General features: G+C 42.2%; 4 protein-coding genes across 6 annotated transcripts; 2 read left to right on the top strand and 2 right to left on the bottom strand.

Moving 5' to 3' along the window:
• On the bottom strand, nt 26,349–95,733 carry PLEKHA8 (pleckstrin homology domain containing A8). Its single transcript, XM_005679257.3, has 14 exons — nt 95,303–95,733; nt 71,519–71,635; nt 70,274–70,429; nt 67,205–67,329; nt 61,982–62,140; nt 60,904–60,944; nt 58,932–59,089; nt 56,272–56,428; nt 55,826–55,911; nt 52,252–52,310; nt 51,751–51,881; nt 51,030–51,100; nt 37,678–37,739; nt 26,349–32,240 (listed from the first exon to the last, which is right to left on the bottom strand). Exons 1-14 carry the CDS (start codon nt 95,340–95,342, stop codon nt 32,043–32,045), a joined length of 1,560 nt encoding a protein of 519 aa, XP_005679314.1. The 5' UTR covers nt 95,343–95,733; the 3' UTR covers nt 26,349–32,042.
• FKBP14 (FK506 binding protein 14) lies at nt 98,060–110,052 on the top strand. The gene is made up of 4 exons (XM_005679258.3): nt 98,060–98,443; nt 101,458–101,609; nt 104,653–104,780; nt 107,742–110,052. The coding sequence occupies exons 1-4, from the start codon at nt 98,247–98,249 to the stop codon at nt 107,898–107,900; spliced, it is 636 nt and encodes a 211-aa protein (XP_005679315.1). The 5' UTR covers nt 98,060–98,246; the 3' UTR covers nt 107,901–110,052.
• SCRN1 (secernin 1) lies at nt 125,002–189,405 on the top strand. Of its 3 annotated transcripts, none has more exons than XM_018047104.1 (8): nt 125,002–125,322; nt 147,097–147,256; nt 164,827–165,008; nt 171,737–171,939; nt 172,847–173,041; nt 175,482–175,647; nt 183,825–184,005; nt 186,320–189,405. In XM_018047104.1, the coding sequence occupies exons 2-8, from the start codon at nt 147,098–147,100 to the stop codon at nt 186,476–186,478; spliced, it is 1,245 nt and encodes a 414-aa protein (XP_017902593.1). In that variant the 5' UTR covers nt 125,002–125,322; nt 147,097; the 3' UTR covers nt 186,479–189,405. The 3 variants fall into 3 exon arrangements, with proteins under 3 accessions (XP_017902593.1, XP_017902592.1, XP_017902591.1); XM_018047103.1 differs by lacking the exon at nt 125,002–125,322 and adding an exon at nt 125,486–125,691; XM_018047102.1 differs by lacking the exons at nt 125,002–125,322; nt 147,097–147,256 and adding an exon at nt 149,582–149,698.
• WIPF3 (WAS/WASL interacting protein family member 3) lies at nt 193,446–277,207 on the bottom strand. The gene is made up of 9 exons (XM_018047101.1): nt 276,987–277,207; nt 250,772–250,921; nt 219,875–220,007; nt 215,790–215,921; nt 212,238–212,996; nt 207,882–208,031; nt 206,826–206,927; nt 197,655–197,731; nt 193,446–195,639 (listed from the first exon to the last, which is right to left on the bottom strand). The coding sequence occupies exons 2-9, from the start codon at nt 250,862–250,864 to the stop codon at nt 195,616–195,618; spliced, it is 1,470 nt and encodes a 489-aa protein (XP_017902590.1). The 5' UTR covers nt 250,865–250,921; nt 276,987–277,207; the 3' UTR covers nt 193,446–195,615.

The raw sequence follows: 288,358 nt of genomic DNA, 5'->3' as shown, positions 1-288,358 counted from the left end.
AAAAGACCCTGATGCTGGAAAAGATTGAAGGCAGAAGGAGAAGGAGACGACAGAGGATGAGATGGTTACATGGCATCATTGACTCAATGGGCCTGAGTTTGGGTAAACTCCGAGAGTTGGTGATGGACAGGGAGGCCTGGCATGCTGCAATCATGGGGTCGCAAAGAGTCGGACATGACTGAGCAACTGAACTGAACTGAACTGAACTTGGAACTAATCTGAGTTTCAAGAACCTAATTTGGAATTCAAATCCATTTGGCTGAGACCATATATATATATATATATATAGTGGTGACTTAACTGGGGAGGGCCAAGGAGTAACTTACAGAAAATGCACATTTTGTCAGCCTTCAAGGGTTTGTCAGGCTTTAAGGGTTTGAGCTGATTCCTTGATTACTGTGAGCTGGAAATGCTGGCCTCCCAAGAATGCTTTCCATTCTTTGACCCTGTCTGCCTGTTTGAATTTCCAGGATTATCTCCTTTGCAATGTTCCATCTGCTTTCCACAATCCTTGTGTCAACTGGGGCATGGAGGCTGGTGGGCAGATGGAAAGGCTGTGCCAAAGTTAGACCTGCATTTGCAAGACTACGTGAAACACAACGCCCATTCTCCTGAAGCCAGGCTGCTTTTAGAAGGAGAGAAGAGGAATGCCATTCCACTATGCATACTTGTGATTCCCCAGCTTTGGTTTCTAACCATCTTTATACCCTGGCCCCTGGAGAAACCTGCAGTTAAATTCTGTTCTCTCATAGCCCTTAGATAGCAACTGTGTTTGGGGGACCACTTCAGAATTCCAAGCTTCACTAAGAGCAATTTTCTAACAAGAAAACTACAATGGAGGGAGGGGGCATCTAAGATTTACATGCAGCAAATTGGAGACCAGACAATATAATCAGCTTATTTAGAATAGTCAGTGAAAATCAGCTCAATGGGAGAAACACAACATTGTCTTGCTTTAAATGTAAGGCATCTATCAGTTAGTTAGGATTGTAGGGCTCTTGGAGTAAGTACTCCTTTTGTTACTTCTAGGTCATAGGGTACAGAAAAGTAAATTTAATGAATTTTAATGATTTAATAAAAATATAATATCAGGTAGAAAAAGTAGTAAACAGATGAACACACATGAACAGATATAAACATACATATAACTACATACATCTGGACACCTATAAGAATAAAAAATGGAAGCAATAAACAGTGATCACTTCCAGGTAGTGGTATCATGAGTAGTTTACATTCTCCTCCTAACTCTTTAACATGTCTCAAATTTTTCATTATTCTTATCCAGAAAAATTAATATCATACTTTTTTAAAGGGTGAAATGTGACTTCCAGTTCTCATAAGATGAGAGGAAAAGATAATCTGAAAGTTCTCCTGCCACATAGAAATGCTTGATAAAATATAGCAAAACTTATTTTAAATATGTGAGTGAACTGGTAAGAAAGAAGGGAAGGGCCAACTGCGTCAGTAAGAAATAGGATAGTGTGGCAAGGATGTGAAAGGCTGCTGCAAACTGGGATTAGGTCCCAGAATCTGAGTAAAGCAGTTTTTAAAGGGTTGTACTCTCACTGTAAGAGCATTTAGGAAAAATATCAATCCACTGGCACAGACACAAAAACATATTTGTATGTCTCTGCCTGGGTGCAAAAAATATCCATTTGAGAAACAAAATCTCCAGGTTTGTTTTTAACCTCAAATTCAGAGGTGTAAATTTGCAGAGGGGCTTCCCAGGTGACTTAGTAAAGAATCCACTTACAATTCAGGAAACGCAGGTTCGATCCTTGAGTTGGGAAGGTCCCCTGGACAAGGAAATAGCAACCTACTCCAGTATTCTTGCCCGGGAAATGCCATGGACACAGGAGCGTGGTGGGCTATAGTCCATGGGTCGCAAAGAATTGGACAAGTCATATCAACTAAACCACCACCACCACCAAATTTGCAGATGATCCAGGAACTGTGATGGTAAATGACCTCCAAAGTGATTAAATGACTGAAAAGTTGGTCCAGGTATGGTGATCTCTCTGTAGCAAAAGCAAAATAGCTCTTGAAGGATACACCCTAAACCCAGGGGATTTTCACAGAAAAACTGGTCTCTCTAAAGATAAACTGGTGTCTCTAAAGATGAGCTCAGGAACAAAAATGATGAAATGCAGAAGGACAAAGTCCTTCAAGAGAGTCAACAGACTGAAGAGTCAATAGCACCAGGAGGTTCCCTAAAACTACATAGAAGAGAGGCGATTTGAAAGAGAATGTAACGTGATCACTCTGGGAAGCCTTAAAGACTTAAACGATGTAGCTAAAACACCAAAAGGAAAAGAAAGAAAAAGAAAACCAGGTCCCACAAAAGGCACTTTGCATGATAGCTTTGAGCACATTATGAATCTGGAGCTAAATTGCTGGTTGGAATTTCAGCTTTATCATTCATCAGCTGGATGGTATCACCTATTTGCTTGATTTCTTGATTGCTGCTAAGTAACTTCAGTCATGTCCGACTCTGTGTGACCCCATAGACGGCAGCCCACCAGGCTCCCCCGTCCCTGGGATTCTCTAGGCAAGAACACTGGAGTGGGTTGCCATTTCCTTCTCCAATGCGTGAAAGTTAAAAGTGAAAGTGAAGTCACTCAGTCGTGTCTGACCCTCAGCAACCCCATGGACTGCAGCCTACCACGCTCCTCCGTCCGTGGGATTTTCCAGGCAGGAGTACTGGAGTAGGGTTACTAGGAGCTAAAAACCCTGGTCTCCCATGAATGCTTTCCATCTTTTGACCCTGCCTGCCTCTTAGAATTTCCAGGATTATCTCCTCTGTAATGTTCAATTTGCTTTCCACAGTCCTTATGTCAACTGGGGTGAGTCACAATATTTCTGTGCCTCAGTTCCTTCATCTGTAAAGTGGGAATACTAATGGTACTTATATCAATGGGGTATTGTGAAGATTAAATGTGTTAATATATGTAAACTGCTTAAAATACTGCCTATCAAACTATATCACTATCTACATATATAATAGAGATGAAAGTAGATATAGATATATAGTCATATATGGCATCAGTATATATAATATATATTCTAAATGCATATATACTAAATCCATGAATTTAAAAATAGACTCATATCAGACAGAAAATCTCAGCCATATACTGTTCATAACAGGCATACTGAAAATCTAATAATTCAGGAAGACTAAAAATAACGAAATAGCCAAAAAAAACCCCAGGTAAATATACATTTAAAAAATTGATAACACATTACTTAGTAGCAACAACAGAGGCCAGAAGAAAGTAATTATGTTAATATTAGACAAAAAAGACTTTGAAATTAAAAAAAATTTTTTTGAGATGAAGAGGTCATTGCAAAATGGAAAAATTCCATTCACCAGGAATATTCAACAGCTCTGATGTTCTATGCACCAAATAGTATAGTGTCATTAACAGAATGACAGGGTAGAAAGGGAAAAATCACATGCAGACTGTGGCAGCCAAAATTCAAATATGGAAGATTTGGATAATACAATTTACATGGCTCAGTATACACCAAAAAAATCAAGTTTTTCTGACTACAATGTACTACAATTTGAAATTAGTTATTAATAACAAGATAATCCCTCAGAAAACATTAAAAAAAGAAACTTTAAAGGAAATAAGTATATATTTATCACTAAAAAACAATGACAGCAATACATGATAAAAATGTGGGGTGCAGCCAAAGCAGAACGTGAGTCACTTCTGTCTTCACTGTCTAAGTTAGAAAGAAAGAAAGCCCCAAAGGAGTAAGACAGATGTCCATTTTCCAGTTATGAAATGCGACGAACTCCAAAAAGTAAACCTGGGAAGCAGTAAAAGTCAAAACAGAACTGAATGAAACAGAAAACTAAGAAACAATAGGAAAACCCACAAAACCAAAAGTTGTTTTAAAAAAGTTAAAATAAGATGACACTGAATGACCACAGAAATCTTGAAAAATAGTGACGGTGGAGGACTTACTCTTTCCAGTTTCAAAATTTACTGCAAAGTTATGGAAATCAAGATAGTGTGGCATTAATAAACTGTTATATTAATGGTTAATGAACTTTTAACAAACATGCCAAGAAAATCAATGGGGAAATAATAGTTTTTTCCACAAATAGTGCTGGGGCAACTAGAAATCCACCTGAAAAATGATGAAAGTGGACCCCTGTCTTACATTATATATAAAGAATAACTCAAAATGGATCAGAGATCTAAAAATATAAAGTTTTTAGAAGAAGGCATAAGAGTATATCTTTACAATCTTACACTATGACTTAGATACAATACAAAAGCACAAGTAATAAAATAAAAATTTTGATAAGTTGAACTTCATCAAAATCAAATAATTCCGTTTTAAATGATTATACCAGAAAAGTGAAAAGACAATCCACAGGCTATAAGAAAACACTTGAAAATCATGTCTGAAAAAAAAAGACATACTTAGAATATATAAATAATTCTCACAACTCAGTAATATGAAAATAAATAATTCAGTTAAAACTGGGCAAAGGATTTGAATAGATATTTCTCTAGTGAAGATATACAAATAGCCAGTAAGTACATGAAAAGATGCTCAACATCATTAGCCATTCAGTTCAGTTCCGTTCAGTTCAGTTGCTCAGTCATGTCCGACTCTTTGCGACCCCATGATTGCAGCACGCCAGGCCTCCCTGTCCATCACCAACTCCCGGAGTTCACTCAGACTCACGTCCATCGAGTCCGTGATGCCATCCAGCCATCTCATCCTCTGTTGTCCCCTTCTCCTCCTGCCCCCAGTCCTTCCCAGCATCAGGGTCTTTTCTAATGAGTCAACTCTTCGCATGAGGTGGCCAGAGTACTGGAGTTTCAGCTTTAGCATCATTCCTTCCAAAGAAATCCCAGGGTTGATCTCCTTCAGAATGGACTGGTTGGATCTCCTTGCAGTCCAAGGGACTCTCAAGAGTCTTCTGCAACACCACACTTCAAAAGCATCAATTCTTCAGTGCTCAGCCTTATTCACAGTCCAACTCTCACATCCATACATGACCACAGGAAAAACCATAGCCTTGACTAGACAGACCTTAGTCGGCAAAGTAATGTCTCTGCTTTTGAATATGCTATCTAGGTTGGTCATAACTTTTCTTCCAAGGAGTAAGCGTCTTAATTTCATGGCTGCAGTCACCATCTGCAGTGATTTTGGAGCCCCAAAAAAATAAAGTCTGATACTGTTTCCACTGTTTCCCCATCTATTTCCCATGAAGTGATGGGACCAGATGCCATGATCTTCGTTTTCTGAATGTTGAGCTTTAAGCCAACTTTTTCGCTTTCCTCTTTCACTTTCATCAAGAAGCTTTTTAGTTCCTCTTCACTTTCTGCCATAAGGGTGGTGTCATCTGCATATCTGAGGTTATTGATATTTCTCCCAGCAATCTTGATTCCAGCTTGTGTTTCTTCCAGTCCAGCATTTCTCATGATGTACTCTACATATAAGTTAAATAAGCAGGGTGACAATATATAGCCTTGACGTACTCCTTTTCCTATTTGGAACCAGTCTGTTGTTCCATGTCCAGTTCTAACTGTTGCTTCCTGACCTGCATACAGATTCCTCAAGAGGCAGGTTAGGTGGTCTGGTATTCCCATCTCTTTCAGAATTTTCCACAGAATGTGGTCCACTGGAGAAGGGAATGGCAAACCACTTCAGTATTCTTGCCTTGAGAACCCCATGAACAGTATGAAAAGGCAAAATGATAGGATACCAAAAGAGGAACTCCCCAGGTCATTAGGTGCCCAATATGCTATTGGAGATCAGTGGAGAAATAACTCCAGAAAGAATGAAGAGATGGAGCCAAAGCAAAAACAACACACAGTTGTGGATGTGACTGGTGATGGAAGCAAGATCTGATGCTGTAAAGAGCAATATTGCATAGGAACCTGAATGTCAGGTCCATGAATCAAGGCAAATTGGAAGTGGTCAGACAAGAGATGGCAAGAGTGAACGTCGACATTCTAGGAATCAGCGAACTAAAATGGACTGGAATGGGTGAATTTAACTCAGATGACCATTATATCTACTACTGCGGGCAGGAATCCCTCAGAAGAAATGGAGTAGCCATCATGGTCAACAAAAGAGTCTGAAATGCAGTACTTGGATGCAATCTCAAAAATGACAGAATGATCTCTGTGCATCTCCAAGGCAAACCATTCAATATCACAGTTATCCAAGTCTATGCCCCAACCAGTAACACTGAAGAAGCTGAAGTTGAACGGTTTTATGAAGACCTACAAAACCTTTTCGAACTAACACCCAAAAAAGATGTCCTTTTCATTATAGGGGACTGGCATGCAAAAGTAGGAAGTCAAGAAACACCTGGAGTAGCAGGCAAATTTGGCCTTGGAATGCGGAATGAAGCAGGGCAAAGACTAATAGAGCTTTGCCAAGAAAAGGCACTGGTCATAGCAAACACCCTCTTCCAACAACACAAGAGAAGACTCCACACATGGACATCACCAGAATGTCAACACCAAAATCAGATTGATTATATTTTTTGCAGCCAAAGATGGAGAAGCTCTATAGAGTCAACAAAAACAAGACCAGGAGCTGACTATGGCTCAGATCATGAACTATTACCAAATTCAGACTGAAATTGAAGAAAGCAGGGAAAACCGTTAGACCATTCAGCTATGACCTAAATCAAATCCCTTATGAATATACAATGGAAGTGAGAAATAGATTTAAGGGCCTAGATCTGATAGATAGAGTGCCTGATGAACTATAGAATGAGGTTCGTGACATTGTATAGGAGACAGGGATCAAGACCATCCCCATGGAAAAGAAATGCAAAAAAGCAAAATGGCTGTCTGGGGAGGCCTTACAAATAGCTGTGAAAAGAAGAGAGGTGAAAAGCAAAGGAGAAAAGGAAAGATATAAGCATCTGAATGCAGAGTTCCAAAGAATAGCAAGAAGAGATAAGAAAGCCTTCTTCAGCGATCAATGGAAAGAAATAGAGGAAAACAACAGAATGGGAAAGACTAGAGATCTCTTCAAGAAAATTAGAGATACCAAGGGAACATTTCATGCAAAGATGGGCTCGGTAAAGGACAGAAATGGTCTGGACCTAACAGAAGCAGAAGATATTAAGAAGAGGTGGTAAGAATACACGGAAGAACTGTACAAAAAGATCTTTATGACCCAGATAATCATGATGATGTGATCACTAATCTAGAGCCAGACATCTTGGAATGTGAAGTCAAGTGGCCCTTAGAAAGCATCACTATGAAGAAAGCTAGTGGAGGTGATGGAATTCCAGTGGAGCTATTTCAAGTCCTGAAAGATGATGCTGTGAAAGTGCTGCACTCAATATGCCAGCAAATTTGGAAAACTCAGCAGTGGCCACAGGACTGGAAAAGGCCAGTTTTCATTCCAATTCCAAAGAACGGCAATGCCAAAGAATGCTCAAACTACTGCACAATTGCACTCATTTCACATGCTAGTAAAGTAATGCTCAAAATTCTCCAAGCCAGGCTTCAGCAATACGTGAACTGTGAACTCCCTGATGTTCAAGCTGGTTTTAGAAAAGGCAGAGGAACCAGAGATCAAATTGCCACCATCCTCTGGATCATGGAAAAAGCAAGAGAGTTCCAGAAAAACATCTATTTCTGCTTTATTGACTATGCCAAAGCCTTTGACTGTGTGGATCCACACAAATACTGGCATACAAATATTCATAACAGCCCCCAAATGGAAATAATCCAAACGCCCATCAACTGGTGAATGGATAAACAAAATGTGGCATATCCATATAATACTTTTCAGCAATAAAGCAAAATGAAGTACTGATATGCACTATAATGTAGATGAATCTCAAAAATATGGCTAAGTGAAAGAAGCTAGACTTATGACTACATATTGTATAATTCTGTTTATATGAAAGATTTAGAATGGGAAAATCCATGGAGACAAAAAGATTACTTGCTGCCTAGGGCTGTAGGAGGGAGGAATGGGGAATGATTGCTTAATGAGCACAGGGTTACTTTTCAGGGTTATGAAAATATTTAAAAATTAGATTAAGGTGAGAACTGCATAACTCTGAAAATGTGATCAAAAACAATTAATTGTGCACTGTTTTTTGTGTTTTTTTTTGCCATACCACACAGCATGTGGGATCTTAGTTCCCCAACCAGGGATCGAACCTGAGCCCCCTGCATTGGAAGAACAGAGTCTTAACCACTGGTCTGCCAGGGAAGTCCCATTTGTGCACTTCATGGCAAATAGATGGGGAAACAATGGAAACAGTGGCTGAGTTTATTTTGGGGGGCTCCAAAATCACTCCAGAAGGAAAGTTATGACCAACGTAGCCAGCATATTAAAAAGTAGAGCCATCTAGAGATGTCTAGTCAAGGCTATGGTTTTTCCAGTGGTCATGTATGGATGTGAGAGTTGGACTGTGAAGAAGGCTGAGTGCCGAAGAATTGATGCTTTTGAACTGTGGTGTTGGAGAAGACTCTTGAGAGTCCCTTGGACTGCAAGGAGATCCAACCAGTCCATTCTAAAGGAGATCAGTGCTGGGTGTTCTTTGGAAGGAATGATGCTAAAGCTGAAACTCCAGTACTTTTGCCACCTTATGCGAAGAGCTGACTCCTTGGAAAAGACCCTGATGCTGGGAAAGATTGAAGGCAGGAGGAGAAGAGGATGACAGAGGATGAGATGGTTGGATGACATTACCAACTTAATGGACATGAGTTTGAGCAATCTCTGGGAGGTGGTGATGAACAGGGAAGCCTGGTGTGCTGTAGTCCATGGGGTTGCAACGAGTTGGACACAACTGAGCAACTGAACTGAACTGAACTGATGTAAATTTTACTCAGTTGGATTACATTTTGAAAAATTAAATGAGATGAGATTAAGATCCTGGATTGGATCCTGGAACAGAAAAGAAACATTTTGGAAAAAGTTGTAAAATCTAAATAATCTTTGTACTAACTTCACTTCTTCACTAACATTAGGGATGATAGGTGATAGTAACATAGGAATTCTGTATTATCTTTGCACCTTTCCTATAAATCTGAAATTATTCCAAAATAAAAGTAAAGCAGATCCTTTAGTGCACTTGGTCTAGAGATATGGAGGGGGGTGTAGAGGAAGCATAAATAAATAATGAGGAGTGACACTTGGCATATAAACTATAAACAGTGGAGACGTAATCCTAATATTAAGAAAAATTGTGTACTGGTGCTATGCCAGGTAGGTTCTTTCACTGTCACCACTTGTCAGGTCTCTGGGCCCAGGATGAATTCCATAATGCGACACAGTTTGAGATGAGGAACAAGCCTATTGGGGGGAACCTACAACACAAGGGTCAGCAAGAAGGGATGAGAAACGTGCTTCACTACCTTTCCATCACTGCATGGAGAGTCATGTTAGGACCTGAGTGATGTGCTTGTCAATGGGAGGCAGACTGACTCTTGGCAGAGCGATCTGGGTTCAAGTGCTTGAAGATTGTAGCAGCTGCTGAGAAAGCCAGTTGCCCAGCACCTGGGGACCTGGGGGTGAATGGTGGAGGCCATGGGAAGTTGCAGCTGCTCCTGCCAAAGGAAGCAAGCTACTGATCCTCTGGGAAGCTGATTTTGGGTGTGACTCCCTCCCTCTAAGAGAAGGTTGGGACAGTCCTGGCTTCTTGTCCAGTCTGTCCAGAGTAAGCTCTCAGGGTTCCTTTTGCATAGCTGTACTTGACATTCACAGTCAATTGAAAATATACACAAAATGCATGGTTTCTTAGAAGAATACAACTTATAAAACCACTCAAAGGGAAATATAATTTAGGGTTAGATTTATAACTTAAACCAGGAATTTTAAAATCCACCTTCCTCTCTTAAAACAAAGAAAGGAAGGAAGAAAGAAAATAATAAAACAGCCCATTAAGCCCAGAAGATTTTACCATTCAGACCCAAACTTCAAAGAACAGATCATTGTTTTCTTAAACAAATTGTTCCAGTGAATATAAAATGAGGAAACACTGCCCATCTCATTCTATGAAGTAAAATAATTCTGATGGCAAAATCAGATAAGGACAGTATGAGAATCCAATCTAATCTCACTTTAAAAGATAGATACAAAAATCCTGAATAAAATATTAGTCATATGAATCCAAAAAGCTTATTAAATATATATCATTACCAAATATGATTCATCTTAGGGATGCAAAACGGTTAAAATGAGAAAGTCTATTAAGAGGATTTATCATATTAACTGGTTAAAGGAGAAAACCATAATGATCATCTCAATAAATGTAGAAAAATTTTGACAATATTTAACCTTGTTTCACAATTAATAGCAAACTAGAGTAGAAAGCAAATTTCTTAGCCTGGCAAATAGTAGCTACAAAAATTATGGCAATTTTCAAAATTACACAGCAAAAATTATAAATAATTGTAAAATGCTGAAAGCATTCCCTTTCAGATCAGGAACACAATGAAGTTTTGTTCCATCACCACCTCTACTCAACATTGTACTGGGGTTTTTCACTAGTGTGAAATTCTTTTTTCTTGTGATAACACAAGAAAAAGAAATAAAAATCATGACGATTGAAAAGGAAAAACTAAGAAATACAAAAGAATCTACAAACTACTAGAAATAGGGTTTATCAAGGTTGTTGAAGATAAAACAAATATATAAAATCAGTAACACTGATGTTCACTAGTTACAAAAATGAAAAAACTGTAAATAAAAAAATACTTTTTTAATGGAAACTCTAAAATATAAAGTAGTAGGAATAAATATAACAAATGATGGGCAAGATTTTTATCAATAAAATTATAAAACTTCATTGAAGAACATAGTAAAATACCTAAATAGATAGAAATAGAAACACATTTATTGATGGGAAAATGCAACTTTGTAGTAACATCAATTTTTCCCCAGATCAGTCTAATCAATTCAGTATGATCACAATAAAAATTCTAACAAGATATTTTTCAGAACTTGAGAAGATGATCCTTAAATTCATACAAAAGAGTAAAAGGTGAAGAACAGCCAAAACTCTTCTTAAGAGGAAACATAAGATATGCGTGTGTGTGTCTAGCGGAGGGAACTGATTCAAGTAGACATCACTACTTTCTTTAGAGAACAGTGTGGCATTGGTCCAGAGAGGGACAATTAAGCATGTGGAATAGAACAGAGTCTGGTACTAAACTCATTTGTATGTGACAGTGGTGGCATTTAAATTATAGGAGAAGGATAACCCCAATGGCACGGAGACAAGTGGCTATCCACAAGGAAAAGGTGACATTATCCAAACCACAAGAAGCTCCACTATTTTGGCCTCCTGATGGAAACAGCTAACTCACTGGAAAAGACCTTGATGCTGGGAAAGATTGAGGACAGGAAGAGAAGGGGGTGACAGAAGATGAGATGGTTACATAGCATCACTGGCTCAAGGGTCATGAATTTGAGCAAACTCTGGGAGACAGTGGAGTACAGGGAAGCCTGGAGTGCCGCAGTCCACGGGGTTGCAAAGAGTCAGACACACCTTAGCAACTGAATAACAACAACCACATTCACTCCATACACAATTTCCAGATGGTTTTAAAGGCCTAAAGGTGAAAAACTATAAAATTATTTGGAAAAACTATCAGTGATGTTCTGCTGTTATCTGTATGCAGAATTATTTTCTAAACCAAATACAACAAACACTAATCATAGAGGAAGATGATATATGACTATGTTAAAATTAAAAACTTATTTTATAACAAAAGGCATAAGATACAACATGAAAAGACAAGTTACTAACCAAGAGGAAATATTTGCTACTCATATGACCAATATAGTAAGCATTAAAAATAGCAGATAACAACCTAAGAGTAAAATGATTAGTATGAATAAGCAATATCCAGAAAAGAACCCTGAATGTTCAGCAAACCTATGAATGCATGCCCACCAACCCTCTTTTTTTTTTTTAGACATTTGTATTTCTTTATTTGTTTTCAATTTTTTTTCAAAAAAATTTGATGTTTTCTCTAGGTAGACAGGATCAGAACTGAAATGAATTGAGTTTCATTTCAGGAAACCCGGCTGATGTCAAAGAAGTGCTTTCTGCTGTGAAACACACATAGATGCTTGTTGGAAGCATCCAATCAATATCATGTCTTCTAGCCCATAAACATGATATAAACTTTAAAATTTAAGTCTTCTGTATCTTGTTTCAGTTTTTTTACAGTTTTCAATGTAGAGGTTTTAGACATTTTATTAAATTTATTCTTGATTATTTTATGACATTTTAAATGGTATGTGGCTCATGTGCTCAGTTGCATTCGACTTTTTGTGACCCCACGGACTGTAGCTCACCAGGCTCCTCTGTCCACGGAATTCTCCAGGCAAGAATACTGGAGTGGGTAGCCATTTCCTTCTCCAGAGGATCTTCCTAACCCAGGAATTGAATCCACATCTCTTGCACCTCCTGCATTGGAAGTGGATTCTTTACCACTGAGTCATCTGATTTTAAATGGCACTGTTTCTTAAATTTAATTTTCTAATTGTTTTTTGCTAGTATATAGAAATACAGCTTATTTTCCTACATTGATCTTGTATCCTACAAACATCATATATTCAGCTATTAGCTCTAGTTGTCTGTGTAGAGTCCTTAGGGTTTTCTATATAAATTATTTGCAAATAAAAGGTTTTACTTCTCTTTTCAATCCATATACCTTCTATTACTTTTGTTGCCTTACTGCACTGGCTAGAACCTCGACTTCAATAATGAAGCAATAATGACAGCAAACATCCTTACCTTCTTCTTGGTCTTTAGCGGGTGGAGGGTACTCGCTGTTCATACTGTTAGGTATAATGCCACCTAGTGTTATAGGTTGAATTGTGTCCCTCCAAAAGTGAAAAAGTGAAAGTTGCTCAGTTGTGTCCGACTCTTTGCTATCCCATGGACTGTAGCCTGTCAGGATCCTCTGTCCATGGAATTCTCCTGGCCAGAATAATGGCCTTCTCCAGGGGAATCTTCCCAAACCAGGGATCAAACCCAGGTCTCCTGCATTGCTGAGCCACCAGGGAAGCCCGTGTCCCTCCAAATCATAGGTTTAAATCTTGATTCTGGGCAGCTGTTAATTTGACCTTATTTGAAAATAGGGCCTTTGTAGAAATAATCAAGATGAAGTTATACAAAGTTAGGATGGGCTCTAAATCCAATTACTGGTATTATTATCAGGAGAGAGAGATATTTGGAGACCCAAGAAGAAGACAGTCATGTAAAGATAAAGGCAAATATTGGTGTTATGCTGCCACAAACCAAGAAACACCAAGATTGCTGACAACCACAAAAAGAAAGCGAAGAGGAATGGCAGAAAGTGAAGAGGAACAGAAGAGCCTCTTGGTGAGGGTGCAAGAAGAAAGTGAAAAACCTGGCTTAAAACTGAGCATTCAGAAAAACTAAGATTATGGCATCCTGTCCCAGCACTTCATGGCAAATAGATGGGGAAAAGTGGAAACAGTGACAGATTTCATTTTCTTGGGCTCCAAAATCACTGCAGATGGTGACTGCAGCCACGAAATTAAAAGACCCTTGCTCCTTGGAAGAAAAACTATGACAACCAGATAGCATATTAACAAGAAGAGACATCACTTTGTCAACAAAGTTCTGTCTAGTCAAAACTATGGTTTTTCCAGTAGTCATATATGGATGTGAGAGTTGCACCATAGAGAAGGCTGAACACTGAAGAACTGATGCTTTAGAACTGTGGCGCTAGAGAAGACTCTTGAGAGTCCCTTGGACTGCAAGGAGTTCAAACCAGTCAATCTGAAAGAAAATCAACCCTGAAATTCACAGGAAGGACTGATGCTGAAGGTGAAGCTCCAATACTTTGGCCACCTGATGTGAAGAACGGACTCATTGCAAAAGACCCTGATTCTGGGAAAGACTGCAGGAAGGATGAGCAGGGGGTAACAGAGGATGAGGTGGTTGGATGGCATTACCGACTCAATGGGCATGAGTTTGAACAAGCTCTGGGAAATGGTAAAGAAAAGGAGAGCCTGGCATGCTATAGTCCATGGGGCTGCAAAGAGTCGGACATGATTTAGTGACTGTACAACAACAACCAGAAGCTCAGGTAAAGAAAGATTCTTCCTTAGAGCCTTCAGAGGGAGCATGACCTTGCTGACATCTCAATTTTGGATCCTAGCCTCTAGACCTGAGAGCATAAATCTCTGTTGTTTGAAACCAACTAGTTTGTGGTAATTTGTTATTGTTCCAGGGAACTATTATACCTAGTTTTGTAGTAAAAAGGTGTTCATGAATTTTTGAATTTACTCTCTTGCTCTTCTGTTTTTACGTGGAAATACAGAGACTGAAAACTGTTACTGTTGCCATTCCCGTTTTCGCAGAATCTTTAAGTCAATGACTTTAAACTTGTTTTATGGTTAGTACCTGGTTTAGCTTGATGAGTGTTCCATGTGTACTTGAACTTTCACTTTGTAAATGGATGTAGTTTTCTACAAGTGTCAATGAAATTGAGTTGATTGACGGTGTTTCTTGGGTCTCCGGTCACTTGCAACCAAGAGTGCTAACTGGCGCAACATTCCTTACGCTCCCACTTCATTTCCACATTCTCTAGGAAGCCTTTGTGAAGTGCCCTCAACTAAAAGGACACACTCTCCCTCTGGGATCATAAAGCATTTTGTTTATACTTTTTGTAGAGCTTGTATTACACTCTGATTTATGACATAGTAATTCAAGAACATGACTTATCTCCATTCCTCAATTGAAACTTCCTGGAGAGCAGGGTGTGGCTCTGACTCATTTGCATGTCTGCAAGGCACCTGTCCTGCACACCACAGGCTGGCATTTGTAGTATTCTGCTTCTTGCCTGGCTGTAGAAACACTTCTGCCAAAAGAATTCAGTTTTACAATGCAGGGACCAGCAAGAGGCTCTGTTAGACAGATCTTAGTTTTGGTGTGTGACTAAACATCTTATTTTCTAAAACATAAGATATTTTAAATGTTTCCTTTAAAAGAAATTTCCTCTCCTCGCAGTCCTGAATATTTAGCAGATCAAAACAAATAACTAAAAGGAAGTTAAAAGAAAAAGCCTTAAGTGAAGACATTTATGGACAGTCAAATGATGTCCTTCCTGAGAATTTTATTTCCTTTGCGTCCTCAGGCAGCTGGAGTGAGCTGAGAAGGAAGTAAGTACCTGTTAGAAACAAGTACCTCTCTAACCACTCTACCACCACCACTTAACTAGTCTCGTCATGTGCTGGGCACAGTGTTATGCCCTATAAATATGTTCATCATACATACTCCTCATAACAACACCGTATCAGTCTTAAAGATGAGGAAACAAAAGATTCAAAAGGTTAAATGACCCAGAGAATAAATTACAAGAGCAGGATGAGAATCAAGATCTGTCTATTCCAGTCCCATGCAGTCTCCATCTTCATGCCCAGGAAGGTAAGGATACAGAAGGATGTGCACAAAACGTGAGTTCCCACCACATGTTCAGGAGATTCAAACGTGGGCCACAATGAAAACACCTACAAGCTTGTACCTGTCCAGGTGAGTAAGGCAACATACCAGGGGATTGTCATATGCTGCCTCTGAATCCCTCCGAGGAGCTCAAAAGCAGGGAGTGTCCCCTCATTCTCTTGGTTTACAGAGGAGAAAGTGAAGCTCAGAGAAGGTAACTTGTGCAGAGCCCTGCAGGCAGGGTACGGCAGAGCTGGGATCCAACTTCAGGTGTCTTCTGTAAACGCATCAGTCACTGAGCACCCAGGATGTGGGCTCTACAGTCCGCCTGTCTGGGCTTCTCAGCTCAGTTCCACCTCTCACACACATGCTCCCTTGACAGATGGAGCAGCATTTCTAAGCCTGTTTCCTCATATACAAATGGTGTTAAAAATAATAGCATGTACTTCCTAGGTAGGGCTTCACAGGTGGCACTAGTGGTAAAGAACTGGCCTGCCTGCAATGCAAGGAGACTTAAGAAAGCGGATTTGATCCCTGTATTGGGATGATCCCATAAAGAAGGAAATGGCAACCCACTCCAGTATTCTTGCCTGGAGAATCCCAAGGACAGAGGAGCCTCGCAGGCTACAGTGCATGGTGTCGCAGAGTCGGACACAACTGAAGCGATTGGGCACATTCAGTTCAGTCCAGTCACTCAGTCATGTCTGACTATTTGTGACCCCATGGACTGCAGCACGCCAGGCTTCCCTGTCCATCACCAACTCCTGGAGCTTGCTCAAATTGGTGTCTATTGAGCCGGTGATGCCATCCAACCATCTCATCCTTTATCGTCCCCTTCTCCTCCTGCCTTCAGTCTTTCCCAGCATCAGGGTCTTTACCAATGAGTCAGTTCTTTGCATCAGGTGGCAAAAGATTTAGCACATACTTCCTGGTTATTCTGAGGGTTAAATGAGATACTATGTATGAAATTCTTGGCACAGTTCTGGGTGGTACGCAAAAATTCATTGTTTGAAACTGAGGAAGGAGGTAAAGGCTAACAGAAAGCAAAAACTCAGCCCAGCATGCTGGTGCTGCTGCAGAACAAAATAGTCATGACTTAATCGGACCTCCGACTGGCCCTCATTTTAGGCACAGTGCTCATTTTCCTTCTATTAACCACAAAAGATCACGTCCATATATTATGTGGAGGCTAAAAGCACTGAGAGAGAATATGGTCATCTAGCCAAAGTCTTGGACTCATTTGAAAATTTCTTAGGCCTCCCACAGTTACAAGTGACAGACACCCAACTCCAGTTAGCTCTAAATGAAGGGGGAAGTGATGATTTGTATGTTGATTTGTAGGGCTGGCAGAGATGGCCCCAGACCTGGTCTGACCCAGCACTCAGCAGCGTCTGTCAGCATCTTCTGGCTGTCTAGCCTCTGTGTGGCCATCCTCAGCTCTCTGCTGCCCCCATCCCCTCCTGTCACAGGCCTCCACACAGCCAAAGGAGGCAGGCTGCCAATGAGTCAGTCTTCTGCCACCCTAGGTTGGTAACCCTAGAAAAAATGGATGTCTTAGTCAGCTGGGACTGCTATTCCAAAATGCCATACTCTGGCTTAAACAACAGACGCTTATTTCTCCCAGTTCTGGAGGCTGTTAGTCTGAGATTGGGGGGCAGCCTGGTTGATTCTTGGTGGGGGTCCCCTTCCTCCATGGACTTTCTTGGTCATGGCAGAGGCTCCTTGTCTTCCTTTTATAAGAGCACCCATCCTATCATGAGGGCCCTACCCTCATGATGTAATCTAACCCTAATTACCTCCAAAAGACCCCACCTCCTAATATCATCCCACTGGGGGTTAGGGGTTTCAATATATCAACTTAGGGGGACACAAACATGCAGTCCATAACAGGGATACTCTCTCCCAGTGTCCAAATACATTGTCCTGGGGAAGTCCCACGATGGGCCCGTTCTGGACCACATGCACTCTGCTGTGGCCAGAGGGCTGGGTACTGTGATTGCGGGCCCAAGCAGAACTCACAGTAGTGAAGGAGCTGTCACTCAAAGAAATAAGTGTTCCAGAGCAAGGGGGGAGGAGATTAGGGCAGAAAAATATATTAGATGTCCTCTGGAGGGAGGGGGAATATCCTATACAAAATGTCAGGTCCACCCTAATGCCCTGTGAGTTCTTCCAGAATCCTCCAACCGGGATATAGCTATGAAGCATCACAGCTGGCTCTAGAGCTCAGGCTAGCAGGAGGATATGCCACAGTCTCCATGGAAACGGGAATAGGTGAAGGTCTCCTTTTTGAAAGTGGTGAGACATTCACTGCAGGGAGGGGACCTGCCCTAGAGGCAGCATTGGATCCTCTGTGACAGCAGGGACAAGTGACCCAAGGAAGAAACGGTATATTTGGCCAGGAAAACTCCAGGCATGATGACCTTTTAAATATTTATTTGGCTGCACCAGATCTTAGTTGCAGCATGCAGGATCTAGTTCCCTGACCACAGATTGAACCTGGGCGCCTGAAGCATTGGGAGCATAGAGTCTTAGCCACAGGACCACCAGGTAAGTTCCATGATGGCCTTTAAAGTTCTGCCTCCTGTTGAAACAGTAATAATAACAACTATTACTATCACCACCACCATTTTTGGAGCTCTTACCTTCACCTAGACACTGTGCAACCTGACATTATGCACAATTCCTGATTTGATCCTGATAACAACCTTTTGGGGGTAGTGATTATGACCACTACAGATGAAGGAGTCTTCCAGTTCTACAATCTAGTGATGATCTTTCTATACTAATCAAGGCAAGGATTTGGGGCTTTATAAAAGGGTCCTGTTCTCACACAAGCCATAGTAGAATATCAGGCTGTCATGAATTTCCACTAACATAATGTTGAATGGTTCTGAAAACAAATGCTTACTGAAGACAGGTGACTGCTGCATTCTCCCATCTGCCATCCCTGGCAGCTGAATTTGATGAGCACAAGCTAATACTGAACTATAGCTCTACTGCCCAGCAATTTCACTTGGGCAGAGAAGGGGTTGACATTTTATTTCCAAGCTCAGAAGCACAAAGAAAGAAATCTTTCAGCATCTCCAATGGACTGCAGCCAATTCATGTGCAAAATTCCCAAGTTGCTGAGTCTTTTTGGCTTTCTCCTGTAAGATGACTGTCAGCTACTCCAAATGGCTTCTTTTTCTATTTTTTCATGTTTCAGATGCACTGGGCAAGTCAGTAGGTACCATCCTGCTATTCCATTTTTTCCCCTTTAGCCCCAAAGAATATAACACTCAGGAGTTGTATAAGATAGGATATTTAGATGAGTAATATGTGAGTAAAGAAACAGCAGCTTACGCATGAAAAATAACCAGTGGGAAAAAAGGAAGTGTGGTGATTAAGTGAAAAATTTAAAGTTCCTTGCTTGGAGTTACGAAGCAAATGATGTATAAGGAGCAGCATATACCAGGGGTCCATCCACATTATACAATGCTTTAGACTGTATAAGTCTAGTTTTAGAATAGGCCTCCTGCCCCCTATTTTTAAAATAAAAGGATAGCATAGTTATCAAACAAAAGCAATATAATAAACTATAAAGAGAAAAATAAAACTAAATCAGTACCTATATAAAACTAACCATCAATAACTTTAGTTAAATATCATTCCTGACTTTTTTTTTAACACAGACACAGATTTTGCAGAAAATAGAGGACATGTTTATAAACATAGATATATACCCCATAAAAAGGGCTCACGGGTATCGCATTCTTTGAGTTCCTGCATGCTTAAGAGTACTTGATTTGACAACTTGGTTGGCAATAATACACTTAATCCTCAGAAAACTAAAAATAGAACTATCATCTGATCCAACAATCCCACTCCTGGGCATAAATCTAGATAAAACTGTAATTCAAAGATACATGGAGAAGGAAATAGCAACCCACTCCAGTATTCTTGCCTAGAGAATCCTGTGGACAGAGGAGCCTAGTGGGCTGCTGTCCATGGGGTTGCACTCAGTCGGATGCGACTGAAGTGACTTAGCATACATGTATGCATTGGAGAAGGACCTGGCAACCCACTCCAGTGTTCTTGCCTGGAGAATCCCAGGGACGGAGAAGCTTGGTGGGCTGCTGTCTATGGGGTTGCACAGAGTCGGACACGACTGAAATGACTTAGCCACAGCAGCAGCAAAAAGATACTTGCGCCCCTATGTTCATAGCGGCACTATTCACAATAGCTAAGGCATGGAAACAACCTAAATGTCCATAGACAGATGAAAGGATAAAGATGTGGTACACAGATACAACGGAATATTACTCAGCTATAAAAAAGAAGGAAATAATGCCATTTACAGCAACATGGATACAACTAGAGATTATCATAGTAAGTGAAGCTAATCAGAAAGAGAAAGACAAATACCATATGACATAACTTACAGGCGGAATCTAAACTATGACACAAATGAATCTCTCTAGGAAACAGAAACAGACCAGAGACATCAGAGAACAGACCTGTGGTTGCTAAGAGGGAAGGGATGTGGGGGAGGGACTAGCAGATGCAAGTCTGGGGTTAGCAGATGCAAGCTATTACATACAGGATGGATAAACAAGGTCCTACTGCATAGCAGAGGGAACTATCTTCAACACCCTGGGATAAACCATAATGGAAAATAATACAAAGAAGAACGTATACAAGTATAACTGAGCCAGTGTGCTATATAGCAGAAATGAACACAACACTGTAAATACTTCACTTAAATAAATTAAAAATTATACCAAGTCACTCTTTTTTCTCCACTCAGAACTTTGGAAACATTTCTCCATTGCCTCTGGCCACTGAATCTGGCAGTAAAGAAGTTTGAGACCCTTTGGAGTTCCCTCCTAATCAGTGAAGAATTCTTTCTTTATTCTTGATGTTCATTAATTTCATCAAGCTATGCTTTGGGGTCAAGTGCTTTCTATAAGATTCTCTAGAACATAGTGTAGTTTTTCGATCTGAAGATTCATTCCTTCATTTCAGGAAAAAAATTCTGTATTATTTATCTTTCAGTACTTTTTTCAGTTTCTTTTTTTGGACATTAATGATCGAATATCTTTGTCTTTCTATAATTGTCCACTCAGGAATTAATCTTTGTTTTTTAAATTCTTCATTCGCTTGAAATCATCTCAAGCCTTTTCTTGCATGCTACCAATTCCATTTTCTACCATGTTTTTTGCTATTTCTAATTTATTTATATGTTCTATAATAATGCTATTTTGGCCAAATTGTTTCCTTGGCTCTGCAATCTGACTTTTTATCTCATTCTTGAGAAATCTGTACGCAGGTCAAGAAGCAACAGCTAGAACCAGACATGGAGCAACGGATTGGGTGCCAAGTTGGGAAAGGAGTAGTACATCAAGGCCGTATATTGTCACCCAGCTTATTTAACTTATATGCAGAGTTCATCATGCAAAATGCCAGGCTGGATGAAGCATAGCTGGAATCAAGATTGCCAGGAGAAATATCAATAACCTCAGACATGCAGATTACACCACCCTTATGGCAGAAAGGGAAGAGGAACTAAAGAGCCTCTTGATGAAGGTGAAAGAGGAGAGTGGAAAAGCTGGCTTAAAACTCAACATTCTGGTCCCATCACGTCATGGCAAATAGATGGGGAAGCAATGGAAACAGTGGCAGACTTTATTTTCTTGGGCTCCAAAATCACTGCAGAGGGTGACTGCAGCCATGAAATTAAGACACTTGGTCCTTGGCAGTAAAGCTATAACCAACCTAGACAGCATATTGAAAAGCAGAGACATTACTTTGCCAACAAAGGTTCATCTAGTCAAAGCTATGGTTTTTCCAGTAGTCATGTATGTATTTGAGAGTTGGACCATATAGCTGAGCACTGAAGAATTCATGCTTTTGAACTGTGGTGCTGGAGAAGGCTCTTGAGAGTCTCTTGGACTGCAAAGAGATCAAACCAGTCCATCCTAAAGGAGATCAGTCCTGAATATTCATTGAAAGGACTAATGCGGAAGCTCCAATACTTTGGCCCACTGATGCAAAGAACTGACTCACTGGAAAAGACCCTGATACTGGGAAAGACTGAAGGCAGGAAAAGGGATGAGACGATTGGATGGCATCACCAACCTGATGGACTTGAGTTTGAGCAAGCTCCGGGAGATGGTAAAGGACAGGGAAGCCTGGCGTGCTGCAGTCCATGGAGTTGCAGAGTCAGACACAACTGAGCGACTGAACCATTTTACTGAATTCATGTTCTTTGAGAATACAATACACCTGTAGGAACTTTTGTTTCTTAGGTAACTTCTTCCTTATCAGTTTCCTCTGCTCCCCATTCTGTTGCCTTTGCTGCCTGTAGCATATTTATGTGGTTACCAGGTCATTTTATTTAAATATGCTCATGCTTAAGGTAGGCAGGTCTGTTCAGACCATTTATTTGCTCTGACACAGTGTTGGTGTATTCTACTTGGCATATTTCCATCTCATCTGACAACTCTTTCTCTTCCCCTGTGTGCGCTTGTATTCTATATACTTTTCTGCATGGATGAGATTAAAAATATTTTATAACTAGCATGACACAGACATTGAATAAGCAGGAAAGAGGTTGACCACAGTTCTGCAGCAGGGGCCTTGTTAGGCCACGTTGCCCCTTTACTTTAGATAGTAGAGTATGGGGTGGTCTGGAGTTGGATGGTTCTCATGAGAGGGGCTGGGGTCAAAGCTAAGACACTTCAGATAGTGATTATTTACTTCCTGGTATAGAAGCATTTCGATATTATAACAGTCAGCACAGTCACACCAGTACCAGCCAAACCCGAGCCCTGCCTGTCTGGGTGCATCTGCCTGGGGGAGGGAGGAAGAGCTGTGCATACAGGCTTTTGTTGGAGGAGCTGGACTCTGCTCTGTTCTCTGATGGTTACAGTAAATCCTGCAGCACAGTGAACTCCAAATGGAGACGAGAGATCTATCATGGGAGACAAAAGACCCTTCAGATGTGGGTTTTTCCTTAAATTAGGAATGGGCTGGTTGCTCCTGTCCCTTGTTTACCCATCTTTCCTCAGCAAAAACCCCTCTCCCTAACCACACACACACACACACACACACACAGACTAGCCCCACTCAGAGGAAGTGCCCAACCCTCCAATCTTCTTTCCAAAATCTGAGATTTTAAGGAAAATTCTGGATTTTGCAAATTTCCCCAATAGGGGCAGCATCAGGAACTCTTCTCATTCTTGCCAGAAAACTTGGTCTTTTTCTTTGGCAATTATATTTTGAAGTTTAGGGCACAGTGACAAGATTGGGCTCCTTCTTTCGTTTCATTGCCGGTGAAATTTTCTACGGGTTAAATTTTTATTTTGGCAGTTCATTTTGTTAGGCTTTAGGGGATGGAGGATATGTGATCTGGCCTTATTTATCCTAAAAGACCCCAAAGCACAATTTTAAAGGCCTAAACCAGCAGTTCTGGAGTTCTCAATCTGGCTGCCTATTAGAATCATCGGGGAGGTTTTACCAATACAAGCGAAAGGCTGCACTCCACAGATTGATTTAAGTGGTCTGGGAGGGGCCTATACATCAGTGTTTTTGGTTAATTGGTTTTAAATTCTTTTTAATTATTCAGATGGAAGTACTAAACAGGGTTGAGAACCATGAGCCAGATTTTGCCTTCTGATTGTTCATAATTTGATACACATAAGTACTATTTACAAAACATTTTATGCCTGTAATAAAGGCAAAATATTTTTTAAAACCATAAATTATTTATACTCTGAGTGGTCAAGAGTATTATGTGAGCAGCCAAGGAAGCAGGAAGGAATTGAAGATATGTGTATGACTTTGCTTCAAAATATTTTTATCTAACTGGATAACAGAACTAACACACCTGAAGAAAACAGGGAGCACCACTGCAGGTGAGGCCTGACTGCTAAGACAGCTCCGGGGTCCTCCACGCACAGGGAGGCACTGTTGGGTGCTGGGCGCGCTACTGTGAAGAAGGTGAAGGTCATGATTCGGTGAGGGAGGCGGCTAGTCCAGTTCCCATGCAGTCACACTTCCCATCCTTTTCAAGTTCGAATTTATGTGGTATTATCTAGAAGCGCAGGATGTGTTTAGAGGTGCAATTGATGGTTGGGATTTATTGTCTGGATAGTTTCTGAAGAGACTCAATCTGGGTTTGCAGGAAGGGGAAAGGGCGTTTCACATCTGTAAAGGAACCTGAAACGTGGCATGGAGTCATCAAGGATCAGGTTTGGAAGACAGTAACAGGTTGAAAGAGCACAGAATTCAGAGATCAAGGCTGTAGCCACTGGGAGTGTAACAAATTAAGAAGTGAGGGAGGAGTTTAGGGTGTTTGAATTTCTTGCCTCTGAGACCAGAATAATGGTGGTGCCACTGACTTAGATAAGGGGCAACCACATTTGGAACTGAAGTTTCAGCTGAAGGTAGGATATCTAAGGGTTGATGATCAGGAGGTAGGTGGGTCTGGATAGGAGCTCCAAGGCCACAACCCATGTGAGCACCCTGCACCTGAAGTATAATTTCAGGGCTGTCTGCATGGAAGCTGCTCTCCAAAGCCTGGAGATGAGTTAATTTAGCAAGGGAAATGAGTAGATAGCTAGGTCTAAATTAGGAGGAACTAGGCAGAAAATCATCCATCTCCCCTAGTGACTCACAAAAGCCAGGAGAAGAGATTTGGTCAGTGAAGCACAAAGGTCAGGGGAATGTCTAAGGTGATCTCATGAAGGCCTCTGAACCAGGATTTGACCCTCAAAACATCCAAAAACTTTTCAACAACAACTTGGACTGTCAAGTCAAAGCAAAAAGCCCTCACACTGATCACACTCAGTGTTTGCACAGAAGTGACAGCCCTGTTATCTGAGGAAGGGAATGTGTTTACAGAGTAAACCATTCACTGTGATCACAATGCTGATAGCAGGCTACCAACACTCATCAATTCTTATCAAAGCAAGCCATCCCTGCTCCAAACACACCTCTCCACTGTGTGCTTCTGGAATGATGGTGATGACGAGGGTCAAGATGTGTCTGTGTGAATGCATAGACACATGTATACGTATGCTCATAAAAAGGGTCTTGGACATCTCTAAGCTACCCATGAGAATGTGAGAATAAAAATATTAACCGTAGGAGGGTTCTCTTCCCTCTTGCTCTTTGAGTTTCCCCATTGCAGCCACTAAGCATAGATCTTGCAAGTGTACTCACGTTCTTGCAGAAGGTAATAAAACAGGTAGAAAACGTACCCATATTCGCAGGTTCTGGAAGAAGAGGAAGCAGCAGTTGTTGCTTTTCCTCAGCTGGTTCCTAAAATTAGCACAAGGCAGCTTTACTCCCCTGTCTGCTAGAAATCAGGACAGATGTCCAAACATGGTCTCTTGAACCCACCTTGGTTCATCCTCCAGGAAGCTTGCATTTTCATGGTTTCCAAGTACCCCAGGGTGGAGCTGAGGGTCAGCAGTTGATTCTTCACACTCTCTGAGCATTCTACTCCCAGCAGGTATGGGAGAAGGCAGGAGGTGGTCACCTGGTTATACCACCATCTTCGGCAGAACTGATGCTTATAAGAACAAAGCTATTTCAAAAAGGCTCCTGGAGTTCTGTACAGGAATTGCACATAATTTGGAATAAGCAGAACCCACATAAACTGACTTCAGGTCTGGATGGGCATTTCCGTTTCACACAGTGAAAATAATGATAGTGGTGGTGGTTCTTCAATGTATGTTACTTGGGTTTTTGTGGATTTGCCCATATTCAGTGTGGAACAAAGACACACATGCTTGGAACAAAGACACACATGTGCTTTTAGATATACCTCTTAAAAGCAGTGTAAGCAAAAAGGGCTGAGGTCTTATTGTAGAGCCACACAGTTCTCAAGGGGAGGACTTCTGGGGCAGGAGCTAGAAGTGGGAAAGGGAAAGCTGGCCTTCAAGAAAGTTTTGCTGGTGCCTGGTGACTACCTAATTCCTTGTCCCTGCTTCCAGTGTGCAAGCATCATCCTTTCCTTTCCTACTGGCTTTCTCTTCTCCCTTCTCTTCCATGTGACCCAACATGGCCACCCCAGCTCAGACTCCACAGGACCCTTTTGCTCCAACACTACCACACTTTGCTGGCTTTTCTCTCTCTCTGCCTTCAAACCTCCCTGTCCCAATTCTAAGCAGCCCACCTCATGTAAAGAGGTGGCTGGAGAAGAGGCCTTAAGTGGGCACAGGCGGGAAGCTCCCCTGAGGAGGTGGTGTGGACAGGGTTGCACTCCAATGCCAGCCACACGCACCTATCTATCTGCAGGCATCCTAACATCCACCAGCAACTATGAGAGTGAAAACCTGACAAGTGCTACTTTACCTTAGCACCAACTGATTTAGACAGAAAGAAGTATCTGCTTTGCATGTAAACTAATTAACCAAACAGCAACTCAAACATTTTGCACAGCAAATTCATCTCTTTGGTCTGCATTTGTGGTTTCTCTGAAAACAGAATTAAACCAGGCTGAAGAACACGGCCACCTGTGACAGCAGCTGGTCTTTCTAGCCTGCTTAGAATACCCTGGGCAATGCCATTGTAGTGGTCATTTGATGCTTCAGAATTATTTTTTGTTTAGGTCTAAGTAGTTTGTTATAAAGATTTTGGAGCTAGGCTGCCTGAGTGTGTAGCCTGGCTCTACACATCAGCTGTGGGATCTAAGACCAGGGGCTTCCCCAATCTGTGCCTTAGTTTTCTCATCTGTAACTTCAGGCTAATAATAGTACTGGCCCTAAAGGCTGATTAGGAGGATTAAGTGTATTAATATCTGTAAAGAACTTGGGATGATGCCCAGCAAGTAGGATGTGTTCCAGTAAATGATACTTATTACTGGTATATTCACTAAACAAAACCCCACACAAAAATCTTCCAGAGAAGCACTTGATAAAATACTTGAAAAATAAGTTTATTATAACTAATGAATATAAAATCTGACAAATGTTTTCAAATACTTTTGCAAAAAAAGTAAATCCCTCCCTTGTTCCCCCCTTCCCACAAAATACAGAGTATGAACTTGGACAGAGTTTTACATGAAACCTAAACATGAAATTCTCATTTATCCAGTTGATCCTTAAAGGCTCCAACACATTATATTCTAAGTAAATGTCCATTAAAATTAAGGAATCAACAAACCACCAGACACTTGCTTTCCACTGTCATTATGATGCTCATTCAAAATGTTGAACAAGAACAAGTAACATAGGACTGCCTGTGACAGATACTCAAAGTGCATGGATCTATGAAATCACAACCAACTGAGATGAGAATACTGGGGGCAGAATTAAACATTGACTTTAAAAAGCAATCCAAGGAAATCTATGTACATAGTAGCCTTTGGCATCTGGTCTAATGTGTTTCTTCTTTACAGAGACATTATGTTGTCCAATCTATTAACCAGATTAAATCAACCTTAACACATGTCTCATCTGACACAGATTGTCCACAGCCAATTTTACATGAGGTAGTTGGGCTGCTTACTGACATTCTAGTGAAACTGTCATGACACTGGGGAATCACGCATCAAACATGCCACAAGACTGGCTCATTAGCCTCCTGGGAAGCAACAGAATTACTTCCAGATCACCCTTCTTGTCACAACTGACTCCACAATACACCTGTAAATAGACACAGATATGTGGGAATCTGTGGAGGAGATCAGCTTTGCTAGGGGTACCAACCATCCCAGAGTGGTTTCTGTTTACAAAGTCTGGGAGGAAATACTGATCAGACTTTAAAATACATAAAATAGAAAGTCTAGTGCTTAGAACAAGCAAGGTCTCTTTCTTGTGTTCTCACATAGTGTAGCTGAGAACATGTGTTCACTCTGAAAGAGAAGTGATTAAAAAGGGTAACCAAAGAACTTGGAAAACTTCTGCTCCGCAGAGTAGTGCTATGTTTCTTCCTTTTGAAATGAAAGGTTATACGGAAACAGTGCAGAAGAAAGATCAATGCTTGTGTCCACTGTACTGCTGAGGGTCACTTCCAAGTGCCCTGAGGCCGCAGTGCGATGAGAAATCGTGCAAATGGCCCCTGTACGCAGGCTACGGCCTGTGCCAGGACAGGTCTCGGGGCATTTCCAGAGGAGGTCCAGTGAACAGTATGCTCATGGAATTGCTGAAAAGACGCTTACACCCTATTAATAGATAAGCAGTCTTAAAATACTATTAGACAGCTAGTGGGGATTTTTATGTCATTATTATGAACCCCTGAGTAAGCAACTGCAGACAATGAAGGGCTGCCCGAAAGCAGAGTGTGTTTCCAAGTAAAGCACTCTACATGCATGTCATAGGGACGTGGGTTGCTGTTGACACTGAAGCTCATGTACAGACGCCACCAGATCACAAAGAGCGTGGAAGTCAGGCATTCCAAGACAAAACACGTTAGCTCAGCTAATAGAACAATGGCTTAGAATGTATTGTATTCAAAAATTCTAAATCTAAAAAAATTTTTAAAGGTTGACACTTCACTTAGAAATCAAATGCGAGGGCAGGAAAGCTGAATAATTATAAAAAAAAAAAACAAAACTAAAATCAGAAGCAAGCGATTCAGAAATGTACCATCATGGAACCAACTTCTATAGCACACAGTCATTTAGTAGGAAAAAAATGTAAGGACAGTTTTCTTCCAGAAAGCTCCCAAAATCACATCTTGTATTGCTCATAACCCTCTGACTTTCCTTACTGACTTAAATGATATTTCTTCTGATTTTTCATCATCAGATTTGGTTTCTTTAATAAGATACCTCTTGCTTCAGCTCTTTTAGTTTACTTCAAATTTAATAAAGAAAAGTGTAATTTATTTATTGGTCCCTACCACAAGCTTTTCCTAATTAAAAACACTTTTCCGAAAATAGAAAACTAAAAGCATTAACTTTAGGGATGGGTGGGTGTGTGTGTGTGTGTGTCTGTGTGTGTGTAATTAATAATCAAAAAGAGAAGACTGCAAATCTTTCCAGCAGCATTTATCTAATAACATATCACTTCTCCTAGATGGTACACACCATATGGTCACCTGCTTCACAGCTATACACTGAGACAGGGGTTCTTTAAGAAGCTCTTGCAGACTAAGAGCTCTTGCAGACTAAGAGAGAATGCTCAGGCTGGGCACCTGACCCCGGCTAGGTCTGTGCCAGATGCTCCACATATGTGCTAGAAAGCTGCTGCTGAGGAATGGAGCAAAACAGTTTAAAAAGGGATGGATCTGGTACTCTGATGAGGGTATTATTCACAACAGTTAGTAACAGAAGAGGAGAGAGAAGCAGCAGGACTGAACTATGGAGTTCAGATAGCCCTCATCACGGAATATGACATTTGGGGAGGATTTATATTCAGAATGATACATAAATAATGATGACAAGGCCCCTGAAGTCACTGCTTATACATCCTAACAAATGCTGCCTTTCAAAGTCAATTTCCTGGGGATAGATGTGCTCAACATTCCAAGAGCCCCACTTCTAAACTTCCTGTAGAGCTGGATCAAGAGGTGATGAGAAAAATCATCTGCACTTCACAGACACAAGGTGGTTTCTTCCCCAAAAGGTACCCCCTCTAACTTAGTATTTTTGCCAAGATTAGATATAATGAATCAAATTTGCTTTCAAAGGACAAAAAGTTGCCATCATTGAAAGGATTTTGTTTTGTTCAGTTAGACAAACACACCTTAATCCCTCCTAAATGTAAGGCCTGGCTTCTGCCGTGGGAAGAAGTATAGACATGAATGAAATTACATGTATGAAAGTACCTTGTGAGAGATTGTTCAAATGCTACTTATTAGCTTCTAATGATACCTAGAAGACACATTACCTTCTATTTTCCTTCAAGATCTCTCTAAAGGTTAATCTAGAAAGGGAATCCTAAAAATGTCTGAGCAAGGTGATTACTCCACCAACAACGATAATACCATTTTCCCATCTCCCCTCACTGTCAGAATGAAAGCTTGGAAGCCCCAGGAATCTTGGGAGGATTCTGCAGAGAAAGCCTTAACTAACTCTCTTTTCTCTTTGTCCTCTTCTTAGACAGTAAATGCAAATTAGCACAAATTGTGACTTTAAGTAAAACGGAGAAGCAAATAGTACAGGTTCAGGATAAAGCTCTGACTGTGCCAAGCTTCAGGTCAAATTGAATTTATCATCTAGTATGATGATAGTTCAATTTCCAGAGCTTTATGCATCTCAGGTAAACTTAACATGCTCCAGTAAGGAAAATATCTACTAAAAAACATTACCCCCTTTCTGTAGGGCTGGAAAAGTGTTGAGTAGATAATGTGACTTATTCAAGTTACTCAAGCTTCTCTGACCAAAGATCCCAGATATTACGACATCTTCTCCAGAAAACTGGGTCATATATACCAAGGCAGTACCTATATAAATGTGAAATGGTTACGTTGAGCAGCTTTCTTTTTGTGTGTATTCTGAGCCTCGGTGGAAAATCTGAGGTATATTCCGTGAGCCCACCTCTGCCAGGGACCACAGCAGTTCACCTGAGGTGACACGAAGCACCAGCATTTGCTCAAAATGCTTCTCCACACTTACAATCTCCAGGTAGCCTCCCCACCTGATGGCACAATAGCTATTGTGCATTCACTCAACGTAAAGCAAAGGCGGGTGGCTTTTTTCTTCCCTTTAGGAAGCTCTGTGAAGGGCAGGAAGTCTAAATCATCCCCGAGTCCTGCCATCATGCCCACACTAGCCAGAGAAGGAGAGGCGCATCATTTCTTGTGGGAGTGGAGGAGACAACACACACACCTTGGCAGCTGCCAACAGCAAGTGCTAAGATAAATCAATGTCACTTCAGCACTGTTTCTCTCTCCAGCCTTAAAATACCCGATGCTGTTTTTCTAAAGTTTAAGCATTTTCCACAAGTCCTTATTGTGCAGAGTACCCAATTCAATAATTTGAGCTACATTAACGGCCCACTCATTTGTTTACAGACAGACAAAAAGACCAAATCAGTACCCTTCCCCAAAGCAACCTCTCACCCAAGGAGAGGGTTCTCTTTGCCCTCAGAGCAGCATCCCCTGGGCCCCCTCAAAGGAACACCACTTCCAGCCGGGGAGCTACCTCGTGCTGGACCTTTCCTTCCAGCGACTTTAAGTGAGTAGCCTCTGGCACAGAAGGCACCCGTGGCCTCTCCCCCACGCCCACTCCAGGCAGGCTGGCTTTCTGAGGGACTGAGGCCACAGTCCTGGCATCACGTCACACTCTTCGGGTTGTTTCATGAAAGACTTAAAAATCCCACTTTTAAACTGTGACATGGTCCCAAAGCTCTTGAGACAGATAAGCAGCTGCATTTAGCTCGCTCTGCACTACTGGTGATTAAGCCAAGACTGGTCAGAGAGTACATTCGGAACTGTGGCCCCCGGGGACAACACCAAGGCCTGCTGGTTCAGTTAAGAAAGCTGCTGAGTAAACTCGCTCCACTTCTCACTCTCCTTTTAACTACTTCACTTCAATGATTGCCTCCTACTCCTTGCAAGAAAGGATACAACATTTAGTTCACGCAGAAGACTGGGAATTCCATAAACTAGAATTTAATCTCGTAGTTCTTCAACCCTGTTGCACAAAAATACCTTGTAAAATTTATTCAAACTCAAGGTTTATTATCCTGAGTCCTACTCCCACAATTCTGGTTCTTCAGGTCAAGGTAAGGCCTGGGAATTTTATTTTCAAACAAGCTCTCCATGTGATTTTGATGTAGAGGTGGTCCAGGTCACAGATGGAAATCACGTGGTTCCTCCATTTAGTGGCTATGTGACTGAGCCTATCCCTTGACCTCTAAACCTTACTTATGAAGTTTAATAATAATCCCTGAATACCATGGTTTTGCTGTGATGTCCAACTGAGATGATGCAGGGGAAAAAGGTGGCAAAGGATGTGTACAGCACAGGGGTCACCTCAGATGACCCACCCACCTCTCCCATACTATCCTCCGGCTTGGGGCAAGGACATACCACTCATCTCTTCAGAGCCAGTCTCCCCACCTATAAATGGGATGGAACTGCTTGGTCACACCAGTGTACCAGATGTGCTGAATACACAGGTTCTTCTGGCCCACGGAGCCATGGAGAAGAGAATTCTGTGCAGAACATCTAGGAATAGCAAATTCTACATTTTCAATAGCTTCAACAGAGGGGCTTAACTCCCTTGAAAATTTTAGACTAATTCTAAGTTGACTGAAATACCAGCTATGAGTTATAGTCCTTAATACAGAAAATTGCTCATTTTCAGCTTAGGTTTGGGTGACCCATTAAAACTAAAAGCTAAAAACAAAACATTTGTCTAACAAATTCATTTGTCAAATCTGCTCTTATAAATTGCTGTTCACATCTATATAACAGCTACAATTTGGTTTTCCATGAGGCCTTTTGAACTAACTATATAGCACCTTGATTTTTAAACACACAAAACATACAGCATTGAAAAAATTATATATAAAAGCACTAGGCTTTGCCTTCCCCTCTCCATTCCCCAAGTAAGAGACTGGAGAGGGCTGGAGCTGCTGCTGGAAATTTAAGTCGGGCAACAAAACGCTTTAGCAAACTTTATTCCCTGAAGTGAGGAGGCAGAGCTACTCTGCAGATGTCATACCACCTCATCAGACTCCAGTCCGTGGACCTCGTATAAAGTGTCCAGTATTGCCAGCTGCTTCTCCATGGCGGGGAGGTAAAGGCTGAGGTCCCTCTGCATCCCAACACTGAAAGCTGCCTTCTGGTGGTCGCCTTCCTTAATGGTTAATGCAGCCACAAAATCTTCATAGGATGGAGCTGCCCTCAGAGCTAACTGCAAAAGAATTGCCTGTGAAAAGCTGCACCATGTCATGCTCTCTTGCACATTATACTCAAGCACAAGCACATGCATGCACACACAGTCACACACATACACAGAGCTGAGGCAAGCAAGAGTGAAAAAACAGGCATACATTCTTTCAGTTCATGGACTCTTCAATTATGTTTCAAGAACCAAATCACTTTAATGCTTGAAGAAGCACATATCTTCTTGGGCTATCTTTAGGATGAACAGTCCCATCAAATCAGGGAATGGTGAGAGGAGAACAGTTTGAGAATAGCTCAAACTTTCTCATTCACAGTGATCCAGACTCTTCCCATGGAGTGCTAAGAATGACTTGCATGTACACTGCTTGGACAGTCTTTGTTGGCACATGGCCAGCCTGGCGGAGCAGCTCACCATCCTGTTTATATCTCATCTCCACATACTTTCTTTACCTATGTCCCATTCACCCTTATGTAGAGATTTCCTCTGTATTCGTGAATATTTTCTAAAAATGAAGGGGGTTAACATTTATGGTTTGCTTGCATGCTGATGCTTCAACGTATTTTATCCCAGCTAATCTTTGTAAGAACCCTGTACAATCTATATCCCTATTTTACATATGGAAATCACACAGCTAATGAGTGCCAGGGCCAGGACCTGAACTTAGGATCATCTCTCTGCTTTTTCAACCACACCACCAACCACACTGCTTTGCCGAGGAAAGATTTCCTAAGCTCCTTACAGCTCCCCTCTCTCTGCAGGCCAACTGTTCCCTAAGCGTACTGAAATCTGTTCTCTGGCATCTACTGGTTTTGGCTCCACTGAGCTCTCTGGAGGCTTTTAAAATCTTTGATAGATTGTAAAAAATCTTGCAGTTGCTTTCTTGAGCTTCCTTATATTGAAAGTCTTTGAGAATCAACCCTCTCCCTTTCTGCAAGGGGAGAGTGGCTGGCATTATGCAGTGGCTAAAGCATAGCCACTAGGTGAGGAGACCTGGACTTGAACACCAGCTCTTTTGCAGGTCAGCCTGAGGAATTCAAGCAAGGGGGCTAAATCAGAGCCTCAGTCTCCTCGTCTGCAGAAAACGACTGGTAGCACTTTCCTTATTTGAGGGATTAACGGGACATGCAGGATGCGTTTACTCCGCTTCCTGGCACATCATAAACACTCGAATAATGGTGGGGGTATAATGGAGAGCAGAGGACGGAGGAAAAGCAACTGTCCAAAAATATCTTGAGAGAAAATCTTCCAGAACAGAAGGATATGAGTCTCCTGACTTAAAGGCCTAGTCAAATGCTTAGCAAAATGAATGATAAAGACCCAAAGGCAAACATGGTGAAATTTTAGAATGTGGGGATAAAGAATAGATCCTAAAAGCATCTAGGAGGAGGTGAGGAATGGTTTATACACATTACATTTTACAGATTTTAGAGTAGTAACACTGGAAGCTGGAGGACATCAGAGGACTGCCTTCCAAGTTCTGAGAGAAAATTTCTATTAACCTTGAATTCTGGTGGTTCATGGTAAAGAATCTGCCTGCAGTGCGGGAGACCCGGGTTCGATCCCTGGGTTAGGAAGATCTCCTGGAGAAGGGAATGGACCCATTCCACTATTCCTGCCTGAAGAATCCCACGGACAGAGGAGCCTGGTGTCCATGGGGTCGCAAAGTGTTGGACACGACTGAGCATCTTTCACTTTAGAATTCTACACCAGCCAAAGCAACACTCTAGGAAAAAGGGGCAGAATAAAGACAATTTCAGGCATGCAAGAACTCAAAAATTTAGTTCCCTTGCACTCTTTTTTTTAGGAAGCTACTAGAGTTTGGATATCATAAAAAAAGAAGGGATTAGATCAAGAAATAGGAAGTCACAGGACTTGGGAAATACAATTAAGGTGCGGTGGGGACTCAATATAGGGAAATTTATGAACAAAAATTCCAGGACAACAGCAGTACAACAAATCAGACTGGAATAAGAGTTTAGAAAGTTCTGGAAAAAAAATTCGTAAGTTCAAAATGATGGTGATGTGAGAGAGTTCATGGTACAGGGAGAAATATAAAACTCATAAAACAAAACAAAAAAAGTCACAGAATTTTGGCTTATCACCATCATGCGGACTTGTGATAAAATCATACACGGAAAGCAGAGGCAGGGGAGGGGAGGCAGTGGCAGTAAGGTCTGAGATAGCTAAACTCTATCTATCGCAGAAATCAACATGAATTTAAATGGATAAGGCCACAAAGAAGAGGAAATAGTTTTAGAATTACAGAGGAAATAGCCAAAGCATTTGAAAGTTGCAGCCTCTTTTAGTGAGTCTGGGAAGTATGGAACAAACTGCCATTTTTTGTTATAACCTTTTTGGACCCTGTGATAAAAAGCAAAATAAAACTACGTACATATATTTACATAAAATAAAAAATGTTTAAAGTTTCTCCAGAGTGGAGCCCATGACAATGCATTTCTCAAAGGTTCCTAGGGAACAATGATGCAGCTGAGTCTATTTGGGAAACAATGACAGAACTCAACTGAAGAGGAAGCCAAAACAGAGAGCCACAGAAAGAGACAGAGCCTAGACTAGCCATCAGTTCCACAGACCATAACTGTTTGACGATAAAAGTCCAATATTTGGCTGTTAAGTAAGTCAGATTCCGTGAGTGTAAAAGATATTTCCCTGAGCAACCAAGATTAGTTAGATCTGCCCCTGATGATTTTAATCAGGACATCAGAAAATTCAATAAACTTCCCGAAGTAGGGATGGCATGGAGGATAACAGGAGAGAGACTGAAAAGAAGCTCCTCTGTTAATAATGCTATTACCAAATGCTCAACAGAATCTATTTCCTTAAAAATCAGCAAATTTAAAAACTACTGGCAATAACATTAAGAGTCTTCAAAATGCTCTTTTCCTATAACTTTGGAATGCTCTTTTCCTATAACTTTGGAATGCTCTTTCCTATAACTATTTTCCTATAACTTTTTTCCTATAACCTGTGTTTCAGGTTTTGTTTATAAGCAAGGAAAATAGAACCTACTTCAGAGTTATGAGATTAATAATTTTACATAAGTAAAGCACTTCAAACAACATCCAGTGCACGGTAAGTGCTCTAAGTTGGGGTTTTAGTTCTTTGCATTAGACATAGCTATTTACTTCCAGGAACCTATTTTGAGGAGATAACTGTTTTAGTCAAAAATGCATAAAAACAGATGCTGTTTCATCTGTAAAAACAAACTTAGAAGCAACTGAAATTTCCAACACAAAGGTTTGGAACAAAAAAATTACGGTACCTCTATACTGGGGGACATATTATGCAATCCCTAAAAATAAGTGGGGACAACTACAGCTAATACTTCTGCTGGATATAGAGCCAACGTGTGAAAAGAGTAAATTCTAAGAATTTACATCACAAGGAGAAAAATTTTTCCTTTTTCCTTTCTTTTTATTGTATTTATAAGAGAAGATGGATTTAGCTGAACCTATTGTGGTAATCATTTTACAATACATTTAAATCAAGCCACCATGCTATATGCCTTAAACATACAGTAACGTATGTCAATACAACTAGAAAATATAAAAACTAAAAAAGTGGAGAAAAACAATACAAAACTATACAACCAGCTAAGTGTCAAAAAAGTTTACATGCATATACTTAGTAAGTATACAAAATTAAGATAATTATACACATAAAATAAACATAAATATACACAATGAAATAGAACAACATTGAAAAGAATATGTTAAATATATGAAAATAAGAGCTAAGAAGGTAAAACACAAAAATGTTGAAGATGGTTATTATAGAGTGGTGAGACTGTGGACAATTTTAAGTTTTACCCTTTCTATTTTTCTATACATTTTATTTTTACAATGAATCTAAATTACTAAATTAGATTAATTACTAAATTACTAAATAATCTAAATTATTTAGAAAAATGCTATAAGTTAAAATGTCCTTTCAAAGACGTATGCTCATGATAAATTTTCTCCTATAGCTTCATTCTTGTTGTCAATGTCTCTTGGATCATCAATATTTCAGGATTAAACTCTGCCCTCTCTACTGGAATAAAAAACAAAACAAAACTACACTTATATTTCTTATAAATGAAGCAACTCAATGTTTCCCTGCTTTTCATCTCACCAAGGGAACTTGGGTGTCAGGCACCTGCAGGCAATTACAGTATCTACTCAGGGAGATTGATGAATGGAGCAGCATCTTTTGACTAATTTCTCACTAGCAGCTTCTCAGTTATTCTGTCTTCACTGTGGAGAGCTGTGATGTATGGGATGAGCACCAGCCTTGGAGACAGATCTGGGTTTAGACCTGGGCTCTGCCACTGCCTTACTTTGGAACTGAAATGAATAGTTCTGAACTTGTAAAACAGTGGGAGCCAATCCTAAGGATTCCCAAAGATAATGAACACAGAAGTACCTGGCACAGTGTCTGATACAGTTAAGTGTCCAATAGCCACACGGAAGCTATTATTACATTATTAAACATCCACTGAAGGTTAATGTGAGCAGTTTGTGGCTGCAACTGGTCTGGCTCCTAGTCCAGTGAACAGTAAAATGTTTCATTTTCACTAAAACTTGATTTCTTCCATGATAAATTCTTCCCACTTTCTTTACCTGTCTCCTAAGAAATCATGACCTGAACAGTTCTTACCTTAGGCAAATTAGTAAAAGACATCATCTGCAAGCTATTTTTAATCCCCTGACATTTCCTGTTGTACCACGACATGAGATTCAGCCTTTTCATGGCTGCATCTGACTGAGGCTGACCTCTCGCCCGACAGGAGAATCACGGAATATTACTGCTGACAGAAAGGGGCCATCTGCTGCAGCTATTTTACAAAGCAGGTGAACTGATCTGTCCACCTGAGAACTACGATTCTCAGGTGTGTGTTCTTCCCAGGTCATGCAAGGAAGGAAGGAATAATAGGTAACAGGAACCAACACACACAAATTCAAACACTCCCACAAGGAAAATAATTGGGGAAGAAGAGATTTTCAGTTCTAGCCACTGGCAACCCAGGTCAGTTAATATTCAAAGATACAATTCAGTTTAGGAAAAAAGACTAACTAAAATCTGAGAATTAACAGGCCTGACCCTGACAGGCAGCAGAGGGAGCTATGGGCTTGAAACCACCCCTGGTTTCCCCTCAGAGCGTGATCTCTAGGCTACACTGACACTCTACTACCTCATCAGAAAGGCAGCCACTTCTGAGACTAACCTCAGGGTCCCTGGAGCTAGATAAGGTGAAGCACACTCTAAGTCTTTTCTGTTTATTGCCAACGTTTCCACACAACAGACCTACAGATTTCAATGCAATAAGCAACATGTTGTTCTTATTCTCAAAAGCAAAGCAAACAGAACCACCACACACACACAGAGCAAAACAGAACACCTTGCTGTGACCATCAGAACACGAGGAGGCAGAAGGCCTACTTACCGCGAAAACGCCTCGCACTACCCAGCCATGGTGCTGCCGTAACGTTTTACCATACGCGTTATCTTGAAAAGAAGAAACACTCCATGAGGAACAATGTCATCAGAATTTGATGTGTTATTTGCATCATGTCCTTAATAATGTACATAGCAGCATATTCCTATAGGTATTAAAAACTGAGGGAAAAAACCTTAATTACAAGATTATATACTCCAAAAGTCCTGAGTAGGAAAAACAAGCCTCCAGAGATTTTTTTTTTTTTTTAAGAAAAATTGAAAAAAAAAATTGATATTTCCACTCTTACCCTGTGTCAATATAGCTGGACGGCAGCTTATTATTATGGTTGGAAAATTCAATACGTAGAAGGAAGTAAAAAGGGAGGAAAGGGTATTGTCATGTGGAGAATATAATTTAAAATACACTATGAAAATAGAAAAATGCAGTTCTTTGAAATGTTGTGTGACCCTGAGCCAGTCCCTTAGCCAACCTCTCTAACCATCTTTTCCTCTTTGTGAAATTTTCTCTAAGGTTCTCTTCAATTCTAACATTCTATTCTGGGATGTCAAATGTTAGCCCTAGATGTCCCATGACCTTGGATATACACTGTTAAAGCTAGAACTTTGAAAACTATTATGGAAAGAACAGCTTGACATTATTAAGCTAGATATAAAGTACCTGGTGAGGCTTATTAATAAAAGTCAATTCATATTCTAGACTTTAAAGATAAAAACCTATTATTTTTTTCCCCAATGAGTTTTAGGAGATTAAAAAACTTCTATATAATAATTTTAATTACAAAAAATAATCTCAAGAACAAGATGACTGCATTTTATGCAAGGGATATGTTCCTGAAGGCTTTGAATAATATATTCCAAACTGAAAACTGATTTTTTCTACAGGAATAAACATTCTCTCAGGAGACACAGCTCTATATCACCACAGTGCATTTTTATTTCAATGCTCCATTTTATTTTTTCAGCATCATCTTTAGTGGCCTATAGAGTCCTCACACTGCTAAATTATAGCACAGAATATCATGGGGGTTGTTTGACCTTCTTTATCATGTTTTACCACATCTACATTTTATTCCAAACTTATTTATTTTCATGGGCTAGTTTCAGAACTAGTACAAGCACCACGCCATTTAATCAATGCTTGGGTGACACTATAATAGGATACAAAGACATTTTAAATTGTAACAAGAGCAGAGGTTAAAATAATGACTACAACAACAAAAAAACCTAGACAACAAAACCACAACCACAAGTTCTTATGCAGCAAAACACAGTGTGGCTCACAGAACTGCCGAATAACATCAGGTATCTGCATTTTACTGAGCAAAACAGCCAGGCTGCGTGGCTGCAAGCTTAAACAGTTTACAATTTATTTGAGCCCTCTAGCTTTGAAATGATGTAATTATTGTCAATGTCTATCGTTAAAATTTGGGTGAGGCTTCATTAATACTTTTAGGATCAGTTCAGTTCAAACTCTCAGTCGTGTCTGACTCATTGCAATCCCATGGACTGCAGCACGCCAGGATTCCCTGTCCACCACCAACTCCTGGAGCTTGCTCAAACTCACATCCATCGAGTCAGTGATGCCATCCAACCATCTGATTCTCTGTTGTCCCCTTCTCCTCCTGCCTTCAATCTTTCCCAGCATCAGGGTCTTTTCCAGTGAGTCAGTTCTCCACATCAGGTGGCCAAATTATTGGAGTTACAGGATCAGTCCTTCCAATGAATATTCAGGACTGATTTCCTTTAGGATGGACTGGTTGGATCTCCTTGCAGTCCAAGGGACTCTCAAGAGTCTCCTCCAACACCACAGTTCAAAAGCATCAATTCTTCAGTGCTTAGCTTTCTTTATAGTCTAACTGTCACATCCATACATGACTACTGGAAAACTCATAGCTTTGACTAGACAAACCTTTGTCAGCAAAGTAATGTTTCTGCTTTTCAATACACTGTCTAGGTTGGTCATAGCTTTTATTTCAAGGAGCAAGGGTCTTTTAATTTCATGGCTATAGTCATTATCTGCAGTGATTTTGGACCCCAAGAAAATAAAGTCTGCCACTATTTCCATCGATTTCCGCTTTATTGACTAGGCCAAAGCCTTTGACTGTGTGGATCACAATAAACTGTGGAAAATTCTGAAAGAGATGGGCATATCAGATCACCTGACCTGCCTCTTGAGAAACTTATATGCAGGTCAGGAAGCAACAGTTAGAACTGGACATGGAACAACAAACTGGTTCCAAATAGGAAAAAGAGTATGTCAAGGCAATATATTGCCACCATGCTTATTTACCTTATATGCAGAGTGCATCATGAGAAACGCTGGGCTGGATGAAGCACAAGCTGGAATCAAGATCACCAGGAGAAATATCAATAACCTCAGATATGCAGATGACACTATCCTTATGGCAGGAAGTGAAGAAGAACTAAAGAGCCTCTTGATGAGAGTGAAGGAGAAGAGTGAAAAAGTTGGCTTAAAGCTCAACATTCAGAAAACTAAAATCATGGCATCTGGTCCCATCACTTCATGGGAAATAGCTGGGGAAACAGTGGAAACAGTGGCTGACTTTATTTTGGGGGGCTCCAAAATCACTGCAGATGGTGACCACAGCCATGAAATTAAAAGACACTTAACTTCTTGGAAGCAAAGTTATGACCAATCTAGACAGCATATTAAAAAGCAGAGACATTTGTCAACAAAGGTTCGTCTAGTCAAGGCTATGGTTTTTCCAGTAATCATGTATGGATGTGAGAGTTGGACTGTAAAGAAAGCTGAGCACCGAAGAATTGATGCTTTTGAACTGTGGTGTTGGAGAAGACTCTTGAGAGTCCCTTGGACTGCAAGGAGATCCAATCAGTCCATCCTAAAGGAAATCAGTCCTGGGTGTTCATTGGAAGGACTGATGTTGAAGCTGAAACTCCAATACTTTGGCCACCTGATGTGAAGAGCTGACTCATTGGAAAAGCCCCTGATGCTGGGAAAGATTGAGGGCAGGAGATGAAGGGGAAGAAAGAGGATGAGATGGCTGGATGGCATCACCAAGTCAATGGACATGAGTTTGGGTAAACTCCAGGAGTTGGTGATGGGCAGGGAGGCCTGGCGTGCTGCAGTTAATGTGGTCGCAAAGAGTTGGGCATGACAGAACCACTGAACTGAACTGAACTGTTTCCACTGTTTCCCCATCTATTTGCTCTGAAGTGATGGGATCGGATGCCATGATTTTCGTTTTTGAATGTTGAGCTTTAAGCCAACTTTTTCACTCTCCTCTTTCACTTTCATCAAGAGGTTCTTCAGTTCCTCTTCGCTTTCTGCCATAAGGGTGGTGTCATCTGTATATTTGAGGTTATTGATATTTCTCCCAGTAATCTTGATTCCAGCTTGTGCTTCATCCAACCTAGTGTTTCACATGATGTACTCTGCATATAAGTTAAATAAGCAGGGTGACAGCCTTGACGTATTCCTTTCTCAATCTGTAACCGGTCTGTTGTTCTATGTCTGGATCTAACTGTTGCTTCTTGACCTGCATACAGATATCTCAGGAGACAGGTCAGATGGTCTGGTATTCCCATCTCTTGAATTTTCCACAGTTTGTTGTGATCCACACAGTCAAAAGCTTTAGTGTAGTCAATAAAGTAGAAGCAGATGTATTTCTGGAACTCTCTTGCTTTTCCGATGATACTACAGATGTTGGCAATTTGAGCTCTGGTTCCTCTGCCTTTTCTAAAACCAGCTTGAACATCTGGAAGTTCTCAGTTCACGTACTGTTGAAGCCTGGGTTGGAGAATTTTGGGCATCACTTTACTGGCCTGTGAGATGAGTGCAATTGTGTGGTAGTTTGAGCATTCTTTGGCATTGCCTTTCTTTGGGATTGGAATGAAAATTGACCTTTTCCAGTCCTGTGGCCACTGCTGATCTTTCCAAATTTGCTGACATACTGAGTGCAGCACTTTCACAGTTATCATCTTTAGGACTTGAAATAGCTCAAGTGGAATTTATCACCTCCACTAGCTTTGATGCTTCCTAGGGCCCACTTGACTTCGGACTCCAGTTTGTCTGGCTCCAGGTGAGTGACCACACCATCGTGGTTATCTGGGTCATTAAGGTCTTTTTTGTACAGTTCTTCCGTGTATTCTTGCCACCTTTTCATAATATCTTCTGCTTCTCTTATGTCCATACCATTTCTGTCCTTTATTGTGCCCATCTTTATGTTCCCTTTTCATTCATTCAAAAGGGAACTTCTGGCATACCTTACTACAATTTTACACAATTCAAGACTGCATAAAATACATTATATTTTGTATGAAATACGACTGTACATTTGAATTCTAACAGCAGATCTCCCTGGCTATCTAAAGTTTTAGGAATGGGTTGAAATGCCAGCATCCAGTATTGCAAAGCTAAAGCAGAAATCAGTTAATTCAAGTGTAGAAAGAGCTCTTAGAGAGAGCCTAAAGGAGAAATCAAGAGTAAATGAAATTTTTTTTTTTTTAGAAGAGTCTGAGTAGGATAGGGCAATGTCAAAGATACAAGACTTCAATGTAAGTCACACTTAAACCCTATCTGATTCTCTAAGGGGACAGATGTTATCAGAGACATTTTAGATGGTACACAAGACCTTAGTAAAGAAAAGGCTGTTAGTACACAAAGCGTACAGGTGCAGATGGGCAGGAAATACTAGGCACAGCCACTGGGGTAAATCAGCAATACAGTCAACTTTCCAACCATCTACAGAGCCATCTGGGCTGGTAAAATAGTGTACAGGTCCATGGAAAACATCCAGAGGTGAGTCACAGAGGTATAGTGGGAAAACTGTATTTCTTGTGATTCTCATCCATGTAAGGTATTAAATACCATTAAAAAATAGCAGATGAAATTCAGTGCCATTACAATCTGCTCATGGACAGTCACAATGCAACAGCTGCTCCATCAATAAGAATTTAGTGTGAGCCTATCGCATGCCCTTTACTGTGCAAGGCAGCATGGATCTCTGGGTGATTTAAACTCAGTCCCCTATCCTCAGGAAGTTCATGGGCTTTTAAGAGAACCAGCGTTTAACAAATCATTATTATGTAAATTGCCAACTGCTGTAACAGACATCTGTATCTAGTAATACAGGAAAGGAGAGAGGTGAATCCAGCCTGGGAGCATATGGACAGAGAGAATTCTCCAGAGGACTCTCAAAGGCTGGCTAGGGCAGAGAGGAGGGTGGTGGCTGGAGTTGCAGATGGAGGAAGCTACATGGAATTGGCGGCAGGAAGGGAGAACCATTCACTAGGGCTGCAGATACTGGGGATGGGACCAAACTGGGAGGACCTTTTAATGCCATATCAAGGGTTCTGAACTTCCCATCTGAGGCATAGTAGTAGTTTAAAAAAGTATAAAAATTACTGCTTTTTTTCCTGATTTCAAAAATAATGTGTTCATTGTTAAAAATATGGAAAATGTAAAAAGGGAAGGACTAAAGAGATATATAATCATGCCTCCCAGAGATAACCACATAGGGCATTCTAGAGGTATATTCTTTTAAGTCTTCTTTCCTATACAGATAGTATTACTTTCTTCTACTAATAGTCACAATCATTCTAATTTGGAATTGTGGTGAGGAAGTAAAAAGAAACCCACATTTCTTTACAGTATGTAGCAAACACAGGTGCCTCCTGTCCTGGCCTTTGAGCCTTCAGCTCCAGAGCTCACCTGGCACCCAAACTGCCTGTTTACAAGGGCTCTGGATCCAGGACTTCTCCAACCTCAGGGACTTTATACTTTTCCTACCCTTTGCCAGTGAAGGTAAATACTCAAAAAGGTCCAGAAACCTTTCTTCATGCCCCCTTCTATGGGAAAGTAAGGAAACAAGGATGTGTTGAATCCAAGTAAGAGGGGCAGCCTCGTCTAAAGAAGAGACAGCTTCTACAGCCGCACTATCTCTGTACCCCACCTGGTCCTTCTAGAGGCAGCTGTCCTTTGCTGTGCCTGCATCTTGCCAAGAGAAGAGTTCCACTGGGCAAAACACCTGCCAGGCAGTCTAACACGAGAAGAGGGAAGCAGAGAATTTTGGCTGGGTCCTGAAACAGGCCTAGGAAGACCACTTCTGCAATTGAAGACCAACAAATAAAACTCATAAAAGATAAAGACTTGACCAAAGTCCTTAGGTGACTTCTAGGGCTGCACATAACCCTGCCACGTGAGGATGCATTAAATTAGGATGATGTCCATAAGCCTGACCTATTTTGGTTACCTAGAGAAGATTAGAAAATGAAATACATTAATCTTCACTGAACTACCCATTCATTATCATAATGCATGTTCTATAATCTGGAAGTATTTTTGGCCTCTGAAAGACATAAATGATTCCCTTCTTCCAGTTCTTTTAAATGTGTCAGTTCCTTAGAAACCGAATCAAAATTTCTGAGTAGGAAGCACTGACAATCACCTTGCCCAATTCTTTTCTTTTTATGGATGAAAAAAAAACAGAAGACTCAGAGAGACAGTAACCTGCCCAAGGTCACAAAACTAAAAGCAATTAGAACTTAGGGCACTCCTGTTACATTAAAGCATTCTGACAAAACTGATGTTTATTCTTTGTGATAAAACAAAATAGTGAAAATGAAAAATGTGCCTTTTCCCAGCAATATCTTGAAAAAAATCGGAAACTTATTCTATTTATGGAAATAACGCTGATGTGATTTTTTTTTAATGGTTAGTCAAAACGTTTCTACAAAGTATTTAGAAATGATGCCTCAACCTATTACAGTATCTGAGTACCACCAACCTTTCCATTACTGCTGATGGACAGCTATTCTGTCCAGAAACAGAATGCATGAGAGTGTTTATTGTAAATCTATAACTACTAAGGACTTACAAAGTTACTTTGGATTGGACAAAGGAGAAATACAAATCCAAGTTTTAAGAGAGAGCTTGAGAAGCAGACAAGTAAAGGCAGGAAGCGTGGAATCAATCATTCACTGAGCTCAGGAAACACGAATTATCTCAGTTCTGCAAATGAGCTAAATCAGGAAGTCCTCAGACAAGAATCATGAACGAAGAAAGGTTTGAAAGTGAATAAGCAGTAAATAAATCTGAATATACCGAGTGAAAAAGGGAATAGTGTGTATAATGTGACACCATGTATATGAGTTTAAAAGATGCAATATATTATAGATACTGTTTATGGACACGTAAATATATAGTAAATGTATAAAAACATTTATTATATAATAATAAACTACAAATTCTGGATGAAGATCTTCTCTGGAAGTAATGGGGTCATGAGGTAGTAGGTGGAATTGTGTTTATATATTTGGCGAAATGATAAATATTTGATATAATTAAATGGGCTTTCCAGGTGGCACAGCAGTAAAGAATCCGCTTGCCAAGCAGAAGACGCAGGAGTCATGGTTTGATCCCTGGGATGGAAAGACATCTTAAAGTAGGAAATGGCAACCTGCTCCAGTATTCTCACCTGGAAAATCCCAGGGACAGAGAAGCCTGGCCGGCTACAGGCCACAAGGTTGCAAGGAGTTGAACACAATTGAACACACACACCGTACGACCTACTACTGGGAAACCCCCCCAAATTCTTTATGTTGACTAAGTTTCAGGCAAAATGAATAGTGTGGAGAAAAGCTAACTCAATAACCTGTTGACAGAGATGAAACAAGTACCCAGAGATTTCCTCTGTTACCTTCAGGCACCATGGAGGTGAAAACTTGTACTGTAAGCCAGTTCCGCCATTAGGGCATATGCTGTGAATAGTTCTGAAGAGGGCATGACTTCATTCACACGTCCCATACTTTCAGAACAGTTAGATCAAGTTATGATTTGATGTCAAATATCTAATTACAAGGTCTGATTTTCTCTCTCTCATACAGCTCTCCTTATTTGTGAAAGCCTTTTATATTAACTGTATAACTGAGTATCCTTTATTTTTTTTTCCTATTCTGTGCTAGAGATCTTGGTTAGGTTAATGTTTATCTGACATTTATGAAATCATTCGGAGGTGAGGGATGTGGCAATACACTATCCTGCTGAGGGAGTACTGCAGAGCATATAACATTTAGTACAATGGTGCATGAAATGGCAGAGCAGCTTTTCTTCCTTTCACTTACAAGGATGCTTTCTGAAGCCCCTTTTTGCTGTGGCATCTGTGAATGGAGGGGCTCAGCTACAAGGTGGATCATTAAACACATTTGCTTTGTGTACCCAACTCTCTCCTTAGAATGATCTCTAGAGAATATCAGAGGACACTGGAGTTCAGAACAGCTCTTGCCATGAGACCACCCAAAACATTCCACTCTGATCATCATTATGGGGGATCTAAGAGATGGCTCAAATGCAAAAGGAGGCAGTGTAAAGCTGATGGCCTCCTTCTAGATGTTGAAAACTCATTCTAGGTCACAGAACTGCAGCAATACAATGACTATACATGCATTTTCCAGAAAGTTGATAGATGTCACTACTTTCATTTTGTCATTTCCAACTTTTACATATCAAAAGCCATTAAGACTATGCAAGTTTTATGAGCATTTACCTCAAAACCTGTCTTAAGCAATGGATTTCAAATTTGGGAGTGTCATCAAGGTTTACCCTTAATTTATCCCCACTAATTGTCCTGCTGTTCCTAGGTTAGGAAAAATGTTCAGGCATTGGATAACCAGTCCATTATCACGAAAAGGAGGCAAAATTAACTGATACTATGGGTAACTAATTTCAGTACTTTTATTCCTGCTTAATTAATAATCATTTAGAGGCAGTCAAAATTCGCAAATAACCAAATGTAACCTAGCCACATGTGAGCTTCACCATTCTAGCTCTGGATGAATGGGTTTCAAATTGTAGCATGGATTAGAATCACTTAAATGACTTGGGATCACATGCACTGTTGGGTCCCATCTCAGGAGTTTCTGAGTCAGCAGGTGTAAGGTGGGACCCAGTAGTCTGCAATTCTAATAAGTTTTCAGATGCTGCTGTCCTTGGACCACTCTGAGATCCACTGATCTGGATCTGAAACCCTAGGGAAAGTACTTATCTTCTCTAAAGTTTAGTTTATCACTGTAAAAGGGGAGTACTCAGATTAAATAAGATGTTTATGGAGAACCTTGTGTCATGCCAACACTGAGTGCTCTATAAACGGTAGCTGTTATTACAATAACTCAAATTCAATTTTAGAATGAAAAAATGTAAGCTAATTTGCTTATATATGTCATATAAATTATACATACCCACAATTTACCCTACATGACCCAAACCACCTTATTTTAGACAAAAGTTCTACTTATAAAGGCTATTATTTCAAAATGAAAAAAAAAGAAGCCATTAGTCTAGAAGAAATATGCATCAAGGAGCCTATTGATTCTGAGTAGTTAATGTGTAACATTTCTTATAAAGCTCTATTTGTTTGTACAAAGCTTGTTGTATCTGTGTTCAGAGGGGAGGGGGTGGTTAGGGGAGCTTTCTCCCTCCACATTGAACAGCAGCAGGAAACTAGGAATCCCAGTAAGCAAAGATGATTTAAATCATGAAAACCTCTGAAATAATCCTAAGCATCAGGATGAAAATCTCAAGTTTACAGTCCCCCTTTCCTTTGCACTAAAAGTAGTCCAGCAGGGAAGAGAAAGAAGGAAAAACTGAGACTGGCTGTGATTATTTCGGCTTTGAAGCAACATTTACCCTTCAAGTCTCCTCTCTCCTCGCAAAGTCAACATCTCTGGGCCCAGTCTCCAAATAAAGTAAAAGACAGGGGAAAAATAGGACTGGGGCAAGGCAGAAATGGTATATCTTCAACTTCCTCTCGATCTCCAAGGTAAGCAGCCGGGTTCTCCTCTATCCTAGCTCCAGCAGAGGGGTAATGAGATCAGCATCCCACACTTCCCCTCACACAGCAGTGTGACAATCACAAAGCAGTAGCCTCCTGTGACAAGCAGAGTGCACCACCAGGAACCCAGTGATAAATCCTGTTATCATCTGCATCTTCTTGCAGGTGCAGGTGGTGGCATCTTCCTTCCAGTGTGAAATTTCCATACTAAGTCAGTCTGGAGGGAAATTTCGGGCTTAGCAACTGAGCTTTGTAAACTTTCCATTTCTGATTTGGGACAAATAAGCCCCATTTTCTGGTAGGTTATTAACTGCACATATGTCTTGATGATGAGAATATAAACAGCAATAGAGTTAACCTCTGTAAGTGTTTACTGGGCTTCCCTGGTGGCTCAGATGGTAAAGTGCCTGTCTGCAATGCTGGAGACCCAGGCTCGATCCCTGGGTTGGGAAGATCCCCTGGAGAAGAAAATGGCAGCCCACTCCAGTACTCTTGTCTAGAAAATCCCATGGATGGAGGAGCCTGGTAGGTTACAGTCCACGGGGTCGCAAAGAGTTGGACAGGACTGAGTGACTTCACTTTCACTTTCAAGTACTTACTATATGCCAAATTTCTGGTCTTTTCCCATGCATAAACCTACTTAGAAATAGAGTGCCAGATGAACTACGGACTGAGGTTTGTGACACTATACAAGAGACAGGGATCAAGACCATCCCCATGGAAAAGAAATGCAAAAAAGCAAAATGGCTGTCTGGGGAGGCCTTACAAATAGCTGTGGAAAGAAGAGAGGCGAAAAGCAAAGGAGAAAAGGAAAGATACAAGCATCTGAATGCAGAGTTCCAAAGAATAGCAAGAAGAGATAAGAAAGCCTTCCTCAGCGATCAATGCAAAGAAATAGAGGAAAATAACAGAATGGGAGAGACTAGAGATCTCCTCAAGAAAATTAGAGTTACCAAGGGAACATTTCATGCAAAGATGGGCTTGATAAAGGACAGAAATGGTATGGACCTAACAGAAGCAGAAGATATTAAGAAGAGGTGGCAAGAATACACGGAAGAACTGTACAAAAAAGAGCTTCACGACCAAGATAATCACGATGGTATGCTCACTCACCTAGAGCCAGACATCCTGGAATGTGAAGTCAAGTGGGCCTTAGAAAGCATCACTACGAACAAAGCTAGTGGAGGTGATGGAATTCCAGTGGAGCTATTTCAAATCCTGAAAGATGATGCAGTGAAAGTGCTGCACTCAATATGCCAGCAAATTTGGAAAACTCAGCAGTGGCCACAGGACTGGAAAAGGGCAGTTTTCATTCTAATCCCAGAGAAAGGCAATGCCAAAGAATGCTCAAACTACCGCACAATTGCACTCATCCCACACGCCAGTAAAGTAATGCTCAAAATTCTCCAAGCCAGGCTTCAGCAATACTTGAACCGTGAACTCCCTGATGTTCAATCTGGTTTTAGAAAAGGCAGAGGAAACAGAGATCAAATTGCCAACATCTGCTGGATCATGGAAAAAGCAAGAGAGTTCCAGAAAAACATCTATTTCTGCTTTATTGACTATGCCAAAGCCTCTGACTGCGTGGATCACAATAAACTGTGGAAAATTCTGAAAGGGAGGGGAATACCAGACCACCTAACCTGCCTCTTGAGAAACTTATATGCAGGTCAGGAAGCAACAGTTAGAACTGGACATGGAACAACAGACTGGTTCCAAATAGGAAAAGGAGTACGTCGAGGCTGTATATTGTCACCCTGCTTATTTAACTTATATGCAGAGTACATCATGAGAAACGCTGGGATGGAAGAAGCACAAGCTGGAATCAAGATTGCTGGGAGAAATATCAATAACCTCAGATATACAAATGACACCACCCTTATGGCAGAAAGTGAAGAGGAACTAAAAAGCCTCTTGATGAAGTGAAAGTGGAGAGTGAAAAAGTTGGCTTAAAGCTCAGCATTCAAAAAACGAAGATCATGGCATCTGGTCCCATCACTTCATGGGAAATAGATGGGCAAACAGTGGAAACAGTGTCAGACTTTATTTTTTTGGGCTCCAAAATCACTGCAGATGGTGACTGCAGCCATGAAATTAAAAGACACTTAGTCCTTGGAAGGAAAGTTATGACCAACCTAGATAGCATATTCAAAAGCAGAGACATTACTTTGCCAACAAAGGTCCATCTAGTCAAGGCTATGGTTTTTCCAGCGGTCATGTATGGATGTGAGAGTTGGACTGTGAAGAAGGCTGAGCGCCGAAGAATTGATGCTTTTGAACTGTGGCGTTGGAGAAGACTCTTGAGAGTCCCTTGGACTGCAAGGAGATCCAATCATTCAGTCCATTCTGAAGAAGATCAGCCCTGGCATTTCTTTGGAAGGACTGATGTTGAAGCTGAAACTCCAGTACTTTGGCCACCTCATGCGAAGAGTTGACTCATTGGAAAAGACTCTGATGCTGGGAGGGATTGGGGGTAGGAGGAGAAGGGGATGACAGAGGATGAGATGGCTGGATGGCATCAATGACTTGATGGACTCACTTGAGTCTGAGTGAACTCCGGGATTTGGTGATGGACAGGGAGGCCTGGCATGCTGCGATTCATGGGTTGTAAAGAGTCAGACACGACTGAGCAAATGAACTGAACTGAACTGAACTGAAATCTACTTAATCTTTACAATAATCTTATTAGGGAAATCAAATCATCATTCCTATTTTATAGATGAGGAAACTTGAGGCACAGAAAAGTTAAGTAAATTGCCTAAGGGCACAACACTATCCAGAAAATCCATGATCTTAATCACTCCACAAAGTCATAAAATTTGATAGATACTGGTTAGGAGGTCCTAATTGTCATGGTGAATATACTTTTAGTACTAAAATCAGGATACACAGTGGCAATATAATTGATACTGTCTTTGAAATTCAAGGATAAATGAGAAGCCCCAAAATGCAGGTAGCTCAGGGATGGTGGAGAAGACCTTTTGTGGGAAAAATGAAGACCCTGGAGACAGCAACCCCAAATTGACCCTGCTCCAGATCCTTTGTGGTCTTAGCAAGTCTTTTAATCTTTCAGAATTTCTATAACCTGACCTGCAAAAACAGACTGATGTTAGGATTAAGTTATCTAAATTTTTTATACAATGTTACAGAAATATCAGCTTTATATTGTTTCATGGCACATCAGCAAGTTTCCAGGCAGGGAAGCCTGGGAAAATTATGTCGGGCTCATGAAACATAAGGATTTATTTAAGAAGAACTGACTTCTTTAAAATATTAGGTTTTCCTATTAAAAGATAGTTCTCTATTAATTTAGCTCTTCTTTAAAATAAACTGATTTTTAATAAATTAGATGTAAATTAGCAGGTCACTATCTCAAAGGTTCTTTTTTAACAAAGCACATAAGAAACAATAATAATGAAATAGAAAAGAAATGAAATCAAATCTTGAAAAGCATACCCTGTCTCTTCCTCCAGGGGTCTCCATTTCACATCTGCTTCAATTAATCAATCAAAATGTAAAGAACACTTACTCAGGGCTGTCTGGATGTCCTTTTCTCCATTTTTCACTTCAGTCAAAAATCCTTTCAAAAATTTGAGACCTCTAAAACAAAAAAGAGGAGGAAATATTATTTCCAAAGTTCACTTATATTGAATGGGTACGAAAAAATGGCAGACCTAAGCTTCTTTTTCAACAGTATCTTGGGCACAGCAATAAACAGATCAAGTCACATGGCTGTCCTTTCTATGTTTCTTCCCTGTGATTTCCTTTTAGCTTGCTCTAGATCATTCTTAGCTGAAATATATAAACAGTGGTTTTCAAAATGTGGTCCCAAGACCAGCAGCTTCAGAATCACCTGGAAACTAGCCAGTAATGCAAATTTCAGGGCCCCACTCCAGACTTGCTGAATCAGAAACTGTGGGATTTGGGTGGGGCAATCTCTGTTTTTTTCAATAAGCTCTCCAGGTGATTCTGATGCTGCTACAGATTGTGATCCACTGACTTAAAGACAAATGAATCAGCTTTACTGTCCTTTATGATTGCTATCTTATATATTCTATTAATATGAACAATGTTTCATCACTATCAAGATAGAGGAAAAAACAAAAAGTTGGCGTTCTATTCACCAGGCCTTTTGTACAACTGAGTTACAGCCTTCACTTAGAAGTAGCCTCCTTCACCTAACAATTTTATTGCAGGTAACATTTCAACTTGACTAGATTTCACCTGCTGCCCCACCCCAGCCACCTCACCTCTTCAGCCACAGGAGGGCTTCCGTAGCTGAGTTCCTAACCTGGGCTACATCGGCCTCCACTTCGTGTAGCACAATCTTCTGGAGTGTGGTAAACTCTTCTTTGTTGGTGATATACTTCTGGTTTACTTTCTGCAGGAAAAGCAGAGACATAAGTTAAAAGTGCTAAAGCTATCAAGCAAGTCTGTTTACATAAGTTTGTTAAGTAGGCCTCTAAGAAATTAAAATAAATTAAGCCTCTATTACCTTCTTCTTTATGTTTTCCAAGTAATCCGTTTTGTTTGAGAATTCTTATTGGGTTTAAGCCAGATTTAAATAGTTAGTTTGAGGATTTTAAGGTACTGTTTTTAAAGTTTTTTTTTTTTTCCTATGAGAAAGGCTCTTACAGCTGGCCTATGCTTTTTATCCTGAGTATAAACTCAACAACCATTTGTTTTTTAATATGATTTCATGCAACTACTCCCTCCAAATAAAGTCTTCAGAGACAAGCTAGTATACTCACTTTAATATTTCCAACTAGATCCATCTTAACAGGAGCAAACACCGTAGGGCCAAGTTTGTCTAGAAGAAAAAATTGAGAACATCATTGAAAAAGCGATTTTTTCAAGTGGAAAATAAACTTAATGGATAACACCCCCAACTTTCATTTTTTGCTTTTAAATCATTTTCTTTGAAACATAAGCTTCAAAGATTTCTGGGACACTGTCATGACTTTTTTCTACTACACTGCTCTTAAGTGAGTAACTATAATGAGGCCTTATGGGCACGTGAGGATAATCTTAAATTGAGAATGTATATTGTAATCCTTAGGGCTGCACTGTCCAATATGGTAGCTGGTAGATATGTGGCTATTGAACACCTGGCAATCAATGTACCTATTCCAAACTGAAATGTGCAGTAAGTATAAATGTACCAGACTTCAAAGACCTAGTATCAAAAAAAAGGCTCATTAATGATTCTTTTATACTGAGTCCAAGTTCAGATGATACATTGTATATACCAAGTTAGATAAAATACATTGTTAAAATTAGCTTTATCTGTTTTGCTTTACAGATTTAATATGCCTGCTAGAAAATTTTAAATTATATATAGTAGCTTAAATATTTTTGTTGGATGAGCAAATTAAAAGAAAAAAACACACAAAGAGTATAGCTAAAAAGACAAAATGTAACAAAATTCTAAAATACTTGACTCATCCAAAAGAAAGGCAGGAACAAAGGTAGCTAAAAAGCTAAAAGGAAGTAAAATCGAATATGAAAAAAAAAAACTAACTGGCTAGAAATCAACAAAGGAGTACACAAACAAAAATATATGAGACAAATACAAAATAAGTCTCCAAGATGGTAGAAACAGCAAGATAGCAGGCTTATTCATCCAAACAATGTAATTTATTACATTAAGTATAGGAAAAAATGATAATTTCAAAAAACAGAAAATACATTTTGTAAAACTAACTCATTCATGATTATAAAAAACTACTCAATATACAAGTCAACTGTATCTGTACACTATTAATGAACAATTAGAAAATGATATACTTCTCCTGATAGCATAAAGAAACATAAAATTTTAAAATCTATTCATAACAAAAGATGTGTAAGAGTCTCATGCCCTACTGACTGAGCTAGCTGGGTGGCTCCAAAAGACGTGTAAGACCGTTACACTATACAAAACCTTGCTGTGAAAATAAAGACCTAAGTAAATGGAGAGATACAGCACATTCATAGAAGACACATTCATAGAGACTCAATGTTGTTTGAGATATCAATTTCCTAGTAACTGGTTACAGATTCAACTGAATCCCAACAGACTTTTTAATAGAAATTGAAAAGCTAAAATTCATATGGACATTCAAAGGACCTAGAATTGCCCATAATCTTGAAGAAGATGATTTACATTGTCTGATTTCAAGCCTTACAACTGAGGCACAGTAATTAAGATACTATAATTCTAGGGTAACGAAAAACAGATTACTGAAACAGAAGAGAGTCCAGAAACAGATCCACACTTATGGGATCAACTGATTTTCAAAAAACTGCTAAGTAACGTAAAAGGGAAAAGATGCTTTTACAACAACAAAAAAATGGTTCTTGAACAACAAGGTAAAGGAAAAGAAAAAAGGAATCTCAACCCTTACCTCACACAACATAGAAAACTAATTTCAAGATGGATCGTAGAAGTAAACGTAAAAAATAAAGAGTGTAGAAGACAACACAGAAGAGTATTTTCATGACTCTGGGGATAAGCAAAGATTTCTTAGGATACTGCAAGTACTAACTATAAAAGAAATAAAATAAATCAATTTAATGAAAATTTAAAACTCCACTCTTCAAAAGGCATCATTAAAAAAAGAAGCAAGCAAGCCATAGTCTGGGGGGAAATATTCATAATGAGAATGTCTACAATTAAACATTAATCAGAACACACAAAGAACTCTTTCAACTCAATAATAAAAAGCAAACTAACCAAGTTTTAAAAATAAATTAAAGATATGAACAGACTTCAAGAAGGAAGAGACAGTAATGGTTGACATATGAAAAAGTGCTCAACATCATTAGTCATCGGGGAAATAAAAATTAAAGCAACAAGATGCCACTGAACACTCACAGGAATGGCTAAAACCAAAAATACTGACACCATCAAGTGCTAGTGAGGATGTGAAGCAACCAGAATACTCATACATTACTGTTAGAAGTGTACAACAGTACAACCACTCTACGAAATTAGAGGTATAAACCCTAAAAATCAGCAATTCACTGTAAGTTATTAAGAAAAATGAAAACGTGCCCACAGACACAAAAATATCAAGAGCAATTTCACTTATAATAGCCCCAAACAGGGTCTCCTCTGGTGGCTCAGTGGTTAAGAATTCACCTGTCAATGCAGAAAACATGGGTTGGATCCCTGGATCAGAAAGATCCCCTGGAGAAGGAAATGGCAACCCACTCCAGTTTTGCTGCCTGGGAAATTCCATGGCCAGAGGAGCTTGGCAGGCCACAGTCCCTGGGGTCATAGAAGAGTCGGATATGACTTAAGAGACTAAACAACAACAACAAAGCCTCAAATAAGAAATTATCCAAATGTCTGTCAGTAGAAGACTGAATAAACAAATTGGGGTATACTGCCTTAATAGAATACTATTCAGCAATAAAAAGGAATGAGTTCCTAATAAACGTAACAACAAAGAGGAAACCTTTACATTGAGAGTGTAACGCAAGAGTACATAACATGATTCCATTTATTGGAAATCTTAAAACATACAAAACTAATCTACAGTGACAGAAAGCAGTGCGGTTGCCTTGGGCTCGGTGACAGTTTGGGGACTGACTGGAACAGGGGACATTCTGGGATAATGAAAGCATATTCTGTCTTGATAGAGGAGTGGATTACACCAGTAGACGCGTTTGTCAAAATTCATTAAATTATAACAGTTAAGTTCTATGCAAAATAAACCTTGACTTAAAAAAGAGATACATAATTAAATGGATTCTACAGCAAACTTTAACACATTAGCAATTCCTGGTATTACTGGCTCTATAAAAAGTCAATGGAATTTAAACTTAAAGTTATATATGTAATGTTTTTTAATCTGAAAACGTTTTAGGTGGTAAAATGCTTTTTCATAGTGTTGTTGTTGTTGTTCACTTGCTAAGCTGTGTCTGACCCTTTGGGACCCCGTGGACTGTAGCGTGCTAGGCTCCTCTGTCCTCCACTATCTCCCAGAGTTTGTTCAAATTCATGTCCATTTTCATACTACTAGTGGATTTGAAGATCTGTTCCTCAACGACTAATACTTTCACTTTTGCTCTTAAATATGATTTCTAGAAAGCAGAATTCCTTTTTTTCATTACACACCTCTGGGATCATTATTAATCATAATTAGAAATGAAATGAAAATATGTGATAATGCTTAAGGTCACACAGTTTTAACTGTATGTGGCTGGTGATATGAAGAGGTAGGTAAGAAGGGTCATCTAACTGGGTAATACATAGTTCAGTGTATTTCTACTACAAAATAACTTTATTGAAACAGATTCTAGAGACTAATGAATTTAAGGCAAATCTAGCAATCTTACCTAATACTGGAACCACAGCATAACATGATGCTAAGAATGCTTCTGTGGGAATGCCACTGTCTTCCAGAAGTTCAATGTCACTAAAGCTAAACAATTTAGTGACACAAAGGAGGAAAGATTAAAAATACAACATTAGCATGCTCTGTAGTTCAGAGGTAGTCATGAAAACAGCTGCCCCTCTGAGAACAAATCATTTAGCCTTATTCACAAACATGACCCAGTGGTTGTTTTCCTATTACAACATGGTCTAATAAAATCACTTTCCAAAGATAATTCACCAAAGCAAGCTAAAACTTATTGACAGCATATATTCTTGCAATCCAATTCCTTCTTATCCACTGCTTCAGACAAGGTGAACAATAAAGCAGACACATGGTACACCACAATCTCTATTCTGGAGGAAGACTGGTATGCAAGTGTCAGTGATTTGAAAGAGCAGAGAATACCTGGTGTTCATGGTACTAAAGAAAGTTGGGATGACTTCTTGGTCCTCCCAATGGGATTCTGGAGAGCTGCTTGTGGAGTGCAGTTCAGGCTGTGCCAAGTCGCTGTCATGATTTCCAAGGCTTTCCTCTCCATCTTCCTTCATCATCTCACCTTGGACTGTATAGCAGAAGATACCTATTAGTAACCTTTATTTATTACAAAGATTAATGTATACACATATTCATTGTTGAACATTTCTAACACAGGAAAGTGTAAACAAAGAAAAATCAATGAGTGAAATATTACATATCACACACAAAATTGGGTTTAAATATATGTAGATTGTCACCCAGCTTCTTTTCACTGATATAAATATTTTCATTATCACTCAGTACAATTCAAAACATGATTTTAACGATCATATAATATTGCATCATGCTTATGTGGAGGGCATTTAGGTGGTTTCTAAAATTTTAGTATTATAAATAGAGTTGAGCCTCATTATTAGTGTTTTCTATCTTTGCAGATTTGCTTGCCTGTTGAAGTTTATTTGTAATACTAAAATCAATGCTTATGGCATTCTTGCAGTCATTCTAGATATGTGCAGAGTGGTAACAAAAAAATTGAGTTACCTCACACACTTGTTCCCAACTGAGGCTAAACAAGGTGATACTGCCTTCTTGTTTAACCTTTCATACGGTACACAAATGTGTTTATTTAGTGCCATGTTTTTTTGCATTTGTGTGCATTTCATTGTTGATTCTGCTGTTTAAAAGGCCCTCCAAGGATAGTGCTTTCTAGTGTTCTAAGCATAAGAAGGCTGTGATGTGCCTTATGGAAAAAACACATGTTATTTAATATGTAAGCTTATATAAGATAAGCTTTGTTCAGGCATGAGTTATAGCACTATGCTGTGGGTTCAATGTCAATGAGTCAACAATATAAACACAGCCTTTTTTCCCCCTTTGGAAGGAGGGATATTTTTTTCTTTTCTTTTTTAAATTTTTATTGGAGTATAGTTGATTTACAATGTTGTGTTAGTTTCAGGCATACAAGCAAAGTGAATCAGTTATATATACATATATCCATTCTTTTTAAGATTCTTTTCCCATATAGGCAATGGCACCCCACTCCAGTACTCTTGCCTGGAAAATCCCATGGATGGAGGAGCCTGGTAGGCTGCAGTCTATGGGGTCGCCAAGAGTCGGACACGACTGAGTGACTTCACTTTCACTTTTCACTTTCATGCACTGGAGAAGGAAATGGCAACCCACTCCAGCGTTTTTGCCTGGAGAATCCCAGGGACGGGGGAGCCTGGTGGGCTGCCATCTATGGGGTCACACAGAGTCGGACACGACTGAAGTGACTTAGCAGCAGCATAGCCCATTACAGAGTACTGAGTAGATTCCTTGTGCTATACAGTAGAGCTTTTTTAGTTATCTATTTTATACATGTGCGTGTGTGCTGAGTCTTTTCATGTCCAACTCTTTGCGATACTATAGACTGTAGCCCCCCAGGCTCCTTTGTCTATGGGATTCTCCAGGCAAGAAAACTGGAGAGGGTTGCCATGTCCTCCTGCAGGGGATCTTCCTGACCCAGGAATCAAGCCCGTGCCTCTTACGTCTCCTGCACTGGCAGATGGGTTCTTTCCCACCAGTGTCACCTGGGAAGCTTTCAAGAACCTAACCATGTTTCCCCTAGGAGCAACGGTTTAATATTTGCTAGTTCAGGGTCTGCAGTAATGGTACAGAACACAACTACCACGAATGATGAGAAGTGACTGTAACGTCATAAAGGTCATCCCTGTCCACAGATACCTGTCCTCAGATCGACTATTCCCTGAGGACAGATTCCTAGAAGAAAATTACTGGGTCAGATAAACAAGAGTACTGTCTTAACTGAAATTCTCCTGTCTTTATTATTTACTCAAGGGATAAGACTTCGGTGATGTATGGATTGCTGGGTGCAGATTAACAGCTATAAAGATGCATCTTTTCTTCCCCCTACTCACCAGAGTAGATAAGGAGAAAACTTTCTAAAAAATTGTATTTGCAAACTATTTAATACTTACTATGATACAATTAAAAGCTCTAAGACGGCTGTCATGGACTGATCTGAAGTTGGTTTTAGTGATTAGAGACAATGAAATTAGTAAATCCAAAAGGGCAGCATTTTCAACTACAGGTTATTACTTAAATTTGAAATTTGGTTTGATGAACACAGAAAAGGCCAGGTGAAAATCTGATGGTGGCTGGTGAATTCTGTCATCCTCAGGCCTCATCAGAAATCCGGAGCATGGAAAATTGAATTGCCATAATGTTGCAGACCCTTAAGTTTCACATCATAGTCTATGTTCAAAGGACTGAAATTCTGAGAAGGCTCTAACACTCACACTCTGTAAAAAAAGTCAGACAGCTACAGCTCACTGAAGCCCATGAACATCACAGCTAAGAACAATGAGTGGGAAAATCCCTCTTCGTTCTGCTTTTTCAAGATGAGGGTCAGACAGGATGGCAGAATGTGTCATGTGACCTGTGTTATCTAACCAACATCTGCCTCAGGAGCTACCTGGCACACTGTCTTGAGGTCAATCCCTATCAAGGATCACATCATGGATAATGAATCAAACCCCCATGATCCTTTTAGTCAATAGTTTCCTTCACATCTTTTTTGTTTTTACCTGTTGTATTATCATCTGTATTTTCTTCACTTGATACGCTGCAATCTGTCTCTGCAGGTTTCAAACATAAGGAGCTCTTGTTTCTCACTAGGATTTCTTCATCATCATTTATTTCCATATTTAAAGATCCATTTTCACAACTGTTTAACTCCATTTGCCTAAAATTTTTTAAAAGGAAAAAAGTCCAATTACTTGGTCATAAATAGACTGCACAGATGATCTTATTCTGAGGCTTGGAAGAAAGGGTTCACAATTACCAACTTCTTTTAACACTGATTAAAAAATAGAACTGTTAAATCAAGCCAAATCTCTCACCCCACCCACCCTCCTGCTTCCAAGACAGGTATCTTCCTGAGTTTGGGAGCAGGCCTGAATCCAGGCTGGAGTTCAGAAACCAGGAATGGCTCTTTATGCACCCTAAGCTTACTCAAACTTCCTGCTCCCCACCAGCAACAGGAAATATTCACTGACAGCTCTTTGGTTTTCAAACAGCTTTTCTATAGGTGCCACATTCAACACTTTTCTCACTCTCCTCCACTTCTCCCTGGGAGGTGTTCCTATTCTCAGGTCTCAAATCACTGACTACTCCCATTTGTTTGCCTAGCAATTAACTGACTAGAAGCCACAAGCTGTGGTCCAGGAAGACAGGGAAAACTTGGGAAGACAACACATCCTGAGACTCTGCTGCTCTTCACGGTAACACAAAAGGCTATTCAACATGCAAGCGAAATAGCTGATTCTGTCTAAGGGACAATCATAACACCTTATAAATGACTAAACTCAGCCAAATTAGAACAGAGACACTTTCTTCTAGGGGGCTTCCCTGGCGGCTCAGATGGTAAAGAATTTGCCTGTAATGCAGGAAACCGGGGTTTGACTCCTGGGTTAGCAAGATCCCCTGGAGAAGGGAATGGCTATCCACTTCAGTATTCTTGCCAGTATTACTAATAAAATTAAAGGGGGAAAAAAAGAATAAAGGGAAAAGGTCCAAGCTATGTGGTGATTCCAGAAAAACCATTTGTTTTGTAAAAAAGACACTATATTTCAACTCAGTAATTAAAAATATGAGTATATATTGATGAAATACTTTCAAAAGAAAAAAAAATCTACAAAATGTTTCTTGTAGAGATATTTAGGTCAAGAAAAAATTGTTAACCAAACTGAGGAACAATCTTTGTACTAAAGAAGCAAACAGTATATAAAGAGATGAAATATTACATTATAACTTGAAAAGACAGATACACAGACTATGTCAAAATATGGAAATGCTTATATGAAATAATAACCAAGTAAAGACCTTATTTAATAACTGGAACACAACTGTGTAAATATGTATTTTTTTCCAATAATTCAGATTTTTATATTACATCCTTTTTCCAACCTGTGAAGCTATCTTTTTATTTTTAAACAAAATAGCACTGTTTTTTTCTGATAAGTGAAGTGAAGTCACGCAGTCATGTCCAACTCTTTACGACCCCATGGACCCCACCAGACTCCTCAGTCCATGGGATTTTCCAGGCATGAATACTGTAGTGGGCTGCCATTTCCTTCTCCAGGGGATCTTCCTGACCCAGGGATTGAACCTGGGTCTCCCACATTGTAGGCAGACGCTTTACTGTCTGAGCCACCAGGGAAGCACACTTAAATCAATGCTCAGCTCCTCCACAAGAGAGGAGGTTCCAACACTGAGGCACCAAAGAGATGAAAAGTTACTAGACAAGATGCACGAGATCCATATCCTGGGGAAATGCAAACCTCTTCACTAGTAGTCAGTGTTGAATGAAGTTTGCATTGCTTCAGGCTCACCCAAAAGAGGAAAATCAGAGACACTGTTTCCCTTGGTATCATCTCAACCCACGAGAAAAACCACCACATGATAAAAGTATTATTTTAAAAAAAAAAAAAAAAACAAGGAATACCGATATCCTTATTTTTATATTTTTAGAATAAAAAACAGAAACTGTTACTGTACCTTTCCAATGAATTATGAATCGGTACAATAGGATGTTTCATCTTTAAAAGAAGCAAAGAAAAGAAAGTTCACATGTTAAAATTCCCAATAGAATATATTTAGAGTTTTATCCCATATGAGAGTGGTAAATATGATCATAACACACCACCTTACTCAAGAGGAATCATTTTAGGTCCTGCCAAAAGAAAGGAGTCACTGAACCCAACCAGTCTTTCATAGTTATTCAAATGAGGGTACTCAAATTTCCAAGAAAAAGAAAAATGGTCTCTTGAAGGACCTAAATACCATATTCAAATGCTTGGCTTTCTTGTAATTACAATTACACTCATTACAATATTGTTAAACACCAAACTATGATACAGCATTTTACCAAACACTGGAAATATAAAGGTTCACAGTATAGAGTTCTTGCCCTCAAGGTAATTTCAATACAGACTGAGGCTAAAACAGGGGTATGTGTAGAGGAAGAACTCTTAGCCCAACTAAGGGATTCAGGGAAAGAGATTAAATTTTGAAAGATGAGTAAAAGCTAACCAGGGAAAGACATGTGAGAAGGGCATTCTTGGTACTGAGAAATGGCCCAAAGAAGTGCGGGAGCTATAAGCAGTTAACAGGTTTAAACCCGGTTATGACAGAAGAAAAAAAGGTTGGTGATGTGGGAAGCAGCTACAACATTCTGACTTTAACCTGTAGGTAACGAGGGAATCACCAAAAGTTTTAGGTGGTCCAATTTACACGGCATGAATAGAAATACTGTAGACTGCCTGGAAGAGCAGGCAGAAGGCAGTTAGTTACAAGGTTACTACCAGTCTCTACAAGATTCACTGGACAAGCAGGCTGGAGAAAAGAGGCCAGCTGTATCAGAGAGAGAGAGAGACATGTCTAGGTGGTAAAACTGCCAACAGGACCTGAGGGGATATGAGGGACTGAGGGCAGATACAAAAGTGCACAGAAAGCAAAGTCCGCTGCAGTTGCCAAAGGGAATTCATCAGTTGCCTTCCTTATATAGCAGCTCAGTCTACCAATTTCTTAACTTTCCATTATGCCCTGCTGCAGCCAAGCTGAGCTGGTCTGTTACCTTGTTGGACTTGAGCATGGCCAGCTGAGGTGACCCTGGAGGCGTGCGGTAGAGCAGCTCAGAAGTGAAGGCTGCGTTTGCAATCTGCATGCATTCTTCCAAAGTCTTGAGAAAAGTGTTACAGGTTGATTTCAGCAGAGTTCCCACATCAATTCCCTCCTATGAAACAACCAGAGTGGAAGATGCCTTTACTTTGCCAAAAAGGAAAGAGCTCAATCGTGGAATAGTCTTAGAGGTTTTATCCACAAAACGACAATAATAACAATCCCATCTATTTTGCTGGACAAATATGTGTACCAGTTATAAAAGAAAAGGACTAAACAAGTCTAATTTATCTATTACCAATACACAAGCCTTACCCTTAGCCTGCCCTTCATGCTCACCCACCACTCCAGCTGAAGGCAACAACTTCTCTATGACAGCAATATGTCCGGCACTGAGCCCACATGAGTTTCTAGTCTATAAGGGATGGCAGACACCAAACAGAGTCACATGGATTAATGACCAGTGGGATCAATGGAGAAACATTTTCTGCGTAAAAAACGAGCTTCCAGAACAGAAGCATTAGAAACCAAATATCACACTGTTTGCTTTCAGAATGGGCTTTCTGGCTTTCAGTACAGATAAGTCTAATAGGTTTTTGCAACTGGAATTCTTTAGAGCATCAAATCCTTTTTTTTCTCCAAATCATTTCACTTTCTCAGGGTGATCCTGGATATTGATACTAATAAGTTGTTCAGAAAACAGGCCACCCCTAGATTAGAGAATATGGAAACCACATCTTAGTGGTGTTAAAGCTACCAGATTTGGCCCAAGATGGAGTCACTCATGCTAAGCCTCACATCAGCAAACCAGAAATGTAGCCACATTTCTACGCTGGGCCTCCCAGAAAAGGCAGGTCTAGGTCAACCAATCAGTGCCTGCCTGCTCAGTGCAAGTTACTGACCTGGCTCCAAGACTTTCCTTTGCTCCATATAAGAAAAGTAACCTTGCTTTAACCATTTAGGAAATAGCCACTATAAATTCCTTGTTCCTGCTCACTTTGGTCCACAGAAATCTCTAGCCTGATACAGCTCTTCACAGCTCCTTTCTAGCTGCTGGATGGACTGGATGCTGCTCAATTCATGAACTGCTGAATAAAGCCAGTAAGATCTTTAAATTTTACTCAGTTGAATTTTGTTCTTTAACCATGGCCCCTATATTTTTTTAATTTATTATTTCTAACAAGTGAGATGTTAATGGTTATGAACCACTATGATTCAGATACCAATTACAACATGTGATTTTTTTCCCACACCACCAAGAAATTCTTGGACACCAGCCAGGTGTCCTCCAGTTCCACACAATTTACCTGGAACAGTGTCAGGTCTCACAGGTTACATGCTCAGTCCTACAAGATTGCTTCCTACCCCCACTTCAGACACCAATGGCAAGTTCAGGGTGTCACTTGTGCTACTGACTGACCTACTATAGACTGAAGATTCCAACAACCCCCTCCTTGTGTTTAACTACTTTACCAGAGCAGCTCACAGAACTAAGAAAAATATTTTACTTACTAGATCACTGGGTTATTATACAAGGGTATAACTCAGGAACAGCAAGATGGAAGAGATGCACAAGACAAGGCATGTGGGAACAGGCTTGGAGCTTCCATGCTCCCTTGAGTGTGCCACTCTCCCCAGTCAACACTATTTACCAACTCAAGAGCTTTCTAAACCCCATGCTTTGAAGTTTCATTAAATGGGCACGACTGATTAAATCATTGGCCAAGGGTGACAGGTCAATCTTCAGTCCCTCTCCCCTCCCAGGAGGTGAGAGGGTAGGAAAGAAAGTTGCAACCCTACTCGGTAGGGTCTACCGTCAACAAGAACCTCCATCTTTAGGCACTGTTCAATAGTTGCCTTATTAACATAACAAAAGACATCTTGATCACTTGCAGCACAGGAAATTCCAGTGGTTACTTTAAGAAGTCTGTGCCAAAAACCAAAGACCAAACATACATTTCTTATTATAAACCACAATAGGGCTTCCCTGTTGACTCAGTAGCAGAGAATCCACCTGCCAATGCAGGAGACCCAGGAAAGACAAATATGTCTTCAAGAAAATTGGAGATATCAAGGGAACATTTCATGCAAGGATGGACACAATAAAGGACAGAAACAGTAAGGACCTAACAGAAGCAGAAGAGATTAAGAAGAGGTGGCAAGAATACACAGATGAACTGTACAAAAAAGATCTTAATAACTTGGATAACCACGAAGGTACGGTCACTCACCTAGAGCCAGACATCCTAAAGTGTGGGGTCAAGTGGGCCTTGAGAAGCATTACTATGAACAAAGCTAGTGGAGGTGATGGAATTTCAGCTGAGCTATTTTAATTCCTAAAAGATGATGCTGTGAAAGTGCTGCTACACTCAATATATCAGCAAATTTGGAAGATTCAGCAGTGGCTATGTGCTATGCTTAGTTGCTCAGTCATGTCTAACTCTTTGCCACTCCATGGACTGTAGCTCACTAGGCTCTGCTGTTCACGGGGATTCTCCAGACAAGAAAACTGGAGTGGGTTGCCATGCCCTCCTCCAGGGGATCTTCCCAACCCAGGGACCAAACCCAGGTCTCCTGCATTGCAGGTGGATTCATCAACTGAGCCACAAGTCAGTTTTCATTCCAATCCCAAAGAAAAGCAATGCCAAAGAATGTTCAAACTACCATACAGTTGTGCCCATTTCACATACTTAGTAAGGTTAATTTAAAAATCCTTCAAGAGAGGCTTCAGCAGTACAAGAACCGAGCACTTCCAGATGTACAAGCTGGGTTCAGAAATGGCAGAGGAACCAGAGATCAAATTGCTAACATTCAATGGATCACAGAGAAAAGCAAAGGAATTCCAGAAAAACACCTACTTCTGCTTCACTATACTAAAGCCTTTGACTATGTACAACAAACTGAAAAATTTTTAAAGAGATGGGACTACCAAACCACCTTACCTGTCCCAAGAAACCTGTGTGCAGGTCAAGAAACAACAGTTAGAACTGGTTCCAAATTGGGAAAGGATTAAGACAAAGACTGTATATTGTCATCCTGCTTATTTAACTTCTACACAGAGTACATCATGTGAAATGCCAAGATGGAAGAATCCAAGCTGGAATCAAGACTGCCAGCTCAAATATCAACAACCTCAGATATGCAGATGATACCACTCTAACAGCAGAAAGTGAAGAGAAACTAAAGAGCCTCTTGATGAGGGTGAAAGAGAAGAGTGAAAAAGCTTGCTTAAGATTCAACATTCATAAATGAACATCATGGCATCCAGTCCTATCATATCATGACAAATAGAAGGGGAAAAGTGGAAGTAATAACAAACTGTCTTTTTTGGGTTCCAAAATCAATGTGATGGTGACTGCAGCCATGAAAGACACTTGATCTTTGGAAGGAAAGCTATGACAAACCTAGACAGTGTATATAACAAAGCAGAGACGTCACTTTGCCAACAAAGGTCCATATAGTCAAAGGTATGGTTTTTTCAGTAGTCATGTACAGATGTGAAAGTTGAACCATAAACAAAGCTGAAGGCATCAGAATTGATGCCTTCAAATTGTGGTGCTGGAGAAGACTCTTGAGAGCCCCTTGGACTGCAAGGAGGATATCAAACCAGTTAATCTCAAAGGAAATCAACTCTAAATATTCATTGGAAGGGCTGATGCTGAAGCTCAAATACTTTGGCCACCTGATGTAAGAGAGCTGACTCACCGGAAAAGACCCTTATGATGGGAAAGATTAAAGGTAAAAGGAAAATGAAGTGGCAGAGGATGAGACGGTGAGATAGTGTCACCAACTCAATGGACATGAATTTGAGCAAACTCCAGGAGATACTGAAGGACTGAGGAGCTTGGCAGGCTGCAGACCATGGGATCTCAAAGAGTCAGATATGACTTAGTAACTGAACAACAACAATAAATCACAATACCATAGCCACAGTTTCATTAGCAAGTTTCTGAGGCACTTACTATAAACACTTACTACTAATACAAACACTTTTGAATTAAACACTTACTATAAACACTTCTGAATTAAAAGTTGCTGCATTCACTTTCTCCTTTCCCTCTAGACCAGGGCTTCTCTTCCTTGGCTCCACTGGCATTTGGGGCTAGCTAATTATTGGAGGAGGAGATGGAGGGGGAATGGCTCTCCTGTCCCTTCAAGATATCAAGCAGCATCTGGCCATCTGACCTCTCTCCCTTAGAGGCCAACAGCACTCCGTCAGTAGTGATAACCGAAACTGTCTTAGACATGGCCCGATGCCTCCTGAGGGGCAAACTTCTCTGGCTGGAGAATCACTGCTCTAGGTTCTAACATCCCAAAAGCAGGACTGAAATGTTTTGGTGGCCCTCCTGCTGCCCTCCCGCAGCACAGTGTCTTGTGCGTAACATGCTGAATTAGTAAGAGACCTCCCCTCACCCCAAAGAATGAATGAAAGTGAGCTAAAACACTTTTATTAGAAAAACTTAGAGCACTATACTATTAGTAGCATAGTGCTATATTACCTAAGTAATTTAAAACTATTAATTATAATCTGAAGATTCTTCATTTTTGTAGGCACCGTTTCTCAGATAGCTTCTTTGAGAGCAGAGCAGAGACCTCTCCCTGGTGAATGTGAACCATTCAATACATAGATTAACATCAGATACATCTTTTAATATATGTTTTAGAATGAGAAAATAATAATTTCATTAATAAGTGATGACGCTTTCAATCCTTGCTGACGATGGAGAGAAATAAAGCTGTATCTCTCTCTTTGAAAGTGCTAGTCTACACTAAAGCAGAACGTCTACTCTGGCGGAACAAACCCTGTTACAGTCTCAAAAGAGGTAACAGATACGCATACCTGACATGCAAGATGCTGTCACCTTAGGAGCCACACCAGTAGCACAGAAACGGCGCTGTCAGACAGTTAAGGCTGTTATTTTTAAAAGTTATGCAAACTGAGAAGACACTTATTCGAGTACATTAGTAAAAGTTCCAAATATTATCAATTAATCCTGAATTTTCTTCCCAGGAAGGAACACTATATGGTTCCATATGCTGAAATGCATACATTTCTTGTTTAAGTCTATCACTTTTTTTCTGTGAAAAACAGCACATTCCAAGGTATGGATTATGTAAGAATGTGCATCACCAGTAAGCAACACCTGGTGCTACTTTTTAAAGACAAATGGTGTTTTACCTCAGAACTGGACACACCAGTTGCGGTCACTTCTTTCGTTTTATCTACTTGCTGAACAAGAAGATCACAGTAGAGTCTTAATTCTGACATTTTGGTTTTCAAGTTTTCAGTGTTTTCAGCAAACTCTAAATAACAAAATGATGAAAATGTAATTATCAGAATAAATAACTGATATACTAGTTAGCATACTATACAGATAAAGTATAATCTATGTTCAAAGTCAGATGTTTATATTATGGGCTACAAATACTATATAACTGAAGTTATGGGAGCAAGAAAAACAGAAAAAAGGAGATTCCTAGCCTTCTGAAGTAATCTACATTATTTCTTGACTCAGCTCAGTTCAGTTCAGTCGCTCAGTCATGTCCGACTCTTTGCGACCTCATGAATCGCAGCACACCAGGCCTCCCTGTCCATCACCAACTCCCAGAGTTCACTCAGATTCACGTCCATCGAGTCCATGATACCATCCAGCCATCTCATCCTTGGTCGTCCCCTTCTCCTCCTGCCCCCAATCCCTCCCAGCATCAGAGTCTTTTCCAATGAGTCAACTCTTCACATGAGGTGGCCAATGTACTGGAGCTTCAGCTTTAGCATCATTCCTTCCAAAGAAATCCCAGGGTTGATCTCCTTCAGAATGGACTGGTTGGATCTCCTTGCAGTCTCAAGAGTCTTCTCCAACACCACAGTTCAAAACCATCAATGCTTCGGCGCTCAGCCTTCTTCACAGTCCAACTCTCACATCCATACATGACCACAGGAAAAACCATGGCCTTGACTAGATGGACCTTAGTCGGCAAAGTAATGTCTCTGCTTTTGAATATGCTCTCTAGGTTGGTCATAACTTTTCTTCCAAGGAGTAAGCGTCTTTTAATTTCATGGCTGCAGTCACCATCTGCAGTGATTTTGGAGCCCAAAAAAATAAAGTCTGACACTGTTTCCACTGTTTCCCCATCTATTTCCCATGAAGTGATGGGACCAGATGCCATGATCTTCGTTTTCTGAATGTTGAGCTTTAAGCTAACTTTTTCACTCTCCACTCTCACTTTCATCAAGAGGCTTTTTAGCTCCTCATCACTTTCTGCCATAAGGGGGGTGTTATCTGCATATCTGAGGTTATTGATATTTCTCCCAGCAATCTTGATTCCAGCTTGTGCTTCTTCCAGTCCAGCGTTTCTCATGATGTACTCTGCATATAAGTTAAATAAGCACGGTGACAATATACAGCGTTGACGTACTCCTTATCCTATTTGGAACCAGTCTGTTGTTCCATGTCCAGTTCTAACTGTTGCTTCCTGACCTGCATACAGATTTCTCAAGAGGCAGGTCAGGTGGTCTGGTATTCCCATCTCTTTCAGAATTTTCCACAGTTTATTGTGATCCACACAGTCAAAGGCTTTGGCATAGTCAATAAAGCAGAAATAGATGTTTTTCTGGAACTCTCTTGCTTTTTCCATGATCCAGAGGATGTTGGCAATTTGATCTCTGGTTTCTCTGCCTTTTCTAAAACCAGCCTAAACATCAGGGAGTTCACGGTTGACGTATTGCTGAAGCCTGGCTTGGGGAATTTTGAGCATTACTTTACTAGCGTGTGAGATGAGTGCAATTGTGCGGTAGTTTGAGCATCCTTTGGCATTGCCTTTCTTCGGAATTGGAATGAAAACTGCCCTTTTCCAGTCCTGTGGCCACTGCTGAGTTTTCCAAATTTGTTGGCATATTGAGTGCAGCACTTTCACAGCATCATCTTAATAATCACCAGTACAGGAAGGAGACATATACCTCTGATTCAATTGTGTCAGAACTGGGAACAGAGTCAAAGGTTCAGAGTTTTGAGCTCAGTTCTGCCAGTTTTTCTATCTGTAAAATGGGGTCACAGCTATCTATCTGCTGGTGCACAAAACTGGGAAGCAGTGGTCTGTAACATGCAATTACCACTAAGGTAGCTCATGAATCAGAGGACTGGTCCAGCACGCTGCCTGGAAAGGCAAATGGCACTCTCTGCACGCCTGCTGCTTCTTCACTAGTTCGGCACTCCACTCACCCTGGCACTAAGGGCTCGGTTACAGCCATTACTGCCTCTGTTTTCTTCTCTGTGAAAAAGCTGGCACATTCTACCTGCTATGAGTCAGAGCTCACAGAGTCAAGATTTTGCTTTTGACTTAGCATTAAAAGGGCTTCCCTTGTAGCTCAGCTGGTAAAGAATCGGCCTGCAATGCAGGAGACTCCAGTTCGATTCCTGGGTCTGGAAGATCTGCTAGAGAAGGGATAGGCTACCCACTCCAGTATTTCAGCGTTAAAAACCAACCAGGAGGCCATTTTACTGTGTCTACCTGAAAAGTGAAGCACATCTGTCGTTATGCGTCACGAGAAACATCCTTGAAACACTTTTCCCAGAGGCCCCTCTCTCTCCTACCAATGTTTCCAGGTATACACTCAGGGATACAGGGTCGGAAGGCAGAGCTCAGGCAGTAAGCTCTGGCCCTCGTGACCCAGGACAGATAGAAAGTTATGCCATGGTTCTCAGGAGACCTAATGATGTTGAGTTAATGAGCATTAAGCAGGAATCTGACAATTAAGCAGCCATCCACCCCAGGACAAAGGAGGGGAAAGTAGGGTGTTAGTGCAACAAACACTCAGATCCAAGGCTTCTCTGGCTCAGCTACCCTTTACCAAAAGTCAACTATGTGCCAGACAACGTACTAGGCAGTTTTATATCATCACTGATCCTCATGGTAATTCTTGTAAGGTAGGTAATTAACTCTTTCTAAAACATAAGGAAACTGACGATGAGAGAGGTCCTATGCCAAGGTCACAAAGCCAGTACCCTCCAAAGCCATGATTTGAACCCAGTTGTGTCTGGCTCCAAAACCTGCCCTCTTTCTACTATGACATGCTAAGAGAGAAGAGTCAGGTACAGGTTGTTTAAGTTCCACTGAGATGTACAGCACTTGCATGACATAAAAAGATGGCTGTGGCTAGGTGGTCAGAAGTAAGCTAACAAATATGGGAAGCCAGAGATGCCACCAGGTGATTTCCAGGTTCCCAGGCCAGAGGACAACCAATACTTGCCTTTTTCCTTCTGGGTCCTACTGTCTGTCAGGCAAGCCTTGGCTGACCCCAAGGCTACCAGCCACCGCTGTCTCTCAGCCACACTTCTGGCCTTCAGGTAGAAATACTGCTCCCCAGGGATGATCAGGTCCATGCGTGTGTTATCTACAGAATGAACTGGGAGCAAGGCAGAGGGAGGTCAGAAACCCAGAAGAGCCCTGTCTGGGTAGCCTCCACTCTACCCAAACTCCTGAGCTTTACTGGGGCCAGTCACTGAGGACTTCTTCCAAAAGAGGATGCCAGCCCTCACAACTTCTCCTGGTTTATTTATCTCTTCCTAGAGGTCTCTGCTGATGAAGAAGGAAAACTTTGCAATTGGCTCCAAGGTCTCACCAAGACTTTGGCCTAAAAAAGAAGCACTTAAATTTCCTCAGTATCTTTTCGAAACACAGAGAGGGAAAAATCTCTCTTTTGGCCTGTGTGTGTGTAAAGCATGCTGCTCTGCAGCCAAAAAGCCTTGATGCAAACAAGTAAGGATGTGCTCTTTATCTCCTTGGGTTACTGGAAAGCAACTGAACAGAGTATTTTTACTCTTCTACCTTCCTTTACGTGTCATATTAAAAATGTGACAACTGGAAAGCAATCAAAAACACAGTACTTTTCCTTTTCTACCTTTCTTCACTCATTATGTAAAAAATGTGACAATTCCCTTAGAGCCTTTAGGAGAAGAAACAAGCAAGCCACACTCTCCTTCACCCTCCAAGTCGTGTGCCCCTAATTCCGTTCTAATCAGTTTCTGAGCCATACCCTCCCAGCACATCCTAAGATTCCTAAAACCAAGAAGTAAAGGCTGTTGGTAGGTCTGTTAGGTGTTTGCTTGTTTAGTTTTGAGTATGGTCGTGGTGGTGGGAAGGTAGGTGTGTGTCCTGATTCAAATACAGAAGTGTTTGATGTTACAGTAAAAACACAAGGTTAGAAAACTGCCTCCAGTGCCAGGTGAGCAGGAGACTATGAAACGGTACTAGATGTGTGACTAATAAACTGCTCTCACTTATTTTCACTACCTCTTAACAAATCTTCCTGTAAAAACTGCCTGCAGTTTGAGGTCTTCCTTGCAAGGTTTTTTTTGAGGAGGGAAACATAACATATCTTTGTCTATACTTTGGAAGCAGCACAGAAAGGCCTAAGAAACCAATGCCTTTTTTTTTTTTTTTTAATCTTGGGGGAGAAACAAAAATAAACCCTGCAAATCTCTTGGCTTCTCACCTTGAATTTCACAGACTGCCATCTGGATGCTCCCTTTGCAACCTTTCCAGGCATCTTCAGGAGAATCATAGTAAGATAATATCCCTCCACAGAGAAGGAACCACCGAGGCTGCCACCCTGCAAACAGAAGCAAGAGCATGGTCTCAATTACTGCTTCCCAGGACACAGAATAGGACCTAACAAAGGATGCTGGATTCCAGCTCCAAGGAACTTACCTTCTGGGGGAAAATTCTATGGGAAAAAAGAAGCTAGAAGAGATCTGTATATCTGATCTCATTTTTGCATAGAAGTCTAGAAGGAGCAGCAATAAATATAGTGATGATTCTCTAAGTAATGGGACTACTGATGATTTTTATTCCTTTCCCCCCCTAATACAGTACTAGTAATCTTTGGTTTTTAATTTTTCTAATATTAAAGATAGTTGTTTTCCAAACATTATTGTTAACACACTTGCTCTCTTCCCCTCTGGTTAAGAAAAATTATTCTGAACCTAAAAATGAGACAAAGGATTATACTGACCTTTCAACATTACACAAAGTGCTGTCTAACAGGCCTGCCTAGGGTCATATGATTTCTAGGAAAAGACAACTTTAATTTACTATTTGGTACTGATCCACTGAAATGGAATAATCTTAAAACATTCATGAGCTTAACTGTTTTTACTTCAGAGAATTTCAGAGGACAAATCATATTCAGTGGGAACTCACATCTTATCTAGCCCTCTTACACAACCTATATTCTAGTCACACTAAACTCACTTGTATTCTTGCTTCAGAGCTTTCGCTCAAATTGGACTTCTTCCTAAAATGTCATCCCTGACTATCTCTTGCGTAAGCCTTGTCAGTCTCCTCTGTCAGATTTTTTTTTTTCTCTCTCTCTGAAATGCCACAGCCCTTTAAGGATACATTTCTCTCACTGGACTCTTCTATGGCTGAGACAGTCAGAGAGAAGGTTGGTAGGGACTTTGGGCAGGGCCCCAAGGGCGGCTCAGGTACATACCTGATGGGCCGTTGGGGACAGATTCACACCAAGTAAATACGTAAGTCATCTACTGATGTCAAAATAGTAATGTCAGGGAACCACTGACAGGGAAGGACCTAGACCCTTTACTAGATGTCAGGAGTCCCAAGGCCTTAACTCAACACCCATACAAGTCAATTATTGGATGGAAAACCTCTTGGGATGAACTTGTAAATTCTGTTTCAGAAAGTGATGCTTCCTGGCCCTGGTTTCAAATTCTATGCAAACAAACCTGAAAGCTATTGTTCTTGACACAAACATTACAGTTTAAGAAATCAAACTGATCAATCAGCACTCCAGGAGTTGGATATTACTGGTGATACTGGAGCCCTCTGCAAGTCATTATTTACAGCTTATGCATCTCCCCTCACTGAAACAGAAGAATCAACTGCCAAGACTGAGAAATGAAAAGGGAGTTTGAAATCACCTAGTCCAACCAGCTCTTTCACAGAAAAGGAAAACAATCCCAGACAGATTAAGTGACCTACCTAAAGTCACAGAAGAAGTATACAACAGAGCTGGGAAGAAAACTGTCTTTCTAACACTGTCCCTCCTGGCATAACAACTCCCAAACCCTGACTCCCCATTGCCAGGTAGCTATCCTGGTATAGAACAGCAGCATCTTCGCACTTACAACTGAAGTTCCATGATTATGTTCGGTGTGAAACATTCTCCAAACCCACCATGACTCTCAAGTAGAGGGAATTCAACGTACCCTCAATGATCATATTTTATCAAATTTCGGACCTCACCTACATTAGTCTTCATTCTCCAGAGAAAGAGAACCAATAATATGTAGGCATATCTACACACAATTTATTATAAGGAATTTGCTCATGCATTATAGAGCCTGAGAAATTCCAACACCTGCAGTCAGCAAGCTAGAGAATCAGGAGAGCCAACTAGCAATTCCAGTCCAAAGTCAGGAGGCTTGAGACCCAAGAAGAGTCAAAGTTTCAGCGAGAGTGAAAAAACAGGAAAAGACCAAAGTTCCTGCTCAACAGTCAAGCAGGAAGAGCTATTACCCCTTACTCCTTTTTTGTTCTATTTATGTCTTTGGATGGGACCCATTCACGTTAGGAAAAGCAATCTACTTTACTATGTTTACCAATTCAAATGTTAATCCCATCCAGAAACACCCTCAGACACAACCAGAATGATGATTCGTCAAATGTCTGCGCACTCCATGGCCCAGGTGAGTTGACACAAAAAATTAACCATCAGATACCATCAATACGACTGAGCGACTGAACTGAACTGAACCATCAATTTTAAGATAAACTGAAGTATTTGCATATGATATGATTGACAAGGCTTAATTTCCAAAATATACAAATAGCTCATACAACTCAACAACAAAAACCAAACAACCCAATCAAAAAATGGGCAGAAGACCTAAAGAGGCATTTCTGCAAAGAAGACATATAGATGGCCAACAGGCACATGAGAAAATGCTCAACATCACTAACTATCAGAGAAATGCAAATCAAAACAGTAATGAGGTACCACCTCACACTGCTCAGAATCAGTTCAGTCACTCAGTAGAGTCCGACTCTTTGCAACCCCATGGACTGCAGCACGCCAGGATTCCCTGTCCATCACCAACTCCCGGAGCTTGCTCAAATTCATGTCTATCGAGTCAGTGATGCCATCCAACCATCTCATCCTCTGTCATCCCCTGCTCCTGCCCTCAATCTTTCCCAGCATCAGGGTCTTTTCCAGTGAGTCAGTTCTTCACATCAGGCAGCCAGAGTACTGGAGTTTCAGCTTCAGGATCAGTCCTTCCACTGAATATTCAGGACTGATTTCCTTTAGGATGGAATGGTTGGATCTCCTTGCAGTCCAAGGGACTCTCAAGAGTCTTCTTCAATACCACAGTTCAAAGGCATAATTCTTCAGCACTCAGCCTTCTTTATAGTCTAACTCTCACATTCATACATGACTACTGGAAAAACCATAGCTTTGACTACACGGACCTTTGTAGGCAAAGTAATGTCTCTGCTTTTTAATATGTTGTCTAGGTTGGTCACAGCTTTTCTTCCAAGGAGCAAGTGTCTTTTAATTTCATGGCTGCAGTCACCATCTGTGGTAATTTTGGAGCCCATTAAAATAAGATCTGTCACTGTTTCCATTGTTTCCCCATCTACTTGCCATTAAGTAATGGGACCAGATGCCATGATCTCAGTTTTCTGAATGTTGAGTTTTAAGCCAGCTTTTTCACTCTCCTCTTTAATGGCTATCATTAAAAAGTATACAAATAATAAACTGTAGACTGGAGAGGGTGTAGAGAAAAGGGAACTCTTGTTACACCAGGTTGGTGGGCATGTAAATTGGAACAGTCACTATGGAAAACAGTATGGAGGTTCCTTAAAAAATTAAAAATAAGAGTTACCATATGATCCAGTAAAACCACTCCTGGGCATATATCTGGAAGAAACTCTAATTTAAAACAATACACGCACTCCTATGTTCACAGCAGCACTACTCACAACAGCCAAGACATGGAAGCAACCTAAATGTCCATTGACAGATGAACGGATAAAGAAGATGTGGTATGCGTACACAGTGGCATACTACTCAGACATAAAAAAGGATGAAACAATGCCATTTGCAGCTACATGGTTGGACCTAGAGATTATCATACCAAGTGAAGTAAATCAGACAGAGAAAGACAAATACCATATGATATTACTTACACGTGAAATCTAAAATACGAAATGAATGAACTTACTTACAAAACAGAAACAGACTCACAGACTTAGGAAACAAACTTTTGGTACCAAAGGGGAAAGGGGGCGGGGAAGGGATCAATTAGGAGTTTGGGATTAGCGGATACAAACTGCTATATAGAAAACAGATAAATGGCAAGGTCCTACTGTTTCGTATAGAGAACTGTTTGCAATGTATTCTAACCACATATAATGGAAAATAATGTGAAAAAGTGTATATATATTATATATATATATAACTGACTCATTTTGCTGTATACTAGAATCTAACACCGTGTAAATCAACTATACTTCAACTAAAAAAAAAAAAACTTAGGAAGAAGAAGATGGCGAAGGAGTAGGTGGATGTGAAGTACATCTCTCTCCACAGATACATCAGGAAGACACCTTCAGAAAGCACATGCAGAACACCAGCTGAGAGCGGACAGGAGTACCTGACCAGCGGAAAAGAATACGCAGACCCACGCAAAACTCGGCAGGATGAAGGAACCAGGCGGAAAAACAGGAGAGTTAGCAGGACTGGACCTGCCTTCGGCGGGTGGGGGAACTGAAGCAGGGGGCAACTGTCTGAGTCAGAGGAGAAACATTAACGCTGGAACACTTGACCCGGGGCGGCCTAAATGGAATGCGAATCAGACAGTCTTGCCGCAGCCACACATTCCGCGGACAGGGAGGAGGGCGTACTGGGAGCTGGGGTTTGGGGACTGTGGAGCAACCCCAGGGCAGGGGCTGATGTTGACTGTGGAGAGACGGATCAAGGGGATGTGAAGGAGGAGGTTGTGGTGGGAAATGGCGGTGGAGGAAAGCCTGGCAGCCATGGAAGCAAGGCGATATTGCTGAGTCACGCATAGCGGGTGGAGCCATCACCATAGCCTCTCTCTCCCCACAGGTCAGCATCCGCAGCTGAACAATAGAGAGCCTGGCCCATCAAATGCCTGATGCACTGAACTACAGAGCAGAACGCCACCCAGCGTGCTCCTTTAAGTGCCTGACACGCCAATCTACAGACTAGGACCCCAGCCAAGGGGGCCCCTCTATGTGCCTGATGCACCGAACAGAGAAAGGAGCCCAGGCGAGGGAGTTCTCTAAGTGCCTGAATGGGAGGAGCTATGGGGAAAGACTAGCCAAAGATGCCTTCTTATCGCCAGCTACAAGAGGCTCAAAAAAAGACTCTGATAGGGCCGTAACTCCTGCGGCGGAGGCAGTCCCTGTCCCTGCACACTTGGTGCCGCCAGAGTCCCCGCAAGCCAAGCAGCTGCACCACCTGTGCGCTCAACTCTCACTAGGGCAGAGCTGCCACAGGCAAAAAAAAGTCTTGAGTCTATGCACGAAGGGTCGCTTTGGTCGTGTCCAACTCTTTGTGACCCTGTAGACTGTGGCCTGTCAGGGCAGGGGATTCTCCAGGCAAGAATACTGGAGCATATTGCCCAATACTGGTTGCGTACCCTTCTAGAGCACTATATTTCCTGCTGCCCTAGCCGCCAACTCCCCTGAGTACCTGCTGCCGCCAGAACCCCTGTGACCAAGCAGCTGCACCACCTCCACATCTGGTCCTCACAGGGGCAAACCCAAGTCTTTCAGGACAGCCTCAGGAGCAAACCCCAGTGGATGACCCACATGCAGAGGTGGAAATAAAACCACAATTGAAACCCAGGGGCAGTGTAGCTAAGGAAGAAGACCCAACTTTCCCACCAGCTGTGTAAGCTACAGATTAAATCCACATGACCAACTAGGCAGACTCTGTCTGTGGAATATATAAAAGATCACTGCGAGCTCCCACAAAAGAAAACGCGCTAGTTCTGATAGCTGTGGACATCGGAGGCAAGAACACATAGGAGCAGGACCAGATTAGAATCTGAGATGCCCCTACAGCATGTCCAGAGATCAGCACAGTGTTGGAGGGCATCCTAGGGAGGTGAGGTGGACTCTGACTCCCAGTGAGGGAAAGGACTCTGACAGCAGTGACTTAAGAAAAATATTTATTATTCTTATGTTTTGACTTGCTCTGTAGATTCTTTTGGATTTTTTTTTCTTGTTTTCCTTCCCCCACCCCCACCCCGCCCCATTGTAGTTGTTGATTTCACTGGCACTATGAAATCTAATTAAGCTTTTCAGCTTCTCTACCTTGGGCTTTTGTAGTTCTGTGAAGTTTTCCTTTCTTGCTTTAATTTTTAAAACCTATTATTACATTTTAGACATTTATTCCTTTGCTTGGTTTTCCTACTGTTCTCTCCCCCTTGCAGTTAATCTTTAATGTATACAATCTTCTTTAACCCTACTTAACTTTGTATATCTATTGTTTCCTTCTTTTCTTTCTTTCCTTTCCTCTCAACATATTTGTTAGTTTTATTTTCATTGCTTTATTCCCCAATTGGCTCCTTGCTCTAGCTTTCTTTTCCAGTTTGTGCTTTAGTTAGTTTTGTTCTGGTAGATATAATTTTTTATTTCCTTTGTTCGCCAGTCAATCTATTCTACTTTATTTTTGTTGGACTATTTTGATTTTGTTTATGGGTGTATATGTATGTGTATATTCAGTCACACTTTTTATTGTCGTTATAAACCACTGCCTCTATGTTGGGCTTTTGCAGTTCTATGGAGTTCTCCTTTCCCTTTTTTTCTTTCTTCTTCTGCTTTTTTTCTTTTCTATAATTGTCATTTTTAATTTTTTAAACCTATTATATTTTTTCTACATTTACTCCTTTGTCTTTCCTACTGTTCTTTTCCCCTTGCAGTTAATCTTTAATGTATATAAATCTTCATCTACCACTATTTAACTTCACGTACCTATTCTTTCCCTTCTTTCTTTCCTTTCCTCTCAACATATGTTAGTTTTATTTTCATTGCTTTATTCCCCAATTGGCACCTTGCTTTAGTTGTGTTTTACAGATTGTGCTTAAGTTAGTTTTGTTCTGGTAGATATAATTTTTGGATTCCTTTGTTTGCCAGGTCGGTCTATTGTACTTTATTTTTGTTGAACTGTTTTGATTTTGTTAATGGGTGTATATATATATGCGTATATTCAGTCACACTTTTTATTGTTGCTCTAAGCCTCTGCCTCTACATTGGGCTTTTGCAGTTCTGTGGAATTTTCCTTTTTTTTCCCTTTTTTCTTTCTTCTTCCATTTTTTTTCTTTTTTATAATTTAATTTTTAATTTTTTTGAAAAACCTATTATATTTTTTCTACATTTACTCCTTTGTTTGCCTTTCCTACTGTTCTTTTCCTCTTGCAGTTAATCTTTAATGTATATAAATCTTCTTCATCTACCTCTATTTAACTTTGCATATCCTTTCTTTCTTTCCTTTCCTCTCAACATATTTGTTAGTTTTATTTTCATTGCTTGACCAACCTGGCACCTTGCTTTAGTTTTGTTTTCCAGTCTGTGCTTTAGTTAGTTTTGTTCTTAAATAGTAAATATAATTTTTTATTTACTTTGTTCACTGGGTCAATCTACTATACTTTTTTTTTTTTGGACTGTTTTCACTTTGCTCATGGGTGTATATGTATATGTGTACATTCCGTTGTTTTAATTATTATTTGCCTGATTTTGTAATGGCCATTTGTCTGGGGTTCATCTTTGGTTTCTCGTTTTTGGATATTTGTTTTAATCTCCCTTAATGCCATAACAAACCACTTGTGGAATCTTCATTGCTGACCAGAGATCAAGCCCTGAGCCTTTGGAGCAGGAGCACTGACTCTAAGACCAAGACTACCAGAGAACTAACCCTAGGGAGAATCAAATAGTGAGAACTTAACACAAAGGAAACCACTTGAATACAAGACCCTGCATCACCCAACCACCAGTAGCACCCTGTGCAGAACGCCTCATCCATACAATAAACAAAACCAAAATACAAACCCAATCATCAGCAAACAGGATTATCACCTCACTCAGCCTTGCACATCAGAGGAAAAACAAACAAAAACTCAGCACAAATCTCACCCTATAAGAAGTTCACATAAACCACTGACCAACCTTAGGAGGGCAGAAACCAAAAGGAAGAAAGAATTCAACCTTGAAGCCTGGGAAAAGGAGACCTCAAACACAATTAATTTAAAAAAAAAATAATGAAAAGGCAGAGAAATGCTACACAAATGAAGGAACAAACTAGAAGCAGAGAAGTCCAAATAAATGAAGAGGAAATAGGCAAACTACCTGTAAAAGAATTCAGAATAATGATAGTAAAGATCATCAAAAACCTTGAAAACAAAATGGAGAAAATGCAAGAATCAATTAACAAAAACCTAGAAGAATTAAAGAATAAACATACAGAGACAAACAACACAATTACTGAAATTAAAAATATTCTAGAAGGAATCAATAGCAGAATATCTGAAGCAGAAGAACAAATCAGTGAACTGGAAGATAAAATGGTGGAAATAACTTCTGAAGAGCAGAATAAAGTAAAAGGAATGAAAAGAACTGAAGACAGTCTCAGAGACCTCTGGGACAATATCAAACACACCAACATTAGAATTATAGGGGTCCCAGAAGAAGGAGAGAAAAAGAAAGGGTATGAGAAAAATTTTGAAGAAATAATAGTTGAAAATTTCCCCAACATGGAAAAGGAAATAGTCAATCAAGTCCAAGAGGCACAAAGAGTCCCATACAGGATAAACCCAAGGAGAAACACTGCAAGACACATACTAATCAAACTAACAAAAACTAAACACAAAGAAAGAATATTAAAAGCAGCAAGGGAGAAGCAACAAGTAACATACAAGGGAAACCCCATATGCTTAACAGCTGATCTTTCAGCAGAAACTCTGCAGGCCAGAAGGGAATGCCAGGATGTATTTAAATTACTGAAAGGGAAAAATCTATAACCAAGATTACAGTACCCAGCGAGGATCTCATTCAAAGTTGATGGAGAAATAAAGTTTTTCAGACAAGCAAAAGTTAACAGCATCATGTACCACCAAACCAGTTTTACAACAAATGTTAAAGGGACTTATATAGCCAAGAAATACAAGAGAAGGAAAAAGATCTACAAAATCATCCCCAATTAAGAAAATGGCAATAGGAACATATATATCAATAATTACTTTGAATATAAATGGATTAAATGTTCCAACCAAAAGATACAGACTGGCTGAATGGATACAAAAACAAGACCCATATATATGCTGTCTACAAGAAACTCATTTCAGATCTCAAGACACATATAGACTGAAAGTGAGAGGATAGAAAAGTATATTCCATGCAAATGGGAAGCAAAAGAAAGCTGGAGTAGCAATCCTCATATCAGACAAAATAGACCTTAAAATAAAGAAGATTACAAGAGATAAGGAAGGACACTACATAATGATCAAGGGATCAACCAAGAGGAAACAAAACAATTGTAAATATCTATGCACCCAATATAGGAGCACCTCAATAAACACTAACAGACATAAAAGGAGAAATTGACAGTAACACAGTAATAGTAGGAGACTTTAACACCCCACTCACACCAACGGAAAGATCATCAAATCAGAAAATTAATAAGGAAACACAAGTCTTAAATGATACATTAGATGAGATGGATCTCAGTGATACCTTCAGGACATTCCATCCAAATGCAAAAGAATACACCTTCTTCTCAAGTGCACATGAAACATTCTCCAGGATAGACCACATCTTGGGTCCCAAATCAAGCCTCACTAAATTTAAGAAAATTGAAATTGTATCAAGCATCTTCTCTGACCACAACACTAAGAGACTAGATATCAATTACAAGAAAAAAACTGTAAGAAACACAAACACATGGAGATTTAACAATACATTTCTAAATAACCAACAGGATACTGAAGAAATCAAAAAGGAAATCAAAAAATTTCTAGAAGCAAATGACAATGAAAACACGACAACTCAAAACCTATGGGATGCAGCAAAAGCAGTTCTAAGAGGGAAGTTTATAGCAATACAACCCTACCACAAGAAAGAAGAAAAACACTGAATAGACAACCTAACTTTACACCTAAAACAACTGGAAAAAGAAGAACAAAAAAACCCCAAAATTAGTAGAAGGAAATAAGTCACAGAGATCTCAGCAGAAATAAATGAAAAAGAAATGAAAGAAACAATTGTAAAGATTAAAAAAACTAAAAGCTGGTTCTTCAAGAAGATAAATAAAACTGACAAGTCTTTAGCCAGACTCATCAAGGAAAAAAGAAAAGAAATGAAAGAAACAATAGTAAAGATTAAAAAAACTAAAAGCGGGTTCTTCAAGAAGATAAATAAAACTGACAAGTCTTTAGCCAGACTCATCAAGGAAAAAAGAGAGAAGACTCAAATCAGCAAAATTAGAAATGAAAAAGGAGAGGTTACAACAGACAATGCAGAAATACAAAGAATTATAAGAGACTATTATGAACAACTATATGGCAATAAAATGGGTAACCTGGAAGAAATGGACAGATTCTTAGAAAAGTTCAATCTTCCAAGACTGAACCAGGAAGAAATAGAAATCATGAACAACCCAATTACAAGCACTGAAATTGAAGCTGTGATCAAACATCTCCCCAAAAACAAAAGCTCAGGACCAGATGGCTTCACAGGAGAATTCTATCAAACATTCAGAGAAGAGCTAATGCCTATCCTTCTAAAACTCTTTCAAAAAATTGCAGAGGAAGGAACATTTCCAAACTCATTCTATAAGGCCACCATCACCCTGATATCAAAACCAGACAAAGACAACACAAAAAATGAAAACTACAGGCCAATATCACTGATGAATATAAATGCAAAATCCTCAACAAAATTTTAGCAACAGAATCCAGCAACACATAAAAAACTCATATATCATGATCAAGACGGGTGTATTCCAGGAATGCAAGGATTCAACATATGCAAAATCAATGTGATATACCATATTAACAAATTGAAAGATAAAAACCATATGATAATCTCAATAGATGCAGAAAAAGCCTTTTACAAAATTCAACACCCACTTATGATTAAAACTCTTCATAAAATGGACATAGAATTAACCTACCTTCACACAGTAAAGTCCATACATGGTAAGGCTACAGCAAACATTATTCTCAATGGTGAAAAACTGAAAGCATTCCCCCAGGAACAAAAGATCAGGAACAATACAAGTGTGCCCACTTTCACCACTGGAAGTCCTAGCTACAGCAATCAGAGAAGAAAAAGAAATAAAAGGAATCCAAATTGGAAAAGAAGTAAAGCTTTCACTGTTTGCAGATGACATGATACTGTACATAGAAAACTCTAAAGATAGTATCAGAAAATTACTAGAACTAATCAGTGAATTTAGCAAAGTTGCAGGATACAAAATCAATCCACAGAAATCACTTGCATTCTGATATACCAACAATGAAAAATCAGAAAGAGAAATTAAGGAATCAATCCCATTCACCACTGAAACAAAAAGAATTAAATACCTAGGAATAAACTTACTTAAGGAGACCAAAGAACTGTACACAGAAAATTATAAGACACTAATGAAAGAAATCAAAGATGACATAAACAGATGGAGAGATATCCTATGTTCCTGGGATGAAAGAATCAATATTATGAAAATGACTATACTACCAAACACAATCTACAGATTCAATGCAATCCCTATCAAATTACCAATGATATTTTTCACAGAACTAGAACAAAAAATTTCACAATTCATATGGAAACACAAAAGACCCCGAATAGCCAAAGCAGCCCTGAGAAAGAAAAATGGAGCTGGAGGAATCAACCTTCCTGACTTCAGATTATACCACAAAGTTACAGTCATCAAGACAGTATGGTACTGGCACAAAAACAGAAATATAGACCAATGAAACAAGATAGAAAGCCCAAAAATAAACCCATGCACCTGTGGGTACCTTATCTTTGACAAAGGAGGCAAGAGTATACACAATGGGGCAAAGACAGCCTCTTCAATAAATCATGCTGGGAAAACTGGACAGCTACATGTAAAAGAATGAAATTGGAACACTTCCTAACACCACACACAAAGATAAACTCAAAATGGATTAAAGACCTAAATGTAAGACCAGAAACTATAAAACTCTTAGAGGAAAAAAACAGGCAGAACACTCAATGACATAAATCAAAGCAAGATCCTCTATGATCCACCTCCTAGAGTAATGGAAATAAAAACAAAAGTAAACAAGTGGGACCTGATTAAATTTAAAAGCTTTTTCACAGGAAAGGAAACTATAAGCAAGGTAAAAAGACAACCCTCAGAATGGGAGAAAATAACAGCAAATGAAACAACTGACAAAGGATTAATTTCCAAAATACAGAAGCAGCTCATACAACTCAATGCCATAAAAACAAACAACCCAATCAAAAAGTGGGAAAAAGACTTAAACAGACATTTCTCCAGAGAAGACATACAGATGGCTAACAAATACATGAAAAGATGCTCAACATCGCTCATTATTAGAGAAATGCAAATCCAAACTACAAAGAGATATCACCTCACACTGGTCAGAATGGCCATCATCAAAAAGTCTACAAACAATAAATGCTGGAGAGGGTGTGGAGAAAAGGGAACATTCTTGCACTGTTGGTTGGAATGTCAATTGATACAGCCACTGTGGAAGATGATATGGAGATTCATTAAAAACTAGGAATAAAACCACCACACGACCCAGCAATCCCACTCCTAAGCATGTACCCCGAGGAAACCAAAATTGAAAGACACATGTATCCCATTGTTCATTACAGCACTATTTACAATAGCTAGAACATGGAAGCAACCTAGATGTCCATCGACAGATGAATGGATAAAGAAGTTGTGGTACATACACACAATGGAATATTACTCAGCCATAAAAAGGAATGCATTTGAGTCAATTCTGATGAGGTGAATGAACCTAGAACCTATTACATAGAGTGAAGTGAGTCAAAAAGAGAAAGCTAAATATTGTATTGTAACTCATATTTACAGAGTCTAGAAAAATGGTACTGAAGAATTTATTTACAGGGCAGCAATGAAGAAACAGACATAGAGAACAGGCTTATGGACATGGGGAGAGGGGAGGAGAGGGTGAGATGTACAGAAAAAGTAACATGGAAACTTGTATTACCATATGTAAAATAGATAGCGGATGGAAATTTTCTATATGGCTCAGGAAACTCAAACGGGTTCTGTATCAATTTAGAGGGGTGGGTTGGGGTGGGAGATGGGAGGGAGGTTCAAAAGAGAGGGGATATATGTATACCTATGGCTGATTCATGTTGAGGTTTGACAGAAAACAAGAAAATTCTGTAAAGCAATTATCCTTCAATAAAAAAAAAATTTTTTTTTAAATAACGTGCCCATTAAGCAATGACATGATCTCATTCCCAGGTGCTTCCTGGCTTCAGAGCTGTTGGAATGTGAAAAATGTCTAAAAATTGAAAAAATGTGGTAAAGACTAGGTTTATCTTACAGGAATTTTAAAACTGTTAAATAGCGCAAACACACACACACACACACACACACAGCACAGCTACAGTGTATTTTAAAAGTAGCTTGTAAATGATAACAGTAACTGTAACAATACCTTCTCTGTAACAGGTTCTGTATTTATCTAGGAAAAGTTGTAACAATAGAAGGGATTCAATTATTTTATTCTGTAGTTCGTAACTAGAAAAACTATGACCAAGAAAAACTTTTCTTTAAAGCATCAAGTTTCTAGAATTTCAGACAGCATGTTAAGAGACCACAGAAGTCTCATTCCCATTATCTAAGACTTAATGGCAGAGCAGTGGAGAAACCAGGCTTCCCTGCGTGGCTCAGTAGTGAAGAATCTGACTGCCAACGTACAGACGTGGGTTCAATCCCTGGGTCAGGAAGATTCCCTGGAGAAGGAAATGACAACCCACTCCAGTATTCTTGCCTGGGAAATCCTGACTCTGGAACTAAATAACAAATAGAGAGCCCAGAGTAGTGTAGAGAACACACTCTTTCAAGATGTCCTGTCTTGGGAAGCCCGTATATACCTTAGGAATGATGGATGAACTGCATGAGAAAAGAGGCATGGATGATGAAGAGGCCATTAATCCACTTCCTGCTTTAAATTAATCTGCTGTTACCTTGGTTTACAGTGATGATTAATTTTATATATCAGTTTGACTGGCCTACTGATGTCCAGATTGCTGGTAAAACATTATTTGTGGTTGTGTCTATGAAGAGGTCTCTGGGAGACATTAGCATTTGGATCAGTGGACTGAAGTGACTTGGCAGCAGCAGCAGCCTGAGTGAAGACTGCCCTCACCAATGCAGGTGGACAGCATCCAGTCTAATGAGGGCCTGAATAGTACAGAAAGGAGAGGAAGGCTAAGTCTGCTCTCTACCTGAGATGTGACCACCACCCTCGATTCTCAGGCCTGTGAACTCTGACTGAATTGAGCTACCAGCCTTCCTAGTTCTCCAGCTTGCAGAGAGCAGACTTAGGACTTTACAGTCTCCATAACTGCATGAGCCAATTTCTATCATAAAACTCCTCATATGGAAATACACAGTTCTGTTTCTCTGGAAAACCCTGATTAATACACTTGAAAATAATAAAATATTCAAGGTAGCAAAAGAGCGGTTAAAAACTATGGGTCTGTACCAGTCCCTGATTCACTCAATTACCATTAGACTATCTTCCCGTGGAACCCCACTCCCTTTTTTTGCCATCCCCTACTGGAGATGGAATGGTGTGTCAGCCAAACCCTCTGCTAGGAAGATTAGCTGAGAAACTTCAATAAGTAGGAAAAGTTTCAGAACCTACAAGCTACTGCTGCCAGGGATGGGGTATTTAAATGCCAATTTCACACATTTTGTATTATCTTGGATTATTTCACTGTAGAAGGTAAAGTGGACATTTAGTTTTGGCAACCAGGCATCCACCTCCTACATTTCTATTACTGAAGACCCCCTTCTCCACACTCTATCCATGTAGTTTCAATGGGGCTGACAAGCCCCAAGGTGGGCATGTGATTCAGGCTTAACTAGAGCTTCACATCCTCTTTCCTCAGAGCTATGTTCCAAGACAGGCAAGTGGCCCAACCAGAAACAATTCTGGGACTTTTGCTGGGACTGGGGAAAGGTGGAAGGAAATGGAGACTCTCTCTTTTCTCTTTGGTCTCAGGTGTTTGCCTGGGGCCACCACTGGCAGTCACTGTGCCATCACATGGACATAAACACATTTACAGGTACAAGGAAAGGGGGTGAAGGGACAGGAGGGAGTCAGGAAAAGGAAGCAAAGCTAGATGACAGTTTTTGAACACCTCAGTCAGACTGTGTCATACCTACAGATAAGATACCTTCTGGACTTTCCAGTTACATGGAATAATAGAAGTCCACTTCTTTCTTCAAACCTGAGCTGGATTTTTTTGCAAATAAAATATTTCTAAAAAGGTATCACATGATTACCTCAGTAAATGTAGGAAACATACTTGACAGAATCTAACACTCTTTCATAAAAATTCTTTTAAAAAAACTAGGTATAATGGGAACGTCTTCAACCTGATAAAGACATCTACAAAGACCCAAGGCTAACATTATGTTAGTCTCTCAGTCTTGTCCGACTCTGTGATCCCATGGACTGCAGCCCACGAGGCTCCTCTGTTCATGGGGTTCTTCAGGCAAGAATACTGGAGTAGGTTGCCATTCCCTTCTTCAGGGGATCTTCCCAACCCAGGGATTGAACCCAGGTCTCCCGCATTACAGGCAGATTCTTTACCATCTGAGCCACTAAAGATCAGATGCTTTTCCCATGAAACCAGGAATAAAACAAAGATACTTACTCTCACCACTTCTAAGCAACACTGTATTGGAGGTTCTAGCCAGGGCAATTAGAGTACAGAATTATACAAAAAGCATTCAGACTGGAAAGGAAGAAACAAATATACCTCTGTTCTCAGACATGCTAATGTATATATATATATATATATATATATATATATATATATATATATATATATATTTTTTTTTAAAAAGGAATCCCTTTTAAAACTATTACAATGAGTTTGGCAAAGTTGCAAGATTTAAGACCAACATACATATATCAAGTGTATTTCTATAAAATTACAATGAACAATCTTAAAATAAAATTAGGAAAATAATTTCACTTACAATAGTATCAAAAAGAATAAAACAAGAATAAACTTGACAAAAGAAGTGTAAAACTAATACTCTGAAAACTACAAAACATTATTCAAAGAAACTAAAAATTTGAAGATCATTATTGCAAAACTGTTAGCAGCTTGGTTTTTTCCCCACATAGTGCAAATGTCTTTTTATGTTTAATCGACAGTAATCATTTGCACAATTCATTTTTCAGTTCAAGTAACAATGGATGGTATATATATTTTTTTAATGAGAACAATTTTTCTTTAAAAACATGCACTTATATTTGGATATAACAGGGCATAGCTCAAGTTAATTCTGCACTATAACTATATATTTCTTTTTTATTTCATAACAGCCATCATTTTTAAATCAAAAATTTTAGAGATCTCATTTCTTTAAAATACAAATCAAACAAATGATTACTTGTGAGTCAAACATACATCTGACTAAAACACATTGTAGTTTCCCTTATTTTTTACTCAGCAGTCTTGTGACGAGTAGTTCATCCAAACACATCACTCAAAAAAATTTTAAAAAAATTAAAAACTGCACTCCATTAAAAACTTAAAATTTTTAGTATTTTAAAATTTATGCATAGTGAAATTTCTTCTTTGGTTAACAGTTCTGTGTTTCGATAAACACATAGTCCTCTAACAACTCAAGATACAGAAAAATTCCATCATTCTCCTCTTAAAATTCTTTTGTGCTACTCGTTTTTTATCCAAGCCCTTCCCCCAATCCTTTATCCCTGGCCAACCACTGTTATGTTTTCAATTTAAATTGAAAATATCCTCTAACTTTCTTGGAGTCTTCTTTGACCCACAGGTTATTTTGATGTATTACTGTTTAATTTCCTAATGTTTGGGGAGTTCCTGCATCTTTCTGTTATTGATTTCTTGTTTACTTTCGGTAAAGACACATAACATTATTTTAAATTGGGCAAGGTTTCTACTATATCTTAGAGACTCCCTACAACACCAATTTGAAACTCTCAGACTTGGTTCGGTTTAATAATCTAATCTTCTACTAACACCCCAGTATATCCTCCTGCTCCCAGAAAAGAACCCTCCTTCTTAGTCCTGCTGGTTTCTCCACTGAGGGTCTCTTCTGTTCTCTCACACGTACTCCTGTCCAAGCCAATCTCACCAACCCTTTGGTCCCTCCTTTTCTGTGAAGCTTTCCCTGAGGGTGATTGGTAGCATCCAACTACACCAAGGGACCAGTTATATGCAATGTGGTCCCTCTAAGCCTCGTCAAGCCACAGCCTCAGAATAACAACATAAAAGCTTAAAGGTCAAAATCACAAATTTAGCTGGAAGGGCATTTTCACCACCCTTCGGTCCCTTCTTTTCTGTGAAATTTTCCCTGAAAATGATCAGTAACATATAACTATCCCAAGGGACCCGCTACATGCAATGTGGTCCCTCCCTCTAAGGCCTGTCAAGACACAGCCTCAGAATAACCATATAAAAGCTTAAAGGTCAAAATCACAAATTAAGCTGAAGGGCATTTTCACAGTTGAGAAAGATTTCCACTAGACCATGATCTTCTTGGGGCTTCCCTGGTGGTTCAGATGGTAAAGAATTCACCTACAATGCGTAAGACCTGGGTTCGATTTCTGGATTGGAAAGATCCCCTGGAGGAGGGCAAAACATATATGAACAAGTATTACCATTTACATGGGGGGATAAGCAAAATTGAGCTTTTTTGCTCAATTCTAAATAAGACGAAAGGGTAACAGCAGTGGTAAGGACTAAACACTGAGAGTGCAGTCTGAGAACAATGACCCCCAGGCTTCTTCCATCCATAAACCACTTCAATCACATAATACTCCATGGATCACTCTTAGTATATCCAATCAAACATATCCAAATCAAGAGGAAGACAGATATTGCTTCTGGTAGAGTGCTAATGAGGCAACAGTTTCACATCTCTTATGTTCCTTAACAAATTATTAATTAATTTTTGCTGGGAGCAAAAGTACAAAGACAAGTGGTACACAGAACTGTGTGATCTGCAATAATCATCATCCACAAGGATGACTGTCATAGGACTGCAAAGTCAACTCCAAAATTCCGGTGGTTTATTTGAATCTTTTCCTTTATAATTTATACCCCTCCAACTTCCAAAAGAACGATTTAAGGAATTCAGGATACATATTCTCTCAGAAACCATGAGAAACCACAATTTTCATACAGGCAATACAAACTGATTTTTTCCTAGCATTATTAATCAAAACTACTATCCAATTAACCTACCCTTAAGTGAACTATGTACTAGGCAGGTTCATATATGCTATCCATTTCATCTTTATAACAAACCTTGTATAGCTATTATTCTTGCTGTCACAAAGCTAAAACTCATGGAGATTAAGAAGAGCTAGAACTATTAAAAAAAAAAAAAAACTTCTAGAAAAAAAAAAAGGACCTAGGGTTAGGCAAAGTGTTAAGATTTGACACTAAAAGCACAGGCAATAAACAAAAAAATTGATAAATATCAAAATTTTAAAAATGTTATGCTGCAAATGATACCATACAGAAGTGAAAGACAATCTACAGAACAGGAAAATACATTTGCAAATAATATATGTAATAAAGAACTTGTATCTAGAATAAAGAACCCTAACAATTCCGTAATGAAAAATAAATAATCCAATTAAGAATTGGGCAAAGGATATGAACAGACATTTCTCCAAAGAAGATATACAAATGGCTAAATAAGCACATGAGATGATGAGCAACATTATTAGTCACTGGGGAAATATAAATCAAACCACACGGATCTATCACTTCACACTCGCTAGGATGGATATAATGAGACAGACATTAGCAAGTATTGGTGAGGATGTGAAGAAATAAGAACCTTCTTTCATTACTAACAAGAGTATAAAACAGAGAAGTCACTTTGGAAAAGTTTAGCAGTTCTCCAAACTGTTAAAGTGTTACCACATGATCCAACAATTCTGCTTCTTTGATTAATGTTCAAGAGAAATGAAAACATCCACACAAAAATCTGATACAAATGTTCACAGCACCATTACTCATATTAACCAAAAAAAATGAGCAGTCCAAATGTTCATCAATGGATGAGTAGATAATCAAAATGATATTTCCATATAGTAGAATATTATTTCTTAATAAAAAGGAATAAAGTACTGATGCATGCCACAGCAATGATGAACCTAGCAAAAACACATTATACTAGGTAAAGGAAGACCACATAATGTATGATTCCACTTACTGCATTTATATGAAATGCCTGGAACTGACAAATTTATACAGACAGGCAAATGTATACAACCTTGGTGGTTGCCAAGGGCAAGAGGGGGTGGGGTGGCAACGGTCACTAGGGGGTACTTCTCTTCAGGATAGGGCGAATATTTTAAAATTGATTGTGCTGATGGTTGTACTCTGTGAATACATAAAAAACACTGATGAGTATACTTTACATGGGTAAAATTCATGATAGATTAATTAATTATTTTCTTGGTAAAGATATTTAGAAATAATTACAACAGAAAAGGTTGACTAGTGGTTGTGAGCCCATGCTCTGGATCACTCACATTCCAGATGACTTCTTAGTGCTGTCTACCCAGCACAAACATACCTGGACAAGCGTCACCTTCTACCTGGGGGGATAAGCAAGACTGTAGCACCGTCTCAGACAATCATCTGCTGAGCATGATGCAAGATGCAAGCTTCTGTTATTTGTGGAATGCAGTACTGCAATGCGCTCGTGCCCTAACGCACTGGAGGGGCCCAAGAAGCCTGCAGCTGGCCAGAGCTCATGACAGCAGCCCTCCTGTGCGCTGAGTGGGCAGGAAAGCGGACTAGAACTGAAAGCAGAAAGCTCGGAGCACAGTCCTGAACATTTCTTAGTGACAAAACACATGCCCAACACTAGGCATAGTCCTCCTTGCTCCCAGACTCGCCCCCCTACCTCCCATTCCCAAATAAAGTCTGCTATTCCAGGCCAACATACTTTAAATATAGGTACATTATGAATCAGCTAGAATTATATAATGACCAAGCAGGAAGGACCTTTGCAAGTATTATGTAATGAGCAGAGCACTGACACTGGAGGCACTTACTAACTCTGTAACCTTGGGCCAGTTCCGTCCCCCATCCTTCGGTGCCTCAATGTCTTCACCTGGAAATAATAAAAGTCAACTGCTTCCTAAAATTGCTGCAAAGATTAAGTAACTTAATCTGTGCAAAATGTTTAGAATAGTGTCTGGAACATCAGAAGTGTTTAAGTCTTTTTACTATTGTTACAATTATTAGTGGGTAAATCTCATCACTTTTATGGAGGAAGATATTAAAGCTCAGAATGATAAAGTGACTTTGCACCTGGCAGCGACAGAGCTGGCACCAGACTTCAGGTTTCTTTGACTCCTCAACTAGCGTTCTACTATGGAGCATTAACGAATAACCAAGTAGGTGTAATACCCCTCGACTAACGTTTAGGGCTTGAAAGATACAAATAACAAACTCACAGTGGCCTAACATTATGTCTCATACAACAGAGATGTTTGTGAAATGTTTAATCCATTCCCTTTCCATTTCTGGTTTAATCCTCTAATATGTGAAGATAGGGCTGGACACTAAATCCCAGAATACCCAATGTTCTGCTGCTCAAAACTGGGTAGCTCAAGAATGTTAGAGAAAATACACAGACACTCCTTTTCTTTTCCTTTTCTCTGATGGAGCACAGGGTACTTGAGCGTGCCTAATATATTAGGTAAAAGAGACTTTTCTCTTTCTGTATTTTAGCAGTACACTCATGCAAGCAATTAAGATACAGCTATTCTCAGGTCTTGATGGATGTTTACAACTTTCAGTAATTGAAACCTAAACAGTTTAATTCAAGAGGCAAGAGAAGCTCACGAAATAACTACAGTATTTGGGAAAATACAACAAATGTAGCCAAAGTAAGCTTTTAAACAATCTCATCATTTCTTTCTTACTTACACATGCATACTCGCACATCTGTGTGCACACACACACACACGTGCATGAACAATCACTCTGCAGTGCTTAAACCAGCCTATGAGGCCGTGCAATTTCAGGCCTGCCCCCCATCTCTGCAGTCTTGTTGGAGCCTCTTCTCAACTCTCCAGACTTTTGGGTCTTCTTTCCTTAAACTCACCAATCTTTATCCAGCTTTACGGCCTTCACACTGATATTCTCCGTACCTAAAAAGTTTTTCCTTACAGCCTCCAACTGCACCTCTGCCTTGGCCTCACCACCTACCCAACTTTTATTTAACCTTCAGGCTCTGCTTAGGTATTTTCCTAAAGGAAGCCTTCCCCAATGACCCGGACTTGCCTCTCCCTTCCTCCCCTCTCAAATCACACACACTTGAGCACCTGCTTCTAACCACTTAGCCAATGAATGCCTGTCTCCCCCACCAGACTGTAAGTTTAAGAAAGGCAGGAACATTGTCTTAACACTGCTTGCCCTGTGCCCAGAACAGGGCCCAGCACACAGCAGCTGGTGAATGAAATTAACAACATCCTCCAAGGATTCAAAGGATTGGCTGATAAACTGATTTGCTAAGTCTCCACTCAGATGTGGACATAAGGTATCCCGTATCAAGCTGTGCACATGACAGAAATACACAAATGGGTTAAGTACTCTCTTTGGAGAAAACTCAAAATGAACAAAAACTTAGATATTACATGTATTTTTAAATTACTATGTGCAAAACCATAAGAAAAAAAAATGTTACTTTAAAAAAACAGCTTCAGAAGAAAATTAATGGTGTCTTCATTAGCGCTTGTCATTAACACTCACACTATGCTCTTTTGGGGAGACTAACTTGCACAGGCGAAGGAAAGAAACTAGGATGCATTTGCTTCACCTAGGTTGTTACCATTCCTTTCCAGAGTAAATGTATCTCCTAAGGAAAGAGACTGCACTGGACAGTAATTTTAAATATACCTAGGGAAGGCTTCCCAGGTAGCGCAGTGGTAAAGAATTCGCCTGCCAATTCAGGAGACATGAGTGAGAGACTCGGTTTTGATCCTGGGACCAGGAAGATCCTCTGGAGTAGGAAACGGCAACCCACTCCAGTATTCTTCCCTGAAAAATTCCATTGACAGAGGAGCCTGGGAGGCTACAGTCTATGGGGTTGCAAAGACACAACTGAGCGCGCACACACGCACGCATGCACGCAAATATACACCCAGGAAAAGTCCCCTGTGGTGTGATGGGCTTTTATGCACAGTGTGTCCACAATGAGGTGGCTTGTGAGACAGGGGAACAAGCAGCATAATGTAAAGCCAGCCACTGGCAATGGCTCCAATGTTTCTTTTCTTTAGGGCTTTCACCATGATGGCATCACTCACAAAATTAACTTCTCTCACTTGGGGCAGAAAAAAGTAGACTTTTTCCAACAGAACAGATGGTACGGGCACCACATGATGAAGATTCCAAAGATCCTTCCAGAGAAATTTAGCTTTTTTGAAGGATACATAAAGAAAATCAGGGGGAAAAGGGCATTTCATGAGCAGGAAGTAGGTACAGTAACAACAGACTAAACTTGGTAAAAGAGGTAAACTTGGAGGAGAAGAGTAAAGGAGAGGGGAAAAAAGAGGGCAAAGGGAGACGGGGAAAAAAAAAAAAAAAGAGCACTGAGGATGAAAGAAATAAGTTAAAAGGCATGTGTGATGGAAAAGGGTGAAAGAACCAAGACCAGTGACTAAATTTCACTCAGGGGCATAAGATCCTACATCTCAGAGCTTAGAGATACCTCTGAGGCAAATCACTTGATCAAACATCCTCCCTAACATTCAGCCAAACCCAGTCATGAGGTATCTACATCTAATACATCAAATGAAGGTCCCTGAAGCAAAGAGCAAGTCTTCTAAAACACTTCTCCTTACTCAGTTTCTACTAATGATCACAAGAAAAATAAACAGAATTAACTTGTAATCACTATGCATAGGGAAGAGATTCTGGGTGCCACCAACAGGCGCACTTTCAGCTGTGCTTTATAACCTCATCAAAGTCACTACTGCCAACTGATCCTCCCAGACACAAACGTCCTTAAAACACCCCAGAAAATCATACTACGACCCAAAAAAAAAAAAAAAATCCTAGGCTCCACAGGACGGGAAAATACACCTCCACCACTTAAGAATCACTGGGAATATTTCTCATTTCAAATACATTGCTGTTAAAACTGTAAGAGCCTGCCTACCTCATTTTCCATAATAAAAAGTTTAATTTCAAAAAAGTGCCTAGCACAGTTTTCAGCGCACAGAAGGCTTTTATTTATATACTCATTTATGAAAAGGCTCCTTCTGAATCATATTCACAGCTGAAAAATAGTTATGATCTTCTCAAGATATGAAGTACTTCCACAAATTGGAAAGGGTACTATTTTTAAGCCGTTCTGTTCAGCATGGCAAGAAAAGAGTTGCTAATATTTGCATCCTATTTTACGGTCATTTCCGAGTCTGTAAAACAAAAAGAAATGTTCGGTAAGAAAACCAAAAATGTGCATACTTTGGAGCTGAGACTCAGATACCCTGGTCTGCACTCAGGTAACTCTGCAAGTGACAAAAGGAACGTGCTCGTACTGGGGACTTTGAAAAAGAACCTTTGACCTCTGCTCGCATTCACATGAAACCTTCCCAAGACCAGCTCCTTCGCCAGAATTCGAGACTCCCAGAGGACCCCACAGTCGGAATTAGCATTTCCCTCCCCCTGACACCGAGGTCATTGTGCCTTTCAAGTCACCCCAAATCTCAGGATTCGGAAGTGAGGAGAGCTGCCGCTCCCACCCAGCCCCCATAGGGGGCTGTGTCTGTACCGCAGGGGAGACAGAGAACTACTGTGGAGAAACATTCCCAGTCCACGCAGGCCTCTCAGATCTCAGGAGAGATCGTGACCCCGACACCCAAGAGGCGAGTCCCGACGCCGCCCTCCCTCGGCTCAGACAAAGGACCGGAACCCTGGCACGCCCCCTACTCACCGCTCAGATAGTTGGTCCACTTATACAGCACCCCCTCCATGGCGCCCGCGGCCACCTCGCCCTCGCCTGCCAGCCCCGTCACTGCTCCAGGCTCCAGGAGGCGAGGATCACCGGCAGCAGGGCCATCGCCCGGCGCCGCCGAGCCGGTCTCTCCCGGCGCCCAGGCCCAGTGCGGGGACGCCCCGCCGGCCTCACATCCTGGGCCCGGGGGCGGGGTCACTGCGGCGGCCTCCGCACGTGAGAACGCGGCCGGCCGGTGGTCCCAGGCGCCGCAGGCGGCGCGCTGTCCTCAAGGAGGCCGAGGTACTGGGTGGGTCCGAGGGGCGACTGAAGTCACCAAAGTGTCGCGAGTGAAGTAGCCGGTCGCTCGCCGCGCCACGGCGCACTACCTGAGTGCTCGACCCACCGGGCTCAGGGCCCGCTCGCGCATGCCCAGTGCACCGCCTGCACGCCGGTTCCCAAAATCCACCCCGGAGTTTAGCTGAGATTCCGGCGTGGCTGACCTAGTGATAGAGGCCCGCAGGGAAAATGAGTCCTGGGAGGCCGGCTTGCGACTAGAGGGAGGGTGAGAAGGGAGTAGGGAGGCCTCTGGGACAAAGGGGAACACAGACTTGACTCTATGGTACCATAGATGGGTTCCACTTCCCGATGTTTGGGAGCCACCGTGGCCCCTTAGGGTGCCCGCTGGATTCTAGTCTTCAGAGTCTCTTATTTCAAGGCTAATTGATCCTACACACTTCCAAGCTATTGAGGGGGTATCCAACCATAGGGCGTCAGGAGATGATGGGAATTTCACTATAGGATACTGTGAGTGACCAGGGAGCATAAACAGATGTTTAAACTCTAAAACCCCCGCTGCACGAAGTGTGGTCCGTGTACAGCTGCACTGAAGGCACCTGGGAGCTTGTCTGAATTGTAGGATTTTGATGCAAGGCCCCAAACTCCTGAAGGAGATCTCCAGGGGGGATTCCCATGCATATTAAAGTGTGAGAAAGTTCTGTGCTAAGGATATTTGACTAGGCAAAATGTTAACTATAGATTCTGTGGTAAAAGCAGGTTACAAAACAGTGTACAGTAGGATCCTAATTATTTTAGGCATATGTCACAAAACCATGTGCCAAAATGTTTATGACTATTTCTGCATGGTGGCGTTACAGATTTTTTCTTTTTCTTTAGTGTAATCTAAAGAATTAAATAAAATCTTTTATTTGCAAAATCTGTTGCCAGAGTTCACAAATAAAAATAAAAATTAATTTGCTATTTATCTGAAATTCAAATTTAATTAGGCTCCTGTATTTTTTTAATTATTTACTTTTAATGGGAGGATAATTGCTTTATAATGCTGTTTTGGTTTCTGCCATACACCAACATGAGCCATAGGTATACACATATCCCCTCCCTCTTGAACCTCTCTCCCACCTCCCACCCCATCCCACAGATGGGTTGTCACAAAGCACTATGCTGTGACTCCTGTATTTTAACTGGAAACTCGAGTGTTTTCTAGTTTCTTCCATGTCAGCTTCAATGAACAAGTATTGCTTTTGAAATTATGCAAAAAATGTAAAAGAAAATCTTGAAACTTAGCCTGTATAATTCATAACTGTGATTTCTATTTCTGCTTTAAAACAGAGGTCTGTACATCCTTATCCTTGATAGAGGCTATTATTGACCCTCTACACTTTTGTTGTTCAGTGGCCAAGTTGTGTCTGACTCTTCGGGACTCCATGAACTGTAGCACACCAGGCTTCCCTGTCCCTCACCATCTCCCAGAGTTTGCCCGTTCATGTCCATTGAATCGATGATGCCATCCAACCATCTCATCTTTTGTTGCCCTCTTCTGCCTTCAATCTTTCCCAGCAGCAGGGTCTTTTCTCATTGTTGACCCTCTACACTAAGGTCATCTAAAATTATTAGTGACCATAATATTGTGTGGTGGTGTAGAATGAATCAGAAGATGGTTGGATGATGGAGCTCAACTGCTTTGGGGGCTGAATAAACTTAAGCAGGACACTTAACCTCTCCTAGCCAAAATATTAACTTATCTTTTAGAGGGATAGAAGAACTTGCCTTACCCACAGAGTCGTGAGGTTCACGAAGAACCAGAAAGCACTTTGAAACCTAAACCACTGTTACATGCCTGCGTGCTCAGCCGCCTGAGTCTCTGCGATTCCAGGAACTGTAGCCCACCAGGCTCCTCTGTTCATGGAATTTTCCAGGCAAGAATACTGGAGTGGGTTGCCATTTCCTACTCCTGGGGATCCTTCCCAACCAGGAATTGAACCCGAGTCTCCAGCGTCTCCTCCTCTGGCAGGCAGATTCTTTACCACTGCTCCACCTGGGAAGCCCCCTTACCATGCTTTTTGGTGTGCGGGGTTTTGGGGGGAAGGGGGCGGGCTCTCTCACCAACCGTAAGACGAAAGGAGTCTTTCCTGAGACCTGTGCCATTTCCCCTGGACCCAGGACTTCACACCCCTGCGGATTCTTTACACCTCTGAATCTGTCTGAGGTTTCCGGTTAGCTTTGCTCTCTACCCTTCGCTCCAGTTCCTAAATTGTGGAATTCTGCACTCCCCGGGCCTTCAGGACCACTTCGGGTGATTTGCTTCCGCGCTACCTCCCCTCAGCGGAACTGAAAATTGCAATACTGTGACATCATTGGCTTGAGAGGCTCCTGAGGGACAGAATCACAAGCCAATGGGAGGCCGTCTTTCCAGGAGCCCCCGTTGTAAGAGCCAGTCAGGGCAGGGTTTGGGCTTAACTCTTTAGAGGTGAGTCCACAGAGCGTGGGAAAGTTGTCCGTGGTGAATGTGCCACGTCTGCTAGTAAGCGGGGAGTCATGACTTGCCAGAGGCTGTTGTCTTTAAGTCTTCAGCTACTTTCTTAACTCTATGAGGTCGCGGGCCCTTTCTGTGTTTTTGTAGCAACTTCTTTCCTGCCCTGGCAACATGAGGCTTTTCTTGTGGAATGCAGTCCTGACACTGTTAGTAACTTGTTTGAGTGGGGCTCTCATCCCAGAACCAGAAGTGAAGATTGAAGTTCTCCAGAAGCCGTTCATCTGCCATCGCAAGACCAAAGGAGGGGATTTGATGTTGGTCCACTATGAAGGCTACTTAGAAAAGGACGGCTCCTTATTTCACTCCACGTAAGTAATTATACCTTCCGGGTAAAACAGTAAAAGAACCCAACCCACATATGCCAGCTCTTGGGCAGGGATAGTGGCGCGTACCAACTTTATCTCTTTAAAAAAACTGAAATATCTAATTTCTTTCTATGGGGAAAGGAAGTTGTTGAAAGCCAATCTTATATAACAAGGCCTTTGAAGCTCTTATTGGAAATATGTGCTCAGGATAAAGCAGTAATTTTTTAAATTATAAAAATTAGAACTAGAATTTCTGAAATACTGTAGAAATATCTAGGTGTATAATTAGGCAATAAGTAGAAAAGACTTAAAGGAATTCTCATTTCTCAAACTTTGATCCCGAGGGAAAATAACTTTGGTGTAGGTGAAATTTACTTTAACTTTTCATAGCAACTTCATGAGCAGAATATACTATCATTTATTTGCTTGTTATAGGATATGTTAACGTTAGTTCATTGACTTATTTAAATTCTGTTCTGATAGATGACACTTTGGTCAAGGAACAGGACCGTGATTCATTTCATTATTTCTTTCTGGAAATCAAAGACTTCATTGACGGGAGTGGGTGTGGTTATGGAAGATTAATCCAATACCTACAGTGAAGGATTTTCAGGTGGTTACACTATCATTATTTCTGTTTCATAAAGAAAGAAATTGCAAAATGGAAATCTTTTACAAGTATAGTGATTTCCAGTTAGGCATTGAATCTCTGATTCCATTCCAAACGTATTTACTGAACATTTCTTTATGTTAGCCCTTTTGTTTGATAGTAGAGAAAATTTAAATATCTGACTTCTTTCCAGCCTCATCCATTCATTCATCTATCCATCAATCAAATCCTTACTGAGCGACCACAAGTCAGGCCCTAGGGTACAAAGATGACTAAGAGTGGCTTCTTCTCTAGCAGGACACTGTCTACAGGGGGGAAGGAAGACAAATAACTCTGATGTAAAGGACAGAATGTTCGAAGTGCTCACAAAGCATAATGGACTCTAGAATTAATCGTGCTCTAAAGGTGGGGAAAGAGAGCGACTTCCCAGAGATCATAATTGAGATGGATCTTGAAAGATGGATGGAGGTTTTTTGGTGGAGAATGAGGAAGGGAGGGCATCCAGGTAGAGAGAATGATATGAACTAAAGCAGCAAAGATTCATGGCCCTTCCTAGACCTTGTTTTCTGATAAACTGCCTTTGCTGGGCATTCCGATCTGGTCTGCCATGACGTTCTGAAGTCAGTGGCACTCTTCTCTGAACTGTGTTAGCCCTTGAAAAAAGTTCCAAGATGGTGGCTTGCCACTGAATTCTCAATAGCCCTATCTTTTTTTATCAATGAGGCCAGTGCCACGTTGGACATTAAACAATATTATGATTTGCATTTGAAACTTTCAATTACATTTTTATTTTACTCTGATCTGTTTTAGATCCAGCCTTTCAAGTCTCAGAACCAAAAGCCTGTGTGGACTTCAGTGTAAACGACATTATTTAACACTTTGCTACTGAAGTTCTAGTTCCTGATCAGGAGAATATTGTCATGCAGCCTCCAAGTAAATGGCCAAAACCTGCTAACTCTGAGTATTATAATGAAAGTACCACCAGATGATCAGTTTATAAAGCACATTCATTATTTCAAGAACCGTAACCTATGTGGTAAATGGCCTAAATCCTTTAGCATGACAGTAAACATGCAAAAACTATAACGGTACTGGGTACTGGATTCTTTCTTCTTTCTTTCTTCTGTTTTAGCTTTCCTCTATGTTCTACAGTTGCCATTTTGCTACTTTGATCATGGGCCAAATTCAGGAAAAGAAGTGAGGGCCTTTACCTACGTTTAGTAACCATGGTACTTGGGAAGCTTAGTAGAACGACTTCCGGTTCTCACCTACAAGAGAATAGGACAGTTCCCTTATTGCACTGAGGTGATGTTAGTCTCTCAGTCATGTCCAGCTCTTTGGGGTCCCATGGATTATAGCCTGCCAGGCTTCTCTGTCCATAGAATTCTCTAGGCAAGAATACTGGAGTGGGTTGCCTTTCCCTTCTCCAGGGGATCTTCCTGACCCAGGGGTCGAACCTGGGTCTCCCACATTGCAGGCAGATTCTTTACCATCTGAGCCACCAGAGAAGCCCCCTTATTGCACTAAGAGTGAGTTAACTGGGTTAGACACTACTCAGCCCACAAGCTCCTCTGGTAGTCCATCAGGTTGGCTTTCTTAGGCTGGCCTCTCATGAGCCAGGATATCTTAACCATTCACTTCTTCTCCAGTCCTTGAGGGGCCACTCTTCCAGACTGCCTTGCATAGCCCCACAATAAACACCTAGGGAGAGAATTAGGCCAGGGTCTGAGTGGGGATTCAGGGCTGAAGAGCAGCCTCTTGCACCTGTCAGAACCATCAGCAGGCTGTATATCAGGAAAGGTTGTAGAGAGGATTTAAGATGCTGTGCTCTCGACTCTCTATTGTCCATGGGAGTATTCTTAGCCTCTCATCCTCCTTCCCAAACTCATCCACATTCCATTATTTTATCCGTCTTCTGCACCCTAGTGGTCTCCCAGGGAAAGCATCACTGTGTGATTAGGACTTTGAACTTTGGAATTCAAAGTTTGTACTTTGAACTTTGGAGTTAAGTCAGATACTGGCACACTTTACCTCAGTTTCCTCCACTGTACAATGGCATAATAATGGTACTTATCTCATATGATCACTGTTAGACTTAAAAGAAGCAAAGCATTTAGATAATACTTAGTATACAACAAGGCTTCCCAGGTGGCACAGTGGTAAAAGAATTTGCCTGCCATTGCGGGAGATGCAGGCACAGGTTCCATCCTTGGATTGGAAAGATCCCCTGGAGAAGGAAGTGGCAACCCACTCCAGTATTCTTGCCTAGAGAGTCCTGTGGACAGAGGAGCTGGTGGGCAATAGTCCATGAGATCGCAAAAAGTCAGACACAACTTAGCGACTGAGCATGAGCAGGAGCAATGATAAGGTTACTAAAGAGTCCAAATGTGTTTTCTTTCTGTTGTAGTCACAAACATAACAATGGTCAGCCTATTTGGTTCACCCTGGGCATCCTGGAGGCTCTCAAAGGTTGGGACCAGGGCTTGAAGGGAATGTGTGTAGGAGAGAAGAGAAAGCTCACCATTCCTCCTGCCTTGGGCTATGGAAAAGAAGGAAAAGGTAATCACAATTCTACGTTTGTACTACAGCATTATAATTCTTCCCTGGGTTAGGCATAGAAGGTAGTATCTACTGTGTATTTTTTTTCAAGAAGTAAATATAGGACTTGTATATCTTAGGAAAATATAATTATGTCTTGATTATCATTTGAAGTGGCCAATTAATCATAATATATAAATGGTCAACTGAACTATCAATGAAAAAATGTTCTGTAATCTCAACTTTGTTTACTGTTGCTCACCAACACGGTGGGTGTTTTAAATGGTAGTATTATATACATAACATACGGTTTACCGTTTTGAAGTATATAGTTTAGTGGAATTAAGTACATTCACATTGCTGTGCCAGTGTCACCGTTGTCTCTCGGACTTTTTAATCCTCCCCAATTGAAACTTACTGATTTGTTTTAATAATGCAAAAAGAAAGACCACTGCGTATAAGTGTTTTGATGAGTTGAACATTTGGAATATAGATTATTAAGGCATTAAATGCAATTTTAGATGTGAGCTGTGTATGAGTCACAACTGACATCTCCCATGAGTCACAGAGCTTTCATTGGAGGTTCTTTTCATGTGTGTTTTAAAATTGTTTGATAATTTATTTAAGTAAATAATGGAATGACATGAAATGAGTTTAATAAAGCAGAAGCAACTGGGCTAGTTGGTCCAGGGAGCCTTGGTGCTAGTATTCTGGGGCAGCCAATAAAACCTGTTGTTTAGATGGGAGACCATGCAGTTTTCCAAAGGGCTACTTATAAGACGCCTAAAGATGTGTATATGCGTGCATCCTATAGCTCCTTCATTAGAGTCTAACCTAAGGGAATAATCTGGTGTTGGGGAAAGATTTATAAACAGAATGTCCATCACTATGTTGTTTTTAATAGCTAAAATACTGAAGTCAACTTCAGTGTATAATAACAGAGGTATAGCTAAATAAATATGACCCAGTTATTTTAAAATGGCATTTCGGGGCTTCCCTGATAGTCCAATGGCTAAGACTCCAACACTCTCAGTGTGGCGAGCCCAGGTTTGATCCCTGGTCAGGGAACTAGATTCCACACACTGCAACTAAAAATCCTGTATGCCACAAAAAAGATCAAACATCCTGTGTGCTGCAGCTAAGACCTGGTGCAGCCAAATAAAACTAAATAAATATTTAAAATAAAATAGTATTTTTAACATTAAAAAAATTATATCTAAAATATGTATGCTATAATGTTATACATAAAATTAGAAAACAAAGATATATGTAGTATGATAGTAAGTATTAGGAAAAAATATATACACATACAAAGTGAATCACAAAGAAATAGAATGTTGATAATGGACAGTGGTTCTGGGAGTTATTTTTATTTTTGGTTCTGTCTCTTCCATATTCTGTACATAATGAAGAAAAAAAGTTTAAGAAGTCATTAGCACTAGACATAAAACCACTCTGATGTAGTAAAAATACAGATTTCATAGCCTCCAAGCTTAACCATTTACGAGGCGGGGACTATGGTTTCCTAGCCCAGTTTCCTAAGAAGAACATAGGTGCCATATATGAAGTATTACATATTCTAAAATGGACCTTGCTATTCAAATCTTCTGCATTGAACAGGATTTGTTATAAAATTCAATTCTTGTTTTAATAGTCATCCTTTTGGAGAATAAAATGAAGTATCTTGAAAATGTTTCTCTGATGTTCAACAAAGTTTTAACGTTTCTCCTTTTAATATTTATGTAAATCTTCTGCAAAGAACAGGATTTACTAACAAAATTCAATTCTTATTTTTAATAATGATCCTTTTAGAGGATAAAGTCAAGTATCTGATGTTTAACCTATTCTTTCACTTTTCTGTATCTTTATTGTTTCACCTTTAATATTTATATAATATTAAATGGTATTACTCCATTTCTGTCTATATAAGTGATATTAGTATATTAATATAAATACTAAATGGTATTAGTCCATGTCTCTTTCTCCATACTCCATTTAACTTGACTTTACTTTGTAACAAGTTAGAGATCTGAATTTGAGTCATTTCCTTCAAACAGAATCCCATGAAACTAATCCTGCTAACATGTACTTAAACACGAATTTTGTAGTTTTTTAGTACCATGTTTGCATGCCTCCCTTTGGAAAGATACCAGTTTTCTCCATGACCTCTAGTGCATGCCCTTCTCTGCCTAGATCTGGAATGGTAAGCTTCAGCACATAGTGTAAGTTTTGTTCTTTGGGTGCTTACAAATGCTCTTTCATGGGAATATGTGGGGTGAGGGAGTGGGGCACTAAGAAATATTTGTAATCTTTACCTAGACCTGTATGTTAATTATACGTATAAGAAAACAAACTGGGGGAAAAAAATAATGTCAGTTTCCCAGAAGTTTTTGGTTTTGTTTAGGTTTTTTTTTAAGGTCCCTGGAACTCTAACAAAGCTCTTTTCACTTTAAAAGAGTTTTTCCTCCCTTCTCAGCAATTTGTTTTAATGTCTCCCCCTCCCATGGAATTTCCTTAACATGTGTTGAATTTGCTTCCAGAGGAGAAAACTGAGACTTAGAGAAAGGCAGATGTGTTTTGCCCCCGGGTGAGCTCACCTTGTTATATACTGCCTCCCAGTGGTGGAAATGTCCATGCTCGATGTGTTTCTAGGCCAGGAGTTTCTGACCCAAAAGTTAGTAAATCACTTCTACTATGATTAACTCTGAATGAAAGCCCATTAAGTCATTCTTGACATATAATATGTAATCTCTTCATTATATTTGAAATTTAATGCTCAGACCATGAGGCATCTGTGTGTGTGTGTGTGTGTGTGTGTGTGTGTGTACAAAACAATCTTTAATTGCAAAGTCAAAACACTTGCTTTTGGATCTAATAATTTGTTCTATCTTTACTCTATTTGTTTGAATAAACTACAAGTAATTTCTCTATATGCGATAGTCTGAGAAATGGTCTTCATTTAATTCAGTTAAAATAGTATTTTGTTAATTACTGCAAGTTTTCTATCATCTGAACTTTGTGATCTTTTTAATAAAACTTAACCCCCACCCTCTCTACGTGTCAGGTAAAATTCCCCCAGAGAGTACACTGATATTCAACATTGATCTCCTGGAGATTCGAAATGGACCAAGATCCCATGAGTCGTTCCAAGAAATGGATCTTAATGATGACTGGAAACTCTCTAAAAATGAGGTGACCTTCCCTTTCTCTCTCTCTCTTTCCTTTTTCCTCCCTTCTTCCCTTCCTTTTTCCTTCCTTCCTTTTAACTCACTTTTTAAGAAATATATTTTTAAATAAAATTTATTTTTAGTGTGTAAAATGTTACTTATAAGTTTTCTTAAATACTGATGCTTTGAAAATTGCCTTTTTTTCATAAGAAATCATTGTATTGGAGAAAAGTATATTGAGACTTCCCATTCTTTTGCTTTTTTTCTCCTTAATGTAATAGGATTTGCTGTATCTTGCTCTTGACTTTTTCTTTTTTAACCTTTTTTTTTTTTTGTATTGTGGTGTAGCCGATTAACAATCAGATAAATAGCAAAGGGACTCAGCCATAAATATACATGTATCCATTCTCCTCCAAACTCCCCTCCCGTCCAGGCTGCCACATAACATTGAGCAGAGTTCCATGTGCTATATCATAGGTCCTTGTTGATTGTCCATTGTAGATATAGCAGTTTGTAGCATATCCTCCCAAACTCCCTAACTATCCCTTCCCCTCTTCCTTCCCCCTTGCCCAGAGTTTTTGAAGATCTGTTTTACCGAGATAAATTCCTGTTTTGCAGTTACTGTGTAAGAAACATAGATGTCCTGCATAATATCACTGGTTGTTAAATGAAGTTGTATAGTGATTGCCTAGCAGTTAGCAGCAGCAAGCAGATCACATGCTCAGTTTTGCTCAGGATAGGAGACCCTAGTCTGGATTTTTCACAGAAGCAGACAGACCTTTCCCAGCTGCCTCAAGGTCCTGGTGTTGAGTAAGGGGAAAGGAAGAAGACTTCTCTCTATAATTTATTTAGGCTTTTGCAGCCATTGCTACACATACGTGTCTTAGTCTGGCTTCTGTGGGGAAAGAAATGGAGAAAGATCTGTATCCTTAAATTTTTTGTCTACTCATGTTCTCCATTATGGGCTTCCCTGACAGCTCATTGGTAAAGAATCCACCTGCAATGCAGGAGACCCTGGTTCAATTCCTGGGTCGGGAAGATCCTCTGGAGAAGGGATAGGCTACCCACTCCAGTATTCTTGGGCTTCCCTTCTGGCTCAGCTGGTAAAGAATCTGCCTTCAATGCGGGAGACCTGGGTTCGATCCTTGGGTTGGAAAGATCCCCTGGAGAAGGGAAAGACTACCCACTCCAGTATTCTGGCCTGGAGAATTCCATGGACTGTGTGTATAGTATAGTTCATGGGGTCTCAAAGGATCGGACATGACTGAGTCATTCCGCCCGTTCTCCATTATGGCTTGGCTGGTCAGAAATCAAGTCCCTTTTTGTCATTTCGTCCACTTCTTTCCAATGACCAGGAAATGATTGAGTCTTGAATAGGATATGTTGTTATAAACCACAGGATCATGATCCACAGTTACTAAATTTATAACACCTCAGAGTGTTTATCAGTCACGAACTTGTTTCTATCCAAGATAAATTTGAATTCCCTTTCATTTAAAAAATCCTGAATAAACAACACATTCACATGGTTCAAAGAAATCAATTCAATATAAAAAGATTTTTTTAAGAAGTCATTCTCCCACCTATATCCTCTTCTACCATGTGACCTTCCCCTTCCTATCCAGTTTTATTAGTTTGACTCATTGGAAAAGACCCTGATGCTAGGAGGGATTGGGGGCAGGAGGAGAAGGGGACGACAGAGGATGAGATGGCTGGATGGCATCACCGACTCTATGGACTTGAGTTTGAGTACACTCCGGGAGTTGATGATGAACAGGGAGGCCTGGCGTGCTGCAATTCATAGGTCGCCAAGAGTCGGACACGACTGAGCGACTGAACCAAACTGAATGTATTCTTCTAGGTATTTCTCTATCCAAATACTAGCAAACATGAATATACAGTTTTATTTCCCCCTTGCTTACACAAAAAGCAGCATACTATGCATACTGTTTGGCATCTCACTTTATTCACACAATATACCCTGGAGACGTGTTCTACATTAGCCCATCTATTATCACTGCCTCTCCTGCTTTTTTCAACTACATTACATCCCCTTATTCTTAAAAATAAATGTGCACATTATGTTTGCATATTGGTGGTAGGGGGAGGAGAGAAGGCTTGAAATTGCTTATCTAACAGAGGAATAATAGGGATGTGATTAAAAATTAAAATACAATTGAACTGCATTATGGTGAATCCAGTAGGTAATTGGGGGTAATATTTTGTTTATATATTCAAATATCTGTGTAAAAATGGAAATTTTTAGTCTAAATACTCATCAGTCTGGATTTCGCTTTAATCTCTGACATCAAAAGGTCAAGTGGCATGATCACACCGAGGTCCAGAGCAGCTACTGTTTCTAGTCACCTACTTAAATTGTAAACAGGCCATCACTTAGTCTGATTTTAAGAGAAATACCTGGAATTCTGATCCTTGTTAGAAAACAAGATCTGGGTAATTCAGTGGATTGAGGGATAGCGGTCTTTCAAATCCTTGACTTTATGTGGACTGGGATTAGTATGCTGTATTGTGCGTTTTTCTCATGCTATAATCCTTCTGTTTGCCTCTGTGCAGTAGTCAGTGTCTCTGCCATAGCACTATTTGTTGTGGTTTACTTGTGTCCAGCTCTTTTGAGACCCCATGGACTGTAGTCTGCCAGCCTCCTTGTCCATGGGATTTCCCAGACAAGAATCCTGAAGTGGGTTGCCATTTCCCTCTCCAGGCGATCTTCCCGATCCAGGGAGAGAACGTGAGTCTCCTGCATTGCAGGCGGATTCTTTACCACTGAGCCACCTGGGAAGCCCATGGCACCATAGAAACAGCTTTTAAGGGGAAAAGTTCTTTATAACTCTTTTACTATCATATGTAGTTGTTTAGTAGTTGTTATAGATAATTAAATGCATTACCCATCTAGTCTATAATATTGATTGGGTCAATGTGGGTGTCTTATGAATCTGAATTATTAATGTGACCCATTATTTTGTAGGTTAAAGTGTATTTAAAGAAGGAGTTTGAAAAGCATGGTGCAGTGGTGAATGAAAGTCATCATGATGTTTTGGTAGAGGATATTTTTGATAAAGAAGATGAAGACAAAGATGGATTTATATCTGCCAGAGAATTTACATATAAACACGATGAATTATAGACACACGTCTCCCATTTTACATGGCATCCATCCTTAAAAGCAAGGGTAATCATCCTGAAAGAAAGTCTTATTTGTTAACTGTGTTCTGTTCATGCTTTGTTTTTTTATTTTTATATATTTTTCTGAATATTATTTGCAGAACCCCTTAGGGCTTCTAAGTACATTTATTTCTGGTAAGTTATTGGGGAGAAAAAGTTGATCTGTTTTTGAAGAGAAGACTTCTGGATCATTTTTCACTTTCACATGTGAAGCCGTATGTTTTACTTGCATACATGTAATTTTAAAATATTGCAACCAGGAGCATGCCCAACATAAGAACAGGTTACAGCACAGGTCAGCACCCTCTATTTCTTTTTCCCTCATCTCCAAGTTAGATGCTGATATTTGAAAAGCCTTTAGCAATAACCGAAGGCTTATTATTTTCATGTTGTAATGAAACAGTGTGCCTGTTACGGCTTTTGAGTCTCTGCTTGAGGAAAACAGGAAAATGGTTGTTGAGCTCTACTTTTAAGTTACTGCTTTACTGAAGAGATGTGCAATGCTGAAGTGAGTAACAAAATTCATAATTTATAAATGTTTACGTTGAAATATTCTGCCTGGGATTTAAGCTACATAACTAGCAATGAATGACCTACCATGATTAACAGAACAAATTATTTATGTGTTTATTTCTTCATAATAAAATGTGTCAAAATATTGAAAAGGAGGTGAAGAGTTGGATTGAGTCACTGTTTACTTTTTAAGGCTAGCAGATTGCCCTTCCTCATTCTTTAATTGATAAATGTCTATAACTAATGTGTTATACTATAGTAACATTGTCTTATAAGAGAAATTAATGATACAATTTTTAAAAATCCCATTTCTGCCTCATCAGAAAAAAAATGAGGCAGACCCACAGCAGATACTATTTTTTTTTAATTTTTATTGAAGTATAGTTACTTTACAGTGTTATGTTAGTTCACAGCAGCTACCTTTGAACAGAGGTCTATCCTGAGTCAAAAGTTGATGATTTTATAATTTTATCTTAAATCGGAATTCTTTCTTAATACTTTTTAAAAATACCCAAACCTCATTTGCTAAGATGAGTAAGTTTACAAAGTGATCTCAAGTGCATCAATGTCTGATTCTCACTAAGCCTATGAAAAAAAGAGATCTTACTGTACCTACTTTTTAAATGAGGAAGTTGTCATTCACAGAGATTGATTGTTGTGCCCAAGGTCAATCAATAACTAACTTGCAGACCCAGATTTTAGTCCCCAAGTTAAGTATCTTTCTACTGCCCTCTAGTATTGAAAAGGATTCTCTCTTCAGTTTGTTCTCCTAGTAGTCAACTCTGGTTTTTGTCCTTGGATTCTTATCCTTTGAAGATAGTTAACTGGCTGTATGTGGCGCTTTTGAAGTCCCATGATCCAGAAATGATTCTGGCCTCACTGAATAATCTTAGGGTGAGCACTGAATTGCCTCAAAAACCCTAGGGGCGAGAGAGTCCAGGCATGTGTCTTAGTCCTTTCATTCCTTTACCTCTGGGTGGTTTGTACGTTATTTTAATACTTATGAACAATTACTCCATCATATATGGACTACTTTCACCAATTATATATTGACATTTTCATCACCAAAACAGGAAGTTCTTGGGAAGAACATAAATAACACCTTTCTCTGATGAAATCACCTATATTTAGAAAACTCTTAAGTTGTCACTGCTGTTTTCGTCAACTTGAAGGACTTACAAACCACAATACAAAAAGCTTTGTACTGTATTATTGAGGGAAAGAAAGTAGCTTGTCATCCCGTGCTATATTGTATAAATATTACTGATGATGCTATCTATGGTGGAGGAGGAAAGGAAAAAGAATTTTGGTTATTCAGGGAGCATATTATTTATCTTGTATGAATTTGGATCAATTCCCACCTAAATATTTAGATACAAGTATGAAATGACAGCATGTAAATAGGTTATGGTTGTTTTTACATTATCTGCCTGTTTAGTGTAGCAGCATCTTGGCATGTTTTCATTCGTAAGAATAATCAGACATGAACTGTGACTCTACTTGTATATAATTTGCCTCAGTAATACTGCTGAGATGTGTTATATTTAAATTTCTACAACTCTGTTGTGGTATTCTTTTCAAAATAAAGTTTATTTGGGAAATAATTGGTTTTGTGAAAAATTCTTCAAGCCCCAGGTGACTCAGCAGCTTTATTGATTTTCTGTTATTCTAGGTCTTACACTGAAACTAAGTGAAGAAAATGAACAGGTAAAGTAAGGAGAGGGGTGTGATGACATTTTGAATGTGTCTTTGGTTATCCACTCTGTTTAGATACATTTGTAAAGAAAGCTGTGTTGTGGTTTCAATTGTTTTGAAATTAGCATCAAACTATTGAGGGCAAGAAAATTAGAGATACCAAGAGAACATTTCATGCAAAGATGGGCTCAATAAAGGACAGAAATGGTATGGACCTAACAGAAACAGAAGATATTAAGAAGGGATGGCAAGAATACACAGAACTGTACAAAAAGGATCTTCATGACCTGGATAATCACGATGGTGTGATCACTCATCTAGAGCCAGACATCCTGGAATGTGAAGTCAAGTGGGCCTTAGAAAGCATCACTACGAACAAAGCTAGTGGAGGTGATGGAATTCCAGTGGAGCTATTTCAAATCCTGAAAGATGATGCTGTGAAAGTGCTGCACTCAATATGCCAGCAAATTTGGAAAACTCAGCAGTGGCCACAGGACTGGAAAAGGTCAGTTTTCATTCCAATCCCAAAGAAAGGCAATCCCAAAGAATGCTCAAACTACCGCACAATTGCACTCATCTCACACGCCAGTAAAGTAATGCTCAAAATTCTCCAAGCCAGGCTTCAGCAATACGTGAACTGTGAACTCCCTAATGTTCAAGCTGGTTTTAGAAAAGGCAGAAGAACCAGAGATCAAATTGCCAACATCCGCTGGATCATGGAAAAAGCAAGAGAGTTCCAGATAAACATCTATTTCTGCTTTAATGACTACGCCAAAGCCTTTGACTATGTGGATCACAATACACTGTGGAAAATTCTGAAAGAGATGGGAATACCAGACCACCTGACCTGCCTTTTGAGAAACCTATATGCAGGTCAGGAAGCAACAGTTAGAACTGGACATGGAACAACAGACTGGTTCCAAATAGGAAAAGGAGTACATCGAGGCTGTATATTGTCACCCTGCTTATTTAACTTATATGCAGAGTACATCATGAGAAACGCTGGGCTGGAAGAAGCACAAGCTGGAATCAAGATTGCTGGGAGAAATATCAACAACCTCAGATATGCAGATGACACCACCCTTATGGCAGAAAGTGAAGAGGAACTAAAAAGCCTGTTGATGAAAGAGGAGAGTGAAAAAATTGGCTTAAAGCTCAACATTCAGAAAACGAAGATCATGGCATCTGGTCCCATCACTTCATGGAAAATAGATGGGGAAACAGTGGAAACAGTGTCAGACTTTATTTTTTGGGGCTCCAAAATCACTGCAGATGGTGACTGCAGCCATGAAATTAAAAGATGCTTACTCCTTGGAATGAAAGTTATGACCAACCTAGATAGCATATTCAAAAACAGAGACATTACTTTGCCAACAAAGGTCCGTCTAGTCAAGGCTATGGTTTTTCCTGTGGTCATGTATGGATGTGAGAGTTGGACTATAAAGAAAATGCTGAGCACCGAAGAATTGATGCTTTTGAACTGTGGTGTTGGAGAAGAGTCTTGAGAGTCCCTTGGACTGCAAGGAGATCCAACCAGTCCATTCTAAAGGAGATCAGTCCTGGGTGTTCTTTGGAAGGAATGATACTGAAGCTGAAACTCCAATACTTTGGCCACCTCATGCAAAGAGTTGACTCATTGGAAAAGACTCTTATGCTGGGAGGGATTGAGGGCAGGGGGAGAAGGGGACGACAGAGGATGAGATGGCTGGATGGCATCACCGACTCGATGGACATGAGTTTGAGTAAACTCTGGGAGTTGGTGATGGACAGGGAGGCCTGGCGTGCTGCGATTTATGGGGTCTCAAAGAGTCGGACACAACTGAGTAACTAAACTGAACTGATTGAGGGCAATAGTTAATGGTGAATTTTTGGGCACTGGTATGTGGTGTTTTGTTTGGCTGTAGTTGTCATTAATGTTTTGGTTTAGAAATTTATTGTGTGTTACGGGTAGGCATTATGATGATTAATGCCTTCTAAGGGACTTGCCTGGAGGTCCTGAAGCTAAGACTCCGCGCTCCCAATGCAGAGGACCTGGGTTTGACCTCTGAAAAGGAAACTAGATCCATATACTGCAACTCTTAAGAGTTCACATGCTGCAGCTAGGACCTGGCACAGCCAAATCAATCAGTAAAACAATAATGCCTAGTGAGTAAATTAGTGCTATAAAATTCCTTATGTAATTAAATGAAATTCTGAGTTGCTATAAAGATAACAAGAAAAGATGATTCTGATTCAGATGGGTCATTAGCCATTTGAATCTTTCCTTGTAGAAATGAATTTGTACTTTCCCTATTATTTGTGATATAAGATATTGTTTACATCTATAATGCTATTTAGATATCAGCATGCTATCTGTCCACTGAATTGAGGACATGGGTGAGTTCTCAGTGTTGTTTGGAAACTACAAGAGGAGAAAAAGAAACTTGGTGAAATGTTATGGGCAAAAGTAATGCCTTTCACCTTGCATAAAAAAGCAAGTTGTTTGGATAGACCTAGAGATTATCATGCTGCTAAGTCACTTCAGTCGTGTCCCACTCTGTGCGACCCCATAGACGGCAGCCCACCAGGCTTCCCCATCCTACTGAGTGAAATAAGCCAGACAGAGAAAGACAAATAGTATGTCATATTGTTTATATGTGGAATCTCAAAAATAATATAAATGAATCTGCATACAAAACAGACTCACAGACATAGAAAACAAACTTGTGTTTACCAAAAGAGAAAGGCAGGGAGGGATAAATTAAGACCAAGGAATTAACAGATACATACCACTGTATATAAAATAGATAAATAAAGATTTACTGAATACCAGAGGGAATTATATTCATTATATTTGTAATCTGTAATGAAGAATAAAAAATATATATGTATAACTAAATCATTTTGCTGTATACCTGAAACTAACACAATATTATAAATCTACATTTCAATTAAAGCAAATTGTCATTACAGTAATAACTCTGGGAAGAAAATAACAAAGGACTTATTTTCCAGAGACACAAAGCACCCGGACATGAGTTTTGTTTTAATTTTTTTCTTACCCACTTTAGTTTGAATTGAAATCTGAAATGTCAAACATGAATATAAATTAATATGCCCATTTGAAAACATTATAATTATATTACTTCTATCTCTTAATATCTGTAGCATTCTAATTAGAAGGATTTGCATATTCCCTTTTAGTACAAAGAAATCCATAATTGTTACATATGGATTTGGAGCCGTTGTGAAAGTTGCTCAGTCATGTCTAACCCTTTGTGACCCCATGGACTATACAGTCCGTGGAATTCTCCAGGCCAGAATACTGGAGTGGGTAGCCTTTCCCTTCTCCAGGGGATCTTCCCAACCCAGGGATCAAACCCAGGTCTCCCACATTGCAGGAGGATTCTTTACCAGCTGAGCCATGAGGGAAACCCAAAAATACTGGAGTGCATAGCCCATCCCTTCTCCAGTAGATCTTCTCAACCCAGGAATCAAACCAGGGTCTCCTGCATTGAAGTCAAGATTCTTTACCAACTGAACTACCAGGGATTTGAAGGTAAATTCTTTTCTCGCTTTAAAACACTATTTTGCCTCTGCTTTTAACTTGACCTATGCAACTTCCTGCTCCTTGCTCCAGACTAGTAACAGAAAGAGACCTTGGCAAACGCTGGTTTCATAGCTCAGTCTTCAAACATAATGAGAGGCATGCTTCGGTTTCTAAAAGCTATAGAAATGTAGCAATGATTCAAATTTCATGTACACTACAATCATGTGGGATTTGTGTTTAGAGTGCAGATTCCTAACTCCTTCCCTAGAGATTCTGATTAATAGGCCACGAATCTGCATTTTAGCCCACTTGCTAGATGATACTGATGCAGGTGGTATAAGAACCTTAATTTGAAAGACAGTTAATTTCATTCATTCTCTGCCCTTGAATATGCAGTCTCCTATATTTTTTTCTTTTATAAGTGCTGCCTTTTTTTTTTGCATTTTGGAAAACATTAGGCACTGGGGCAACTAATTGTGCCTAAAAAGGAATATACTGTTAAAGGATAAGTTGTGTGGAGATACCACTTTTCCTAGGGTTAGAAATTTTTTATGAATAAATTCTTATAGCAGAATGTTAGATAGTTAGTAAAGCTATTTTGTGTACATTTTGTCTAATAAAAGGAGAAAAGAGCTCAGACTTTCCCCAAATTTATTCTTCTATTTATAATTTTTTTTTCAGAATTATCTGTAACCCCACCCCTTTAGAAGAACATACAGTTGAGATTTAGGGAAAAAAAAATTCTCTAAAACATATATAGATGTATATATGTGCATATATATATATTTATATAGTGCAAACTATTGTGTATAAACTATAAACTGGATGTATATATAGTATGTGTATGTATATAGTGTGTCTGTGTGTGTATATATATGTGTGTTGCTGCTGCTAAGTCGCTTCAGTCGTGTCCGACTCTGTGCGACACCATAGACGGCAGCCCACCAGGCTCCTCCGTCCTTGGGATTCTCCAGGCAAGAATACTGGAGTGGGTTGTCATTTCCTTCTCCGATGCCTGAAAGTGAAAAGTGAAAGGGAAGTCGCTCAGTCGTGTCCAACTCTTCGCAACCCCATGGACTGCAGCCTACCAGGCTCCTCCGTCCATGGGATTTTCCAGGCAAGAGTATTGGAGTGGGGTGCCATTGCTTTCTCCAATATATGTGTGTATGTGGCTATATATAGTTTGGTACTAGTCATTGAAAGGCTCTGTCTAGTACATGACTTCCTCTCTCTGGAAACTTCTTTGCCGTTCAGGCAGACTTCATTTTTGTCAATTTGGAGCCTGTCATTCTCTACTTAGCTCACTTTTCTGTGTTTCAGTTATAATTTAGGTAAAATTTCCCAGTAGTCCTCTATGTAAAACCAACAATCATCTTTCTTGACCCCTTTTGCTTGAGGGTTGCCAAAGGATTAAGTGGCTCCTTTTGATATGCCTAGATTACTTTTAGGGAAAGGATAAAAACTGCAGAAAGACTTCAGGAGGTCTGCAACACCTAGCAGTGTCTGTGGATTCCTTTGTTTATCAGTTCTTTGTGTTCCTGTACTGCTAATAAAGCCTCTGGCATAAAATGGATGCCTTTAGTGAGTATGAGTCAGCCAATAATTTACAAAACCAATCTAAGTGCCTGTGAGCTAGACTACCATCAATTTTATTTTATGATCTAAAGGCAAATGACATGAGATGTTTGCTGAGGTCTTATTCTAAAAATCCAGAGTAAAGTTGAATGCTGTCACCTTGGTCTCTAGTAACAGGTAAATTATATCCCACTTGGGGATTTCTGGGAATTTACAAGTCATTTCATTAATTTAAAATTCCACACTACAGTAGGATAATTTCTTTAGTAAATGGTTACAGTAAAAACAATTCCATATACAATGTAAATTGTGGTATTGAGGGATAGTTTTCATTACAGGAAAGAATGAAGGGCAGGGGATCCTTTGGGGCTTTCTTCCAGTTTCCTATAGCATTTTCTTATTCATTTGTTGGATTTACTGTGCTAGAGTGCATTTTGTGTTAATATAACTCTGAATTTAATTTTTACCTCTGGATGTGACAGAGTAGGGGCTTCCCTGGTTGGCTCAGTGGTAAAGAATTTGCCTGCCAATGCAGGAGACACAGGTTCAATCCCTGGGTAGGGAAAATCCCCTGGAGAAGGAAATGGCAACCCACTCCAGTATTCTTGCCTGGGAAATCCCATGGACAGAGGAGCCTGGCAGGCTACAGTCATGGGGTCACAAAGAGTGGGACATGACTTAGTGAATGAACAATAACAAGAGTAGGACATTATGACATTCAATCACATATTGTTGATTCTTTACGCTTATGATCCCATTTACTGGGACTGCTGTGCAGCTTTTCTGTGTGGTATACATTCTCTTTCATCCTAGGTTTTAAAAAGTTGGTTCTTAAGTTAATAGCTAAATTTAATTAAATGGGTAATTATACTTTGGTGGATTAACCAGGAGGAGAAGTTGTACAAGTACAGAAGATTTGCCCTAAAATGAGAAACAGCGTTTTACTTGTGGGAAAATAAGGAAGAACTTAAAAAGGATTTTGCAGTGAAATCCTCATTTGAATGGGCAGATTTCCTCCCAGCATAATTGTTCTCTCCTGTTACCTCTACACCAATGGTTCCTGGAGACTAATCACAAGTTTTTCCTACATTTTGGCTACATTTTATAAGATCTTTTTACAAAATGTCATACCACATCCAGCAGTAATTCAAGTTTTTGGTTTAAATCACAGGCTTTAAAGAAAATTAAACAGCTTACTAAAGTTAATTGATTTTTCTCACATTAACACTAAACAGTAAATCAATTCTAGGATTTTTTTTTTTCAACATTTTACTACTATGGCAATAATTCCTTAAATTTATTAACTCTTTATTGTTCCCCTATTTCCCTCAAACTGGGCAATGTTCTTTGGTTTTCTAATATTTCTTTTTTTTTTTTTAGGTGAGGTATATTATTTCATTTTTTATAAAAATTAATTTGTAGTACACGGATTTTTTTTTTTTTCAAGAAATCCTAGTACATTTGCAGAGTTATATTCATTACAATTTTAGGACATTTTCATTACCTCAAAAAGAAACCCTATACCCAATGATAGTACTTTCCCCCCAGCCCCTAAGCTAACAGTGTACTTCCTCTATGTGTTTGGCTATTCTTGAAATTTTCTAATAAGTTTTAAAGCTCAATCCTTTCTTTGTATTCATGGTAAAGAAAAATCAGTAAGCTGAGAAATTCATATGATGGTAAAATAATCTCTGCTTTTAATTTTTGTTTCAAAAAATATGAGCAGTGCTTTTTGAAATTCAAATAGAACCAAACCCAGATTCCAGTTCTCAGGAATAAATCATTCTACATATGCAAAAGGTCAGATCCTTTGGACATGTAAGAGCTACAGCCAATGGTATAAAGGATAGAAGAAGAAGAACAGTATGATGGTATAAGCGATATATAAGAATAGTAAAAATGTAGAACTTGGTTTATGATTAAGGTAGAAAGTCAATGGAAAAGAAAGAATAATCATGGATTTAAAAACTAAACTATATATATCTAGATTATTGTCAGTTCTCTGAAATTAAACTGACAAAAAGCAAAATACCAATTTTTTGGTCTTTCATAGAACACAAAAGAGCACCCCAAACAAAATACTCTTTCTCTAGAATGAGAAATTTCATAAATTCTCTCAATACTGGGCTTCCCTGGTAGCTCAGACGGTAAAGTGTCTGCCTACAATGTGGGAGACCCAGGTTCGATCCCTGGGTTGGGAAGATCCCCTGGAGAAGGGAATGGCAACCCACTCCAGTACTCTTGCCTGGAAAATCCCATGGACTGAGGAGCCTGGTAGGCTACAGTCCATGGGGTCACAAAGAGCCGGACATAACTAAGCGACTTCACTTCTCAATAGGTGAAATCATTGTTTAATCACCAAGAGTATGAAGGAAATCTTTTAATTGAAACCAAAATTTCTATAGCAATTTAGACAGACTTTGTTTTTTCCAAAGAACTGGAAAATAACTAATAGTAACTTCTGATACAGTCATATATTATCTCAAGTGAGCAGTGATGTTAAAATTGTCAACATAAAAGGCTCAACATTTACAATTCAAAATGAGTTTTCATCTATTAAAAGGTGGCCACAGGTGTCACTAGAGAATTAAAAGCAAGCCCTACTTTAAAACCATACACAGCATGAGGTCAACCTTTTCTACACATTGTAAACTAGGAAAACATATCAGCAAGAAAGGATTAGGCTGAAACTCCTTAAGTCTGATTATAGAATCTTCTAGTTTGCTCTTTGATGATCATAAGATGAAGTTTCAGCAACTGTCCTTTAAATGATCTGCTCTGTCGGCTAAACCCATGAATGAGTCCTAAAGTTGCTGCAATGAATGTCAAGCATATATAATTTGTTTCTAAAACCAGGTCCTGAACGAACATTCATGAACTGCTTTCTTATTCAAAATTAAATAGGAGCCACTCATTGAAATGACACATTTGAATAATTGAACTTACAAGCCCATCATCTAATTATATGAGTAGGATTTTACACCTTCTCGCTAAAATACAATTTATGGCTTTCTAAACTACATATTTAAAAGGCCAGATTGATCATTTAAATTCTAAAAATAATTTAAAAATAGATATGCATACTTATAATCTCTGAGTGTTGCCTATATTCAATACGAGAGTCATTCTGTAAATTGTTTTAAGGGCATTCTAAAGGTTTGTTACCATGGTAACCAAATTCAGAAAACTAACCACCTAAACATGGTTGTCATAGGATTAAAGCAGGTGGCTGACTAATCTTAACTAGTGCTTTTCATTCTCTTTTTCCCATGGCATCCTGTCGGCTCCTTTATTTGGTTCTCATAAGATTACAAGCAGTTACACAGGCTTTCTTACCCATACATAAGTGTCTCACTCACATAATATTGTCTGTCATTCATCCTCATGAGAGTTGCCCAATGACAGATCTTTTTCCTCCTCCTATAATTACACTAAAAGAAGTACTAAGTAGAAAATACCTCTGCATGCAACGTGTTAAATGTATTTCTCAATTACACATGCACTTCAGCTCCTCAAAATCATTGCATTGGCTTCTTTAGACAACCAGTAACACTGGTTGAAGAAAAGGCAAAATCATCATCAATATATATTTTTTTTAATAGTTATATTTATTTATTCAGCTATGCTGGGTTTTAGTTATGGCATGTGGGATGTAGTTCCCTGACCAGGGATGGAACCCGAGCCCCCTGCATTTGGAGCTCAGAGTCTTAGCCACTGGACCACCAGGCAAGTCCTATCATCAGTGTATTTTTTTAGATGGTTTGGTTTGGTTAATCCTCAATTATGATTATCTTTTAAACTTGTTTATATTTCCCAACATGCTGGATTAATGTATTTATCTATGCATAACTCTTATGTTACTCTGACAGCAACATACAATATATGCATATATGACTTCTATACTTAATTATATCCCTGCTTGCCTCTAACTTCTTGAAAGGTGAGGCTGATACACCTTTTTTATCTTTGCAGCAATAGCCCATTCCTGGTACAAGTGTCCAATAAATGTTCCTTGTTATATCAGTATGTTGAAGAAGTTCTGTAAGTATAAACCATACATTTACAGTTCTTAGGGCTTCCCTGGTGGCTCAGCTGGTGAAGAATCTTTCTGCAGCGCGGATGAGTCTAGTCATATCCGGACATTTGGTTCCTTAGGGGCATTAAGATTAGTGTTCCTTGCCTTCCACATCTGTCCATGAAGGAAGAATTGCTATGGGACTTGCTATTCTATTGTGAACAACTAGAAAACTGGGCAAAATATGTGAAACAAATTCTCTCAGACATTGGACAACCTATGAGCAACTAGAAAAACAGGACTGGGATTCTCAAGAGAAAGGAAACAAGATAAGAGCTGCTGCTGCTGCTGCTAAGTCGCTTCAGTCGTGTCCGACTTTGTGTGACCCCATAGATGGCAGCCCACCAGGCTCCCCCATCCCTGGGATTCTCCAGGCAAGAACACTGGAGTGGGTTGCCATTTCCTTCTCCAATGCATGAAAATGAAAAGTGAAAGTGAAGTAGCTCAGTCGTGTCCGACTCTTAGTGACCCCATGGACTGCAGCCTTCTAGGCTCCTCTGTCCATGAGATTTTCCAGGCAAGAGTACTGGAGTGGGTTGCCATTGCCTTCTCTGATAAGAGCTGCAATTACCCCAGTTTTCTTCTGTTTGGAGGCACTTCCTGAACCATACATGATAAAAAAGAAGGAAAACAAAACAGAGCTCAGTTGTCTTGTAGGACTGAAGAAACAGACATCAGAGTTGAAGGAGTTCAAAGCAGCTAGAATTTGTCGGCAGAGCTCTGAAGAAGAGAAAACTAAACAGAAAAAAAGCCCAGAAATTTGCATAAAGTTTTCCTTGAGTCACTGAGAGAAGACCAATCTGTGCATGCATATGGTAAGTCACCACAAGGGAGGGCAAAGAATAACTCCTGAGGAAAGAACAACTGTTGCATAGCTATGCAACAAAAAATTCCCAAAGCTTGCATGAAACTGAGAATTATCCAAATTCCTACCAGCCAGAATCACCTGACTGATTACATGGAACACTCATTAGAGCCAATAGGTGAACCATACCTTTGTAAAAACCAGAGTAGTCACAGAGTTAAAGCTACCCTGTGTGCATGCTCAGTGTGTCCGACTCTTTGTAACCCCATGGACTGCAGCCCACCAGGCTCTTCTGTCCATGGAATTTTCCAGGCAAGAATACTGGAGTGGGTTGCCACTGACCGGTGGATCCTTTACCACTGAGCCACCCGGGAAGACCAAAGCTACCCTAGGAAGGTTCTAAACAGTTTATAAACATGTCTCGTGTGAAAATGATTCTTAAGAACTAAGTCCAACAACCTTTAAAGAAATATAAGAAAAAATCCATCACTTGACAACATAAAATTCACAAAGACTGACATCCGATGAAAAATTACAAAAGAGACAAAGAAGCAGGAGATAAAACAACCAATAAAAGGCTAAAAATAGAAATGATGGAATTAGCATATGAGGACTTTAAAACAGCTATTACAATATATATGATCTGATATTTAACGGAAAATGTATGAGAAATGGATAGTATAAAAAGGAGCAGAATTTAAGAGAGATAAAGAATAAAGTATCGTACATAAAACTTTCATTGACAGGTGGCATTTAATCCTTTTACTGTGCAACTTTGCTTCACTCCACCTGGTTTCTGAAGCCGTGAGAGATGGTCAGGTCCGGATCTCAACCAGGCCAAGTGAGGTCTATAGACCTGAGATATCTACTGTGGGGATGAAGAGGAATTAAGGCATTCCTCAGACCAGAAGAAGTAGAAAGGCCCCTTTGAAAAAATAAAAACAAAGAGAAAAATAAACTTTCATGACAGTATTAACCATTAGTAGATTAGAGACTGCAGAAGAAAAGATAAGGAAACTTGAAGACGGATCAACAGAAATTATTCAAAATGAAGAGAGTATAAAGAGTAGTAGGGAGAGGGAAAGAACAGAGTCTCAGTGATCTGTGGGACAATATCAAGGGGTCTAATAAATTATAATTGGAGTCTCTGAATTTGGGAGGGGCAGGGTACAATGGGTAAAATGTTTAAAGATATAACAGCCAAAGTGTTTCCTAATTAGATGAAAACTATAAACGTACAGATCCAAGAAGCTCAGTAAGCCCCAATGGGATAAACATAGGAAAAACAAACAAACAAAACAGACCAAGGTACATTATAACCATATTGCTCAAAACCTGTGTCAAAGAAAAAACTCCTAAAATCCACCATAGGAGAAAAAAAGGACATATTATGTACGGAGGGAGAAATACAATCAAACACAGACTTTCCTTTAGAAACTTTGCAAGTCTTGTTTGACAATAGAATATTTATGACAATAGAATGGTACCTTTAAAATGCTGGAAAAAACGAAGCTCTCAACCAAAAATTAGTTAGTGCAGTCGCTCATTCGTGTCCGACTCTTGCAACCCCATGAATCGCAGCCCGCCAGGCCTCCCTGTCCATCACCAACTCCTGGGGTTCACTCAGACTCACGTCCATCGAGTTGGTGATGCCATCCAGCCATCTCATCCTCTGTTGTCCGCTTCTCCTCCTGTTCCCCAACCAAAAATTATGTTTCCAAAAAAAAGTTTCAAAAATGAAAGTAAAGTGATGACATTTTCAGAGAAAACTTGAAAGAACTCATTATCATATAACCTGCACCTAAACGAATGACAGCGATAGCAGTAAAAATGGGGTGGAGGATAGGTATACGGTTGAAAGTGTTCTGCATTGTATCTGAAATTGTACTATTTGAAGGTAGACAGTGATAAGTTTAAGATGCATATTGTAAATTCTAGGAAAAAAAAAAAAACCAGTATGGCTAATAATTTTTTCTTTCAACCTTATGGACTTCAGCACTCCAGGCTCCCCGTCAGTCCATGGGGTCACAAAGAGTTGGACATGACTGAGCAACTGAACTGAACTTTGTTTTTCTCATTGTTTACAATAATGGTTGTAAAATGGAATATGAAAAACAATTCTTCAAAAAAAAGGAAAGAGCAAAAAGCAAACAAAAAAGAACAGAATAAATAGAAGTAGTAAGATGTTCAGAGAAGGCATTGGCACCCCACTCCAGTACTCTTTTGCCTGAAAAATCCCATGGACGGAGGAGCCTGGCAGGCTTTAGTCCACGGGTCGCTAAGAGTCTGACACGACTGAGCTGCTTCACTTTCACTTTTCACTTTCCTGCATTGGAGAAGGAAATGGCAACCCACTCCAGTGTTCTTGCCTGGAGAATCCCAGGGACAGGGGAGCCTGGTGGGCTGCCGTCTATGGGGTCACACAGAGTCGGACATGACTGAAGCGACTTAGTAGCAGCAGCAGCAAGATGTTGCATTGAAAACCTATCATATTGATAATTACATTAAATAGAAATGGCCTACACCTGAGTTTCTCAACCCCAATGCTACCAACATTTAGGGCTGGAAAATTCTTAGTTGTGGCTTCCCAGGTGGTGCTAGTGGTAAAGAACCACCTGCCAAGGCAGGAGACATAAAGAGATTTAAGTTTGATCCCTGGGTGGGGAAGATCCCCTGGAGGAGAAAATGGCAACCCACTCCAGTATTCTTGCTGAGAGAATCCCACAGACAGGGGAGCATGGTGGGCTATAGTCCAGGGGGCCGAAAAGAGTCCAACATGACTGAAAAGACTTTGCACAGCACAACACAGTTCTTAGTTGTGAGGACCTATATTTTGTATTTGGGGATATTTAATAGCATCCTTGGCCTCTATGTGCTAGGTGCCAGTAGAGACCTCCTTCACTTCTGCCATCCTGACAACAAAAATGTCTCCAGACTTCGCCAAATGTTCCCAGGTTTAAGAGCCTCTGATCTAAGAGCTCCAATTAAAAGGCAAAGAGTTGGAGAAGGAAATGGCAACCCACTCCAATATTCTTGCCTGGGAAATCCCATAGACAGAGGAGTCTAGCAGGCTATAGTCCATGGGGTCACAAACAGACACAACTTAGTGACTAAACAACAAAGATATCTATTTACACATTTATCCTTATATATAAATTTCTAAGGCCTATGTATATATATATTTCCACAATCCCTTTTTTTTTAATTTTACAATTTAAAAAATCTGAGAGCAAACATGTTTTCTTATGATCCGTTTGGTTACCAAACCTGAGATGACCTGAATTTATTTGCTGCTGAAATAAAGACTGTTTATCCCCCCCCCCCAAAAAAAAATAAAAGGCAAAGAGTGTCTGAATGAAGGTCCAAGTATACTCTATCTAAACAAAAACAAAATCTACTATATTATGATAAAAGTTAAAAGGACAGTTTCCATGGTTGGATTAAATGCATAATCAGGTCCCTTTGTGCTCCAGGAGTCTATGACTATTGCTCTATTTTGCAGTATCTGCCTTGATTCCCCCAGCCCTCTCACACTATTCTTTCACTCCTGGCAAACCACAACCATAGACTTAACATTGAAAGATGTTAAAAAAAAAAAAAAAAAAAAGTCTCCTTCCCTCTCCTGCATTGAGTAACCCAGTTCTCCCTGGTGACATCTACTATTACAGTTTCTTAGGTATCCTTCCAAAGATAGTCTGTGCGTTTTCAAATGAGTACAGGCCTATTTCCCCCCACAACTGGTAACACATTTATACAGTGTTCTTCACATGGCTCCCCCACCCTTACTATAGATTGGAAAGCTTTCACATCAGTACATAGATCAGTACTCATTTTTTAAATAGCTAGACAGCATTCCATTGTACAATGTGCAGTTATATATTTGAACAGCTCTCTATTGATGGGGCATCGGAGAAGGCAATGGCAACCTACTCCAGCACTCTTGCCCGGAAAATCCCATGGATGGAGGAGCCTGGTAGGCTGCAGTCCATGCGGTCCTGAAGAGTCAGACTGGACTGAGCAACTTCACTTTCACTTTTCATTTTCATGCATTGAAGGAAATGGAAACCCACTCCAGTGTTCTTGCCTGGAGAATCCCAGGGACGGGGGAGCCTGGTGGGCTGCCATCTATGGGGTCGCACAGAGTCGGACACGACTGAAGCGACTTAGCAGCAGCAGCAGCAGCTATCGATGGGCATAGGCTTGGCAATCTTCGCTAGCATAAAGGATGTAGCAATGGATAACCTTGTACTCATATCATTTCACACTTGTGTTGGTACACCTTTAGGATAAATTCCGGAAATGGAATCTTTAGGTCAAAGACTATGTACATATTTGTAATTTGGGGAGGTATTGCCAAGTTATCCTCTAGAAGTTATAAAACTTTGATTTTTGCTACTCTATTTTTGACACGTGGAAAACGCTACTTTGTATCTGTATTTGCTTTACAGTTAAGGGAGCTTGAATATTTTTTTCACGTGCCTGAGGGGTATTGCAGTTTGTTTTCCTGTGAACCATCTCTTCATATCTTTTGAGATGATCTTTTCTTTCTATGAATTTTTAAAATTTTATTTATTTTTAATTGAAGGATATTTGCTTTACAATACTGTGTTGGTTTCTGCCATACATCAACATGAATCAGCCATAGGTATACATGATCTTTTCTTATTAGTTTATAAAGGTAGAGTCTGTTCTAGTAACAGACGGATGGGTGGTTATGTCCTGACCAATGACCTTGACGCCAGTATCAACACACTTGGTACCTGTCTATAGATTTATTAACCGGGTTTGGGACCTTGGCTTCGCTACCTGCTAAGTGACCTTGGGCGAGTTGCTTAACCTCTTTGGGCTTCACTGTCTTTAAGTATGGGACACGGTCTGGCTTATCAACATGGCGCAGAACCGTACCTTTAAACCCAGGGAGGGAGTCGGCTTGGACATATGAGTCGACAAAGTATTGGCCACGTTTCTCCGCGGAGAAATCTCGCTTAGGCACAGACGCCCGCACGTAGCAACCGAAATGGAGGAATCCCGGAGAAGCGCTAGAGAAAGTGGGGTCTGACTCCCTAAAGCCCGAGGTCTCGCTTGAGAGAGAGACGCAAGCCCGGCTATGATCAAGAAATAAAGATCGAGAGACGCAAGCCCGGCTATGATCAAGAAATAAAGATCGAGCAAAGGGGGAGCCACTTTCCTCGGTGAGATTCGCCCTCTGAGCCGCCCCTTCTGCTCCCAGGCGCCCTCCGGAATCAGGCCCAGCGCGGGTGCGGCGCGGCCCGGCGCCGGGCCAGGGTGTGGGGAAGAAGGCGGCGGCGGAGGCGGCGGCAGGGAGGGTGGGCCCTGCGGTCACGTGAGCCCGGCCAGCTGTTAGCTGGGGGCGGCGGCCCGGAGCTTCGGGAGTCTGGGGAGGGGGAAGCGCCCGACGGCCGCCTCCGCCGCTGCAGCTGCAGCCCCCGACGTCGCCACAGTAATCGCCGCAGCCGCAGCACGCGCACGCTCGCCGGCCGCGGCATCGGCACCGCAGAGCAGAGCCCAGAGCCCAGAGCCTGGAGCCAGCCGTCCCCCAGGTGAGCCGTGCAAGGCACCCCTGGGAGCGCAGGGCGTCTGCAGCCGCTTCCCCCGGCGGGTTTTACCCTGATCCGCCATCCCTGTCCCCCGTGTGCCTCTGGTCGCCTCCGGCTGCCTCTCCAGACCCGCGGGTGGCGCTACCTGAAGCAGACTCCCGCGGATGCTGGCTGGGGGTCTCTAGGGGATCACGAGACAGGGGGGCCTCAGTCCGGGGTTGGGGGTGGGGGAAGGTGATTTGGGCTGCAGACTGCGGGGGCGCAGGAGAGGGATGCCCCACCCCAGGGCGCGAGCACTGCAGCCTGGTTGGAACCTGCCCCTGCCCTCCACACCGCAACCTCATCCTCCCCCCTCTTCCTCCCCCCTCTTCCTCCCCCCTCATCCTCCCCCACACCCCACCCCCCCACACCCGCCCCCGCCACTTCTTTTTAACTCTTCTCGCTTGCCCAGGCCGCTTTTCCTGTGTTTCCGTTGCCTGATATCCCAGTTGCCGGCCCGCTGGGGTGTGTACCCCGTGCCACCCCCGCCCCCGCCACCCCCCCCCCCCCGCTCCGGGGGATCCCGGCTCACACTGGCGCATCACTGGTGGCGGAGCGAGCCTGGCACCTTCGGGGTAGGTAACGCACCTGCCGCGCCGGCGGGCTCGCGCGAACATGGCTGCCGGGCCGGCCCGCTGCCCTGGGCCCGGCTCTGCCCCGCTTACACCGGTCTGTGGTCTCCGAATCGTGACCAGAGGACTACCCTCCCGCTAAGGGCAAACGTGTCAGCTATTGCTGGAGTCTACCCGGGCCGAAGGACTTGTCACAACACCCCACCCTACCCGCAAGCCACACCCAGCGAGGTTCTTGGGGACGGGGGATGTCTGGGCAAGTTAACGCGGTGGCTCTGGGGCACTTAGTGGTCAAAGGCACTCGTATTTCTGAGATGATTATCCACTTCAGCTTGCCTTTGCGCCCTCCGTTCGCTGGTCTGTCGGATCGCAGATTATTGGGCGACATTTCTCCTGAAGTCTGAAACGAGTGGGAGGGACTCAAAGCGAGAGGGACGCTTGAACTTTAGAGAAATTGACGAGAACTGAGATTTAGGGGTTAAATTTGCCCATTAAACTCAGACGCATGTAAGGAAACAGTCATTTGCTGTGGCTCCACACCGTCTTGGTGGGGCTCTGTTAACTAATACTGTCTTTCCGGATTTGCTGTTTAATTCTCGTTTGCAAGTGTCTTGAATTATGTTTATGTCCAGCTCCCCGGTAGTGTATGTGTGTGAGTGTGTGTCCCGGTGCCTACTGTGTTCCAAGCGTGATTAGAAGATGCATCCGTTGCAGAGGAAACCTCTATTAATTCAAAATGGCAGCATGAAAAATCAGGCCTGGCGGAATCAGCACAGACCACAGTTCACATCAGCTGCCCCCTGACTTAAGCTTTGGTGGGGGTGGGGAGAGGGTCTACCGGAAGGAGAGCTCTCCTGGGTATGGCTACAGCCAGCCCTAAAGGGTAGGACGTGATTCTTGGAGCAGGCTAGATTTTACAGTGCTGCAAGGTTCTGGGGAGGTTATGTGCGAAGTGTGGGAAGCTGTGATTTTCCTAATTTATCAAAAGCTGGTGCAAAGACCTGGTTAAAACTGTGATTTTTATCTGGTTGCTGATAGCTGTTTGATAACTTCTGTATTGTTTTGTACCTACAAGTGGCTCTTAAAAGAGATGAATGTGTAGTATAAACATCATCTAGGAACAGTATGTGGAACAAATACCAGGTTCTTAGAGCAAGTTTTATTGGAAGTGCTGATTTGACATCATGACCAAGCACTCAGGCACCAGAGAATGATACATTCTTGAAAAGTGACTCATTTGAGATTTTAAAATAAAACAGCCTTTCTTTCCCATTTCACTGCTGTGCTGCCAGCCATCTTCTTTTGCAAGCAGGAGATGCATGAGGAGGCAAGTGTTTCAGGGATAATGGGATAGAGAGAGATTAATGCAAAGGTCAGGAATGGCAAGCTGGAAGCAGCCTGAGAAAGGGCTGTGCTGTCAACCTTCTCTTCACAGCTGGTGAGGCTGAATCCAGCAGGGTGAATAGACTGCTCCCAAGGTCATATAGCTGGTTGGCAGCTGGCAGTGAGAACTGAAATCCAGGTGTCAAAACTCCCCATTTTAGGATTCCACATGCCACCTTCCAAAGCCTATGAGAAAAGGGCAAACGTATCATTGTTAGAATGGCAAACACTGCATGAAACCAAACTTTAACATAAATTTTTAAATCTATAGGTATTTGAAGTAACTGCTCACACTTTAGTTTCCTAACATAAGTCCATTTAACTTCTTAAGCTGTGTCCACCTCTTGTTCCCATTTTCCAGGGACTAGAATGTTTCTGTATTTAAATACCAAAACCATGATTTTATAGTTTTTATATTTATGTCAAAATCTTTGAGGTGAGAAGTGCATTCTTTGATTAAAAAATTAGTTGCTTATGTTGCTTGTCTTTTTTTTTTTTTTAAGAAGCCAAAGTGGGGCATGTAATAACTTTTGAATATATCTAACTTTAAATAATTAGTAAATAACAAACCAATTTTAAGATAAGTTTGAAGCAGCATTGAAGACAGCAGCTTTTTCTCTAATTTGAATTTGAGTCCTCGGAGTCATATACCAGTGACCCTAGTTCTACTAAAGCAGAACTAGAAATTGTGCATGGTATTTTTGCAGAGGTGTTGAGAGTATGGGAAATATTTCTTCTGGGCATACTGTACCTTCAACCCAGTGATCTGCAGAAGGAGAAGGTGGGTGGGCTGCATGCAACGGGGAGAATAATTTATAGTGGTGAAACGGATAGGAACTAAGTATGAATTGACAGGTTGAAGTGAAGACAAGTGCTAATGCCACATGTGTGTGCCTGCTCAGCCACTCAGTCGTGTCTCTTTGTGAGTTCATGGATAGTTGCCCACCAGACTTCTCTGCCCATGGTGTTTCCCAGGCAAGAATACTGGAGTGGGTTGCCATTTCCTTCTCCAGGGGATCTTCCTGACCCCTAGGGATCAAACCCCAGTCTCCTGCATTGGCAGGCAAATTCTTTACCACTGCACCACCTGGGAAGCCCGATGCCACATGTGCCATTAAAACAATAACTTGCATTAGAGCATGAATGTGAAGATTCATTCGTTGAAATTCTCCCTATATGCCAAAGACACAATCACAAGTTTAAAAAATACGTAAACACATGCAATCGGTGTTTGTTGGAGGACAATAAAAGATACAGGTAAGCCGAAGTTATTTTTAAAACACCACCCGTGATCACTTTATCCAGCAAGAATTGTAAAAGGTTTGGGACGATTTTCATTGGAGTGAGAGTCTAAGTTTGTGCTGTTCAATTCAGTAGCTACTAGCCACAGGCCACATGTGGCTACTGATTACTTGAATTGTGATATATTACAACTGTGTGTTAGTCTGAATTGTGATGTATTGTAAATGTAAAATTTACACCAGATTTAAAACATTTATAGGAAAAGAAAATTTTAAAATATTCTCTTAGTTATTTTTATTAAAGTATTGTTGATTTATAGTATTATATTAGTTTTAGGTATACAACATAGTGATTCAATATATTTGTAGATTAGACTCCATTTTAAGTTATTATGAAATATTGGTTATGTTCCCTGTGTTATACAATATATCCTTGTAATTTATTTTTAATACATAGTAGTTTGTGCCTCTTGACCCCCATATCCCTATCTGGTCCCTCCTTCCTTCCCTCTCCCCACTGATAACCGTTAGCTTGTTTTCTATATCTGTGAGTCTCTTTCTGTTTTGTTATACTGATTTGTTTTATTTTTTAAATTCTCATGTAAGTGTAAACAAAATATCTGCCTTTCTCTAACTTATTTCACAAAGCAGATTACTCTCTAGGCTCATCCATATTGCTGCACATGGCAAGGACAAATACAGCTTATTAATGATTTTATGTTGATTATGCAGGCATACCTTGGTGATCGTGCGAGTTGGGTTCCAGACCCCTGCAATAAAGCAAGTATCAAAATAAAACAAGTGAATTTTTTGGTTTCCCAGGGCCTATAAAACTTGTTTATCATGTAGTCTAATAAGTGTACAATAGCATTATGTCTAAAAAAGTATATGCCTTAATTAAAAATACTTGTTTGCTAAAAAATGCTGACATCATCTGAGCCTTCTGTGAGTTATTTTTATATTAAATCAAAGAGCGCTGATCACAGATAACCATAACAAATATAATAATGAAAAACCTTGAAATATTGTGAGAATTACCAAAATGTGACACAGAAAGTGAGCAGATGCTGTTGGGAAAACAGTAGCTATAGTCTTGATGCGCTCAGGATTGCCGCAGATCTACAGTTTGTAAAAAACACAATTATCTGTGAAGTGCAGTAAAACAAAGTACAATTAAATGAGGTATGTCTGTATTTTGAATTAATATTTTGGATATATTTGATTTAAACAAAATACATTGTTAAAAGTAATTTCATCAATTTCTCTTTACTTTTTTAAATGCGGCTCTTGGAAAACATAAAATTACATACATAAAATTACATATGTGATTCACCTGTCTTGCACTGTATTTCTTTTGGGCTGCGTTGGTCTAGGTCATTACCAGAAAGTGAAGGTTGGTTGAAGTGTATGATACTGTTCATAGAGTTGGATGTGGATAGTGAGAGCAGTTTGAACAGACACTGGAGGGGAGGAGATTGGATGAGTGGGAAGGACTCACGTGATGTACATGTCAATCACACCCACCTGTCCTATTCCCTCCAGAAACTTCTGACATCCTTAGGGCCTCCACCAGTGTGGAATGGTGATGAACTGAAACAGGTGGGTGACTAGAATGGGAGGAAGTTGGAGGTCTCCCAGCTTGAGCCTTTTCAGTAACAGTGAAAGAGCTTGAGATGGTTAACGTTCCCTTCTCCTTCTGTTCTTAATGATTATGTGTTTAACCTGGATCTCCCAGTGCTTAATCTACTCCCTAAAGTGAGCTAGGTGTTCTTGAAGGGTACCATGAGCATTGCCGATCATGGTCTTAAGTTGGGCTACTGCCCTTCTCCTCTTGGTGTTTTACATGAGCGCCTCTTCTTCTAGATGATATAGACCTTGAGAAAATCATTTTAGCTCCATTTTGCTCTTAGGTTGCACACAGTGCTTGTACATGCTTAGGGGGTCAAAGTACATGTTAGTAATTCATATCACTTCTTAAAAATCCTAGTTAAAATCATACAGTGATCACTGCTATATTTAAAATGGATAACCAACAAGGACCTATTGTATAGCACATGGAACTCTACTCAATGTTATGTGTCACCTGGATGGGAGGGGGTTTGGGAGGGAATGAATACATGTATATGTATGACTGAGTCCCTTTGCCATTTATCTGAAACTATCACAGTTTGTTAATTGGCTATACCCTAAATATAAAATTAAAAAAAAATCATACAGTGATCAAAGGCTCATCTGAATATCTTTTTCTCCTCTCAAAGTAAAACCTTAGTGTATTTTAAAATTGCACTTAGCAGTGCTTAGTGACCTAAAATAATTAAATGAGATGTCTTAAAATATCCTTTCTTGAGCCCTGAAGTAATCAGATTTTTTTAAATAATTAAAAATCCGATAAAGCAATACACGCATGCATGCCTAGTCACTTCAGTTGTGTCCGACTCTTTGCAGTTCAGTGGACTGTAGCCTGCCAGGCTCCTCTATCCATTGGATTCTCCAGGCAAAAATACTGGAGTGGGTTGCCATGCCCTACTCCAGGGGATCTTCCTGACCCAGGCCCAGGGATCAAACCTGAGTCTCTTATGTCTCCTGCATTGGTAGGCAGGTTCTTTATCACTAGCACCACCTGGGAAGCCCAGTAAAGCAATATGAGCTTGCTATAAAGATATTTAGAATGCATAAGTGGATAAAATGAGAAGTTTCTATCTCTATAGCCCATGCTTAGTCCCACTTGCAACGCTAAGGATTAATATTAATCCTTCTAGGTCCTTTTTTCTTCCTACTTCCCTCCTTTCCTCTCTCCCTTCCTTCTATCTATAGTATGTATTTATTTTTGCATAAATGAGTATTTACACTCACATGTATATGTATTTACATACACACACTAATATGTTCATATATATGTATGTAGGTTCCTTTTTGGTAATAAAATGGGATAAATTTCCTGATGGTTTTTAACACAGCAAGTGGCTCTAGCATTAATGGGCACTTACAAAGTGTTTTTTTTTTTTTTTTTTTTTGACCCTGCCAAGTGGCATGAGGAATCTTAGTTGGATCTTAGTTCCCAGACCAGGATCAAACCCATGGCCTTTGCATTGGGAGCTTGGAATCTTATCCACTGGATTGACAGAGAAATCGCTACAAAGTAGTTTTCAAATCCATTTTGCTAGACTGTGGTTTCATACTAGGAAGATTTAAATTTCTTCTGTAGGAAATGAATGTATACCTGATATGTTTTACAGGGACAGAGTGTATACCACTGTTTTAAGAGTGAATGGGAAGTTTATTTAAATCCCAGTTTACAGCATTAACAGATACATATCAAATCATACTAATGGGAAAAGATCAGAATAGACAATAGACTATATGGGCGAGGAAAACAGGTGGTGGGAAGAGGAAGGTCATCATTTGTAGCAACCTTGCCAAATTAGTGATCATGTTGGCAGCAATGTCAGAAATGAGAACAGAAGGAAATACAAGAAACTTAGATGTGACTTGTTCAACAGCTCCCAGTTTTTCTGACAGGGAATGCTTTTGGAAGCTAAACATATACCTGTATATTTAAAAAACAGTCTTTTTCATTTATCTCCATAATCATTACATTCCCAGAACCCTGATCTTTAAGACCAAACCATCCCTGAATGTTCCTCTATTCCAGATACTCTGCATTTAACATCTCATTTAATCCCCATAACAGTATGTGGTAGACATCATGGCTATGTTTTATAGATGAAGAACTTAGTGGTTGGACGAGCCGCACTTGGAATCTGGGTCTATCTGATTCTTTCTTATTAATAAAAAACCATAATGTATTCTCTTGGAGAAATTATTCCAACCGTACAGGTCTAATGTATACTATTCACGTGATACAAGTCATTTATTTTCTTTGTATTATTATAAAAGAAAACTATCTTTCAACCTGCCATATATTGGAAAATATCTTCCTTATCAAGACTGAACTTGATCAGACTGTATTTTTCTAACTTGAATGAAAAAGAAATACTGCTTGTGCCGCTCATATACTTTTTTCCCCATTAAAAAAAAATCAGTTGTTTTATCTATGAGAAATGGTTGCCATTCAATTAATTCTTTCTCTTCCCCTCACTCTAAAATTCCTAAGAGCTCTTTCAAAAGTGATACTCATGCAGCCTGAATTTTCTATAAAATGGTTCCATATTTTATGGAACCAAATGTTCCATCACCTGAGTGATGAACAGATCACTGTGTATGGTAGAGTTGTTGAAGGTAGGCCTTGAATTCAAGTGTGTCCCAACATTGAATGGATACAGAATAAGTCATGAGTCATATATATTGTATCTTTAGCATTATTTTTAGATTATTTAAGATGATCAGGATTTTATTACCAGTGAGTACATACAGGTGGTTTAGTCGCTAAGTTGTGTCTGACTCTTGCGATCCCATGGACTGTAGCCAGCTAGGCGCCTCTGTCCATGGGATTTTCCAGGCAGCAATACTGGAGTGGTTTGCCATTTCCCTCCCCAGCGGATCTTCCCAGCTCAGGGCTTGAACCCCAGTCTCTTGCACTGCAAGCCGATTCTTTACCGACTGAGCTACTCGAGAAGTCATACAGATGCATTTAAAACGTTATTAAATTCATAGCATATATTTCCCAACCAACTACAATCACTGTTATGTGGGGTGTCTATGAAATTTTTTTGATGTTTAAAAGTTGGGAAACCTATTAGAATATTTTGCATTATAGAGAAATTCTGGAGTGATTTGAAGAATAGTGATTTGATTATAGAAAACTCTGTTTCCTTAATGGCTGTCACCGGAATCATTCATTAAGTTGCACATTTTGCTTTATTCATATTTCTCATTGTTAGCATATCTTGAAAATGAGGCAAAATCAGATGTGGCCAGAAGATAAAGTGAATTCATTTGCCATGACTGAGCTGTGGTGTTTGTCCTTAATCCCTGGGTCTCTGCCTTATTGAAAGGCCATATTTATTAACTGCAGCATATTGGGAAAATAAGTTATTTCTACTTCAACTGTTCCTGTTCTTTTTTTAAAGTATTTTCATTACAATTCAGATTTTCATGTGGGAAATTTGAAAGTGCCTGAATATAGGTTAAGAAATTGTGATTTTACAGCCCAAGAATATTATTACACTTAAAAATTTTGTTGCATTTCATTACAGTCTTTTTGCATCAACTACCTATATAATACACATAATTTGAATGATACTGCTTGTTCTTGTGTATTTATATATTTGCCAGTCTTTTATGGTATGTCAAGATAGTAAGTTATTTATCGTGTTTGTTTTGTTTTTTAATTCTTGTGATCATCTAAATGGCTGTATTTGGGAGGTGATGCACCAGCAGTAGTCCATTAAATTATCAGGGGTTATGGTGAAGTTGAGTCAATGTTAATTACCTGGAATTTTGATTTCACAAATTTGAAATAGACACTCTTCATTTCCTCTTGCTAATCACCTAAATTAAAGTAATTTTGGAATGGAATAGCAAATCAGTTTGTGATCATTTCACTCATGAAAGAAAAAGCATCCAAAGGATATTTCTTAGCAGGTCCTACTGATTTAGAAATATTCAGCTACCTGAAATAATATCTAGCTTTTTTTTTTCTGGCTTAAATTCTTTCTATCCAGTGCAGAGAAGTCATGATCCTTACTCATTTACTTTGCATCTATGTTAAAATGAAGAATGCATTTTTTCAAAAGGCATTTTTAAAGATTTATTTTATTTCTTTAAAGTAGTGCAAAATTCCAAACATTTAAATAACAACTAACAAATCTTCCTGATTATCATGTAGAGTGATTAGTCTGATTTCCCACTTTTTAAGTCAAAGACTGAGAAAACACAACCTCCTACATCTTTGTCATACTTCTCTCAAGTTAACCAGGGATGTGTTTCACCAACCTTGGTCTTTAAGGCAAAGAATATTGCTGCTGATGCTGTTGCTGATTTCAGTAACATTCAATTAATATTAAATGGTTTCCTTAATAAAACTGAGAAGCAAAATGGCAGACAGTTGTTGGCCCTTGAAGCTGGTTAACACCTTAAAGGGGCTTATTGTATTCTTTTCTTGTTTGTATATATTGAAAGTTTCTACACTCAAAAAAAAAAAAAAAAAAAAAAACCCACCAAGAAAATAAAGCAAAACAGAAAAAATGAATCATACTTTTGAGAAGCAAAGAGGTTTAATGACCTATAAGAATAGATGTTCCACACCAGTCTGAACTGATGCATCAGAATCATCTGGGCATTTGTTAAAAATATACTCTCTGAATTTAGCCCAGATCCGCTGAATCAGAATCTCCAAGGAGAGGGTATCCAGGAATCTGCTCCTCAGACCATTTCCATGTGTGGTCCAATATGAATCCTGTTGATTGAACCACAGCTTGGGAGCATCATGTCAGAATCAGATTTTCTTTTTTTTTTTTTTTTTTTTTTTCTCTCATTGAAGATGAAATATAGATAGATACCCTTTCCCCTTCATTTACTCAACAAACGTTTGTCGAGGTCTTACCATGTGCCAGCCTGTGTGCTAGGTTCCTGGGGAAATAAGGAATTATGTAAGTGTCCTTGCCCTCATGGGCCTCATAGTCTAAAGAGATACAGCAAGATAGAGGAAAACGGGCTCTCCTCTTCCCCCAGTGCACTAATACACCGAGGCAAACTGAAATCCCTCCCCATCCTCCCTACCCGCAGTTATCCTTACTCAAAGAGATATCTGAGCCCCTGGATAACTTACAAGTTGATCAGTCCAGCGCATGGACAGAGGAGCCTGGCAGGCTATAGTCCATGGGGTTGCAAAGAATTGGTCACAGCTGAGTACACACATACAGTGCTATTTCTAACCTTAAAAGAATTTTAAACATCTTGTCATGTGCTTTACATTTTAAGTAAAGAGAATAGTATAGGTTTTTTTTTTTTTTTCCTTGCTGCACCTCTGCTGCACCTCTTGTAGGATCCTAGTTCCCTGACTAGCATTTGAACCCAGGGCCGTTGGCATTAAAATCACACTCCTAACCACTGGAACACTGGGGAATGTCCCCTGTCATAAAATTTTTGTACAGATTGTGTAAGTCAGGATTTAAATAAGTCCCACTCATTGCAATTGGCTGGTACATCTCTTAAGTAACTTTGTCTCTTCATCTTTTTTTTTTTCTTGCAGTTTTTGTTGAAGAAATCAGATTTGTCCTATAGAGTTGCTCGTAGTCTGGATTTTGCTGATTTCATGTCCATGGTTGTCCTTTGTATTCTCTGTAAACTGATGCTTCAATCTAGAGGCTCCATCACTCCAGTCTGATCCTCTAAGCACATTTTAGTTACACATTGGAATATTGAGTGTGTCTGATGAGCCAGCTGCAAACTTTTGGTGAGAAGATGAAGGAACATAGTAGGGATTGTTGGAAAAGTGGTAAACTCATGACCAGTGACTAGTAGAAGGGAGGAAAAGGAACATTTATTGAGCATCCACTGTATACAACCACAGGACTGGGTACTTTCCATTTGATCTCAGGTGTATATGAGTGCTATGTTTATATGACATATGTGAAAATATGTCTTATTTTCACATGGGGAAACTCTGGTTCAGAGAGAGTTCATTAACATGCCTGTTTCCCATGGTTCGAAGGTGGAGTCAGGACACGAACAAGGGTCTCTGTCTGTAACATGTGTCCTTCTCTTGCCACTGTGCATATGGGGCTACAAGGCCAAGTAGGTGGTGTAAATGAGCACAGTTGACCTGACAATGAGAAAAGAAAGAAAGAACAAAAAAGAGCAATAGCACACGGGGGACCATTGGCGACACTTCCATTGGCCTCAGTGTCAGGGGGTGGAGAGGACTGTGGCAGAAACCCCTTCCCAGCTCCAATCTTGCTGACATGCAAGAATGTGGACCCAGTGTTGCCAGATCTTTTGAGCTTTCAGGAGATGCTAAATATCTGAATTTCTGTGGAAAATCTCTAGATTTACCAATGGTAGCTGCTAATTCAGGTTAAAGACATACAAACTCACTGTATAGGCCAATGCTCTGAAAGAAAGTGCAAGTGACAGTTTTAGTAGCTCAGTAGTGTCCAACTCTGCGACCCCATGGACTGTAACCTATCAGGCTCCTCTGTCCATAGAATTCTCCAGGTAAGAATACTGGAGTGGGTTGCCATTTCCTTCTCCAGGGGATCTTCTCAACCCAGGGATCAAACCTGGGTCTCCTGCATTGCAAGCAGATTCTTTACTGTCTGGGCCACCAAGGAAGCCACCAGTTTAGGCCAGTGCTATGGCCAAACCAAATAAATGCACAACCTGCCACCCTTAAACCATCTCCTGCTGCTCAGAAATATGACAGTGAATGAGTGGCATTGAACTCTATAAGAATCAGCTGTCAGAGGTAGGTGTTGCCCTTGGACTTAGGGAAAGGGAATAGTGGCCAGCTCTTAAAAGACATTAAGTGACAGTGGAGCACATCTTCAAAAGGTAAAAGAGCACTAGACACCGTAAGGAAAAAGCCGTTTCCAAAGTCTGGTTTGTTCAGATCAGATCTTGACAAAGGAACAGCCTTCATCATGTATCTTTTCTCACCCTCATGGTGACGTGTCCTTGCTGCGTCCCAGATGGCGTTCTGAGCGCTTTTTGTTTCAGCTCATTTGAACCTCACCATGACCCTGTTGTTATCCCTGTTACAGAATATCCCTGTGACACGGGGTTGAGATTTGAACTCAGATTGCTTCCCAAATCTGCTTACTCACTCAATACCCTATGTGGTCTCTCTTCCATTAGATAATTCCTCATTAAAGACATTGAATATTAGAAGCTGGAAATCACTGGCTGTCTAGTCCTAAAGCTTTGTACTCTGCTGTCTTGAGCTTTCAGTAAGACACTTAATAGCATCTTTTTTATTTATCAGGCAGAACTTGATGAGTCTGATGTATGTACCTTCCATCACCTGGCGTTTTCATCTCAATTCAGTTGGATAATTCCTTTTCCAAACACCCTATTTATTCTTTACTGTCTCAATAGCAGATAAAAGATAGGAAAGGAAATTTATAAGTGAGTATCATTTGTCCTGTTTTCAATTCAGCAGGAATGTCAATGATTTAAAAAATGAATTTATCAATAAATAATATAATACAGAATACATTCTTCTTTGCTTTTCTGAAAGAAGGTAATTAATGTACATGGACTTTAAACTTACCCAATCTGCTCAGTAAAGCTGGGAGCTTGGAAAGTAAGGACATTCGGGTTTCATTTCTTTGTGCAAGGAAAGATCCTTTGTCACAGTTATTTGCAAGACAGCTAATAAACCTATAGCTTATACAGACAGTCATTTTCTTCCTCTCAGGCAATTCAAGGCTTTCTTATTACTGGGTACGGTGACCGATGAGGGCCACTGTAGCTTTTTTGATATAAAAGGGGCAGGGCAGTTTGGCATTCAGACGAAGAAAACCCCTCCTTGGCTTGGAGCATTCATGCCCTTCAATAACTACTCACTGAACTTGAGGACAAAGACCTCCTTTCCCATGCAGCTACCTCCTTCCTTGTCTAGACATTCTATAAGCGGTCTCCTAGTTACAGAGGTGCAGCACTCCAGCCCCCTAAGCCTGTACCCAGCCTCCTGTCACCAGTCAGAGGGGGGATGTTGGGCGACGCAGCTCTGATGCTGTGAGCTCAGGGACTCTGCAGTTGTAATTCCCAAGAGGAAGTCGTGAATCCTTAAAAGATTCTGATGGTTGGAAATTGATCTTAGAAATACTTTACCACAACTGATAGCACCGTATCTAAAGCTGCCCAGGCCACTACTGTAGCCTTGAGCCACCTGTGGATATTTGACTTTTAAAAAATGTTTAATATGGTAAAAAGTAAACAGAAGATTTACTATCTTAACCATTTTAAGCATACAGTTTAGTTGTGTTAAGAATATTCGTATTGTTGTGCAACCAATCCCCAGAAGTTTTTCACCCTGCACAACTGACTCCGTGTACCCATTAAACAACTGTCCATCCTCCTCCCTCTCCTGCCCCTCCCTGATCCAGCTCCTGGTAACCACCATTCTAATTCTGCCTCTATGAATTTTACTACTCTAGGTAACTCATAAAAGTGAATTACAGTATTTGCATTTTTGTGACTGGCTTATTCTATTTGGAATAAAGTACAGATAAACTCACTTTGAAATATTCTTAACAGAACTTCCTAGGAAATGCCTGTCAGTTTAATTGTCTACAAGGGTTAAATTAGAGTGTTTCATTAATTGGAGCTGTTAGTTTTCCTGGCAAGAATCCCAATTGGTATTTACCACAAAGAAGCCTATTCAGTAGACCTGCCCTCTAAGCCTGTTGCTTTTAAAGATTTTTGCTTGAAACCCATAGTAAAAGAAATGTTGTATTGTAGGCCAGTGCATACACTTCTGTGTGTATGTTTGAACTTAAAGTTTCTTATGCCAACGCTTACCCTTCCTATGTGAGATGCACATACTCTTTTCTAAAAAAATGTTGATCTTGTCCACTAGGTTGATTCCATAACCCATGAAATGACTACAACATGCAGTTCAGGAAACACTGCTTCAGACATTCCTGGGTTCAGTTTTAGGCCTGTAGTATAATCCTGTACCCCCATCCCCACTTCTGGATCCTCATGACTCAGAGATTGCTTCAGAATTGTGCCTCAAAGCGAGCAAGTTAAGAAAAAAAGCCATCAGTCATCTCTTTATTTCTTGAGTAAGCTTTGTTCATTGATTCTGATGCTGGTTTAAGTAGAGTGTAGTTATAGAAAACCCATTATTAAATAGTTATTCTGTTTTCTAAAGCTGATTATAAATGATGAAAAAAAAACTGCACAATAGATTTCTGCATTAGCATGTATGATTGGGAGTTAATTAAAATTTATTTTATTTTTCTTCAGAGAGGAGATTATGATATCTCATAATGCTGGATAAGATAGAGGGAAAGGAGAAAAATTGTAAAGTCAGTCTTTTGTGTCATACATGAATGATTTAGCAGTTTATGAAAATACTGTAAACAGAGACTTCAAAATGCATATTTTATATGGTATATAGATGAGTTAACATCTCAGATTTTTTTAGTGTATTATCTGGTATGTTATCCAATATTATGACAGATAATGGGAACAAAATTGAGATCCCTCGAGTCAGTTTTGAAAGAATTTCATCTCAGGGTCAGCAGAAAATTGACTTTCTAATTGGCTAGTTTTTCTTTTCCTATTTAAGGAGGCAACTGTAGGAGGCCTGCCCGCTATTTGTATAAAAAATAGCAATGCAAATTTGTGTACTCCTTGAGTAATTCTGAATTGGGCAGACTATAAAGGAAAAAAAAAAAAGAAAACAAAATACCAGAGAATAACTATAATACTGAATAAATAATTTGTCCTATCTATAACTCAAATAAGAATTTGCCAGTTTTGAAATTTCTTGTTTTTGGCCTTGCTACATAGCTTAAGGATCTTAGTTCCCCTACCGGGGTTGGTACCTCGGCCCCTTGCATTGGAAGCACAGTGTCTTAACCACTAGACTGCTGGGGAAGTCCCCAGTTTTGAAATGTGGAGATGTTGGGACAGAAATAGAGCCATATTTTTTATTTGAAATTAAATTCCTAAATTAGCAATACTCCCAGGTTTAATTTTTTTAAATCTTTTTTGTGTGATTAAATAAATATAAGTACTTATAGGAAAATCAAAACAAAAGAAAATATAGAAAAAGCATTTAGTGGTCAGGCTACTACTTCTAGTTTTTTTCTATGCATATTTTCACATAGTTAAGATAATTTACTTTGGATCCCTCCTCCACTTCCCCACACCATTTCTCCATTCAATTAAAAATGCTTCACAAACATTTTAATGGTTTTATGGTGTTCCACCATGTAGACATAGCATAAAATTTTAGCCACTTCTCTGATGCTGGACAGTTAAGTTTGGGCTAGTTTTTCACCTGTATAAATACTGATGTAATGCACTATTTTGTGTATAAATCTTATCCATATTCCTGATCATTTCCTTGGAGTGTGTGTATGTGTGTTAGTTGCTCAATCATGCCGACTGTTTGTGACCCCATGGATTGTAGCCCTCCAGGCTCCTCTACCCATGGAATTCTCCAAGCAAGAATACTGGAGTGGGTTGCCAGTTCCTTTTCCAGGGGATCTTCCTGACCAAGGGATCGAACCCAGATTTCCTGCATTGGCAGGCAAATTCTTTACTGTCTGATCCTCCTGGGAAGCCCTTCCTTAGAGCAGACACTTAGCAATGGAATTACCTTCCATCTGCTGTGCTGCCTGTTATGCCCAGAGTCACAGTCCCCAAAACTGAGAGAATAAGACATCCACAGCAATGCAAACGCAAAAGGAATTTATTGCTAGCTCCAGCCAGGGCCCAAGTTTCATCCAACGCAGTGGAGTGGAACAAGGGCCCCGAGTTCTGAATCACCTATACTTTTATACAGACGGTTCTTTGTTTCTGTAACAGCATAGCTGATTGGTTAAACCGTCTGCGCCCGCGGGACTTTTAAACCTCGCATCCCTATCTGGATTGGCTTGGGTCTGGCTTGGGTCTGGCTCGGGCGTGGGGCTACGGGGATTTTTTCTGATTGGTCTAGCTACACTGCCTGCGGGCCTGCCCCTTAGAGCCTGTCCTGGCTTCAGTTTGGTCCTAACACTGCCTCCTCCCTAATGTAGCAACTTCTTTGAAAAGTTGTCTGTGCGCTGGTTCCATTTCCTTCCTAAAACCAGGCTTAGAAGCCTTCAGTGGCTTTAGTGTTTATTATGGGATAGACCCTAAAATCCCTGCCACCTCCTTCAAGACCCAACAGGAACCAGCCTGACTACCTGCCTCTCAGCCTCTTTCCCATTCTCTCTGGCCTCAGCCGCACTGACTTTTCGATGTATTGACTCCTTTCCCTTCTCTAGCCTCAGGGCCTTGAAATCTGCATATCCTTCTTCTGAAACAGTCTCCCTCCCCCAGCCATCTGTCTTTTGAGGACTAGGAAGTGAAATATCTGTTTAGAGGAAGTAGTTAGAAGTTTGAAGAGAAGTGAAGGTATCAAAAGTTCATTTAGGAGGTAAAGAGACAAGCTGACCAGCAATGAGGGCTGCTTTCTTGGTATATTCAGAATTAGGAATGTGAGATTCACATCAAGGAAAGCGGAATTGTCCTCCAGGGCCGTGATCACCTTTAGTCTCTGGAAGAAGGAGCTTGCTTATAAACTCAGTTCACGTGGTGAGTTCAGTAGCCTCTTCCTAACATTTATTTTCCTTGGTCTTTTGAAAGTATCATGCCTCTTCTTTGCTAATTCAGTATAAGTGGGTGATGGCCCTTTTGTCATTAAAATAGGTGTCATTGTGCTAAGTCGATTCAGTTGTGTCCCCCCAGCCTCCTCTGTCCATGGAATTCTCCAGGCAAGAATACTGGAGTAGGTAGCCATTTCCTCCTCCAGGAGATCTTCCCACAAAGATAATTGAAACTACGTCTCGTCTGTCCCCTGTGTTGACAAGAGGTTTCTTTCCCTCTAGGGCTACCTAGGAAGCCCTGGAACAAATGAATGATTTCACAAAGTGCTTCTGGAAACCTCAATGTGAAAATCTTTATTTCTGGGTTTATTGGAAAGTCGTAATGCTGCTCTGTCCAATAGAATTTCTACCTCTCATGTATGGCTATTTAAATTTAACTAAAGTTTGTAATAAAAATTAAAATTTAATTCCTTAATTATAGTAACTACATGCCAATTGTCATTTGAGGCTGGTGGCCGCCATGTTAGACAGTAGAGATAAAACATTTTTGTCATTGCAGAAAATTCTTTTGGACAGCACTGATCTGGAGAATAGACAAGGATCTACTAAGTTGTCTCCGAGGCTAGTCGTTGTGTAGAATGGTCATCTAGGAAAAGCAAATGGACCATTTGCCTTGGCTAGTTTGCTGTAGGCTGTAATACACAGTTTGTTGATTCGTTTAGCATTAAAAAAAATAGACATAAAAATTCTGTTCCTTCTGGCATTCCCAATCATTCCCAAAATTCAGCAGAAAAGCCAGCTTCCCTGCACTTCTGCCTATATAATGGTCACGGTCAGGTGATTCAGATGACTTGTTGACCAAGCAGATGTCCAGGCTGAAGAATAAGTGCTCGTCAGAAAAGCCGTCTGTGTTGCTTGTTTTCTGCAGATATATCTGTAAATTCAAGACCAGTGGATTTTTACCATTTTTAAGGATCAAGTAAAATAAGGTTCTGTTCATAGTTGTGATCGAAGCCAGTACTTTTGACATGGCCCAACAGTTGGGAAGGAGGGGAATTCCTATTGCCTATGTGAACCATACAAACACAAGGAAATGTGTCCTTTCTGCATGTTGTCTTCTTCTGTGTCTGTTTCGCTTTATTTGGCTTAGCCTGCAATTCCTCTCACCTCCTAATTTTAGGAGTCCTCTACAAAGGCATCGTATTACAATTATTGTAGGTCTTTCTTATACACAGAGTCTTGGTTGATCTGTCTGTCCCCTACAAATGTGAAGATAATGTGGTTTTGTGAAAATGGCAAAGATTAAGAGGAGAAAGAACTGGAGACTCGTTATCTTCTCACCTTTTCTTTCGCTTTAAAGGACTGGAGGCTATTTCCCTGAGCTGAAAGGAATTCCGGGGCTTCCCTGGTGGCGCTGTGGTAAAGAGTCTGCCTGCCAAAGAAGGGAGTTGCAGGAGACGTTGGTTTGATCACTGGGTCAGGAAGATCCCCTGTAGTAGGAAATGGCAGCCCACTCCTGTGTCTTGCCTGGAAAATTCTATGGACAGAGGAGCTGGGCGGGTTACAGTCCAGGCGGTTGCAAAGAGCTGGACACAACTGAGCATGTATGCAGCAGGAAGTGATTTTCAGACTTACGGACTCCCCTGCTTCTCTGTGCCCTGGAGAGGGACCTGCCAGAAACACCGCTGGGGAGAGCTCTGACAGTCTGGGTGTGCATGTGCAGACTAACCTGGAGTAGTTTGGGTGCAGATGTAGCAACATTGTCCTTCACCAAGATGTTTCTAAACACAGAAGGTTGTTGACTCTGTAACTTGTGAGCTGCTCTAGTTGTGAGTGAGGGTTGACTTGATTTTAATTGACCTGTTCAATGGAAATTTTTGAAACACTGCTATATTTGAACAGTCAGAACCCAGGTAGCCTCCATAGTTTACAAAATATTTTCTCAAGCCTCATTTCATTTGATATTCATGATAAATCTGTGGGCTGGAGCAAAACATTTGTGGAAAAAAAAACTTAGGCTCAGAAAGGTAAGGTAACTTGCTCAAGGTCACACAGCTAGTAGGTGGCGTTGGCAGGGCTGAGGTTTGAATCCTGGTTGCTTTTCTGAGAATATTGCTTTACTTCACATTTTATCTTAGGTTCATAAAATAAAGCACATTTAAGTTGGGCAATTCATGGCACAAATATGATAGTTGGCTCAATAATAATGTTTGTTGAGTGTCTATAATTCAGAGAGTTGGGGAATGAGCTACTGTAATTGGGTGGCGTAGGTTCTGCCCTCAGGGAGCTTTAGTTGAAACATCTGAAGCAGTACATTTATAGATAACAGAGGCATGTTATCCTCAGACAGACTAGATGCATCAGTGTTTATGGATGCTGAGAAAATGACAGAGTTCTTCATAGAAGGCTTTTTGAAAGAGAGAGAGTTTTTGAATCAGATCCTGAAGGACATGTGCGAGGCTAAGCGAGGGGGACTTCAGTGGGTGCAGAAGCATGGGGGTGAGAAAGAGCTGTAGAGAGTCAACTGCAGTTTGGTGGAGCATTAAGGAAGAACTGAACACTTGTTCATTATTTATTGAACACCCTGCAGAAGGCAGGGCTTCCCTGGTGACTCAGTGGTAAAGAATCCACCTGCCAACACAGGAAATGAGGATTCAGTCCTTGGGTCTGGAAGATCCCCTGGAGAAGGGAATGGCTACCCATTCTGGTATTCTTGCCTGGGAAATCCCACGGACAGAGGAACCTGGCGGGCTACAGTCCCTGGGGTCACAAAAGTGTCATACAGGACTTAGCAACTAAACAACAACAGTAACCCTGCAGAAGACACTGTGTAGTGCTGGGTTTACAGAGATGTGCAAAAGAGACATGGTCCCTGCCTTCATATATTTAAACTTTGGTGGAGGGAAGAAAGACTAATTACTGACCGTTGGTAATAAAATAATCACAGGGCTGTTTTAGATTGTGGTCGTATAGTACAATTGACTGATCAGGGAAAGGAGTACTGTGCAAAGGCTGTGGAGTATTGAGAAACTAGAAAAAGGCCTCTGTCCTGGAGTTGAGAGACTGAAGGGGTGAATTATGGTATGAGATGAGGCTGGGAGATGACATGGGCTTGATCTGCTTTGGGTCTTTATTCTAAGAACCGTGGGAACAATATGAAGGATTTTAAGCAGGAATGACATGATCAAACCTTCCTTTTATTTTATTATCTTAGTTCCCAGATCAAGGACTGAACCTGTGCCCCCTGTGATGTCAGTGTCCAGTCCCAACCACTGGACCACGAGGGGAGTCCCCAAGTCTTTCTTTTAAAAAGGTCACTTTGGGTGCAATGTGAGGAATGTTTTGGATAGAGACTAATAGCTGATATAGCTATTTTATATATATATATATCCAGGCTTACAGATGATGGTGGTTTGGTGCTGGGTAGGAGCAGTACAAGTGGGAAAAATTGGATAGTTTCCGTAGAGATTTCAGTTCAGTCCAGTTCAGTCACTCAGTCGTGTCCGACTCTGCAACCCCACGAATTGCAGCATGTCAGGCTTCCCTGTCCATCACACCAACTCCCAGAGTTCATTCAAACTCATGTCCATTGAGTCAGTGATGCCATCCAGCCATCTCATCCTCTGTCATCCCCTTCTCCTCCTGCCCCCAATCCCTCCCAGCATCAGAGTCTTTTCCAGTGAGTCAACTCTTTGCACGAAGTGGCCAAAGTATTGGAGTTTCAGCTTTAGCATTAGTCCTTCCAATGAACACCCAGGACTGATCTCCTTTAGAATGGACTGGCTGGATCTCCTTGCAGTCCAAGGGACTCTCAAGAGTCTTCTCCAACACCACAGTTCAAAAGCATCAATTCTTTGGTGCTCAGCTTTCTTCACAGTCCAACTCTCACATCGATACATGACTGCTGGAAAAACCATAGCCTTGACTAGACAGACCTTAGTCGGCAAAGTAATATCTCTGCTTTTGAATATGCTGTCTAGGTTGGTCATAACTTTCCTTCCAAGGAGTAAGCGTCTTTTAATTTCATGGCTGCAACGTAGAGATTTAGGAGATTGAATTTACAGAACTTCGTGATATATTAGGTAATGGAGAAGCACATGGTAAGGATAGATTCTGATGCAATGAGATGGATGATGGAGCTGGCCACTGAGACAGGGAACCTTAAGAAGGGACCCAGTTTGGGGAAGATGATGAAATCAGCTTTGGATATCAGTTAGGCTGGGTGTGTGGGTAAAGAACTCAAGGAGAGAACTGAGCTGGAATTATGTGTAGGTAATTGGCTTGTAAATGACATGGGAAGCTCTGGGCATGGATGAGTTTTCCCAGAAAGAGCATTAAATGAGGAAGGAAGGACCAAGCTGTGAAGATATTTAGTGGCCAGGTGGAAGAGAACTAGCCAGCCCAGGAGCAGCTGGAGAGGTGAGAAGAAAGCCTAGAGATGATTGTGTGTGATGTCACTGAGGTAGAGTAAAAATAGATAAAAAGAGAGAGGTATCTTTCAGTTTATTTCGAGACCCATTTCCCCATCAGCACTCCAAAATCTATCACAGGGTAGCTGTGGCCCTCTAGATCAAGAGGCACTTCTGTCGTGCACTGTTTTAAGGTACAGTTATTTATTTTTCTATTGCTGTGACAGATTGCAGTGGGTATGTGTTTTCTGCCTGGAACAATAACCTCCTTTCCTTTCTCCTACGTCATTGCGCTTTTGGCTGTCACTGTGTTCTGTTGCAAATCTGAGCTCATTTAATCCCACAGAGTACTAAGAGTATCTGGTCTCAGTGGCTGTGTAATTCTACTCCAGACACCCCAGCTTCATTTGCCAGCTGGGATCTCCAAAGGAGCTCGCTGCACACAGTTCAACACTAAAACTTAGTTAGCTGGTGAAATATGTCTGAAGAGCTCACTGGTGGAATACTCCACGTTAGGCCCGCTTCCATTCTCTCTCTGGCATCTCTCTCTTTTCAGGATGGCTGTAGCTCCTCCAAGTTACTGCTTTGTGGCCTTCCCGCCACGTGCAAAGGACGGTCTGGTGGTATTTGGGAAAAATTCAGCTCGGCCCAGGGATGAAGTCCAAGAGGTCGTGTATTTCTCAGCTGCTGATCATGAACCTGAGAGCAAGGTTGAGGTAAGTCACGTGTCACTGGCTCTCCATTAACATGTATTTTCTTTCTCTGGCTTTGCCCAGCACCTTGACTTGTTAATGTGGAAACCCATTTACCCATAGAACTCTCTTGTGGGTTCTGTTGATTCCTCTTTCCATTCTTGTTTGTTTGTAGCCTTAAAAACCTGGGTCCAAAGAGAATTCATTGCGATGGCACATGTTTTATAATTAAGTAAACTATTTACCCACTCCAAAGTCAAATCTGTGAAACAAAATATATTCAGAGAAGTCTAGCTTCTACCTTTGTATCATTTCTCTATTTCCCTTTTCTTCTATAGGTAATAATGTTTTGGAAGTTTGGGGATTATCCTTCCATTTAAAAATTTGCATGTATATGTCGCAAACACACTCATATATATATGCATATTTGTCCCAGTTCCTTTGTTCCTTCCTTAGATGAATGGTAGCATGCTATATATACTTTTTTCCACTTTGAATTTTTCAACTGAAACTGTTTTGCAAGTCATCCCATCTGGAGTGACCATCTTCATTCCTCATTTAGAACTGTGTAGTGTTTCATTCTATGAATGTAATCCTAGTTTAATCAGTCTCATATTGATAGACACTTGGATTGTTTTCCATTCTTTTGCTATTACAAGTAGTGCTGGTGTGCATAATAGCCTTGTACACCTGTCACAGTGTCTGGTCTTGGTTTATGTATTTTTATCATGTTAAAAAATTATCCATCAATTCTTATTTTGAATGCTTAAGTACCTGTTCAGTCAATATTTCGGGGGATAGGTGCCTAGAAATGGGATTTCTGAGTCACAGGGTATATAAGCATGTGGTTTTGTTATGCCTGCTTGCTCAGTCATGTCCAGCACTCTGTGACCCCATGGTGTGTAGCCCATGAGGCTTCCCTGTCCATGGGATTATCCCAGCAAGAATGCTGGAGTGGGTTGCCATTTCCTCCTCCAGAGGATCTTTCCGACCCAGGGGTTGAACTCCTGTCTACTGAGTCTCCTGCATTGGCAGGAGGATTCTTTACCACTGAGTCACCTGGGAAGCCCATGTGATTTTGTTATATATTGTTAAATTTCTTTCTGTGGGTGGTGTGCCATTTTACATTCCCACCAGCATTGTAAGACAATGCCAGTTTGTCCATATTCCCAGAGTGTGCTGTCAGACTTTCATGATGGCTATTTTTAAAAATTAATTTATTTATTTTAATTGGAGGCTAATTACTTTACGATATTGTGGTGGCTTTTGCCATACATTGACCTGAATCAGCCACGGGTGTACCTGTGTCCCCCATCCTGAACTCTGCTCCCACCTCCCTCCCCATCCCACCCCTCTGGTTTTCCCAGTGCACTGGCTTTGAATGTCCTGTTTCATGCATCGAACTTGGACTGGTGATCTGTTTCACATATGGTAATATACATTTTTCAATGCTATTCTCTCAAATCATCATGATGGCTATTTTATGTTAATTTTACATTCTACTTTTCAAACTAAATTCTTTTATTTATTGTGTCAGCTTTTATTATTGATTCGCTTTGATTTTCCAGCTATGTTATTATAAAACCTGCAAATACGGATAATTTAATTGTCCTTACATCTCTTCTTTTCTCGTCTGTTTGGCTTATGGCTTGGATTCAGTATTAATAACAGTGGAGAAAGTGGGTATCTTTGCCTTGTTCCTGACCTAAGTGGGGCAGCCTCTAATGCTTCCATATTAAGTAAGATGCTGGTTTTGGAATGGAGATTCATATCATTTTGTCATGTTAGAAAGTGTACATCAGTTCATACTTTGAATGCTTTTAAAAAACCCTGAGAAACAGGTGTTACATTTTGTTAAAGATCAGGAGATAATCAGGAGCTAATCCCCTGTTTGTTTGTTTTTTTACTTTCTATTTAATGATAAATTGAACCATCTTTGCATTCATGGAATAAACTTCTTGGTTATGGTATAGTTAGTTGTATGTGTTTAGATGGTAATTGTTGAAGGATGAAAAATTTAGAGGAAAAAAATTGGGGGCTAATAAATTAACAATCTCTTGCCACTGACGTAATCTCCTTTGGTGTTTTATAGTTTACAAAATAAACCAATTTTTCTGGTGACTGTGCATTTTAAATGGGTATTCATCCATGTGTATTTCATTTTCTCATCTGAATCTCTGTTTCAGCCTTTTAAAAGCATTAAGCATCGCCAGAAAGCAATAGCACTCTACAAGGAGCTGGTTATGCTCGGTGAATTCAGCAGGAGCACTGAGATGAATGGGCAGAGTTGAGAAGGTCATGGCTCCAGTCTGTGGTTGGGGCAGTGGCAGACTGTCTCCCACAGGACTTTGGCCAGAACCACTTGCCTCTGATGTTGCACCACTAACTTGGTTCAGGCTCCTAAACTGCAGTGGGACTTTCCTTTCTTATGGGCAGAGAAGAGTGCTAGGTTCTCTGATGCTCATGGTAGGTTTTCAATGGGTCTTCATTAATGTTTGAATGTCCATGCTGTTTAGATCTGAATGTTTCTGTTTCTGGGACAGTGGGGACTGGATATGGATAAAGTTGGCTTGGTTTGAGCTGTTACTGACCTTCCCTGGCTGCCTTCCCTACATGTTTCTTTTTCCCAGAGAGTCATGCACACTGGAACACTTTGGTTTTCATGTGGGCAGATTTCCTGAAGATGTCTCTAACAAATCCCGTTCCACATGTCCTTCTCACAGTGTGCTGGACACACCTCCATGGAGTGGGGGTGATTATACCCCCCACCCCTGCCATGAATCTTCATGAGTCTTTTTGGTGGCATCAGACAGTGAAACCTGATGGAGGTGATGCTGTTAACCTCCAGGGCTGGGTCATAAAACGATCTGACTTCTGCTTGTCTCCCTCCTTTGGGACTCTAGCCCTAAGTTCCCAGGCACCATGCTGGGAGGAACCCAGCAGATACCATGCGGTGGGGCCCCCATGGAGAACCTGCAACCAGTGCCAACTGCCAGATGTGTGAGTGAATGCCCTTTCAGAAATTCTAGACCTCAGACTCCATGGAATAGACTCACACCATCCCTTCTGTGCCCTGTCCAAATTCCTGATGCATCAAATTCATGAACATAATAAATGATTGTTTTATATCACTAAATTTGGGGGTCATTTTTTAGTAGCCATAGTAAGTACAGTTCAGTTCAGTTCAGTTTAGTCAGTCAGTCGTGTCCGACTCTTTGCGACCCCATGAATCGCAGCACGCCAAGCCTCCCTGTCCATCACCAACTCCCGGAGTGCACTCAGACTCACGTCCATTGAGTCAGTGATGCCATCCAGCCATCTCATCCTCTATCGTCCCCTTCTCCTCCTGCCCCCAATCCCTCCCAGCATCAGGGTCTTTCCAATGAGTCAACTCTTCGCATGAGGTGGCCAAAGTACTGGAGTTTCAGCTTTAGCGTCATTCCTTCCAAAGAACACCCAGGGCTGATCTTTCGAATGCAAAACCTTTTATAAGTATAACTGAAATAAATATTTTAGAAAACTATTTTCTTTTTTGGGACATAGATTAAATGACTCTATCTGTTTTGTTCTCATGGTTACAATCATTTTAGGAAATAGACTAGATTCCTTTCGCTACTTATGAGACATTATGCTCAAATACACCATGTATTTATGGTGTACACCTCAAATACACCATAAATTACGTCCCCTTGCCTAATAACTAAGCGCAGTTTGATACATACCAGAGGTAGTTGCTAGGCAGCCTGACCTTTTTTCTGTTGCATATCTGTGTTCTGAGTTGCCTTGGCATGTTTTCACATCCGTATGCTGCAGGTAAAATAACTTCACAGGTCAAAAACCAAATTCACTGTTCCCATTTCATTTGCTTCTCTTCCTCTGACAGCTCTGTTGTCTGTCATAGAGTTTATTCTAGAAACCAGAAGCAAGCGTTGACCCATGTTTTCCAACTCACCTGTGGATGCACAGGGTCAGAGGCCACTGAGTCTGGTTGCTTCCTTGCCTGTGTCCCCGTCTCCCCACCACTCCCGGTCCATTCACACCCGCCCCCATCTCCTTTCTGCTTTGATCTGCTTAGTCGTGCCCAGGTCTCTTTCCCCTGAATTCTGTTCCCTGCAGGGTCACTGGACTTTTCTTTCCAGATCACAGCTTTGTCACGGCCTCGTTTAAAAATGTTGGGTTGTTGTTTATAAGATGAGAATCCAGGCTGATTGGTATGCCATTCAGAACTCTTCCTGCCTGGCATCCTGTTCACTTTTCTTTCTTTTCTTTTAAATTAATAGCCATTTTTAAAGCAGTTTTAGGTCTGTGGAAAAATGAGTGTAAGTACAGAGTGTTCTCATATAATCCCTCACCACCCCTGCTGCCTGCCTCCCAGTTTCCCCTATTATTAACATTTTGCCTTGATATCTTTTACAGTGGATTAGCCTGTATTGATACATTATTATTAACCCAGTCAATAGTTTATTAAAGTTCACTCTTGGTGTTGTGAATTCTCTGGGGTTTGACAATGTCTAATACCATGTATCCATCTATCATACAGGGTATTTTGAGTGCCCTAAAAATCCTCTATGTTCCAGCTAGTCATCTCTCCCTTCCCCTAACCCCTGGAAACCCCTTATCTTTTCCCTGTCTTCATAGTTTTCCCTTTTATAGAAGGTTATATAGTTGGAATCATATAGTCTGTAGCCTTTTTGGATTGGCTGACTTAGTGATAGACATTTAAGATTCACTGATGTCTCTTCCAAGCTTGATAGAATGTTTCTTTTTTGCTCTGAATAATAATCCATTGCCTGGATATACCACGATTTATTTTTCCATTCACCTATTGGAGGACATCTTGGTGGAATCCAAGTTTGGGCAATTTTGAATAAAGTTGCTGTAAAATTTGTGTGCAGGTTTTTTTGTGCACATAAATTTTTAAACTCATTTGGGTAAAAGTACTTTTTAATGTAATTTTATATTTTGAATAAGTGATAAAATGATTTGGTTCAAAGATTTAATAATATTAAAAAGGTTTACAGTAAGCAGTCTTAATCTCTTCCTCCTATTAAAATTCTCATCTTACGTAATCCTTTTTTCTTGCTCATCTTGTCATTTTTTATGCAAATGCAAATAAATCTGTATATGCAGCCTTTTCTTTTTTCATGAAAGTAGCACATTATATACAATATTCTGAGACTTGATTTTTTTTTTAACATACAATTTCTAGTTTGCAGTTGGCTTTCTTTTGTTTAGTAACATTTTCTAAAGAGTTTCCTATAGCTAAAAGCTTTCTAAAGAGTTTTCTATAGCTGAACATAGAAATAGAGATTATTATTATTCTTTTACAGCTGATAGGAAGTAGTCTATGGTGGAGATATTCCATAATTTAATCAGTTCTCTATTGGTGAATGCTTGGGCTTTTGGCTGGTCTGGAAAGTACAGCCGTGAAGAACATTGTACACAAGCCTTTCTGTACATGGGCATGTATAGTCATTGAACACACTTCCACGTGCAGGGTCACTAGGTCACAGGATACTTTCTTTTTTGGTAATAACTGACCTCTGTTGCTGCTGCTGCTGTTGCTGCTGCTGCTGCTAAGTCGCTTCAGTCGTGTCCGACTCTGTGCAACCGCAGAGACGGCAGCCCACCAGGCTCCCCAATCCCTGGGATTCTCCAGGCAAGAACACTGGAGTGGGTTGCCATTGCCTTCTCCAATGCATGAAAATGAAAAGTGAAAGTGAAGTTGCTCAGTTGTGTCCGACTCTTTGGGACCCCATGGACTGCAGCCTATGAGGCTCCTCCATCCATGGGGTTTTCCAGGCAAGAGTACTGGAGTCGGGTGCCATTGCCTTCTCCAGACCTCTGTTAGGGTTGTACAATTTCCTGCTTACTTTTTTAATCTTCATGCTTAGTTTTCCTTTTCTAGCTTATACAGTAGGCGTCAGCTGCACTGAGCTGCTTCTTGAACGAGCAGCACACTTCTGTTTCTGTGTTCTTTTGCTCTATCCTTTGCTGAGTCTCTCCTTCCCCTCCCATCTCGTCCTCTACTTGGTAGACTCCTATGCGTTCTTCAAGGCACCAGCGCCAATATCCCCCTTCTCCCTTTAGCCTGTCACCCTCCTGGGAAGGTGTAGCATGTTAAGTGTCTTTTTCTTTTATAAATTAATTGAAATTCATAGTCACCTGAAACTAGGCGAATGAGTTCTGGCTCAGGAGGCAGGGGCCTGTGTTCTAGTCCCACCTTCTGCATTTACTGCGTCTTGGACCTTTGAGCCTCTGAGACTCAGTTTCATCATTTGCCAGACAGAGATCACAGCACCCCTGACCCCGCCTTCTTGTAAAGCATGTGTGAGCTAACACGAGAAAGCACTTCGTAAACTCCAAGGAGAACGCTGTGCAGAGAGAGATTTTTCTTTTTCTTTTTCTTCAGGTTTTTTTGTTGTTGGTTTTTAAAAAATTAATTTATTTTTAATTGAAGGATAATTGCTTTACAGAATTTTGTTCAGTTCAGTTCAGTCACTCAGTCGTGTCCGACTCTTTGCGACCCCATGAATTGTAGCACGCCAGGCCTCCCTGTCCATCACCAACTCCCGGAGTTCACTCAGACTCACGTCCATCGAGTCCATGATGCCATCCAGCCATCTCATCCTCTGTCGTCCCCTTCTCCTCCTGCCCCCAATCCCTCCCAGCATCAGAGTCTTTTCCAATGAGTCAACTCTTCTCATGAGGTGGCCAAAGTACTGGAGTTTCAGCTTTAGCATCATTCCTTCCAAAGAACACCCAAGATTGATCTCCTTCAGAATGGACTGGTTGGATCTCCTTGCAGTCCAAGGGACTCTCAAGAGTCTTCTCCAACAACACAGTTCAAAAGCATCAATTCTTCGGCACTCAGCCTTCTTCACAGTCCAACTCTTACATCCATACGTGACTACTGGAAAAACCATAGCCTTGACTAGATGGACCTTAGTCAGCAAAGTAATGTCTCTGCTTTTGAATATGCTATCTAGGTTGGTCATAACTTTCCTTCCAAGGAGTAAGCGTCTTTTAATTTCATGGCTGCGATCACCATCTGCAGTGATTTTGGAGCCCCCCAAAATAAAGTCTGACACTGTTTCCACTGTTTCCCCATCTATTTCCCATGAAGTGATGGGACTGGATGCCATGCTGTTAGTTTTCTGAATGTTGAGCATTAAGCCAACTTTTTCACTCTCCTCTTTCACTTTCATCAAGAGGCTTTTTATTTTTTATTTTTTTTTTAAGAGGCTTTTTAGTTCCTCTTCACTTTCTGCCATAAGGTGGTATCATCTGCATATCTGAGGTTAATGATATTTCTCCCGGCAATCTTGATTCCAGCTTGTGTTTCTTCCAGTCCAGCGTTTCTCATAATGTGCTCTGCATGTAAGTTAAACATCAACATGAGTCACCTATGTCCCCTCCATCTTGAAGCTCCCTCCCATCTCTCTCCCCCTTCCACCCCTCTAGGTTGTTACAGAGTCCCTGTTTGAGTTCCCTGAGTCGTACATCAAATTCCCATTTGTTGTTTAGTCGCTTCCTTCATGTCCAACTCTTGTGACCCCATACACTGTAGCCACCAGGCTTCTCTGTCCATGGGTGGGATTCTTCAGAGAAGAATACTGGAGTGGGTTGCCATTTCCTTCTCCAAAATTTCCATTGACAATCTGCTTTACATTTGGTAATGTAAGTTTCCATATTACTCTTTTCATACATCTCACCCTCTCCTTCCTGCCCTCCCCTACCATGGCCGTAAGTCTGTTCTCTGTGTCTGTGTCTCCATTGGTGCCCTGCAAATAATTTCGTCGGTACTATCTTTCTAGATTCCATATATATTATGATATTTATCTTTCTCTTTCTGACTTATTTCACTGTATATAATAAGCTCTAGGTTTATCCACCTCATCAGAACTGACTCAAATTCATTCCTTTTTATGGCTGAGTAATATTCCATTGCTTATAAGTACTGTAGCTTTTTTATCCATCTGTCGATGGACATCTAGGTTGCGTCCATGTTCTAGCGATTATAAATAGTGCTGCAGTGAACATTGGGGATACATGTGTCTTTTTCAATTTTGGTTTCCTCAGGGTATATGCCTAGTAGTGGGATTGCTGGGTCATATGGTGGTATGGTTCTTGTAAAGCACATGGGAGCTGACACGAGAAAGCACTTTGTAAACTTGAAGGAGAACACTGTGCAGAGAGAGATTTTTCTTTTTCTTTTTTTAAAAATGAATCAGATAGTGCTGAGAGATTCTGTGACTCCAGGTCTCAGTTCCCAAACTCCTAATTTGTAGCATGTGCTAAATCTGCTTTTCAAACTTACTCTGTGTCTTTAATTCCCATACAGTTACACCTGTCTCCATCCCCGTTCTTGTCCCAAGTACAGAATGACGGGTTCTTTTCTACCGGGCTTTTGAGCTACAATAACTATAATGTAACTTTCATAATAGTCTTCATTAGCATACAGAAAATTTTAATTTTGAAGACTGAGAACTTCTCATAAAAACTCTTCTATTACTCAGCCTTTTCATGACATTTTAAACATTGTCTGCAGTTTCCCTAGAAATCTCATGTGAGTGTTGCAGTCCCTGAAGCCCGTTTTCTGAGAATAATCCTGTGGAGAAGGTCACTCTGATTACTCATTGCTGCCCACCCGCCCACACTTCCAGCTGGGCCGTCTTCCCAGGTGGGCTTGCCTTTAGTTCATGCCCTTACCCACCCTTCCCTTCATCCTGCCCTCAGTCTGTCCCTCTGTCCGCCTATCCATCTCTCATCTACTGTTTCTCCAGTTCACTCTACTTGAGATGGAGGAATAAAAAATGGGGTCCTCCAGCACTGAGTTCCTCAGTTTCGAAAATTACACTGGGCATTTTGTTCAGCCGCACAGTTGGCAGATTGGAGCATTTTATTTTGTGCTCTTTAGTCTTTCTTCTGCAGATGCTGGGTTTTTAACAACTCCCATTTTGGTTGCAGAGTAGGATGGGTAAGTTCAGTTCAGTTGCTCAGTTGTGTCCGAATCTTTGCGACCCCATGGACTGCAGCATGCCAGGCCTCCCTGTCCATCACCAACTCCCAGAGTTTACCCAAACTCATGTCCATTGAGTCGGTGATGCCATCCAGCCATCTCATCATTTGTCATCCCCTGCTCCTGCCCTCAATCTTTCCCAGCCTCAGGGTCTTTTCAAATGAATTAGCTCTTCGCATGAGGTGGCCAAAGTATTGGAGTTTCAGTTTCAACATCAGTCCTTCCAGTGAACACCCAGGACTGATCTCCTTTAGGATGGACTGGTTGGATCTCCTTGCAGCCCAAGGGACTCTCAAGAGTCTTCTCCAACACCACAGTTCAAAAGCATCAATTCTTCTGTACTCAGCTTTCTTTTCAGTCCAACTCGCACATCCATACATGACTACTGGAAAAACCATAGCCTTGACTAGATGAACCTTTGTTGACAAAGTAATGTTTCTGCTTTTTAATATGCTGTCTAGGTTGGTCGCAACTTTCCTTTCAAGGAGTAAGTGTCTTTTAATTTCATGGCTGCAGTCACCATCTGCAGTGATTTTGGAGTCCAAAATCACCGTTTCCCCATTTATTTGCCATGAGTGATGGGACTGGATGCCATGATCTTAGTTTTCTGAGTGTTGAGTTTTAAGCCAACTTTTTCACTCTCCTCTTTCACTTTTCTCAAGAGCCTCTTTAGTTCTTCATTTTCTGCCAGAAGGGTGGTGTCATCTGCATATCTGAGGTTATTGACATCTCTCCCGGCAATCTTGATTCCAGCTTTTGCTTCCTCCAGCCCAGTGTTTCTCATGATGTACTCTGCATATAAGTTAAATAAGCAGAGTGACAATATACAGCCTTGACGTACTTCTTTTCCTATTTGGAACCAGTCTGTTGTTCCATGTCCAGTTTTAACTGTTGCTTCCTGACTCGCATACAGGTTTCTCAAGAGGTAGGTCAGGTGGTCTAGTATTCCCATCTCTTTCAGAATTTTCCACAGTTTATTGTGATCCACACAATCAAAGGCTTTGACATAGTCAATACAGCAGAAATAGATGTTTTTCTGGAACTCTCTTGCTTTTTTGATGATCCAGAGGATGTTAACAATTCGATCTCCGGTTCCTCTGCCTTTTCTAAACCTAGCTTGAACATCAGGAAGTTCACGGTTCACGTATTGCTGAAGCCTGGCTTGGAGAATTTTGAGCATTACTTTCCTAGCATGTGAGATGAGTGCAATTGTGCAGTCGTTTGAGCATTCTTTGGCATTGCCTCTCTTTGGGATTGGGATGAAAAATGACCTTTTCCAGTCCTGTGGCTACTGCTGAGTTTTGCTGGCATGTTGAGTACAGCACAGCATCATCTTTTAGGATTTGAAGTAGCTCAACTGGAATTCCATCACCTCCACTAGCTTTGTTCGTAGTGATGCTTTCTAAGGCGCACTTGACTTCACATTCCAGGATGTCTGGCTCTAGGTGAGTTATCACATCATCGTGATTATCTGGGTCGTGAAGATCTTTTTTGTACAGTTCTTCTGTGTATTTTTGCCACCTCTTCTTAATATCTTCTGCTTCTGTTAGATCCCTCCCATTTCTGTCCTTTATCGAGCCCATCTTTGCATGAAATGTTCCCTTGGTATCTCTAATTTTCTTGAAGAGATCTCTAGTCTTTCCCATTCTATTGTTTTCCTCTATTTCTTTACATTGATCGCTGAGGAAGGCTTTCTTATCTCTCTGTGCTATTCTTTGGAATTCTGCATTCAAATAGATATATCTTTGCTTTTCTCTGCTTTTCATTTCTCTTCTTTTCACAGCTATTTGTAAGGCCTCCTCAGACACCCATTTTGCTTTTTTGCATTTCTTTTTCTTGGGGATGGTGTTGATCCCTGTCTCCTGTACAGTGTCACGAACCTCCATCCATAGTTCATCAGGCACTCTGTCTATCAGATCTAGTCCGTTAAATCTATTTCTCACTTCCACTATATAATCATAAGGGATTTGATTAAGGTCATACCTGCATGGTGTAGTGGTTTCCCCCACTTTCTTCAATTTAAGTCTGAATTTGGTAATAAGGAGTTCATGATCTGAGCCACAGTCAGCTCCCGGTCTTGTTTTTGCTGACTGTATAGAGCTTCTCCATCTTTGGCTGCAAAGAATATAATCAATCTGATTTCGGTGTTGACCATCTGGTGATGTCCGTGTGTAGAGTCTTCTCTTAAGTTGTTGGAAGAGGGTGTTTGCTATGACCAGTGTGTTCTCTTGGCAAAACTCTGTTAACCTTTGCTTCATTCTGTATGCCGACGCCAAATTTGCCTGTTACTCCAGGTGTTTCTTGACTTTGTACTTTTGCATTTCAGTCCCCTATAATGAAAAGGACATCTTTTTGGGGTGTTAATTCTAAAAGGTCTTGTAGGTCTTCATAGAACCGTTCACCTTCAGCTTTTTCAGCATTACTGGTTGGGGCATAGACTTGGATCACCGTGATACTGAACAGAAATCATTCTGTCGTTTTTGAGATTGCATCCAAGTCAAGTACTGCATTTCGGACTCTTTTGTTGACTATGATGGCTAGTCCATTTCTTCTAAGGGATTCTTGCTCACAGTAGTAGATATTATGGTCATCTGAGTTAAGTTCACCCATTCCAGTCCGTCTTAGTTTGCCGATTCCTAGAATGTTGACATTCCCTCTTGCCATCTCCTGTTTGATCACTTCCAACTTGCCTTGATTCATGGACCTAACATTCCAGGTTCCTATGCAATATTGCTCTTTATAGCACGGGACCTGATGGATAAGTATGTATCTATTTTTGAAGGCCTCTGAGTCCTGAGGATGCTATGCACTGTGCCTAGGGCCCTGTGGGTAGGGGTGCTGAGGAAGCAGACGAATGATTTCCTGGATCATGATGTTCTGTCTGTGCATGGGTGCGTTTGTGTGTGGATGTGGAATGGGTTTAGGTCTACTGTAAATGGTTAAGAAAGAAAGGATACAACATAATATTCTCCTGCAAAAGACAATGGGTTTCAACTAAAGTTTTCATTATCTATACTTGGTGCCCAAGAGAGTCATTATACCATAACTTATGGAGACAGAATTCTTGATAGCCAAGTCAGGTTTGATACATAATTGCTTTTTGAAAGATTCTCTTATTATTATATAATAAACTTCTCCTCCATTTTTGCCTCCTTTAGACTTCATTATTTCTTTTTTTAGAAAGTTATTTTGAATATTTTTTTTCCCACTACATGAAATTCTGTGTGAGATTAGTATCCTCAGTCAGGTTATACAACTTTCACAATTTGGGGTAGATTTTTGGTAGATACTTTTTTCCTCCTGTCTTCCCAAAGAAAATATTTGCAAGAACAGAAAATTACCAATTAATGGTAGCTGGTGGTGTTATTAGTAACATTGTCTATGTCCATGTCCCTGGTGGGGCAGGGAGTGGGTTCTGAATGTTAATTCTGAAGATTATCCCTTACCACAGGGGAGTACAGTCATTCTGGAATCTGAAATCTGAGCAGACCCATGGTCACTAAGTAGATTGTATGCTTTTCTTCCTATCAGTTTTCCTGTTTTCATCCCTTCAGCCCCAGAGGCAGGGATTCCCAGCCTCCTGTGGAGTCAGAGCATCTCCCTGGCCCCATGGGAGAGTGGCTTGGCCTTGCATCCCCTTTCCCAAGCCTGTTTCTGAACCCTTTGCATTGTCCATCCTTAAAGATCTTGCAGCTTCAGGGAGATAAAAAAGAGCTCTTCTAAAATATACCCAGCATCTTCTTTTGTCTTTGTTTAGACTCCTATAAGCCTTAATGGCACATTTCCCAAAACTAGTCTAGTTGCAGGCAAGAAGACACTGGGATTAAAAACATTAAAAAAACAACCTCAATGAGAATCTCAGTACTGCTTTAGAGTCACAGGTTTTCTGAAACTAAACCTATTTTCCTAAAGCATCCCGTTTTCCCCTACCTTTCTTTCTCCTCCTAAGAAGTCTGGCTGACTCATCAACTCATTTCACAGTGGTTTTCGCTGGCGGTGCCAGGGTTGTGTTCACCATCTGAGTACAGTAGGAAAGGCACAATGGTTGCATTGCAGTAAGTGAAATGTCTATTGTGTGAGTGTCTATTCTCCTTTCATTGGGTGATATCCAGAAATAGTGTGTGTAGGAATGTGCAAGGGTTAGGCGACAGCATGACGCTGATTTTGCTTTTTCATTTTGGACACCATCACACAAAATAATAAAGGGCTTGCCCTGCAGAAGAATTGTCTTTTGTCTTTGTCTCCGGGGCCTTGTCAAGGTTTATCTTTCTATCCTCCAACCTGGTATGTGTCCCCAGGAGCCACCTGAGAGCGACGAGCTCAGTACAGGTAACATCTTGCAAACTTCAGTGATTAGCATTAGGCAGTGCTGACAGTTCTTTTTTAAGTTTGCGTTTCAATTTCTTGACTGTGCCTTGCAGCCTGTGGGATCTTAGTTCCCTGACCAGGGATTGAACCTGTGCCCCTTGCATTGAAATTGCTGAGTCATAACCACTGGACTGCCAGGGAAGTCTCAAAGCTGACATTTAGGAGTATGACTCACCCCTCATCCCCCACCCCTCTTCCGGGCTTGTTGTGTGGTCTTAGCACCCGGAAGTCATGCTAGCTGACAGATTTGTTTTACTAAAGACTGGGTGGGCCTGGCCGTGGGGCAGCAAGACAAATTGCTCCCCTTTTTGTGCAAGCCCCTTGAACAGCTTAATTCCCAGAGCTGAGGCCAGAACTATACCCCATAAAGACTGATATTTTGAGTGGTGAACATTTTCTTTTCCCTTTTTTCCTAACAGAAATCTGGCTGGAAATTTTCATTTTAGAACAAAGGTTTGTTTTGTTTTGTTTTGTTTTTTAAATGCTGAAAGATTTCAGGTGCTTTTGGATTTTTCCCCTCAGAGAAACCTTCTCTGCTACTTCAAACCCCACTTCTCTGCCTCGTTAATAACGTGGCAGTTGTGTTGGTGAATCTTATTTCAGAAAATGACTGCCTGCAGAGTTCAGGTTCTAGATGGCTGACTGAAGTTTAACTCATTACATTGTGTGTAAATGTTCCTTATTTGTGAGATTTGCTCCCAAACTGGGACTTTTAAGTAACTAATCTCTGTGAAACAAATGTTTCTTCCTCCCAGACCTGGGTGTGATTAGTCAGGTTTCAAACCCAGTGAGCTGTGTGAATTGCAGCCACAGAGGGGCCCTTGGTAAGCCAGACTTCAGTGGTCCATGACAAAGATGCCCTGAGGGTGTGTGTTACAGGCTTGCTTGGGCTTCCCTGGTGGCACAGGGTTCCATCCCTGAGTTGGAAAGATCCCCTGGAGAAGGAAATGGTAACCCACTCCTGTCTTCTTGCCTGGAGAATCCCAAGGACAGAGGAGCCTGGCGGGCTACAGTCTATGGGGTCACAAAGAGTTGGACGTGACCGAGCAACTGAACGCACACACGTAAGACTGGGGTGCTCACACACCAGCTCCCCCTCACTGGCTGCCCTGTGTCCTGTGCGGGGATCTAGGGATCAGCGTTCAGCCTGGTGCTTGAAAGGGGCTGATTTAGCTTCTGTGTCTAGTTGGGGATCTCCTTGCTTCCTCACGATTCCAGTTTAGGTGTGAGAAGTGTCAAGTTGGCTGCATGTATTTTGAACTCCCACGAAGACCATATGGTCTTTTGGATTCAGTGTTCAGCACTTTTATCAGTCAGTACTTACGCTTTTGCAGTCCTGTGACTCAGTGCCATCACAGCTCCCCTAAGTGGCAGAGTGGAGGACCTCCCTGAACCGGGAACACATTTTTGACATCCCCACCTTTTTCTTCTCATTCTCTTTATTCTGTGTGGAATACCTCAATGTCTGGCTCAGTTTGCAAGGTCAACTCAAATGCCACCCACTTGATAAAACCTCTGCCCACTTGGATGTGTTTCCTTGCCTCTGAACCTCAATTATGCTCCCTCTGACCTTTGTTACCTATTCATTCATTCATTTATTGATGCCTGTTATGTACCAGATTTGGGATCGAGCCCTCTCTCATTTCTGTATCTCTCATGGAGCTTACATTCTAGCCTGTGGAAATAGCCTACATAAACAGCACATGGAGTACGTAAGTCAATTATATAGTATTTTGGAAGGGTTAAAAAGGAGTGGAATGGGAAAAGGAAAAAGAATAGCAAGATTGGGTTGATCAGAAGTGCAAAGGCTTCCCTCACACCTCAGCTGGTCAAGAATCCGCCTACAATGCAGGAGACCCCAGTTTGATTCCTGGATCAGGAAGATCCCCTGGAGAAGGTATAGGCTTCCCACTTCAGTATTCTTGCGCTTCCCTTGTGGCTCAGCTGGTAAAGAATCTACCTGCAATGTGGGAGACCTGGGTTCAATCCCTGGGTTAGGAAGATCCGCTGGAGAAGGGAAAGGCTACCCATTCCAGTATTCTAGCCTGGAGAATTCCATGGACAGTATAGTCCATGGGGCCACAAAGAATTGGACATGACTGGGGACTTTCACTTTTCATAAGGTGGGAGGAGTGGGAGATGCAGTGCCTGTTAAGCAGACACACCTTAAGTTGGCCGGTGGTCGTGGTCATTTGTGTGTGTGCCTTCTCCTTTGCCAACTGAAGGGACAGGGACTGGGCCCCTCACTGACTTATCTGCAGGCAGCACTTCGCACAAGATGCCTTGTGTGTGATTGGTGCTCTGTAGATAATTGATGAAATGGGAATGAAGGTGTAATCATGAATTTGAGGACAAATAAATAAGCTCATTTCCTATTTTTGCTTTTTTCCTGTCCTTAAAAAAAATTTATGATAAATCTGTGCTTAGGAAGTTGAGATTCCTTCCCTATTTAGTCAGTCTTTTCAAGACAGAATTTGTCACTCGACCTCAGTGGGTACAGGGGTTTTGGAAAGTGTAGATCAATGTCTGGACTGCTTTTTGCATGAAATAAGACAATTCTAACATATATACCTCAATTCCATGTCGAAGAGCACAGAGGATCATAGTTTGTTTAGTGCTTTGGCCAGTTTTTGTTGTCAAAGGATCATTTTTTTTTTTTTAAATAAATAACCATAGGGAACTGAATAGGGGAAAACATTTCAAGAGTATATTTTATTATCGGTTTGCCATGAAAAACTCAAGGGTCTCTTGACAACCTCTGAGTTTAGCTTTTAGTTTACAAATAGTTATCAAGTGAAATAACATTATCCCAGGGCAGAGCAATACCTAATGTGGATTGTGAAGATACAGATGTCACGTGACCAGTGAGTATGCATTTCAGCTCTTACCTGGGGTTTAGCGATTATGGAAAATCAATGCAGAATAGCTTTCTGGGCTGCATTCAGAAATATAACTGGGTGTTGAATCAAAAAAAGAGATCTAAGGCTGCAGTTGATCCAGTGCTTTCAGATGCCCAGTTTAAAATGTAAATGGATGCTGCGGCTGATAGAGTTCTCCCCTGACAGCTAAAAAGCCCTGTATAATTTAAAGCCCTGAGTTCCGCAGCCTTCTTGGGAAGAGGGTGTCACAGATACTAGAATATCAGTGTCAGGAGGCCCCGTGGCCAGCCTAGTTTAGTGCTTTTCCTGCTGCTCCAGTAGAGTCTCCTAGGGGCCCAGTGTGGGGAGGGGAAGGCTCTGAGTGCTTTCCAGGCTGCTGTGTCTACTCGGAAAGGAATGAGCTAATCTAGATAAAGCTATTTCTTTCCAAGTATTTTTAGCCTCAGGATCCTTCCTCCATGCAAACTTTTACCCAAAAGCATAAAGACAATAGAACTGGTCAAAGTGTATTGAGGTGAATGGAAGAACAGGCATGGGACTGGAGGAGGTAAGACACAGCTCTAAGTGGCGTGTACCACAGCTGTAAAAGGAGTTCAGAAAACACCTTTCTGGGACTGTGTCCTCATGGGCTTAGTATGGGGATCAAATGGGGCAGACTGGGAAGCATAGTGGATAAGAGAGTGTACGTTTAATGCATTAGTGAAATGTGAAGTATCACTATGTTTTTATCTTTTGTACCACTAGAGCAATCATGTAGGTTGTCAAACTGTGTTCTCAGGAGCTGAGGAACATTGCAGGAAGCTTAAGGGACCTCTCTTCTGCAGACAAAGCATCTTCCTTTTTATCTGCTTTCTGTGTTAGGCATCTAAGTAGAATTTCCTTTACGGATAGAGCTCTATAACTTTTACAGAGTTTGAAAACCACTAATCTAGAAGGAGTTTTGCAAATTAGTAGGTATGCTTGTTTGAAATGCTGGTGGCCATCTATGCCTTTTAAAATGACCAGATACAGAATATTCAGGGCAGAGACCAGCTCAATACCTGGTACATGAAAATAGACCGCCACTATAGATGTCTTCATTATGCGCTGATTGGCTTGAACTAAAGAGACTGGAAACTGAGTGAGTGGCAAGACTGAAACTCACTGTGGAAACCTTTGAGCTGCTTCGAGATGTGCGGTGTCTTTTAAGTCTGGGTGTTCTCAAGGCCTTTTATTTCTCGGCTCTGTTTGTAATGGATGTGGTGGTTTAATGGAAGTACCAAGGTGAAAACTAAGTGGTACCTGACAGATAATGGCCCTTTCTTTCTTCTGTCTTCATTTTTTAGTGCACTTACATTTCAATCAACCAAGTTCCCAGGACCCATGCAATTGTGATAAGCAGACCTGCGTGGCTTTGGGGGGCAGAAATGGGAGCCAATGAACATGGAGTGTGCATAGCCAACGAAGCCGTCAATGCCAGAGAACCAGCTGCTGAGACGGAAGCCTTACTGGGGATGGATCTGGTCAGGTACTGCATGGTGGCTCTTAGAGACAACCGCTCAAAACAGGTTGGGGTGGGGATGGGCTTTCTCTCTCTCAAACCTCATACTTTGTTATGCAGTCCTTCCAAAGAAGACTTACGCCTTTTGATGTAAATTTGGAGGTGGAGGTGGTGGAAAAAAGAGTAGATTACAATGGAATATTATTCAGAAATAAAAAAAAAATCAAGTGCTGATACCTGCTATACTTGAAAACATTATATTAAGTGAAAGAAGCCAGACACAAAAGGTCACATATTATATGATTCTAGTTACATGAAATACCCAGAATAGGCAAATTCATTAAAGCAGAAAGTGATCTCCTGGGGTTGGAGTGGGGGATAGAGAGGGATTCCTAATAGGTATGGGGCTTCTTTTTGGGGTGTTTGAAATGTTTTAAACTTAGATTATGGTAATAGTTGCACAGCTTTATGAAGATACTAAAGATCATTCAATGACACTTTTAAATGGGTCAATTTTATGGTCTTTGAAATATAATATATAAAAGTAAATAGAAAAAATATATATAAAACACATAAAATATAAAGGAAGAAAGAACAGAAACTGGTTTCCTCCTTTCCCCTCTATGTCTCTGTCCTCTTTTCTCTCTTTTTCTCCCTCCCCAGCCACAGGGTAGTGCATTCATGTTTAATGCGTTAGTGAAGCGCGGAGGCGGACGTGTAAGCTTGGCAAGAGGGAGGTCTCCGCTGGCTTGTTTACTGATGTGTCACAAGCACTAGGGCCGTGTCCTGGTGTGCAGCAGCTGATCAGTGGCCAAGTTTGGAAAGAATGACTACAGTAGAAAGTGGCAGGAATGAAATGACATTCTGAAGTAGTTTCTTTTTTTCCTGAAACAGCAAAATGCAGTGGACTCATGGTATGGTTGAAGGGGGACTGGGCTGGGAGCTGGAGGTCTTGGTTTTCATTGTGGAAACACCATTAGTATCTGTGCCCATCATTTGTTCAGTGTGAGTCCTGAACTGGATGACCTCTAGAGCTTCCCAAAGGGGACATCCTACAAAAAGGAATGGAGGTTTTTACATTTTATAGGTTTTGCAGGGAGAAATTTCACATCTACACAAAGACGTCTGTGGCCCATAGCTTCTTTCACCTGGTGGACAGGTCAGTTTGCGACACTTTTTTGATGCCATGTTGCCTTTATGCCTTCCTCACCCTTCCCTACTATTCCTGGTTATTATTAACTGAGAAGGAGCAGGTCCCCTGAGCTGGAGAAAAGAAGGAAAAAGCCTCATATTTATAATGAGTTCTCTCTTGATCAACAGAGTGCAATGGAGAGAATAACAAATTTTCAGCGTATGTTTTGACAGCTGTCCCAGTAGTTTTACCTCCCTGTTTAAGAGAAATCCTGAAAATGAAGAGTTAGCAGTGGAAAATAATGCCCCTTTTATGTCTCATTTATAACCTTGCATTTTGAGTTATCATTGTCTTCATGGAGGGGATTAATGGAACTGGGAAATATCACCATTTGAACAGTTGATTTCTAAGGGATGACAGAAGAGAATGGTTTTTTCCTTTCTTCAATGCTTCTGACGTATCTTTTCAAGTTCATTAACCTATAAGACAACCAGAGTTATTGAATATGTGCTTTGTGTTACACTCTGTAGGCACATAAAGAAGCTCAGACATTTCAAAGAGATTTTAGTCTGTTTGCAGGGAGAGGACAGAAAATTGAGCAATGCAAGATTTTAGGCCAATTTAAGATGACAGGAGGAGAAATGTGTCTTAAGGCAATTGGAGATTTTTAGCCACCTAAATGGCACAGAATCCCAGGCTCTCAGCAAACACTGCTGGATGTTCAGAAATGATAATGGGCTGCATCCGTTTAGCAATGCTTCAAGGAGATGCATTTCACCTGGGTCTACAAGGCCCAAGGATGTAGACAGAGAAGATATATTTAGCACGTAATTGAGTTTGTGATAGTTACCAAGGTCTGGGACAGTAACACATGTTGGGAGTAGATGACAGGGTAAGTTTAATTGTAGTCATTTAGCTTCAACTCCTTTCCTGGCCACCCATGACCAGCTATTACAATACAAAGACAGGTGGGTGAAGAGGGCCCTGCTGTGTGAGTTCAGGGTCTCAGCTTTACACCAGCCGTGATCAGTTCAGTCACACACAGTCAGATACTGAGGGGCCATTCCATACCAACTGAATCCTAAAAGTGACCCCTGAGCCAGAAGGCCTCCTAGATCAACGTCTAAGTGCCTCCCAGCCGATGGGTGCGGTAGCTCCACATGTTTTCAGAGGGACTTAGGGGCGGGAGTGCGTGCATGCTCAGTCATGTCCAACTCTTTATGACCTCATGGACCCCACCAGGTTCCTCTGCCCAGATTTTCCAAATAAGAATAATGGAGTGGGTTGCCATTTCCTCCTCTAGGGGAATCTTCCTGACAAAAACTGTAAGACAGCTGCAGAGTTTATTATTAGAGACACAGCACAAGGTATGGAAGAGCACACAGGGAAACAGTTTATTTAAGTCAGAAGCAGGGCAGAAACAGACACCAGAGAGCAGTGCGGTAAAAAGGTGGTTTGAATCTCTTATGTAAGACAGTTCTTCCTGTTGTTTTTGGTGAGCGTGAGGACTCCCTGGTGATTTGCAGGGAGGTTCAGCCAGTGTTGGTTTTGCGCTTTTTAGGTGGCGCAGTGTAGAGTCCGCCTGCTGGTGCAGGAGACACAGGTTCGATTTCTGGGTCGGGGAGGATCCTCTGGAGTAGGAAATGACAACCTACCCCATTATTGCCTGGAGAATCCCCTGGATAGAGGAGCCTGGTGGGCTACAGTCTTTGGGGTTGCAAAGAGTTGGATATGACTGAGCACACACACTAACCAGTGTCTATAGAGGAAAGAACCTGTGGAAATAAGAGTTACTATTTCCCAAACACTATTGGGTAATGAGTTTTGCAGAGAATATTTCATTTAACTCTCACCACCATCTAGTGAAGTGGGTGTGGCTACTTCTGTTTGGTAGATAGGAAACCAAGGATACGGGAGATTAAGGGACTTGCCTGAGGCTTCCACAGAGCCTTGTGTCGGGTGCCTGCCCCCTCAGGGAGGCTGCCTCCATACTAGAGTGCAGGTTACTTCTCTCCAGGAGCCAGGAAGCTCTGGATACCAGGAGATAGAGGCCAGTCCAAAGGTTTCACACACCTTTCTTCTAAATCAGTGCAGCCGTTAACATCCACTTTTCCCCCTCCTGCTTTCATCCCTCTGGCTAGAAGCTGGGAACTTTTTGATAACAAAAAAACAGTGAGACCTTGCAGACCCCTTGATTTGTGGGGAATAAGAAAGGTTATTTTTATCTGCATCTGTATAGGCTCATTCCTAAAAGGGGAGGGGGATTGACTTATTTTTATGACTTTCTCTAGGGCAGTGATTGTATGTTTACAGGAAATCTGATTATAACTTGCATGTGTGTGCTCCGTCGTGTCTGACTCTTTGCAACCCCATGGACTGCCGCCCGCCAGGCTTCTCTGTCCATGGAATTTCCCAGGTAAGGATACTGGAGCGGGTTGCCATTTCCTACTCCAGGGGATCTTCCCGACCAAGGGATGGAACCCGCATCTCTTGAGTCTCCTGCGTTGCCGGGTGGCTTCTTCACCACTGTGCCACCTGGGAAGCTCCATGTTTCACCTTAACTGGGATACAATGGCACAGGAGTTTTCCTAATCAGTGGAAGCATAGGGATCAAGAAGACAAGCGAGCAGTGTTCCTAAACATAGGAGCTTGCAGCAGGGGAGTGCGGAGGGTGCTCATCTTCCTTGGTGAGCTGTGTTCATCTTTCCAGAAAGGACACAGTGAGTTCGACATACCGGTGAGAAAGTCATTGGCCCCAAATAAGCATTTCTTCCAGAATTTTTCCATAAAAAATAAGGATTTGAATTTGGGAGCATCTAACTCCAAGACCCAGAATAACCTGACCAGGCGCACATTTCTGAAGGATTTGAGTTATGCTGAAGGTAAATGTCAGAGTGAGACTCTAACAGTTGATTGATAGTTAACTGTTGGCGCAGTTAATTTCAATCCTTTTCCTGCTCCAGTCAAGCCCATGAAGGAGGTATAGCAGCCAAAGTGAAAGTAGGCGTGGAGACCAGAAAGTCCCTGTTTTCATTTGGCATCACATGAATGCACCTCATCTAGGAGGGGAAATGTTGTGAAAGGCTTTAAAATAGGCCTCTTGATGGTGGGTGACTTGTGGGCCTGGATCCAGAGGTACAGATGCACCTCTGGATCTCAGGTGGAGAGGATGCGACCCTCTGTCATCCACAGCTTTGCCAGTGGTCCTATTCTCGGCCCATGGCAGGGAGACCACCTGGGAATGGTCAGGTGGGACAAATGGGGATCTTTTCCCCATGGTCCTGGCATGAGGGGTTTAATCAGAATCATGTCTGTGGATGAGTGCAGAGGCCCTCCTGCAGACACTGCAGAAGGCACCAAAGTCAGTGTGGGGTGCAGACGGGCAGAGCAGTAGGAGAGTAAGTTAGAAACTGCAAAAGAGGGCCTTCCTCGTGGTCCAGTGGTTAGGCCTTTGCCTTCCAGTGCAGCGGCCACGGTTCTATCCCTAGTTGGGGAGCTACGATCCCACATGCCTTGGGGCCAAAACAAAAAACAAAACAAAAAGCAAAAGCAGTGCTGTAACAAATTTGACAAAGATTAAAAACAGTCCACTTCAAACAACACTTTTTGTGTCTAAATCTTTAAAAGAAAACCTGTGAAAGAGAAGTCACAGCTGCCAAAGGTGACCTTGCTGTCCCTGGCTGGGTATTCACAGTCCTCCCAGTGCTTGTTCGCACAGGTAAGTGGGGCCCTGCAGAGGCCCCGGGTGCATTCTGCCTAGAATGACCAGGAGCCACCAGGGACCTGTGGAAAGCAGGAAGGGGCCCTCCTGTGCGGCCAGCTCTTGGCTGTGAGAGGTACTTGCAGCGTGCTTGTTCGCTCTGGACCTTCGAGATGAGGTGAGTGCTTATGTCTTCTACTCCTTTTTGGAGAAGATGACACGGACCAACGGAAGAGTCCACTACTTCCATCTTCTAATGAATTTTTTCTTATGTGACTCCCCTAAGGCTTCAACTTCTCAGAGCATTGCCTTGTCATCAAGGCTTCCTAAATAAGCTTAAATTGAGAAATGCCAAATGAATTGGTATATAATTATCTCTGAAAATAAATCCCTGTTGCAAAGATAAATCCGGATCATGGAGTCCCATTATCTCTTCGTCTCCCTGGCAGCACAGTGCATTGTCCCTTCAGGAAGAATCAAACTGGGTGAATTTTAATAGTAATTGCATCTTAAGTTGAAAACTCACCCAGAACTGGCCTCTGCTGCCATCTTAGTAGGGTTCCATTGCCTCTGTTCTGAGACTCCACACTTCTGTCACCAACATTACAATTTGAATGAAGAGATGAATAAAAAGAAATTTACTGAGCACCCATTACGTGCCATTCTCTTTCAAATCAGCCTGAGAGGGAAACAGTACTGTTTTTCACTTTACAGACAAGACAGTAAAGGTTTGAAAAGGTTACTCCTGGTGGATAACAGAGGCAGAATTAGAAATGAGGTCCCTTTATCTCTGAGTCATTTGTTTTTCTGCCACAGTCTGCTGTGTCTGAAAACTTGCTGATCACCTACTTGGTCCCTGGTGCCAATGCCATGTATTTTCATGTTCATTATCTCATAAAACCCATCTTCCTAGTACACAGTGACGTAGGTGCTTATTTTACTGGTGACATAAAACCGAAGTTCAAATATATGATATAACTTGCTCAAGTTACACGGCTTCCCAGGTGGCGCTAGTGGTAAAGAACTTGCCTGCTAATGCAGGAGACATAAGATCTATGGGTTCCATCCCTGTGGGAAGATCCCCTGGAGGAGGGAGTGGCACCCCACTCCAGTATTCTTGCCTGGAGAATCCCATGGACAGAGGGACCTGGGGGCTACAGTCCCTGGGGTCACAAAGAGTCAGACACGACTGAAGTGACTTAGCATGCAAGCATACAGGCTCAAGTTCCGTAGAGGGCGGTCTCTGTGGTCTCTTTAAGGAGTCTCTTCATTGGAAGGGCTGGGAGAAGATGGCTGTTTCACTTTGGAAGAAGTTTGTCCTTTTAAATGACTGAAGCTGTAAGTCACACCAGTGGAGGTGGGCTGTGTATAGAAAAAGGACTGGTCTTGTCCAGCCGCCCATTCCTAAGGAGATGGTGGGTGAATTACATTCACAGAGGACAGTGGCTAGCTATAGAGCACTTCTATTACTAACCCGAATACCTGGTGTAGAATCCTTGAGGTCAGAGCTGGATTGGGCAGAGGTTTCCTTTTGCCCAGAGGCAGGAGTGAGAACAAGCCACAGAGAGATTCTCTTGTTAAGGTCTTCTACGAAGCTGGCCAGCTTCAAGGGAATCAGAGTTAGAAAATAGAAAAAGAGAAACAGCCAAGCTTCCTTTCAAGAGAGAGAAGCCACTGGGCTCCTGACTGTGTGGAAAGGGCGTGGCCAAAGACAGAAAATGCCCCCATGATTCTGAATGGAATGTCTGCTCTGTATAGTGAGTTCAGATGCTGTGTATCTGTTGGTGTATCAGCCTGAGTATTTAACGTACTTATGCACGTCGGCATTCTTCATCACTCGGCTTGGTCCCAGCCTTTGATGCCTGTGCTAATAATGAGGTGATATGAAATGACAGAGGTGTGCTTCTGGTCCTCTTTCTTCAGGCTTGGTTTAGAGAGAGGGGCAACAGCTAAAGAAGCCTTAGACGTCATCATCGCCTTGTTGGAAGAACATGGACAGGGTGGGAATTATTATGAAGATGCAAACTCCTGCCACAGCTTCCAAAGTGCATATCTGATCGTGGACCGTGAGGAGGCCTGGGTGCTGGAGACTGTAGGGAAGTACTGGGCTGCAGAGAAAATCACAGGTGAGTGGGGGTGGCTGGTGGGGAGTTTCAAGGCCAGGAAGAGCTGAGGCCATGGTGCCTGGACTTAAGACCCTCTCAGTGCTACATCTGCAGGCTCTAACGTGCTCCTCATTTCTGGGCACCCAGATGCACACATATTTGCACGTACATGGCATTATTTTAAAACAATTCATTATCGGGAATTCCCTGGTGGTCCAGTGGTTGGGACTCCATTCTGTCATTGCCGGGTACCTAGGTTCAGTCCCGGGTTAGGTTACTAAGATCCTATAAGCCTCACAGTGTGGCCTAAATAAATAAATAATTCATTATCAGGGTCACTGTGTTTTTCTAAATGTTGGGGCCTGAAAAAATCTGAATGAAGAAGTACCATATTTTAAAATTAAAAAAAAAAAAAAAACACATATATATAGATTTGAGCAGAGGGTAGTAGTTAAGCGAGACTAACCTGGTGAGGAGAAATGTCCGGAGCTGTGACATTCGTGAGTCTTGTTAGCAGCACAGAGCCTCTTTCAAAGAACCTTTCACTTTTCTCGTGGGTAGTAAATGCTTGGGGTTTAGTTTGTCAGGTCAAGTGACTCGCTCATTGAAAACGTGATAAAATGTGTCAGGGCTGCTCAAACCTTCTGCTGCTGCTAAGTCGCATCAGTCGTGTCCGACTCTGTGCGACCCCATAGACAGCAGCCCACCAGGCTCTGCTGTCCCTGGGATTCTCCAGGCAAGAAGCTCAGACCTTCTAGGAGATCTTAAAAGAAGACCAAGGACCTTACGTTTCTCTCTTCAGAAATGAAATTGATTCCTCCATATAGTTAGAGTGAAGTTGCAGGGGAGAGCTGCCCTGTAATGTCCATTTCTTGATAAAGTCTTTATAAGTCTATTTCTAAATAGCTGGACTTTGTACTCTTTACAGAGGGAGTCAAGTGTATTTGCAATCAGCTTTCGCTCACGACTAAAATTGACGCAGAGCATCCGGAACTCAGGAGTTATGCTCAGAGTCAAGGTTGGTGGACGGGAGAAGATGAGTTTAATTTCTCTGAAGTTTTTTCTCCATCTGATGACCATCTAACCTGCTGTTCAGGCAGAGACACCTTAGAAAAGCAAGAAGGTGAGTTGGGGTGTTCCTTACAGTTCTCTCTCGCATACCGTTTGTCTTGCAGCTGTTTCAGAGACCTTGTTTGAACTTAGGAGAATGAGCAAAGAGGAAAAGTGGAGAACAGACCTTGTCCTGTATACAGAAACTGACTTGTGCTAAAGTCCTTGCTGTGCAGTCATATGACCACAACTTGTATTTATTTTCACATGACGCTCTTTTATCCATGGATATTTCCTGCTCCCATTTCTCCTTTAAATGCTGATGTCACTATGCTTGTCTTTGAAACACTTAGTGCAGCCTTGCTTATACCTCGGCATTTGTACATTTGATGTATCTCCTCTGTATATCTTCCTGTTTCATTTGCCTGCTGAGTCTTGCCATCAGGGGTGCTATCTTTTATTCACCTTAGGATCCCCTTGTGATGCCTGTTATGGTTCTTTGTTCCATGAACACTTGTTGAGTCAAATTGTTGAATTCCTTTCATGAGCCCTCTATTTCCCACCCGATATTAACTTAGCCAGAATCCATTTTTAGGTAAATGTGGTGACTGGTAGCTTGTTACTTTTGTGCCTGAGTGGAAAACCCTTCCCTATAAACCACAATGACCACATTTTATATTTGCTGGTGAGACATGTGTTTTGTGAGTCAAGCCTTTGGTGATTTAGAATAGGAGTTGACCTGTTGGTAGATGCCTGGTTTTTGTTTTGTTTTTTTTTTTTAAGATGCCTGTTTTGTAAATAAAATTTCCCCGGAACACAGCCGCACCTGTTTATTTTCCTATTGTTTATGACCGCTTCCATGCCGTGTGGCAGAGTTGAGCAGTTGTGATAAGTCCAGCAGAGATTATAGGGCCCGTGTCTTTGTGTGTATATGTGTCTGTGCTCAGTCATGCCCAGCCCTTTGCGACCCCATGGACTGTAACCTGGCAGGCTCCTCTGTCCATGGGATTCTCCAGGCAAGAATACTGGAGTAGGGTCACCATTTCGTCTTCTGGGGGATCTTCCTGGCCAAGGGACTGAGCACGCATCTCATGAGTCTCCTGCACTGGCAGGCAGATGCTTTGCCACTGAGCCGCCTGGGAGGCCCTCTAGGACCCGTAAGGCTAAACTGTTTCCTGTCTGGTTCTTAAAGAAAAAATTGGCTGACTCTTAATCTAGAAGGACACTTTAGGACTTTTGCTGTAAACTTGATTAATATATTCTGGGTAGAAAGGTAAGAAAGTGTTTAGAAATGAGAATCTTATAAAAAACGACAGTTTTTAATTGAAAAAAATCTAACTTGGTGAAAGTATAATACATAATACCAATTGTAAAGTAGTCCTGCCTAAAATATCAAACATTGACCTGATGCAGCTTCTGGATCCAGCTACTAGTTTGCCAGAAATTCAGAGGATGGAGGAGAATATTAATAACACCATCTGCAAAGTGCAGCTTAAAAAGTCCGGAGTATGGGAGACTCAGGAGAAATGGCCGAGCAAATAGAATGCAAGGGGGGAAAATGAGAGGCAGTGATTAAAGGAGTTTTAAGAGACATTATCAATCTGTCAGATCCTGGTTTAAATCAATAGATTCATTTATGAGACAGGGAGGAAGTTTGAACCCTGGATAGTTGAAGAACGTGGGGACTTGTCGTTAATATTTTTAGGTGCAATGTATTATTATCCATGGAGATATTTACAAAGAGGATATGAGTTGTGGTAGCAAAGTTTAAGGTACCTTTTCCCCATGTGTTGCTTTGATTTGATCTTTATGAATACAGATTGAAAAAATACCATTTTAATGAATTACCAACAGAGGGAGAAAGTGAAGAACCAGAATTCTATGTAGGGAAAGATTTGTTAGTCTGTTTATCTGAAGTCAGAGCCAATAATCCTTATGGTTCTCAATATTTGAAAGACTTCTCTGTGTATATTTCCCACTGTGGAGAGGTCATTCCCTAGATATAATATTAACTCTAACCAGCAGGATTATACCAGAGAGCTCGCTTGGTGCTCTGCATAGATTGTATACTTATGAATATCATTCTGTTGCATATGGTACTAGTTGAGGAATTGCTAAGTGCTGTAACAAAAAGACCCCAAAATAATGTGGTTTAAAAAAAGGCACCTTTATTTCTCTCTCCTAGTCCAAATGTATATAGACAGTCCAGGGTGGGTGGGTTACTTTACCTCAACATGTGACTTGCTTTCGTGGTCCACTCACTGGCATCTCCCAGCCAGCAGGAAAGGAGGGAGAAGAATGAAGGGCAAGCATTCCTTTTTATGGATGTGATGGGCGAGTTGCACACATCATTTCTGCTTACCTCTCATTGGTCAAGATCTATCCTGTGACCACACCTAAAGTAGGGCTATTCTGTTCCCAGCTGTAATTTCAGGGGTTCTGTTACTCAAAAGGGAAATAACTAATGGATTTTGGTTAGCTGCTTGCCTCCTCCCTCTCTTTTTTCTTTGCAGAAAGCATCACTGTGCAGACCATGATTGATGTCCTGCGGGACAAAGCCAGTGGAGTCTGCGTGGATTCTGAGTCTTTCCTCACCACAGCCAGCATCGTGTCGGTCCTGCCTCAGAGCAGAAGCTCGCCATGCGTCCACTACTTCACCGGGACCCCAGATCCTTCCAGGTTTGTCCGAGACATAGTCACACAGCTGGCAAGTGTGTGCGTCCCCTGAGAGCTCACCCAGTAATCACACCCTGAGTTCCTGCCCTTCCCTATATAGTCCCATTTTTCAGTATCACCATGACCAGTGCCGTACAAGAGCTGTGAAAAAGGGAAGTTCTTGGCTTTTATCACGTAGTATTCATCACAATCATGGAGGCAAATTGTTTTAAATTCAACATTTATTAATATATATTATGGGCCAGGCATCGTGTGCTGTATATGTGATGCAAAGATAAATAAAACTCAGTGAGACAGAAGAGATAACAGGAAAGCTCAGGATTGATCAGAAGCACCCGTTGCTGTGAGTTAGAGAACAAAATGGCCCAGAGACAAGGTACATTGCAGCCACTTCAAGGGCACTGGCCTCTTCTCTAAGACACTGTGGTTTAGGGCATTGCTTCCTGCCCACACACCTCAGCAAAGGGCTTGTGGCCTCTAGAATAAACCACTTGGAGTTGAATCCCACCTCCGTCACTTAGTATTAATAGCCAGTAAGTCCCTTAACCTCTCTAAGCTTGTGCTGTCCTATACAGTGGGCATAATCCCAGACTGTACTTTTTTATGCTTGTTGGGAGGATTAAATGAGATAATCCAAGTAAATGCATAACAGGTTTAGCTATTAGTTTCGACTATCTCTGGTCTGCCTGGCAGACAGCAGCCCTTCTCAGTAACTTTCAGTCCTGCACGCCAAGATCATGCCATTGGTAACTTAGACACAACCATCGTGACTTCTAAATGATCAGAATCACTTGAGGGGAGTTTTTGAAAACTACAGATGTCTTAACCCAAACCTTTTGTGTCAGGAATTTTAAGGTGGGCTTAGGAGTCTGTCCAGTAAGTCTGATTCCTAAGTCTGATTCCTCAGGCTCTAGAAGACTGCCCATTCCAGCAGGATCTCTGGTACTTTTCACATGTTCCATTGGCTGATCATCATTTGAGTATCGGGTGTCAAACCTTTGACTCTGCTACCAGGCAATCTGTAGCTGTTTGATTTCATTCCCTTTCCAGCTGAAAATACTTACTCTCCTCTTCTTGTTTCAGGAATACAGGCAATGGCAGTGCCCAGCTAGGGACTGTCTTAGATGACTCAGGGGAGAAGCCAAGTTCCTTCCCTCACTCTTTGGCCTCCCTGTCCCAATATAAGTAGATCTTTCTAGCAGGACCTATTAAATCCTGTATAAACTATCCTTAGTCTTTCATTCACTCATTTATTCGTTCAGTAAGCACTTGTTAGGTACCTGCTGTGTACCAAATATTATGCTTATTGCGTGCTAGAGACTAACTGTTTACAAGATAAGAGGTGGCACAAAGAAGGCAGTGAAGGCGAAATTTCACAGAGGAAGAACTCTTGAGCACTGGTGTCGTGAGAGAAGGGGTTTGTTAGGTGCTGAAAGCAGGAATGACCTTCTGGGTGGGAGGGAACAGCATGTGCCAAGGCACAGAGGCATGAGCCAGCACGGCGCCCCTTGCAGCTGTGCATCCTTTTATAGTCTGAGTTTCCATCCGTCTCCCCACTCCCCCAGTACCTCCCAAGCCCAGCGTGGGCCCTCTGCTGGCCTCTAGCCAGGAGCCTCACCCACTCAGCAGTATTCCAGGCAGCCTCTCAGGACACGCCTCTTGTTTGACTCTTTCTCTTGATTTGATCTCCCCGTTAGGAATGCCTGGTTCTGTGACCCCACTCCCACCCCCCTTTTCGGTCGATCAGATCTGGGGCTCGTCCTTCCTCTCCCGTGTGGATGCTGACCTTGCTTGCTGGTGGCTTTTGTGAGCACTCTGTGCTGGCCCACAGGGATACATATAGGCTTTCAGAGTCTGTCTGGAACATCCGGTCAAGGTCTTTAGACATTGTTCTTCCGGGAAAGGAGCCTTTGAAGGAGCGGGTTGAGCTGAAGAGCGACCACAACAGCCCCCTTGGTTCCTGACTTTTCAGACACCTGCTCCAGCTGTGCTTAGAAGAGAGCTTTGTGGTGCCCGGACATGAAGATAAAGTAATTCTGATTCCTAGGCTATAGGACACAGCCCAGTGCAATTCTAAAAATGCGCTGAAAAATAGCTTTCTAATATCTAAAAGTGAAAATTTCAAGTAATTTTAAAAGAAAATTATTCATGGTTAAATTAATTGAAAAGACCTTAAAGGCTATTAAGGGCTTCCTGGAAGACATTCATTTTTATCATCTATGGTTAAATGAACTACATTGCCTACTGTGACTACAGAATTGTCATAAAATTTTTTTCTGCTATTCAACATTTCAATGTTTCTTTGTAATTGGGCATCCTCACTATTTTATATTTTGTCAGCAGGGAGCATAATTACCTACTCTTGGGTTTTAGGTAATAAAATTAGGGAAATTTTAGCCGGCTTCTGCTAATGCTACAAACATTAGAGAGATGTTTGCAGGAAATAGTTTCAGAGCTGTGGCCTTGCAGAAGATTATGCTCAAAGAAGACTGTTATTTATCTTCCCAATTAATGTTAGAAACCGATGGACATGATCTTACTGTTGTTCTGTCTGCTTCAGCACTTCTTGACTTCTTTGCTCACTATATTAATTATAGATCCTTTTCTCAAAATAGCTTGTTCTCATAGTCCCCTTTTTTCTTCCTCCTTACCTCCTTTCTCTCCCTCCTGATTTGTACCAGGTATTATGTAAGTCTGAGAGTTGGAAGCAGATACAAAAGCCAGAGTTTGAGAGATAGAGGGAGATGAAGAACTTTAATTTTATTGAGTAGGCAAGTTCCATCATGTAATATATTCTGATGAGTCAGCTGGTGCCTCGATCATCCGTATAGTGACACTGACTGGCTCTAGTGCACCAGTTCTAACCATTTGCTTCATGGAAGCCAGTATCTGTTAAAGCTTCATCGGTATGAAGGATTGGGAAGGGAAAGAGCAGAGAGGTAGCTTTGCATTTTGAGACAGTGTAATTTCCAGGTTCCACTGCTGTGTTGGAGTTTGTGAGAGCTGATGATGTCATGTCTGCCCAACCCTGTGTTCAGTAATGTCACATGGGTAGCTTGAGAGGGGCCCCAGTGAGTGTGTTTACACTGTGGAAGTCAGCAGACACTATGAATTAGGGCTTATTGCTTCCACTACTTAGAAGCTCTCACATCTGAGAAAACACAAATATTCAAGATACAGGAAGATAAACCAAGTGGAGGAAAGAATTAAAAGTATTTCCATTTTAAATATTAGAAGGCTGTTTCCCAACCCATTCCTTTAATTGCATTAGGCCATGTAATTCAGCCTGGAAAACAGAAAATAGGGAGGAAGTTCTAGGAAAAGAGGGTCTTTGACCCACCTTATGGCAGGGAACTGGAGAGATGCAAGGGATACCGGGGGTGTGTGTGTGTGTGTGTGTGCGTGCGTGCGTGTATGTGTGTGTGTGATGCAAGGGATACAGGTATGTGTGTGTGTGTGTGTGTGTGATGCAAGGGATACGGGTGTGTGTGTGTGTGTGTGTGATGCAAGGGATACGGGTGTGTGTGTGTGTGTGTGTGGTGTTTGCTTCCTCTTCTCCCAGGTACTAGGCTTGAGAGTCTGCGTTGCATCAGTTGAGACTGTCTCATCTGGTTAATTCAAATGTCAGTGACAAGTAGAACCTTTTCATTATTGGAGATAATGTTATAGACACTGTGGTTTATATAAATACAGGGCCGCAGCCTGCATGGACGACACCCAGCTGACAACCTTGTGTAAAATAGCCCTCCCTTTGGTTTCATTCCTAACTCTCGCAACAGTATCTTTTTCCTCTCTCCCACCCCACGGTTTTGACTTTTCACAACCTCGCAGGGTATCTGGATCCAGTCTAAAGGGTGTCCCAGGCTCCAGAAGTACTAGTTTTCTTTCCCTCTAAATGGAAACACCCTTCACAGATAGGTTCTGCTCTTAGCCAGTGGCTTTAGCTATGTATGTGATTTAAGTGATTCACAGCCAAGCTGGGATGACCCATGGATGAACCATTCAGAGGGACGCATGATATTGAGGGAAACTGGTTCTTCCAGGCCCATATCAGATTGGTTTAAAGTTTAGCAGATTCATCCAAGCAGGGCCCTTTGTGCTGCTGTTTTTGTGCGAGCAGATCCACCAGGGACTCTGGGGCAGAAGTTAAGCCCATCACTCTGGGAGTTTCTGCATCATTGGTAAGAACACGGCCATGTTTTAAGTAAGAAATGTGAGCTGGCCAGTCATACTAGAGGTCTGTGTCAGAGTCAGCCATGAACTGCTCTCGGGGTGTTCAGTATGAGTGATGAACTGGGCCCCACCGTGGCTGGGTGTGCCGGGAGGGGTTGTCATGACCCACACGGCAGTTCAGCTTTGCCGCTGGCTGGATATATGGCCTCGATCAGTCATTTCATCTCTCGGAACATACATTCATTCAAGTGTCATTTAAGAAGCTACCATCTGAGGTTCACTTTTGGGAAAATGTCAGAGTATACCTACTTGTATTTGTAATGTCATTTTCTGTAATGTTTGGTAAGAAATCAAAACATTTGGAAACCACTGAGTTTTCCATGTTGCCCTTCTCTGGATCTATAGACATAAGTGATCAGGTTGGCATTATAGATAATTCCCACATTCTGGTATATTATTGCAGTTTATTATGGCAATAATTTTATTTATTCAGTCTCAAAAAAGAATCTCCCTTTAACCATTTGACGGTAAAATAATCCAGCTGCCAGTGCAGGAGCCTCAGGTTCAGTCTTTGGGTCAGAAAGATCCCCTGGAGGAGGAAATGGCAACCCACTCCAGTATTCTTAACCTGGAAAATCCCATGGACAGAGGATCCTGGTGGGCTACAGTTCATGAGGTCACTAAGAGTTGACACGGCCAAGTGAGCACAACCACCTGACGAATACATACTTCATGTTTTTAGCATCTGAGGATGCTGAGTTCCTTATAGACTTTGGAAAAAAAATTGGAGGACTTTGGCTGCTTTAGAATATTATAGAAACCTCATCATATTATTAACTTACTTATTTTTAAAGTTAAAATGGGTGGATGGGAGGGATAAACATATAGTCCCTCTTGTCTTACAAATGCCACCAGACACTCTCTCACTGATGTTAAACTAACCTCCACATGCCAATGAGTGTGGACCGGCTTGAGGTTCCATCAGGCAGGGGGTTTTGACTTTTTTCTTTCTTTTTCTTTTTTAACTCTGCTGTTATCTTGTGTACTGGGTGCAGAAGACCACAACTGTGCTTACCATGAACTTCTTGAAAGCACAGGTTCATAAGCCTCATGATGTAGAAAGAGAAATAGCACAATAGCTTTAGCAGCTGAAAGGGAGAGATCATCGCAGCCCATTGAGAGACAGAGAGGAAAAATGATGGGCCCCACAGCTGGTCAGAGGTCAAGAGGGGACACAGACCCATATTCGGAGTCCAGCCTAATTCCTGGCCCTGCTGTGGTGAGGCAGGCAGACCTGGGCAGTTGCTCAGGAGGACCCAGTGCCATGGTTCTCCCCATGGGGCCAGTTTCAGGATGGTCCTGAGCCGCGCCGAGTTCCAAAAATTAAATGACGGGCTTGCCTGTGAAACCTGACTCTCACTAGGACTTTGGAGAGGTGGAAGAGAGAGGTTCCTTTCGGGGGATTGTATGGGATACAGAAGTGAGCACCGGCTGTGTGACCTGGGGCCATGTGAAGTGGGAGAACCCCTGTCCCAAGGGGTCTCCTTGGCAGCCCAGGCTCAGCAGCTGTGCTGGACACTGCTGATCCTCTGACTCACCATGGTTGAGCCTGCCCCAGCCTCACCGCCAAGTCCAAGCTCAAGCCCATGGGAGCCCTGGCTGACCCCTCTTGGTGCAATGCCAGGCCTAGGGGGGGAGGTGTGAACTATGCAGGCTCTGGGCTGCAGGGTCTCTCAGGAGATCTCAGTGCAGGCCAAGGAGGCTGCAGGAGGCTTCTAGTCTGCTAGAAGACAGTGTGCGCACTGACTTTTCAGGAAACCCCGAGGGCTGTCAGGCCCAGAAGGGTAGGACATTTGCCTGCTGTGAAGCTGCTGTGTTGTCTGAAACCAGAGGTGCCTGGAGGAAGTTAGTTTTGGATCTCTCTCTACTGGACTCGCCCTTACCACCACCTCTTCTATCCCTCCCCATCCATTACCCTCTTCCAGTAAACCCTCAAAATACCCTCAACTAAATGACCAGTTGGAGAATTCAACTCCATGAGATCAAAATTCTGTAGACATTAAAAATTTTTGCATTATTTCCTTCCACTTTCAGCAGTCACCCACTTGACATTCAGGAGGAGGGAAGAGAAGTGCTGCGTTTTCAGGAGGCAGTCGCAAGTGGTAGTGAGTGTTCCCTCTGTACAAGGTAGCTCCTGGTTTCTCAGGGAGGGAAGGATTTTGGGAGGATGTGGCCTTGTGGAATTAGGCCCAGCCCATGTGCCTGTGCCTCATACTTCTTGGTGGGCAGAGCCAGTTTCCTGTATGTGTTTGCATCACCTGCAGAGACCAGCACTTAACCAGTCCCACCCACTTTACCTGGTGGCCTCCCTGGCGGCTCAGACAGTAAAGAATCTGCCTGCAATGCAGGAGACTCGGGTTCGATCCCTGGGTCAGGAAGATTCCCTGGAGAAGGGCATGGCAACCCTCTCCAGTATTTTTGCCTGGAGAAACCCATGGACAGAGGAGCCTGACAGGATACCGTCCATGGGGTCACAAAGAGTTGGACACAACTGAGCAACTAAACTTGTTTTCACCCACTTCACAAGCTTAGGGTGCAGCTGCTTTCAGTATTCAAATGAAATTAACACGAGCGGGATCTTTCATGCTGTGATCACGGTCTTTCTCTCACCTGAGTCCTTTTCCCTTGATAACCTCAGGGAACTAATCTGAGGGTTCGCTGCTGGTTACTGTTGTCTTTGGTTATGCTCCTTAGACCTGGATGTCATCAGTCTCCTGGGGACATTAACAAGCAGGTTCTAGTCAGCAGGATGGGGGTGGGGCCTGAGAGTGATACTGATGCTCAAGTCCAAGGACACAGTTTGGGTGCAAGGGTCCTGGGTTCCCAGCACTTTGCAGATGGTTGTGTATGTGAAAATGTGTGGCACACTGGATAGCCCAGGGACCTCGGGGTTCAGGGATTCAACTTCCCAGCTCACTTCTCACCCATTGGAGGCACAGAGTGGGTCAAGGTGCACTAAGTTAAGAGGACAGAGAATAACCCCAGTCGAAGCCATACACTTGTCTCATTCTCTCTGATTGTTTTTGCAGGTGCCCCTGTGGTGTGATTGAACACAGGCCACCCTCGGGGCCCAGAGGTGCCATGCTCCCCTGGAACACTGCTTTGATCAAGCTGTGTTCTTTCTGGGTACAGAGCTGGGAGAGTAAAGCTCTCTCCCTGCTGTTTCAGTCAGCTGTGCTCGCCACAGACCCCATCGGCCTAGAATGCCAAGACACAGTTTCTTAGGTACCCAGCTGTTTCAGGGTGTGTGCACATTGGGTGTGTTGCTGTGTCCCCAGGTATGCACAGGTATACACACGCATACATGTGCACGCACACATGGGCACTCACATACAAAACCGTGTCCCTAAAGTTACACCCCTTGTGCCAAAAGAGCCGAATCAAAGAGTTCTTGCTTCAGCCGCCTACTATGCCCTCGGCTGCCCTCTCACACAACCAGACTTCTGTTCTCTATGGCGTGCCCTCTCTGGGGCCCTTGGGGTTCTGTTTTGGTCATCTGTCTTCATCTGTGCCCTCCTTGAGTCTGTCAGAGATATTCCAAACATTTTCAAATAAGGTAGAACCTAACAAAAAAAAAGGTGAGGTCTCAGACCCTGCCTTTCCAGGGGGCCTTGTTCCATGGTCCATGGTGGCGAAAGACTGACTCACATCGGTGGCCCATTGCACCCTTTCCTCAAAGCACCGTGTGTGTTCATGGAGCTGAAAGGAGCTCTCAAAAGGCCTTCCCAGAAGAAAGCTAGTCTGTGTCGATGTCTCCTCACTGTAAATAGAGCACTTTGCAACTTATAATTGGCAGTTAGTTTTATTAAAATAATCACTAAAATATGCAGTTGGCACTCTCTCTCGGGAGGCACCCGCCTGCCACCCGCCATGAGCTGACCCCTGGAATGCCTGCTGTCCTCAGGCCCTGAACCTGGTTTGGCTGAAGTGCTCTCCTTTCTCTCCAGGTCCATATTCAAGCCTTTCATCTTTGTTGATGACGTAAAACTCGTCCCCAAAGCACAGTCTCCCTGTTTTGGGGACGACGACCCTGCCAAAAAGGAGCCTCGGTTCCAGGAGAAGCCAGACCGCCGGCACGAGCTGTACAAGGCGCACGAGTGGGCCCGTGCCGTCCTGGAGAGTGACGAGGTGAGCCCGAGTGGGGGCCTGGGCGCGGGTGAGGTCACCAGGAAGGAGACCAGAAAGCGGATAACAAGCTCATCATTTTCCTCCTCTCCAGCTAGTCTGCTTCCAGAAACCCAGGCTCCCGAGGCCCGAGGCCCTCGCTAGAATGCTGGTGGTAATTGTTCCAGCCAGCCTCTCGAAACCCAGTGAAAGCAAGCCTCCGCTTTGGATGTTGTTCAAAATGCAGTGGCCTAAGAATATCCCTCTTTTACTTACTGTCCACCTGGGAATAACAGAAATGTGCAGTACTAGTTGGGAGAACTGGTTTCCTGTGGTCAGAAATTGTTTGTATACTTTTGGAGGTAAACAGTTGTATTATGGCAGCACTTTAAAGATGGAATCATAGTTTTGTGGTTTTTTTGCAAGTGAGTCTTCAAAAAATCCCTGGAGATGGTTGGTGGTGATGGTTGCATAACAGTGTGAATGTATTTATGCCACTGAACTGTATGCCTAAAAATGGTTAAAGTGGTAAATTTTAAGTTCTGTATATTTTTTTCATGTAAAAAGTTTTAAAATTAACTGTCAGTTTTAAAATAGTTCTTCTTCAAAGTGCAACCCTCCTTCCTCTACCCAAAACTTTGGTTAATAAAGTAACATCAGTTCAAACAAAAGAAATATTCAATATATGCCCATAGCAGCCGTTAGTGATAGGCTTTCAAGTAAAATCCAAGCCTATATGTTTTTAAAACAATTTTGGCTGTGTTGGGTCTTCATTGCACATTTCTCTCTAGTTGTGAAATGTGGGCTCTAGAGTGCAAGCTCAGTAATTGTGGCACACGGGCTTAGTTGTCCCATGACATGTGGGATCTTAGTTCCCTGCCCAGGGATTGAACCTGTGTCCCCTGCGCTGGGAGGGGGATTCTCAACCACTGGACCACCAGGGAAGTCCCCCCAGGCTTCTATTTTGCTGACAGAGAAGGAAGGAACATAGTTGTTAGATGCTCACCTGCTTCCCAGGCATTTATTTAACAACTTGTGAAGCTCCATTTTGTCTTGAAAAGAGGGACCTCATATAGGGAATCGGTGCACACATTTTGCATGGACTGGGTAAGCTGCTTCTCTTACATCTGGTATAGTGGGCTTTCTAAGAAGGATAAAAAGGACAACATCAACAGTAAATCCAGGGGAGTTCAGAAAGCATCCCTGAGAAGGGTAGTCTCCCTGTTTCTAGACCCTGCTCTTCTGTGCCCCAGAAATGACCATTCTGACGTGCAAAAGTCACAGTTATCCGATATTTGTCCTGCCTGCCAGGTGTGTCCCCGGAACTGGAATGCTGCCGCCACACTGCACTAGCTCTGTCCAGGGCCGCCTGCCCTGATTGCTGATGGTGCACGCTTTAGGTGGATGACAGTGAGCCCGAGTAGGGGGGAAATGTCACTCCCTGATGCACAGTTTTCTGGTTATTTGGCAAATGAAGGCAGAGGTAGGAAGGCCTGTGTGTTCTGAGGCATCCTACACAAAATTTCCAAGAGGTGAGGTAGATGAGGCTGGGTGGACTTTGAAATTTGGAAATGACCATTGGTTTGAGTTAAGGCAGCACTGGGAGATGGTGGATGAATGGTAATACCCGTTCCCCTGTTCTGGGAGTAACTGGACAAACGAAAGCTTCTCCCTGTCATCCACTGTGAATGAGTGACTCTCACTTGGAAGAAGAGATGTCACCCCTTCAGAAGAAACAGTAAATTGGGGATAGACATGCCATTCACGGATCCATTTATTCATTCAAAAGGCATTGTTGAGAGTGCCTCCTCTGTCCGATGGAGGAACATAGAGATCAGCCTCATTCTTACTCCCTGGGTGATTGCATCTAACAGGAGACCCAGGCAAGTAGACAGACCGTCACAAGACAGGAAGAGAAGAGCCATGGCAGAAGGAAAGGCATTGGATGGGGAGCCCCGAGGAAGGGCATTCTGACGGTGGGCACGAGCTGACCAAGTGTTGGCGGAGAGCAGGGTGGCCTGTGCAGTGGCAAGGAGTATCATGGGTTGGAGGAAGGCAGCTAATTCAGTCTGGCTGCAGAGAAAGGAGATGCAGGAGGCAGGGCAGGAGGTGAGACAAGCAGGAGCCTTGTGGGCTGCAGAGGGCCTTCCCCACTGTCACTCAGGAGTCTGGATTGCATCCTGAATGCAGCGGGAAGTATTCCGGGCGGAGCAGTGACATCACCACAGTGGCACCCCGTGGCAGTCCCGCAGGAAGCCCACTGAATGGAGTGGGGGTGGGCCCTCAGAGGGCTTTCAGCATCCACTCCAGTGGCCCCGACTCTTTTTATCCTTCTCAGGAGCAAGGTCAGAAGCTGAGGAAGACGATGCTGGAACTAGAGAAGCAAGGCCTGGAAGCCATGGAGGAAATCCTGACCAGCAGTGACCCCCTGGACCCCACCGAAGTGGGGGATCTCTTCTATGACTGTGTGGACACGGAGATTAAGTTCTTTAAGTGAAGTAAGCGTTCCCTTTCCCCTTCTTATTTAAATTTTCCCACCTTACTAAATTACCAGCAAAACAAACCACTCTCCTGTCCAAGTAAAATGAGAAAGTTGAGATGCGTCAAAGTCACAGTCCCCTTGTGTTCTGCCTTGAACCTTACAACACCGCCCCCTTCTTCTGCAGCGTAGATCCCCTCCTTCTGCAGTGTAACGTGTATCCCCTTGCCTGTTGTCTGATCGTATGACTGTGTGGATTTTAAGCTGCTATTATTGTATTTCAGTGACAATGGACACATTAGCCTTTTCATGGGAGGACTAGAGTCCACCAAAGCCGTGGAAGACAGGCTCCATGGCGCCGAGTTTGCGGGAAAGGCAAAATCTCTTGGAGTCTTACTCTTTCAGTAGCGATTTCTTTCAGGTTAACAAAAGGCGTTTGTCTGGCCCTGAGCTCTTGTGTGTGTGTGCCCCAGGGAGGCTTCCACTGAGACCCTGAGCACAGGCCAGTAACACAGAATGCCCCCGGCTGTGTCTTCTGAGATGCAAAACAAGTGGGAAGGAATGAAGGGGACTCCGCTGGCTCCAGGCACAGCTCCTTCCAGATTCTCTTGATCCGAAAGAACCTGTGCACTGCGCTCGTGTGCAGATCCACACAGATGGCTTCCGCTTTCTGTGTGAGCTGAAGCCTGCCCAGCCCCTCATCCCCGTAGGGATTCAGGGGTGGCTGCACAGGTAACACTCCTGATCAGGGAGTGGCTCTCCTACCAGGCAAGGGGCTGTCCCTGCCATTCACCCAGCGCGTAGATGCGCTTGTGTCTTGAAATGATTCTGGGCCTAGTTTAGAATTAATTAAATGGCCCTGTGGCAGAGTTCCACCCCACAAAGCTGCAAATTTCTCAGCTAATGAAGGAAGGAAAAGGAGAAACTTTTGGCTGTTTAGATTCCAGTTAAAGTAGCTGGAATCTGAGCAGCCACCCCATTATCTCAGCAGAGACTTTAATTAAACTGATTTGTTTCCCATGTTGTGGGCTCATGAAGGATCTAACTTACCAGCAGAGCTCAGGAGAGCGTGTGAAGAAGACCAGATGGGCTCAGCACAGGGAAGAGAGAGGGCAGGAAGGCGACAGATGGATGGAGAAGCATTTCACTCCAGGGGACAGTCCCACCCCCGCCCTTCCTGCCCAACCCTGTTACAGCCCACAAAGCTGTGGAGAAAGCACCTGGCTTGCCCTGATCTTTCCCTTTATTCTTCACGCCCCACATGGCCCGGTAGCCACTTTCAGGCTAGTAGCTGAAGTGGGCAGGTGGTGGTGGTGGCAGGGGTCTTACCTCCAGCTATTGAAACTCTCAACCACTCTTGACATGCACAGAGGCAGAGATGAGGAGGAGAGGTGTACATGTTAATACAGCAATGGGTGGGAGGGCTGTGGCTTCATTTCTCCAGCCTGACCTGCACCATCTGGGCCTAATCACCTTCACTGGTGATAGGTGTTTGCAAATGGAAATACTATGAGTATCAGGAGTCTTCGAAGTAACTTCCAGTTAGACTCGTTTTCCAGCTGCAATGTATCATATGCCGCGAGAGCTGGAGAGGAATTGGGCCCCAGACACAGACGTAGACACTGAGGGTTACAGGTGTCACTGGAACAAATCTTTTTTTCTACTAGCTCCCCTCCAAGGGTGTAGGCATAAGAGCACTGTGAATTTTTTGCCCAGAAGTTTTGAAAATGTGTAACCTCTGTGAGTGATGAGACATGGGAGCAATATTTGAGCCGAGAAAACTTAACAGCGATCGTTCACAGCAGCTTGTGGTTGCTGAATTTTGTCTGGGCTTGGTCTGGGCTTTCAGTGAGAGCTTAGGGTCTCCTCTTAGGTGGCATGGCCATTCTGAGATTGTCTGTCTACAGCTGTTGAGTGGGGAAGGGCAAGGCTTGAGGATGACACAGGCACCTCATCCCCTCCCAAACCCACCTGCTGAGTGGTTATTTAAAACAAGATGATGCAAAAAACCACTATAAAATTCTACCACATGGTCTCTCCTTCCCCTGTCATAGAAACAGTTCATCAGACCTGGCATGTCTGAGATACCCAAGGTGGTTAGGGGTTTGAGCAAAAGAAGTCTAGTGAGAATAAATTACCTAGAGGTCCAGCTTTCATTATTATGGGCCAAGCAAGGTCACGGGATAACCCAGCCAGCCTTATGCCATTACCCAGCCATTGTGCAGTGGGAAACAACAATGACCACTTCTGTTAAGGACACTGACCTTAGTCCAGCAACCCAGAAAAAGGCCAACTATAACTAAGAGTTGTGTGGGTTAATGCTATTATCACAATTGTGATGCCACTGTCTTACCACTAGAGGGCGGGGCAGCCCTTTTCTGGCAGAAGTTAAAGAGGCTGGGATGCTCAGACTTGTACAGAGGTGTACAGTTAAAGCTTGAATAATAGCAGTGGACAGATTCTTTGTGCATTGGGATGCGTGGGGAAAGACAAGAAGAGAGCAAAGAATCTGCTGATGTGGATGTTCACTTCTAGTGACAGTAACAGTTTGAAATATGCAGTTGGATTTTGAGGACACTTGCTGAGGGGGATGTTTGTTTTTAAATGCTCCTAACAGACTCTGTTTTTGAAAAATGCTTATCATTACGTGGATAATTTCTTGAGCAGGGATTGATTTTCTAAAGGGAAAATGAATATATGCAAGGTGAACTATGAAAGTTAATGTTTAAAGGTCAGTGTGTAAATAGCTTCCTAAAATGCCGTTTGTGTATCCATTACGATTTGGGGGAGGGGAGGGGGCTGTGCACACCTTGTGCAGAAGGAAGACGTGGCCTTGAAGGACAGACTCTCTCCCCTGTTCTCATGCCCTATAACCAAACATAAGCTAGTTAGTCTTGGCTAGTAGATGGGATTTACCACTCTAACTAAGGAGGAGCAGAAGCTCCAGTAAGAGTAAATTAGCAAAGCAGAAGTAGTACTCCTTCATCCTTGGAGATGGTCTGGAATTTTAAGTAGAATAAGGACATATTTGAAACTATGGTGATTCTTTAGTGCCCAGTAACATAAGACAGTGTTATTATTAGAAAGAGTCATTCTTATAAGCTAACAGAGCAAGTGTGTGCCTATTAGATATTAGCAGTGAAGTTCCTTCACTTTTGGATGGATTATTAGGTGTAAAAAATAATCATCAATGAGGCAAACTCCTTTGCGCCCTGCTGTCATCCCAAGCGGGTCCAGTTATTACACAGTTCTGCCCAGCCCGGCAGGAAAGCCAGGTGGGGCCAGTGTATCTGTTAAGAAACCACGGGCTGCATTCTTGAATGAGGAGGAGTCCAGTCATCTCTGGAGAAGGTCTTCAGGGAAGCCACTGGTGGTGCCAAGGTTAAGGCGTCTGCCTGCAGTGTGGGAGACTCGGGTTCGATCCCTGGGTCGGGAAGATCCCCTGGAGAAAGAAATGGCAACCCACTCCAGTATTTTTGCCTGGAGAATCCCATGGATGGTGGAGCTTGGTGGGCTGCAGTCCACGGGTCGCAAAGAGTCGGACACGACTGAGCGACTTCACTCACTTTCCCGTGGGGGCGGGGCAGGGGCGGGGCAGGGGCGGGGAGGGGCGGCAGGTCGCCCCGCCCAGCACTGCCTGTGCCTCCCTGTGGTTGTTGTGGCCTTTCATTCCACGTGGTCTTAAGTCCCAGCTCCTCTCCTGTGGTTTGTGTCAGACGTGCTTTATCTGACTGAATCCAAACATCCCAAGATGTCCCGTGCGGATTTCTCGTGGGGATGAATATGTATATGTTTGCGGTCATGTTGTGAGAAGTTGAATGTGCGAGCTGGAAAATGCTAGGGGCAGGGAATAATAAAAAAGGAGAACCTTGCTGTTTCCTGCAGTGGGAACTGACTGTCGTCTTAATAGCCTTTTGTACAAATATCTACAAACCAGATAACTTTCCCATCCAGTGCTTGCCCTTGGAATTGTCTCTAAATACATCAAACATACAATAAAAAAGTACTGAAATTAATGTCGCAGGGCCTCTTCTATCTTGTGTTTTATTAATAAATGTGAGCATTGGCCACAACATAGAAAATGTATGAAAGGGGAAATATTTTATGACTGGAATCTTTGGAAAACCCAATCAAGTTAAGTGTTTTCTTCATTTATCCATTGTGTCAATAAACTCACTCTTTAAAATAAACACAAAACCATGACATACCACCTCACACCGGTCAGGATGGTTATCAAGAAAACAGAAAATTAGTGTTGGTAAGGATGTGGAGAAATTGTAACCCTCTGCACTGTTGATGGGGATATAAAATGGTACAGCTGATATGGAAAATGATATGGAGGTTTCTCAAAAAATTAAAAAGAATTAAGCCATATAAGCGAACAATTTTATTTTTGAGTATATACTCAAAAGAGTTGAAGGTGGAATAGCTCGAATAGATTTTTTTACACGCATATTCATACTAGCATTAGTCATAATAACCAGAAGGTGGAAGCAAGCCAAGTATCCATCAATGAATGAATCAATGATTTGTATGGACAAGCAATGGGATATTCAGCCTTAAAAAGGAAGGAAACTCTTGACACATGCTACAACAAAAATGAGCCTTGAGGACTTTATGTTAAATGAAATAAGCCACTCTCAAAAAAAAGTCAAATATTTGATTCCACTTTTATGAATTGCCAAGAGTAGTCAATCTCATAGAGCCTGAAAGTAGAATGCTGGTTGCCAGGTGCTGGAGGGGTGGGAATGGAAATGTGTAAGGGGTATTGAGTTTAAGTTTTGCAAGATGATAAAAGAGTTCTGGAGACTGGTCACACAACACGGTGAATTTGCTTAACACAACTAAACTGTACACTTAAAAATTACTAAAATGGTAAATTTTATGTTAATGGGTATTTTACCAAATTAAAAACAATCATCAGAATGGCTGGTGCCATCTATGCCAAGTGTCTTTATTTTAAAGCCATAGAAGCTCCATTAGAGGAAAGGATGCCACTTAAGAAAGAAACCAGCTCTTCTCACTCTTGTGACCTAGAAATGCCAGGTTACTTCAATGATTCTATCTCCATGTGACAGGGAAATGCAACTGAATGTCTTGTTCTTGAAAACAGGACATAGTCACTGGCAACAAATGACCTATGTCAAGGTCAGAGTAAATGACGACCCCATTTATATGACAAGGAGCTGCTATTTTTATTCTCAGCTCTTTTTCCATCAACATAAACTCCTGCAAAGTTCCAGGGTAACAGAGTGTGTATTAGTTTGCTAGGGCTGCCATAATAAAGGACCACCAACCAGGTGGCTATTTATTATCTCACAGTCTGGAGGCTAGAAGTCCAAGATCAAGGTGTTGGCAGAGTTGGTTCCTTCTGAGGGTTGTGAGGGAGAACCTGTCCACACCTCTCCCCTACCTTCTGGGGGTTTGCTGGCAATCTTCAGCATTTCTTGACTTGTAGAAGCATCACCCTAATCTCTGACTTCATACAGCATCCTCACTGTGTATATGTCTGTGTCCAAATTTCTTTTTATAAGGATATCAGTCACATTGGATTAAAGGTCCACCATACTTCAGTAGGACTTCATCTGAACTTATATCTGCAACGACTCTATTCCTAAGCAAGGTTGCTTTCTGAGGTATGGAGTTAGGAGTTGAGCATGAGAAGTTTTGGAGGATGCAGTTCAGTTCATAACAGGTTTGTGAAGGATGCCAGGCCTCCGGGGGCATGGTCTGAACCTGGAGCTTGCTTCTGGAGTCCACAGCCCTTCCCATTAAGTTGCTCCCCTTCCCCTTCTAGGCACCACCTCTTCTACCCAGAACTTCCAGTTGCCTGGAACTATGGCCACTTCCCCTCCTCCACAGTCAATGGCTTTAGAGATCCTCATCCATTTTGTCAGTTATCTTGGGCCATTCATTGCTTTTCTTCTGCACTCAGATGGGCCCTTTTGGTCATGTGAGAGCTTATCTGTGCTTCAGCTAATAAAGACAGCAGATAAAACAAGTCAGGTCCTTAACTAATTCAGATGCAAAGTGTGTAGCAGCCAACTTTGAAATTAGTTTCTAGATGAGATTTATTTCAGGAGCATCTATGAATTGTAATTACTGCTGTCTCCTTGTTATCCCAGCTGAGCTGGGGATCTGAGCAGCTCAGTGAACGTCTGAATGGAATGCCTGGGACACAGCCAGTGAGAGCTGAGTGTGAGACTGAATGTGTAGTAAGCAAACTGCTCGTACCCTGCAGTGTGTATGTTTGTGTGTGTGTGTGTGTGTGTGTGTGTGTGTGCCTGTACACACTGATACCTGGGTCTGTTGTGACCTGAGGGTTGAAGGCTTGCCCAGGTGTTATATTACTCCATCTTCACCACTATACACTTAAGGACATATTTATGCCTCTATATTACAGATGAGGAAACTGAGGCATAGACTGGTTAAACTTGTAAGATGCAGAATCAAGATTCAGATCCATATTTTCCCTGAAGCCAACATACCTATCAGGCAAACCTTATCTCTGCTGTACCAGGTTCCAAAGAGGCCACCTGAAGACACCATAATGGAGATGGTGATGAGACTGCTCCACACAGGAGATTTTTTAAGGCATTTGCTAAGCTGAGGGGGTGGTGCTAAGTGTATTTCAAGTTGAAAGCTGCTCCATTTCAACACAAGTTAGCAGAATTTGTAAGCATGTTTGATATTAATAAAAGTGAATAAGTAGTGTATCTACTTGTTACAAAATACATTTGATTTTTTCCCTTGCTTGGTTTTCTCAAATACCCATTCGTTTAATTAGCTACAAAAGTCAGGAAAACATTCTGTAGTTTAGTTCAGCTGTAGTATAGCTCCAAAAAGAAAGGCCCCATTTCTATCACAGAATGTTACAGCAAGTGCTGGGTCCTGTGTCAGTATCCTGTCTGAGCCCTTCTAATCCTTAAAGATGGTTGGCTTAGATTGGTGCTGGCGACCGTCAATCGGCTTTAACAAGTAAACAACTGGAAGCATTCCCACTTATTAAAGTTTATTAATACAAAGAAATGAATCTGCAGAGGGAAGATCAATAAATAGAAAATACACAGGAAACACTGGGAGAGTCACAGACCACGGTGCTGGGGAGATTACTCGAGGATGGGAGGGGCACTCTGTTTGAGTTTGTGGTCCAGAGGTGAAGTATTTGTCCTGCCTGCCACAAGAGTTCAAAGGGCAGGAATTCAGTGCTGGGTCTGGAGGAGAGATGTGATGCCAGATTCCTGAGATTTTTCCCTAATTGCAATTTTTGGTTTCTGCACATTTCTTCCCTCTGACCTCGAATAGTTTTATTTTGAATTTCTATCCCAGTGGTGCAGAACATCAGTGTGTAAACACCTCATCGGGGCAGGCAGTCTACTCTGAAGGTAGAACGGTTTTGGTCTAGCGCCTTCTTAATCATGATTGTTAAAAAACCCTTGTAATTATTTTGTACAACTGGGAGAGAGGTGGAGTGGATAGTGTTATATTTTAAAAGTTCTGACCTTTTGGAAAGCTTGCAGAACCAATAAGACAGATCAGGTATATGCACAGCTGATGACCTGCAAAAGCTTCTTTTTCATTGATTTAGCTGTTACAGTTTGGCATGATTTATTCCCCAGGGAAGGGAACTTGACGTTGCACAGTGGCTTCTGTTTGGAATGAGAGAGTACGCAGTGATGGTGGACACCATCTCAGGGTCAGCCTCCATTCCAGACAGGAGGTGGTGGATGCGGTCACATGTTTGCCAAAACCCCACTAACGGTCTGTTTTCTGCGCATGGCGTGTTCTCGGCATTACATCCTTAAGGTGTGAGGGCATGAGTGGGCTGTTTCAAAGGAAACATTTTTCACTGTTTTCTTTCCACCTCTCCCGGATTTCCTTTAATCTGCAGCTGTTTTGAGCACAGATGAGGGGTCAGTCTGCTTTTTTCTATTTTTCTCTCCTTCCTCAGTCACAGCTTTCCCTCCAAGGATGAGGTCAGGCAGCAAGCAAAAACACACTTTCATTCCCTTGCCAGCCCCAGAAAAAGGGCATGAGAGGAGCAGCCACAGGTCACAGCCAGTCCTGACCCATCCACAGGGCTAGCCGAACTCATATACTTTTCCCCCTCTAGTTGAGTGCCACCACAGGGACTGGGGCACTCTCAGACCAGCTCAGAAAGGTGCTAAGGTTTGCCTGATGGGTGGATCCAGGTTCCCTAAGGGTGGGCGAGGGACACTTGATATTTGAGGCAGGTATTTCAGAATATGTTTGAGTCGATACTTGTTCATGTCATGCTTTCCATGATAAACCCTGCACTCGGGGAGGAAAAAGAAAAGATCTCTGAGACAGAATTAATGATGACTTATGTAGGTTTCTCATTTGCAGGGAACATAGTGAAATCTCCTTCAGCTCACCTCACCCTGGCTGCCAGGATGGGGGCTCAGAGGGACAGGAAGGACCATCGCAGAAGCGTGGGCACGAGGGGTAGTGTAAACACTAAGGGCGTTGGCTACCTGCAGGACTGTTCGGTTACACAAGGGGCCCTGTGTTCAGCCTCGGAGGAACTGAGGCCAGTCTTGCCTTCGATCTGCGTTATATTTACATGAGGCAGCAAAAGAATCCTTGTACTGCAGGATGGGAGCAGGATGTGGCGTCTTGTCCACTGGGGGCCGTGTGGCGGCATCTGGGTGAGGGACACGCTACTCTTGGGGAGCCGCGTTGTTCATAAGGCATTACCTGGTTTGATTTTGCAGTTTGTGTGATGAGACTAGAAAAATCATGCCAATAAGAAGCCATTGTGGATACTATGACTTTGGGAAACTAAGGAATCTTCTAAAAACAGTTGCAAGTCTAGGGAGGGCCAGCCTGCAGACGTATTTACAGTCATGGAATGGACACTATGCGGTGGGACAGGGCTGTCACCTGTGCCAAGGTGCACTTTTAAAAATGGAGAAATAATGTGCATGTGTTTTAAATTATTCAAATAATAGTTGACTATAATACTGATTTAAAGCCTGTGCAAAACACGTATTTACAATAAACGCTCCATTCAGAGCCTGCGTGTCAGCTAAATTACGACTTGAGAATGGTGAGGTCTGACGTTCTCCTGGGGATGCCCACCCTGCCATATGGACCTCCAGGTGGCTCACAGGACGTTGGCTTCATCTGTCTTCTCACCGGAGCGTCTTAAGGGCTAACTGTGGAAACACAACAGTGTTACCAGGTGGGGTCAGAGGTAAATGAACCATCCCCAGGGCTGGCTTTCCCTCATGCCTGCAAGGCTGCCCGGGTCTGATGGTTCCATCATATGCAAGGTGCTGATCTTCACCCAGCGGGTCGTGGGTGGAAAAGGGAAGTGTAGCTTGTTTCAGGTGGGGACCGAATGTCATCAGAAACATTTTAGGGACCATGTACCAGCAGACCACTTGACGGGAAGCTAAGAAAAGCTAAGAACTTGGTGGCAATCTAGAGACAAGGCAATGAAAAAGAGAGAAAGGGCCCCAGGCTCTCAGATTTCCAGTTTAGGGCTCCCAGCCTTGCATGGATCACTTGGGCTCTGGCCCATAAAAGAAGAGCACCCCCGGGGCTCTGTTCACCATGTCTGAAATTCCGTGATTTCTCCGGGCAATTTCTTTTTGCCTCACTGAAGTAAAACATGAATTAACGTGGTGTCCACCTAGACATAAAGATCTTCTTGACTATGGGATGCCCAAGACAGACTACAGTCCATCCTTGACTAGACTTTATGGGCTCAGGGGATTCAGATGTGTGCCTGCCATGAGGTTAGGGACCAGACAGTATGGAACGTTCCATCATGCTTATAACGTCTAGAGGTGAGGGTGACTCCTGTCCTGGCAATTCTGACCTGCCAGGGAAAGCAGCAGTGAGGGCCAGTGGAAGGAGCACTGGACAAGGAGTCAGAGGTCTGTACATGTGACCTCAGGTGAGTTCCTTAACCCCTCAGAGCTTGGTTTTCTCATATTGAAAAAAAGGCATTAAAGATAAGTCTCTCCAGCTTATATCACAGAGTTGCTGAAAAGGATCCAATGAAATAGCATATGTAAGTTCTCTGAACTATAAAAAGTTGTGTAATGTAGGGAATATTATTTTGATTATTACCATATTTTTCTGATCGCGGGAGTAATGCATTTATTGTAGAAAATTCAGAAATTGCATAAATGCACAAATAAGTCAAATTCAGTCATAAGCTGGCAGAGTAAATGCCTGTTAACAACTTTGTGTCTATTCTTCCTATCTTTTTTTTTCTCTGTATATATCCTTCTCTGAACTGCAATCATACACCCACCCAGTTTGAAACCTACAATCATCCAAGAATGTTTATTGCAGTTCTCAAAATTGGATCAGCTGTGGTTAGAAGGGGAGGAGGGTGCCTGTCCTCCTTCAAGGAACCTTCACCTCCCCCAGCTTCCAGGAACCTAGTTCATTCCTTCTCACATCCCTTTCCTTCAGGTTCCAACCTAACCTGCAGGTGCTGCCCTTTTTGCCACATAGCTCTGAAACTGGAGGCCAGGAGGGGACGAGAATCCCTGTTTTCAAAGAAGCAAAGGGCCTTTAAAGATGAGACTCTGTCCTGTGCAGTGAGAAACGTCATCTCAGCCCAGGTTAGAAAACACACACTGCGTTCAGGTTGCCTTGTGTGAGCATGAGGGTATTTCTTCAAAGCCTGTCTTACACGGGCAGCTCTCTGCTTCCTCCTCCCCCAGCTTTCCCCTAGCCACCAGCACTTGAATTTTGAGGCTAAAGTGGTCAAGTTAAATGACAATGTTGATGGTAGAAACCTGCCCCCGCCCCGGGAGGGGGTGGTGGTGGTTGTAAGAAGCCAGGTACTCTATAGATGACAGGGAATACTGAGTTATGTTTTATGCATGGTACAGAGTTTTTCTCTCTGGGCTTCTCAGACCAGGGTAACGGGGAAGGATGATGGCAGTGAACAGGGTGATGGTTGCAGAGGGATTCCCAGGGGTCCCACGTGCCAAAGCAGCTTCTGATGATTCCAGAAAAGCCCTCTTTCACTCTCCAGGTTTTGAAATTATGAGTGGTTCACCCCAGCTGGAAACAGGTGCCCATGTGTCTCCTTCCCCCAGGTAAAACATGAAGTTATTAATATGAAGGGGAAAGTAAACCTCAACAGCTGTGTGCTTCTTGAGGAGGTTTCCTGGTTTTACACTCAGGGACCAGAGAGCTCTGTTACCTGAGCGTTTCTGCCTTTGATGTCATCAGAACTCTGCCCGCCCGCATCGGCGTGGAGCCAGGGACCAGGTGTGCGGCCTGAAAGACACAGGAACCATCTCACCATCTGCTGGCCGCAGGCCCGCTGTGCACTTCACAAAGCCTGGCTCCGCCGGCACTCAGGGCAAAGGCGTAGGAACCAAGGGTAACGTGAGCCCGTCAACCCGAACCCCTCCGGCTCCTGGCCCTAGACCGTGTGTTTCCACCCACTGCTTCTCTGTCACAGACCGTGGATACAGAGGCATCATGTCCACTGCTGGAAGGAGAAGAAGTTATGAAGGGCTCTCATCTAAATGCAGGTGAGCCTCTCAGCTCTGAACACCCCACCTGCTACAGACTCACTCGTGCGTCCAAATGAGCTGGCGCCCTGCTAGCGTTGTTTAAAAAAGGAGTAAAAAGTATATCCTGACACAGCTCAGGCCCTGCCTATGAGGATCCAACTCATTCTCTAAAACGTGCTAGGTGTAAATATTATGCAAGTTATATGTATATGAACATATATTCTCATAATTAAGAATTTGAAGAATATAGAAAAGATAATAGGGGAAAAACCCTAAAGTGCTTCCTCTCTGCCTGCCCTTCTCTCTAATCCCAATTATTTATCCCAGAGTCACCTCCGCTAAAAGTTTGGTGTTTATCCCTCCAGCTTGGTTTAACTTTTTGGCATTTACTTACACAGATGTGTATGTATATAGGCAGATGCGTGGTTTGGTTGATCTAGCCAAGTTTTAAAATCCACATTCCCAGGAATTCCAGAACTTTTTCTGTGAGCCAGGTAATACAAATGGTGTCCCTAGGTCTCTTTCTGTCTCTCTGTGTCCCAGATGTCTGCTGCATTTGGTACAAGACTTTTCTGTCTGCTTCCATCACCGTCTAGGAATTAAATATCCATGTCCCAAAGCCCTTAAAACAATTCATGCTGCTGTGCAACTGACTAACATGAAAACCAAAAATATCCATCACAGATTATTTATGATAGTAAAAAAAAAAAAAAACTGATAATAACCTGCATTCAAAAGCAGTGTTCAGGAAATCTAGGGTTTCTTATCATATGATGGAGCACCAAGCAGCCATCTGAGTGTCTACAAAGGCTCAAATAATTTGGGTTGATGTTTGAAATGTAGGAGAAAAAAGCAGGCTAGAAATTGTATAAATAGCAACACCTCAACTATTTAAAGGGCTTCCCTGAGAGCTCGGTTGGTAAAGAATACGCCTGTAATTCAGGAGACCCCTGTTTGATTCCTAGGTTGGGAAGATCCCCTGGAGAAGGGATAGGCTACCCACTCCAGTATTTTCAGGCTTCCCTGTGGCTCAGCTGGTGAAGAATCTGCCTGCAATGTGGGAGGCCTGGGTTCAATCCCTGGGTTGGGAAGATCCCCTGGGGAAGGGAAATGCTGCCCACTCCAGTATTCTGGCCTGGAGAATTCCATGGACTGTACAGTCCATGGGGTTGCAAAGAGTCAGACACAGCTGAGTGACTTTCACCTTTTTTCAACTATTTAAAAGTCCATTTAAAAATGTAAATCATATACTCAACTGATTCCTTTTGTATTTATTGCTCTTTAAAATCTCTTAAAAACACTTTTCGTGTTTTCTACAAAATGAACATATAAGTCATCTGAAGAATCTGTTATGGTATGATATAGTTTTTTAAATGAACTACCACATAGAAGGGTCTCTACAACTTACAGAACATTAATCCAATGGGTCCTGTAATTTTCATTACAATACTTTAAAAATTAATGAATGCATCTGTTCTAGGATAAAGATTTTTGGGGGGCAAATGGCATAGGAAGTACTAGATTTTTAGCCAAATTTTCACAGTCAGTTGCTGCAGTCATGTCCAACTCTTTGGGAACCCATGGCCCGTAGCCCACCAGGCTCTTCTGTCCATGGGAATTTTCCTAGCAAGAACACTGGAGTGGGTTGCCATGCCGGCCTCCAGGGGATCTTCTCGACCCAGGGATTGAACACATGTCTCCTGCGTCTCCTGCCTTGCAGGCAGATTCTTTACTGCTGAGCCACCGGGGAAGCTCCTGTAAAAAGTAGAGACACTGATATACTTAATTCCATGCAGCAGCGTGGCCCTGAAACTACTGTTCTTAGACTTACCCCAGTCTGCTACAGAAAAGCCTTCCTTTAGATCAAGGTTTCTTAGCTTGGCTCTATTGACATTTGGAGCTGGATAATTCTTTGTTTGGGGAGGGGGGCTGCCTGTAGGTTGTAGGTGATCTCACATCCTTCTTAGTCTCTACCCACTAGATGCCAACAGCACATCCTCCACGCCCTAGAGACCATTTGTGTCAACAACAAAAAAAAATGTCTCCAGACTGTGCCAAATGTCCCCTGGAAGGCAAAATCCCATCTTTGAGAACAACTGAGCAACGAAACAAGCTTCTCCATAGGTAAACAGTGCCCACTAGTTTTTATAAATATGATGGGAAACAACAGCAGAGCTAAAGGATAACCAATTTTTTCATAAAACAGAAAAGAAAACTCTACATCTTGTAAAAGAAATTTCACTGCTGCTAGAAAAGGGTGGCTGAGAGTTGCCAGGGTTGCCTCAGATTCTTTTAATTCAGCTATCTCCTTGGGGGGTGGCATCTCAAATATTTCCTTATGAGATGCCACTAGGATCTCTTAGAATTCGACAAACAGAGCTGTTCTGCTTGAAATGGTCCTTCACATGGGCTGTTTTCCTATAGGAGAGTATTTCAGATTCACTAAAATACTGGTTTTCAAACTTTTGGTACCACAATGTGCAGTAAGAAAGACTTTTTCCATTTCTATCCAATCACATGTGTCTACTGCACACAGAACAGCCTGAATGACCATTGCTGCTGCCTCCTGGTAACCAGATGGCACCTCTTTCTCCAGTTATTAACACGGCTATGTGTCCGGAGCTGGTGGCTACAGAGCCGCCAACTATGAAAGACTTCTCTGAACAGTGGGGCTTAAACAAGAAAGTCTACTCCTGGGTGGAAGGAGCAGCGGCCTGAGGGCCACACTGGCTTCCAACTTTACTTTTTGTCATTTGTAAATCAGGCCAGCCTTATACCTTTCCCCAGACACAGAGATATTTTCATGTGTTAAAAAAAAAATTTTGTTCTGTAGCCAACCAACAAGCGGCTAAATATTGCAGGGCTTGAAAAGTATCCAGAATGGATTTAAAAACTTGGCTGACCATCAAAGCTGGGTCTCTTGGAGGGTCTCCCAGAATGTCTCCCAGTCTTGGAGTACAATTCCAGGGGCTGGCTGAGGAGAAAACAGACTCCTTGGGGAGGCAGATCTAACTGTCAGCTCTGGGCCAACTCGATCTCTCTGAGGTAGGGTCCACATGGCATCAGGTGGAAAGTAGTAGTTATGGCGCAGAGAATCACATTGTGTATCTGAAACAAATGGGATGCTGCATGTACTGGCCTCATGTGCAGAGAAGGAATACTGATTGGACCATGACACAAGAGGCAGATGGTTACATGCAATCAAGAGCACAACTCTTTGTGACTAGAAGCGTTCCACTGGCAACGCTAACCAACTCTTTGCAACGCCATGGACTGTAGCCCGCCAGGCTCCTCTGTCCATGGGATTCTCCGGGCAAGAATACTAGAGTGGGATCTCCAGGGGATCTTCCTGACTGAACGTCGGTCTCCTATACTGCAGGCAGATTCTTTACTGGCTGAGCCGCTGGGGAGGCCTATCCGTATGACACAGAGGTTTCTGTTTCCCTTCTTATCTCAAAGCAGCTCAGCAAATATGAAGCGAGATGCAAAACAGAAGAGGATGCTCTTACTAGATGGCTCCAGTGTAGCCTGTGGTGATGAATACATGGGCTGGGCCAGAGTTAGGGTGCCCCCCACTGTATTCCCCAGGGGCCTGTATGTCCTGTGACCTGTATGTTGTATGATTACTTGCAGGAGGGTTAGCCAAAATAATTGGGCTTCTCTGGGAGTAGCTGTTTTCCTATCTTTTAAAAACAAGGAAAAGATTCTGTTAAAAATATATTTATGCAGAAAGATGTTGATTTGAACTCTAAAAAGCAACCTGGAGTCATCATTTTCCCTTTTGAATACAGAGCCACTGAGTCTGTAGCTTCCTTTCTACTGGCAGGCGCAGCCTTTCCTCTCAAGTGAGCCGAGGGCACATGGCGGGGTCTCCCTAGGCCTCTGCATGGAGACCCCTCACCTGAGAAGGCACCCAATCCACCCCTGGTTTGGTTCTATGCTGTTCCGGTATGTCAGGCAGCCCTCCCATGTCAAGGAGAAGCCTCAGGCTCTCCTGATGTGGAACAAAAAGCCCCGCCTTGAGCCCTGGTTCTGCCACCAGCTGTGGCCATGAGCAGGCCACCCTACTTCCGCATGGCTCCCTCTGCTCACCTGGAAGGAACTGGGCTGGGAAACCTCACAAGGCTTCCCCTGCTCCGATGCTGGCAGCCTCTCACAGCCTCTAACTAAAGGACATGATGCATTTCACTGGACATGATAATTCTCGTATCTGCCGCAGCTAAGCCTTAGAAACTGCATAGCTGGCCTCTCCTCTCCTCCCTGGCTGTCCTGCCACAGTTGACGTTGGTCTGAGGGACCCACCACCCCATCTAGGGAACTTACAGAGTCACCCTATACACTATAGGGCCTCACTTCCCTCCTTGGGCACTCAGACCAGGGGTGGGCTTAATCATCGACCCTCACCCCATAATTTTGGAATTTAAAATTAGTTTAAATGTTTTTTAAAGTAATGTATATTTATTTTAGAACTCTTGGACAAAATAGTGAGCCATGAGGAAAATACAAATCACCCAGCATTCCGTGACTAAGGGATAACCAGTCCTAACACTGTAGTGGATGTGTTTCTAGCTGCTTCTCTCTTTTCTTTCTTTGTTCCACTGCTCCCTCTCCACATAAGTTCATGAAACAGTTTCTTTTTAAAGTTGATTTAGGTTTTCTTAAAAGTTTTTTTTTTTATGTGGACCATTGTTTAAAGCCTTCATTGAATTTGTGACAGTACTGCTTCTGTGGTTTATATTCCTTTTTCTTTTTGGGTGTGAGGCCTGTGGGATCTTAGCTCACTGACCAGGGATCAAACCTGCACTCCCTGCATTGGAAGGCGAATTCTTAACCACTGGACCACCAGGGAAGCCCCTAGATTTTACTTACTGTAATTTTAGTATACTGGGTTGTTTTGTTTTTCTTCTCAAGGTTGCACTGACATTTTCCCATGTCACTAAATATTCAATAGCACTACTATAACAGATGCAGAACATTCTACCCGGTGGTTCTGCCCTAATTTATTTTATCTCATTGCTGGGAATTTGTGTTGTTTTCAAATTTCTTCTGTAAATGGTTTAGCAACATATTAAAATATATGTATGTGGATTTTTTTATTGATTAATTCAACAAGTATTTTTTGAGTGTGAGTGCCTGGCCCTAATGGCTCAGTGGTAAAGAACTCCCCTGCCAATGCAAGAGATGTGGGTTCGATACCTGAGTCAGGAAGATCCCCTGGAGAAGGAAATGGCAACCCACTCCAGTATTATTGCCTGGGACATTATCCCACGGACAAAGAAGCCTGGTGGGCTACAGTCCATGGGGTTGCAAAGAGTCAGACAAGACTTAGCGACTAAACAAAAACAAGTGCCTGGCCCCATGCTGGGAGCTGACAATAGAGCAGTGAATAAAAATTGATATTATCCTAGCCCTCCAGAGCCTTCCATTGTACTTGGGAGATAGACAGGAGACAGGTAAATATATAATATATCAGGAGGTGATGTATGCCTTAAAGAAATGATAAGGCAGCATAAAGAGAATGACAGGAAGGGCTGCTGTTTTATCTGGAGTGATCTTCAGGGAAGACCACACGAAGGGATGTGGTCACCAGTAATAATCAGGCGTGGCTAAGATAAGCACACTAGGCCAGAGGTCCTTAGTACCTAACCGCCCTCTGTAAAAGCTGGAAGAAATACTTTGGCACAGGCATTGTCTTCTGATTCTCTTAGTACTGGGACATCTATTTCTTTGATGTTATGGTGTGAACCACATTGAGCTGTTACTTCAGTGTCTGGTGGAGAAGTTTCTCTGCTAATGGATATAATGGTAGCCAATTTTGCTATAAGTATAAAGTAAGTGTATTTTAGAGAATGAATTGGGCCACAATGAGATATAGCTTCATACCATAAAGATGGCTACAAACAAAACAAAATACCAAGACCAGAAAATAAGAAGTGTGGGTGCTGATGTGGAGAAACTGGAAGCTTTGTATACGCTAATAGGAATGTAAAAGAGAATGCAGTATGATAGTTCCTCAAAAAATTAAAAATAGAATTACTACATCATACAATTCCACTTCTGCGTATATACGCCAAAGAACTGAAAGCAAGGTTTCAAAGAATTATTGGTACATTTGTGTACACAGCAGCATTGTTCACAACAGCCAAAAGATGAAAGTAACCCAAGTGTCTACTGATGGACAAACAGATAAACAAAATGTGATAAATATATACAATGCAATATTATTCAGTCTGAAAAAGGAAGGAAACTATGACATGCTACAGCATGGATGAACCTTGAGGACATTATGCTAAATGAAATGAGCTGCTCTCAAAAAGTCAAACATAGCGTGATTCTACTTAAATGAGGTACCAAAAGTAGTCAGACTCAGAACCAGAGAACCAGAAAGTACAACAATGGGTCCAGGGGAGGGGAGAACGGGGAATTGTTTAATGGGTATAGAGTTTCAGTTTTGCAAGATGAAAAGAGCTCTGGAAACTGGTTGTACAAGAGTGTAAATGCATTTCACACTACTGGACTGTATACATAAAAATGGTTAGGATGGTAGATTTCATATTATCTATTTTTTAAACCACAATTAAATGTAAAGAAAAAAGGAGTTGGGATGAAAACAATCAATCAGCCACTTTCCCAGTGAACTGACCATGATGAGGACAGTCTGGCTGGGAACACCAGAGTGAAATTTTATATTTCAGTGTCTGTCTATCCTCTCTTCCTTCACCAGCACATGACTCTCTCATGGATAGATCAACGGGATCATTTATCTAAATCTCTGCAGTGCTAAGGGGCTTAATAAGTATCTGTCCATACGATGATGACTTCACCCTTACTATCGTCATTAAAGTTAATGAATATTTGTGAGCTACGCATTTTCCCAAAGATTCCTAGTGATAGGGTTTTGCACTTTCTTTTTATTGTGGTAAAATACATATAATATAAAAGTTTCTATTAACAACATTTAGTGCATTCCCATGGTTATGTAGTCATCAGCACTACCTTGTTGCAGAACATTTTCATCAGCCCCAAAGGAAACCCATACCCATTAGTAGTCACTCCCCATTCTCCATACCCTCCTGCCCTTGGCAACTGCTAAATCCACTTTCTGTGTCTTTGGATTTATCTATTTCAGGTATTTCGTATCACTGGAATCCCACAATATGTGGCCTTTATGTCTGCTTCTTTCACTTAGCATAGTGTTATCAGGGTCCATCCATGTTGGAGCAGGTATCACTGCTTCATTCCTTCTTACTGTCCAATAATATTTCACTGCATGGCTCCACAGCATTTGGTTTATCTATTTACCATTTGTTGGGCATTCGGGTACTTTTCACCTTTTGGCTATTGTGAATAGTTATGAATACCTGTCAGATATCTTGTTTGAACACCTGCTTTCAATTCTTTGGGGTGGAATTGCTAGGTCATATGGTAATTCTGTTTAGTAAATTGAGGAACCTAATGCATTTTAAAAAACATTTAAAAAAACTGGACAAAGTCATCTGCTAAAGAAAGAAACAGCTCATACTTGCAGAGTGGAGACAGGGAAGACAGCACCGAAAGCACGAAGCCTTAGGGGGTTTGTGTGCTGTGCGTCAGAAGGACAGAGAGAAAGCAGGCAAGCAGGTAGAGACAGAGCTCCAGAAATGTCACAAAAGAGCATGGAAATAGCCTCATCTGATGGAACCAAAGTCATCTCCCAGACCATGAAGACCTCTAATCTTGGGTTACAGGTCAATGGCAGAAATACAAGAGGAAAACTGTAAGAAGAAATGTAATCAGATAAGCATGAACTGTATCAGGCTCACACTCACATAATCAACAAGGTTCTCTCCGCGGCGCCCAGGAATGGCAGGGACAGGCTCATTTAATTGTGCTAGGAGGCTCCTGCAATGTTTCATGCTCAGCAATGCCATATCATTCCCAAAGCATATCTTCTTTTTGAAATGGCAAATGCCCTTTCTCGTCTGTAAGATGTCCACTCATGAGTAGGTTGGGTTTATTTTTTAACTACTACTTCTTGATCACCAGGAGATTATTCTGGTGTGGACACTGATTTGAACATTTCTCTGAATGGAGGGGATCACAGCACTGACTGCCACCTGTGTACCCTGGTAAGCTGTGTGGGGTAAAGCTTTTCTTCTATTCTCAGGGATGAGACTAGTTACCATGGGCTCCAGATGTAGCCAACTTGGATTAGAATCTACTAGAGTCTGAAGGCTGAAGAACTACACAGCACTTACTGAGAAAGGCTATATAACAGAAAGACTTTTAAAATTCTTCTTTTGTACTGATTTAGGGCAGAGATTAGCAAAATACAGCCAGAAGACCAAATGCAGCCAGTGCCTGCCTTCCCAAATAAAGTTTTACTGGCAGACAGCAACGCCCGTTTCTTTATGTGATGTCTATGGCTGCTGTCATGCCGAAACAGCAGAGTTGAATTGTTGTGATAGAGACCAGATGGCCAGCAGAACCTCAGACATGTCCTCTCTGGCCCTTTAAAGAAAATATTTGTTAATCCCTGGCTTAGGATAAGGCTCTGATGACCTGCAAAGCAGGTTGCCACTCCTGACCTTACCCCTCAGCCTCAGACCTGAGTACCCCCTGCTCAACCTGGTCCAGGTCACCTTTACCTTGCAGCCCCACAGGCACATCCACTTGCCCTGACTGATAACCTTGTCTCTGCCTGAAACCAGCTCCTTTCCTGCTCCTCCTTCTTGGTGCCACATCATCCACCCAGGCCCAGGTAGATACTCAGAGTTCCTTTGTATAGCCTGTGGCCCGTCAGTGCCACACACCCAAGCACCTAATTCTGGAGGGTCAGGGAAAACCAGGAGTCTTAGCGAGGTGGTACTTACTTCTGGGGATCTTACTGGGGTAAATCTTCTGGCATGGTTTATACTCATCCGGAGGAGGAAAATCTTCCATGGAATGGAATGTGAATTTAGATTCAAAGTCATCTGCACACAAGGGAAATCGCAAAATCACTCTCATTACTATGATGATCCGAGTTTTAATAATTTCCAGGAGCAAACAGGTTTGCCTGCTCAGTGCAAGTTTTTAATGGCAGGGCTATTCTCTTCTAAGACATCCATTTACCTCTTAACTTTTACTATTAATACTTATCTGGGACAAGGGGGAATCAGGACAAGTGAAGTCACAGACTCTTCCCATCATCTACCCAACTTCCTTCAACCAATGTCTTAAGGAAGCTCCCAAAGGGCGCAGAAGTGCCACAGGCCTATCCAGGGCCCACAGTCAGAGGTGGGGAATCTGGCAGCAACAAAGGCCCAGCCAAGTCCCTGTGGCCTGCAGTCTTTCCTGTGCTCCTGAGGAGGACTCTAGGTGGGGTGGAGAGGGGTAGAAAGAACAGGAGTCCTCAGCCTGGCTGCTGGGAAGGAGCCCAGCCTGTGTTCAGTTGGGGATCAGGGCTTCCCAAAGCAAATGGGTTCTGCCATGAGCCCCTGATGGCAAGAGGAGAAGGGTCTTGTGGCTCTTTTATGAGTTGAGTCCCTGCTTTGTGATCTAGGGTTTGGGTGTGACAGTAGCTCAGCCCACCAAGGGGTCCAAAGATTCTTGGTCACACCTGACCCCAGATGACTTTCCTTCCTAGTTCCACAGGTTTGCCTTAATTGTTCCTCTGCTGGTGGGCCTTCCATCCATCCTCTCACCTTGTGCAAATCAGTCTGTCAGGCTTATGTCTGATTTCTCCATGGAGACAGGTGTGCACACATGCACGTCCGTGCGTGCGTGCACACACACACACACACACACAGAACTTAAATGCTGGTTTTCTTCTCTCTCTGTAGTCTCAATCAGAAGGTTGGGGAGTAGATTCGGGAAACCCTCCCCCAGAAAGCCTCAAAAGAAACCCTATTTAACACAACCTGTAGGTTGTTCTTTACCCCACTCACCAATGATGTTCAGGCTTCCATTCCGCAGCTGACCTCCAGGCTGCTGGGTCGGGGTCCAGGCTAGGGCCTGCTGGCTCCTGCTGGAAAGCTCAGTGGTGGGTGACCTCGCAGGGGGTGCTGGGGGTGGGTTGAGTTTTCCCCCACCGGTCCCTGGCAGAGAAGATGACAGTGTATTCAGATACAGGACTTTCAGATGGAAGATGCTAGGATGGTAGATGCTATAATCTGGGAGAGGTGAGGTATTGAGATCTTTGGGTGTAAGATGATATGATGGTGAAAAGGCAGCCTCTCGAGCCAACCTTCTTGGGACTGTGTCCCAGTCCTCCTGCTGGAGTAGTAACACCACCTCTTTGTGCCTCAGTTTCCTCATCCATAAAATGAGAATAATAATATATATACACAAGCTCAGTCTTCCCTGGTAGCTCAGATGGTAAAGAATCCACCTGCAATGCAGGAGACCCAGGTTCGATACCTGAGTCGGGAAGATCTGCTGGAGAAAGGATAGGCTACCCACTCCAGTATTCTTGGGCTTCCTTGGTGGCTCAGCTGATAAAGAATCCACCTGCAATGCGGGAGACCTGGGTTCAATCCCTGGGTTGGGAAGACCCCCTGGAAAAGGGAAAGGCTACCCACTCCAGTATTCTGGCCTGGAGAATTCCATGGACTGTATTAAGCGAGTTGATTTAATTAAAGTGGCATGTAGTAGGGGCTCAATGAATATTAGCTGCTATGACAGTATCAACCCTTGCCATCAGATGGTACAGCCCAAAGAAGTGAAGATACTGCACAATCCTATGCAAGGGAAGGACTCTCTATCAGTGAGACTTGGGGTGGGGCTGGATGAGCAGGCTGGCGGGGGCTTGCTCCTGCCCCTGCGTTTCTGCTCATACTCATTCTCCTGCACTTTAGTCCTTTGTTTCTCCTTCCAGTTAATTTAAAGCCTACCTGGTCCCCAGGGCCCAATTCAAATCCCACCTACTTCATGAATTCTTCCCTGATGATCTCCTTTGCATGACTTCTTCCTGTGACTCATTTGGCAGTTAATCACCTGCTGCCTTGGCACATCAACTCGGGTACTCGTCTCTTCACTTTGCTCTTGAAATGATGACAACTGCACCATCAGTATCTGTGCCAAGATGTTCACAAGTACAATCTCCTACTCTTCCCTGTGGTTGGTCTGAGCAGAAATTACCCTCATGTTGTTCGTGGAAAGCCAAGTTTCATGTCCAAAGACACAGTGGAAGAGGCCAGACAAGCACCCAGCCCGGCATCCGGTTTGCAGCGCCGAAGCTGGCCACCCCGCGGCCATCAGTGCGCCTTGCCCCTCAGCTCCACCCTCTGCCTTTCCCTTTCTGTCTCCCTCCTCTTCCTTGCCGGTCTTCCCTTCCTCTGTACCAGGATCCACTAGGATTTACTTATTCCCACAAGGGGACTAAAGAAGATAAGGGGCTGTGGACCCCTCTTCTGGGTGAGAAGCTGCCTCTCCACTTGGTCAGAGAAGGAAGTCAGGCTGCTGAGCCCCTAGCTACCCCTCTCCCCAGGCAAAGCACTCCAGGCATACTTCCTTACTTGGTATGTATAACAATCCTTTGTAAAAGGTGTTATTGTTACTATTTCCATTTGTCAAATTTAAAAAAGCAAGCTTCAAGGACATTAAAAACAGAAGAGGGTGGGAAGGCAGGATTTGAACTCAGATCTCTCTGAATCTAAAGCACTGATTTTTTTCACCCTATCTTAAACATTTAGGAATCATGCGCCTCAGAAGGGGCTCACTACGATTATACAGAGTGAAGTAAGCCAGAAAGAAAAACACCAATACAGTATACTAACACATATATATGGAATTTAGAACGATGGCAATGACGACCCTGTATGCAGGACAGCAAAGGAGACACAGATGTGTATAACGGACTTTTGGACTCAGAGGGAGAGGGTGGGATGATTTGGGAGAATGGCATTGTAACAGGTATACTATCATGTAAGAATCGAATCGCCCGTCTATGTCCGATGCAGGATACAGCGTGCTTGGGGCTGGTGCACGGTGATGACCCAGAGAGATGTTATGGGGAGGGAGGTGGGAGGGGGGTTCAAGTTTGGGAACGCATGTACACCCGTGGTGGATTCATGTCAATGTATGGCAAAACCAATACAGTATTGTAAAGTAAAATAAAGTAAAAATAAAAATTAGAAAAAAAAAAAGAAACACATGCAGCATGCCTGAACCCATCCTGCAGCCTCAAGCTGGAACCTGGCATGTAGCTGGTAAAAAAAAAAAAAAAAAAGAAGGGGCTCGCTAGTACTAATGCTGGACATTATGGTTAGTCAGTTGAGAAGAGAATGATTAAAATCTTATCTCTGGTGATCAAAAGCCTTAAAAATATCCTTGCTTTTTGTACCACGAACTCCCTTTCAGGAACTTATCCTTTAAAATAAAAATCTAAAATGTAGACTACAATTGCTACAAATGTATTTCCTGCAATATTATTTGTAATAATAAAAAATGGAATCAACTTAAATATCTTAACACTAAAAATATGGTACATATCAACTATCATATTAATATGCTTATAGATACATTTTAACAATTTCACAAATATCAAATTACATCAAAACTGCTTTTAATATTATTTTAAATAAAAACAGAATAGAAAATAGTATATACAAAATCGTATTAACCATGTAAATATGTAGGTATGTTAAAAGAAAAAAAGAAACACATCCACATATGATAGTTTTTACTTTTGGGTGATGTTATTATGGGTGATTTCATTTTTTTCTATTTGCTCTACAATGAGCTTGTATTATTTTTAATTCAAGGATATATATTTAAGAAACTTTCTGCATCAAAAGATTTTCTGAAGATTCAAAGATACAGAGAATTATCTTTGTAAATAAAAGATAAAAATTATCTTTGTAGTAAACTGGCGGTTACTAGTAGGGAGGGGTGAGGGCAGGGCAAGATAGGGGAAGGGGATTAAGAGGTACCCACTACAAGGTATAACATAAATAAGACACAAGGATGTAATGTACAGCTCTGGGAACATAGCCAATATCTTACAGTAACTTTAAATGAAGTATCCTCTATAAAAATATAGACTCACTATGTTGTATACCTGAAACTAATATAACATTTTAAATCAATTATGCTTCAATTAATAAAAAGAATGTTGTCTCAAAAAATTTTTTTCTGAAAAAATCAAGGAATATGAGCCTGTGTGTATAATTGTGGATATATGTTGGGCTATGTGTGTGGATGTAGGTTTTGATGAGTGTGTACATATATTTATTAGTGTCTGTGTGTGTCTGTGTGTGTGTGTGGGGGGGGTGCTTCCCCTATGGCTCAGTGGTAAAGAATCTGCCTGCAACGAAGGAACTGCAAGAGATGTGAGTTCGATCCCTGGGTCAGGAAGATCCTCTGGAGGAGGGCATGGCAACCCACTCCAGTATTCGTGCCTGGAGAATCCCCATGGACAAAGGAGCCTGGCGGGCTACAGTCTAGGGTCACAAAGACTCAGCATGCATGTGTGTATGTGTGTGTGTACATGGGTGTGTGTGAATGTGTAGTGTGCTTTCCATTTAGAAGGACACTGAAAGTGACTGAAGCCTCATCACTTCATGGAAATCATAGTCATGGAGCACGTATATTCAATCCAGATCATCTCTGCTGGAAACATGAAGGGATTATTTTTAATGTCTGGCTAAAAATATGGACCCTCAATTTTCCTGAGTCAGCTGGAGAACCTGCCAAAAATATGGCAGAATGCTAAACTAATCTACTCAGGATCGATGAAAATCCTGGCTGGAAGCCAGACTATAACTCAGACAAAAATTACACAGGAGAGCTGGTTCTAGAAACAATTGCACTTATAGCTGCCCCAACCAGGGGAATGGTGATAGTAAAAACAAACAGACTTTTCTAGATCTCACTGTTCTGACAACTGCATGAGGGGAGAATCATTGCTATGCCCATTTCACAGATGAAAAGAAAGCACAGAGAGGCTGAGGAACCACCCTGGGTCACACAGCTAGTCATGGCAAGGTGATTAAGGCCAGAATCCCTAGCTTGTGGTCTGCACCACCTTGGACAAGTCTTCCAGCCTCCCTTACCCTGGTTTCCTGTCTCTAACCTGAATACCTCAGCATAAAGTCATATAAAACAAGTTTTTCTTGCTCCACAGGGCACTGAACAGGTCTGATCTAAAACAAAATTCAGAGTTAAGACGTCCTGGAGGTTTTCTCAAATGGGCCACAGGTGCAGGCCTCTGGGGGTGTCCATAGCGCCTCCAGAGCTGCTGCCAACGGTCAAAAAAATGATCCTCCGAGATGACCACCCGGGACCAGAACAGCAGTGCTTACCGGGGCCTCTGCCGGGCCTCTTCTTCTGCAGGAATGGCTGAGATCCCGGAGGGGCAGGCGGCGCCGGCAAGGCCTGCCCGCTGGGCTTGGGTGGCTGGGCCTGGAAGCTGGGGGATTTGGGGGGCAGCGGGGGTGGGACTTCACTGCTGCTGTTAGCACTTGGCAAAGGGGGCGCAGGCAAAGAAGATCTGGGGGTGCATGAAGCGTAAAGGGGGAGTGGAGGTGGCGGGGGCGGCGGGGCGGGAGGCTCCCGTACATCTTGGGCCGGGCTGGCAGCGTCTGCATTGAGCCCGGGGTGCCCACAGGGAGGGAGCAGAGGGAGAGGGGGCGGGACGGGCGGTAGGTGCAAGGGGGCTAGCTGGGGCTTCGCTGACTTGTCACTGGGACCCAAGGCCGGGGGCGGCGGGAGTGGCGGAGGTGGAGGAGGGGGCGGGGGAGGAGGCGGCGGTGTGCAGAGCAGAGGTGGTGGAACCACCTGGGGGCTCCCTTTGGTCGGTGGGCCAGCGGGGGACACCAGCGGAGCTTTGACCGGGGAGGACGGGGGCAGGGGTGGGGGTAGGGGCGGGGGCGGTGGGGGCGGGGTGGGGGGAGGTGGAGCGGGCATGCTGGGGCGAGGCGGGGCCGCCCTGGCCACGCCGTGCCCTTCAGAGGCGTTGCCTAGCCTGGGAGAGGCAGGGGGATTAAACGGGCCGCTGATAGTTTTGGTGGGAAGCCGTGGAGAAGGCGCTCGGGAGCCAGGGCCCTGGCCGGTCTTGCCACCTGAAAGTGAAAGAATTCTGGGTTAGCTCAGCGGGTAGAACTGGGAGAGACCCTAGGGTGTGCGCCCTAGTGAAGGGCTCTGTCCAGCACGACCTCAGTGAACCGCATGCTGGTCATTCTCTTCCTGCGTGTCCACTGGAGGCTGCAGGTGGAGCAGCTGGCACCCAAGAGGGCCGGCCCAAGGCCCTTGCCTGCAGACACACACTGGCCTCCAGTGAGACAAGCCCAGCTGGAGCTGCCAGACTGCGGCTGTGGCACCGGCTGCCTGCTGTATCCCACCTCCACCCTCTGACCAGGATGTAGGGCTGCCCTGACCTCCTTCACCCTTCCTCCTCTCAAGGCCACCCTCACCCTCACCCTGTTATGCTCTAGGCCGGTCAGCCGCATCTGCGGGTGTACCAACCAGAAGCTCCTGACGAGGGAGGTTTTCCTCACTCCAGCATTTTGTGAATATGGACTTTGTTTCTGACTTGAGAGGAGATTCAAGATTCCCTGAATATATTAGGTGATTGGAAAGTCAATGGGAATACACCCTGCTTTGGGGATGCAGGTCCAATGACCTTGAACCTCCCAGTTCCATACCCTCTGGAAAATCAAAGATCCCTTTCCCAAGGGCTTTTGCCCATTTCTAAGCGGCTTGCTGTCTCCTGATCTCCTGGTTTTCTTACCGTGTAGATCCTTCACCACATCAACCCCAAATTGAAATCCAATGTCTCTTTAAATCCAATGCCAACAGCAACAACAACTTGCTCACAGTAAGCCTTTGTGTGTGTATGTCATGGAAGACTCGGGTGGAGGGTGCTCCCTGGTTGGGGCCTCCTCACTCTTTGCACACACTTTCACCCTACTTGCCACTTCTTACCCTTTTTTCCTCGTCTGTCACTTCAAAGTAAAAAAAAAGTCCCTTTTGTTTACTGCACAAAAGTTCTGCAGTCACTTAAATATGCCCCTGGAGTATCACTCCACTTAGGAGGCATATTAAGACATTTCTTCCAAATAAATACACTTTCCCTAAAAGGAATTTTTGGGAATACATTTTTCAGCACCTGTATATTTTATAATCTCTATGAAAATATTTGGAAACCACTAGACAACGTTTGCTTCTCACACCTTCAGCTTCCTGGTGCTGCAGAATAGGAGACACAGGTTTCATATCAAATTATAATGCCAGCAGCTGTTGGTGGTTCTGCTTTTCCGTCCCTGAGTCTCCAGTGTGTTTACCAAACCAGGTGCTAAAAGTACTTGGTGCCAAAAGGCAGGCCGATCACGGAAGGGCATGGAAGAGGTGACTCTGGGGCTAAAACTAAGTGAGCAGGACCACAGTAACTCTGGCTTTCCAAATGGATGACCCTACTCTGGCTATGATGCGACAGCCACCTGGACACATGACTCATGACATGAGTCTCAACTGTGGAACCCTCTTCTGGAGGCAGGGTGGAGCTGTCATTATTCCTCTGTTGAAATTTTCTTTTAGATGGCTGTGGAGGATGGCTGTGCATCCACCCTGGCGGACTTGGTTCCACCAGGGTGCTAAGGCAAGCATTGCCAGAATGGCTGACTGTCTATGAGCAGCAGCAGGAGGTCCCCACCTGGCCTTTTCAGGGTCAGGATCTACCACCTGTGATTCCAGTGTGAGACATTTTCTATGAGGTCCAGGGTAGGTGTCAGCCTCAGAGATTCCTGCCTCCAAGTGCTCCAGCCTGTTTTCAGTAGTCCACAGGGATGAAGATGGAGGACCTAGGCAGCTCTTCAGACAAGGCAAGGCGTCCCTCTCTACCCACCAGCCAGATGACTTTAAAGAGGTAACAAGTCTGAGTAGCAGAATCAATCCCTGAATAACTGATCTTAAGTTTTAAAGTGTCTGAGAGCACCATGTATCTGAGATTCCAAAACCCTTAAAGTGGGTCATTTAAAGTACAGGAGCCTCTACTTACTAAATGGCCAACCTGTTGAGAGATGGGCAAACCCATTTGTATCACCATGTGAGCAGCAGAAGCCAGGACAGCACAAATCCTTGCCCAGCTTGTGTGCATGCCCATTCTGGGAAGAAGCAGAGAGCTGAGCAGAGCGAGTTCAAGGGGAGACCCACAGGAGTCAGAATCAGCTCTGGCAAGGAAACCAGGCAGCAGACAGGGCTCCGACAGTGAGCACCAAGTGAAGGGTTTCCTTCATCACATGAACACAAGCCCTCGAAATCCAACTGGAAACACAAGAGCAGACCATGAAGCGGTAGGGAAAGGCCACCTCGAGAGCATCACGGGGGCTTTGCTGACATGGAAGGAATCAGCTTTTGAGCCTGGGTGTTTATCAAAAGATGAAATATGTCTTCCTCCTCCCATCTGTGTATGTTTCCAGGAGACCTCGTATTGCATGGAAGTCTCATCACACATTCTATACAAGCCAGTGATGTCTAGGGTTTGCTACATGGCAACACCTAACAGACATGATGCTAGAGACCCATCACAACTCACACTGCCAGTGAGTCCACAGTGACGTCACGAAGACCTTCTATTGTGATTTACATCCATACGTTGCAGTGTGGGCCACGATCACACCATTGCTAAACACGCCACACTATGGCAACTCCTTCTTCAGTGATTACAATGGGATGATTTAAACAGGATGAGGATTTCAAAGATCTCTTAGAAACAATTCTGTGTTTTGAAAACTTCTAGTACTTATGCTTCCAAAGAGGTGATCTCCTACTACATGACTGTTTCCTCTAAACATGTCACTTATGCCCTGTCATAAGGAGATAAGAGTCAAACATAGCCAATTTGAACTCTTCCTTACCTGCTGCATCCCTCTGGCCTGCCGGGCGTAAAACTGGAAAGCCACCAGCAAACAGATCTCCCAGGGCTGGAGGTGTGCTCCCCCCTCGAGAATTTGCAGGCCCTCCTCCTTCTTTGTTGGTTCCTTTAGAACCTGGAGAGAGAAGAGGCAAGTAGATGTGGACCTGAGTGGCCAGCTCTCACCCTGGCCATGGTCTAACACTGCCCGTGGCAGCCTTCCCTTCTCCCCCCACCAGTGTTACCCTTCTCCTACTCAACATCTTTCTCAAGAACCCCTGCCTTGTGCCCCGGCCTGTCTGCCACCCTCTCCAGGCTACCAAAGACCCATCAGTAGTAACCATTCTGAAAAAGGATCAAAACAAAGGCATCACTATACTGCCATTTAGTAGATGTGTGTGTGTGCGCGCAGTCTGTGGACTCTTTGTAATCCCATGAACTGTAGCCCACCAGGCTCCTCTGCCACGGGATTTTTTCAGGCAAGAATATTGGAGTGGGTTGCCATTTCCTCTTCCAGGGGATCTTCCCAACCCAGGGACTGAACCTGCATCTCCTGCATTGGCAGGCAGATTCTTTACCACTGAGCCACCTGGGAAAACCATTTAGTAGATGGCACCTTTAAAATTAGAAAACCCAAACATTGTAGGTAAAGAGCTGACCCCATTTTCACTTGACTGTTGTGGGAGGACTAGACAAAGAAAACCCATAGATTTAATTTAGGCAATAATTTTAACTTCTGGTCCACAGAGCCTGGTCCAGGATTTGCAAGCAGGAAGTAACGGTCTGCAGTGATTTCTTCTTTGGCATTTTCATTCTCTGTTTCCCCAACTCACACTCCCTGGGCCTAGTGCTCTTCCCTGCACTTTTTTTTTTTTTTCCTATAGGAAAGAAAGCTCCTGAGCTCCTGAGAGATGTCACTAATTCCAGCTTTCCAGATGTGTGTGATTAGCAACTACATAAAATGAGAAGACATTGAGCTTACAATAATTTCTGACAGACATTGTTTACAGCCTGAAGCTAATATGCACAGAGAAATCAGGGCACAGTGCCTACTGGTGGAGGAATGTGGCCAGATTATCCCTAGTATTAACATTAAACATTACCTCTTCACTAGAATGATAAAGAAATGAGTGTCCCAATAAAATGAATTGATCTGTTAACTTGTCTGTTGTTCAGTCACTAAGTCATGTCCAATTCTTTGTGATCCCATGGACTGCAGCATGCCAGGCTCCTCTGTCCTCCACTGGCTCCCAGAGTTTGCTCAAATTCATGTCCACTGAGTTGGGCTTAACTAATTAGATGGTGGGTCTAGCCAGAACTAATTTTTATTGTATCAGTGCTGCAAATGTTTCTTAAAATAATTTGCCTAATCACGTACATTGACATATATAATTACAGATATTAGATACAATTGTATTTTAGGACTGTCTTTGAGAATAACCATCATATATCATTGCAAAATATATGGAGCCATAATAACACCTTATATTTGGATATATTTCTTTTTTTTTACTTTTGTTTTCTTTTTTAAAAATTTATTTATTTTAATTGAAGGCTAATTACTTTACAATATTGTACTGGTTTGTGCCATACTTTGTATATACCAGGCTTCCCTTGTAGCTCAGCTGGTAAAGAATCTGCCTGCAATGGGGGAGACCTGGGTTCGATCCCTGGGTTGGGAAGATCCCCTTGAGAAGGGAAAGGCTACCCACTCTAGTATTCAGGCCTAGAGAATTCCGTGGACTATATAGTCCATGGGGTCACAAAGAGTTGGACGTAACTGAGGGACTTTCACGTTCACTTTCTTTCACTGTAATATTATTTCAGCCTTCAACAATCTTGATCAAAAAAGAGAGCAGGTATTATTATCTCCCCCCATTTTGCAGATGAGCAAACTGAGTCTCAGAGAGGTTTCCCTGGTGTGCACGGTGGCAGAATCAGAACTCAACATGGGTCATCTGATGGCAGGAACAAGGCTCCTTTTACTCCATCATACTCTAGAAGACATAGAAACTTATAGTCATGTGATTCTGTGAGAGAATTCGGCAGAAATATTTTTCCTTATGGAAAATGAAATCTTTGCATTTGTTAGGGTTGAGACTTAAATTTCTTGCTCATTCAATTTGAGGATTATGTTGACACAGCACAAGTGATCTTTAAATGTTACTTCACAATGGGTAAATACATCGTTGAACATCCATACGATCAAATCTTCAGTTCAGTTCAGTTCCGTTGCTCAGTCATGTCCGACTCTTTGTGACCCCACGGACTGGAGCACGCCAGGCTTTCCTGTCCATCACCAACTCCTGGAGCTTGCTCAAACTCATGTCCATTGAGTCGGTGATGCCATCCAACCATCTCATCCTCTGTAGTTCCCTTTTCCTCCTGCCTTCAATCTTTCCCAGCATCAGAGTCCTGTCCAGTGAATCAGTTCTTCTCATCAGGTGATCAAGGTATTGGAGTTTCAGCTTCAGCATCACTCCTTCCAATGAATATTCACTGTTGATTTCCTTTAGGATTGACTGGTTCTATCTCCTTGGAGTCCAAGGGACTCTCAAGAGTCTTCTCCAATACCACAGTTCAAAAACGTCAATTCTTCAGTGCTCAGCCTTCTTTATGGTCCAACTCTCCCATGCATACATGACCACTGGAGAAACCGTAGCTTTGACTATATTGACCTTTGTTGGCAAAGTAATGTCTCTGCTTTTTAATATGCTGTCTAGGATGGTCATAGTGTTTCTTCCAAGGAGTAAGTGTCTTTTAATTTCATGGCTGCAATCAGCATCTGCAGTGATTTTGGAGCCCAAGAAAATAGTCTCTCACTGTTTCCATTGTTTCCCCATCTATTTGCCATGAAGTGATGGGACCAGGTGCCATGATCTTCATTTTTTGAATGTTGGGTTTTAAGTCAGCTTTTTCACTCTCCTCTTTCATTTTCATCAAGAGGCTCTTTAGTTCCTCTTCACTTTCCGCCATAAGGGTGGTGTCAACTGCATATCTGAGGTTATTGATATTTCTCCTGGCAATCTTGATTCTAGTTTGTGCTTCATCCAGCCCAGCATTTCACATGATACACTCTGCATAGAAGTTAAATAAGCAGGGTGAAAATATACAGCCTTCACGTACTCCTTTCCCAATTTGGAACCAGTCCATTGTTATATGTCTGGTTCTAGGTGTTGTTTCTTAACCTGCATACAGATTTCTCAGGAGGCTGGTAAGGTGGTCTGGAATTCCCATTTCTTTAGGAATTTTACACTGTTTGTTGTGATCCACACAGTTAAAGGCTTTAGCATAGTCAATAAAGCAGAAGTAGATGTTTTTCTGGAATTCTCTTGCTTTTTCTATGATCTAACAGATGTAGGCAATTTGATCTCTGGTTTCTCTGCCTTTTCTAAATCCAGCTTGAACACCTGGAAATTCTTGGTTCACCTACTGTTAAAGCCTCGCTTGGAGAATTTTCAGCATTACTTTGCTAGCATATGAGAGTGCAATTGTGCAGCAGTTTGAACATTCTTTGGCATTGCCTTTCTTTGGGATTGGAATGAAAGCTGACCTTTTCCATTCCTGTGGCCACCGCTGAGTTTTCCAAATTCGCTGACATATTGAGCGTAGCACTTTAACAGCATCATCTTTTAGGATTTGAAATAACTCAGCTGGAATTCCATCACCTCCACTAGCTAATGGGTATAGGTTTCCTATTGGTGTGATGGAAATGGTCTGGAACTAGACAGGGGTGATGGTTGCAACAACACTGAATATATAAATGCCACTGAATTGGACACTTTAAAATGGTCAAAATGATGAGTTTTATATTGTGTTATTTTAAAACAATTAAAATAATTATTTTACCATGAAGTTTTTTTTTTAAAGCATTTGAAAGTTGATGGTAGATATGCTAAACATCATCAGCAGATCAGGAAAGGTAGCTCTGATTCTCTCACCCATGTAGACTGTACACCGAGCAGGTCTGAGATGGCCAGATGTGTGTCCTGATTAGCACTTGTGGCCCTGTCCTGAGCAAGCCAGGAGTGTCTGGCTGAGCCTCACATGCCCTGCCCTTGGCTCTTGGCAGGCTGGATGCTCACTTACCCTCAATCTGCGGGGCACTGCGGTCATTGATCTGCGTGACTTTTCGGAGGCGAGTCCCTTGCTGGATATCAGCCAACAGTGCACTCCGACCTTTGGCATCTGCCTTTCTCAAGCTGGAAGCATCTGCACTTACCTGTAAGGGAATAAGAGGGATTTGATTATAATTCCATATAACATTTGCAAGTAAGCCATATGTCCTATCTGAGGTAAGTTTCCCCTCCCATACTTTTCCGCTTTCCCTGTTTGCTCTCCCCTGTATCACTCTCCCCAGTGCAGTTATCTAGGGGTCTTAGGTCTTGCGGGAGGCTTACCTCCTGTCCTGCTCACATCCTTCTCCCTGGGGACCCAGAACAGACTCTTTCTTGTGCTGAAGCTCCCATAATCTTAAAGAGCCCTAATTCATGGCCCCTTTTCCTCCTCATGGGTGAGCCCCATCCACTTATCTGGGCTTCTGGCTGTGTGTTCCCGACTCTGGCTCTCAGATTCTGAATAATTACCCTGCCTGGTGTCCCCAGGTCCCCTCCTGGACCAAATTCAGAAAGAAAGAAGTGCAGGAGATGGCAATGAAAGTTTAGTGACTGCTTTCTTCTCTGTGTCTGAGTGTGTTACTTTAATTCTCACAAAATCTTGTGAGTTTCAAGTGAGTTTACCCTCATCTTACAGGTGAGAAAGGACTATGAAATCTCTTCCCAGTCACAGGGCTAGGTCCTAACCCAGATCTGCTGAATTCCAAAGGCCATGTGCTTTTTATTTTGAAGCGCTACAGAGATCAAGGTCATGGTGCTGTAGTTAGGGCAAGTCTTCTCTGGACTACAAAAATGCTTTGTAAACACGTTCATGAGAATAACCTCTACAAGTAACACTGAAGTCCGATTGTTTCACTTCCACTAGAGCTTGTGCTGATACAGCGGGGTCTTCATGGGCTATCAGAACCAGGGAGAAGCAGAAAGAAGATACACAGGTTGGTGGCAAATAAGGGAGGGGAGGTCACACTAGAAGACATAGCCAGGAGGACCCTCCACAATTAGAAGGCTTATATTACATGACCTAAGATCTGGTTAAACATTTCTCGAGATGAGAAATACTTTCTAGCACCTGCTGTGTGGGGAATACCATGTCTTTGGTTTTCAGCTTAAACATCGCTTTGGAGGTCTTTTCTGGCGCCTAACCTAAATAAGGCTACCCAGGGTTCTCTCTTAGGGCACCATATTCCTTTATCCCCTGGAAGTTTGTCACAGTGTATACATTTATACTTACCATTCCTTGTGGAAAATTTCCAATTGTGGTTATGAGTTGCAGATTCACCACCCCCACAAGACTCTCTTAGGAAAGAGATCTTGTTCATTTTGTTCCCTAATACCTCCCCAGCGAGTAAAACTTGGCCCTGCTGCTGCTGCTGCTGCTAAGTTGCTTCAGTCGTGTCTGACTCTGTGCGACCCCATAGATGGCAGCCCACCAGGCTCCGCCGTCCCTGGGATTCTCCAGGCAAGAGTAGTGGAGTAGGGTGCCATTGCCTTTTCAGAAAACTTGGTACTAGATAGGCTCAAAAAATGTTTACTGGATGAATGAATGAATGAGTGTGAATGAGCTAAACCCAGGATGCATAACACACTGGTCTTGCTCTCAAGGGCATAAGCAGGCACCAGGGAGATGATACACTCACGCACAGCATGTGACTGCGTGTCCACGTGAGTCGCACAGAGAGGAAGACTCCAAGAGTTCAGGAAGGATATATTTATCAGGCTTAGAGGAAGACAGGAGACCTTAGATGGTCCTTGAAGGACAGACAGAACTTATACAAGCTCTTGCAATAGCCATTTTCTCCACATGGCCATTTGCCAAAAAGAACAACCAAAGACTCTCCAGTGTCACAGACTGGAAATGAAGGCAGTTGCGGTTTTAGTTAAAAGGTGCCGAGTCCGCATTTTCACCAGCTGACTCCATGGCCCAGGTGATGCATCTTACACAGGCTTTGAAGGGCACAAGCTTCAAAGTCAGTTTCTTGTTGCCTGGAAACATGCTTTTGACCTCTTGAGAAGAGCTCACTGATGATGGTCAACAGCTGAGCTATGAGCCAGAGGTCCCAGTCCTAACGATACACATCTTTTATGTGTATATGTACGAATGCACATGTACAGCAGGATATTTCCCACACAAGACGATCTTTAAACTCTTTCTCTATAAACCACTAGCCCATAAGTCATTTTAAGCTTCAAAATTTTAAGGTTGATAAACTTTACTCTTGTATTTAGAAACAATTAGTAACAGGAATAAAAGGCAAACAGAAATATCACGACCCTAGTCAAGAGAAGTATGAACATTTTTGTAAAAATCTAGCATTACAGTTTCGGGATTAGTGTTTTGTAATTTTCTTCCTAGTTACGAGATAAACAATACAATGACTTGCATTCTTCTGTTAAAAAAAGCGACTGGAACCATACTCTAACAATCCCTGAGAAGGGGTGTGGGTGTTCATCTTACCGTCTTTAAACTCCATCTTTAAACTGATTACCCAAATGCACCCCCCATTCCTTAACCTTGCCCATCCCGAGCTTTAAAAGTGAGTGCCCTGAAGCACCTAGTACCGCCCTGGAATGGTTTTGGGGGACGGTACTAGGTCCTCATTGCTTCTCAGGCTTTTCTCTAGTTGCAGAGAGTGGGGGCTGCTCCCTAGTGGCGGTGTGCAGGCTTCTCCTGGGAGTGGCTGCTCTTGTTAAAGAGCAGGAGCTCCAGGGCTTGTGGGCTTCAGCAGTTGCAGCACATGAGCTCAGCAGTTGTGGCTCCTGGGCTCTAGAGCACAAGCCCAATAGTTGTGGCACAGTTGATCTACGGCAGGCAGGGTCTTCCTGGATCAGGGATTGAGCCTGTGTTTCCTGCATTGGCCGGTGGATTCCCCACCACTGAGCCGGCCATCAGGGAAGCCCTGGAATAATGATGTGAATTTGCGTTTCTACTGAGCACAAGCCTCAGTACATTCTTGTCAATTCCACATGACAGACTTGTTGATGACATCTTCCAAATCAGCTGGAGGGTATGGCAGGTCCCATCACATTTCAACATCCTTCTGTGTGTGTGTATGTGTGTGTGTGTGCTCAGTCTTGTCTGACTCTGTGACCCCGTGGACTGCAGCCCACAGGCTCCTCTGTCCATGGGATTCTCCAGGCAAGAATACTGGAGTGGGTTGCCATTTCCTCCTCCAGGGGATCTTCCTGACCCAGGGATCCAACTGACATCTCCTGGGCCTCCTGCATTGGCAGGTGGATTCTTTACCACTAGCACTACCTGTGAAGCCCCACATTCTTCTTTGCTGCCTTTTTCCCGTGTGCCACTGTCTGCCAACAAAGGTCCATCTACTCAAAGCTATGGTTTTTCTAGTAGTCACGTATGGATGTGAGAGTTGGACTATAAAAAAGTTGAGCATCGAAGAATTAATGCTTTTAAACTGTGGTGTTGGAGAAGACTCTTGAGAGTCCCTTGGACTGCAAGGACATCCAACCAGTCCATCCTAAAGGAAATCAGTCATGAATATTCATTGGAAGGACTGATGCTGAAGCTGAAACTCCAATACTTTGGTCACCTGATGAGAAGGACTGACTCACTGGAAAAAATCCTGATGCTGGAAAGATTGAAGGCAGGAGGAGAAGGGGATGAAAGAGAATGAGATGGTTGGATGGCATCATCGGCTCAATGGATATGAGTCTGAGTAAACTCTGGGAGTTGGTGATGGACAGGGAGGCCTGGTGTGCTGCAGTCCATGGGGTCGCAAAGACATGACTGAGCGACTGAAAGGAACGGAACTGACTGTCTGCCCTGATGATGTTCCACTAGAGGGCGCTCCCTCACCTGGTATTAGTAAAGGTATCCTCAGTCTTTTGTGAGGTAGGAAAGAGCAAATAACTTCATAGTTAAGGGGACCACAGCTCAACTGGTTTTGTACAAAAGGACATCTAAGGACATATTCGTTAGCACACTGAAGACCATATTTTGCTGTGGTGGATGTGTCTCCTCCACCTGCAATATTTATTAACAGTTCATTTGTAATTTGCTTTCTTAAAAATCAAGCCTAAGAGGTCTGGTTACTGTGGTTACTGGATACAGAAACAGGAAAGAGAAGATTTTCATATATTCACCGAGTCTTTTACTCTATGTAAATCCTGCTTATTGGCAAGTTCACTAAAAAAATTGAGTGAGAGAGTCACTCCTGAACACTTTTTCTATGGCAAACATACCCAACAGGCTTGCCTGCCCCCGCTACGTACAAAACAAGGAACTGAGCTATCATTTGAACCTTTGCGCCTGTTCTTTCTTAACGTTGCTATTGAGTGTGACAATTTGTGAGTTCCACACAAAGCTTTTGTTGACTCAGTTTTTCTAAAGCAAGCTTCCCATGGAATAGCCCGGATCCTAAAAAGATGCAAAGTGGTAGAAGAGTAATGCAAATTTAGGCCACGGCCCTTCCAAATACAGGCTGAAAAACTGAAGTAAATCAGGAAGATTAGAACAGTACTAAGTGGGCCAAGGACAACGAGGTATCTGTCCTCCTGTCTTAATGAATTATAAGAGCTTTTGCATATCCATTTGTCGTTCCAGCAAATGTGTTGATGAGGGTTCAGTATAGTTTGAGAGAGGAGGATGACAGTCTAGCCCAAATGGAGTGAAATGCATATTGACCTGCTACTGTGACCCTGCTGTCCTATGTCATTACTACATCTGCTTGATTGATATCGGTTTCTGTGAGAAATACTAATCAAAACCTAGCAGGTTGTCTGTCTCAAAGATGATCTTAACTCAATCAATGCAGTACGATTCCAGCCTTGCAGTCTCCTAAAGGTGACTTCTCCAATGGGGCTGTTAAACTCAAATTAGCACTCAGGCTTTCAGGTACACAGCTTGTTTCTTAGCCCTGCTCTCAGCCGCCCCTTCCTTCTCTAAACTTGGGGGCAGACAGGGATCAGTAGCCTGCGTACTTGCATTTCTTTACTAAATCTGAATTCCAAGAACAGTCAGAACTGGCATTCATTTCCTCCTGCTGCTACCGTCTTTATGTAGAAGAGAGAGCCTGAGATCCAACAGAGACACAGGAAATATTTTCAGAGAACATGAACTCTCCCCTGTCAGGCCTGACACAATGTTCCCTGTACCCCGAATGTGCACAAGCCAGGCTGTTACATAATGAAGCATTTTGAGATCTAACAGTTTTATTTCTCATTTTCAGAAGTTCAGATACTGTATACTATTAAAAATGGACTTTGTATCCTCTTTTTCTGGTTTCTTAAATAACTGTCTACAGATCCAGGACTGTTACCTGGAATACAGAGCTGCTTCCCACAGCATCATATCCTTATCAGGAGGTGAAGCAGAGTTTGGGCCCATTCATTATGGCTATAGGTGATAGGGGAGTCTGGGCCTATTCTCTACGTCCATAGGAACTCCATCTGTCAAAGTCATCTCATCCAGGGGCATCAATTCAGTCACCATATGCTGGTAGCTATCTCCATGCCCAAGGACCTGGAGGCCATCTCAGACTCTTCTCTCTTCCTCATTCTCAATAGCCACTGCATCACAAACTCCCGGTGACTTCTCCTTGGTGATGACTCTAGAATCTGGCTCCATCGATGCTGACTTAATGCAGGCCACCAGTATTAATGCAGGCACTTTCAGATTCCTTCAGCTGGTCTTCCTGCCTCCTGTCTTGCCCTCCTCTGCACAGCCACCCGAGTGGTCTGTATAAGGGACATGTCACTTACCATGTCCATAAAAAACTTTGCTGGCTCCCCACTGCCCTCAGGATCAAGTTCAAATCCCTTCACATTGCACAAGGCCCAACCAAGTGACCAGCCCCAACCGCTCCTTCCATGCTGGAGCTCACCTCTGGACCTTAGCTTGAGCTAATCTCTCTGCTCTTTTCACACTTGTCTCTTGGCTATTTTCCAGGAAGCCTCCTGATCCTGGAAGGCCAGATAAAGAGCTCTGTTTTGTTCCTAGAACAACATGCTTACCCTTAGTAGTGCTCCTGTCAGATCAGGTGACTCTGCTCAAAACCTGCAAGGGTTTTCCATTTCCCTTGGAGTAAAAAAAGTCAAAGTCCTCATTAATATCACCCCTGGGCTTGACTGCATTTCGTATGCTGAGTTTACCTGCAAATGCCAACATTTTCCTACCCACACTGGTGTTATAAAGCAGTTCCACTGTATGGCAATCCTCCCTATCTTTGAATTATACTTTTAAGCCTGTGTTCAAGCTTCTGCCTCTTATGGGAAGGCTCCCATTGTCCCAGCACTCCATGCTTGCCCCAACTTTTGCTTCTCCCTTAAGTGAAAAGTGAAAGTGTTAGTTACTGAGTCATGTCTGACTCATTGTGACCCCATGAACTGTAGCCCACCATGCTCCTCTGTCCATGGGATTCTCCAGGCAGGAATATTGGAGTAGTAGCCATGCCCTTCTCTGGGGGATCTTCTTGACCCAGGGATGGAACTCTGGTCTCCTGCACTGCAGGCAGATTCTTTACTGTCTGAGCCACCAGGGAAGCCCAATTAGCTCTACATCAAAAGCTGCTTCCTTTACAAGATCTTTTATTTAAAACTTCTTCAGCTAGTCTTTTCCTTATATGATCCACACCCCCTCCAAAGCATATCATTTGTAATTCTTGCTAAATACTATAGCTTTTATATTACATATTGTTTTTCCTCTTATTTTCAAGTGGAAACTCTTAGCATGCAAAAAATAAGTGTTCCTCTTTTAGTACCAGCATATACAACTTTAAAAAAACTGAGAGCAAATTATCAGTATTTTGTTGAAATGAACTCTGTATAAACTTCAAGCCCCTGGGTTTTTGACATTTGTCTGCTCCAACAAAACATGCAGGTATGGTAAGAGAAGTCACTGCCTTTGAGGTTATGTCACAGTCCTGGTGTTTCAAACCATTTTCATACCTTTATCCTTTGGTCACTTTGTCCCAAGAAATGGGGATTCATTCAGCACTATTCTCTCTTATTTGATGATACCAATATTCCCTGGCTTTTAAGACTAAAATTTAAATGATGAGAAAGCCTGATTTTAAAACCTGTGTTGGAAGAACAACCTTATAAACTCAAAAAAGAGCCCCGCATTGGTTGTCTAGGGCCTGACACTAGGAATTGCTAAGAAAGACATAATACATAGTTGGAACAATGTCTCAAACACTGGTTGAGGTTTCAAATCTTCTATTTATTTTAGTCAAAAATTATTACCAAAAAGAAACATGTTCCCATCCCAGCAGATTAATTTGCAAGCTAGCGAGATAATATGTTGTTGTCCAGTCACTCAGTTGCGTTCGATTCTTTGCGAACCCATGGACTGCAGCACGCCAGGCTTTCCTGTCATTCACTGTCTCCCAGAATTTGCTCAAACTCATGTCCATTGGGTCAGTGATGCCATCCAACCATCGCATCCTGTGTCATCCCCTTCTCCTCCTGCTTTCAGTCTTTCCCAGCATCAGGGTCTTTTCCAGTGAGTCGTCTCTTCATATCAGGTAGCCAAAGAAATAACACTCTTGTGGGCAGTTCCAGCTCGTCCCTCCCAGCATTTCTGTCTCGGTTAAAGGTTTTCTCCCATTCATCGAAGCTTTAAACCTGTGACTCCTTCCTCTCTTTCATCTGAAATCATCAGTTTCCACTGAGATCCAGTTCCTACTCTTTACTATGCACACACAGGTGACTTTGGAGTCTGGGTAAGGAAGCTGCAACATGCAAAGTGTGGCAGCAACAGCAATAACTCAAACAAAGTGGGAAGGCATATGTGTTCGCTGGGCACTGTCCCAAGTACTGTGCTGCGCTCAGTCACTCAGTTGGGTCTGACTCTCTGAGACCCCATGGACTATAGCCCGCCAGGCTCCTCTGTCCATGGGATACTCCAGGCAAGAATATTGGAGTGGGTTGCCATGCCCTGTGCCAAGGGATTTTTCCCAACCCAGGGATCAAAGCCAGGTCTCCCACATTACAGGCAGATTCTTTACTGTCTGAGCCACCAGGGAAACCCAAGACTACTGGAGTGGATAGCCTATCTCTTCTCCAGGGGATCTTCCCAATCCAGGAATTGAACCCAGGTCTCTCCTGCATTGCACGTGGATTCTTTACCAGCTGAGCTCCCAGGGAAGTCCTCCAAGTACTGTATGTATGTTAATTCATTTACAGGGCATTTGGACAATCCCATGCTGGAGGTACTAGTTATGAATCTTATGTCCAGTTTACAGATGAGGCCCGGAGAGGAAGCAGGCTATCTGCCACTAGTAAGAGGAGAGCTGAGCGGTGAGCCCAGGCAAGTCAGGGTCTCTCACCCACCATGCTGCGTCTTAGTGATGACACCACTCAGGAAAACTGTGAAGGGTGAACACCCAGGAGACACATGGGAAGCCTGCAGCTGCGTGGGGGCAGTGGGCCCTCTGCCTTCTGGCTGGAGACCACAACAGATGTTGCGTCAAACAGAGTGTGACATCCAGAGTAGAAAGCAAGGGGTAGAGAAGGGCATCAGAAGGAAGAGGAGGGGAGAAGGGAGAGAAAATGAGAGGGGCTGGGGCCCAAGGAGCTAAGTGCTAGGCCTTTGCCAGGGCCAGAAAGGACAGCCAAGGCTGAGTGATGGAGCCTGAGAACCGTCTGAACTGCAGTAAACGTGATCCAGCAGCCGTCTTGGCAGGGGGAGGGCAGAGAGCACTTAAAATGGAAACTGCTTTGGGTAACTCTACGCTGTGAGGCTGATACCCTCCACTGCAAAGAGCCTGTACCTGAAACTCCCTCTTCAGGTAACACAGAAGCCTGTGTGGGCCAACCCTGCTGGTCCACCTCTTTCTTTCCTAGCATAGGCCCCCTACTCTCCTTTCATACCTCCCTGCTGGCTGCAGGGGAAAATGCACGGTTTTCAGCACATGGCCTCCCTTGTTGACTCCGAAATAAAGATTATGAGCACTGACTACAGTCCATGCTTCAACCTTCTACCCCACACATTTTACATCCCAGCCACCTGGCCCAGCTCTGCAGCCCCTGAATTGGTCACGTACTTGTTATCTCAAGTTAAAGACTCCTCTGGATGGTATGCCCCTTTCTTCCAACTCTGTCAGTCAAAATCCCATTCATCTTGGGACTTTCCTGGTAGTGCAGTGGATAGGAATCCGCCTGTCAATGCAGGGGATGGTTTGGTCCCTGGTCCAGGAAGATTCCACATGCCACGGAGCAACTAAGCCCATGCATCACAACTACTGAAGCCCAAGTGCCTGGAGCCTGTGCTCTGCAACAAGAGCAGCTGCTGCAGTCAGAGGGCTGATCACCACAACAAAGAGTAACCCCCACTCGTCGCAACTAGAGAGAGCCCATGTAAAGCAACCAAGACCCAGCACAGCCAAAACATATAGAAAATGAGTAAGTTAATTAAAAAAGGAGCCTTTCTTTAGAAAAAAATCACTTTCATCTATCTTTCAAGGCATAGCTATAAAGCCTCTTCCAGAGACGCCTAGATTAAACCAAGTCAGAATTAATTTCTTGCATTTACTTACTGTATAATAGCCATACATTTTACATGTTTAACCCAGATATGCAGATATTGGCTGAGGTTTCCTGAGCCCTGGAGATCTAGAGGAGACTGGCTCAGAGCCATTCTTGAAGCCCTTGGGACTCTCCAAAGCCTCCCAAAGAGTTCTACGGTTTCAAGGCCGTGTATGCCTCATGGGCACACTTGCTTCCAGATTCCAGGCAGCAGCTCCGCATTGAGCACTGGATACCCCTGGGCCTCATATGGTCGCTCATCATTCCAATACAGGAGGATTCACTGGCTCAGAGTCCCCCACTCAAATCAGTGTTCTGGTTCCTCTCTCTCACTGTCTTAACTGTACCTTCCCTCTGCTCAGCCTCTTAGGAACAAAGCAAATTCTTCCCCTTGCTTCGAGTGGTGCGGTTTAGTCACTCTAGTCATTCTTTTTCTACTTCATTCCTGCCCTCAAGCTCCACGCCCGATCCCACCTCTTTACAGACTATAAAGATAGGTCCCCAAAGACAGGTCTCTCCTTAAGACAAACTCTGATGAGAGTTGCTGAGATCATATGTTTCATAGCATTTAAAAAAATATTTACTTATTCACTTAGCTGTGCTGGGTCTTAGTTGCAGCATCTGAACTCTTAGTTGTGGCGTGTGGGATCTAGTTCCCTGACCAGGGATTGGACCCAGGCCCCCTGCATGAGGAGCTCCGAGTCTTAGCCACTGGACCATCAGGGAAGTCCCATGTTTCACATTCTGATGTGCATCTGTCCTACCCGTGTAAGTCCCTTTAGGCAGAAATTACATCTTAATCAACCCTGCCAGGGTTCAGCACAATGCCTTCAGGAATAAACACTCCCCAAAATTCACTGAAATAAAATTTGTTCTTTAATCTGCAAATGCAGTGTGAATTTAAAATAAAACAACTATTTTTGTCGTGAGAATCACAGAAGGGGCCTGCCAGGGCACCCAAGTGTGACTCATACAATATACTCACTAATGACACTCCTTGTATATTTTTAATAAAACGGGGCCACCTCAAACCCTCCCTTAAAAATACTGTAGCATCTGTTTCACTGAATGCCAGCAATTCTAGAGGAGAGCGGAAATAGAAGGTCATGACAGCTGCAACGAATCAAGAGGAAATGTAGACTTTCATTGTTCTTAATAATCCTCAAAACATCTTTATGACGGTTATGACAGGGAAAGAATTCTGCTTAAATGGATCAGGCCCATCATCTGAGGAAGTGAATTATAACAGAAAAAAGCAGGGGGTATTTTTAGTTCACTTTGCTTAACTGCATTGTGGTCTTACATCTCCTAAAGGTAGGCCTGTGGATTGAGGTTCCGTGTAATCAGAGCAGTGCAACCGCTGCTTTTGCAAACTGAGATATCTCCCTGTCTACTGTCCTTCCTCTGCACTGATGGATTGCTGCCTGCTTGGCATCCCCGTGAAGTCAACCCCTTGCCCTAAGGAAGGGGCTCCAGTCCTGCTTAGGGAAAGGCCACTTAAAGACCCCCAGGCTACTGGTACCAGTGATAGCAGCTGTTCTTCTTCCAGGCTGAAGTCTGTTCAGATGATGAAGCATCTGGAAGTCACAAGACTCTTTCAGGCACAGAGTATCAGTAGGATCAACAAACATGAACTGCCTTTAATGCACTTGGTAGATGTGCCAGCTACTTCTCTGATCTCTGATGCTACAGCATTTTTAAGGGAGGGTTTGAGGTGGCCCCGTTTTATTAAAAATATACAAGGAGTGTCATTAGTGAGTATATTGTATGAGTCACACTTGGGTGCCCTGGCAGGCCCCTTCTGTGATTCTCACGACAAAAATAGTTGTTTTATTTTAAATTCACATTGCATTTTCAGATTAAATAACAAATTTTATTTCAGTGAATTTTGGGGAGTGTTTATTACTGAAGGCATTGTGCTGAACCCTGGCAGGGTTGATTAAGATGTGATTTCTGCCTAAAGGGACTTACACGGGCAGGACAGATGCACATCAGAATGTGAAACATGGGACTTCCCTGATGGTCCATTTATTCCATTTTATTCCAATAATACTTGTACTGGCAGAAAATATGACTATATTATATGAATGTAAGATAATAAAAAATTACTACATAAATATTTTTAATTTGGAGTAGGAAATGGCAACCCACTCCAGTATTCTTGCTTGGAGAACTCCATGGACAGGCTATAGTCCATGGAGTTGCAAAGAGTCAGACATGACTGAGCGACTAACACACATTTTTAATTGCAGTTTTTAAATTCCACTAATCTTTGGTATTTATGCTGTTCATTTTGAGTAACAACATTATCAAAGGGATGGTTTTAAAGATAAGGAACCTTTAACAAACCACAGAGTTTAAATCTTGATGAAAAATCTAATGTTGAAAGAGGAGGAGACTGTGCTTCTGTCGGGGCAGGAAGGAGAAGGGAATTCTCTGTATTTTCTGTGAACCTAAAACCACTTTAAAAAAACAATCTATTAAAAAGTCATGGGCTTCCCTGGTGGCTCAGTGGTAAGGAATCTGCCTGCCAATACAGAAGACATGGGTTCAATCCCCAGTCCAGGAAGATGCCACATGCTGGGAAGCAGCACAGAGCCTGTGTCCCACAACTGCTGAGCCTGTGCTCTAGAGCCTGGGAGCCACAACTACTGAGCCCACGTGCTGCAACTACTGCAGCCTGCAAGACCTAGAGTCAACAAAGAAGCTATAGCAATGAGAAGCCTGCACCGCACTAGAGAGGAGCCCCCTCTCACTGCAACTAGAGAGGAGCCCCCTCTCACTGCAGTGAGAGAGGAGCCCCTTCTCACTGCAACGAGAGAGGAGCCCCTTCTCACTGCAGCGAGAGAGGAGCCTCCTTTCACTGCAGCAAGAGAGGAGCCCCCTCTCACTGCAGCTAGAGAATAGCACACGCAACAGTGAAGACACAGCACAGCAAAAAGTAAAAGACCCACACACAGAAAGAAAAAACCAAGTCACGTGAATATACACACAGATACACTCTAGTACTTATATAGAAATATTTTAAAGAAAATCATAATAAAGCATTCTAGTCATCAAAGTCATAGGGTGGAGGGGTTCAGGGAATAGTGGATGCTCCAGATGACACCAGTGGTCAATAGGAGTGGGAGACCTGAAAGGTGTGTTTTATAATTGAATTGGTGGACATCTGTATAGAACTTTTTGATTTAACAAATGAATTAGATACTTCATAAACCAGAAAAAAAAAAATCTTAGAAGCCAAGTACTGTGAGAAGGGTTTTAAAAACGTTTGTGAAAGCAGAATTTTGAACAATGGCTGTGCCAACTTTTTGTGGAATGAGGTAGAACATGATGAAATAAAAATCAAGAAGAAGAAATTCATTTTTGTGTTTTTCTCAAATAATGGGGGGAAATGGTGTCACGATTCTTTTTAAAACAGAGACAACTTGATTTAGCTTCTGAAATGCTGGGTTACCAGGAAGTGAAGTTTAATTGCACTTTGTCACAGAGCCAGGACAAGGGTGAAGCGAGGGAGGCTCCCAGGATGCAAAACGGAGGGGCGTGGAAGCACTCACAAGCACCTGGAGTGAGTGCCTGGGCATCGCCTGCGCTGTTTTCCACTCTGATGAGAAAGGCAGCTTTTTTAACCCAATCCCTCAATGATTATGGTCTGTTATCATTCAGTTCTGGTTAATCTACACTCTTTCGTCCTTGCTGCAGTAAAACATATTACTTTATGTTCTTATCTCTTCATGTGTTTTATCTGAAAGTAGAGACCAAAGGACTCTACTGATTTTGGGGATCTCACAGCCTAGCACAATGATTTGCAAAAAACAAAAACACATCCCAGACATTAGAGTAATTTATGCTTACTGACCAGTAGATTTTAAGATTTACTAATGAAATGTAACTAAAGTTAAAAAAGAAATAAAGCATTTCTCAAACTTCTAACACTGACTATGAAGTTCTTACATGATATGAATCCCACCTCATCTATCTTCTGTCCAAGGGGACAAACCCATTTTCTGTTAAGAACTGGTGGGGCTTACCCTGGGTCTACCCGTCCACTCCAGCCATAACTGGGCCCCATTATTCCAGCAAGAATCAGTAACAACAAGGTTCCAAGAAGGGAGTCAACAGCTGCTGTGTGGCCTTTGAGCAGAGCGATTTGCTTTGTGATGGTTGAAAGACAGTCCTATAATGGATTGCTAAAACAATCTAAGGGGGTAAGGACTAAATACCACTCTCCATATAAGCTTCTAGAAATAGAAGTTATCTGCTCATTGGTTCTGAAATGCATTACTCCTGCAGTCCACTCAGCAGTTTAATGTCATTAGACGCAGACGTCTTTAAACAAGGTCTTAGGAGCAGAAGGCCCCTGCTAATCAGAAATTCTGCATATTCTAAATAGTAGACAAAAATAAGATAAAACAGAAAAAGTTAGAACAAAATAGACCAAAAAAAAAAGTGTAAAACCTTGGGGGAAAGGATGTGCCTACACAGCAGGGAGTGAGGATGCAAGATGCAGCCCTCGGTTTGGGGAGGGCTGACTTTGGAACTAGATTTGCCCTAAATGACCTTTCCTCCTAGCATGGTGGAGGAGCAGAGAGGATAGAGGCTGGGCATCCCTGAGCTGAGGGAGCCAGTGAGCAGTTTCTGTCCCTTCCTATTAACACAGACTGTGTATACTTGTTTCCTGGGGCTGCTGTAACAAAGAACCACAGCCTGGGTGACTTAACAATAGAAATTTACTTTCTCACAGTCCTGGACGCTAGAACGTCAGGGTCAAGGTGTGGGCAGGCTTGATTTCTTCTGTTTGCAAGTGAGAATGTCCTCCTGTATCTTCACGCGTTAACCCTGTGTGCATGCGTGCTAAGTAGCTTCAGTCACGTCCGATTCTTTGTGAATGTATGGACTGTAGCCCGCCAGGCTCCCCGGTCCATGGGAGTCTCCAGGCAAGCATACTGGAAGAGTCCTCCTCCAGGGTATATTCCTGACCCAGGGATCGAACTCGAGTCTCCTGCATTGGTAGGCGGGTTCTTTACCACTAGCACCACCTGGGAAGCCCACCCTATCAGTCACATGTGAGTTTGGAGGGGGACACGATTCAGCCCATAACATGTTGTGTATGACTTGATGTCGAGGCTGTTTAACCATCAACCACTTCCTACTACTGAGTGTCTCTTACACTTACCAAAAAGAACTTTGTAAGTGTGAACAAGCAACACAGCTTAGTTGCTTCATCTGCTTCGAGGTCTTCTGCACGTCTTAAAGGGCCTGAGCTTGTTTGTAAAACAGGACACCGGATTTGACCTTGACTTGTGATAACAGTCGGAGAAGGCAATGGCACCCGACTCCAGTATTCTTGCCTGGAAAATCCCATGGACAGAGGAGCCTGCAGTCCATGGGGTCGCTGAGGGTCGGACACAACTGAGTGACTTTACTTTCACTTTTCACTTTCATGCGTTGGAGAAGGAAATGGCAACCCACTCCAGTGTTCTTGCCTGGAGAATCCCAGGGACGGGGGAGCCTGATGGGCTGCCATCTGCGGGGTCACACAGAGTCAGACACGACTGAAGTGACGCAGCAGCAGCAGCAGCGTGATAACAGTGTGTCAAGGTCAAACAGGTATTAAAATTAGCCCACTTGTTGTCACATAGTATTATCCATAATGAAACATTAATACTGATAATTACTGGTAAATGTTAATACTACACATGGGAATGCCACATTGCATATTTTAGCTTCCAATTTCATCTCACTGAGGACCAAAGAACTGAGCCACAGCTGAGAATTCTTTTGAGGGCCTCAGAATAGTGTTCTATAAATACAGAGAAATTTCTGGGAAAAGCGCATCTCTGGTGCAACATTGAAAATTCTTATGTTGATGTCACCACCAGCAGGTGGCCTGGCTGTTTAATATGAGCTTTGGTGTCACCAGCAAGCACCAGAGAGGGTGCACTCTCATTCATTGAACGTGAATTTCTGAAGCAGCACCCAAGCCCAGGCACCAAACAGGGCAAGGCTGGCATGTTTTCTTGCCAGGAGGCAGCCCGATTTCCCACATACTCTCCACAGCTTTCTTTCTTCCACTACCTCGCTTCCTAACTCCCTTGCCAGAGCTTCCAGGAATCACCTTCTAAATAAACTACTTGAGATCCAAACCTTTGTCTCCGAGTCTGCTTTTAGGGAAACCTCAAGTTAGACCATCATCTTCTCTTTCTCACAGAGGGTGTGGAAAGAGTGACTCCATGGGAAGGTCTTCATTCAACTGTCAACCTGTTTGCAGCAGTATGTTAGAGGATCACAGTTTTGAATGATAAAACAGAAGCACCATTTTAATTCCCTTGTGGCTCAGCTGGTAAAGAATCTGCCTGCAATGCGGGAGACCTGGGTTCGATCCCTGGGTTGGGAAGATCCCCTGGAGAAGGGAAAGGCTACCCACTCCAGTGTTCTGGCCTAGAGAATTCCATGGACTATACAGTCCTCGGGGTCACAAAGAGTCGGACACGACTGAGCAACTTTCACTTTCACTATTTTAAGTGGGCTTCCCTAGCGGCTCAGGGGTAAAGAATTCGAGCACAGTGGCAGGAGACGCAGGAGATGTGGGTTCGATCGATCCTTGAGTTGGGAAGATCCCCGAGGGCACACTCCAGTATTCTTGCCTGAAGAATCCCATGGACAGAGGAGTCTGGTAGGCTACAGTCAATAGGGTTGCAAAGAGTCACGACTGAAGCGACTGAGCACGCACGCACGATTTTAACTGCTATTGGGAAAGCGTCCATGCCAAAAAGTGACTTTTAATGCATTCTTTCTTTTTTCCAGGCTTGTCCTCCCAACCTTAAGGCAGAAACCCCAAGTACGTGATAATGGACAACTGCATTTGGCAGGAAAGAGAACCAGAGGTTTGGTGAAATGCCCTGATTCCTGAAATTAAGAAGGTAAGGGGCCCATCACCTAGAAGGTGATGACAACACACAGAAAGTTACAGCAGGTGGGGGTGGGGCGAGGGTTAGTACTCTGGACATCAAAGCAGAGGGTTAGGGACCTGGGTGCTTGGGTGACCCTGGCTGGTCTTGGTTCTCCTGGCCTTAAAGTGACACATTCTAGAACAATGCATCCAAATACAGCTGCCACAGGTCCATTCATTCCACCTAAGAGCTAAAGGAAGGACGCACGTGCTGTTGCGTGTTTCGAGTTTTCATATGGGATCTCAGTGGTTCCTGGGATTCTCCCTAGAGCCTGTGTTCTAACCCCCACCTGGGATCATCACTATTATTGCTGTGACTTTCCCCTTTTCCCCAACTCCACCCTAGCTGTCTGCAGCGATTCTCCAGGGGGGGAAGGAGGGTGCTGCGCTCCCAGGGGTGGGTCCAGATCTCCGTGATGGCCTTTGAAGAAGTGAGCAAAGACAGAGCACGTTTCCAGTGAGTCTTTCTCCCTTAACAACCGGCTTCTTTTTTTTTTTTAATACTTACTATTGGATACAACAATGTACTTTTGGTGAGCATTTTTAGTGATAGTTATGAATTAGTGGTCAAAATTTACCACTTTTACTCATTTACCAGCCCTCAGTTGTGTTTGCAGGAGGGGCCCCTGAGCTACAGGAGTGGGCTGTGCCCTGTGTGCTGAGCCTTCCCCCCTGTTATAGATCTGAGTACAAGCATTATTGTACTTTCCCCCGCTTCCAGTCAAACCAATAATATCTGCCAGAAAATCTGACAGTCTGCAATGCCAAAAGGGTAAAAAAGAGAATCTGTATTTCACAGTCATGAGGTTTAAAATAGTCCCTGAGTGCCTAAGATGTGATCTCTTGAGAAGAGCTGGTCACCTACTCAGGAACCCACAAGATTTTTTTGTTTTTTGTTTTTGTTTTTAAAGCCATAACATACTTCCCAAGCTGTCTCCAAGGCCAAAGGTTTTGCCTCAGAGTGAGTTTTAAAGGTCGTTTTCCCTCACCATCCTCTGCAATCCTTCCGAAGACAACCACTGTGTTAGCCAGGAGAGAATGCTGAAGGTGAACATTTTTCCATATCTGGGTGACCTCGGTGTTGGGAAGAGTTGCCACCTGGAAAAGTTTTGCTTCAATAATTCCCACCACGTCCTCTGTGCTTTGTCTGAGGAGAAAACAGCAGCTGAATACTGGGTGTCCTTGCACCTGGGCAGAGGACAGTACAGGCAATAGTTTTACAAACCATTGTTAGTTATCTGGTGTTTGAGTTAGATCTCAAGGCTTATTTCAATAAAAAGTAGCAAAGGAGATAGTAGCTGCCAGCCTCACAGCTTCCCTGACATTCAAATTCAAAGTTAAGTGTTGGGGTAAGACGCAGGAGGGAGGCTCAAGAGGGAGGAGGCATATGCATAGCTATGGCTGACTCATGACGATGTGGGGCAGAAACCAAACAATATTATAATTACCCTCCAATTAAAAATAAATACAAAAATAAAATTAATTTGAAAAAAAATTTTTTTAAGTCACCTGCTGCAATTCTAAATCTCAGAAGGAAAAAAAAATTCCATAAATCAACTCAATGATGAGAGGTGACACCTCTGCTGGTAGTGGTGTTTAAAGCCTTAACATGAATCTCTAGAAAACCAGGAACCAGATTATATGGCGGAAGGAGGCAACATAGGTAATTTTAAGCGGATTCTATGCCTCCATAAATCTTACTTTTTAACAATTAAACAGCTGGGACTTGCTGGTGGTTGGGAATCTGCCTTGCGATGCAAGGGACGCAAGTTCGTTCACTGGTTAGGGAACCAGGATCCCACACACCCTGGAGCAGCGGGGTGCCACAGCTAGAGTTCATGTGCCCCAGTGAAAGATCCCACATGATGCAACAAAGACCCAATGCTGCCAAATAAATACATGAATAAATATTTTTTAAAAACCATATACTATTTGATCTCAAGCATCCACTGGAATTAGTGAAAGCGTGCTACATAATTCCCTCCTTGGTTCTGTTAAATCATCTCTACTTTGCATATTTTGAGGTTGCTGATGTTCATTAAAATTTTTTTTATTATAGAACATTAGCATATAGAAAATCTGCATCATAGAATGAGTCCCCATGTACCATCATCCAGCTTCAACAATTATCAACGCACAGCCAGCCTTGTTCTATCTTTATCCTAACCTGCTTTTCCCTCCAAACCCCTGCTTGTTAAAAACAAAAAAAACTACATTCTAAATAAGTTTAAAAAACATATGTCCAACACTGTATGATATCAAAGAAAAATGCTCTTTAAAATGCAACAATATTATCAAATAAAATTAATTATAATTTCTTCATGTCAACCAATATCCCACCAGTGTTCAAATTCTCCTGGTCTAACAGTAGAGTTTTATAAAGGTGAAAGATTTATATGATCTGAAGAGAAACTAGAACAGAGTTTTTTTTTTAATTCACTGATTTTTAAAAAGTGAAACAAAGATGAATATTTTTAACGATAAATGGTTCAATTCACAAAGAAGATATATATCATAAACCATTAGACACCTTAACAACAAAAAAACAAAGATACATAAAGCAAAAATCAGAAGATATAAAAGGGAAAATAAAAAATATATAATCATAGTGAGACATATTAATATTTCAATAGAGTTTTAAATGAAAGTTTGGGCCACAAAGAGAAAGGCCAAGCCATAGCATTTGAATCTCAGCATCCCTGAGGTGCCCCAAAGCCCAAAGAACATCTGTGTTTGCTTTAGATAGGTGCTCAGAGGCAGGGCATCTAGAATCCCTGCACAAGCATCACCATTAAGCCTTCCAGGGAAACATGTGCCCTGCCCTTAGGCAGCCTCTTGGCCTGCTACTACGAAAACTGCTAATAAAATGACAAACCAAACAGCAGCTGAGAAAACAGAGCCTCCTCTAAATGTTTAAAATATTTGAATCAGGCTGCCATTTATTTCACTGGAGTGGCTCCTATAGGACACATCTTCCACGCTCGGGCCTCCACACACACCTGATCACCACGAATGCCGTGATCAGAGCTGTGATCCCACAGCCGAGGGCTCAGTGCTCTAATCTGTGGGTGAGTCCAGGTGCCTCATGCTGGTACCCTATGGACTCAGGCCACTCAACACAGTGTGAGCCCAGGAGAGGAGAGAAGGCAGATCACTCAGCTAGCTCTTCAGATCATGTGATAAGGGTAGGTAGGTACCAGGCACCATGAACTTGGAACCCCTGAAACCTAGAAGCGGTAACCTTGGCCTTCCAATTTGGGGACATTTTTCAGACTGCTGGCATGACTCCTTACTTTGAAAAGCTCAGGCTTCCAGCCTTGATCTTGACCGCTGGTCTCTGACCTCCTGCAGCACTAACCACGGGAGCCTCTGGCCTCAACTTTGTCCCAGATTTGATTACTTGCCCAGCTGTTTCCTGGTCCCTGTGATAAGAGTAGCTGTCGTTTACTAAGCAGGCACTGGGTAAACAACAGCTTCTCTTGTTATCTCATTAGAACCTCACAACAACCCCAGATTTGTACATTCAATACATACATGATGACTGCCTACTACATGCAGGCATTGCTCAGGGGTTGACGATACACTGAGCAAAACAGACAAAAATCCCTCCCTTTCTGGAGCTTCCACTCTAGGGGCTGATCCCTAGGAAGTAGCAGTTATTATCCCATTTGCAGATGAGGAAACTGAGGTTCTGAGTTGCTTGATAATTTGCTAGACACCACGGAGCTAATAAATGACACAGCACAGATTCAGTTTCCAAGCTGTAGGACTCTACAGCCCACATGCCTTTGTTTTTGTGCTTGAAGGAACACACCACACTGCATCATCGTGTGATCCCTATTGAAACTGACAGTCTGGCTCACTGAAGGCTGAACGGATGATGACACAGGAACTGACATGCTTTTCACCTTTGTGTTTTAAATGCTATCTGTGGTACAGGCGGAATCCTGCCTACACCAGCTTGAAAACACATTCACACTCCTGCACTGGGAACAGACCTTATTCAATTAGGAATCTATTATTACCATGTCCAAGATTGGGTACACTGTGTTGCTTTCCGTGAGTTTTTTAAAAAGTCTTTATGTAAAGCCAAGGTCCAAAGTCTATTCTTTTAGAAACAATAACAAATTAGAATGGGGTGGATTGTGCCAAAGGACATTTTATGACTTTAGAAATAAAACCCAGGTGTTAACTTGTGCTAGTCCTGAATGTGTTAATTCTGATCTAACTGAGTTTGCTTTACAAAATATTCTTGGTAACATGCGAATGTGTTGATGGTGTTCTGACAGGACATGACATGGAATGCATCTGGCTTTGAAGGGTTACACAGGTGGAAGATGTCAAGTATTGGTTGGTTAGTTCACAGTGAGTTTGCTTTGTGAATTACAATATCTTCACTCAACTCACTAGTTCAGGAAGTTATGCTAGATATTGAGTGCCTACTGTGTGCCTTGAACTGACCTTGGCACAGACTCCCTGTCTCAGAGTCAATCACTAATTGCTCACTGGCTCCTTTCATCCCTTGTTTCATCTGTTCAGGAGAGAACCCAAAGCATTAGCAAGACCCATCCAGTGCCCGATGCTCAGAGAAGTAAGCTTAGGAAAATGGTGACTAATGCAGAGGGCACAAGGGCTCTTTAAAGATGAGACGTCAAGGACCTTATATGCAGGAAATACACAGTGCAGAAGCAAGGCAAGGGACAAAGTTTTGGTCTGGGAATAATCCACTGTACTTTCAGCACTTCTGTGACATGTTATTGTTGTTTAGTTGCTAAGTCGTGCCCGACTCTGAGACACCTTGGACTGTAGCCCACCAGGTTCCTCTCTCCATGGGATTTCCCAGGCAAGAATACTGGAGTGGGTAGCCATTTCTGTCTCCAGGGGATCTTCCCCACCCAGGGATCGAACCCATGTCTCCTGCACTGCAGGCAGATTCTTTACCACTGAGTCAACAAGGAAGCCCTGAAAGCCTAGTCATCTCCGGATTCAGGCTCTAAACTCTTCAGAAGCAGACACTGAGTAATCCTGGGCAGCAAAAGCTCAGTAAATTTGCATGGCAGCTTGGTCAAGGTTAAGGACAGTCTTGGGTCGCTGAATTCAGTGTGTCCACTGTGTGCCTAGCAGCATTCCCAGAGACCCGTTTCCTGAGCCCATAAAGAGCCTAGCTGTAAACTAATGACAAGACCAAACTGAGTTCCTTTGCGTTGCACCTGCCTCTAAAGTTGATTCTCTGCTTTTAAACCATGGGTTTTACTCAGAGGGTAGCTTGCAACATGCTTTTTCTGCTAAAAAGGAGAAAAAACCAATAAGCAAGTGAGGGGAAATGATGGAACCATAAAGAAAAAAAAGGCAAGAAAAAGAAAAAGAGCAATCTTAGGGAGGAGGCTTGAGTATACAGGGAGAAACCAAGAGCTCTGTCTTAGGTGTGAGAATGGGAGACTAGGACTTCCTAGCTCTTAGATTCAAGAGGTGGTGGTATCCCTGAGAAGGTCTGCATCACAGGCAGCTGGTTTCATGGCTCAGAAGAGGGATTCTGGTGCCATTTTGCTGGTGTGCAAACCACGGCTCTGCCAGTGACTGGCTGTGTGATCCGGGCTAAGCCACTTACCCTCCGTGCCTTAGTTAACTCTGAGAATAACAATAGTACCTGCCTCAAAGTGTTACTGCGAGGATTAACTCGATTATGTGCTAAGCACCTTAGAATAACACAAAGCATACAGTAAACGCCACATAAGTTTGGATGCTATAATCGCTGCTTATTCCACCTGTACACACATTTGGAAGCAACAGGGCCCAGAGCAGCAAGGCATTCAGAGACCTGGGGAAGAATCCAGCCTCTGCCCCTTACTGGCTATATGACACTGGGCACCTTGGAGGTCTCTCGGTGCCTCCGTTTTCCCATCCGCAAAAGGGCGCTATCATCCCATCTCATTGGATTGCTATAAACATGTGTGTGCGTGTGTGCTCAGTCGTGTCAAACACTTTGCAACCCATGGACTGTAGCCCACCAGGCTCCTCTGTCCATGGAATTCTCCAGGCAAGAATATTGGAGTGGGTTGCCAATTGCTTCTCCAAGGGATCTTCCCCACCTAGGGATCGAACCCGCATCTCTTGTGTCTCCAGCATTGGCAGGCAGATTCTTTACCACTGCACCAGCTAGGAAGCTCCCCCAAACCTAGATAATCCATGTTAAGTGAGTGCTTGGTATTTTGCTGGGAGGGTCCCAACACCCGTTGCCACTGGCTTACAGCTTTCTCAACCAGGTCAGGGCTGGATATCCGATTGCCAGCAATAACCTGGAATCGGTCGTTTTTTCCCTTTTATGGTAAGAAAGGAAAAAGCAGTTTGGGGAAAGGGGTACGTGGCCCCCAAGAGCCCAGGTACACCAAACCATGGTGGCTCTCCTCCATACAACAGTGAACGTATGAAAAGACACCCCTGGGTAGGGGGAGTGATTCATCGGCAGTTTTTCTAGGAACAGTTACACTGTACTTGTAAAAGATTTCAAAGGCAAAGAGCCAGCAGATTCCAGTGTGAAATGAAGCTCCGGTTTGTAGGCTAGTGATTGCTGCTACTGAGATGGCAGAGGGTTTCAAGGGCTGCCCTCTGGCCTAACAGCGCATGGCTGCTTCTTGCCATACACCCTGGCTCAGATGCTGCGTGAGAGTGGCTGAGGCTCCTGGGCACCTGTGAAATTTGATAAAGACCTTTAACGAGCCCTCGCAGGCTTTTCTTGCCAAGGCATTCTGCACGGACAATCGTTGCCTCTAGAACCCCACTGCAGGCTTCTCCTTTGTTTCTTGCCACCCCTCCCACCTGACAGTTGTGAAAAAGAAACATATTAAAATACTGTCCTGAATGGCCCTTTAGAAGTATGAGTGACGGGTCCTGCCACACCTCTCTCGCAGACCAAGTAAATCTGCTGCAGACGGCCTCCGTTTTTCACTGAAGCCATGTTACTGCTTAAGGGTGCAAACAGACAGAGGAGAAAGGGAGAATCATGTCCTTAAAATAACTTGAAGACAAACGTGTACTTTTGCAAGCTGTTAAGCAGGGACCGAATACCAACTGGATACTATCCTAATAGTTTGGCCTCCTGCACAAGCCTTTTCCTTGTCCCCGTGGCGACTGTCCACCCTGGGTAAACCAACATCCTCAATCCCTCATTAGTGACACTAATCAAAGTGCCAGAGTGTCAGGAGAATCTGAGTGACAGTATTTAAGATTTTTAAGCCTCTCATTATTCTAAATGCACCAGTCAACATGCAAATTACCTTTTCCAGAACACAGGGTATGCAATTCTACTGAGCCTGTTTCCACCTAGGGCCCCTGACCTCTGCCTTTTTCTTAAACCACAGCAAACAAAACTGCAAAAGAGCCTCCCTTGAGGTTTCAGATACCGTTCCATTTTCCACATTTCCTTTCACAGACTGACATGTTTTTTATACCACATGAGCTCCTGCATCCTAGAGACGGTGGGAAAGCCTCCCAGTGTTAGCCTCAGCTGGTATTTCTGACACTGGGAAGTCTACTGCACCCATGAATCATGCAATCCTTGCACTACACAGAGGAAAATTATCTCACCGGGTCTGCTGAATGCAAATAAGGACTCTGGCATAGAGTAACGAGGGGACAGAACAGTGAGGGGCCACAATATGCTTCTCATTGTATATAATTTCCCTCCAGCACTGTTAATTAAATGTTACCCCTGGAAGGCAGGCGGAGGAGTACCTGGCACCACGGTGTCTTTCTACTTAGAGTTTTGGTTTTCACAGAAAATAAATGATTATCAAGACAGTTTCCCTTTTGATTTTAAATAAGAAGACACAGGTCTCCCCTAGGATTACTGTTTCTTCCTTGGACTCTTTAAGTTGGAACAGCAACATTGAAAATAATGCTACAGAAATTTGCAAATTTTCTTTTAAAATAAACACACCTGCTGTGGCCATGACCCCACTGTCAGGCTTTGCCTGGGCAACTGCATGCCAAAGAATTTATCAGCTGGTCAGAGACAGGTATAGTCCCTTTCTCTCTTGTAGACAATGTTAGACAAAAAAAAAAAAAAAGAGAGAGAGAGAGAGAGAAATCACAGGCCCTCAAGGAGTTCATTCTTACCTCTTGGACACTACCAACGGACCAGAGTAGATTTGAATACAAAAGCTCACTAAAAATCCTGCTGCATTTAAAAAATCAAATCCATTGCATTTTCTTTAGATCTTTTAAAAAGTTACATCCTGTAACCAACACAACAATAATTCCATTGTAAGTGGGCCAAGGTACCAAGTGGGCAATTTTGATATTGTTACTGGATTAGCATCCAGTCCCATCACTTCATGGCAAATAGATGGGGAAAAAGTGGAAACAGTGACAAATCTTATTTTTGTGGGCTTCAAAATCACTGCGGACAGTGACTGCATCCATGAAATTAAAAGATGCTCGCTCCTTGGAAGAAAAGGTATGATAAACCGAGACAGCATGTTAAAAAGCAGAGACATCACTTTGCCAACAAAGGTCCGTCTGCTCAAAGCTATGGTTTTTCCATAGCTTTGATGTGAAAAGTGAAGTGAAGTGAAGTGAAAGTCACTCAGTTGTGTCCAACTCTTTGCGACCCCATGGACTATACAGTCCATGGAATTCTCCAGGCCAGAATATTAGAGTGGGTAGCCTTTCCCTTCTCCAGGGGATCTTCCCAACCCAGGGATCAAACCCAGATCTCCCACGTTGCAGGTGGATTCTTTACCAGCTGAGCCACAAGGGAAGCGCACAGATGTGAGAACTGGACCATAAAGAAGGCTGAGCACCGAAGAATGGATGCTTTCAAATTGTGGTGCTAGAGAAAACTCCTGAGAGTCCTTTGGACTGCAAGCAGATCAAACCAGTCAATTGTAAAGGAAATCAACCCTGAATATTCATTGGAAGGACTGATGCTGAAGCTGAAGCTTCAATACTTAGGCCACCTGATGTGAAGAGTCGACTCACTGGAAAAGGTTCTGATGCTGGGAAAGAATGAGGGCAGGAGGAGAAGGGGACAACAGAGGATGAGATGGTTGGATGGCATCATGACTCAATACGCATGAGTTTGAGCAAACTCCAGAAGACAGTGAAGGACAGGGAAGCCTGGCATGCTGCAGTCCATGGGTTTGCAAAGAGTCGGACATGACTTAGCAACTAAACAACAACAACTGGATCTCAATGGGATGAGACAAAGGAATGGAGCTCGAAAGACAGGGAAGTCAGGGCAAGAAAAGATGGGAAAACAGATGAAGAGGGCTAGTTTTTAGTTAGAGCCTGCTCCAGAACTTCAGAAAGCCCCATCGGCCCTTTTCTCATTTCCAGTAGATGCACATCCAGGAGAAGAGGTGAAGGGGAAAGATGAGAGGTTGGGAGAGAAAAAATTAAATGTTTAGCTTTGGTCTAATCCCTGATGGAGAAGGCAATGGCACCCCACTCCAGTACTCTTGCCTGGAAAATCCCATGGATGGAGGAGCCTGGTAGGCTGCAGTCCATGGGGTCGCTAAGAGTCGGACATGACTGAGAGACTTCACTTTGACTTTTCACTTTCATGCATTGGAGAAGGAAATGGCAACTCACTCCAGTATTCTTGCCTAGAGAATCCCAGGGATGGGGGAGCCTGGTGGGCTGCCGTCTATGGGGTCGCACAGAGTCGGACATGACTGAAGCGACTTAGCAGCAGCAGCAGCAATCCCTGGGTCTTCCAGAGCTAAGGTGAAGCCTGATCATACATATCACACAAAATGCCCCTCCTTGCAAAGATGACATATAATAAAATCTGCCATGCTGGTCCATGCGCATAGATGTTTTAAAGCCCTGAGTACTGCCTGCAAAGAGTTAACTCCATTTCCTAACCCTGCTTAGTCGTTAACTTGTATCTGACTCTGCAGCCCCATTGACTGCAGCCTCCCAGGCTTCTCAGACCATGGAATTCTCCAGGCAAAAATAGTGGAGTGGGTTGCCATTCCCTTCTCTAGGGGATCTTCCCAAACCAGGGATCGAACCTGTGTCTCCTGTATCTCCTGCTTGGCAGGCAGATTCTTTACCACTATGCCACCTGGGAAGCCTATTCTGTAAGTATTAAAACAAAAAACTCCATTCATTTCCAAAAAATTTTTATTGATGGAATTCAAAATATAACAATAATAACTGACTATAATTTTAAGAACACAGGCCAACTAGGGAAAAGGGAAGTCTTTTTAAGGGGAATAACAAATTGTTTAATTGGTGCTCTGCCACTGTGGCATAGAAACAGCCACAAGATGTAACTGAAAAAGCATGGCTGTGGTCCAATAAAACTTTATTTATTGACTGAAATTTGAATTTCATCTATTTGTCACATGTCACGAAACATTATTTTTCTTTTGATTTTTTTCCAACCACTTGAAAATGTAAACACCATTCTTAGCTCGAGGGCTGTACTAAAACTTTACCATGGGCTCTGCTCTAGGTGGCAGCCTCTATTGTAGAAGGTCCCACATTTTGGATGTGTCTAATTGCCTACTCAAAGAACACTCATTTTTGGCAGGTTGATGAGGTTTGCAGGGTGATGCTATGACTTTTCTTTATGCATCACAGCAAAAGGCTTGTAATAATGACAGGTGATACTAAGTTTGATCCATATCAAAGGTACATTTTCCCCTTTGTAATTAGAAGTAATCTGTGAGTTATACTTGAGATTCTCCATTTATTCCATTTCCCCAAACCTGCCACTATGTGGTTTTAGGTTTTATGCATGATCCTTACCTGAGTCAGTCATTATATGGGAAGTCATGAAGTAAATTTGATATGATTTTCAATGGCTACCTAGAATACTATTTTGTGGATTATATAATAATTTTTTATTGAAACTTCTGGTTTTAAATATTTAGATTGTTTTTTTTTTTGGCTGCTATCATAAGTAATACTTTCATTAATATGCTATAGATAAATACTTCTGTATACTATGATGAGTTACTTAAAGGGAATTAGTTGAAGTGAAAACTAGGTCATCGAGTCCAACCACTTTTTAAAGGGATTTGATCTATATTAACAAATTGTGTTTTAGGGAATTATACCAATTTTTGCTCCTATTAAGAGTAATAAGTGCCTGATATATAAGTGCCTTTGTGTCTTACCTGGTAAACAAGCATTATAACCAAAAGAACCTAAAGTCTATCCATCACGTCACAGGCTTCTTAAATCAAGTCATCCGGCCTTGTGTGTGATGGGGGTGTATAAGTGGGAAAGGGGGGCAGTAAATAAATAAACCACTAAAAAAAAAAGTGAGAAGTGCCTGATTCCTAACACTCAGGCAACATTTAAAAAGTGCCATCACCAAACTGATATATGAAATGGCTTCTTATTATTTTGACTTGTGTTTATTCAATTGTAGTGAGGTTGAAACATTTGTATTTATCCTACCCGGTCATATCCTGGGCTCATTTTTCTACTCATCTTTCCATATTGATCCATAAGAGCTCTTTATATGCTAACACTGTTAATTCTTTGCCTAATATTTTTCCCATTGTAAATATTTTTCCCAGGTTGTAAAAAGATGTGTTTTAAAAATATTTAAGTTTACTTGGCTACTTTCCTCCTAAATTGATTAGCTCCTCCATAAGAGGCATAACAAAAACAACTTAGAAATGAGAGAGGGAATGCAAAAAATTATCCAAATGTAGAATTATTCTTGTTTATAAGAACTTAAGCATCTTAAAAGAAAAAGAATTCCCTAATGAAGTTTAAAATTTTACTATCAGCATTCAAAATTCTCTTCTGATCTTTTTTATTACTACATATATAGCTGATTTCATGGTGCAAAACATATGCATTGCTTTTAACTCATCATTCCATATCTACTTTCTATAATCAGCAAAGTTACAAATGTAACTTTTAATTAACAGTATGGCATAATGTAATTTTTAATTAACAGCTTGACAATGTAGTTCATTTAATTCTCACAAACCATTTACAGTTTAATTTTTCACTAGAATAAATTGCTTTGCTGTGCACATCCTTTGTATAAATTATTTTTTGGTTCCTTTAGGATTAAATTCTTGAGTCAGTCTCAAAAACAAAACTACTTGATTGCCAGGGGAAAAGGGGTACATTCAGGTTTGTTGTTTTTTTGTCAGAACACTCCAGAAAGACTCACTTAACATTTGAGTCCTAAGTATTTGTATGTCACCAGCACAGAATCTGCCCACAGTGCAGGAGACACAGGAGACATGGGTTCGATCCCTGGGTCAGGAAGATCCCCTGGAGAAGGAAATGGCAACTCAGTCCAGTATTCTTGCCTGGGAAATCCCACAGACAGCGAAGCCTGGAGGGCTACAGTCCATAGGGTTGCAAAGAGTCAGACGCAACTGAGTGACTAACACTTTCATTGTTCAGCCATGTTCAAAAGGGCTTATTTTCCCAAATCCCCAACAATATAGGTTTTGGTAAATTTATTTATTCTAGCTACGTCTATGGGTACATTGTGGTATTTGAAGTTACTTTAAATTGTGCTTCTTCAGGTCCAGCAGGTCTGTGTGAGACCCATATTATAGTTCTATGTATGTTTCTTTCAGTAATGAACTATCCATTCCATGCTTTCCTTGTGTCAAATTCAGCAGGGGAACTTCAGTACTCATTCTTATTCTTTCTTTATATTGGTCAGAGGGCTTTCAGATACAACTCACAGTATGTATGTGCTTTCTTTCTGCTGTCTTCAAGGGCAAGGCACAAGTTTCAGGCAGGTCTGTGCCCCTGCGCTTCAGATATGGTCAGTGTGCCACGCTAACGTCATGGGCTGACCTGTGACCTCAGGCACACCCTTGTTCTCACCATGGCTGGTATGTGCAGCAGGGTCTCAGGCCCTCCCTTCACAACCTATAGTCCCATGGTCAGGCCACCTGCGGATCAGGGGAGCAGTGCACCCTGGGTGCGGGGAAGAGAGTGGCAGGTGAGGCACTACTCCTGGCTTTTGTGACTTGGCTCACATCACCCCTGGGCAGCCCTGCCTCTGCACTCCTTATCGCTGTGGCACCCATATCTTTCATCTTCCACTGAAAACAGGAGCGGCGGTTCTTGTGCCAGACCTGGCTCTGAGATGGAGGATGAGGGCATGAGAAGTGCCCTGCGGTTTCTTCTGAGGAAGGGCTTGCTTTAAGCATTGTTTGAGCATTAAGCACAAACATTCTGCTAAAAGCAAGGAAAGCGAGAAGATTTTGCCCTCAAGGGAACATTTGGCAACGTTTAGGGACATTTTCGGTGGTCATAACTGGGGGTGTGACTAGTAGGTAGAGGCCAGGGATGCTGCTAAACAACCTGCAATGCACAGGACAGCCCCCCCAACAAAATGAACTGGCCCCAAGTGCCCATGGTGCTAAGGGTGAGACAGCCTGTCCTAAAACAAAATAACCACTTTCTGTGCCTCTCCTCGGAGAAGGCAATGGCAACCCACTCCAGTACTCTTGCCTGGAAAATCCCATGGACGGAGGAGCCTGGTAGGAGGTAGTGCATGGGGTTGTGAAGAGTCGGACACGACTGAGCAACTTCACTTTCACTTTTCACTTTCATGCTTTGGAGGAGGAAATGGCAACCCACTCCAGTGTTCTTGCCTGGAGAATCCCAGGGACGGCGGAGCTTGGTGGGCTGCCGTCTATGGGGTCGCACAGAATCGGGCACGACTGAAGTGACTTAGTAGCAGTGCCTCTCCTTCTAAACTCAAAGCAAACTATTAAACCAAGAGAGAGTATCAGCAACACACACTGAAACAGACTGAATTCAGTCTTGTGCAGGTGGGGAGATTTCATTGAGAGATGTTGGTGGCACTAGTGGGGTAAAGAACCTGCCTACCAACGCAGGAGACATGAGAGACAAGGGTTCGATTCCTGGTTCAGGAAGATCCTCTGGAGAAGGGCATGGCAACCCACTCCAGTATCCTTGCCTGGAGAATCCCATGGACAGAGGAGCCTGGTGGGCAAAGTCCATGGGGATGCCTTTAGCACATTTTGTTGTGGCATTTCATATGCCACTCCTCTTCGTCCCAGAACCGGGCTGCTGAAGCCCAAGCTATTGTTATCAACATCCAGATCACAACCTGGGACTTGATGTGAGCATGCCTCCTTGACTCATTGCAGCCTCTCAACTGAGGTTTCCCTTGAGATGGAAGAGTTGATTAGGGAGACTCGGGAAGCCTATATTGAGCAGCATGAATTAAAAATCATGTAGACATCTACAGAGGATGCTAGGGTAGAAGGTGGGGGCTGCCAAAGAACTGGGAGGGAAATACGTGGCCAGACTGGTTTGGAGTTAGACCCTGGCACCATACAGCTAGCTACCTAAGATGCTACCTGCCCTAGAGGAGCTGGGCGATGGCTGATTTTGAATATTTAAAATCTGTTCAAGCATATTCCAGTAAAACAGACAGAAAAAAACCCAAACAGGTCTTACCGGTGGTGCTGACGGTGGGGGAGGGGGAGGAGCTCCCAGTGGAGGGGGAGGTGGAGGCAGAGGAGGCGGAGGTGGTGGTGGTGGCACCGGCATGTGTCACGGCGTGGGTGTCTCTTTCTTATGAATGGTCCCGAGAGAATGGTCTCTGCTCTGGAAAGGAGAAAAGGGAGAGTTGTAAACTTGAATGCCTTTATCCATGCACACGTCACACAGACATACGGATTTTATGGTAGTTTGATTCACTTGCCATTCATTCATTCTTGAAAATACAGAATGCCCACTGTGAGGCAGGCATTGTGTCTACTGCTGGAGACTGAAAGAAATAGCCAGATTTTAGAGAGAATTAGGCAACAAAACCGATAAAAAATGTAGCTATTTATGTCTCAATATAATAGAACATGTTAATACATAAATAACAACACTTCATTCCATAACAATTTCAAGTAACAGATTCTACCTCTTTAAGCATTAAACATCTATCATTTTGCATGCAATTTAAAAACATTCTGCACATACTCCCATTTTCCTAAGCAGAGTAAATGGAATGAAATTCAACCTTTTCTGAATGTTGCAGGCTCAATGGTTACTCAGGTTGCCAGCCTCCAGCCAGGCTTACATGGGCATTAGCTATTTTCCTGCTTCCTTCTCTGTTGTCACTGTTACTTTTCTTGCTGTTCTTCTGTTGTTGGTTCTATACAATCATCTGGGTGGGAGCCTGACACTTCTCCCCAAAGGCTTTATATCCGGTATTTGCTGCATGGAGGGCTTTGGGGGTATGATCCTGCAAATATGGTTATGTTTCAAACAGTTAATATTGTAGGATGTCTGATCTCCAGATAAATATGACATTGCTCTGTAGAATGTGTTTGCATGCATATGTCTGTGAATGTTTTATTTATTTTATTTTTATTTTTTTATTTTTGTGAATGTTTTAAAATCTAGAAACAGAAATAAACCTCAGACATAAGCAAGGGTAATTTTGTTTTTCTGTCCTTCTAGTCACTGGAAGACTGGAACAAGGCCTGTGTCTCTGTTTCTTCAATGTAAAGTCCCAATTCATTTATAGTATTCTAGCTTTTATTTACCAACAGCCTTTACTGTTTGCAACATGATCCTTACTAGTTATCTATTTTACATATATTAATAGTAGTGCGTATATGTCAATCCCAACCTTCCTATTTACCCCTCCTTCTTTATCCCCCTCCCATAACCACAAGTTTAGAGCTGATTTTCATTACTCATGGTATAGTTGCCATGAAGACTGAGTTAGTAAATACCTGAACCACCGCTCCTAGGAAAGATACAGCATTAGGCTTATGAGAGCCTCTGGTCACAAGATTTTTGTCAGCTGATAAACATATAACTTTGTTTTATATATTTGTGTTTCTCATTAAAGATACCTTATTTCATACAGACTGTTTGTAACTCTTGCCTGTGTGTATATGTGTGTGTGTGTGTTTGTGTGTGTTCAGTTGCTCAATCATGTCTAACTCTTTAGAGCCATGGACTGTAGCCTGCCAGGCTCCTCTGCCCATGGAATTTCCCAGGCAAGAATACTGGAGTGGGTTGCCATTTCCTCCTCCAGGGGATCTACCCAACCCAGGGATCAAACTCATGCCCATGTGTCTCTGAAACGAAATCACCAACAATAAGCACAACATTTTGAAAAACATGGTGATAAGTAGAATGTGAACAGGTCACTTGTTTACAGGGTGAAAGTTGTAACCAGAAGGCAGAGTGCTGCCTTGTTCAACTTCAGCTGGGAACCTGGGTATGATGAAGCAGGAAGGATAAGCTTACAGAACAGATAATTAGCAAACAGCGGAATCCATGAATAATGAGGACTGACCCCTTTTTGGTGTAACTTTTTGAATCCCCTATACGTACTCAGGACTGTGTTAGGTACTTAGGTATGCTGTTTTATTTAATCCTTTTCAATGATTCTGTGGTTGTCAATGACATGTCAAATGTCAACGACATTTCCATAAAGAACCAAATTTTGTCTCAGAGAGGTCATATACTTTCTAAGTTTCAGAAAGAGTATCAGAGCTTCCTAAGATCCTTGTCCTTTCTGATTCAAAACTGCATTTGTTTTATTAACTTGGTATACTTCAGATCATATTACTTCTCTGCTTCCATCTTGCAAAGATCTTGAAGTATTTCTGAGACCCTTGGGTGAAAAGGACCTTCTACAGGAAAGTATAACTCTTCCATGTGCTCCCCTCCCTAAACTTAGCATCCTTTGCTTTCCATCTAGGTTTATCCTTACAAATCTGAGAGTGACCAGGTATCACTGGGCTTCTGTCTCGCTGAAATCAAAGGAATGATTTTTCAAGCTCTAACATGAAAGCATATTTTTACATTTAGCACTTGATGGTGCTGGAGGCTTTTTCTTGACAGATATAATAATTAATCAGTTATCTAGAGAATAATTTGTTAAAATCTGACAGTTAAGAATGCAGAGCTCCAGGAAGTCACAGGCTGTACCCATGAGCTCTTTGATGCTTTGTGCTCTCCCAATACATTAAAAAATGTCATTTTGTTCTGTAGTGTATTAAAAATGATTGGGATAAAAAAAGCCAGATTCTCAAAGGCTTTCATATTCTCTCCCAACTCATGAAGTAATCCTGAAAAACAGCATCAAGATGTAAGTAAGACAGTCAAACACTGTTAGCAGAGACGGTGGGAAATGGAACAGAGCTAGCGCTGTTAACACACGAGACTCTGACTGTGGGGCACAGTGCTGACCTTACCGTCAGACCTGGGCTCTACTTCTGCCACTGCTTTTTCCCAGTTGTGTGGCTTCAGTCAAGTTACTGACTTGGCCAAAAAGTTCTCTCTCTCTGAATGAGAACAGACAGATTGATCAAGTAGGGAATGAAGGGGAGAGGTGGGGGAAGGGTACACGAGAAAGTTCATCACCTGTACTAAGTAGGCATCAATTCTTCTGCCCCAGCCCCACCCCTCACCGGCTCCCTGTAAAGCAGTTGGCTTCTGGCATCTTGTGGGTCCTTGGATGACCTGCAGACATGTTCTGTTGACCCACTGGTTTTCAAAAATGCTTTCATTTGGTTTTACTTCAAAATTGGGTTTCACGCGAAAATCTGGATATGGGGACTTTGCGGGGGAAAAATGGGAAGATCTGGTCAATACTGGACTTGCATAACCATTGCATATCAATTAGGCAGAGCTGAGGGAGCTCTCCTGCTTCAGGCCCAGGTCTTCTCTCCTGTTGGCCCAGCTTCCCCACACCTTACCTTCCACTGTTTCCTCACCTCTGAGTCCACAGTCACAGTGGTGAGCTTGCCTATGTTTTTATATTAAAAAAGTTAAATATGTATGTTATTACATATAAGCAAATATTATTATATTATATTTATAAATATATTTTATATATTTAAAGATATTTATTTATAATATATATTATATATGTATATGATATATATATATAATTATATTATAAATATTATTTCAGAGAGAAATAACTCACGGTTGACAATTTTATACACTAGTTGCTCTTGTCATAATCACTTTTCTCCCAGAGAATAGTTTGTCATATCACAGCTGTTCACAAATAGAAAATGTGACTATTTTTTAACATATAAGCAAGGATTATTGCTACTACTTGACAAAAGTGTCTTTTGGTGGTTCTAAAAATATATTTGAATAGGAATCTGAAGATAAGGTTCTCTGGGTACTCATAACTTCTTCTGTTTTGACACTGTCCAACTGAACCCCTTGTTTCTTTGGTTATGAAGTCGGGAAAAGCGAAGAGAGATTTCTCACCTCTGAACTAATACAGGTGGGAGAACCCTGTGAGGCCATTCATTTCTCACATCAAGGTTTCAGCAGGGTCCTGACACTCTATCAATCAGTCATTTATTTATCAAAGGTGCTTCGCGGCCAGGAAATCACAATCCAAGAGTGCATGAGCATATAAGGCACACACAAAGAGGTTCTCTAGAAATATGCGGTAAAACTGCCAAAGCTATAAGTAAAATAACAAAGAACTTTAAAAAAATCTCTCCAGGTAATGGTGAAAATGATTTACAAGTGGTCACTTTCTGTTGTCACTTTCTCACTGTTTCAGAGCGAACTCTCTGGGTGGAGTCCTCTCCTGGGCCTTCCCACCCGGAAGCTCTCATGCCCCACCCTCCACCTTGCCCAGTGAAGACTGCCCACCTATTGGGCAAGTGGAAGTTGGTGCTCTCACCCTCAACAGTACAAAATTCCTAGAATATTTAGCCTTTTTGGGGTAGTGGGGCATGTTGATCTGAGTAGGAAAGGAAGCAGGGGATAGGGCAGGGGAAATAAAAAGCACAGGATAAAATAAATTCTTGAACATTGCTGTTCTTGATTATAGTAAGATAAGTTAGTCCTGACACAGCCCTTGCTATGTGCCAGGCCCTATCCTTAGCACTTTTCATATATAAACCCGTTTAAGCCCCACAGTATCCTAATCAGATCGATACTACTATTACTGCTATATTTCAGATGAGGAAACTGAGGCCCTGAGAGGTTAAGAAACCTGCTTAGAGTAACAGAGTGAATTACTGCAAGAGCTGGCATTCAAATCTGAGGAGTCAGGCTCCAGAGTCCATGCTCTTAAGCATCATGTTAACTTAAATCACTTGTAAACCTATGACTTTTATAGTTTTTAACCACATCCACACACCACCTCAACTAACTTTCAGTTAAATTATTACTATAAATGGAAGTCAATATCACTTGCCATTAATAGATGGTGATAATAAAAATCAACTTAATGATTATTAAAATAAAATGTTCACCTATGTACCATCTAAATTCATTTCAGGCTTCCTTAGTGATACCTAAACCTTGGTCCTTTGGGGAACAGTGGTCTGGAGCAGTGTTTTCCCAACTGAAATGGAGGATAAATTGCCCAAGGAGTCCTGTTAAAATGCAGATTCTGATTCAGTAGGTCTAGGGTAGGGCCTACTGAAATTCTGCATTTCTAACAAATTCCCAGGTGGGGCCTAAACTGCTGGTCTGGGAACCACACCTTGAGTAGCTCTAGAATGTTGTAAGAATGCATGGTCTCTACCTCAGACCTACTGAACTGGAATTTTCGAGTCTCTTGCCAACAGGAGATTTTGTGCTCACTGATGTCTGAATAGCCCTGTTCTTTAACAACCAGGATGATGAAACACCCTGCCCCACATAGATGGAAGTTGTGTCCTGTACTGAGAAGGCTCTTTCTTCTGTAGACCCAGTTCATTTCAGCAGGCTGGATCCATGAAAACGGCACTGTACTTAGGACTGGAGTTGATACACAAGGAAAGAGGAATGGAGCTGAGCGCCATTCACCTTTCACACAGGTGATATGAAGGGCTTCCCACACCTGAGAAACACACGGGCCAGCAACAGCTCCTGAAGCTGAATCTGTTCAGGTCTGACTGGATATGACAGTTAATTATCTGCTGAAATGCTCCCCAGGAGGCAGTAGTGGTAGAAGAACCTGCCTGCCAATGCAGGAGACGTAAGAGACTCTGGTTTGATCCCTGGGTTGGGAAGATCCGCTGCAGGAGGGGATGCCAACCCGCTCCAGTATTGCCTGGAGAATCCCATGGACAGAGGAGCCTGGTGGGCTATAGACCATAGGGTCGCAGAGTCAGACACAACTGAAGTGACTTAGCAGGCACACACGTGTAGTGCTTAAAGGGTGAATGCATATTGTCCATGAGTGTTGTAAAACCAAGATAAACTTTAACCACAACCTAATATGAAAGCGACTAAGTCATACTTACAATGAGCTCAGAAAGTGGTTTCCTTTTATAAGACTCTTACCGAATGACAAATTTGTTCCCAAATCACTGAATTCATTATAATAACTGAACAGTATTAGGTTAAAGGATATAAATAAAGATATTGGTAATATTTATCATTGACTCAGGCATTTAAATTATCACTAAATGCCACAAAAATCATTGTCTGTGTGGCTCCCAAGAGTGAAAGGAGAAAATATTGATTTCATGTTTTCTTTTTTTTTCCCTGCCTTGAATTAGCTAAACGAAGAATGAGGCTAATTAAAAATACATGATATTAATCACACATTTATAAGCAAGCTTCATTTTATATAACAGCTATGCTTCTGAAAAATGGCATCTCTAATTTTGGAAAAATCGAGCTATGCTTTAAGGATACAAAAGGAGTTTATTATTCAGTGGAAATCCATAATCAATGTTATAAAATAACAAGTCATTTTATAAAATAAATTACCACCTCTCTAATTTATTATATCATCACCAGAAAAGACCTTGATGCTGGGAAAGACTGAAGGCAAAAGGAGAAGGGGGCGGCAGAGGATGAGATGTCTAGATAGCATCACCAACTCAATGGACAAGAATCTGAGCTAATTCCAAGATAGTGAAGGACAGAAGAACCCAACTTGCTGCAGTCCATCGGGTGGCAAAAAGTCAGACATGACTTAGCTACTAAACAACAACAAATAACAAGAGATTTTATAAGGAGGATGTTTTTTACTTTCTAAGGCTGAGGCAGTCACTTTTCCCCTGGGACTGTGAATACTCTTAAAATGCTGTTCTGAGAATCACTGAGGAAATAATGTACCGACTAGAGCGGGCACAGGGAACAAGTCTACAAGACCCATCCTTTCTGATCCAGTTTTACTTCTGAGACTTCAGATGAGTTAAAGTATTTTCACAGTAGGAATAACTGCTGCAGCTTGGGCCAGATCAGGATGCCTGGTTCAAGTTCTGGTGCCTCTAGTTCCCTGTCCAGCTTGAAGTTCTGCTAGAACCTCAAACAACCTGCAGCCAGCAGGCATCATCAGCTCTGTCTGCAGGCACATTCTATCCCACGGCAGCGAGCACACTTCACTGACAGCCAAGCCTGATACACAGACTGGAAGTCTCACCTCTCAGACTACACGGCATCACTCCCCGATTCACACAGACTCCTTTCCTAAAGAAAGGCTCTTCACTAAGGAGTCAAGTTCTCCATCGCATCCTCCAGTCAATTCTACAAATCCTACCCTTTACCCCCACTGCATTTGTGACACTTTGTTACATATCTTTTCTTTATATCTCTGTGTGTTTGTCCATGCTATGCAGGCTGGATGTGATGGCCTTCGCCACCTGGAAAATTCCCACCAATCCTTTAAAACACACTCAGGTGCTAACTTCTCTGCACAGACTTTCTTCTCCCTTTGCCAGAGCTAACTGCTCCAATAGTACTTTGTTCACAATTTTATTACAGCACTAGGGACTCTGGCAATTTCCTTTCACCTGTCAATGTGTCTCCCTTCACTGGACCATGGGCTCCTTGAAGGTTCAAAGACAGGAACTATGTCTTAGGTATCTTGGTATTGCCAAGGTCAAAGGTAATGCTGAATACCATTGCTTTGGTGTTGCTATGGAAGGAAATAGAAAACATACATATCTGGGGTCATGCCAACTACTCAAGCAAAAGATGGAGACATGGCTTGGCAGCAGCACATTTATTGTGTCTACAGATGAAATAATTATCTTAACACTTTAAGAAGAATATTACCAACTAAAATAGGAAGGGAAGAAAAGGGCAGGAGAAATTTCTGTCCAACTGTTACTGGAGTGGGTAGCCTTTCCCTTCTCCAGGCGATCTTCCCAACCCAGGAATCGAACCCAGGTCTCCTGCATTGTGGGTGGATTCTTTACCAGCTGAGCCGCAAGGGAAGCTCAGGCCCTATTATGGTACGGGAATAAAATATCTTCTGGATGTGAGATTCTCAAAGCTTACAGTGCTCACTGGAAAAGCTTCACCTGGCATGTTAGAAATGCTGTCATCAGAGAAGAATAGTTTGACATTTGGGAGAATAGGTCTCTAGTTCTGGTTTTAATGGTGATCTATTTCTCCATCTATAAAAATGTAAAGCATGTTCCTTCTTTTCTGATTTGCATAAGTGTAAGGACCGAATACGGAGAAGGCAATGGCACCCCACTCCAGTACTCTTGCCTGAAAAATCCCATGGATGGAGGAGCCTGGTGGGCTGCAGTCCATGGCGTCGCCAAGAGTCGGACACGACTGAGCAACTTCCCTTTCACTTTTCACTTTCACGCATTGGAGAAGGAAATGGCAACCCCACTCCAGTGTTCTTGACTGGAGAATCCCAGGGACGGGGGAGCCTGATGGGCTGCTGTCTATGGGGTCACACAGAGTCGGACACGACTGAAGAAACTTAGCAGCAGCAGCAGCAGCAGCAGCAAGGACCAAATAAGTACTTTGAGATAAGCATTAAACAAATAAAAAATACTCTATAGTCCTCTCTAAAAAGCAACGTTCTTTTAAATGTAATTTTTAAATTAATGATATGGTGGCTTCTTGGCAAAGGAGACACTTGGCTTACAGGGCAGCAGAGATGAGACTTTAGTCTTTTAAATTAGAAAACACTTTTTAAAACAACGTTGAGTTCAAGGAGGTCTTCTGGTTTCCAGATGGTAGAGTGAAAATATCTCTGTTCTTGCCTTTTCCGGGAAACTGTTTCAAAATAGGAAGGAAGGGGAATCTCAGAAATATTATCTCAATTGTGGGGAGGGAAAACTAGATTTCTGTCACCCTGAATTTCAGTAAATGAGACTGAACTGCCTGATGCCCAGACAACCAAATTCAGGGCACAGGTAAGGTGGTGTAGCCTGCAATGTACAGGGCAGGCCTGTGGCTGTGGGCCTCACAGTGTCATTCTCCAAAATAAGAAGCACTGGCTCCTGTGAGGAAGTTGGTGAGGAAGTCCCACCAACACCTGTTTAGAACAATGCAAAAGGGTGTGTAGCACAGCACAGGGGTGACCTTGGACCCTAGACACCGAGGAAGCCATTCCGGCAGGCGCATTGCTGGACATGAGTGAGGGCAAGGGAGAGAGTAAGCCACGAGCAGTCTAAAGCCTGTCTCTCTCTCCTCCTCTCTCCCTGCCCTTATTCTCTGTCATAGGGGAGCTTCACTGACCCAAAGAGAATTCACTGGTCTAGAACCTGCCCCGGTCTTCACCTCGCATCATTATCCTGCAAATAGTTGGTCTAGACTTCCCCGGTGACTCAGATGGTGAAGAATCTGCTGCAATACAGGAGACCCCGGTTCAGTCCCTGGGCTGGGAAGATCCCCTGGTGAAGGGAATAGCAACCCACTCTAGTACTCTTGCCTGGAGAGTTCCATGGACAGAGGGGCCTGGCAGGCTATAGTCCACGGGGTCTCGAAGAGTCGGACATGACTGAGTGACTAACACAAATACAAAAAGCATACAATTTATTCTAGGATGAATACTAAAACAAGGAACCAGTAAAGAGAACCAGCACAGGATCTACACACACACAAAAAAAAGCAGAAAGAAAAAGTGGGGAAAGGAACAGGACAAAGGATAGATGGTAGATGAAAAACGTAAGAAAATACACTGCTGTGAACAGTTGAAAACAGTAACAAGGCATAAAACAATTAACTGAAGGAATTTTATGAGACTAGCTGTGAGAAAGACTCAATTTATACTGTATATTGTTTTTACATTTTTATACTTTTTGAAGTATGTATCTTGGGCATTGCTTCCCAGGTGGCTCAATGGTAAAGAATCCACCTGTCAATCCAGGAGACAAAGGAGACACAGGTTTGATTCCTGGGTCAGAAAAATCCCCTGGAGGAGGGCATGGCAACTCATTCCGGTAAACCTGTCTGGAAAATTCCACGGACATCAGGTTGCAAAAGAGTCAGACACGACTGAGCACATATATGCACACATTTTGGGCATTACTACCCACTGCAAAAACTAATTTAAAAAAGAAAGTTTTGGATTGCTTCCTTTACTTGGGACAATTGTGGAGAAGTTTTTTTTTTAATGTTTTGCATTATCTTAGGAGACCCCTCTACATCTAAAAGGTAAATACAAATGAATAAACAAATAAAGAAAAACATAAATTTGTCTTGACCATTTGGTCGGAGTAAGCTGAATCCACAAAGAACAGTACTGCGAGCCGTGGGCTTTGCTGGCCAGGTCCTGCATGCAGACCTCCAGGAAAGCTGTACCCACTCCTACAGCCAGTCACTAATGTCAAAGTCACTGACCAAGTGGGCTCAGAAGACAATCAAGAATAGAGTAAAATAATTTTCCTCAATCTAATCCATAAACCCTAAGGTTTAATTCTTCTGTTAATACATGGTTATTATACAATGAGGAACAGTTCTAAAACATGATTGCCCATTAGGCATGAACCATTTGCGAGTTGATTCCATTTGTAACTAGTCATTCATTAAATGGGAATAAACAAGAGAGCACCATAATTGGGAGGGGGGCACAGGTCTGAAAAGACAGTAGGTGGCTTTCTTTCTCCTTTCCCCAGATAATGCACTCCTAGACCTTACAGACAGGTATCCAGACCCATCATTCTTCAGCATTCATAATTTACACAGACAACATGAAAACGACTACAGGTCAACCACCATTACTTAAAACTCACTGACCATCCATGACCACCAGGAATGCACAACATCAGGCATAAACCCAGATTTGACTTAGCCTTCTTCCTTGTACGAGTCTGCAGGTGAATTTCTAAAACCTTAGGGCATACAAACTTGGGTGAAAACCAGAAAAAAAATCATGCACCATCTGTTAAAATGCGGGAAAAAATGTTCACTTGCTCGTCCTGTTTTAGGCAGTTATCTCACCTGTTTGTGAAGCTTCTTTATTCTTCCTCTGAAATACTGGGGAGCAGCATGATGAACAAAAATATTTCATTCAAAAGTTTAGAAGAATATTAGAACAAAAAACAGCTCTAAGGAATACAGCAGACTTAAAATCTATTTCTGCATCATTAAAAGGAAATAGAACTGCATCTCTGGTCTGTTTCCTCGGTTCTACCATATGAGAAGAAAAAATGTCTCCTTCTACTAGGGTCATAATTATTTATGTCAGACACATAGCAAAGGGGCCAGAGTTTTTTTTTTCACTATGTTTATTGACTGGGCAGATGTGGTTGATGATTTCACACTGATGTACCTGGCTGGGAGAGCTCTTTGTTAAACAATTCATTAAAAAACAATAGCTCACATGTACAAAGCAGATTTCCTGTGTTAACAATTCTGATTGTTGTTTACATAATTATCTTTCATCCCCCCAAGTAACTCTGTATGACAGATACGAATCCCCATTGCACAGATAAGGAGACAAAGGCTCAAAGATGTAAAGTCATAGCCCAAGATCAAATAGTTGGAACTTGACATAGCCACATTCAACCAAGTGAACTGCCCCTAAGCGTGTGCACCCTCCACTGCTTCACCCGGCTGCTGACAAGCATCTCACCCTTTGCAAAGTCAATGCAGAAAGCATTTACTGAGCGTCTTCCATATGTTAGGCACTACGCTAGGCACTGAGTGAAACCAGAAACATGAATATCAGGTAATTAATGAATACTTGATGAAAAAATAAATCTATAGATACATGGCTCCTATCCAGGAATGATAGCTCATAACACTTGCAGCTGCTGTTTAGTTGCTAAGTCATGTGCAACTCTTTTATGACCCCATGGACTGTAGCCCACCAGGCTTCTCTGTCCATGGGATTTCCCAGGCAAGAATACTGGAGTGAGTTGCCATTTCCTTCTCCAGGGGATCTTCCCAACCCAGGGATCAAATCAGGTCTCCTGCATTGGCAGGCAGATTCTTTACCACTGAGCCACTTGGGAAGCCCTGTAATACTTATGTATTGAAAGCTACTATGTGCCAGGCACTTCACTAGAAAGGCAGAAAAAAAGGGGAAAAAAGAGGTAACAATAAAGCATATGGTATATCAGATCAGATCAGATCAGATCAGTCGCTCAGTCGTGTCCAACTCTTTGCGATCCCATGAATCGCAGCACACCAGGCTTCCCTGTCCATCACCAACCCCTGGAGTTCACTCAAACTCATGTCCATCGAGTCGGTGATGTCATCTAGCCATCTCATCCTCTGTGGTCCCCTTCTCCTCCTGCCCCCAATCCCTCCCAGCATCAGAGTCTTTTCCAATGAGTCAACTCTTCACATGAGGTGGCCAAAGTACTGGAGTTTCAGCTTTAGCATCATTCCTTCCAAAGAACACCCAGGACTGATCTCCTTTAGAATGGACTGGTTGGATCTCCTTGCAGTCCAAAGGTATATAAAAGGCACAAAATAAATTCCAATATATCAGTAATCATAATAATTATAAACAGATTATTAGCTTCTCCTACTAAAGGACAAAGATATTCAAATTGATTTTAAAATTAACTGTATCTCCTTTATAAGGAACACAGCTAAAACAAAGTGATTTTAAAACTTTCAAAATAAAACAATGAAAACAATACTCAAGTAGACACTAAAAACTGGTACAGAACCCTCATACTTTGCTGCTGAAAATGTAAAATGGAGCAGCCACTTTGGAAGTGTTTGTAAGTTCCTCACAACATTAAACAGAATTATCATAAGATTAGCAACTGCACTCCAACGTATCTCCAAGAGAAATGAAAACATTTGCCTACACAAAAACTTATACATGAAAGTTTATAATAGCATTGCTTAATATAGCCAAAGTGTAGAAACAGCCCAACCATCGATCAGCTTATGAGTGGATAAACAAAATGTAGTATGGCTGTGCTATTATTTTGCAACAGAAAGGAATGAAGTACTGATACACGCTATAGCATGGATAAATGCAAAAGACATTATGCTAAGAAGTCAGTCATATACTGTATGATTCCATTCATGTGAAATTTCAGAACGGGTAAATAAAAAAAAATAGATTAGCAGTTGCCAGGGCTGAGGAGAGGGGTATGGGAAGCGGCATCTAATGGGTTTCTTTTGGGGATGATAAAAATGTTCTGGAATTAAGATGATGGTGCTAGTTGTGTGACTGTGTGAATATTTTAACAACCACTGAACTGAATACTTTAAAAGACTGAATTTTATGGTATATGAATTACATTGTAATAAGGCTGCTTTTTAAAGTCGTGCAGCATGATTAATATCAGGCAAAACAGAATCCAGGGCAAAAACATATTAATAGAAATAGAAAGTGTTCTGGAAATATAAATGAAAAGATAATTAATTGCTTCCATGGCTTATGGACCATGAAAAGCACAAGAAACCTCTGAGACAGGTCTTTGGTGACTAAAGGGAGTGGGGAGGGGATGAGCAAAGCTTTGCCACATAGGCATGTATGGGGTGTGTAGCAAACAGTCCCAGCGAGCATGGTGCTCACAGAGCTAGGTTGTTCAGGAGTCTGAAGTTTATTTTCTTTTAACTTTTTAAAAAAAGGAGACATGTTAGATGCAGCGTGTTTTACACACAGCACCCTAGGGGGCATTGTGGAAAATGAATTATAAGGAGAAGAAGTATCAAGTAGGTAGATCAATCTGGGGATTCACACAAGGCAAGGATGGATATTCATTTGAATTAGAGTAACTGCAGTGGGATAGAGCCTAGGAGGATAAAAATTTGGATTTCTGGGATGGGTGGGGGGAGAAGGAAGAGCCTAGGATAACCCCACAGCTCCTTGCCGAGACAATCCAGTATTAATTAAGGAAGGCAGGAACAAATGTGTGGGTGCTGGGGGTGGTGCACAGGTGGGAAGTGAGTTTAGTTTGAAGCATATGAGGTCCTTTTGGCAAATGGAAATTTGGATCTGAAATTTAGAAAAGAAGCAAGGCTGATAACAGAGATTTAGGAATCTACATAAGGCAGCTGGGTGTGTTTCATTCTCTAATGTTAATTGCATGAAAAACTAAAAACGCGTAACATTTTAAAGTACTGTCACCTTTTGTAGTTTCTAATTAAGTCAAGGACATAATTAGACAGGCTAATAATGGAAGTTATGTCAAGTGGTTGATAGTTCTAGTTGCCTACTCAATAACCATTTCCTCTTCCTCCTTAGAGCAACTGCCCTAGCTGGAGGGGAGTGGGAGTAGCAGCTGCAGTGTACCTAGCTGAAACTATTTGATTTCAGATTTTACATTTTAGAGCAGCACTGTGACACCATTCTGGCCAATGAGATGTAGCCAGAAGTAGCTGGGGAGGCCATCACTTTCTATATAAAAAGGCAAAGCCTCCCTAATAGAAGGGCCCTCACTCTTTCGGTATTTATATCTTTCCTTTCTTCTTGCCTGGGGCTTCCCTGGTGGCTCAGACGGTTGTAATACAAGAGACACAGGTTCAATCCCTGGGTCGGGAAGTTCCCCTGGAGAAGGAAATGGCCACCCACTAACTACAGTATTCATGACTGGAGAGTTCCACGGACCGAGGAATCTGGCGGGCTAGAGTCCATGGGCCGCAAAGAGTTGGACACGACTGAGCGACTAACACACACTTTCTTCTTGCCTAAAGATGTAGGCCTAGAGATACAGCAGCTGTATTGTCACCACGAAGCAACCAGATTTCAGATGATGTCCTATATGGTGAGGACAGTGAAGCAGGAAGATGGAAAGAAGCTGCTTCTCTGATAGCGCTGTTTGAGCTCCATCTTCAGCCAAGACTGCAGCCATGAAATTAAAAGATGCTTGCTTCTTGGAAGGAAAGTTATAACCAACCTAGACAGCACATTAAAAAGCAGAGACATTACTTTGCAAACCGAGGTCCATCTAGTCAAAGCTATGGTTTTCCCAGCAGTCATGTATGGATGTGAGAGTTGGACAATAAAGAAAGCTGACCGCCGAAGAACTGAAGCTTTTGAACTGTGGTGTTGGAGAAGACTCTTGAGAGTCCCTTGGACATCAGGGACAGCCAACCAGTCCATCCTAAAGAAAATCAGTCCTGAATATTCATTGGAAGGACTGATGCAGAAGCTGAAATTCCAACACTTTGACCACCTGATGCGAAGAACTGACTCACTGGAAAAGACCCTGATGCTGGGAAAGATTGAAGGCGGGAGGAGAAGGGGACGACAGAGGATGAGATGGTTAGATGGCATCACTGGATCAATGGATATGAGTTTGAGTAAACTCTGGGAGTTGGTGATGGACAGGGAGGCCTGGCATGCTGCAGTCCATGAGGTTGCAAACAGTCGGATACGACTGAGCAACTGAACTGAACTGATCAGCCCTGGACTGCAGTTCTTGGGAGTCTATTTCTACAAGACACACTTGTATCTGTTTAAGCCAGATTCTCATGTGTGCATTGCTTTTTGTTTTGTTTGTTTTGGCACCTGAATGTAATCCTAACCGATAAAATTATATTTGGGCTAATATATACATTACATATATATAAAACACGAGACTAAAAAGACATGTCCATTATTTCAAGTACTAAAAAAAGTCTAAAAATCAAATATCATTTATCCTTACTACCAAGAGGTACTAAGTGTCTTAAGGGGCCTAAAAAATAGTACAGAGCACTGGATATTTATTTTTCCAACAGTAGCTAAAGGGAGATTATGGGATTACCAGTATTAAGAAAATTCATGAACACATCTATTAATGAGTATACATGTATGATGACACCTTTGGACTTTTTCTGGATAAAGTAAACTGATCTGGCTCATTTATATAGCTTCTATCAGAACCAATGTTCTTAAAGATAGGACTGCTCACCTGATTCTCACAATAACTATAATGTTTGGAAGAAAGAATCTTTCTACTCTCCCAGGAACTCAGTAAGCACACCTAAGGAAACAGTATATCCTCCAACCACTGTACTCTGGCCCTTCACAGAAGAGCTTCTATAGGTTTGTGCTCTGGGAGTATGTCTCCAGAACTGCAGTCAGTAACGTTCTAGGAAACACTTATTATTACCTTCCACCACAAAATTTCCATTGTCTTCATGGCAGGAACGATGTTGAAGACTTAGGTCTCTATGGCAACAGAGACTGCTTTGAGGACTCACCAGGAGAAAGCCATCCCAAGTTCCAGGACCAGGAAAAGCTGTGTAACTGATCTCTTTTTATCTCATGGTCACTGTGGATCAGGTAACTATTTGTGTTTCCCTCTTTGTTTTGGCTACTGGGAAGCTCTGACAAATTTTTAATTCCATCTCCAGAAACTACACCAAACCTTAAACTCATCTCCAGAAATTACCTGCACCTTATAACATAATCTTGTTCACTAAACTACCTCTAATTTTATCTTTTTCAAAATAAGTTTACTTATTGAGTCTCAGCAGTGCTGGGTCTTCCTTGTTGTGTGGGCTTTTCTCTAGTTGCAAGGACTTCTCATTGCAGTGGCTCTCTGTGAGCTCTAGGGCACGTGGGCTCAGTAGTTGCGGCTCCTGGGCTCCAGAGCACAGGCTCAGTAGTTGGGGCACATGGAATTAGTTGTTCCACGGCATGTGGAATCTTCCCGCATTAGGATCGAACCCATGTCTCCTGCATTCTCGGGTGGATTCTTTACCACTGAGCCACCAGGGAAGCCCCCTTCTAATTTTATGTTGCTTTTTAATCTGTGTGTTCTCTTTACCGCTGTTTCATTATCTATTAATCTTTTGTTGTTAACTCCTCTAATGCTTTATGGAACAAAGAGCATTTCAGGCAAAATTTTTTAAAAATATCAGATGATAATGATGATGGAGAAATAACTCCAGAAAGAATGAAGGGTTGGAGCCAAAGCAAAAACAATACCCAGCTGTGGATGTGACTGGTGATAGAAGCAAGGTCCGATGCTGTTAAGAGCAATATTGCATAGGAACGTGGAATGTCAGGTCTGTGAATCAAGGCAAATTGGAAGTGGTCAAACAGGAGATGGAAAGAGTGAACATCAACATTCTAGGAATCAGTGAACTAAAATGGACTGGAATGGAAAATTACTAGAGCTAATCAATGAATATAGTAAAGTTGCAGGATATAAAATCAACACACAGAAATCCCTTGCATTCCTATACACGAATAATGAGAAAGTAGAAAAAGAAATTAAGGAAACAATTCCATTCACCATTGCAACGAAAAGAATAAAATACTTAGGAATCTATCTACCTAAAGAAATTAAAGACCTATATATAGAAAACTATAAAACACTGATGAAAGAAATCAAAGAGGACACTAATAGATGGAGAAATATACCGTGTTCATGGATCGGAAGAATCAATATAGTGAAAATGAGTATACTACCCAAAGCAATTTACAAATTCAATGCAATCCCTATCAAGCTACCAGCCACATTTTTCACAGAACTAGAACAAATAATTTCAAGATTTGTATGGAAATACAAAAAACCTCGAATAGCCAAAGCAATCTTGAGAAAGAAGAATGGAACTGGAGGAATCAACTTGCCTGACTTCAGGCTCTACTACAAAGCCACAGTCATCAAGACAGCATGGTACTGGCACAAAGACAGACATATAGATCAATGGAACAAAATAGAAAGCCCAGAGATAAATCCACACACATATGGACACCTTATCTTTGACAAAGGAGGCAAGAATATACAATGGAGTAAAGACAATCTCTTTAACAAGTGGTGCTAGGAAAACTGGTCAACCATTTGTAAAAGAATGAAACTAGATCACTTTCTAACACCGCACACAAAAATAAACTCAAAATGGATTAAAGATCTAAATGTAAGATCAGAAACTATAAAACTCCTAGAGGAGAACATAGGCAAAACACTCTCAGACATAAATCACAGCAGGATCCTCTATGATCCACCTCCCAGAATTCTGGAAATAAAAGCAAAAATAAACAAATGGGATCTAATTAAAATTAAAAGCTTCTGCACAACAAAGGAAAATATAAGCAAGGTGAAAAGACAGCCTTCTGAATGGGAGAAAATAATAGCAAATGAAGCAACTGACAAACAACTAATCTCAAAAATATACAAGCAACTTCTGCAGCTCAATTCCAGAAAAATAAATGACCCAATCAAAAAATGGGCCAAAAAACTAAATAGACATTTCTCCAAAGAAGACATACAGATGGCTAACAAACACATGAAAGGATGCTCAACATCACTCATTATTAGAGAAATGCAAATCAAAACCACAATGAGGTACCACTTCACACCAGTCAGAATGTCTGCAATCCAAAAATCTGCAAGCAATAAATGCTGGAGAGGGTGTGGAGAAAAGGGAACCCTCCTACACTGTTGGTGGGAATGCAAACTAGTACAGCCACTATGGAGAACAGTGTGGAGATTCCTTAAAAAATTGCAAATAGAACTACCTTATGACCCAGCAATCCCACTGCTGGGCATACACACTGAGGAAACCAGAATTGAAAGAGACACATGTACCCCAATGTTCATCGCAGCACTGTTTATAATAGCCAGGACATGGAAACAACCTAGATGTCCATCAGCAGATGAATGGATAAGAAAGCTGTGGTACATATACACAATGGAGTATTACTCAGCCGTTAAAAAGAATTCATTTGAATCAGTTCTGATGAGATGGATGAAACTGGAGCCGATTATACAGAGTGAAGTAAGCCAGAAAGAAAAACACCAATACAGTATACTAACACATATATATGGAATTTAGGAAGATGGCAATGACGACCCTGTATGCAAGACAGGAAAAAAGACACAGATGTGTATAACGGACTTTTGGACTCAGAGGGAGAGGGAGAGGGTGGGATGATTTGGGAGAATGGCATTCTAACATGTATACTATCACGTAAGAATTGAATCGCCAGTCTATGTCTGACGCAGGATACAGCATGCTTGGGGCTGGTGCATGGGGATGACCCACAGAGATGTTGTGGGGAGGGAGGTGGGAGGGGGGTTCATGTTTGGAAACGCATGTAAGAATTAAAGATTTTAAAATTTAAAAAATAAAAAACTAAAAAAAAAAAAAAAATTTAAAAAAAAAATAAATAAAATGGACCGGAATGGGTGAATTAACTCAGATGACCATTGTATCTACTACTGCAGGCAAGAATCCCTCAGAAGAAATGGAGTAGCCATAATGGTTAACAGAAGAGTCTGAAATGCAGTACTTGGATGCAATCTCAAAAACGACAGAATGATTTCTGATCGTTTCCAAGGCAAACCATTCAATATCACAGTAATCCAAGTCTATGCCCCAACCAGTAATGCTGAAGAAGCTGAAGTTGAATGGTTCTATGAAGACCTACAAGACCTTTTAGAACTAACACCCAAAAAAGATGTCCTTTTCATTATAGGGGACTGGAATGCAAAAGTAGGCAGTCAAAAAACACCTGGAGTAACAGGCAAATTTGGCCTTGGAATACGGAATGAAGCAGGACAAAGACTAATAGAGTTTTGCCAAGAAAATGCACTGGTCATAGCAAACACCCTCTTCCAACAGCACAAGAGAAGACTCTACACATGGACATCACCAGATGGTCAACACCAAAATCAGATTGATTATATTCTCTGCAGTAAAAGATGGAGAAGCTCTATACAGTTAACAAAAACAAGACCAGGAGCTGACTGTGGCTCAGATCATGAACTCCTTATTACCAAATTCAGACTGAAATTGAAGAAAACAGGGAAAACCGCTAGACCATTCAGGTATGACCTCAATCAAATCCCTTATGAATATACAGTGGAAGTGAGAAATAGATTTAAGGGCCTAGATCTGATAGATAGAGTGCTTGATGAACTATAGAATGAGGTTTGTGACATTGTACAGGAGACAGGGATCAAGACAATCCCCATGGAAAAGAAAAGCAAGAAAGCAAAATGGCTGTCTGGGGAAGCCTTACAAATAGCTGTGAAAAGAAGAGAGGAGAAAAGCAAAGGAGAAAAGGAAAGATATAAGTATCTGAATGCAGAGTTTCAAAGAATAGCAAGAAGAGATAAGAAAGCCTTCTTCAGCGATCAATGCAAAGAAATAGAGGAAAAGAACAGAATGGGGAACACTAGAGATCTCTTCAAGAAAATTAGAGATACCAAGGGAACATTTCATGCAAAGATGGGCTCGATAAAGGACAGAAATGGTCTGGACCTAACAGAAGCAGAAGATATTAAGAAGAGATGGCAAGAATACACAGAAGAATTGTACAAAAAGGATCTTCATGACCCAGATAATCACGATGGTGTGATCCCTCATCTAGAGCCAGACATCTTGGAATGTGAAGTCAAGTGCGCCTTAGAAAGCATCACTACGAACAAAGCTAGTGGAGGTGATGGAATTCCAGTAGAGCTATTTCAAATCCTGAAAGATGATGCTGTGAAAGTGCTGCACTCAGTATGCCAGCAAATTTGGAAAACTCAGCAGTGGCCACAGGACTGGAAAAGGGCAGTTTTCATTCCAATCCCAAAGAAAGGCAATGCCAAAGAGTGCTCAAACTACTGCACAATTGCACTCATCTCACACGCTAGTAAAGTAATGCTCAAAATTCTCCAAGCCAGGCTTCAGCAATACGTGAACCGTGAACTCCCAGATGTTCAAGCTGGTTTTAGAAAAGACAGAGGAACCAGAGTTCAAATTGCCAACATTCGCTGGATCATGGTAAAAGCAAGAGAGTTCCAGAAAAACATCTATTTCTGCTTTATTGACTATGCCAAAGCCTTTGACTGTGTGGATCACAATAAGCTCTGGAAAACTCTGAAAGAGATGGGAATACCAGACCACCTAACCTGCCTCTTGAGAAATCTGTATGCAGGCCAGGAAGCAACAGTTAGAACTGGACATGGAACAACAGACTGGTTCCAAATAGGAAAAGGAGTACGTCAAGGCTGTATATTGTCACCGTGCTTATTTAACTTATATGCAGAGTACATCATGAGAAACACTGGGCTGGAAGAAACACAAGCTGGAATCAAGATTGCCAGGAGAAATATCAATAACCTCAGATATGCAGATGACACCACCCTTATGGCAGAAAGTGAAGAGCAACTAAAAAGCCTCTTGATGAAAGTGAAAGAGGACAGTGAAAAGGTTGGCTTAAAGCTCAACATTCAGAAAACGAAGATCACGGCATCTGGTTCCATCACTCCATGGGAAATAGATGGGGAAACAGTGGAAACAGTGTCAGGCTTTATTTTTTGGGGCTCCAAAATCACTGCAGATGGTGATTGCAGCCATGAAATTAAAAGATGCTTACTCCTTGGAAGAAAAGTTATGACCAACCTAGAGAGCATATTCAAAAGCAGAGACATTACTTTGCCGACTAAGGCCCATCTAGTCAAGGCTATGGTTTTTCCTGTGGTCATGTATGGATGTGACAGTTGGACTGTGAAGAAGGCTGAGCGCCAAAGAATTGATGCTTTTGAAGTGTGGTGTTGGAGAAGACTCTTGAGAGTCCCTTGAACTGCAAGGAGATCCAACCAGTCCATTCTGAAGGAGATCAACCCTGGGATTTCTTTGGAAGGAATGATGCTAAAGCTGAAACTCCAGTACTTTGGCCACCTCATGCAAACAGTTGACTCATTGGAAAAGACATTGATGCTGGGAGGGATTGGGGGTAGGAGGAGAAGGGGACGACCGAGAATGAGATGGCTGGATGGCGTCACTGACTCGATGGACGCAACTCTGAGTGAACTCCGGGAGTTGGTGATGGACAGGGAGGCCTGGCGTGCTACGATTCATGGGTCGCAAAGAGTCGGACACGACTGAGCGACTGAACTGAACTGAATGCTTTATGGAACAAAGAGCATTTCAGGCAAAATTTTTTTAAAATATCAGATGATAATGATGATAATAATAATAATAGCTAGTTTATTGACCGTTGCTATGAACCAAGCGCTGTCTTAGGCTTAGCTTAAATTATTTACCCTAAATAGGAGATAAGCAGTATTATTACTATGTCCACTTTACAGATGAAAAAACAGACACAGAAAGGTGAAGTAATTTGTCCAATGTCATATAACCAAGTGATGAGTGTAAGATTCAAACCCAGGTATTCTGGATCACAAACATTTTACAAAAGAAGAAATAATAATATTTAATTTCTAAAAGAAGCAGAGGCATTCTGATCTTACAGGCTGAGCTTAACATCCTTCAGCTTTAAAGGAGATGTCAGTTGTACACTCATGCCTGATGATCCATCTTTACAGAGAGGAATGAGACGTTAAAAGTCAAAAGGGCAGTTAATCCAAATTGGCTTTTGGTCTTTAATTATGAATATATCCATTCATTCACTCACTCATTCACTATTCATCACCTGCCACCAATGATGCAGGTGCTGGGAAGAGGTGAAGCAGACATAGTTCCTGCCCTCCAGGAGTGCAGGTGCAATAAAGGAGAGTCAGACAGGTAAAGGGCATCCTGGACTATGAGCTGGCTGATAGATCCAGAGCAGGGCATGGCATGATCATTCCCAGAGCGGTTTAGCTCTTGGCCCCTGTATCCATCTGATAATGGGAGTGCAAGAGAGCTCAGTCGCTCAGTTGGGTCCAACTCTTTGTGACCCCATAGATTGCAGCTCACCAGGCTCCTCCGTCCATGGGATTTTCCAGGCAAGAATACTGGAGTGGGTTTCCATTTTCTCCTTCAGGGGATCGTCCTGACTCAGGGATTGAACCGACGTCTTCTACGTTTCCTTAATTTCCTGCATTGGCAGGTGGAGTCTTTACCACTGGGAAGCCTGATAATGGGACTAGAAAGAATCAGCTCCCTTACAGGGCCATTGGATTGATTTCATGTGTAGAAAGCTCTTAGCCTAGCCAGGCACAAAAGCCTCCAGTACAAGGCAGCCTTTAGCTCTTAAGGCATAGTGGATGGCAGCCTGGGCATCTTGCTCTGACACACACCTGCACTCATTTGGACACAAGTTCTCACAAGCTCTCTACTGCCCCTCCTAGCTACTCCCCAGCACCGAAAGGCTTACAGTCCACAGACAGGCCTGGTACTTCCTTTTTGCATGCTGCCATCTCACATTCAGTGTCTTGCTGAAGTACATCGCCCACGCAGGATGAATATTCCTTCAAGATGCACTTGAAAATCTTTCACAGTGTCTGGCCCACATAATGCTCCCCTAGCATTTTTGCCACATTTGCTCTGATTCACTTGTCTCTTTGGCACTTCAGTAAGGCAGTTCACCACACGATTCCCCTGCTGCAAAATGGATCGGATTCCTGCTTGGGCAGGTCTAAGGAAAGACCCAACTAGAATTGCAAAGGGGAAGTTTCAAGTGCACTCTTGGCTGAAGTCAGTGAGAAAACATATGTGCTGCACCTGCTTGGCATCAGCTGAGAATTGTCTGTCTCTTCAGTTTTGTGCCATGGCTAAATAAGAAGCAATTAATCACTTTCTCACCAACCCTAACTCATATTTAATAGTTCCCTCTCAAAGTCTGTTTTGTCATGCTCTCAGCAGAGTCAGTCAAACACTACGATTCCCTTCTAAATATTCCCGCAGCCAGATGGCAGGAACACTAACTGTGCCATGGCAAAACTCGCCTAAAGATAACTTCATGATGCATAATCACGCTGGATGGCACTCGGCAAAGCAGATTCATCCAGATACCTCTTTAGCTGCCCGACTTAATCCAGCTTCTCCAAACCAAAACTTTCCAGTTCCAAAAGCAAGACACATTCAACACTGCAATGTGGTACTTGCTGTAAGACGAACATGATTCTGCTCCTCTGGGTTCTGCATTTTAGGCAGAAGTATAAAATCACTAGAAGAACACATTTGAGGACACGTTTCTCAAGATCGTTCTCTAGATAAAATGTTCCTGTACCCTCAAGTTTCAAATATTTCCACACCAAGTGTAAGTATGTTTATAACACGTTTGCTGGAAAACAAATTTCCGTCCTTCTGCTGAGTTATTTTTGTGGGTTTTTTTTTTTAAAACTTAAGCATTAACAAACATATATTTATAAATTCTAGACTGTAAGGAAGTTGGCTGTTCTTCCCTAGTGAAAATCCTACATGTTTTTTTCTAGAGTGAATTATGTTTTGGTTTTCAGATCTTTTCTAGGTTGTATTGTTTATTCTTTATGTGTATTTAACTGACTTTCAAAATCACAACCTGTACTTTATGATTTCTGAACAATAAATCCTGAAAACAGTGTTGCCAGGCTAGGCCAGCTGGCTTCTCCTGTTCCTAAAACTGTATGTTCTTAGATACACACACACGTCCTCTATCCCGTCTGCTGCTGGCTAGCTTCAGTCGGTGACATGATCTCACACTCACAATTATATGAAAACAACAGCAACTTCTGGAAAGGAACCAAAAGAGGGCACGGTGGGAAGCCAGCCTTCAAGTCTCTGTCACCCTGATAGTTCTGCCCTGATTCAAGTGGCTGAAAATTGCCTATCTGTGGTTGCATGTATAGAATTCAAGATCTGTGTACCCAGGTTCTCGACCCTCCACTCCCCTGAGTAAGGTATTTAACCTCTGTGACCTTTTATCTTCTGCTCCATAAAAAAGGCACAATAACAATATTGCCCTTAAAGAACTGAGTCATCTGAGGTCATTCATGTAAAGGCATTTGGTAAGGCACTCTGCAGTCTGTATTTCATTTCCCCTCATGGCTAAACTTTCTTTGCTCCCTGTCCCTTTTATTATTATTATTATTCATTAATTTTTCTGATTTAGTTGTGGTTTTTAAATGTATCTCTAAAATGCATTAGCTGGAAAACTACACCAGTCTGTGTGCTACCACAGTAATGGATTTTTAGCATTAAATTCTTATTTATTTTTTACTGAGGTAAAACATAAGTGCATAAGTCAAGAGCTTCCCTGGTGGCTCAGATGGTAAAGAATCTGCTTGCAATGTAGGAGACCCAGGTTCAATCCCTGGCTTGGGAAGATCCCCTGAAGAAGGGCATGGCAGCCCACTCCAGTATTCTTGCCTGGAGAATTCCACGGACAGAGGAGCTTGGCGGGCTGCAGTCCATGGGGTCGCAGAGTACAGCACGACTGAGTGGTTTTCACTTTTCATAAGTCAAGTGCATAAATCTCACAGAAATAATTTTACAAATATCTAAATGTGTGCCCCTCTGTTATCACTACTTAGGTCAAGGTGGGGAGCATTTCCAGCACCTCTGAAGCCTCCATCCCCATTACCAGGCCCAAAGGCCGCCCCTCATTTATGCTTCATCCCCATGGATAGCTTTGCTAAAGTTAAAGAAAAAAAAGTTTTTTTTTCAGGGAAGGCTGGAGTCCCTGCGATAATGACTATTGCTGACTACAACAAATGTATGACCAATCTTCCCTCTAACGAGATAAAAGATTCTGGAAAGGAGGCGAGAGGCACAAACTTTCTAAGTCATACAGATCATGCACAACAAAGCCCTCATTTTGCAGCCAGTGACCCCCAAGCTCGAAGAGGCAAGTGATAGCCCATCTTCCCGCTACAGAGTAACTTTCTTTCCAAATAGAGCCCATCACAAAGCACTCCGAGCTTCGAGCTTCGAGCTTCGGGGATACGGATGCTATCGGCGAATCCCAAAGCGTCAGGACGGCTCCCCCAGCCTCTCCCTACAGAACTTCTTTCCAGGGAGCAGAGCCCACTGGGGCCCCACGCGGCCCCCGCTCCCGTCTCAGGTACACCCACGCGGCTGGCAAGCCATGCTCAGAAGGCTCTGTTCCTGAGAGCCTGTGCCCGCTGCCCACGGGGACAGGGCTGGGCTCCCCGTGAGCCACCCCCCACCCGGAGATCCGGAGTGGCCTCTTCTCCAGCCCTGCTCCCCCATCCCTGCTCCTTCTCGCCTCCGGTGTGTATTAAGGGAGGGTGCAATAGACTCTGCCACCTTCTCCCTGGTTCCTCCAAAGGAGAGTTTAAAACCCATGTGTGGACAAACCTAAATCGCTGCAGCACACACTACTGACTTCAGGGGCTTGGAGATGAGCACTGGGAAGGGAGTCTGGAGACTAAAGGAGTCACCACGAGCTGAGTGACCTTGCGCGAGTCACTTCCCATCTCCGAGATTGGCTTCCTCATCCGGGGCTTCTATCAATATATCCCCAAGCCACCTTCAGTTCGGCAATTTCCTAGTTACTCTTTACTCATCCCGGCTCATCCCGCCATAGCCCCTTCCCCAGCGAGACCCCAGCCTTTTGTTCCGGGGGTGAAGCGAGGAAGGGAGGAAGGAGAGCTTGGCGACCAGGCCGGGGCGGCCTTGGCGCCTGGGGCTGCTCCCTGGAGAGTCGGGTCGGGGGAAGACAACCAGGCAACCCCGGGAAGACCTCCTTCCCTCCGCGGTCCCGTTACAGCCCGGCCCGGGAGTCACCGGGCGGCGGGCAGCGAGCGAGGGGCTCCAGGGCAGCGCCGCGCCGCGGGCGGGGAGCCCCGGACACGAGCATGCGCGCAGCACCCCTGGCCCCGCCGGGGGTTCACTCCGCCCCGGGACGGGCCCGAGCGCCCGCCGCGACAGCTTATCCCCTCTCCCTCCGGCGCCGACCCGGGCACGCGCGCGGAGCCGCTACCTGCCGCCAGCGGTGCGGAGGACAGGACAGGACTCGTCTCTGGCCGGCTTCCCCGCCGCCGCCGCCGCCTCTAGGCTCCGGGCTCGGTCCCGCAGCACCCGTGCTTCAGGCGGCGCCGCTGCGGCCGCGCTGCACCGGGTGCTGAGCTCGGTGCGCGTCGCTCCCTCCCGGCCGCCAGCTCTGGGGCTGCCGGGACGCGGAGGCGGGGCCGCCGCCCCCACCTGCTCCGCCGGCTCCTGCCCTGAAGTCGCCGCCGCCCAGCGCGCAGGGACGCGGCCCGGGCAGGCGGGGTCGCTCTGGAACCCGGGAGGCGGGTCCCAGCCACCCGGCGCGCCTCTCCCTGTAGGAGTTCCAAGTCTAAGCTGGGGAGAGAGTGGGCCCCAAGGCTGGAGTTCCCCAGATACGAGCGACACCCGGCCCAGTACCGCCAGACTGCGGACATTCCACTCCTTTATCAGTTTATTCCAAAATATTTTGAACCTCTCCTGTGGTCCAGGCGGCGTCATAAGCAGTGGGGACAAAAGAGAGAACAAGATCATCTTGTTCCCAGAGTTCACGGTCTAGAAAGGGAAGCAACTAATGGACAGAGATATACTGCAGAACCGAGAGGAAGTGGTCTCAGAGGGGTCCCTGATCCAGACTTGGGGGGTTAGGGGACGTCTCCTCGAGATGCCGATGGCTAAGAGAGTTGAAGGATGAGCATGAAGTGGCCGGCTGGAGTGACCTGGGGAGGTGGATTGACCCAAGTGGAGCCGACTGTGTTTGCAAACTGAAATGTTTGAGGAGCCGAAAGAACTTGGGATGACAAGTAAAACCCTTGTCACACTTGACTTCAGGCCCCTGGGAAGACACAGAAGGTTTGTGTCTGAGGCGGTATGCTTGATTGGTTGGTGAGCGCTTAAAGTCTCCCACGTCCTGTGCTTTTCTGCTAGTGGAGGAACTAAGAGACTCATGGACCATTCACTGCGCTGCCTCTGAACATCTATGAACCAGGCACTCTGCCGGGTCTTTGAATGTGCTGCTGAAGGAGACAGAAAGGAGCTACTAGTCTGGAGTGGAGGAGAGACCTGTACTCAGGGCTATGTCAACACTTGGATCAGGTGCATGGGAACACAGGTGAGACAGCAGTTAATGCTGGGAGGGAGGAGGATCTCACACAGGGATGGCAGCTTGTCTACAGGTTCAGATTCTATAGCAGCTGCTGTCAAAGTATGTTCCCCAAGCAGTCGCTAACTAGTTTCTTAATTACTAGTGTTTACAGGCTGACAATGTGTAGGCTTATATTTAGAGCAAGGATAAATAATTCACTTCTCATGCCTTCCCTGTGTTGTCAAGAACAACTTCCCTGTGTTTGATTTAGGTGAAGAAGATGTAGGAAGTGGAAGCCAATAGGTACTTGCTTCCCACCTGTTTGTCTAGTGTGACTCCTATCTTTCCTGCTTTAGAACCATAATAAATGGGCAAGAAGACCTGTCCATGAGCCCAGAATTCCTACAAGGTCTTCTGCTGAGTGGTCCAAGTGGTAGCTAGTCAAATTCAAAGGCTGTTATCTTAAAGGGTAGGTATGGCTTGGATCAAATAATTATTGGAAAATTATTGGAAAGGGTGGGGAAATTGTGAGTGAGGAAAATATTTGGAAAGTGGGGACATTTGGGCTGAAAGCTTCAGGTACCCAATGTTTCCCATCCATGTAAAGTGACTGTGCCATTGGTGTCTTGTTTTAATGGACATTAGGGAAAGATTCATTCGCCTCTGGTTCCACCATAACTACAGTCATAACTACAGTACATAACTACAGGAGAGCACTAGCTATGCCAGGTGGATGAAGCAGGCATACCTCAGAGATATTGCAAGTTCAGTTCATGAACACTGCAGTAAAGCCAGTATTGCAATAAAATGAATCACGTGAACTTTTGGTTTCCAACATATAAAAATTATGTTTATACTATACTATACTTTATTAAGTATGCAATAGCATTATATCTGAAAAAGCACACAGCTTACTTTAAAATAACGTTATTGCAAAAGAATTGCTAAGCATCATCTGATAATGCAAGGATGCCAAACCATAAATCTGTAAAAAATGCAATGTCTTTGCAGTGAGTCACCTGCCCAGTAGCCAAACCACTCTCCCCTTCCAGAAATTAACATTACTGAGGATTATGATTGTGGTCCAAGACTACTGGGACAGTCCCATTCCTGATTTTCCAGTCTTTCTTGTAGCTAAGGAAGTCATTGACCGAGTTCTGGTAAATGACAGAAGGTGTTGACTGGGGGTCGTTGAGAAATCTTTTGCTGACTCTGACCTTCTGTCCCCCATGTTCCCAATGCCTTGAATGCAAATGAGATGGCTAGTAATGCTGCAACTAGAATACAACATGGGCATGTTGTAGTCAAGAGAATGAACATGAGGCCAAAAAAGCCAATATAATCAGGATGTCCCAGGATGACAGAGTGAAAAATAGGGTCAGTGTGTATGATACTGCTGGGCATTCAAATGAAATCCAGCAACAGCCCCTCTCTGAGCATTTTATTATGTGAGAAAAATGGTCCCTGAGACTAAGTTTTCTTTTCCTTGTGGCCAAACGTATTTCTGACTGATACTATGGCCTGGAAAAGGACAGACATCTCTTTTCCTGCTCACTGAATGCCTGCAATAACTCACCTTTCACACCTTCTACTTGTAAACTTATATTTATATCTGCCATGACTTACTGAGCTCTTTAGGAGAACAGCATTATAGAAATCATAAACGTTTTGTACCTGTATCCACATCATTTCATCAAGTATTTATACAGCAGCTATTAGATGGTGATAATGTACTGTTTCTGGAAATGCTAAAATGGATTCACAGCTCTTCCTCCAGGGAGCTAACAGCTTCAGTTCAGTCAGTCAATCAGTTAAGTCGCTCAGCCGTGTCCGACGCTTTGCGACCCCATGAATCGCAGCACGCCAGGATCTCCCTGTCCATCACCAACTCCCGGAGTTCACTCAAACGCTTGTCCACCGAGTCGGTGATGCCATCCAGCCATCTCATCCTCGGTCGTCCCCTTTGCCTCCTGCCCCCAATCCCTCCCAGCACCAGAGTCTTTTCCAATGAGTCAACTCTTCACATGAGGTGGCCAAAGTACTAGAGTTTCAGCTTTAGCATCATTCCTTCCAAAGAACACCCAGGGTTGATCTCCTTCAGAATGGACTGGTTGGATCTCCTCGCAGTCCAAGGGACTCTCAAGAGTCTTCTCCAACACCACAGTTCAAAAGCAGCAATTCTTTGGCATTCAGCTTTCTTCACAGTCCAACTCTCACATTCATACATGACCACAGGAAAAACCATAGCCTTGACTAGATGGACCTTGGTTGGCAAAGTCATGTCTCTGCTTTTGAATATGCTATCTAGGTTGGTCATAACTTTCCTTCCAAAGAGTAAGCGTCTTTTAATTTCATGGCTGCAATCACCATCTGCAGTGATTTTGGAGCTCAAAAAAAATAAAGTCTGACACTGTTTCCACTGTTTCCCTGTCTATTTCCCATGAAGCGATGGGACCGGATGCCATGATCTTTGTTTTCTGAATGTTGAGCTTTAAGCCAACTTTTTCATTCTCCTCTTTCACTTTCATCAAGAGGCTTTTTAGTTCCTCTTCACTTTCTGCCATAAGAGTCGTGTCATCTGCATATCTGAGGTTCTTGATACTTGTGCCGGAAATCTTGATTCTAGCTTGTGCTTCTTCCAGCCCAGCGTTTCTCATGATGTACTCTGCATATAAATTAAATAAGCTAACAGCTTAGTAGAGGATATAAGCTCGTAAATTGACTTTAATAGTTCCCTGGATAGAGGTAATACAGAAGAAATGATGAATACTGCCTGATGGGAGGGAAAGGGAGATAGTAACAGCTGAGCTGGACTTCCACGAATGAACTGGAGTGTCCCATCAGAAACCAGGGAAAGGAAACCATTTCAGGAGAGAGAAAGTCTGGAAGAGCTTGGTGGACCAGGAGCCTCAAATACCCCATGTCTGAAATTGAATGCATTTTAAACCTGACCCATTCTTGGTTTTGCCCATCTCCCCATCCATCCAGCCCAACCACCTGGCAATTCCTTAGCTTGCTTTCCTTTGTAGTACATCCCCTTGCTGAATCTCAGCTCTTGGCCCCGTCTGGTTCTACTCTTCTGCACCAATACCACCTGATATCAGAGCTTACTGCCTCTCTCCAGGACCTCCACAGTAGCTGGTCATTCTTCAACATCTTGCTTCTCTCTGCCAAACCAGTCTTCATAGTGGCCAGAGACGGTCTTGAAACTCGAAGCTGATCTTCCTGCTATCTGTAATTTAGTGATTTTGCTTTGCTCTGATGATAACTGAGCACGTAAGCACAGCACTGATGATAACAGAGATCCTGAGCTTTATCTGAAGGCACTCACACTCTCCAACACCATTTGCTCAGCCCTCTCCCTCCATCTTTTTACTCCAGTCATGTTAGCCTGCTTTCAGATCCTTGAACCAGTAAAGTTCTTTATTGTCACAAGCCCTTTGCACATGCTTTTCCATCTTTGAAGAAAACATTCCCCAAATGAACTTCTCTTCATTTTTCAGATCTCATCTAAACTCAGCCATCACCTACCTGGAACTTGCAAAGGTCAACTTCCACCGTAAGAACTCATAATCCCATGTAACTGTCTGTTGCATCATTTATGCAGATGTAATGATGCCATTATTGATTCAATGGTTAACATCAGTCTCCCAGACCAGACCATGGTGTCTGTGACCTCAGAAACTATCTCAGTTCCCACCGTATCCTTCTTTCACAGCACCGAGACTAGAACATAGTAGGCATGTATTTGTTGAGTTATGAAAGAAATAAACCAATGAGGGTTGGAGTCTTGAACTGTGTATTTGAGAGTCTATATATATTTTAAAACTTTTAATATCAACTTTACTAAGAAGTAATTTATGGATGCTAAAATACACTCATTTTAAAAGCCAACAAATATGTACCCTGATGTAACTACTACCCTTATCAACATATAGACTATTTCAAATACCCAAAAAAGTTCCCTTAGGCCCCCTTTGCAGCCAGTCCCTACCCCCAGTCCCAGGAAACCACAGAACTATTAACATTGATTAGTTTTGTCTTTCTTTTTTAGAGCTTTGTATATTGAACATACATGATGTATTCTTTTGTGTCTGACTTTTTTCTTTGCTCAGCATAATATATTTGACCTTCATCTGTGTGTGTTTTGTTCCTATTTATTGCTGGTTAGTATTTCACTGTACTATGGATATGTCAGTATTTGTTTATCCATTCACATGTTGGTGGACATTTGGGTCAATTTTAGTTTTAGAATGTTACAAATAAGTTGGCTTTAAATTTATCTTTGTAGATAAATGTTTTTATTTCTTTTGGGTAAATAATTAAGAGTATAGTTTTAAGAATCATAAACATTTAAAGATAAAACCTTTGAACCACAATGAAAAACTATTCACACCCGATACCATAATTTGTAAAAAAGTAAAACAGCAAGATATGGAGAAGTTGGAACCCTCATACATTGGTGGTAGGAATGTAAAATGGTGCAGGTCCTATGGAAAACAGTTTGATGTTTCCTCAAAAAGTTCAACATGGAATTACCATAGGATCAAGAAATTCCAGTTCTAGGCATATACTGAAAAGAGTGGAACACAGGAGTTCAAATAAAACTTGTACCTGAATGTTCATAGCAGCACGATCCACAATAGCCAAAGGGTGTAAACAACCCAAATGTCCATCAACAGATGAACAGGTAAACAAAAGACCATATATCCATATAATGGAATATTATTTGACAGTGAAAAGAAATGAAATACTGATAGATACTACAATACAAATGAGCCTTGAAAATATTAGGCTAAGTGAAAAAAGCAGATACAAAAGACCACATACTGTTTAATTCCATTTATGTGAAATATCCAGAATAGGCAAATCCATGGAGACAGAAAGCAGGTTAGTGGTTTCCAGAGTTTGATGAGAGGGGTGAAGAGGGTATAACTGCTTAGTGTGACCAGGGTTTCCATCTAGGGGATAAAAATGTTCTGGAACCAAGTAGTTGTAATGATTGTACAATTATGAATGTATTTAATGTACTTAATGCCCTTAATGCCATGGAATGCTATACTTTAACATGGTTAAAAGAGTAAATTTTATGCTATGTATATTTTACCACAATAATAATGATGATAATGATAAGATACAACTTTAGAGAGTGTGAAGGTCTCGAGCAGTGGTTCCCATCTCTGTAAAGCCTGCTTCACCACCCCATGCATCACAAGCTCTGTTTGGCTGAGAGAGGGGCTACCTATCAGGTAGAATTCAGCCAAGAGTCTTCTGTGCAAGTTTCTGCACAGGGAAGAGGCTCCACCTTGGTGAGAGTAAGTGTTGAAAGGCATCACATTCCATTGCTTAACATCAGGCTGGGGCTGACTCCTGCAGGTGCCTAGATGGCTGAGAAAGGACTTCATGAGCACAGCGCATGAAAAAGAGCAGGCAGTTCTATTTAAACAGCAACACTGTTCCAAAGAGTGACCAAGGGAAAACAGTTCACTACCTGTGGCTGCAGTTGAATCCCTTCATGCTGCCTCCCCAGATTCCACTGTTCTTCCAGAATGTGCTGCAAACACCAAAAGGTTGAGGTCTACCTTCTTTGCTTCTGGAGTAAGAAGAGAGGAAGGTAGAGACCCATGGTGAACACAGGGTTTTACTAAATAGGCAGAGAAAGAGGAGGTGGAGGGAGAGAAGGGAAAGAGAGAGGAAAGAGCCTGGAGAGAAGGGGGTGCCGAAATCAAGGAGAGCCAAGACATGGCTGAGAGTGTCGTGCTGCACAGAGGTCCCACACGAGGGCCAAGAAGTGTGATGATGGGAGAGCCTCAGTTGCCCTAGCAATCACAATTTCGGCACAGCAGGGCAAGCAGAGCCTGAGTTAGTGGGTGGAAGGATAAGAAGTGGCTGAGGGAGTGTGGACCATACACTCCCTTGAGTGTACACTGGTTTTTCAAAAACTTTGACCAAGAAGAGGAGAGAGAGAAATAATTAAATGCTGAAGAGAAGCAAGAATTCAGGGAGAGCAGAGACTCTATCATATTGTAGGTTAAGAGAAAAGACCCAACAGAGAAAAGGGTTTCAAGATTTAGGAAAGCGTGGGAGTTGAAAATGGAAGACGAATTTTTCTGAAATACCTTTGTAGATCCATTCTTTAAGAAACTGAGAAAGGATTTGCCGTACAATAATTTCACAAAGTTTTCAAAACCTTTCATTCTTCTAAGTAAATAATATAAAGCAGTATTAAAAAACTTTGATCTTGGAGACAAAAGATGTGGATTCAAGCTATTATCAACTAGCTGTGTGGTGTTCACTAGTTCAATAGCTTATTAGATCTTCAAAATCTCAATTCTTTCATCTACAAAAGCAGCCAGTAGTTTCTGCCATGTCTCAGAGTTGTTATCTAATACCAAGTGGTGAATCCCATGAAATTCATAAAAGCATTTTGTTGTACTCCTAGGACCACAGAAAGCTGAAGGACTTGACCTGTTTTTCTGTACTGTATTTTAAATTAATCTGCAGTCACTGGAAATACCAACTAAAAGATAATTATTTAAAATGAGAAATGTTACTGATAACCGTTCTCATCTTTAAAACTTCCTTATGCTATTTCAAATTATTTCTCTTTATCCACAAAACAGTCACCTTCTTTTCCACTTTGGGTAGAAAGGACAGAGTGCGGTAAAGGAAGAGGGGGCTCGGAGACCTTGTGCATCCGCTCCTCACTCCTGTCCAGGTGTGTCACGCTTCTGTGAAGATGAGTTTCCTTCATCTGGCTTTTCTTCGCTCTTTCGTAGCCAATATGGTCCATTACCCTAAAGGAAAACTCTGTTTTCAACTTCGTTGTTGAAATTAGCATCTGGGTTATAGCGATTACAATTTACCAAGGACTTTCCTCAGTGTTATTATAATGATCAGCCTAACAAGCTGAGAGTTTGGTCACCATATTTTAGATGACAAATGGAAGCTCAGAAGTTAATGGGCTTATGAAAGTCTCAGGGCTGGTAAGGAGTACAGTTGTGAATGGAAACCAATCCTAGGCCACCAGATTCTCAGGTCACTGCCCCACACAGTGCCTGGTGTGGAACACATCCCCCGAATGCATGACTAGAGGAATGGCTCATTCCTATTCCAGCTTAGTTGTGCCTTATGCCACTACCTGATTCATGGTAAAAGCCATCATGCCATACTGGAAGCCTTTTAAACTAGATTTTATCCTCTTCTGGAATTACTTCTTCTTCTGTCTGCATTGCACAGCATGCAGAACTTCCCTGACCAGGGACTGAACTCATGTCCCCTGCAGGGGAAGCAGTCTTAACCACTAGACCACCAGGGAAGTCCACGGAATTACTTACTTCTGTTAATGGCAGTAACACTCACCGATTCTTTGAGGCCAGAAACCTGGGTCATTCTTCCTTTCTCCCTAACCACCACCACCACCACCACCACTTGATCCACCACAAAACCATGCCCATTCTGCTTTCCCGACACCTTCTTTACCTGGTCATTCCCTTCTATCGCCGCTCGAGTTCAGAGCTGGCCCACTGCCATCATCTCCAAACTGCTGTCTCTGGCTCCAGTGTTCTCCCAGTTCCTCCCAACTGTTTCTCCTGTGTATCCAGAGATCGTCAGGAAGTGAAAATTTAATTATCTAATTTGCCTGCCTAAAATCCTTCAATTGTTCTTGTTTGCTTTGGAGGTAGAGCCTAAATAACTTAGTATTACATAGGAAATGCTACAAAATTTACCCCTCCCACATCATCTCCCATTTCTCAGCTTCCCTCTCCATATTACACAGTGTGCCAGTTGTCCCAAAGGACTTGGAAACCCTTGGATTCACCCTTTGCTTTCCTGACTCTGCCCTCCCCCAAGCCATTTTCTTGTCTTGGAATACGTTTTTCCTCCTTGTTACCTGGAGGACTCCTCCTTATCCTTCACATCAGTGCTCCCTTACTCTAGGGAAGCTTTCTGAATCCTCTGGGTAAACCAGGGGCCCCTCTTCTGAGTATTTAACGCCCTCTTCCTCTACTTGAACAGTAGCACTTAGAGAATGTTGTCGTAGCTATTGATTTATTTGCCAATACCCTCAAGGGCAGAAGTGGTGTCATCGTCCCAAGGCCACCAACACCCAGCACATTAGGTGTCATATAACAAGTCAGTACTCAGTAAATGTTTAATTGAGTAATTAATTAACAGAAAAATCTAGCCCTCTTTTTTTATCTGTCCAGGAAAAATTCTGTAACCAAAGGACAACAACTTAGAAGTGACAAGTCTGCTAAAGTCGATGTTTTCTTTCTTTTTTTTTGGTGATAAAGAACTCTGGCTAAACCTGCCATGGTGTGAAACTGTGAGGCAGTCTGGAACAAAATGATAGAACAAGAAAGACAGTTCTGAACAATTCTTGGGTCAGACCTCAACTTTATGGCTTTGTTATTCTGTTTCAAATGGTGCAAACTTTTGAACAAGAGCCACATACATTTCAAGTGTTAAAAATAAAAAAGGTAGCCCAAGGTTAAATAAATGCACTTGAACAATTTCTGCCATTTTGGGTAGGCTGTGTTTGTACTGCCAAAACAGAGACAAGGGTGAGCAAGAGTCGTTTGTTCTTGAAAGTCCTGGGGTTCTGCATGTTAAGGTGATAGCAAGGGCTGGTATGTGACATGGTGTTAAATTGCTACTTAATGGCAACATAGGAGAGTGACAGCTTCTTTGTCTGAAAGGTCAGTCAAACAGGTGACACAACCCAGCCTGCCTTAGTTAATTCTTAAAAAGAGAAACCTTAGTCTTCCTCTTTTCACATCTTAGGATAACAAGTTGAAATATAAGATTAGCTCTGTTTCTCTGTCATCGAAAAGACTGGTATTTCTTTTTCTCCTCCCAGTGCTGGTATTTCTTAATCAGAGACAACATAAGGTTGAAGGAAGATACTGACTTGTGTAGAAAAAAATAATCGCATACTTGTCTAATAGCATTGCCCACCAAGTCGCCATAGCTTAATAAGAATAAAAAGACTGAGTCCTGGAATCACTTGGAAAGAAGTGATCATGAATCAAAGTATATCTTAAATCAGCTGAAAGAGTTTATCCTTCTTGGCTATTCAAGCGAATAATAAGAAAGCACTTAGTGAAGATGGGGGAGGAATGCTGCTGGAAAAGTCTGCTGAGGAATAAAACCCCAGCAGGGAAGCCCAATTATGATACCAAAAGCCATGTGATACAGCTCAGGAAAAAAAAAATGCATAGGAATAGGAGTTTCAGGGTGTAACTCCATGTACCCAAAATTCACATTATAACACAGAAGATGTGAACAGGTGGAAGATAGGCTGGAAATTCCTTCAGGGTAATAAATAATTGTTCCTCGTCTTGAGAAGAGGAACTGGAGGGGTGACGGGGAAGCCAAATTCTCTGAGGGAAAAAAATAGCTGACATTGGTTAAACAAGCACCATTCTAAATGCTTTACTGTGTCTAAGTGTCAGTTCACTCATCCTCACAAGAAAGATGGGTTCCACCCTGTGACCTCTGCTCTAGCCACCGCCCTACATAGGCTCTGAGATCAGAGCTCACTAGGATGTCACACATGTGGGCAAAGACCATTAGTGTCCTCCCCTTCCTCCCTCTCTCCCAGGCAGGCAGGAGATATACTTCTTTTTCTTAAATTAGGAAAAAAAAAAGTTCTATTTGAATTTTTTTAAATTTTACTTTTAATGATAAAATAATATATTTTCTTGGTTCCCTGTAGAGAGAATTCAGAAAACACAGAAAATTACAAAGAAGAAAATTTGCAAATAACCTATATTTATTCTACAACACAAATAAGCACAGATGATGTTTTAATGCACTTTCCTGAAACACACACACACCCGTCCATATACATATGTATACAACCATGTTCTGCTCTTTTCACTTAACACTACGTCATGGGCAAATTTCCTTGTCATTACATACTCCAGTAGTAAAATGGAGGGACCAAGGCAACTGAAACTTGGCTGTGATTCACTCCCTATTTTAAGTCAGTCTGTGAGTGACATTACTCTTAAGGGCAACTGAGTCTCAAAGTCTAGCTTTTGTTTGGAAGAAGACTGAGAATTAGCAGCCGCTCGTGTGTGGAGAGTATGCATCTGTGCAGTGAAGAGACATTTCACTAGGTGTCAAATCACAGCTGAGCAGAAAAGAGAAGGATGGAGCTCAGGTCTGGCAGAATGTAAGCCCACTCATTCTTTCTCCTTCTTGGGTGTCATCGCAGAACTCTGGCTTAGCCAGTGAAATGAAGGAGAAAGAGTTGATGTGGCTCTTATTTTGCT

The sequence above is a fragment of the Capra hircus genome, chromosome 4 (genome assembly GCF_001704415.2).
Source record: "Capra hircus breed San Clemente chromosome 4, ASM170441v1, whole genome shotgun sequence".
In the NCBI taxonomy this organism is placed as follows: domain Eukaryota; kingdom Metazoa; phylum Chordata; class Mammalia; order Artiodactyla; family Bovidae; genus Capra; species Capra hircus.
The sequence above is the reverse complement of the archived record's forward strand: the minus strand, read 5'-3'. Positions and strand labels throughout refer to the sequence as shown.

What these genes read in the sequence shown, in the direction of transcription:
- FKBP14 (XM_005679258.3), top strand. Translation starts at nt 98,247, where the DNA reads ATGAGGCTTTTCTTGTGGAATGCAGTCCTGACACTGTTAGTAACTTGT. An exon ending in GGCTCCTTATTTCACTCCAC is followed by an intron (nt 98,444 to 101,457) that starts GTAAGTAATTAT and finishes TTTCTGTTGTAG; the next exon opens with TCACAAACATAACAATGGTC. An exon ending in GGAAACTCTCTAAAAATGAG is followed by an intron (nt 104,781 to 107,741) that starts GTGACCTTCCCT and finishes ATTATTTTGTAG; the next exon opens with GTTAAAGTGTATTTAAAGAA.
- WIPF3 (XM_018047101.1), bottom strand. Translation starts at nt 250,864, where the DNA reads ATGCCGGTGCCACCACCACCACCTCCGCCTCCTCTGCCTCCACCTCCC. An exon ending in GAGGCCCGGCAGAGGCCCCG is followed by an intron (nt 208,032 to 212,237) that starts GTAAGCACTGCT and finishes CTTCTCTGCCAG; the next exon opens with GGACCGGTGGGGGAAAACTC. An exon ending in CCCCAGTAAGATCCCCAGAA is followed by an intron (nt 197,732 to 206,825) that starts GTAAGTACCACC and finishes TGTGTCTTTCAG; the next exon opens with GCCGCACACCTGGTCCCTGG.
- SCRN1 (XM_018047104.1), top strand. Translation starts at nt 147,098, where the DNA reads ATGGCTGTAGCTCCTCCAAGTTACTGCTTTGTGGCCTTCCCGCCACGT. An exon ending in CACCTTAGAAAAGCAAGAAG is followed by an intron (nt 173,042 to 175,481) that starts GTGAGTTGGGGT and finishes TTTTCTTTGCAG; the next exon opens with AAAGCATCACTGTGCAGACC. An exon ending in CCGTCCTGGAGAGTGACGAG is followed by an intron (nt 184,006 to 186,319) that starts GTGAGCCCGAGT and finishes TATCCTTCTCAG; the next exon opens with GAGCAAGGTCAGAAGCTGAG.
- PLEKHA8 (XM_005679257.3), bottom strand. Translation starts at nt 95,342, where the DNA reads ATGGAGGGGGTGCTGTATAAGTGGACCAACTATCTGAGCG. An exon ending in CTGGTGTGTCCAGTTCTGAG is followed by an intron (nt 62,141 to 67,204) that starts GTAAAACACCAT and finishes GTTGTTTCATAG; the next exon opens with GAGGGAATTGATGTGGGAAC. An exon ending in ATTCATAATTCATTGGAAAG is followed by an intron (nt 59,090 to 60,903) that starts GTACAGTAACAG and finishes AAAAAATTTTAG; the next exon opens with GCAAATGGAGTTAAACAGTT.